The sequence below is a fragment of the Macaca fascicularis genome, chromosome 4 (genome assembly GCF_037993035.2).
Source record: "Macaca fascicularis isolate 582-1 chromosome 4, T2T-MFA8v1.1".
Lineage (NCBI taxonomy): Eukaryota > Metazoa > Chordata > Mammalia > Primates > Cercopithecidae > Macaca > Macaca fascicularis.
The window spans coordinates 12,379,190-12,621,754 of record NC_088378.1 but is presented as its reverse complement, the minus strand read 5'-3'; the positions used below and the strand labels follow the sequence as shown (position 1 = coordinate 12,621,754).

At 39.5% G+C, this 242,565-nt stretch overlaps 1 protein-coding gene, 2 non-coding genes and 1 pseudogene across 15 annotated transcripts; all 4 read right to left on the bottom strand.

The window, feature by feature from the left end:
- Window positions 1-7,700: 7,700 nt before the first annotated feature.
- AFG1L (AFG1 like ATPase) lies at window positions 7,701-225,942 on the bottom strand. 13 transcript variants are annotated; one of them, XM_065543205.2, is made up of 15 exons: window positions 225,790-225,942; window positions 196,537-196,710; window positions 191,971-192,194; window positions 170,808-170,859; window positions 162,069-162,170; window positions 161,006-161,136; window positions 151,165-151,264; window positions 118,836-118,894; window positions 78,271-78,353; window positions 49,208-49,278; window positions 48,851-48,951; window positions 15,623-15,763; window positions 11,771-11,884; window positions 8,745-8,869; window positions 7,701-7,850 (listed from the first exon to the last, which is right to left on the bottom strand). In XM_065543205.2, the coding sequence occupies exons 3-15, from the start codon at window positions 192,166-192,168 to the stop codon at window positions 7,814-7,816; spliced, it is 1,314 nt and encodes a 437-aa protein (XP_065399277.1). In that variant the 5' UTR covers window positions 192,169-192,194; window positions 196,537-196,710; window positions 225,790-225,942; the 3' UTR covers window positions 7,701-7,813. The 13 variants fall into 13 exon arrangements, 8 of the variants coding, with proteins under 8 accessions (XP_065399277.1, XP_005551588.3, XP_045247627.2 ...); XM_005551531.5 differs by lacking the exon at window positions 196,537-196,710; XM_045391692.3 differs by lacking the exons at window positions 196,537-196,710; window positions 225,790-225,942 and adding an exon at window positions 192,961-193,059.
- On the bottom strand, window positions 69,281-69,404 carry LOC123573289 (U2 spliceosomal RNA; annotated as a pseudogene).
- Window positions 127,970-128,074, bottom strand: LOC123573138 (U6 spliceosomal RNA). Its single transcript, XR_006697887.1, has one exon. It is a non-coding gene; the product is annotated as a U6 spliceosomal RNA (small nuclear RNA).
- Window positions 225,943-228,018: 2,076 nt separating the features above from the next.
- LOC123573132 (U6 spliceosomal RNA) lies at window positions 228,019-228,125 on the bottom strand. Its single transcript, XR_006697881.1, has one exon. It is a non-coding gene; the product is annotated as a U6 spliceosomal RNA (small nuclear RNA).
- Between the last annotated feature and the right edge of the window lie 14,440 nt (window positions 228,126-242,565).

The window sequence follows — 242,565 nt, the reverse complement described above, 5'->3', positions numbered from 1 at the left end:
TATGTCACAGCACTTCCACTCACTGCCAACTAACTGCTCAGAAGTAGTCACATGGCCTTGCCTAACTGCCACGGGGCCAGAAAGTGTGAGCCGCTGTGTGCTTAGAAAGAGAGAACTGGTTATGGGCAAGTTCTAGCGGTGACTGTCATGCTGCAGAAGAGGCTTCTTTTTGGATTCTGCCCTTTCCAGGAAGCACTCAGAGGTATATGTGTGTCTATGAGTATCGTCTTGTGGAGGGGATAGAAGAGGTGTCTGGAATCTGGAGGGGGAGCTGGAACAAAGTGGAGATTCATGCTGAAGATGATCACATTAAATTTGATTAGCCATATCATCTCGATTCCAGGTATTTTCTGAATTTATTATCTATATCCCCAAAATATATATATATATATATATATATATATATTTTTTTTTTTTTAGAGTTTCACTCTGTTGCCCAAGCTGGAGTGCAATGGCGCAGTCTCGGCTCACTACAACCTCTGCCTCTTGAGTTTAAGTGATTCTCCTGCCTCAGCCTCCTGAGAAGCTGGGATTATAGGGACGCACCATCATGCCTGGCTAATTTTCATGTTTTTTGTGGAGATGGGGTTTCACCATGTTGGCCAGGCTGGTCTTGAACCCCTTACCTCAAGCGATCCACCTGCCTCAGCCTCCCAAAGTGCTGGGATTACACGTGTGAGACACTGTACCTGGCCTGTATCCCCCAAATATTAATGAAGTCTTTCTCTTCGCTGAGAGTTGGAAAACTGAACAGGTGTGGCTCATGCTAGCCTGGTAGACTACGGAGAAGGTGATCTTAGGGGCAAGGGGGAGCCACATGTTCCAGATGAGGTTAGCCAGTTTTAGAGATTCAAGCTTTAATTTTGATTTAAATTGCTGACTTTTCTTTAAGGAGCAATGTAATCAACATATAAATTCTCCTATTCATATAATCACTTTTTTTCTTTTTCCTTTTTCTTTCTTTTCACTCCTGGCTTCAAGTGATCCCCCCACCTTGGCCTCCCAAAGTGTTGGGATTACAGGCATGAGCCACTGTGCCTGGACAAAATAATGACTTTTTTTTTCTTTCTTTTAAAGAAAGCTTTAAACTTCATCATGTCCCACAGAGCATCTAGCAGAGTGCCTTGTCATAAGAAGCACTTGACAGTGTTTATTCAATAAATTAAAGAGTGAATCAGTGAAATGAGAACTGTCTACTGCATTCCCAAAGGCCAGCTTGTCCTAGGACTCTCTGGAGTCTTATCCCCAGCCCCCAGGTGGATAATGAGGACTGGGAGACTCCAGAACTGATCCCATCACTGTAGAAACACTCAGGACAGGCTGAAAGTCCTGGGATCACCTTTGCTTAACCTGCTCTTGTCTTCAGATTGTTGGGTTTGCCATTCATTCCAATAACTAACCATTCTCCAAGTCCTGCCCTGCACTGATACTTATCTTGGACCCTTTCTGCAACATGTAACATGATTCCAATGTTTATCCTTTCTTTTCTGTTCCCAACATCACTGGCTCTTGTTGACTGCCAGTGGCAAAGTATTAGAGTACTGCAGCTGTGTGAGTGCCTGAGACAGTATCATTGCAAAAAGTGTACCATTGCAAGAAGATATTTCAGTGTGGAGGATTGGGTTGAGTACTATTTGAGACACACTGAGTTTAAGCAGCATTCGAGAGGAGAGATCCAGCAGGCAATTGGAAGTACAGAACAGGAGACTGGTGGATTCAGGGATGGGAAGACACACTTGAGAATAACTGGCATCAGCTGGTATTTGTTGCTATGGACATCAAGAAAAGAGTGTGAAAAAGACGTTATGTGTGAAAGGACTTTGTATAATATTGGGTGTTGTTTTTTATAATTAGCATTTTTATGTGGATCCAAGAAAGAACTTAGATGGTGAGAAAAGGAAAAGGAACCAGAAGCTTTCAGAGATGGAAGAGCTGAGACACAGGAGGAGAAGCTAGAGAAGAGAGTTGCAAGGTTGGGGCTGGGCTGGCAAAGTGCTTAGGGCTCAGAGCAGCAGGCAACAATGAGGATGAAGTGAGGCAGTGGCTAGGAGGTCTCAATGGGTAGACTGGCTACCATCTTCTTCTATATTCAAATTCCCATCTAGCTTGGCCCCACCCTTCCCATGCTTAGGACCCTCTCTCCACTCCAGTTGCCAATACCAGCTCTTACCAGTGGGCTCCAGTGGGCACATGGGAATCCTTCATCCCATTAGCAATAAACTCAGCCTTGTCCAAGTGTGGTCCAGGGACCCTTGAGGGACCTGTGACTCTTGGTGAGTCCATGAGGTGAAAGTCATTTTCCATAAAACCACTAAGACATTATTTACCTTTCTCTCTCATTCTCCCACATGCACACAGTTGATTTTTTCAGGAGCTACATGATGTGTGATATTCCAACAGATTGAATGCAAAGGCAGGTATGAGAATCTGGCTGTATTTTACTAACCCAGACATTGGCAACAATTTAAAACAATGCCACTTTTCTCACTAACTTGTTTCTTGTTTTGGAAAATGCTGTTACTTTTCATAATGCTATTTAGGTAATATTTTGTATGCTTATTGTTATTTTTAAATGAATTAAATATCTAACAATTTCTCTGTTTGATTTCTGATACTGGTGATTATACATCCCACCCACATAAAAGCTCTTTGGGGTCTGCAAGCATTTTGAAAGTGGAAAGTAGGGCCAGATGTGGTGGTTCATGCTTATAATTCCAGCACTTTGGGAGGCTGAGGCAGGAGGATCACTTGAGCCCAGGAGTTTGAGACCAGCCCTGGCAACATAGCCAGAGCCCATCTGTGTTTTTTAAAAAAATTTAAAAATTAGCTGAGCATGGTGGTGCACACCTGTAGTCCCAGCTACTTGGGAGGCTGAGGTGGGAGGATCACTTGAGCCGGGGAAGTCAAGGCTGCAGTGAGCCATGATTGTGCCACTGCACTCCACGGTCTCAAAGTAAATAAATAAATGAATAGACAGAGAGAGAGAGAGTCCTGAGATTGAAATGTTTGATAGCCACAATGGAATTCCTTATTTTCTTCAAGCTCTAACCCCTTCTCTAAGAACAATATCTCCTTTCCCAGAATTATTGTGAAGATTAAATATTTCAGTTTGCCAGCCACTGTGATTCCAATTATTTGCTATCACATATGGGGCTGTGCAAAACAACACCCCTGTGCATGCCCCGACACCCACATCTTTCCTGTTCCAGCCTCAAGACCACGATGACTTTAGAATGGGGGCTACTATTACTACTACTACCAGGAGGGCTGCAGAGCACAGGGTTGGGATCCAAAAGACATGTGCTTACTCGATATGCTTGCGAAACCACTTACCCCCCCGAGTGCCCCGGTTTCCTCATGGGTAGTAGGATAATCACATCTCCTAGCAGAATTTGCTGTGGACGACGGATATGGTAGGAGCAAACGATCCTTCCGCCTTGGCCTCCTAAAGTGCTTTGTAAACTAGGAAGTGCTGCATGGTTACCTATTTTGACGTTATTAGTGTGGGTGGAGAAGAAAGGCAGAGGAGCGCAGGTCTCCAGGGAGGAGAGGGGTGGGCTCTGGGAGGTACCTTTGTGTGTGCCAGTGTGCTGATGACCTGGGCTCCAGGAATCACAGCAACAGCCTCTACTCCCTGGAAAGTGCCGTGGTCTCTGCATCAGGTGCCCAGAGTCAGGACCCAGCTGCAGGCAGGGCTGTCTGTGCTTACCGGCTGTGTAGTCATAGGCAAGAGCTCCACGGCCTGCCTGATTGGCGGTGATCAACCCTGCTGCACCTTAGAATCTTACGAGGAACATTAACAAGTGCTGATGCTGGGGCCACACATCTGACTCACCACACCTGACCCTGGAGGTGGACCTAGGCCTAGGAATGTGTAGCATTGAGAACCACTGGACTTTTTTTTCCTGTCAGTTTATCCTACTGACCACAAGATGGTGCCCTATTTCTGGGAAATCTTTGATGTTCACCAAACAACAATTAATTTCTGTATTAATCCTGAAAACATGGATTTGAATTTAACAACCTTCTCCAGCATCTCATTAAGCCAGACCCACGTGCTCTTGATGTCTAGCCATTTAATGAGTATCTTTTCCCTTCTGTTAGAAACCAGTGGTTGGAATGTGTCTTCTGTTTTGCGTTCCTCAAAAGGCTATAACACAAAGTAGAAAGTAGGATTTATGATCATAATCATTAGTATCAATGACAACTGATGTTCGTTTAATCGTTTAATCCTTTGCCATTTGCAAAGCGCTCTTCACCAACAATCCTCATAGTAACTCTATGAAATGGGCATTATGATTCCCATTTATAAGATGACACAACTGAGGCTCAGAGCACTATCTTGGTTGAGGTCACAAAACAATAATGAGCAGAACTGAATTTTCCAATGCTGGATCTCGAGCCCTTCCCACTGCATCATTAGAGACAAGCAATCAACCACCAGGAACCCAGAAAGTACAGCCCTGAGATAGGAAAATTCTCAGCACAACATCCGGAAAGCCCCTTAGGCAAGCAGGCAAGACAGACTGATGGCTCCATGCAGCACAGATGAAAGGCTGGCGGACCGGCATGTTTGACTGGACCGAGTGACCAGCGCGGGTAACAGATGTGAGGGTCCTAGTGAGCTGCTGGACTGAGTCAGTAGACACTCGACAAGAGGGCAGATTTTAACATTTGTAATTTTCTATTCCAGAAAAATGAACTGCTATATGCCAATAGGGAACATTCATCTTAATTCTGACTGTATAAGAAGTTATAAACTCATTTCCAAAGAAAATCCTTTCCTACCAGCAAGTGACGTCTTTTGAGATTAGTAAATCTAATAAAGGTAACTTACAGACTTGCTGCAAGACAGATTCCCGTAACTGAACAGGAACCCAAATGTCAGGGACCCAGGCGCCCAATCCTTCTGCGTGTTTTTAATCTCAGATAAAGCAGCCATCAAGTGTAGGTTCCAGTTACGTGGACCAGCAATACTGTTTTCAGGACAGAGGCAATGAAATGGAAAATGTAATATGTTAGCACTTCGCTAATTTTATTGACTTCAGCGTATATTTTAGCAATTCAGGATTCTGCTTTAGCTGTGTTCCGTGTCTCAGCTTCCCTGTCTATCAAATGATTATAATGGCACCTATCTCATAAGACTGTTACATGGATCAAAAGAGTTTATAAAGCACATAGAACCATGTCCAGGACACAGAAAACATGATGTGTTTCTTAAATAAATAAATGGATATAAGCACATCCACTTATCTTACAAGTGAAATTTTAATTTTTTTCAATATTCCAACTAATTTTAAAATTATGTTATTTGCACACTTGTAAGTACAGGAAATATATATACATTAAGAAGATAAAAGCATTGCCTTATTATTAAATTTTGAAGTCCCACTGAAAAGGCATAAATTTGATTAAAATAATGCTACAGTCTTTTCGGCCTCAGAAATAGGTTAAAATTACTTAAGTCCATCCTGTTTTTCATCTCAGGATTAGTGATATCAGCAAATAAGCTCATACACTGCGTAAGGAAATATGAGAAGTGATAAGATTTTTCTTTTTCTTTTTTTTTTTTTTTTTGAGACGGAGTCTCGCTCTGCCGCCCAGGCTGGAGTGCAGTGGCCGGATCTCAGCTCACTGCAAGCTCCGCCTCCCGGGTTCACGCCATTCTCCTGCCTCAGCCTCCCGAGTAGTTGGGACTACAGGCGCCCGCCACCTCGCCCGGCTAGTTTTTTTTTTGTATTTTTAGTAGAGACGGGGTTTCACCGGGTTAGCCAGGATGGTCTCGATCCCCTGACTTCGTGATCCGCCCGTCTCGGCCTCCCAAAGTGCTGGGATTACAGGCTTGAGCCACCGCGCCCGGCTTTCTTTTTCTTCTCTAAGAAAAGCTTTCCTTTTTCTCCGCTTGACCTCTGTTAAGTCTGGGAACCAGTGATCAGTTTGGAGAGCATCCTTGGCACATGGTGTTTTCTCCTGACTCTAAAGACATCCCCCGTCTGTGTTTTGAATTGAATGGGAGCTTTCCACAGCACTACTCAGCTCAAACCTCCATCTCAAAGTATACATTTAAAGCATTTCAAAAAAAGAGCATTTGCTGAGAGACTTCTAGGGAGAAAGACTGGAATGCTGAGAATGTAATAGGGGCAGGGCTTGGAAGAAAGACAAATTGAAATGTTGCTCTCCAATCTAGGGGTTGCGTTTCATGTTGGCATTACTTTTCTTTTAGTAGAGCTACCACACTGTTTCCTAGTGATGGCTATTCTTGAAGACTTGGGTTTTTTTCTTGCGTGCTATTTTATGAAATAAACTTTGTAGATTTCCAGCCACCATGGAACTCCTTCCTCCCCTCCAGAGATCCAGCCAAAGCCTTCTAGCCCCACTTTCTGCATAAACCCCTCTCCCAGCTCAAAGAGCCTCTTCCACTGTAGCCAGTCCCACCAGGCCCCTGGAGCTGGGGAAGAAGATTGCAGACTGGGGACACAGAAGTGGACACATGCTCCAGTTACTTAGGTGGAGACTGAGCTACAGTTTTTCCCTCAGGGTTTAAGTTCTTTTGTACCAAAATGACATTATAGGGAAGCTACACTGAGAATTACATAGGCTCCTACACATTGGGACAGCACCCCAACTAACATTACATGATTGTTTCTATGGAAAAATGAAACTTTATTCCCAATATCTGCCCTCAAATGAACTTTTTAACATAACAGTTATAAAAGTTATAAAAGTATGTAGAAGAGGAGGACTCTTATACATACACTCACACTCAGGGACAGTTCTGTCTATCGGTCATACTGTCCATCTATCTATCTATCTATCCATTCACATTATTTTTTAAAAAATTAAGGTACAGAATAATTACCAAAGGAATGGGAAAAGTAAAAAGCTAACATCTAAATAATAAAGTTAAACATTTTATATTTACTGAGTTCAAATCAATGGTTCTGTTGTAAATTTATCTTCACCTTCATTCACCGAGTTAAATCAATCAATTTTTAAAACAATCTCTTTTTTTTTTTAAATAGTAAGAGACAGTGTGGTATAAAATATAGTACATGAGTTTTGTAGTTGTAAACTGTAAATCTCAGGTCAAGCTACTTAACTTTCCCAAGCCTCAGTTTTCTTATCTTTAAACAGGGATTATAATATTCACTTTCTAAGACTATTTTTTTTTAACTGAGCTAATGTAAATATGTAGCATTAAATCTGGCACAAAGTGGTTATTTCCCATCTTTCTTCCCTATTACTTAACCTCTTTGAAATTACTGTGTTTCACTTCAATAAAAATATCTTTAAACCACATTTCGTTGACAGAAGGCTTGATTTAAATAAACTCTTCTCTCGGCTTGGGTACTCATCCATCTATCTGCTTGCCTTAATTAGGTTAATGTCTAAAAGAGACTACTGTGATGGCTTATTGACTAACAAATTAAATAGGGCCATGCCATGCCACACTACACCTGCCAGGAGATGGCTGGAGTGGCCAAGATATAAAAATAAAAAATAAATAATAAATAAATAAATAATAAATCAAATAGGTTCAAAGAGCTTACTTATGTTGACCACTGTAATCATTGAACTGACTTACCTCTGCCTTACCTTCCCCTAAATGCTTAATTTTCACTAGATTTTGTGGATTTTATGTTTTTTCTTTTTTTTTCACACTCATCCACAGCCGAAGATCCACTTTGTGACAATAGTTAGTAAAGCCAGGTTTTACTCAAAGATGCAAAAAATGAGCTCAGTGAAGGACAAATCAGATTTCCTTTGAAGCAGGCTTGTCAGGCGTTCTTTCCTATTTCCTATTAGGTCCATCTCATGGCGGAGTCGGCAGCAAGGGCGGGGGCAGCATGCTGCAAGGAGAGCAAGTGTCTACGGACAGTGGGAAGGAGCCTGCTGTCCACTGGGGTCCAGCCGGCCCCATGTGAGTGGAAGTCTCCTCTGCTGACGGAGTGCCTACAACTCTGACACCCACCCCCCGCCCACACTCTCTCACTGGTCCCCATTCCTGGTTGCAGAGTTGGTAGTTCTGCCTGCAGATCTGCCTGTTGGCTGGAATTTGACACTTGCTCCTTAATTGATCTCATTATAATTCTCAATTTTTTTTTTTAGAAGACTCTATGACCACTTGAGATCAAGTCCTGCCTACTAAGCTTGATCTCAGGATTAAAAACATATTTTTTTATTATGTAGAAATCTGAAGGCCTAGGACATTTACTATAATTCATAACCAAAAAAAAAAAAAAAAAAACAAAAAAAAACACATATAAGCCCATATTCTAAAATATTATCCCTTTTAGTTTATATCAGATTGGAAAACTGTCTTTGTTTTGAATTCAAACATAAGGCATTTCTCCCGTTATAAAAGATGGATTTCTAACGTGCCACCACCATGCAGCCAAAGCTTGAAGGCGTCCAGACATCTTGCATTTACTTGTGCATTCAAGGTTCATTCAGGTGGTTTAATGTGAAGCTAAAATGTCTGGTCTTACATTCATCTTCAGGAATGATGATTTTAATTTCATGGTACAGAAATAAGGCCAAATAAGAAAAAGTAGACCTAAAAATGTTAAGTGTTTAACTTACTAATCCACTAGATCTTTGACAGCAATTTTAGATTAAAATGGTCCAGAGGACAAAGTGCATAATTAATGATGAGAAAATGATTCCTTCAAGTCCCACAATAAGGAGTTCTGCCTGCGTTAACCATTTGTCTAGAGTTTTATTTATGTGAAAGTGACAGTTACTTCTTGGTTCTGTCTCCTTCGTTCCAGTACTGTTCAGTCTGCATTTCTGTGAGTCGGGAAATCGTGCGCTGAAATGCAAAGATTTCCTCTTCTCCAGTAAACATGGAGAGTCCTTCTGCTGAATCCTGGTTATAAAACAAACAAATTAAATTAAAGCTATCACAAATGAAAATCTACAGAACCTAAGCATAGGTTTAAGAAAACTTTTTAGGCTTACCGGTTTAGATTATGCCTTTTTTTAATAACTTTTTTTTTCATATACAATCCCTTAAATGAGACTAGAGAGTCAACCAATTTAAACTGCTAGGCAGTAAACACATCAAATTATCAGAGAGAAAACTTAAAAGGGAAAACTTTCTCCAGAAGTGTACATCAGAAATAAGTAATGTTAAACAAAACAAAACAAAAAAAAACGGTAGTTCCGAGAAGCTAGAAAGAGGCTGGTGTAGGCCTCCAGACAGGGTCCCATTGCCTAATGGGGAGGCCCTAAGGACAAACCTCTGGAGAGCCTTTTCCAATCCAACCAATGACTAAAGGAGCGCAAATGCGAATGAACAGTGGGTCTGGGTTCTGGAGAATGTGCCTGAGATCTAAAAGCCAGGGCTGAAAGCCAGGGCTGTTGTTAGTCTTCAGCTGCTGGGACAATTGATCCCACCATCTAGGACCAAGTTGGGAAGCCCTGTCTCTGTGAGGCTAGTAACCCCATCTCTGTAAGGCTGGTAACCCCAGACTAGTGACACCAACACAGACTCGTGGCCACTAAGTGGGCTTGGAATTTTTCTCTTTCCTTAGAGGTTTGCTAGTATGCTTTTTCAGAGAAAAATTCTGGATTCCTAAGTCCATCTTCTCCACTGATTCATTGTGAACCTTCATGGCCCTGAGGTCACATTCCCTGATTTCTTCATATATGATTGGCTCCATCTGCTGAGCTTACTTTGTCTTGATCCTAGGGGAATTTGAGACAGGGTTTCACTCCGTCACCCAGGCTGGAGTGCAGTGGTGCCATCTTGGCTCACTGCAACCTCTGCCTTTTGGGTTCAAGTGATCTTCCTGCCTCAGCCTCCCCAGTAGCTAAGATTACAGGTATGTACCACCACACCTGGCTAATTTTTTATTTTTTATTTTTTGTAGAAATGGTGTTTCACCATGTTGCCCAGGCTGGTCTTAAACTCCTGAGCTCAAAGCAGTCTGCCCACCTCGGCCTCCCAAAGTACTAGGATTACAGGAATGACCCATTGCACCAGCCTAGGGGAAAAAAATTTTAAGAGCCAATGATGTAAACTTTACCAACCTTTTGGCACCAGACACCAGTTTCATGTAAGAGAATTTTTCCAGGCACCGGGGGCAGGGGGATGGTTTCGGGATGAAACTGTTCTACCTTAGATCTTAGGCATTAGATTCTCATAAACAGCGTGCAACCTCGATCCCTTGCACATGCAGTTCACAACAGAGTTGGCGGTCCTCTGAGAATCTAATGCTGCCGCTGATGGGACAGGAGGCGGAGCTCAGGTGGTAATGCTTGCTCCTCCACTGCTCACCTCCTGCTGTGAGACCTGGTTCCTAACAGGCCACAAACCAATACCAGTCTGTGGCCCAGTGGCTGGGGGGCCTGATGTAAAGGACTTTAGAAACTGAGCTGATGTAGCTCCTCAAGTGTATTCTTTCAAATTGTCAAAGACAGTATTTGGATGTAAATATTGCTCTTGGAGAACCAACATTTCAAATGATCCCAGTACAGAGATTTATAAGCAGCTATTTATTTCTACACTGCTATGGTCTGAATGTTTGTGTCCATCCAAAATTCATATGTTGAAATCCTAACCCATAAGGTGATAGTATTGGCGGCGGAGCCTTTGGGAGTTGATTAGGTCTTGTGGGTGGAGCCCTAATGATGAGATTAATGCCTTTATAAAAGATGCCCCAGAGAGATCCCTCACCCCTTCCACCGTGTGAGGTTTATACAGAAAAGACAGAGGCTTATGAACTAGGAAGTGGGCCTTCACCAGATGGCACCCTGATCTTGGACTTCCCAGCCTCCAGAACTGTTAGAAATAAATTTCTGTTGTCTGTAAGCTACCCAGTTCATGGTGTTTTGTTATAGCAGACTAAGACATACACATAGGTTTAAGTCATCATATTGGAAAGTTCACTTTCTAAACAGGCCTCATTCTCCCAAACTCCTGAAAATGCCTCATTTCTACTCAGGTTGATAAGGAATTGTTTCCTTGTTCCAGGCAGTCTTTCGCCTGTGGGGCTGGAAGAATTGGGCTCCCCTCAGGGGGTGAGTGTTGATAGTTGTAAACTTTTGACTAATATTTCAATTGTTGATAGGTGAGAAGAAACACATCCCGTAACGTTCTTACAGAAGGAGAAAATGCAAAGTCACTTCTGGTTGGCCTGGGGTGAATCACCAGACTCCAAGTTCCAGGAAAACTGGGCTAGCATCTGTTCGTTCCCTACAGAGTGTCCCCAGAGCCTGGCACCCACAGGTACTCCATAAATGTTTGCAGAATGGAGGTAGGGAGATTAATCAGGGATTTCTTTTCAAGCCCAGGACCTTGCTAGGCACTCCATGGTCCTGGACTAGCCAGCCCACATGCTTGGATACTGTATCATGCACTCTACAAATCCAGCAAGCATTTAGAAAGATATCCAGAAACGGCAGCATGGTATAGCAGAGCAAGCCCAGAACCAGACGCAGGTGGCTTGGCATCCAGCTCTGGCCTACCACTATTCAGCAGTGTGACCGTGGGCACCTTAGTCCACCTCTCTAGGCTTCATTTTTATCACATGCAAAATGGAGCACTGAACTATATGACCACTAAGATTCCCTCCACTGTTAAGTTTATAATTTTCTATATTTAGTGATATTGAGAATGATAAATTTGCTACACGGGCTTACAGGAGAAGCAGCAAATCAATGGTTAACTATACACTGCATTTCTTCTTCAAAATGTAGCCATGCATCAAACCAAAAACAATTAAGCTGTTTTATAATAAAAAGAGATTATGTTAATATCGCCTACCTGGCTCAGCCCCAAATCATCCATCAGTATTCTGCTTTGCTCCAACTCACTGTCATGATGTTGATGTAAAAATAAGCTTGATATAGGAGTCGACGCAGAGCAAATTACACGCACCTGAAATAGAAGAAAATGAGTAAATGTGTTACTCTTTACATTTCACAAGTTGAAGGTAAGAAAAATCTCACAAAATAAAAATCTGTTTTTCACATACAGAAGCTTGGATCTTTGCTTTTAAGACGTCCATATATTTTTTTCCTAATTGTTTATCTCTTTAAAGCAGTGTTTTAAAACTGCATAGTACTTTTCAGAATATTTCCACACAACTCCTACCACCCTGTGAAGTAGGGCACAAAGGTTTATTGGGAGACTTCAGGGCTGGACAGGACTCAGTTCAAGACGTCAGCCCAGATCTTCAGTTCTTAGTCCAATGCTTTTTCCATTACTGCTCTGGTTTGAATGTTTTTGTCCCATCCAAAATTCATGCTGAAACTTACTCCACAATGCAATAGGATTAAGAGGTGTGGCCTCTAGGATATGATTGAGTCATGAGGCTCTGCTTTCACCCATGGGATTCAGTGCCCTTATACAAGATTTGATGGAGGGAGTTCACCATTTTTTGCCTTCCATTCCTTCCACCATGCAAGAACACAACATTTGTGCCCTCTGGCGGCAACAAGGCATCATCCTGAAGCAGAGCGTAACCCTCACCAAACACCCAAACCTGCTGGCACCTTGATCTCAGACCTCCTAGAACTGGAAGAAATAAATTCCTATTATTTATAAATTACCCAGTCTATGGTATTTTGTATAGCACCACATACTGACTAAGATGATTACACTGTGATGTTGACATTTATACCTGGCTGTTTGGAGCTGGTCTGTGCACCTAAGATGCTCCCCAGAGACACTGTGAAGAGGTTAGTTACCCTTTTGCTGCACAGCAGACTGCTAAGTTCAGTGCATTGCTATTCTAATTAGGCCAGTGATATTAGCGTCCTGCTAGGACCTTCTTCAAAAAGACGAAGATTTACATTAATATCTCTTGATTATGTAAGTATTTGAGTGAGTGTTCATATGTGATCATATATTGGAGACAGCTTTTATATCTTTTATATCCACTAGTTTAAATACAAAACATATTCTTTTTGATGTTTTAAAAGCCCTGAATTTGTCTTCAGGATTCATAACTATCTTTTTAGATCATTATTTAAATAATAATACACCAGTACTTAAAAATCATGTGTTGACATTTGACACTAGATTTTCCATATCCAAATGGCCTTCTACCTCCTCTTATAAGTTATTTTAATCAAAGACACTTTTTCATTATTTACATGGGACTATCCTTCTTTCACAAATCTCCATGAATACATTATAGAATAATGTCTGTTTAATGCTCCCAATTTCTGAAATAAAATGGTTTTGACTACACTTTAATAAAGAGTGTAATCTCTAAATGTGTGGTTTAGTTAAAGGGAATGTTAGGAGGGTAGTTTGAGTATTCCATCATATTGCCAGATAAATTCTTTTTTCCTTCAATTAAGAAGTGAAAAGGTGGGGGTGAGGTAGGGTTGGGGGTAGGACTGAGGGATGGGGGCCATAAGCTTTCTCTAAGGCATTCCTAGCTGAAATATCAAAATAACAAGTCTCTCAATCCTCCACTATGAGCCATCCTAATCATGCCCCTCCGTCGTTTTCTTCTTGAAGCCTAGTCCTGTAAAAACAGCAGCCTCCAGGCCCCTGCCCTTCATTCCACCCCTGCCCTCCCCACCATTAGTGTAGAGTCGAGTCTGTGGAAGGCAAACCACTCACAGCTGATGGGCCTCCATCCCCCAGCTCTGCGTCCTCAGCCTCCTGCCTCTCCAGATTCCCTGGTCACATGTGTGTGGGCTCCACAGGGACACACAGCAGCTTTTGATAGCACTCCCTTAGGTGGCCTTCCCTCAGCTTCTGCGTCAGAGCCACACTTGCTGCCTTTCACACTCGGCCCACCCCGGAGCCGTTGCTGCAAACTCCCCAAGCTGGTTACCCCTTTCGTTCTGTGCATAGAGTTTAGCCCTCGCTCTTCTCAGCGTTTATAGGAAGCACCTGAGAAACATGAGAACATGCAGTTCCTGGCCCCATGCCTGGTACTCATTTGCTGGGGTGGGGATGGGTGAGCTCTGGAATCTGGATTTTTAAGTAGGCCAGATGGTTCTGCCACAGGTGGCCCTCAGAGGATTTCCCACCCCATAGATCAGTGCACTCTCCCCGCTAGACTTTCACAGCACCATATGCCTCCTTCTCTAAGAGGTCATCCCACAGTGGTGATTTTACATTGAGTTCCATGGACATCTGAATCACCTTTCTCCGGTATTAGGCTATCTAAGCTCTTTGAAGGCAGGCACCATCTAGTTTCACTTGCCACTGAATTTCTAGTGTTTGGCATGATGAAGTTTACAGAATGAATTAGCAAATGAAATATTAAATTATCACCTCTCCCTCCCAGCAGATTCTGTGGCTTATCTCCTTCCCACAAAGTCCCTTCAATTTAGAATCACTGCTCTAATTCTGTGCAAAGAATAGGGAGGAAAAAAGTGTATCTAATGGTAAAATAATATTTAAATTAATTCTAATTTCAAAATGTACTTTTGCTATGAATCTATATTTACAGATACATTCTATTAATAGCTCACCTTTGAGAGCATACCATATGCCAGACAACATTCTTTGTGCTTTACATGCTCATTTAATATTCACAACAACTTCAAAAGTACCATTATTATCTGCTTTTTCTAGAAAAAGCAATTGAAGCTCAGAGAGATTAAGATGGTCTCTAGGATAGACAGCCTGACCCCAGGGCCCACTCTTGAACCACTAGGCTATGCGCCTTTGATGAATGGGCGATGGCTTGGCAATTCACGCTAAAACATATGGATTAAAAACAAACAAACAACAAGATGGAATAATGCTAGCTACTGGGGTTTCTGGGTCATAGGGAGAGAGAGAGCTTCAGTATTCAGAAGGGTCCTCTAGTCATCCACTCATTTGTTTTCTTCTCCTTCTCCTTCTCCTTCTCCTCCTTCTCTTTCTCCTACTTCTTCTTCTTCTTTTTTTTTTTTTTTTTTTTTTTTTTTTTGAGAGATAGGGCCTCACTCTGTCACCCAGGCTGGAAGGCTGGAGTGCAGTGGCATGATATGACTCACTACTGTAACCTTGAACTCCTGGGCTTAAGCAATCCTCCCACCTCAGCCTCCCAAGTAGGCAGGATGACAGGCCCACACTGCCACACCCAGCTAATTTTCTTATTTTTTGTAGAGCTAGGATTTTGCTATGCTGTCCAGGCTGGTCTTGAACTCCTGGCCTCAAGCGATCCTCCCTTGGCCTCCCAAAGTGCTGGGATGATAGGCATGAGCCATCACACCTGGCTTGCTCATGCATTATTCTATCAGTGCAATCATTTATTCATGCAACAAATACTTACTGAGCATTCAGTCTATGCAAGACATTGTGTTTCAGAATGGGATAGATGAAGCATATAAGCTGCTTGGTAGAATGATGCAATCATTCACACAGCAGAGCGTCTTGTGATGGGAGTTTTACTATAGTACTACTGCTGCTTCACTGATAGTGCTTATACAGCATTCAGTTTGTGCCAAATGTTTTAAATGCTTTACATGGATTTGCCTTTTTAGTCATCGCAACAACCCTCAGAAGTAAATAATATTATCATCCCCAATTCACACATGAAGGAATGGAGGCACAAAGAGGTGAAATAAGTGATAGAAATACATTAAGTCAGGATTCCAGCCCAGGCAATGTGGCTCCACAATACAAAGTGTTTAGTTTTAAGAAAATGTACTACATCCTTACCTTGAGATCATAAAAGTTATCGATGAGAGTTATGAATCTTCGACCTTGAGTCCTGTTTGCCAGAGTAAATTGCGGAATGTTTCGTAAAAATATTGTATCAAAATTCTTTGATAGTTCCAAATAGTCACTGGCTCCAAGTGGCTATGATTAAAATGAAATAAAGAAAATTAAAAAATAAATCAATTCTGGTTGCCTTTGGATTAGTTTAGTGTGAAAACACCTTTCTTGTCACGGTGTGATCTAGGTGGTAGCTTTGGGTAACTTGACCAAATGGGGCAGTGTTTTCAGAGTAGGCTAAGGACACAGACAACGTACACTGTGTTGCCTTAATAGTGATGTAAAAAAGGGGTAAGAGAGAAGACAAGAGTGTGGTGGGGAGTTAAAGAATATCTCTAGCCACAGCCTCAGCTGGTACTCTTTAGGTCTCTGTCCATATTTTTATTTCTATGACATCACTTTAAACATGTCCTAATAAATCCTTCCCGTGACTCAACTGCAAACTGCCAGTATTGGTCAATGGAGCTATTTGATAACGGCATGCTGAAGATTATACCGCCATTTTGAAATAAAGACTGTGCGTCAGTATGAAAATTATCAGAAATTATTTTTAGTTTAATTTAAGGTACAATTATTCAAGTGCAACATTGCTAACCTCTGTAGGAAATACTGAAGGGCTTAAGTGAGCAGGAGCAGATGAGAGCCCCAGAAAAACTGGAGGCAGGGCACTGCCTCTTGATACGAGGAGAATTTGGGACTCAAGGTCCACAATATTATTCATAAAAGTGCCACCTACAAATGTAAAGCACTTGTTTCTGAACATGAATTTAACTCCTGAACATTAGGAACACGATCTGCAAACACATTATTTGGGGTTAGGGACACTCCCAGGAAATGTTACCTCTGCTCGTTTTAAGCTGCCTGTGGATGACTGTACTCTGGGAGCAGCAAACCATGAGCACATGTTGGGAGAGTGTTTCTGGCCCTGCTGGAGTCAGGAGAAGCAGAGACCGACTGGCCCAGGAGCTGCTCTAAAGTCCCTCTGGAAGCTTCTGGGTCACCCTGACCGACCTCTAGGACACAGGTGGCTGAGCCTCCTCAGTTTCTGGCAGAATCCATCATTACTCCTCCCTGCCCAGAAATGTCTATCTCATTTGGGAAGTCCTTTGCATGAAACTTCTTTCAGAAATGTTGATAAGGCGATATTCCTGGGAGAATTAGGAAACCGTGAGGAGGAGGAGAGTCATTCTCACCTTTGTCCATTCACTTAAGCCTACCACTGTCCTACCAACCAGCTGAAATCAGTTGTGCTCAGGAAAGAAGAATTTGCATAGAGGTGTGGGGAGGTACAAGTGGGAGGTACAAGTAAATCCAGAGAGTTAGGTTCTGGAGAAGTGGTTCCCTACATAGAGAGCAGTTCTAAGAAGGATGCAGCGATTATGCGACCTAGGCAATGGGCACAAAACCAGAGACAAAGAACACCAAGAATGACCCGAGTCCTTTGGAAATGTGCTGACCGTGCCCCTTCCTCCCACCTCTTCTCACCAACCAGGTAACAAATGGTGGCCAGGAGGAGGCAACCTCCGCCCTTCCCATTTTCCTTCTCTGGCTGGAGAGCCTCTACCTCCAGACCCTGTGCCTGGCCTTAGCTGAGACAAGCCGGAGGGTTCCAGTGTGCTGTGGGTTTTTCTGGGAGTGGGGTGGGGTTGGTTTAAACTTGCTTCTCTTCCAAGAGAATCCTGCTATTGAGCCCAATACAGACCAGGAGCACGTGTTAATAGAGAAGCTGGGAGTGAGGGCTCTGGAAGGCCTGGATCTGACTCCTCAGTTGCTACTTATCAACTGGGTGCCACTGGCAAGTTACATCATCTTCCTGTTCCTTAGTTTTCTCATTTGTAAAATGGGGATTTGATTCCTATCTGACAGAATTGTGAGGATTAAATAAAATAATACATGCAAAGCATTTAGCACAGTGCCTGGGGCATACATTAGTATTCAAACCATCTTAGTGACTTTTATTTTTATTATTTTGAGCTCAAATGATTGGGCTCAGTACAAATGAATTGAGTATGTCATTCTCAAGAGGAATCCAAGACCCTAAATCAGCCTTTGTGCACTTGTCTGTCTTGGGAGTCACAGCAGGCACCAGATGAGACTGTAGAATCACCAAATAGTGAAAACAATCCCCGAAAGGGAGAGAGGGGAGGGCAAAATACAGTGTCTTTTTGTAAAAAGGAAAGCTCATACATTAAGACTCTCATGCTCTGAAGGTACACTACTTTTTTTAAGATCAGTTAGGATTTAGTGTCTCATCTTGTGTAAACCAGAAAGTATATGTAAAACAATGTAAAACATCATATTAGGTATGTAGTTACGTATAATTAAGCTCACTCTTTATGCATGGATGTGATTTCTATCAGAATAACTACATGCCCAAGGAAAATCATTATCAGAAGTGCACTGAAGTGCCTAGGGCAACTGAAAATCAGAATTTTGCCCATTCAGCTATTTTACAAATTATATACCTTTGGCAGTAGGTTCTGCAATTGCCATTATATTAGCAACTATTCTTTCCCCTCATATCCCTAAAACAATTACATGCTCATTCACATAAAGAAAACAAAGCTCAATAGAGTTATCTGTCTCCTTTCAAGACAACCGTCATTGGGCGAATGTGGAATTGTTGTTTAATACATTCAGTTTAGGATGAGGAAAAAGTTCTAGAGGTAGACAGTGTTGATCACTGTACAACGATATGAATGTACTTAATGCCTCTGAACTGTACACTTAGAATTAGTTAAAATGGTCAATTTTATGTTATATACAACAAAAAAAAGTCATTCAAACAAGGAGAGGTTATTTGTTGCCAAAGAGATCTCTCTCAATTTAAGCCATGAAGAGATAGCAATATTACTTTTTTCTTTAAAAACATGAGAAAGAAGAATGAAATGTATTAATCAAAGAAGGAAGTCTCCCCCCCGCCCTCAAAAAAAAATCAGGTCCAATAAGAATAGGACTAATTTAAAATAATGACATTTTGGTTTTTAATAAATTCATGGGTAAGCATATTTCTAAAAAGAAAAGTTCAAAAAAGTAAAAAATAAAAAAGAGAATAATAAATAGGAAAGATAAACAAGAAAAACAATTCAGTTGGCTCTCCATATCTGTGGGTTCCACATCTGCAGATCCAACCAACTGCCGATCAAAATATTTAAAAAATATATATAACACAAAAACCAACACAAATATTAACAAGTAATACATTATAACAACTATTTACATAGCATTTACATTGCACTAGGTATTATAAATAATCTGGAGATAATTAAAGTATAGCGGAGGAAGCCAGGCCCAGTGGCTCATGCCTGTAATCCCAGCACTTTGGGAAGCTGAGGTGGGTAGATCACTTGAGCTCAGGAGTTGGAGACCAGTTTGGGCAACATAGTGAAACCCCATCTCTACAAAAGATACACAAAGTTAGCCAGGTGTGGTGGTATGTGCCTGTGGTTGCAGCTACTCAGGAGGCTGAGGTGGGAGGATCGCTTGAGCCTGGGAGTCTGAGTTTGCAGTGAACTGAGATCACCACCATTGCACTCGAGCCTGGTCGTCTGAGACCTTGTCTCAGAAACAAACAAAAAATACGGGAGGATGTGCATGGGTTATATGCAAATACTACTCCATTTTATATCAGGGACTTTAGGATCTGCAGATTTGGTGTCTGTGGAAGGTCCTGGAACCAATTACCCATGGATACAGAGGGGTGACTGTACTTTAAACAAAACCAGTCAAAATCCATGACACAGCCCAGGTCAATGTGCTCCCATTTATAGCATGTCTTAATTTTAGCAATTTTTCCCATGTAGGGATGATGACTAGCGTGTTGTCAGTATTTTTCTCCATAAATGTCAGACAATATCAAGTACATCTACGTATGTATATTGCCTCTGCTCCATTCCTTTCTCTTCTCCTTCTGATACTTTAAACGAACTAGGTTAAATGTCATACTCTCCTTTTATCCTTTATTTTGTATATTTCTTTATTACTTCTCCATGATTCATTTTGGATAGTTTTTCTGATCCACTGTGATTCTCCTTAGCTGTGTTTAATCTGCTCTTAAGCTCATTCCTTGAGCCCTTAATTTTGGTTACTACACTTTGTAGCTCTAGAATTTCCGCTGATTCTTTTTCAAGGTTGAGATGTCTCTTTTTGTTATCTCTAGATCTCTTCTGAAGCATAGTTCCAAGTCCATTTTTTTTTTAAAAAAAAGCTCTTTGAATATGTAAGTCTAGTTGTTTAAAATATGGGCTCATAATTCAAATATCTGGAGTTCCTAATTTTATTGTCTGTTGTTTTTGTTTGTTCTCATTCACAGTGTCTTGGCTCCTCATATGCCTGGTTATCTTTGTACATCCTGGATTTTACCATTGAAAAAAAATACATATAGAAAAAAATCTGGCCGGGCACACTGGCTCACGCCTGTAATCCCAGCACTTTGAGAGGCTGAGGCGGGTGGATCACAAGGTCAAGAGTTCAAGACCAGCCTGGCCAAGATGGTGAAACCCCATCTCTACTAAAAATATACAAATTAGCTGAGCGCGGTGGCAGGTGCCTGCAATCCCAGCTACTCAGGAGGCTGAGGCAGGAGAATCGCTTGAACCCAGGGGGTGGAGGTTGCAGGGAGCTGAGATCGTGCCATTGCACTCCAGCCTGGGTGACAAAGTGAGACTCCATCTCAAAAAAAAAAAAAAAAAAAAAAAAAATCCAAGCTCAGGGCTTGAGGTTTTCTAAGTATTCAGCTGAAAATCTGGCTGAAGTCCATGAGAGGGCTGGCTTATTTCTGCTTTATGCTAATTCCTAAGTGCAGTCCTTCAGGACTTCAGGATGAAATCTACTCAGGACTTTATCCAAAATTGGGGAGACAGGCAGTTAAATAGGTTCCCATCCATGGATGGCCCTGGTCTCTGACTTTTGTCCCACTAACACAATAAGGCTGCCAAAAGTAAGCTCAGTTCACCTCATTTTGAAAATAAGATTGCACGCCGGGCGCGGTGGCTCACGCCTGTAATCCCAGCGCTTTGGGAGGCCGAGGCGGGCGGATCACAAGGTCAGGAGATCGAGACCACGGTGAAACCCCGTCTCTACTAAAAATACAAAAAATTAGCCGGGCGCGGTTGTGGGCGCCTGTAGTCCCAGCTACTCGGGAGGCTGAGGCAGGAGAATGGCGTGAACCTGGGAGGCGGAGCTTGCAGTGAGCCAAGATCGCGCCACTGCACTCCAGCCTGGGCGACAGAGCGAGACTCCGTCTCAAAAAAAAAAAAAAAAAAAGAAAACAAGATTGCTTAGTACATACCAATATCCATGTTTTTCTCTTCTTTCTGGGCACACAGATAGACTACGGGCACCCTTCATTTTATTGTGCTTCATTTTACTGCATAAATTCTGAAGATACTTTTGTTTTGTTTACAAATTGAAGATTTGTGGCAACTCTGCATCAAGCAAGTTTGTTGGTGATATTTTTCCAACAGCATGTGCTCACTTCATGTCTCTGTGTCACATTTTGGTAACTGTCACAATATGTCACACTTTTTCATTATTATTATATCTGGTATGGTGATCTGGGATCAGTGATCTTCCATGTTACTGTTGTAATTGCTTTGGGGTGCCACGAACCACACCCTTATAAGACGGTGGACTTAATTGATGCATTTTGTGTGTTCTGACTGCTCCACCACTGGCTGTTCCCCCATCTTTCTTTCTCTCCTCAGGCTTTCCTATTCCCTGAGATACAACAATATTAAAATTAGGTCAATTAATAACACTACAGTGGCCTCTGTGCTCAAGTGAAAGGAAGAGTTGTACATCTCTCATATAAAAGCTAAAGCTAGAAATGATTATGCATAGTGGGGAAGGCATGTCAAAAGTCAAGACAGAAGCTAGGCCTCTTGAGCCAGTTAGCCAAGTTGTGAATGAAAAGGAAAATTTCTTGAAGGAAATAAAAAGTGCTACTCCAGTGAACACACAAACGATAAGAAAGTAAAAAAGCATTATTGTTGATTTGGGGAAAGTCTGAGTGGTCTAGATAGAAGATCAGACCAGCCACAATGCTTCCTTAAGCCAAAGCCTAACACAGAGCAAGGCCCTGACTCTCCTCCATTACACGAAGATTGAGAGAGGTGAGGAAGTTGCAGAAGAAAAATCGGAAACTAGCAGAGGTTGGTTCACGAGGTTTAAGGAAAGAAGCCATCTCGATAACGAAAGTTCATGGTGAAACAGCAAGTGCTGATGTAGAAGCTGCAGCAAGATCTAGTTAAGATCATTCATGAAGGTGGCTACACTAAACAACAGATTTTCAATGCAGATGAATCAGAAGAAGATGCCCTCTGTGACTTGCATAGCTAGAGGGAAGTCAATGCTTGGCTTCAAAGCTTCAAAAGGATAGACCGACTCTCTTGCTAGGGGCTAATGCAGCTGGTGACTTTAAGTTGGAGCCAATGCTCATTTACCATTTTGAAAATCCTAGAGCCCTTAAGAATGATGCTAAATCCACTCTGCCTGTGCCCTAAAAATGGAACAACAAAGCCTGGATGACAGCACATCTTTTTATAGCATGGTTTACTATGTATTTTAAGCCCCCTTTAATAGCTACTGCTCAGAAAAAATAGACTTCTTTCAAAAGATTACTGCTCATTGACAATGCACTTGGTCACCCAAGAGCTCTGGTGGAACTATACAAAGAGATGAATGTTGTTTTCATGACTGTTAACACAACATCCATTCTGCAGCTGATGGATTAAGAAGTAATTTTGACTTTCAAGTCTAATTATTTAAGAAATACATTTTGGAAGGCCATAGCTGCCACATATAGTGATTCCTTTGATGGATCTGGGCTAAGTTAATTGAAAACTTTCTGGAAAGGATTCATCATTCTACACACCATGAAGAACATTAGTGCTTCATGGGGAGGAGGTCAAAATATCAACATTAATAGGAGTTTGGAAGAAGAGGATTCCAAGCCTCATGGATGACTTGGAGAGGTTCAAGAGGAAGTAACTGCAGATGTGGTGGAAATAGCGAGAGAACTAGAATTAGAAGTGGAACCTGAAGATATGGCTGAATTGCTGCAATCTCATGATCAAACTTGAACTGATAAAGAGTTGCTTCTTATGGATGACAAAGAAAGTGGTTTCTTGAGATGGAATCTACTCCTGGTGAAGATGGTGTGAACACTGTTGAAATGATAACAAAGGATTTAGACTATTACATAAACTTAGCTGTTAAAGTGGCAGGGGTTGAGAGGAGTGACTCCAATTTCAAAAGAAGTTCTGCTGTGAGTAGATGCTATCAAACAGCATCACTTGCTACAAAGAAATCTTTTGTAAAAGGAAGAGTCCGTTGTACAGCAAAGTTCATTGTCTTATTTTAAGAAATTGTCACAGTCATCCTAACCTTCAGTAATCACCACTGTGATCAGTCAACAGTCATCAACATTGAGGCAAGAGGTTGGGCATGGTGGTTCATGCCTATCCAGCACTTTGGGAGGCCAAGGCAGGCGGATCACTTGAGGTTAGGAGTTTGAGACCAGCCTGGCCAACATGGGGAAACCCTGTGTCTACTAAATATACAAAACCAGGCCAGACACGGTGGCTCATGCCTATAATCCCAGCACTTTGGGAGGCCGAGGTGAGTGGATCACCTGAGGTAGGGAGTTCGAGACCAGCCTGATAAACAGGGAGAAACCCCATCTCTACTAAAAATACAAAAATAGCCGGGTGTGGTGGCACGTGTCTGTAATCCCAGCTACTCAGGAGGCCGAGGCAGAAGAATCACTTAAACCCAGGAGGCAGAGGTTGTGGTGAGCCAAGATTGCGCCATTGCACTCCAGCCTGGGCAACAAGAGCAAAACTCCATCTCAAAAAACAAACAAACAAAAACAAAACAAAACCGGGCATGGTGGCTGCACCTGTAATCTCAGCTACTCAGGAGGCTAAGGCAAGAGAATCGCTTGAACCTGGGAGGCAGAGGTTGCAGTGAGCCGAGATCATGCCTTTGCACTCCAGCCTGGGCGACAGAGTGAGACTCTGTCTGGGTAAAAAGAAACAAAACAAAACATTGAGGCAAGAAAAGCCTATACCAGTAAAAACATTACAGCTAACTGAAGGCTCAAATGATTGTTAGCATTTTTTAGTAATAAAGCATTTTTAAATTAAGGTATGTATTTTTTTGACATAATGCTATTGCACACTTAATAGACTACAGTATAAACATAGCTTTTATATGTACTGGAAAACCAAAAAATTCCTGCGACTCATCAGTTCCAGTGGTCTGGAACCAAGCAGCAATATCTCCAAAGTATGTCTGTATTAATGCCCAGCCTCCCTTGGATTTAAGTGTGGCTGTGTGATCAAGTTCAGACCAGGGAATGAGAGAGACAGTAATATGATCATTTCAAGGTCTAGCCCATAAAAACATTCTACACAGAATCTTCCTTCTTTTCCTCATCTGTGGCTGAAGAGAGAGGACTCTAAGGACTTAAAGGAGAGATGAAGTTTGGGTCCATGAAGGACTGCATGGAGCTACATTTCCTTGTCAGCCTGCATCGGATGGTAATATGTTCAAGAAATACATGCTTATTTATTAACCCTCTAATTTGGGGGTTATTTGTTGTAGCAGTTAGCCTATCCCACTACTAATTTCATCTAGCTTTCTTCATTGCCCTAACAAAAAAGGTGGTGCAAATTACAGAGAGTCGACCATTACTGAAAATACAAAACTTCTTAATGTTTCCTTGTATGAATGAGGATTCTTGTTCACGCAGATAGTAACTATCAAAAATTTCTCTTCAGCCGGGCGTAGTAGCTCACGTCTGTAATTCCAGCACTTTGGGAGGTCGAGGCAGGCAGATCACTGGGTCAGGAGTTTGAGACCAGCCTGGCCAACATGGTGAAACCCCGTCTATTAAAAATACAAAAAACTAGCCGGGCGTGGTGGTGTGTGCCTGTAATTTCAACTACTTGGGAGGCTGAGGCAGGAGAATCGCTTGAACCCAGGAGGCAGAGGTTGCGGTGAGCAGAGATCACGCCATCACACTCCAGCCTGGGCAACAGAGCAAAACTCTGTCTCAAAAAAAAAAAAAAAATTCTCGTCAAAGTAGGCAAAAAACATGAACAGACACCTCTTGAAACAAGAAATACAAGTGGTCAACAAAGATAGGAAAAAATGCCCAACATCATTAATCATCAGAGAAATACAAATTAAAACCACAATGAGCTACCATCTCACAAAAGTCAGAATGACTATTACTAAAAAGCCAAAAAATAGCAGATGTTGGTGAGGAATGTGGAGAAAAGGGAATGCTTATACATTGTTGGTGGGAATGCAAATTAGTTCAACCCCCATGGAAAACAGTATGAAAATTTCTCAAAGAACTAAAAATAGAACTACCATTCAACCCAGCAATCCCACTACTGGGTATCTACCCAAAGGATAGTGCAAAAAAAGACACCTGCACTCATGTTTATCAAAAAGACACCTGCATTCATGTTTATAACAGCACTATTCACAACAACAAAGGCATGGAAGCAATCTAAGTGTCCATCAATGGTGGACTGGATAAAGAAAATGTTTGTGTGTGTACACACACACATATGTACACACACACGTACCATGGAATACTACACAGCCATAAAAAGAATGAAATCATGTTCTTTGCAGCAACATGGATGCAGCTGGAGGCCATTATCCTAAGGAAATTAACAAAGAAACAGAAAATCAAATACTGCATGTTCTCACTTGTAAACGAGAGCTAAACAATGGGTACACATGGACATAAAGATGGAAAAAATAGACACTGGGGACCCCAAAAGCAGGAGCAAGAGAAGGGGGCAAGGGTTGGAAAAATTACCTATTGGTCACTATGTTCACTATTCAGATGACAAGCACCCTAGCAGCCCAAATTCCAGCATTATACAATACACTCATGTGACAAACCTGTGCATATACCCCCTGAATCTATTATTTTTTAAAAAAATTCCTCTTCCAATTTTCTTCAGATTTTTTCTGAGGGAGGGGGGAGGACTGGATCTACTCTTTTGCCCAGACTGGAGTGAGTGCAGTGGTGTGATCTCAGCTCACTGCAGCCCTGACCTCCTGGACTCAAGCGATCCTCCTACCTTAGCCTCCGAGTAGCTGGAACTACAGGTGCACTCCACCTACTAATGGAGCCCAGCTAATTTTTTTTTTTTTTTTTTTTTTTGGTAGAGATGAGGTCTTGCTATGCTGCCAAGGCTGGTCTCAAAATCCTAGGCTCAAACACCTTGGCCTCCCAAAGGACTGGGATTACAGGCATGCACAACCATGCCTGGCCTGGATTATCATTTTAAAAGTCTTAATCAGGAATTGCATTTATCCCATTTCAAGTATCAAAACTGACTTTTAAAAAGTTATGTTTATGGGCTGGGCATGGTGGTTCATACCTGTAATCCCAACACTTTGGGAGGCTGAGGTTGGTGGATTTCTTGAGCTCAGGAGTTTGAGACCAGCCCGGGTAAGATAGTAAAATCTCATCTCTACAAATAATACAAAAATTAGCCACATGTGGTGGCACGTGCCTGTAGTCCCAGCTACTTGGGAGGCTGAAGTGAGAGGATGGCTTGAACCCAGGAGGCAGAGGTTACAGTGAACCAAGATGGCACCACTGTACTCCAGCCTGGGCGACAGAGCAAGAATTTGTCTCAAGAAAAAAAAAAAAGGTTATGTTTATGCAGGGAAGTTTCTCATTACAAATTTGAAAACATTTTGATAGTTTTATTCAAATTCAATATTTCTTTTTTTTTTTTTTTTTGAAACAGAGTCTCACTCTGTCACCCGGGCTGGAGTGCAGTGGCACAATCTTGGCTCACTGCAGTCTCCGCCTCCTGGGTTCAAGCGATTCTCCTGCCTCAGCCTTCCAAGTAGCTGGGATTACAGGTGCATGCCACATGCCTGGCTAATTTTTCTATTTTTAGTAGAGACAGGGTTTCACCATGTTGGTCAGGCTGGTCTTGAACTCCTGATCTCAGGTGATCTGCCTGCCTCGGCCTCCCAAAGTGCTGGGATTACAGGCATGAACCACCATGCCCGGCTGATATATTTCAAAATATATTTGTAAGTTTATTTTTCTTCTCATCATCATATAATATACAGAAATATAATGAATGTTTTCACCAAACTACATATCGATGCTGCCAAATCATCTTATACAACCCTGTGTATCCCACAAAGGACATCACTTTTGATGTGTGACATCTTGATCAATGTGACCAATACTGATTTAAATACAAATGTTGCCTTTTGTTCCCAAGCATTCATTATTTTAAAATGTTTGGGTTATTTAAAGATGTTTACTTGGATTAACTAAAAACTTCTCTAGAACTAAATTACAATAATTTAAAATCCATTGGAGAATTGAAGAAGGCCTATGTTGGTCGGGGGTCATCTGATTATAGTAATGGCTGCAATTGTTCTTGCCTCCTTGTCCATATCCTTTGGATTGCAACTTTCTAGCTCTTGCATTGAGACATGGAGTCTATTCTTTACCATGGCTCAACTCTTTACCATGGCCAACAGAATGAAGCAAAAGTCACAGCTTTCAAGTTCTGAACTTAGGTCTCAAGAGGCTTTGCATGCTTCTGTTCACTCTTTTGCAATACCTTGGCTAGCCTGCTGGAGGAGGAGAGAACACAAGAAGATTGCCGTAATTGCCAAATTTTGCCAAAAATTGCCAAAGCCAAGAGAGCATCCTAGACTAGCATACAGCCAGCTGGCCCCACACAGATGAGAAGAGCCTAGCCCAGAGCAGCAAACTGACTGCAGATGCACACATGAACCCAACAGAGATCCAAAGAACGCCCCCATAGCCTGTAGACTAGAGGGTAATAACAGATGCTTATTGTTACTCAGTTTATGTCATTGAATTTTGGGGTGATTTATTATGCAGCAAGAGCTAATGAAAACACTATACTTGCTACAGAGATTTACTACTGAAAGCTTTTATTTTAAGTCATTAGCAAGTCCAGCCACTCTAGAAAAATATGATCCAGCTTTTATAGTTAAAAATTAGTTTTGCATAATTGGTAAGTATATTTAAACACATATATCACCATTTATTTTGTTTATTTTTATAATCAATTTTGGAATTTTTATGGTATAATATGAAACTTATTTCTAGAAATAAAACTTATGATTTACTGTATACAAGAACTAGAAGGAAAAAGTTGGAAAATTTTGTGGTATCGTTTTAGAATACAAGAAGACATGGACCCAATCAAATACAAGCAGAGAACTGCAGGGAGAGAGCAAACTGATATGAAAAAGGAATTAAGTGAGACAAAGATTGACTACAATAAAACTAAAATTGTAACAGCATTCCAACATAAAAAAATGAATATAGAATTTGAATAGACAATTCATGGAACAAAGAATATAGTAAGTAAAAGAGGCTAGTAAACAAATGAAAAAAATAGTCAAGCTCAGTAGTAATAAAGAAATTCTTATTTCAAAGAAATAAGAATGTTGTATCATTTTTCAAATAGCAATTTGGCAATGAAAAATAAATTATGCAATTTGATGCCAGCAAACATGTAATGCAGCGTCCATTGCTTCTGGAAGATCAAATTAGTTTAGTTGTTCCTGAAAACAGTTTGTTGGGTTGTAGTAAGAGCCTTAAAAAAAAGTTATAAACTTATACCAGTCATTTCACTTCTAGAAATCAATCAGGAGAAAGTGATCAGAAATTCAACCAAAGGTTATACGTAAGGTTATGTATAACTATGTCACCAAAAAGCGACTTTAATATCTAAAAACAGAAGAATGGTTCAATAAATTAAGGCACATTGATATAATAAAATAATATGTTGTCAACAAATAATGGTGTCCATGAAAAATATTTTATGATACAGAAACATGCCATGATTAAAAAAAAACTAAGTGAAAAACATAATGCAAAATTATATATTTGTTTTGCCCAAAATACATATGCAGAAAATAGCATAAGTAAATATATTTAAAATGTTAGTTGTTATTTCTAAATGGAGTGAAAGACTTAGAGGTATGTTTAATAATCTTCACTTTTTTTTTGGTTTGTCAGTATTTTCCAAAGGAGAAAGAAGCAAAATGATTATGACAAAAAAGAGCAAAACCAAAATAATGATGTAGAAAAACAACATTAAAGATCTTTATTAATTGCAAAGTATATTCTCTGTGTTTTTATTTTTCAGCTATTTCATCCCCTGCATCTTCCCTAATGTTATAATACATCATGAATATGTAAAATATGCAACACAAAGCATATACTAAAGACCTTGAGGAGCTACAACGCCATTTAAATTTGCTGTTGTCACCCTCATTTATGTCATTGTACAAGACAGGGAGTCCTATTCACCTCAGTGTCCCCAGCACCTAGCACAGACTAGGGAACAGAGTTTTGCATAATACATAATTAATGAATAAATAAAGACACTATCACTAAGTCTTCAAAATCAATTATAATTACCGAATGCTTAATAAATATGAGGCATTGTATTAAATCCTACAAGAACTTTGCAAAACACAGGGAAAAGACATTTCTCTACTTTGACCACACTAACATACAACTAAATTACGTGCACAGTATATCTATGGCAGTTGCAAATATTTATACTTTTGTTTTGCATTAGTTGATCCTCCTATGTAACTAAACCATAGCATAATACACTTTTTGAAACCATAATTAGTATTGTGAATTCATGCATTATGCCCTATGAATAATTAAAGCATACGATTACTTTGAGTAACTAAATGGCACTTCAGTTAGTAGCATCCTTGAGTATGTTATTCTAGCTCAAAATTCAAGTAGGATTATCTAAGGCTGATTTTCTTATGATAGATAATGATGACATTCTCCATCTTTCCACCTGAGCAATTAAAAAGTTTAATAGTCTTTGATGTGGCTGGTTATCTGAATAATTTTCTTAACAGGAACAATTAAAATCCACTTATTTGATGGTTTGTGCAGTCTCCACTATTGTTTCAAACTCTGTTTCTGTGGAAACCTGATGAAAACTTAAAGAACTTTAAATCTATAATGAGTTTGCAAAGTGTTTTCCTTAATTACCAAGAGTATACAGCTGGATTATATGTAGCCCAGTTTCTCTAACAAACTTAAAAATAAAGAGCTTGGGCCGGGCGCGGTGGCTCAAGCCTGTAATCCCAGCACTTTGGGAGGCCGAGACGGGCGGATCACGAGGTCAGATGATCGAGACCATCCTGGCTAACACGGTGAAACCCCGTCTCTACTAAAAAATACAAAAAACTAGCTAGACGAGGTGGCGGGCGCCTGTAGTCCTAGCTACTCGGGGAGGCTGAGGCAGGAGAATGGCGTAAACTCGGGAGGCGGAGCTTGCAGTGAGCTGAGATCAGGCCACTGCACTCCAGCCTGGGCGACAGAGCGAGACTCCGTCTCAAACAAACAAACAAAAAATAAATAAATAAAGAGCTTGCCTGCTGTCTCTTTTCTCCTATATGTGAAATGGCCCAGTTGTCTGCTTTGGTATTGACCCTGGTGCCAGAAGTGGGAATTTTCTCAATGCCACACCAATGTGGAATGCACAATCATTACCATGAGACCACCTTCTGCCCTCCAATGATCCACTTCACTTCAGTATACCTAAATGAGCTGTCAGCTTGAGTTTCTTTTTTCTCTGCTTCACTAATGCTTGCTCTGCTACCATTATTTCAGGTGAAGTAGGACGATTACGATTTCGAGCTCTATCTAGATTACACGGTCCTAAGAGTTACTCTTTATCTGTATAGACTACTTCTTATAAACCCTTTGTAGGAATACGCTGATAGCTCTTCATTAAACAAACATGCGTGGCATCCTACTTTAATTACATGGCAATGACAATACTTCATATCTTAAAGAGAAGTACCTTTTAATAGAAAAATGCTTGAATGGAATTAGGGTGAATGTATCCTTTTCAAAACAAACTGAAAATACCATATGAATTCATGTTAAGACTAGTTTTATGTGTCAGATTCCAAAATAATAAATATAATAATTAGAAAAACAAGGCTGGGCATGGTGGCTCACGCTTGTAATTCCAACACTTTGGGAGGCCGAGGTGGGCGGATCACTTGAGGTCAGGAGTTGGAGACCAGCCTGGTCAACATGGTGAAACCCCATTTCTACTAAAAATACAAAAAAAATTTTGCTGGGCATGGTGGTGCCCACCTATAATCTGAGCTACTCGTGAGGCTAACGCAGGGGAATCACTGGAACCTGGGAGGTGGAGGTTGCGGTGAGCTGAGGTGGCACCACTGCACTCTAGCCTGGGTGACAGAGCAAGACTCTGCCTAAAAAAAAAAAAAAAGAAAAGAAAGAAAAAAAGCAGAGCACTGAAATGTGTGTATTTGCAGAGTAAATAGTTTCCCAAGATTCATATGACACCTTAATATAAGAAATCTCATGAATATGAAGTCCAAACACCCAGCTAGGAAATATCTCACCATTCCAGAAAATATCACCAATTCGTAATACATTCTACTTCTCAGGGTGTTCTCTGGAGTACTGAGGGAAAGGTTTTGCCATTTGATTTACACAGTCTCAATGGCAGGAGGCTGGTTCTACCTAAATCTGCCAGATCTTTGTTAAATTCTCTAACCCCTTTTAATGGTTAATACAGTATTTTTTTTTTGCGGGGGGCGGGGGGGTGCATATTTTGCTTGTAGAAACAATGACTTAACAAAAAAATCAATGTGATTTACTTGACCAGCTTTGTGTATGTAAGAAAGAGATATTCAAATTCTAGAGATGTCTAATTCTGGGGATCCTGGAACTGACAATTTTCTCAAGACACAAGCCACATCAAGTCAGGTCTATCAAATCAGATCTACCATGTGAAAAGCACCATGTTGGACTCATTGGGGCAGGGGAGCAGGGGGAGCGGGAATCGAAACAATTGGCATAAAAACGGAAAACCAAAATGAAAATGTGAGGCTGGGTATGGTGACTCACACCTGTAATCCCAGCAGTTTGGGAGGCTGAGGCAGGCAGATTGATTGCTTAAGCTCGAGACTGGCCTGGCCAACATGACAAAACCCCATCTCTACCAAAATACAAAAATTGCCAGGCACGGTGGCACAGGCCTGTAGCTACTTGGGAGGCTGACGCACAAGAATCGCCTGAACCTGAAGGGCAGAGGTTGCAGTGAGGTGAGATCATGCCACTGCACTCCAGCCTGGGTGACAGTGAGACTGTGTCTCAAAAACAAAAGAAAAGAAAAGAAAAAGAAGATGAAGTAGGAAATTGTCCTAATTAGCATGATCATCATTATTAATAAGCATCGCTAAATGTAAGCATCAATAAAACTCCAAGACAATACATAACAACTGCAAAAGCATATCCACGACATGGTAAAAATTAGTGGAACGAGTTGTACTAACCACCTGGGATTGAATGAACCAGACTATACCTTGCTAATTGCCTGGCATCTGTTGTTTGGTAGACATTTAACATCTAGGAGAAGTCAAGTTGCTCCTTTTGGAAATGGGATAAACTGGGTTCGACCATACAACAGAATTAACAACAGCAAATGAGCTAGTGTAGCTCAGAGCCCCCACTCAGAAAGACGCCCCATATCTCTAGAGTTAAGAAGTCTTGCCTAGGTACTTTATTCAGCTTACGTTTGCAGCTTAACTGTAGTGTGAGGGGCGGTCAGAAGGCAGAGGAGCCTGTGAAGAACAAGGCTGCTGCTTCGGTTTGTGAGGCTGGAGAAGATGGGCCTTCACACACCTTGGCTCACCATGTAGTGGAAGCTCTCTTCACCACCAGATGATTCAGCCTGGCTCGACTCTCCTCCTAGTTCTCACAGTAGCTAAGGTTTCTGAATTAAAGAAACCAGAGGTTTACGCTTTGGAGTTTATTAGATGCTGTGGGAACACTTCGGACAGCTAGGTTTTGATTCTTATGGTTCCCTTGCTAAAATTTGTTTAGCTTCAGGCCAATCCTAAGCAAACCCGATTCTAGAAAAACAGGAACAGCACAAGTGAGCTGGATAGTACATTACAGTGAGCATTTAGCCTGATAAATGAACCCACACTCTCCAGATCCAGGAACACAGTAGATAATATAACATTTTTTAAAAACATGCCATTACAAATGTCTGTCTCTCTCTCTCTTTCTCTCTCTCTCTCTCTCTCTCTCTCTCTCTGTACGTGTGTGTGTGTGTGTGTAATTATTTGATTGGTTAGTTTAATATTTTTAAGAACCTTTTTGGCTTTTTGTTAAAAGGCATTTACTTTAACATGATCCTCTACTGTTAAACATGTACAATTCACCCTTTAAAGTCATAAAGAACAAAGAAAAAATTTATTGTAACTGCACTAACAGCTAGTCCTGTGAAATTATTCTGAATATTAGCAATCCAGTAGATACAAAAAAAAAAAAAAAAAAAAAAAAAAAAGCCTGGCAAAGGGAAGAAAAATAGCCCAACTGTTGCTAGAATTATTTTACAAGCTCCTTTATTAAAACAACGCTGTAACAACTCCTTCTAATTTCCCACTGGAAAAGGTATTTTCTTAGCTAGTTCAAAACAAAAAGAAATTTAAACATTATCATGAATGCCTCAGACACAGTGCTGTGATACCTGATTGTCCAGACTACAGAACGTAATAAGTGAATGTGGCCAAGGCTGAAACATGTTTTCACCGCTTTTGTATTCTCTTTCTGAATATAATGATTTTAATAAGAAAGTATATAATAATGATGAAGTAATTAGTACCAGCATTATTCTACCATAATCATTGAAATCAGTACTTAATCATTAACATAATCAAGCCATCCTGATTTTACCCTCGCTAGAGGGCAGTATTTGCTACATCTCCGTGGGAGGAAAGACTTGTACATTTGTCCGGCTTTGAGATCTACCCAGAAGAAATGGGAAAGATGAGCTGCATAGTGCAAGGTCAGGTTCTAGACTCTCTGACACCGGTCTTGCAAGTGCATGTGACATGAAAGGCGAACCAATGTTAACTTTTTCCTTTGGAAATCAGAGCTACGTGGCATGAAAAGAGATATTTAGGATCCCAAAATGAAAAAGGAGAAAAGGCTTTAGAATAGCTAAGAATTTATTTTAAATTTGAGAACTGTAACTTCTGAACACGTTAAAGTCTTGTAAATGCAGAGGTTTTGTTACTTTTGTTTTGCTTTTTGCTGTTGTTTTTGTTTGTTTTGCTTTCTTTGTGAGAATCCACTGGAAAGAAACGGAACTCTCTCAGGCTTGGATATTTGAAAAGCCGAATCAGAGCTGGAAAAGAAGTGGACATTGAAGAGTTGCTTTCTTCCTCCCACTTTTCTGCTTTCCAAATCATGGAAATACTCAGTTAAAAATGCTAATTCATATTCAAAAGATATTAAAAAGTGAATCAGGGCAAGACTGAATACCTCCCTGTGCTGCTGGAATAAAGGGCCAAGCCCTTCAAACTATGAGTAAGACCAATAGAATTATTTACTTCATCTTCTTGCCGAAAGACAACCTTGAATTATCTGCTGCCCACATTTTATTAAAAGATAAAAACATCCATGAAAGGCCGGAACAACATGCATCTATTCAATCTCTAAACATTTAGAACTATTTTTCTGGATCAAGCCAGATAAATAAAGAGAAAAGCTTAGCTGTAAAGCATGTTTTTTGCCCTTACAGCACAGTTTCATTAAACTTTACTTTGTCATTATGTTCCCAGCTTGAATATAAGAATCTGTCAGATACAAGCATATGTCGGCAGCAGGAATGGTGCTGAGGAAAAGTCTCCTGGCATCTTTCAGAAGCCCATTTATGAAAGGTCCAAGTGCCAGCAAAAAATCATCACTTCTTCTGAGTAACTGGTTTGTTTTTATCTCCTAACTTACTGAATATCTTTTCCCCTCTTTGGCTGATAGAAGGCTGAGTGTTGACTTGTTTGATTTTAAGAACTACGTAGAAGTTTATGACATGGATTTATGTATATTAACTTTCTGTCTTTCAGCTTAAGTATTCATTATTTTCCCTTTGCCCTGATTTCAAAAAAATTTAATTCTGTGTGTATATGGTTGTGTGTATCTGTACACACATATAACATACTTTTTGGAATTATAAATCCATGCTAAAATTATTCTATTTCTGTTTAAAGCTTATTTCATCTGCTTTTAGTTAAACAGGAGGCAAAGGAGAATCAGGGAAATAAAATGTCAGTAAGAACTTCAGATAATAAATAGCAGTGCCTCTTTTCATTTTGTTAGTTACCAAGTATGTACTGAGCATCTGTCAGTAGAGAGAGATATTCTTAGAGAAGGTGGGTTTTCAACTGAGGGAAATAGCCCAGTGTAGGGAAGTAGAAATCTATTTCATGAACACGAAATTGAATGGAATTTGGCATAAAGAAGTAACCTGAGAAAGAAAGCATCCTTGGCTTTAGTAAAGCAGTGAACGGGGAGAGTAAGAAGTGCATTGCAAAGGCTGCAGTTGGGATGATGTGACTATGTAACTATTTGGATTTATACAAGACATCATAGGGAGACAATGCAGAAAGTTCAGGAAAGAAATTGACGATACAAACATGTATGCAAGATGACTTTTATATTCCCATGTAAATGTGTATAGCAATTTACAACTTACAGTTTTTCACATGTGCTAAGGCTGAAAAGCAGTAAGATTAGGTTATTAATAAACTTATGACAGTGGTTTATTATATTAAGACTTTCTACAAAGTAACATCCAAACCCTAAGATGTTACTGATCTAGTAAATTACTTCTGTTTTTTGTTTGTTTGTTTGTTTGTTTGTTTTGAGACGGAGTCTCACGCTGTTGCCCAGGCTGGAGCGCAGTGGCGCGATCTCGGCTCACTGCAAGCTCCGCCTCCCGGGTTCCCGCCATTCTCCTGCCTCAGCCTCCTGAGTAGCTGGGACTACAGGCGCCCGCCACCGCGCCCGGCTAATTTTTTGTATTTTTAGTAGAGACGGGGTTTCACTGTGGTCTCGATCTCCTGACCTTGTGATCCGCCCGCCTCGGCCTCCCAAAGTGCTGGGATTACAGGCTTGAGCCACCGCGCCTGGCCTGTTTGTTTGTTTTTGAGACGAAGTCTCGCTCTGTCGCCAGGCTGGAGTGTAGTGGCATGATTTCGGCTCACTGCAACCTCTGCCTCCTGGGTTCAAGTGATTCTCCTGCTTCAGCCTCCCAAGTAGCTGGGACTAGAGGCATGTGCCACCACGCCCACCTAATTTTTGTATTTTTAGTAGAGATGGGGTTTCACCATGTTGGCCAGGATGGTCTCGATCTCTTGACCTTGTGATCCACCCAACTTGGCCTCCCAAAGTGCTGGGATTACAGGCATGAGCCACCGCGCCCAGCCTAGTACATTACTTCTGTGTTTTAAAAGTCTTCAGTAAAATGGTGAGGAATCTGCATAGTTTCTCTTGTGCCTCTGATTAAACTATACTAGTCCTCTGGCTCTGTTTCCTTCCATTGATTCTAGTGAAAACATACTTTTCAATCCCACCCACATCCTCATCTCTTCCTTTTTATATGTCAGTTCAGATGATGTCATTGACTCCTTTAGGCTCCAAACTAACACACCTTTATAAATGACCTCTAGATCTTTATCTTCAGTCCTAAATTTCCAACTGTTTGTAAGTCCCGTTCTCCTACCTCTAGCATTTTGGTTTGTCTGTTAAGGGTCCTGCCATTTCTCTGGTCATCCAAACTGAAACCGTTGGAGCCCTAGGTGGCTTGTCCTCATCCCTGACCTCCTCCATGCCCAATCCTCTAATCTCTCTTCTATTTATCTTGTTTCATGCAATCTCTCAAGAATACCTGGTTCGTGCCCCTCCTCGAGGGGGCAATTAGGAGCTGGAATCCAGTCCATACTCTGTCCAGCCATGTACCCTGATGAGAGGCATGGTAGTTTGGGACTGTATTCTGGATATTGTATATGGTATGTCGTGGAGACTTGTGATTCTTTAGTATATTGATTTTTTGTTGTTGTTGCTATGTTAGCAGGTAATTAACTTGGTTAGCCTCAAGCTCCACTCTGTCTCCTCTGTGATGCATTGCAGCGAAAATCTCCATTCAGTTGTTTTAGCATTTGCCGTGTGTGTATATTTCATAGGTCAGTCCAAGATTTGGGCAGAGTTTATAGGAAAAAGTTCAGGCTATTCCTCTGTGGTTTTCTCCTTTCCCAGATTTCTCCTTATACTTTCCAGCTGTTATGGTCACTGATTTGCTCTTCTCTGGTTCTTCGAGCTAAAAACACAGTTTTAGACTTCTGTCTAAAAACTCTAAAAACAGAGTTTTAGACTTTAAAAACTTCTACTGAGTTTTAGACATCTGTATAAGACCAACTGTGATCTGCCCTCAGGAGAAAAACTATAAAAATGAGAAATTCACCAGTATCAATCCTTTCTTCCAAGTGTTGACTGTGCTCTACTTTCTCCCTGCTTTTTATAAGCAGTGCCTTCTGGATAGTTATTTTTCAGATTTTGTCCAGAATTTGCAGAGGTGATCAATAGGAAATTTGATCAAATAGGAGCTACTCTGCCATAAATGGAAGTAGAACCCTCCTGAGTCTGTAGTTCTCTGAATATACTCTGTAATCTCCAGCTCTGGTTTTTTATTTGTTTGTTTGTTTGTTTTTCTGGAGACAGAGTCTCTCTCTGGAGTGCAATGGCGCAATCTTGGCCTCCTGGCTACAAGTGATTCTCATGCCTCAGCCTCCTGAGTAGCTGAGATTATAGATGTGTGCCATATCACACCCAGCTTTTTTTTTTTTTTTTTTTTTTTTGTATTTCAGTAGAGATGGGGTTTCACCATGTTGGCCAGGCTGGTCTCGAACTCCTGAGCTCAGGCAATCTGCCCGCTTTGGCCTCCCAAAGTGCAGGATTACAGGCGTGAGCCACTGTGCCCAGCCCCAACTCTTGTGTTTTTCACAGAAACACACAACTTCAGAGAAGGAAGAGATCATAAAGATGCCCCTCATGATCTCCTTTGCTTAGGAAAAACCAAACAGCTACCACCTCATACTCCCCCCAACCTTTGCACCCAGAATCTCCAACCCTCCAGCCTTCGAGGCCCAGTTCCACTTTGATCATCCATAGCATTCTGGTCATACTGATCCTGTAGTACTAATTATGATCTGCCTCACATTCTAGTGATCTATGTACTGATCTAATTTTCCCTTCTAAATTAAGACTCCATAAAAGTGGAGACTCTTACTCATCTTGGTACCCACTACAGTTCCTAGAAATATGCCAGCCTTCTATTAAGTACTCTGTAAAAAGTTGGTGGATGATTAGGGAGAAGTGTGAGTAAAATATTAAAAGTGTAGGACTGTGTCTGTTACCCTGCATAAGGGAACAAACAAATATCTAGCATGTTAGTTTATTTAACCAAGTTTCCTTCTGGAAAGAAGAACCTTCCCAAGAGGAGATACTATTTGCTGGTCCACTGGATATGTTGGTGAAAGTTACAACCTCTTCCAGCATATACTGCCCCATTAATCTTCCTCTAAAACCTTATTCTAGGTACCACATTCCTGCTCAAAACCTAAAATGACTCTCTCTGGATTACGGTAAGAAGGCTGTTTCTCTGCCTGGTTTTGATGGTAGAATCTGTCTGAGATCTTTTTCATCTTTATTTCCCTTTCCTCTCCAACATGCACTCTGCTCTTATTAGGCATCAGTCCGTCCCCCTGAAACACGTGATGCTTGGCTTCGGATTATGGTTGAAATACTTTTACTCCACTCATCTACATTCTGCTTGCCTTTCCAGGTCAAGGTCAATTTCCTCTTTAAATCTCCTGTCTTGTTGGAGCCTTTCCAACCCTTAGCATCCTTACTTTGAACTCCTGATACACTCATATTATGTAGTTAACTAGTGAGCACAGCTCTTTAACGTAGACTGTTACAGCTACAAGGAATGACAGATTAGTATTCATCAAAACTGATGGTATAAAAATAAAATGAAATGAAATAAAAGGAATGACAGAAACGTGCTGATCACGTCATGCATTTCACAATTAGACCCAGAATGGTTAAGTGGTTAAGTGATCTGCCTAAGGCAACTCAGCTAAATAGTATCTTTTTTTGGTGGGGGCAGTCAGAGTCTTGCTATGTTGCCCAGGCTGGAGTGCCTTGACTATCCTCAGACATGATCATAACACAGGACAGCCAAGAACTCCTGTACTCAGGTGATCATCCTGCACCAGCCTCCCAAGTAGCCTCCCAAGTGTGTGCCACAGCACCCAGTGTCAGCTAAACAGTATTTGAGTTAATGACTGGAATTGGTATCTCCTGACTCAGTTGGGCCTCTTTCTACTCTGCTTCGCTGAGTACTTGGTTCATGTTATTTCCTTCACTAAACTGTAAACTCTTTGAAAGAAACTTCTTATACACTTCTTTTATATTCCTCATGACATAGGCATACAGATATAGAAGTACTTAAGAAATAGTTGCTGACTAGCTGGGCACGGTGGCTAATGCCTGTAATCCCAACACTTTGGGAGGCTAAGGCGGGTGGATCACCTGGGGTCAGGAGTTCAAGACCAGCCTGGCCAACATGGTGAAACCCCATCTCTACTAAAAATACTAAAATTAGCTGGGTGTGGTGAGGTGCATCTGTAATCCCTGCTATTCGGGAGGCTGAGGCACAGGAATCGCTTGAATCCGGGAGGCGGAGGTTGCAGGAAGCCAAGATTGTGCCTGGGTGACAGATCAAGACTCTGTCTCAAAAAAAAAAAAAAAAAAAAGAGAAAAAAAAAAAGAAAAAGAAATAGTTGCTGACCCCTAAGTCAATGTAGTAATCTTGGAGGGTTGGATCTTACATAGCATATATTTCTTGATTAACAATAAAAGAGAAAAGAATGAAGCAATATTTAACCCTAAAATATGTGAAAAATCTTATAATTCTTAAGATATTATGGCTCCTTCGCTTCTTTCTAATTTTTTTTCTCAAAATCTTTTGCCTGACTCAATAATATCTTCACCAAGCCATTTTAAAAAACAAAACTAGCAATTCTAACAATTTCCAAACTTTTTTCCATAAAATATATTTCAAAGTGATAAAATGGAATATACCTTATTAAATATTCTAATTGGCAATGTAATAAGTAATTACTAATTTTGGGTCAACTGATCTAATCTGGGGGAAGGTACTATGGAAAATAGCAAGTCATACTCTATGATAGGAAACAAATACTTAAGGGTTACTTGATTTAAAAAAAATTTCTGTTTAAGAAAAACCAGGCCAGTTGATAGGTAAGCAGTAGAAAAACCATTAGTGTTAAAGCTTTTTAAAAAAAATCAAACAAGTACTTTTAAAGTGTTTTATATTCATATTAATTGGTTGAATTAGACTTGTTTTCTCTCAGCACTTTACCAATCTCTTCATACAGGTCTTCTGTTTAGAGAGCTATTCTTAATTATTATTTTGAGCTCTGATACATTTATTATTAAAAGCCAAATGAGATAATTTATCTTTAAATTAAAAACAAATTCTATTTTTTAAAAATTAGTGATCATGGGCATGGTGGCTCATGCCTGTAATCCCAGCACTTTGGGAGGTTGAGGCAGGGTAGATTGCTTGAGCCCAGGAGTTCGAGATCAGCCTGGGTAACATGGCAAAACCCTGTCTCTACAAAAAAATACTAAAATTAGCTGGACATGGTGGTGCACGCCTGTAGTCACAGCTACTTGGGAGGCTGAGGTGGGAAGGACTGCTTGAGCCTGGGAGGTTGAGGTTGCAGTGAGCAGTGATCACATCACTGAACTCCAGTCTGGGCAAAAGAACAAGACCCTGTCTCAAAAAAAAAAAAAAAAAAAAAGAATATATATATATATATTTAAATTCATATTTCTTAATCTTTGCACTTCTTAATTATTATCTCAGCAAATGAATGACATATTCCTCTCAAAGACTGAGACAAATGTTAAATATTAGTTTCTCATACTTTGCTAGAGTAGAAGGGACCTTAAAACAAACATGAGGACTTGTGTCTACTATTAGATCTGATCCTCAAAATAATATTACGGAGAACATATTGAAAGTATACAATTTTTGGCACACTTACTCTTCCATTGAGACCCTCTGGGAATCCTTGGGCATTTCCTCCCCATTACAGGAGAGACAATATTTTTGAACCATTTCAGCTAACAACATGACATAAATATATTCACAGAAAATGAAAGCGCATTTTCTCCCTCAGAAGAGCTTCAGGCTGCTGAGTCTGAGAAGCCCATGGCTTGCAGAGCTTAAAATCTGCAGCCCTGAGCAGCATCATCTAAGAAGCTGCTCTTGTCTCAGTTTGGGAACAGAAGCTGGGCAGGACTGTCCAGCCTCACTATGTGTCCTATTACAGAAAATTTGCCAGTAAAGAAAGGAGGAAGGTGTTCTCTTTATTCCTTTAATCCTTCTTTACTCCCTTTTCATCATGGAAATGTTCACAATTATTCTAAGAGGCTACAGTTTTCAAATTTCTAAACCAGACCCTCTTTTTCAGACATTTCTTTTCTCCTTTAAAATAGTAAGATTAAAAAAAAACAAAAAAACTTTTAACCTGATATACAGTGATTTCTTTGGAAGATATAATCAATCAACGATTAGTAAAAATGGATCCCTCAGTCCAATCTCCAGTCTTACAGAGAGTTCACTTTTTCTTTTATGTACAAAATATCAGAACAAAATAAATTCATATAAGAAGTTACTTGTGTACATCTTACTTTAAAAAATCAAATTGCAAGTCAATTATGGGATTTTATTCCAAAAACCTCCTTTATCATTCTGAGGAATCGTGAAATAGGCTAGGTCTAGGTGTGTATGGTAAAATTTTGCACCTATCTTAACATGTCTTATATTCCTTCTCACATATTTAACTGCATTCCCCAATTTGGCATTGCAAGGCAAGTGAAGGCCTGGGGTCTTGCAGGATTCAGTGTTGGTTGAATGGTTAGATAAGGTGACCCTTGAGGTGCCTTGCAACATCAAGACTATGACTCTTTAGTTTAAGGATTGACTAGGAATGTGGATGGGGAAAGATAGACAAAAGACTTATGGCTCATTTGTGACAATGGATTCATATTCCTCCCTACAAGAATCTGACCCATTCTCTATTAAGATCTTTGCAATCTCACTTCTGTCCTCCCTGTCACTATGCTGTGGCCAGGCTGGTTGGCTGCCTTATTTGGACATGGCAAGGCCAGAAGTCAGGAAATGTGGGAAATGAGCACACACAGATCAGCAATGCTACAAAAATGATTTTGCTGCTGGGAAGGTAAAAGCCCAAGGATATTCCTGGGCTGCCTCAGCTCTGGTGATTAATGCCCTTATTCCTTGATGCTAATTACCACTGTTGGCATCTCAACACCATCAGCCTTGACTCTTGGCCAAATAGTAGAGATAAAAGCTATTCATCCTTTAGTATTATATTTACTGAGAGTGAACGAAGCACAGGACACAAACCAGAAGTAGCTCCCAACCAGTGGTTTCACTTGGAATAAAGCTAAATAAAGCATAAAAAGAGCAAGAGAAGGGAAATGTCACTTAACAACTCCCTAAGGGATACTATGTGGTACACTTGTAAGTCTAAGGATATATACACTAATATGATATAATCAAGATTAATAGAAAAATGGAGGCCAATACACTTATCTGATGGACTTTCATTTCTTGAGTACTAAATACCAAAGAAGAAAGGTAATAAACAAGAAGTTGATAGTGAGCAATGCGTACACCCATGCATATGCATCAACTGATACATTTTTCTGCCTAGACTTTTTGCAAACACACCTGGCCACCTGTCATTATTTTTAAGATACAAATAACAAACTGCTCTTGCAAACAGTTACTTGTGAGTACAGTTATTGGTTAAGGAAACAATTTTCTGCAGGTGTAAAAATTACATTTCTCAATAAGGAAAATTTGGGTCTAGTCAGTCTACTCATTAAGGCTTTAGAATTCAGCTTTCCTTGTTTTCTTTCGGTAGGATTCTTTCATTTTTGGTCCATGAAAGTTTAACCCTAAAGCAAGGAGTTCTCAAACTTTTTGGCTTCAGGACTCCTTTATACTTTTAAAAATTATTGAGGAACCCAAGGAACATTTGCTTATATGGGTTATCTCTCCCAGTGTTTATTGTAATAGAAATTAAAACTGAGAAAAATTTAAAATATGTATTAATTCATTTAAAGTAACAATTATAAAGCCACTACATTAAGCCCATCAAATTAACACAAATCACATTTTTATGAAAAATACTTCTATTTTTTGAAATGAAAATAACTAAGAAGAATGGCATTGTCTTACATTTTTGTAAATCTCTTTAATATCTGGATTAATAGAAAATAGCTGGATTCTCATATCCATTTTTACATCCAATCTATCGCAACTCAGTTATTTCGGTTGAAGTATATTAAGAAAATTTAGCCTTACATGGATATGTAGTTGAAAGAGGGAAATGTATTTTAATAGCCTTATCAGATAATTGTGGATATTCTTTGATGCTACATGAAAACTCAACAAGTTACTGCCAAAGAGTACGCTGTGGAAAGGGGGAGAAAGAATAACTTTAGGGCAAAAAAAAAAAAAAAAAACCCTGACAAACATTATCTCAGACAAGTGTGATGAAGATTAGCATCAACAGTTATAAGCCATGTTGACAGTATGAATCCTTGACATGATGTGATCAAAGTAGTACTTGATCTCTGTGGTCTGTTCCCCCAAGACCATCATTCCTGTCTAATCATAAGGAAAACATCAGATAAATCCCAATTGAGAGACATTTTACAAATACCTAACTAGTACTCAAAACTGTCAAGATCATCAATAACAAAAAGTCTGTGAGAAACTGCCATAGCCAAGAGAAGCCTAAGGAGACATAGTTAAAGGTAATGTGGTATTGTGGAACAGAAAAAGAACATTAGGTAAAAACTAGGGAAATCTGAATAAAATATGGACTTTAGTTAATAATGTATCAATATTGGTTCATTAATTGTAACAGATATACCATATGAATGTAATATGTTAACAGGGGAAACTAGATTAGGAAGTATATGGAAACTCACTGTACTAGAGTCTTGATTTTCTTTAAGCCCAAAACTGTTCTAAAAATAGAATCTATTAAAAAATTTTAACTTGAAAAGAGGTCATTTTTAAACTGTTAGTTGCAATGTAGAAACTGAAACAGTATCAGTATACTTTTTGAATTCTGTTATATTAAAATCCATTAGTCTTCCCTGCACTTTAAGTGGATCTTTTGTCGTGTATTATTTTGTAAGAGCATGCATTGGTTATTGGAAAGTATTGGTTCATTGAGTTATGTAGATCTTCCAAATGTTGACACATTTAATTAAACAATTATCAAAACATTGCATGTGTTAATATCACCATCAATCTCATCTGAAAGACGTTTAAGAATTGGGAAGCTGTCAAGCGCATGATGGCAGAAACAAGTTTTCCAAAATTCTAATTTTCACTTGTTTGCTCAAATTTTATCACTGGCAACAAATATTGTCAGTTGTTTTCCTTGAAATGACAGTCTTATTTCATTCATTTTCAAGAAAATGTCTGTCAAACATTGTGAGAAAATGTCTGCCAAATCTGAATAACCATAGTTTGTCTGTCACTCATTCTTCCAAGTAAAAATGGAATTCTGTGAAAATAGTGGCTAGTTCAGCTTGCAACTCAAACAACTGTACAAGTGCTTTTCCCCAGGACAGCCTTCATATTTTATATAGAGCAGAAGTGTTTTATCACATGTACTTTCACTTCATCACAAAGAATATTCAAAAGACATGTTCTCAAAGTTGAGATTTAACAAAATAATTGTTACTGCTTCTTTAAGGATATTTTCAAATGGAACTGGGTTATTTATTTATTTATTTATTTATCTATTTTTACTGCGAGCATATGATCAGTGAAAAATACAGTATCTTTTGGTGCTACTGCCTTGATTCCTGCTAAGGTGCTAGCAGTTTCACCCATCAGTGCTTTTGGATCATTACTGTAAATACTACCAGAGTAAAAAAGGCAAGAAGTGTTACAGAGAGTTTAGATTCCCAGGACCCCTGAAAGGGTCTCAGGGACCCCTAGAGGTCTATAAACCACATTTTGAGAACCACTGCCTTCAATAACTGTATTTCTGACTCCTCCACTACCCTCGGATTAAACCAAGTAGCTGTATCAGCGTAAGGAAAGGAAACCTGAAAGCTCATGTCATGTCCACAGAGATGGATCTGCTTCATGTCCATTTGCCACAGCTCTGATGTGGAGGGAACGGCAGGGAACAAAGACCGCCCAAACATATTCTCCTCCATCCTCCCACGCTTCTCTAAAGCAGCACTTCCCAACCTTTGTCATGGCAGGAAGAGAAAGTATTTTTATTAATGGGCAAAGGGATAAGGCTGCCTAAGGCTTGGGGACCCTTGCCTGGAGCCACAAACCCTGGAGGTACAGCCTTCAGAAGAGCAGAGGGGCTCGTAGCTGGACTTCCCAGTGGGTATGCCAACACACATGAGTTGGGCAGGTCCGTACTAAGGTTTTCAACACAGAGGGAGGCTCTCAGGACTGGGGGATGTCTGTTCCCCATTCAGCTTCATGCTCCATAAAATTCTTAAAGCTTAGCTCAGATGTGAAAATTCACAAATTATCTGATTACACTTTATTTTTGTTGTTGTTATTTATTTATTTATTGAGACAGAGTCTCTGTCACCCAGGCTGGAATGCAGTGGCATGATCTTGGCTCACCACAACCTCCACCTCCTGTGTTCAAACGATTCTCATGTCTCAGCCTCCTGAGTAGCTGGGATTACAGATGCCCGCCACCATGACTGGCTAATTTCCATATTTTTAGTAGAGATGGGGTTTTGCCATATTGTCCAGGCTGGTCTTGAACTCCTGACCTCATGTGATCCACCTGCCTCGGCCTCCCAAATGATTACACTTTAAGATAGAGTCCAGAGTATATTAAAGATTGAGGAAGAACTTGTCCAGAACATCTTCAGATACAATGTAGTGATTAAAAGCACAGAATCTGACTCCCAAACTACCAAGAAGTCCGAGCTCTGGCTACACCACTCATTAGCTGTATGACCTTGGGAAGGTAACTTAACATCTTGGTGTTTAAAATTCTCTACCTATAAAATGTAGACAATAATAGTGCTTACCTATTGTAAGTATCAAATGAATTTATATATAAAAGCGCTAAGGATGACACCTGATGGGTGGCTATATTCGTTATGATTATTATGTATGTGTTGCAGGTTCTCCTAACTCAGACTGCTGAACATGACAGTACTGAATTATAAATTTACAAAGAAAGAGAATCCAGGAGATACCAAGAGGCTAGATGTTAACCTGCAGGATTCCAAATCTGAGGAACTGTGCTTGGAACAGTGAGGCAAGAGGTGTGCAAACAGCAGAATGTGCCTGGCTTTTTCATTTTACTTATGGCATATGTCAAGGGCTTCCAATCTAAACGTTCTTTTACCTTATCAAGACACAGGTAAGTTTCTGTATTATTTTTTCCTTGGAAGGGGCCATGACTCAAAAATAATCATTACGGACTGTTAACCAATCTACTTCTTGCCAAAGACTTTTTCATGATGGTATCACGTGATTGGGCAGGTCTTGGGCTTCAAGAGCCTTCTAGAAAATTAGGACAGATGATCCAAAGCTGGGACTCTCCCAGACACACCAGATGCCTGCTTCTTTACCTTAGGTTGGATGTGTTGTTATCTTTACTTAATGGTTTTTGGCAATTATTTAGCCTGGCTCATAAGATCATTATAATTCATTAAGAGTTTTAGGTTACATCTGAAGTTGAGGGCTTTCAATTGTCCTCTTCATGCAAGAAATCAATATCTGAATTGCAGTTACAAGTTTGCAAAGCAATGCAAGATCATCATAACAAGAAAATAGTCACAACTATTTTATATATTTTATATAAATATATAACTATTTTATATATTTTATATAACTAGCTACTTAAAAACTTAGCCCTTCCTCAAACATCCCTCATAGCTTAACACTAGGATCTAACCCCACTTACCACGTCAATGCCTTTTGCAGGTCATTCAGTGCTTGCGTAATGTAATAAACACCGCACAATTACAGTCTAGATAAAGGGCAAACCTGTCCATGCAAACTCACTGACAAAAGAAGATCTGGCCAACTTGGAGAAGAAAAAAAAAATCAGCAAATAATAACATCACAAAAACTTCAAAAGAAAATAATTAACAAGGCTGGTCATGGTAGCTCACATCTGTAATCCCAGCACTTTGGAAGGCTGAGGTGGGTAGATCTCTTGAGGTCAGGAATTTGAGAACAGCCTGGACAACATGGTAAGACCGCCACCTCTACAAAAACTTTTTGTAAAAACTAGCCAGGCATGGCGTTGTGTGCCTGTAGTCCCACCTACCAGGGAGACTGTGGTGGGAGGATTGCCTGAGCCCAGGAGGTCAAGGCTGTAGTGAGCCATGATCATGTCGCTGCACTTGTTCATTGTTTAATCTAAGAGTTTAGTTTGTAGTTGCTATTGTAATCCATATTTTTGTCAAATAAGACAAAACGATTTATTTTTATAAGCGCTATTTCATTTTTCAAGATAAAGTCTCAATCAGTCTTCTTACCCATCACCCCTGGATAGTAAATAAAATGGAGATTTTGGTCCCTGATAAGTGGCCTTTTCCTGTTACTAAGACTCCTAAAACAATGAGCATATTTTTAAAATGCAGATAAAACTCAGTGTCTGTTCCAAAAGAGACCATCTTTGCCTTCCTCCCCCAAGATTCAACACGCCTGTCTTTTCCCGTTCCCCACTGGGTCCTCTTCTGCAGAGAGTGGAGGAGCTTCACCTTTTGGATATACAAGATTCTTCTGAAGTTGATTTTTTCTTGCAAAATAAGTCAAACCTAAGTGGGAGCCTTAATAGAATTTTGTCAGGAGATGTTAGGTTATCAGGACCTTAAAGATTGATCCAGGAGAGATCTGAAAGGTCCATATCACCCAGAATGACTTTCACTAACAGAAATCAACATTACCACCCTATCGGAGGATCCTCATTGATCCTAAACTTTACTGGTTCTGAAGTGCTAAATAATTGCTTTTTTGAGATGGAGTCTCGCTCTGTCGCCCAGGCTGCAGTGCAGTGGCGTGATCTCGGCTCACTGCAAGCTCCGCCGCCCGGGTTCACGCCATTCTCCTGCCTCAGCCTCCCGAGTAGCTGGGACTACAGGCGCCCGCCACCACGCCCGGCTAATTTTTTGTATATTTTGTAGAGACGGGGTTTCACCGTGTTAGCCAGGATCGTCTCAATCTCCTGACCTCGTGATTACCGGCGGGAGCCACCGCGCCCGGCTGTCACTAGCTTTTAAGAAAAGCACTCATAAAATTTTCCCTTACTGAAAAGCAACTGTTCTTTAGTTACCTAAAAGTCAAGATAAATCAGAGACCAGCTAGAATGATAAATTAAGCATGTCAATCGAGAAATTAAGCTTAAAATTCTATCTAATTTGAATATGTTTTCCTCAAGATTTACAATCAATCAATACATTGAATATCCATTGAGTACTGAGAATTCCAGATTTTTTAAGACAGAATTCATATCTATAATGAATCTGCAGTCAAGATCTTTCTCAGTTATATGAATGTGTGCATATACTGGTAAACATTTTTTCTCTGTTGAACATATTATTTATTATATAATATAAATGTCACAGTTACAGAAATTCACCTTCTTTGACCCTGGCCCTGGTAGGTCCGATGTTATGGCAATAATAGATGGGCAATGAGTACAAGGGGTGGAAATTATTTTATGTGATGCTTCCTTGGATCATGCTAGCATTATTTCATCTTCCTTTTTCCCACACACTAACTCTCACCTCAAATATTTTTCCAAAATCTCTTATGTTTGACTTTTACAAAACAGCCCCAAAACGGATTTTATTTTTGCTTCTAGCAACAGTTGACAGTTCTCTCTGCATTTCTAATTTTGCATTAGAGCCCTTCTAAGTGCAAATTTTGTGCCTATATCTATAAAAAGCACATGGCAAATATAGATGAGTATTTCCCTTAATGAGACTTTTAAATCGGTTCTGACTCTGTGAATAGTATTTTAAAATCTGAAACGGGCAGAGAGGAAATCATGAAGTATTTTAACATGTGAAAAGGCCAGTGAGTCTGGACGTGCCTGGATACTTACTCTCTCACACAGCTCTTCAAATGTGCAGTCGGCAATGGTTCCACAGGCTTTATTCAGGCGCAGCTCTCTGCCTTGCACTTTTAGAATCCTTGGTCTAGTTACTATGGGAACATGAACAAAGACTCAATCTTGTCTGGATAATTACTATAAAATTCATCTCTTACAGATAGGAAATGCATAGCTTGATGAATAATAGCACATGATTCAACACATAAATTAGACAAAATGCTGATACAATGACTGCCACTTGAGCGTGGCATCAACCCATATACAGCAATGGAACTTATTAATTGGTCAGTGGAGATTGGGCATTGTGTTCTAAATGTATTCTCTTTCAAGAGAAATTAACTTACGTACAATCATTTTGTTTCTGAGCCAGCTCATCAAACAACTTATCCATGACAGCCTCCACATCAGCTTCACTTGTGCTACAGTGAAAAGAATAATAGAATATGAAATTAATAACACTTGAAGCCAACATCAAACAGCTGCCTGAGTCTGCTTAGCTTTTTGCCCATAAAAAAAAAAAAGAACAGGATGTTATGCTCTAAATACAAACATTAGATTTAGAATACACTTAAAAGCAGAGAATATTAACTCTCAGGTAGATGATTCTGCCTTATTTGCATACACTGAAAGACTTCTGTGCTTCTAGCTGTTTCCAGTAATGAGACGATACAGGCAGAGTAAATCCATTAATACCATGTGTACACAATGAGAAGAAAGCTTCTGGCTCTCTCTTGCATGCAAAACAAGAGCAAATAGACAAGGCAGTCAAGCATCCAGCAAAGTATCCTTTGAAATCTCTACTGAGAGGGTACATGTGAAATTAAATATTGAAGCTGCATTTAAAAAAAATCAAGTCAAGCCACTGACTGAGAGGATCAAACCTCCAGAATTAAATTACTACCTTCGAAATACCAACTTGATCTGCACATCAATAACTTTGTCAGACTTCTAGTATAAGGACAATTATAGACCACACAGTTTCTCTCAAAAGTCTCCTTGTTGGAAACTGAAGAAAACTCTCTCCTTCTGTGATGCCCACTGTTACAGCTATTATGAAGTTAGTCTCATCACAGAATCTTTTGTATTCTAATTAGAAATCACCATATGGTTTAGGGAACTCATATATAAATGTGATGATGCTGTGGCCTTTTTCCTCTCACCTTTTTTTTTTTTAAGAGGGGTAGTAAATTAACAGTCAATAAAATAACTGGCAGAAGAAATAAACTGTTAAAAAGAGCTTCAAGTAAAAATGTAAGTTTACTTCAACTCCACATACAAACTTTTACAGGATGACCTGCCAACATGCTTAATTTTGACACACAAATCACTCTTACGTCGTAGTGGAAGCAATTAAGCTAAATTCTGGACATCCATCTTACTAAAGCCTTATTGAAAATTAGTATGACAGGTTATCTTTTATTTAGATTAAGCTTAAACTAAACAACTTCTCCCTTGAGATAATTATCAGGTGGTATTTAACACACAAGCACCTAATTCTTCAACTGTTCTAGAGCAAATGTCTTTAAAATGCAACAAAGCACATAGCTATTATGAAAGATTGAAATTGTCACATTCCAGGTAATAACCACTCCACCTCAAAGGACGTTAAAAACATCATTCGCAATAGCCAACTTTGCAGGAGAAATGCTATTTGACTTCCATGAGGTCTGGTATCATATTCAAATAGAGTGGTATTAAAATAATGAAATGACACTATAGAAAGTAATTTTAGAAACAGAAGCAATCTTAAAGGTAAAAGAAATCACACAAACCAATGTAAATGTCAATGCCCATGCCAAGCACCTGTCTGTTTAGATATTATTCTTGAGAATTCATTTGGAACCAACACCACCTTTGGTGTATACAAGCAAAAAAAGAAAAAAAAAAAAAAAAAGCTTAAAAGTGAGCTACTTTTTGAGCCCATATAGCCAAGACAATCTTAACAAAAAGAACAAAGCTGGAGGTATCATGCTAGTGAACTTCAAACTATACTACAAGGCTATGGTAACCAAAACAGCATGGTACTGGTACCAATACAGACACATAGAACAATGGAACAGAATAGAGAATTCACAAATAAGACTACACATCTACAACCATCTGATCTTTGACAAACCTGACAAAAATAAGCAATGGGAAAAGGATTTCCTGTTTAATAAATGTTGCTGGGAAAACTGGCTAGCCATGCGCAGAAAACCAAAACTGGTTTTTCCCCTTCCTTACACCTTATATAAAAATTAACTCAAGATGGATTAAAGATTTAAATGTAAAACCCAAAACCATAAAAATCCTAGAAGAAAATCTAGGCAATATCATTCAGGACATAGGCATGGGCAAAGATTTTATGATGAAATCACCAAAAGCAATTGCAATGAAAGCAAAAATTGACACATGGGATCTAATTAAACTAAAGAGCTTCTGCACAGCAAAAGAAGCTATCATCAGAGTGAAAAAACAACCTACAGAATGGGAGAAAATTTTGTAATCTACCAATCTGACAAAGGGCTAATATCCAGAATCTACAAGGATCTTAAACAAATTTATAAGAAAAAAGAAAACAAACAATCCCATCAACAAGTGAGCAAAGGACATGAACAGACACTTCTCAAAAGAAGACATTCATGTGGCCAACGGACATATGAAAAAAAGCTCAGCACCACTGGTCATTAGAGAAATGCAAATCAAAACCACAATGAGATAACATCTCATGCCAGTTAGAATGGTGATTATTAAAAAGTCAAGAAACAACAGATGCTGGTGAGGCTGTGGAGAAATAAGAACGCTTTTACATTGTTGGTGGGAATGTAAATTAGCTCAACCATTGTGGAAGACAGTATGGTGATTCCTCAAGGATCTAGAACCAGAAATAGCATTTGACCCAGCCATCCCATTACTGGATATATACCCAAAGGAATATAAATCATTCTATTATGGGATAAAGATAAATGCACACGTATATTTATTGCAGCACTATTCACAACAGCAAAGACAGGGAATCAACCCAAATGCCCATCAATGATGGACTGGATAAACAAAATGTGGTACATATACATATGCAGTACTATGCAGCCATGAAAGGAACGAGATTACATCCTTTGCGGGGACATGGATGGAGTTGGAAGCCATTATCCTCAGCAAACTAACACATGAACAGAAAACCAAACACCACATGTTCTCACTCATAAGTGGAAGCTGAACAATGAGAACACATGGACACATGGAGGGGAACAACACGCACCAGGGCCTGTCAGGAGCAGGGGGGAGGAGGGAAGAGCATCAGGATAAATAGCTAATGCATGTGGGGCTTAATATCTAGGTGATGGGTTGATCGGTGCAGCAAACACCATGGCACACACTTACCTATGTAACAAATCTGCACATCCTACACATGCACCCCAGAACTTAAAATAAAATATATATTTTTAAAAAGTGAGCTGGTCGGGCATGATGGCTCATGCCTGTAATCGTGGCACTTTGGAAGGCTGAGGTTGGCGAATCACCTGAGGTCAGGGGTTTGAGACCAGCCTAGCTAACATGGTGAAACCCCGTCTCTACTAAAAATACAAAAAATTAGCCGGATGTGGTGGCATGCACCTGCAATCCCAGCTACTCAGGAGGCTGAGGCAGGAGAATCGCTTGAACCCCTGAGGCGGAGGTTGCATGAGCCAAGATCATGCCATTGCACTCCAGCTTGGACAACAAGAGCAAAACTCCATCTCAAAAAAAAAAAAAAAGTGAGCTGCTTTTTAAGGAACATAGCAAAAACAGAGCAACACCACCCACTCGGTATGGTCTGCTGTCATTTAGAAAGTTAATCTTTCCTTAGCACAGGCACGTTACACAACATAGGGGGAAAACTGAATTCTGAAAAACAACCAAGAAAGAAGACAGGCCTCCAAAAGCATATTTGGTGAATAAATAATTCCTTACAAACTTCCTCAGTGGTGATTTCTTTTTTACTCTGTGGTCTCGTATATACTATAATATCAAAATGTGACTCACTGAACTTCAGTCAGGTCACCTCTCCTAAGTCACCTGTAAAATTACAATACCTGATTTTCTATATAGTGAAATTACATATGAAATATCACAAAATTATTTTTATTATAACAGTGTCTTATAAGAATTCTATTATAGTTACTCAGAAGTTACAAAATGCAAAATAAAAAATTTTATTGGTATAATCCAGGCATGGTGACTCATGCCTGTAATCCGGCACTCTGGGAGGCGGAGGTGATCAGATTACTTGAGGCCAGGAGTTGGAGACCAGCCTGGCCAACATGGCAAAACTTTATCTCTACAAAAAATACAAAAATTAGCTGGCATGGCAGCGCATGCCTGTGATCCCAGCTACTCAGGAGGCTGAGGCACGAGAATCCTTGATCCTGGGAGGTGGAGGTTGCAGTGAGCCAAGGTCATGCCACTGCACTCTAGCCTGGGCTACAGAGGGAGACCGTGTCTCCAAAAAAAAAGAAAAGAAAAAGAAAAAGAAGAAGAAGGGAGGGAGGGAGGGAGGGAGGGAGATTGCGCCACTGCCCCCCAGCCTGGGCGAGAGAGCAAGATTCCATCTCAAAAAAAAAAAAAAAAAAAAGATAGCTCAGTGGACAAGAAGCATATGTAAAATCATTCTTTTTTTTTTACTAGTAATAACAACTGCGAAGTAAAATAATAAGATGCCATTCTTCTATCCAAATTGGCAGAGAGAAGGAAAAAGATAAACTATCCCAAGCAAGGAAAATGGATATTCGTTTAAAAAAATATTTTAAACTTTTTTGTTGTATATGTTAAGGTGTACTACATGATGTTTTGATATACACAGTGAAATTATCACTACAGTCAAAGAAATGGACATATCCATCATCTCACAGTTACCTTTTGTGTGTGAGGGGTCGGGGGTGGTAAGAGCACCTAAAATCTTCTTTTAGCAAATTTCCAGTGTACAATACACTATTTTCAACTACAGTCCTCATGCTGTATATTTGATCTTTAGACTTAGTCATCCTTTGTAATTGCAACTTGCTACCAAAAGAGACCTGCCTCTCCTCATCTATTCCCCTTCTCCTCACTCAACCCCCCATCCCTGGTAACGACTACTCTATTCTATTTCTACATATTTGATTTCTCTGTTTCTAATTATTTGACTTTTTTTAAGAAGATTCCATTTATAAGTGAGATCTTGTAGTATCTGTCTGTATCTAGTTATTTTACTTAATATAATGTCCTCCAGTTATATCCATGTTGTTGGAAATTGCAGGATCTCCTTTTTTAAGGTTGAATAATATTCCATTGATTTCATTGTGTATATAGACCACAATTTATCCATTCATCCATCAATGGACACTGCATCCTTAGAGACTTTTAAACATAATGCTTTCCCAGTATGCTCTGTTCTGTATAATGACTCCAGAGGAACTTGGGAATATGAAAAGAGAAGAGTAAGCAAGTTTTGGAATGAAGCAAGAAGGCAAGAAGAAAACATGGTACCATAATTATATTTCTTGTCCAAGTATCCTCTGGTGTAAATAGGAGGCAACATGTTTTCAAATTTTTAATAAGAACATGATGGATTTGGGAGGCCGAGGTGGGCAGATCACGAGGTCAGGAGTTCCAGACCAGCCTGGCCAACATAGTGAAACCCCATCTCTACTAAAAATACAAAAACTTAACTGGGCATGGTGGCAGGCACCTGTAATCCCAGCTACTCGGAAGGCTGAGGCAGGAGAATCACTTGAACCTGGGAGGGGGAGGTTGTAGTGAGCCAAGATCATGCCACTGCACTCCAGCCTGGGCAACAGTGTCCAAAAATAAAAAATAAAACTAAAAAAGAAGAACATGATGGAACATCAATTTAAATGAAACAGTCTGAATTTCATTTCTATGGCCCTATACTATCTTAGGGTGATGGGAGATCCAAGAGTATTGATCAAAACAGATTTGCATCAGAGGTTTAGTCCAAGAAATATGATCAGGTCCAGTCCTGGGGCCAGCGGTATTTAATTCAGTCTTTTACAGTGTCTCTGCCTTCATTATAGTTCTGAAGGTTGAGAATTTGGTGTTCTCATTAATTATTTCCAGAGGTTTCAAATCTCACCCTCAAGAAAGATTCACTCACATTCACCACATTACACTTAGTCACCTTTTACGAAGATGATCAATTGAGAAGAGTTGAAATGATTCTGTCAGCATGTCCTCATCATTTCTCCTTCGTTGTGGTTGACCAAGATTCTGGTCGACCAAGATTCCTGTTTAATAGTTTATTACAAAGGATATCTTAAAAGAAATAAATACGCTGGTCATGGTGGCTCACGCCTGTAATCCCAGCACTTTGGGAGGCCGAGGTGGGCGGATCACGAGGTCAGGAGATCGAGACCATCCTGGCTAACACAGTGAAACCCCGTCTCTACTAAAAACACACAAAAATTAGCCGGGCATGGTGGCGGGTGCCTGTAGTCCCAGCTGCTGGGGAGGTTGAGGCAGGAGAACGGCATGAACCCGGGAGGCGGAGCTTGCAGTGAGCAGACATCGCGCCACTGCACTCCAGCCTGGGTGACAGAGCGAGACTCCGTCTCAAAAAAAAAAAGAAAAAGAAAGAAATACACAGCCAGGTGAAGAGATACATAGAATGAGCTCTGCAAGGGTCCTTAGCACAGGAGTATCTGTCCCCTTGGAGTTGGGCTGTGTCACCCTCCTAACATGTGAATCAGTTCTTGTTCATGTTCCTGTCAATCTCCTCCTGTTAGGTTACCTCAAACAACACTCTCATGTACAGCTGGGAGGAGTATAAAAATAGTACCAGATTTCAGGCAAACAGAAAATATTTAATGAAAGTACTAAAAATGCATATGTTTTTATGAAATATGAAACTCATAGAAATTTTACCTATGGACATAATAATGGTTAACTACTACAAGGATGATCACTGTAATACTGTTCCTAGCATCACAAAAGTGAAAAAGAAATGCCCCACAATGGGGAATTTGGTTAAGTACATTTGGATACACTTATGCAATGGAACAGTAAGCAGTTCTGTAAGTGCAATATTTCCCTCTTGTCCTAGAATTACAATTAAGCCACAAAGTTGATGGTTAGAGTGCTAAGTATCCCCCAACTTTCTAAAGAGAGCTGCCAGTGAGCCTAGTGCCAACAGCCACTAGGTCTAGACTTCTGCCCTCATGGTTATATAAGCAGTGCCACTTCTATTGCCACACCCCCTCCACCATCTCCTGTTATACCCCACAACACAGTGTCTTTACAAGGAGGGGGAAATGGAACAACAGTCACTAGCCTTTGGGTATAGTATGTGTGATAAGAGCCTTTCCCTTCCTTCCCCTTGGGAAAGAAGAGGATGACTTATCCTCCCCAAAGGCAAGTGATGGGGGAAGTGTTCTCTAAGAGAATGACTTGGAAAGATTAGGGAGCCTAGAAGAAGGAACGACTGGCATTGCTTTCCTTACTTGGATGAGCAGAACCTTAATTGATGGGAAACCAGAAGGTGAGAGGCGGAGTACAGAGCCAAAATGAAGCAGACCAGTTCTCACCAAAGAACTCTCCAAAGGCTTGGCACTAGCAGATACATTTGAATATATAGGTAAGGAGTTAATTAGGCTGCAAACAGGGGTATCTGTTTGAAAATAAGATAAAGACAGTTCCTTAGATGCCCTCCTTCTACTTGGATAGCCAGATTCCTGCCCCCCTCCACTCCAGCAGAAACTGGCAAGTCTCGAATTATAATTAGGGGAAACAAGTCAGACTGACAGGACCAGGGGAAAGCAAAAAGAGAAAGCAGTTAAGTCTGCCTTTCTTGATAGTCCAGGACACATACTCCTCCTGTGCAAATAACTCACAATCTTCCTGTGCCCAGCTATGACCAGACACTCAGTAGATAGAAAAATGCAAGTTAGTTCACTGCAACCTTGGCATTATCACTGCACAAAACCCTCTTCAGCGCACAGTACAAGTACCATCTTATAAAATCCCCAGCAAGCCTCTGTCTCCTTGCAGCCACCTCCTTTCCTGCTGACCTGCCTGTTGCACCCTTACAACGTATTTTCATACTTTCACTAATACATTTGCCTTTCTTTACCCACAACTGTCTTCTTACCACTCACACCACCAGCCAGCCAGTCATTACCTATAACAGTAAGTAGCAGCTGGGGCAGATTTAACAACGAAGAAAAAGGGAGAGAGAGCATACTGAAAGCCTACATTAAAATTTTCTTTTCTTTTTTTTTTTTAAATGTCCCTTGAGTTGTATAAAATTCCACATATTAAATAGTGTAACTAACAACCTGTACCTTTTCAGCATCCAGAATCCTACCAGCAAAACTTCTATCCCAGGAATTAGAAAGATTCACCTTTGGAGGAAACTGAACCACCAAAAGAAAGACTTACAGATATTCACATTTGGAGTTCTCCAATGAAAAACATGACCAGCCACCTTATCACCCTCCAGTGAAGCCCACCCATCAATAAAACTCTGCTTATGCACTCAGAACTTCTGATCAGCTTTTTAATGCCTCATTCTTACATGTGAATGGACAACCAAGTATTTCTATAGCTAAAAGACAAAGACCAAAATAAAGACATTTTTAAAAGGACCTTGGAGGAAGCAAAGAAAAAAACAAGAGAGCAGAAAGGGAATAACACACTATACTATGCTTGGAGAGAATAAGTAAGATATTGCACCCATAAGACAAAGAAGAACGCTGTAAACCAAAAGAACAACAAAGGCATAAGGAAGAGCTCTAAATAGGACTGTGAGATCCAAAATGCAGGAAAAGGATTGAAAAAAAAAGTTGAGGTCATATCAGAAAATAGAACAAAAAGACCTAAATAAATAAATAAATAAGGAAAATAGAAGAGAAAACAAAAGAACATTAGAAGATCAATTCACAAGGTTCAGTTCAATTCACAAAGTTCAGGAGGAGTTCCGGAGAATATGAGGTGGGGTGGAGGGGTGGGGAGAAGAAAAGCATCAGAATAAAATTGACTTTCCTAGAACTGCAGGACATGACTTTCTAAAGTTGACAGGGTTCAATGAATACCTAGCACAAAGAATGGAAAAAAGCTCCATTCCAAGGCATATCCTTATGCAATTTCAGGAAACCAGGAACAAAGAGACTATTCTAAAAACTTCAAGAGGAAAAAACAGGTCAAATATAAAAGGTCAAGAAACAGATTCACATCCAACTTTGTAACAGCAATATGGAAGCTCAAAGATAATGGTATAGTGTCTAAAATATTCTAAGAGAATATTATTGTGTGTGACAACCATGATCAGACTATTAATCAAGTAAAATAAACACATTTTTTGGACATGTGAGTTTTCAAAATATGTATTTCCCATGTACCCTTCTCAGGATGATACTCAAGGGTGTGTTCTATTTAGAACAAGGGAGAAGAGTTCTGTTTCTAATAGGACCAAGTTGGCTCTGCTTCAACCAGCCCTCTCTGTTGATAACAACTATATGTAAACTCTGGAAAAATATAAAAACAGGCATCTGAAGGCATGGGACAGTGGATAGAAGTGAACAGATTCTGGTGGGGTGCTGACACTTGGGAGAAGGGACAAATATGGGGTTAGGTACCCAGTTTTACAGTTTTCAGACTGAAGACAGTGCAGTCAGTACTGCTCAGGTCAACTAAAACTCCAGTAGAAAACCTGCAGCCCTTCTGGTATGAACGACTAGAGGAAAGTTCAAAGTTGGGGAATCCCAGAAAACATATTCCCAAATTCCCAATAGATGCTAACCTTAAAAAAGTCCTGAAACCATAAGTTATTTGCATTTATTACATTTTATGTGTTTTTAAACAATAGTGCATGCCCATAATAATAGTGAATCATTTCTCTACCATAGGGTACTAAAAGGTTCAGTAGTTTTCTGTAAAATAACAGTATAGTAATAAATGCATGGCTTATCACTATTATAAATCAATGTACTGTAACAAGATTATATATTACAATAACATGTAAAAGTGATCTCTACCTGATACAGACATGCAAAGTGGAAAACATAAGGCCATTAACACAAAATAAATGCTAAGTAAAATTTACTTTAAAATGTAAGTACCCAGTGGCTCACACCCGTAATCCCAGCACTTTGGGAGGCTGAGGTGGGCAGATCACCTGAGGTCAGGAGTTTGAGACCAGCCTGGCCAATATGGTGAAACTCCATCTCTACTAAAAATACAAAAAACTAGCTGGGGGTGGTAGTGGGCACCTGTAATCCCAACTACTCGGGAGGCTGAGGCAGGAGAATCATTTGAACCTGGAAAGCAGGAAGTTGCAGTGAGCCAAGATCATGCCATTGCACTCCAGCTTGGGCAACAAGAGCGAAACTTCGCCTCAAAAAAAAAAAAAAAAAAAGTAAGTAACTCAAATATTTAATATGTAAAAGTTATTTTTTTTTTAATTAAAGACTTCTGAAACATAATGCATGAATTACCCTATCTGACAGTCCTGATCTTTGCTGGTGGACGAATATTCTAGACATAGGAAAATTATTTCATTTTGCACTGACATTGGTCAAATCTCTGCGACTGCATCTTAAATCAATTTCAAGTTGGGTATAAGTACATATTGCTTCATACAAGCTCATTTCCCTTATTCACATGTATCTGACTTCTCTCACTCAACATTATGTTTGTGAGATTCATCTATATTGATGTGTGTAGAAGCAGTTTGTTTATTTTTGTCACTGTATTGTATTGCATAAAAATATCACAATTTATTATCATTTTACCGGTGATGGGTGCATTTGTCTGCTAGGGCTGCCATAACAAAATACCACAGACTGAGTGGCTTAAGCAACATATGTATACATATATATATATATATATATATATATATATATATATTTTTTTTTTTTTTTTTTTTTTTCTTCTCACAGTTCTGGAGGCTAGATAGAGGCCAAGATCAAGGTGCTGCCAGGATCGATTTCTGGTGAGGGCTCTCTTTCTGGCTTGCAGATGGCCACCTTCACTATGTCCTCACATGGCCTTTCTTTCCTCAGTGTGCACATACTCCTGGGGTCTCTGCCTTTTCTTATGAGAACACCAGTCCTATTGGATTAAGGCCCTATCCTTACAACTTCAGTTAATCTTAGGTACTTCCTTAAAGGCCCCTATCTTCAAATATAGTTCCACTGGGGTAAGGGCCTCAACCTGTGAATTTTGGGGGACACAATTCAGTCCATAACAATGAGCATTTGTGTAGTGTACATTTTGGGGATTCTATGAATAGTGCTACTATGAACATTCTAGTACATTCCTTTTGGTAAACTCATATATACATGTCTGTTGGGCATATGGCTAGAATTGCTGCTTATGGGGTATACCTATTTTCAGTTTAGGAGATGTTGCCAGTTTTCCAATTGGTTGTAGCAATTTATATTCCCACTAGTGATACAAAAAGTTCGACTTTCTCCACTTCCTTGCCAATACTTGGCATTTTCCATCTCTTCCATTTTAGTGGATATGGTGGATAAATTATAAATGACTTCAACATAAGTTGCCTCAAGTTTATATTTTAACAAGGATGGGGCATAAAAACACAAATATAATTTAATTAACAAAAGACTTAATCCATAGTGTAGTGACTCATGCCTATAGTTCAGCTACTAGGGTGGCTGAGGCAAGAGGATCACTTGAGCCCAGGAGTTTGAGGCCAGCCTGGACAATATATGTTTTAAAGTGTTAAACATAATACTTTTAAAAAGTTAAATTAAAAATAAAAGAACTAATTAATTAAAAATAAAATAGTTAATCTAGAAACATTTTCTCAATTGTCATGATACGCATAAAATTTTAAAACCTGTGCTTCAAGATATCTTCACTTTTTAAAGTAGGAAATTTTAAGAACATAACTTTATTGTAAAACCTTTAGCAGCAGCAGCAGCAGTGACTCTATGACTCTAGGGCCCTCTTGTTAGTTCTGTAGTGAAACCATTTAAAAAGATAGCAACATCACCTTACACTAAAAATCTCTATTCAGAAATATATCCATGCTTGTGAGGCTCTAAACAAGGATCAGGATCATCTCATTTTTAAAACTCTGGTATTTGGGATATAAGACCTAAGGTCAGCAACAAGCCTATATGAAAAACAAATGTACAAAAAAAAAAAAAAAAAATGCAAGGATATAGATTACATAAAAATAAAAACTGATTAAAATTAAACTCAAACTGTAAACATAATTGAAAGATATTCCAGCCTAACCAGTAAAATTTGAGGAAGTAGAGACATCTGGTAGTCAACAGTAGTTGTATGGAAAGACCACAGCATGAAGACGGCACTAAATTTAACTTTTTTTTTTTTTTTTTTTCAGTGTAAATAAGGAGCTAAATTTAGAGTTTTCTTTTGGGGCTACAAATGTTAATGTTACAATGCTAATGTTACATAACATAGAAGAAAATATCCCGTTTGGCTTTGCATAATTCCGTTTTAACCACAAAGAAGAGTATCTTGAGTAATAGCGACCTGGGTAGCATAAAAATGATCAGGCGGAAATCAATAAATTAAGTTCAGATGCTATAAATCATCTCCCCTTTCTTCTCCTAAGGAGAGACAGACACTGAGTAAAGATAATTTAAGTGACTTCCTTTAATTCCTGTGAAACAGCTCCATTCTGAGTAATTGCCCCATCAGTGGGATGCTACTATAAAGCAGGCCTTTGTGCAGATAATGCAAAATAGAAAGTCTACCCACAGATAATCAAAAGTTGATCACAGTAAAGAAATTGAAGTCATTTCTGATGAAGAAGCAGAGTCATTCTTTTCAAGTGTTTTTGTTTTTTGTTTTTTGAGGGGAGGGGGTTGGGAGGTAGGGTTGAGGAGCAAAGCTCAACAGAAGATAGGCTCTTTTTTCTTTTGTTGTGCAATGCCCTGATAAAACCCATCCATTTCATTGCTTCTGTCACCTTTTGTTAAACTCAGAAACTGCAGCGGAGGGGCAGGTTCCTATTTTCTATTGAGTAGTACCACTGTGTCTTTAAGTCAGAAAAACCCTGGAATCGACCACTGTTCAGTTGCCAGGAAATTTGGCATCAACTCCTACAGGAATCCTGTGAGTACAGTACCCTGGATGAAAAGCCTGAGTGCTTTGGGAGTATGAGAATCATGATTTATTTTTCCATATTAAATTAGTGAACAGAGAGGAAAGTAACCAAGTCATTTCCATTTTGAGAAAAATTCTACAGCTAAAATCAGGCATTCAACATAAAACTTAGACTCAAAGAAACAGAACATGTCAAAAAAGACCTTATTATTGCTGGATCATTTGAAATTCTCAACGAAAATTCCAAAACACTTGGGGGTTTCTGGAAGAGGGTCACGCATGAATTTAAATGGAAATTAATTTCTTCAAGAACCTCCTACTTCATTAGGATTGACTCAAGGGAACAGAATGCTACCCACACTTTGCTTCTTTATCCCTTTTCAAAAATCAACAGCTTGTTAAGGTATCAACAAGTAGAATAGGGTTGGCTTTCCTTAGTCCCTCTCTCTCCATGTTCTCTATTCCAGAGAGCCAAAGTTGATTCGACGCAGAAATTTCCCCTTCCTCTTAGAGTTCCTTGCCAAACTTCCCTGGCAGTGAGCCTTCTCACTCTACTGATTGCCTGTGCATTCATGCTGTACAGCTCTTTGTCCTCAAACCAAACATAATCTGGGGCTGGAGGCAGGTCTAAAATTAAGTTGGTTTATACTTGCCTTAATATAAAACAGACTTGGTTGCATTTCAAATCCTGTAGGTTTGTTTTACATAACGAAATCAGTTGTTAGAATGGATTTTGTCTGAGTATTTATCTTCTCAATCACTCAAAGGCTTAACTGACTGTTCAGAGATCCATTTCAGTCTCTAAATTTCCCACCCTTCTCAATCACCTGGAGAGTAACTTACCTGGTTCCATTAATCTTGACCTGTACATTATGCAGAAAGTGGTATCTAGCACCTTTAGCTCTCAAATTCCAGACCTTCACCTCCTCTTCTCAGCCACAAACTCCCATATAAAATTTCTATCAAATCCATATATTGTATTTTTCCCCAAATAAATCAGTGCCATAACATCTAGAATTGCAACTTGGTAGACATAAAAATACTTCTTTTTAAAATGGAATTTCAGAAAGGCTATAATGATTGAGAATTAAAAAAAAAAAAAAGGAGGGAGAAGAAGTTGGAGAGTAAAAAGCTCTAACTCCTCTTTAGGAGAAAAAGATAGTCAGAGCCACTTGGGAAGGAGAAAGGGAATTTTTTTTTTTTTTTTTTTTTTTTGACAGAGTCTCACTCTGTCACCCAGACTGGAGTGCGGTGGCATGATCTCAGTTCACTGTAACCTCTGCCTCGCAGGTTCAGGCAATTCTCCTGCCTCAGTCTCCTGAGTAGCTGAGATTACAGGCGTGCACCACCATACCTGGCTAATTTTTGTATTTTTAGTAGAGACGGGGTTTCACCATGTTGGCCAAGCTATCTTGAACTCCTGACCTCAACTGATCCACCAGCCTCAGCCTCCCAAAGTGCTGGGATTACAGGCGTGAGTCACCACATCCAGCTGAGGCCAGGGAGTTTTAATAGCTAAAAATGAACACAGCAAATAACTAAAGACCTAGGGTTGTTGCCAGATCATCTTTTCTTATGCAGCAGATTGATCTTCAGTTATAACTGTGATCTGTTTGAAGATGAAATAACACAATGAAAATTCTAAAGAAATCTAAAAACCCTCTTCTGTATTTTTATATGTATAAGAATACATATTATCTACTAATATACACATTATATATATACACAATATTATTTACACTCTATTAGATGACTGTGGCCATACAATTGGATATTTTGTCAATGTATTTAGCTGGATATAGTGGGCCAGCTCCATTCTGGTTCTCCTGCTGGAAAACAAACACTATTCAGTAAAGGAACAGGAGATAAAAGGCATACTAAACTGACTGGTAGAACCTGATACTGAAGTCTCTACTAGATGGACTTCTTTTTTTGCTGTACCACTTCATAGGTGCTGTTTCAAATAGTGAAATTAATTTCTAATTCAGTAGTCTTGGAGTTAATGCAAGATTAATTAAGATTTAGATGGACATCTAAATTATATCAAATGTACAATTTTGTGATTTGGGGGTGGTTTGTTGGTTTTTTTGTTTGTTTGTTTGTTTGTATTTTGAGACAAGGTCTCACTCTGTAACCCAGGCTGGAATGCAGTGGCACAATCATGGCTTATAGCATCCTCGACCTCCTGGGTTCAAGCGATTCTCCCACCTCAGCCTCTCAAGCAGCTGGGACCACAGGCACACAACACCAAGCCCAGTTAGTTTTTTTAACCTTCGTAGACATGAGGTCTCTACATGTTGCCCAGGTTGGTCTCAAATTCCTGGGCTCAAGCAATCCACCCATCTCAGCCTCTCAAAGTGCTGGAATTATCGGCATGAGCCACTGCACCTAGCCTTTTGTGATTTTTTTTTTTTTTTTTTTTTTTGAGACTGAGTCTTGCTCTGTCACTCAGGCTGGAGCGCAGTGGCACAATCTCAGCTCACTGCAAGCTCCACCTGCCAGGGTCACACCATTCTCCTGCCTCAGCCTCCCGAGTAGCTGGGACTACAGGCACCTGCTACCACACCTGGCTAATTTTTCTGTACTTCTAGTAGAGACAGGGTTTCACCATGTTAGCCAGGATGGTCTCGATCTCCTGCCCTCGTGATCCGCCCACCTCGGCCTCCCAAAGTGCTGGGATTACAGGCATGAGCTGCTGCACCCGGCCAGCCTTTTGTGATTTTCAATAGACATAAAAGAATTTTTTTAAACAGTCTACTTGGGCTGGGCACAGTGGCTCATGCCTGTAATCCTAGCACTTTGGGAGGCTGAGGCAGGTGGATTGCTTGAGGGCAAGAATTTGAGACCAGCCTGGGCAACACAGTAAAAACCCATCTCTGCCAAAATAAATACAAAAATTAGCTGGGCGTGGTGGCACGTGTCTGTAGTCCCAGCTACTCAGTAGGCTGAGGTGGGAAAATGGCTTGAGTCTAGGAGAAGGAGGCTGCAGTGAGCTGAGATGGCACCACTGCACTCCAGCCTGGGCTACTACTGAGCCAGACCCTGTCTCAAAAACAAACAAACAACAGCAAGAAACAGCCTACTGGATCATGTCCTATAAAATATAAAACAAAAAGTTGTTGTTTTGTTGTTTATAATATACAGCTATAAGTGTACAACAGGGCTTTACTCACTCATAAAATATCAACAGGAGTTCTTATGACAAACATACTACTGTGCATCTACTTTTGAGAACCAACTATATTTCCCCACCATAGAGCCCTTTCCCCTCCCAGGTGTTCTTTGAGCACAAATTCATTACCATTACTGATCATCTACTTATCAAAAACACATAGCAACACACAATGCTTTGATTTGAATCTGAGACATTTCAATTTGAATACTTTGTACTTCTCATAGCAATAAATAGTTCTTCACTAAGAAAGTAACAAAAATACAGTGAAAAAAGTATTGAAAAAATTAAAATGTTATTTAAAAAAGAGTCAGATTTAGCCCCAGCTACATGAGAGGCTGAAAGGCTGAGACAGGAGGACTTTTTTTGTTGTTGTTGCTATTGTTGTTGTTGTTGTTGAGATGGAGTCTTGCTCTGTCACCCAGGCTGCAGTGCAGTGGCGTGATCTCAGCTCACTGTAAGCTCCGTCTCCCGGGTTCATGCCATTCTAACCTGCCTCATCCTCCCAAGCAGCTGGGACTACAGGCGCCCGCCACCATGCCCGGCTAATTTTTTTTTTTTTTTTTTGTATTTTTTTAGTAGAGACGGGGTTTCACTGTGTTAGCCAGAATGGTCTCGATCTCCTGACCTTGTGATCCACCCGCCTCGGCCTCCCAAAGTGCTGGGATTACAGGCGTGAGCCACTGCACCTGGCCGGGAGGACTTCTTGAGCCCAGGAGTTTGAGACTATCCTGGGCAACATAGTGAGACCTTGTCTCAAAAAATCAAAAAACAGAAAACACTTAATGTAAAAGACAGCAGTAAAGGAAGAATAGAGGAGGGGAAATGAAACAGGAAACAAAGAAAACAAAAAGTAAAAAGCAAATGTAAATTTAATTCCATCAGTAATAACATAATTTCCAAATGAATTAAACAATTCAATCAAAAAGCAGAGACTGTCACATTGGATAAAAAAAGACCCAACTATATGCTGTCTACAGGAGACAGCTTTTAGATTCAGAGATACAAATAGACTCCTGATGTTTTTCTATTCTGTTTCATTAATTTCTACTAATCTTTATTATCTATATCTCCTTTAAACTAAAGGTTCCCTATCCATCTCTCTTTTTCTTATTTATTTGTTAAAGAAGCAATTGATTTATGTCATTTAAAATTGCATCTTGATAAGCTATAAAATAAATTTTAAAAATAAGTATAATACCCTATCACACCTAACAAAGTTAACAATAATTCCTCAGTGTCAATGAAACATCCTGTAGTATTTGCATTTTTTTTATTGTGCTGTAGGTTTTTTTGTTGTTTTGTCTTTGTTTTCATTCTGATAGTTGGTGTGATTCAGGATCCACATAAGGCCCATGCGCTGTGATTGGTTGATATGTTTCTACGTCTCCTTTAAACTAAAGGTTCCCTATCCATCTCTCTCTTTTTTTTTATTTGTTGAAGAAGCAATTGATTTATGTCATTTAAAAAATCTACAGTCTACATTTTGATGGATGTATTCCTGTGATGTTATTGAACATATTCCATTGCCCCTATATTTCCTGTAAATGGATAAAATTCAGGTCTCATTTTGTAGCAATTATTATAGAATTTGTGATCATTAACTAGATCCATTAAACTATGAGTGTTTTACAAAATGGTGATATTCTAATTCTATTCTAATTCTCTCAAGATTTTTTCAATTGCTACCCAGAAAACTTTTATAAAGAGAAGCTTGCCCTCATCAACTACTTTGTTATACTATGGATCAGTTATTTTAAAACAGGCAGGAAAAAATACTTGACTCTTTCCTTTTACTACCAATTTTTCAGAATAAAGGTCTAGACATTTTCACTTCTGGCCGTGATGGAATAACAGGGCCCAGAGTTACCTATCTGCCATAAACAACTAGAAATGATCTAAAATATATGAAACAATGGTTTGCAGACACTGGATAACAAAAAGCACAGTACAGCAATCCCCAGCAAAGGGAAACAAATCAGTTTAGCCTCAATTTACTGCCTGGTGAGTTTCCAGACTTCAGGAGTAGGGACACAAACACAGCTCAGCATTTGGGAGGTTGAGAAAACGGAATTCAGCATTTGGGGAGGCTAGTGCAGCTAGAATTTGCAAGGTATAATACTGGAAAAAAAAGATATAGAGACAGAAGTCCAGTGATCTGCAGAGGGCTTCCCTGAGTCTTTAGCTGAGTACTAATCTGTGTATGCCTAAGAAGCAACTACTTGAAATGGTGAGGTGGGAAAGGACTCACTGGAATCACAAAGCATTACCCCTGCAGCTCATAAATGGCCAGGAATAGTTTATGTTCCCTCTAGTCAGAGTAGAAAGTCCTACAAAATATAGTGTATAAGGTGGAACTCTCAGAAGGGTATTGCTTCAGGAATAACTAGGCCTAGAATAAAGGCACTCTGGTTCTACTTTACACAGCCTAGCCTCAAGAGGATAAAATTGTTTCCAAGTAACTTAACTGTGTCCCAGAACACAGTCCTAAAATACTTAAAGGAATACAAAAACTCTAGTACCAAACAATATAAAATTCACAATATCTGAAATGCAATTTAAAAAACAAGCATGAAAAGCAGGAAAATCAACTCATAAAAAGGACAAAAATTGATCAATAGAAACAGACCCAGAAATGACATAGATGATAGTATTAGCAGACAAACACATTAAAACTACAATTATAAATATGCTGCATATGCTCAGTAAGGTAGAGGAAGGCATGAGTATAAGAACAAACAAAGAAGATATGAAAAAAGAAACCTCCCGGCATGGTGGTGTGTGTCTGTAGTCCCAACTACTGGGAGGCTAAAGTGGGAGAATCTCTTCAGTCCATGATCTCAAGACCAGCCTGGGCAACACAGAAAGACCTTGCCTTTTAAAAAAGAAAAGAAAAAAAAAAAGGGAAAGAAACCCAAGTTTAGCATTTAACAAGGAAAAAAGCCACCTCTAACATGGACAAATACACTGGATTATAATTAATAGCAGATTAGACACTGCAAAAGAAACTACGCAAAATTAAACACAAACACAGGAAGAGAAAAAGAATGAAAAAAGTGAACAGAGCATCAGAGAGCTGTGGAATAATATAAAGAGGTCTAATGTAAGTGTAACTGGAGCTCCAGAAATTGAAGAGGAGGGGAAGGGATGGGGAGAAATTGTAAAGAAATAAGAGAAAATTCTCCAAATCAAATGAAAACTATAAACCTACACATCCAAGAAGCACAACCAAATTCAGGCAAAAGAAACATGCTGAAAACCATACCAATGCACATCATAATAAAACTGTTTAAAAACAAGATAAAAATAAAATTGTAGAAGCAGACAGTGATAAGACTTATGTCCTTATGTAGAGAAGGACAAAGAATGACAGTAGATTTCTCATGGAAACAATGCAAGCCAGAAGAGAAGAAAGCAATATCACTAAAGTCCTATAAAACAAAAAGTGGAGGAAAGAAGAAAAAGAGAGAACGGAAGGGAGAAAAGGGGGGAGGAAGGAAGGGAGAAAAGGGGGAAGGAAGAAAGGAAAGCCAGCCAGCCTGTCAGCCTAGAATTCTCTAGCCAGCAAGAATCTTTCAAAAATAAAAGCAAAACAAAAACATTAATATGAGAAAATTCATCACCAGCAGATCACTACTATAAGAAATGTTAAACAGAGTCCTTTAGGAAAAAGAGAAATTATATCAGGTGGAAATGTCAATCTATATAACAGAATGAAGAGTACAAGAAATAGTAAATATGTAGGTAAATTATAAGACTTTTTTCTTATTTTAAAAATCTCTTTAAAGGATTATTGACTGTTTAAGCAAAAGTAATGACAATATATTACGGAGTTTATAACTTAAAAAGAAAATAGAGTACTGCATATAATAATATTATATAATAAAATATACAATTACATAATAAAATAACAGAAAAGACAATAAAAGCACAGAGCCCAGGATAGTAAAAATGGAAGTATACTGTAGGTTTTTACGTTATACATCAAGTGGTATACTCTTACTTGAAGGCAAGCTATGATAAGTTAAAGGTGCTTATGCTAAGCCCTAAAGTGACTTTTAAAAGAAAAAAATCAAGGAGGTATAGCTAATAAGAGGTAAAAGGGAATCTTAAAAAAATAACTAATATGAAGTCAGAAAAAGAGGGAAACTGGAAAAAACAACAGATGGGACAATAGAAAACAAATAGCAAACAACATGGATTAACTTTGAAAACATTACGCTAAATGAAAGAAGCCAGGCACAAAGACCACTTCTTATAGTATTAAACTGGTAAGAACAGATACTACACTTGATCTTAACCAAAAGGCTGAGAAGTAATATACATCGTATATAGAGTGGCACATTACTTAACAATGGTGATATGTTTTAAGAGTGTTATTAGGTGATTTTGTCATCATGCAATCATGCAGACATGATAGAGTATACTGACACAAACCTAGATGGCATAGCCTGCTACACGCTTGTGCTACACGCTTTTGCTACACGGTATAGCCTAATGCTCCTAGGCTATAAACCTATACAGCATTTTACTGTACTAAATATTGTAAGCAACTGTAATATAATGGCAAGTATTTGTGTATCTAAACATAGAAAAGATACAATAAAAATACAGTATTATAATCTTATGGGACCACCATCATATCTGTGATATGGTCCATCATTGGCTAAAATATTACTATGCAGTGTGTGACTATATTACATCTTATGTGATTCCATTTATATGAGATATATAAGATAGGCAAATTCCATAGAGACGGAAGGTAGATTGACAGAGGGTAGAGGGGTGAGAGGTATGACTACTAACAGTTATGAGTTTCTTTCTGGGCTGATAAAAATGTTCTGAAATTAGATAGTGGTGATGGTAGTACAACTCTAAATATACTAACAAACCACTGAGTTATAGACTTTAAAAGGGTGAATTGTATCTCAATAATTTTTTTTCTAAAAAGTACCCAAAAAAAAACCCAAACAAGTAGCAAGATAGTATATTTAAACCCAGCCATATCGACAATCGCATCAAGTGTAAATGGTTTAAATATCCCCAATTAAAAGAAAAAGATTGGCAGATTGCATAAAAAATAAATACCCAAATACATGTTGCCAACAAGAAACCCATTTTAATATAAAGACACAGATAGGCTGAAAGTAAAAAGATGAGAAAAGATATATCATGCAAACCCTAATTTTTAAAAGGCTGAAGTGGCTACATTAATATTAAGCATAGAGATTTTAGAGAAAGGAATATCACCAGGAACAATGAGGTTCATTTCATAATGATGAAGAGGTCAATTCATCAAGAGAACATATCAATCCTAAACATTTATGTACCTAATAATAGAGCTTCAAAATACATGAAGCAAAACCAGACAGAACTGTAAGAGGAAATAGAAAAATCCATAATTATACTTGGAAATTTCAGCACCTCTTTCTCAATAATTAATAGAAAAAAGTAGACAAAAAATCAGTAAGAATATAGGAGATTTGAACAACCCTATCAACCAACTTGACCCAATGGCATTTAAAGTACACACTACTAACAATAGCAGAATACATAATCAAGTGCATGAGAAACTTGTTCCAAGATGCATCATATTCTGGGCCATAAAGCAAGCCTCAATAAATTCAAAAGGATTCAAATCATACAACATAGACTCTGTAACCATAATTAGTTAAATTTGGGAATCATTAACAGAAAGATGTATAAAAAAAAATCACCAAACGTTTGGAAAATAAATAACACATTTTTAATAACCCATGGGTCAAAAAATAAATCACGAGAGAAAACACAACATAATAAAACGTGTGAGATGCATCTAAAGTAGTAAAGAGAAATTTATAGTTTTAAAATGCTTATGTAAGAGCAGAAAGGTTTAAAATCAAGGACTTAACCTTCTACCTTAAAAAATTAGAAAAAGAAGAGCAAATTAAATCCAAACTAAGCAGAATAAACGAAATAATGAAAGTTCAGAAATTAAGGATATAGAAAACAGAAAGTAGTAATAAAGAAAATCAGCACAACAAAAGCAGTTTCGCTGGGAAGATCAGTAGACTTATAACTGCAGTAAGCATGATCAGAAAAAAAAAGAGAAGGATATCTTTTTAAAAATCTTTTGATTATGAAAAATTTTACACATTAAACACATGTGAAGAGAATAGTACTATTAAAATCTCAATGTAATAATCACCCACTCAACGCATGGCATGGTCAATCTTGTTTCCTCTATACCTCCCCTCAATTCCCCTACACTGGATTATTTTGAAGCAAATCCTAGACATTGTATTATTTCATCTGTAAATATTTTCATTTACGATTACTTCTTAAGTAGAAAAACCTAAATGTTCTTCTGTGCCATGATGCTAAGAAGTAAAACATAGTCTGTAAACATCAAAAATATCCCAAATATCTTCATCCCTTCCCCAGACTGAGGAGTTAGCCAGACAACAGTCAGAACCTCAAGAAAGTAGACAGTTTATTTGATTGCCAGAGACAGAAATTCTATGTCTTGCTCTTTGAGAAACAGACTTCAGGGCCAGGCGCGGGGGCTCACTCCTGTAATCCAGCACTTTGGGAGGCTGAGGCGGGCGGACTGCTTGAGGTCAGGAGTTTGAAACCACCTGGCCAACATGGTGAGACCCCAGCTCTACTAAAAATACAAAAATTAGCTGGGCATGGTGGCATGTGCCTGTAATCCCAGCTACTCGGGAGGCTGAGGCACGAGAATCGCTCAAACCTGGGAGGCAGAGGTTCCAGTGAGTCAAGATCACGCCACGGCACTCCAGCCTGGGCAACAGAGTGAGATCCTGTCTCTATAATAACAATAAAAAAAAGAACAGACTTCAGGAAGGCCTAGTGACTGGTGTTGCTGAAGGATGGGAAACTGACCTTTGATTTACACTGACAATAAACATTCAGTTACGGCTTAGGGTTTGCACCTGGTAATTGTACCTGGCAAGCAGGCAGGCACATAGCCGGAGTCTCCACAGCAATCGAGACTTACCAGAAGGGTGTAAACCCACTCACCTAAGAATGACAAAGGTGATAAGGTGATCTAATGGGACCCTTATCTTGATCAGGTGCTCATTGTCACCTAATGGGCCCTCAAAGGCCAGAAAAACTTAAAGCTTCAATTGGGAATATGCTCTATTATCTTCTGTTTTGTGCAAGTGTCTCCATGTGGATACATTTCTGCAACCTTGACTACTAAACAAATTTTATAGTCTTAAACCGTGTAGTATTTCTCCATTGATACCATCACTATTCCATTGTGACACGATGCAGACTAGTGTGAGAAGTAGAAATGATATGAATATAATGGAGTCTAAAAGACACATGAGAGAATTTAAGGAGCTGGAGGAGGAGTAGAGCTGGCTCATATTTGGTGTAAGACCATAACATTTTTGTTGTAGAGGATGAGATAAATTATTTCAATGGGGTGTGCATACTGCCTGCTACAGGACTCTGGGCAGTCTAGCACAACATATTGAAACAAATTACAGCCTAAACGGAAGGGGGCCAGACTTAACCATTTTCAAGTTGCTTGCACTGGTAAATGTTTCAGAGGTTCTTCAATGGGAATTGAAATGGGAAATGACTGGGCTAGCTGTCTAACTGGTAAGAAAAACTGAGACTGAAACTGCAGATTCCAATGTCTAGGAGAGAACTGTAATGGTAATGATGGGTGATGAAGAGAAGGTACCAAGCTGTCCTAGTGTTATGCCCAGACAGTTTATTCCCCGAAGAAGACCACCAGAGTCCAGAGTCAAAGCTAAGCAGCAAGGATCTTTATTACAGGTTCGAACCTGGAACTCTCCCTCGCTCGTGAAACGAGACGGGCAGGAGAGCTCCCCCACTGAGCTCCGAGCAGTGTTATATAGTCTAAGAAAAGTGGGCATAGAGTTATTATACAAATCAGATATATGATTGGCTAGTGTTTGAACAAGGCGATTTGGCTAACTATGATTGGTTCCCGCCATTTCTGATATTTTGGTTCGAACTTTGAGGCGGGAGAGCAGGTTTATGGCAGCAAGAGTTTATCTTACTTAAACACGTCTTGTGACCTTGCCTCAGAACTTACAAAATATCTGGTATGTGCAAAACAAAATCTCTGGTACGTGCAGAAAACCAGGTACTCACAGAACTTACGAAATCTCTGGTATGTGCAAAGATTAGAGAGCAGAACAAGGGTGTAGCGGGTGGGGGGCGGGTACACATCTATCTTTGTGTCCTTTCACTAGACACTCCACTAAACCAGAAGGTAGCAACCTTAGAGGCAGAAGCTGGGTCTCAGCCAAAGTTTAGGTATGGGAAGATGTGACAAGCTAAGAAATATTTTTAAGTTTCATTAATCTGATTCTCACAGTTGAAAGCAGAGGAGTGTTTGTAAATAATATCACAGGCAAGAAACATGAAGTTTTTAGTTATGGGGAAGTATGTTTTAACACATATAAGCTTCAGCCTTAGTTTTCACAGACCTTTCTTCTGAAACAAAGCTATAACCTTGAAGCCGTGTGTCTTTTTGTCAGCTAATTGTTATTCTTTTTAAAACTGGTGTTCAAAGTTATATTCTCCAAAATGATTTTCTATTTGGAACAGATATTTCCCAAGTGGAAAACTAAGAGTGCTTGAGACATAAAACTTCCACTAGTAAAAGTACGTAAGAAAAAACTTTTTTTTTTTTTTGAAATCTGTTCAAAACATGGGTAAATACATTATATTAGCCAAGTACAAATATGTGAATATTTGAGCTGTGTCTAAAAAGTCATAAATTAGATTTTTCACCATTTTCAGGATGATCCAAAATCCCCATATACATGAAAATGAAATGGTCTTGAGACAATTTAAGTTTTAAACAACTGAACAATGTGCTTCAGATGTAGTTCTGTTGAAGTGGTGGATGACTTCAGTGGACAGGAGCCAACTGAAACAAAGGGAGGAAGCCTGGTTATTTAAGGTCTAATGTCAGGTAAATGCCCCCTGTTGGGAGAGACAAGCCCCTCCATGGGTCTCTCCTTCACATCTCGCTGAGTATGCCAAGAACGCGAGGCCCTAACCATTTCTCAAGGTTGTGCGTGTAGTGAGCAACCTTGAAAGATGAGACAATATCTCCCTTGAGACAAAAAGCAGACTTGCTTATGCTGGCTATAAGATGGCAGATTCCACAAGCTCAGAGTTCTTTTCCTGTAACACAATTTACTGCCTGTTGCAGGAATTATCTAGGCCCTCAGCAAAACACCCTCCCCTCCACTCCATGGGGCTAAGGAGCAAGGAGGGAACTGACACAACATGCTAATGCTCATGCTGCTCTCTGTGCCAAAGCTAATAAGATCCTGTGTCTCTGACCCAGGTCGGTCTCTGTTGTCTTCTGACAGCACTTACGAAATAATAAAAGGCAAACCTATTTTAGGTTTAGGCTCGTAAGTGGGGTAAAATAAAATCCCAGGACCAATGCCCGCCCCCACCCCTTTTGGTTCAGTTTAAAACTTCTCTTCAGGTTATGGCATCTGTGTGAAGGGCAGAGTGTTTGTATGTGAGTATGGAAAGATAGAGTGTTTGAAAAGAACCCCTGCTTCAATAGACTTAGTAGAGAAAAGAACCTATAGGACTCAGCCTTGGAATAAAAAAGAGACAGCAAGGGTGAGTCCAAGGTGATGTGAACTCCTCTCCCCAGGAAACCAGTAACGCTTCACAATAGGGACAGCAAAATGGCCTGGGGCAGCATACCATGGACCCTTCAGCAATGGTGCTTCCTGTTTAAAAAGATACGCATATATAAAACAATAACCTCTAGTATTATCAGCCCCCAAACAGAGAGCTAATCTGAAGCAGTTAAATTCTCTATAAGCATGAGATGGGGTCACCCTTGATCAGTACCAGGCGATTCAAAATAGATGACTGTCCAAGCCTCCATCCAGATGCAAATGGAAGCCCAGTGCTTGATTGATCTGTCTGGACTTCAGCATGGGGACTTTACTGAGTGCTATTCACCAAGCAACTAGAAAAGAAACAAACTGGCTGGGCGTGGTAGCTCACGCCTGTAATCCCAGCACTTCGGGAGGCTGAGGCAGGTGGATCACCTAAGGTCAGGAGTTTGAGACCAGCTGCGCAAACATGGCAAAACCCCGTCTCTACTAAAAATACAAAAATTAGCTGAGTGTAGTGGCGTGTGCCTGTAATCCCAGCTACTCAGGAGGCTGAGGCAGAAGAATCGCTTAAACCTGGGAGGCAGAGGTTGCCGTGAGCCGAGATCCCACCACTGCACTCCAGCCCTCCAGTGACAGAGCAAGACTCTGTGCCTCCCACAAAAAAAAAGGGGGGGAAAAAAAAAGAAACAAACTATGCTCATCTCTGGAGTGATCATACGTTTAGCACAGAATAAAAAATTGGACAAGCATGGGGTGTTTCAGTCTATGCAAAAGTTTGGGTATTTGCACTCAAGGTCTCTGTCAATATTACGAACTACAGAAATTGCTCCATGTCAACTTTTTGGGTAGTTTTAGAAATCTGTGGTAATTCTTGATATTATTTAGATTGTATTTTGGATATCTTTAATTGGCTTTGGGAAATTAGACTAATAAAATACTGAGTTGATGAATATTAATACTTCTGTTTTGTTAAAGATCTTATGTGGGATTCTACTTGTATGAAATTCTGAGATAGCGCTTGGTGTTCCCCTAGAAGGAAGCTAAAATTTTGTTTTTTGTGTTTTTGTTTGTTTGTTTGTTTGTTTTCAGGCAGTTGGGGCTCCAGTGAAACTGACAAGGGGGTAGTCTGGACTTGCATATTCAGGAATCAATTCCAGATGTCTGGCCAGATGGTAATAAAGAGAAACACATGCTTTAATAGGGCAATATATAGCATAGCATATTAAAGTCTGTTACAGGGTAAAGTTAGTAAGTTTTTCGGCAAGAACAAGATGAAAAGAAACCTAATTAAATCAAATGTTAATATAACCTCAGAAAATCTTCATGAGAGAAGTTCTACCCAAGTCCTCATGTGAAACAATATAATGCACATCTCTAGCATCCTGTCTTAGTAACTCATATTACTTTCCCACTTCTGAGATGATTTTAATTGCTCATTCTCCTCAGGGATACTTACATATCTGCCTTCTCCTCTGACTGAGGGATGCCCCCAGGCTTTCTATTCTTGACTATGGTCAAGCCCTTTGGATGTTAAATTCCAGAACAAATTTATCTTCCTTGAGGATTAAATGAATTTATAGATACATAGATAGATAGATAATAGACATATACCACCTATATATATCTATATAAGTGTGTGTGTGTGTGTGTATATATATATATATAATATATATATATTTTTTTGAAACAGGGTCTTGCTCTGTTGCCAGGCTGAAGTACAGTGGTGTGATCATGGCTCACTGCAGCCTCCACCTTCCAGGCTCAAGTGATCCTCCCATCTCAGCCTCCCAAGTAGCTGGGACTACAGGCAGGTGCCACCACACCCGCTATTTTTTAAATTTTTTGTAAAGACAGGGGGGTCTCCCTATGTTGCCCAGGCTGGTTTCAAACTCCTGGGCTCACGTGATCCTCCCACCTCAGCCTCCCAAAGTGCTTGGCTAGGCATGAGCCATTGTGCCTGGCCTTTGAATTTATATACTTTTCAGGAAAGCTGGTCCAGAGTTTCCTGGTAGGTCTGGTCCTTTGTAGGTCTGGTTTCCTGGACTCTGGAAACCCTGTTAGTGTTAGTTTTCCTCTAGCATATTTTTAAAGATCAAAACTGAACTTCGCTGGGTTAGAATATTATTACTTTTATCAGGAAAAGGAAGGGGTAACACAGGGTAAGTCAGAGACAAAAAATGGCTATGCTCCAAGCAAAAGTAGCCCTTTCACCTCCAGTAACTTCCAAGACCTCTTCGGCACTATGAAACAAATTTCATAATTTAGACTCAGACTACCACCTTTATTTAAGGAACTTCCCATAAGGAAAATATTTTTATTCTTCCACATGAGGATACACTTTTTGAAAAAAACAGAGAACAACAATTACCTCCTTTAAAAAAAGAATAAAGAGAATAATAATAAATTAATGCATTGGTACCATACATCTGGAATATCAAGACATAGGTAGCAAAAACTCAGGGAAAGGCTGTGAATATCAGAAAAATAAAATATCCAGTAAACACAAACATAAAAGAAACTGGGAAGAAAAAGTCCAAGTTAAAGCAGAAAAATGTGCTATATGAATTTTTTAAAATTATAAAGTACTTTAAAGACAAAGTACTTGAGGATAGATGAAGAACCTCCTATAATAATCATCAGGATCTGAATAATAAACTAAAATAGTCCCCTTGGTACACTGTAAAGTATGCAATTTTAATTATGTGATTTTTCTAGCTAATTTCTGCTTCAAAAACAGTAAAGTACTTCTGCTTACAAGGTGGCAGAGACAAGAACTTTTCTCAACCTCTCAAATGCACGTTGTCATCAAAATTTAAATTACCAGAAACATGCCTTTTAGTTAAATTACAATTAGTCCTTAGACAAATCTATTTACTGAGAATTTGCTATGTGCCCAACACTGTTGGCATATACTAAACAAGTTTGCTTTTGTAAAGCACTTTTTCCTTTTCAGGTTCTCACAAAGGACATTTTAAAACAAACTATATTTGTTTTTCAGTATTAACTGCACATGCTGAATACATCTATTATTATAAATTGCTCCTACTCAGGAGCATCTTAGCTTTTAAAAGACAAAAATATATCCAGTTGTATTTGTGTATATATATTTTATATCAGTTATATATGGAAGTCAATCAACAATGATAAATACAAACAGATTGACAAATAAAACAACAATTTTTGGGGGAATGGAAATGGCACATTTGTCAGATGATATCCACAAATAATTAATTACTTCACACATTAAAGATATTCTCATAATAGTAGAGTCTCTTATAAAAGGATACTCATTACATTCTAACCATCTGTCATCATTCCTCCCCAAAAAACTAATTAGGGTTTTATCCAATCACACATTATAAATGATGCAAATATGGATGGTAAAGACATGGGTTGAAGAAGTTAACATGAAAACATTTGCAGTTTAAAAATCGTGGGCTTCAGAACCAGCCTTTCACGTTCCAATAATTAAACTGTTTATTTTTATCATCTTTTTCTGATTAACGATTAGATACTAAACTTCAAAAATTAAAAACACTTACAGGTAGTAGAGTTTTCCTGCAGCAGGAAGTTCCCTTTTCCGGTAATCTATCCCAGAATCTAGCTGGACTGTATTACAATATTCCTATGATCCAAACAAATAAAGTGTCTTTTTAAACAAGTAGTGGCTCAGAATTACAATACTTCCCTTATACTATACATTTTTTAAATTTTTCAAATGTTTGCTCAAAAAATAGTATAATGAGATGACATGAAAACAACAGAACTCATGCAAGATTCATAAAACTAAAGTTGCAATATTAAATATATCAAGCCACTGAAATACCAGTTTAAAAAAATTAAAATTTGCATCATGTTTTCTGAAACATTGCCCAAAAAGTGCTGTCAGCAAATTCCCCAAATAACTTCATTTGGGTTTTTTTAAAAGCCCAATTTCTAATACCCTGGAGTGAGAAACTAGAGGCTACCAGAAAGAATAACTCATGGGTTTTAGGCACCACAGTGGGGGAGAGGCAGCATCAGAGAGCTGGGACTGGACATGGTGGCTCATGCCTGTAATTCCAGCACTTTGGAATCTAACTAGAGGCTAGATGGGCAGATTGTGTTTGTCCAGGAGTTTGAGACCAGCCTGGGCAACATAGCAAAACCCATCTCTACCAAAAACACAAAAATTAGCTGGGCGTGGTGACATACGGCCTGTAGTCTCAGCTACTTGGCTGGCTGAGATGCAAGGATTGCTTGAGCCTGGGAGGTGGAGGTTGCAATGAGCTATGATCATGCCGCTGCACTCCAGCCTGGGCAACAGAGCAAGACCTTGTCGAAAGACAGAGAGAGAGAGAGAAAGAAAGAGAAAGAGAGAGAGAGAGAGTTGGGCCAGAACGTTAGTGTCCACATTTTAAACCAAATGACCAAACTAGAATGATGTTGTAGGTATGCCCATCCTTCGCTTCTAAATGGCTGCCACTGCCCTTGTCTCCCTTTTAGTTTCCTCTCTAGCCATCAACATTTCAGTGCACTTTCCTGCTGTGGATGCCTGCCTCCTTTCAACCCGAGTTACCCTGTGGCATTAATGTCCTTCTCTTCTCCCAAGTGCTCCTTTCTTTCCACTCCCCCAGGGTGCATATGTGTACACCAGCACATATACCACACACATACACATACCCCCCAAATTCTTACTTTGAGGGCAAATGTACTTTTGCAACACCTATCTTCTTGGTCAGTTGGATTTTGGGGGCCATGAGAGGAATATATGTAGGGGTGTGTGTGTGTGTTTGTGTGTGTGTGTGTGTGTATCTCCACATAGATAGAGGCATATTCATTTTATTGTGTTTCCCTTTATTGTGCTTCTCGCATTTTTTACAAAGTGAAGGTTTGTGGCAACCCTGCATTGAGAAGTCTATTGGCCTCAATTTTCCAACAGCAGGTGCTCACTTTGTGTCTCTGTGTCACATTTTGGTAATTCTTGCAATAGTTCAAACTTTAAAAAATTATATCTGTCATTAATTATATGATCAGTGATCACATATTAATTATGTGATCAGTGATCTTTGATGCTATTACTGTAATTGTTTTAGGGCACCACAAACTGCATCCTTAGAAGAGGGTGAACTTAATTTATACATGCTGTTTGCATTCTGACTGCTACACCAACTGGCTGTTTCTCTCTCTCTCTCTCTCTTTCCTTAGGTGTCCCTATTCTCTGGGACACAAGAATATTGAAATTACGTCGATTAATAGCCCTACAATGAATTCTAAGTGTTCGGGTGAAAGGAAGAGTCACACATCTCTCACTCTCAATCAAAAGCTAGAAATGATTAAGCTTAATGAGGAAGGTATGACAAAAGCCACAGGCCTCTTGCACCAAAACAGACAAAAACCTAGGCCTCTTGCACCAAACAGTTAGCCGAGTTGTGATTGCAAAGGAAAAGTTCTTGAAGGAAATGAAAAGTGCTACTCCAGTGAACACATGAACCATAAGAAAGCGAAACAGCCTTATTATTGATATGGATAAAAGTTTGAGTGATCTGGATAGAAGATCAAAACAGCCACAACGTTCCCTTAAGCCAAAGCCTAATCCAGAGAAATGTCCTAACTCCATTCAATTCTATGAAGGTTGAGAGAGGTGAGGAAGCTGCAGAAGAAAAGCCGGAAGCTAGCAGAGGTTGGTTCATGAGGTTTCAATAAATAAGCCATCTCTATAACATAAAAGTGCAAGGTAAAGCAGCAAGTGCTGATGCAGAAGGTGCAGCAAGGTATCCGGAAGGCTTAGTTAAGATCATTGATGAAGGTGACTACACTAAACAACAGATTTTCACTGGAGATGAAACAGCCTTCTACTGGAAGAAGATGCCAACGAGGACTTTCATAGCTAGAAAGGAGAAGTCAATGCATGGCTTCAAAGCTTCAAAGGACATGCAACTGGTGACTTGATGTTGAAGCCAATGTTCATTTACCAATCTGAAAATCCTAGGGCCCTTAAGAATTATGCTACATCTACTCTGCCTGTGCTTTATAAATGAAACAACAAAGCCCTTGGATGGCAGCACCTCTGTTTACAAAATTTTTTTTTTTTTGTTTGTTTTTGAGACGGAGTCTCGCTCTGTCACCCAGGCTGGAGTGCGGTGGCCGGATCTCAGCTCACTGCAAGCTCCGCCTCCCGGGTTCACGCCATTCTCCTGCCTCAGCCTCCCGAGTAGCTGGGACTACAGGCACCCGCCACCTCGCCCGGCTAGTTTTTTGTATTTTTTAGTAGAGACGGGGTTTCACCGTGTTAGCCAGGATGGTCTCGATCTCCTGACCTCGTGATCCGCCCGTCTCGGCCTCCCAAAGTGCTGGGATTACAGGCGTGAGCCACCGCGCCCGGCCTGTTTACAAAATATTTTAAGCCTACTGTTCAGAGCCACTGCTTAGAAGAATGATTATTTTCAAAAGATTACTGCTCATGACAATCCACTTGGTCATCAAAGAGCTCTGATGGAAGAGCATGAGATAAATGTTGTTTCCCTGCCTACTAACATAACACCCATTCTGCAGCCCATGAATCAAGAAGTAATTTCAACTTACAAGTCTTATTATTTAAGAAATACATTTTGTAAGGCTATATCTGCCATAAATATCTTTTGTGAAAGGAAGAGTCAATCTATATAGCAACCTTCAACATTATCTTAAGAAACTGCCACAGCCACTCCAACCTTTGGCAGCCACCCTCCTGATTAGGCAGCAGCCGTCAACATCAAGGCAAGACCAGCAAAAAGATGACCACTCACTGAAGTTTCAGATGATTATTGGCATTTTTAGCAATAAAGTATTTATATTAAGGTATGTATTTTTTTAGACATAATACTATTGCACACTTAATAGACTATAGTATAGTATAAATATAACTTTTATATGCACTGGGAAGCCAAAAGCTTCTTACAACTCATTTTATTGCAATACTGTTGTATTGCAGTAGCCCAGAACCAAACCTTTGATATCTCTAAGGTATGCCTGTGCAGATATAGATGGATGGATGGATAGATAGATAGATAGATAGATAGATAGATAGATAGATAGGGAGATATTCACTTCAGTAGAAGAATGGTGACCAAGGGATTTCAGGACAAGTCAAGAAACAATTATAGGCTGACATTTTGTTTGCATTCAAAATGAAAATTGTCTTAATAACAATTCATGGGAAAAATATATTTTAACAGTATCACTACTTTTACTAATGAAAAAATTCATTTTTTTTTTTTAAGACAGAGTCTTATTCTGTTGCCCAGGCTGGAGTACAGTGGCGTGATCTCAGCTCACTGAAACCTTCTCCTCTTAGGTTCAAACAATTTTCGTGCCTCAGCCTCCCAAGTAGCTGGGACTACAGGCATGTGTTACCATGCCCGGGTAAGTTTTGTATTTTTAGTGGAGATGGAGTTTCTCCCTGTTGGCCAAGCTGGTCTCGAACTCCTGGCCTCAAGTGATCTGCTCGCCTCAACCTCCCAAAGTGCTGGGATTACAGGCATGAGCTACCATGTCCAGTCAAAAACTGCATTTTTCAAACCTTTGGAACCAAGGTAATTGTGGTGGGTTTTAAGACTTGTACATTGTAAAATAATCTCTCCATCTCAACATGTTCTTCTTACAATGTGATGCTGATATTCCAGTTATCAAGAAATTAAGTCTATGTCCCACCCCCAGCTGTTCTAGCTGTAGCTACTATCTTACTGAAGGAGCCAGTATTGCCAGCTGAGCCTTCACCAAATCCCTGACCCACAGAAACCAGGAGAGAATAAAGTAATGTTTTTTAAGACTCTTTTATAGTCATTTTACAATAATTTGTTATGCAGCGAGAGACAATCAGAACAGCAATATCTGGGCACACTTGAGAAGTAGCAATGTTCTTACTCCCTGAAAGTGCATCCTGGGTTGTACGGTTACACAAGGGCTGAGAGCTGTTTATCATCTGCATCCAGGGCATAGATTGCATTTCCCCTCCTCTTATGCTGAAGCTGCTAAGGGGCTCAGGAGAGTCAAACAGGTGACCAATAATCCCCTGGAAATGAGGGGTTTCCTGAAGACTAAGGGGGGTTTCTGGATATAGAACTTTCAGTGCTAACACTAGGACAACCCTAGACAATCTGGGATGGTTGGTTAACCTGAGTGAAGACCCAGAAGATTGGGTTGTGGCTAGTGTAGGTACAGCATTTTGATTATGTATCAGCAATTCTGAATTTGATTAACATGAAATAACACCCAAGAAGCTGGTCCTCTAGGGAGGCCTACAAACCTAGGCTTTTGAACTAACATTTGAAGAACAGCCCTGAAAAACTAGCCAAAGTCATGGCTCTCTGCAATGCTGGCATGAGCAACCTGTTGGCATCTCCATACAGATATCCCTAGCTCATCATTCCAATTGTCCAAATCCAACTCCCCAGGCCTCTCCTTCAGGACCTGGGCCCTATAACCAATCCCACCAGAGGAGAATACAGCATTGCCCAAATACATGCATTCCACTCTCTCCTTGCCTCAAGATGTCCTGTTTTATATATATACTATATTACTTCTTGAGAAGAAGAGAGATATATGACTATCCTAGGTGACACTTGAGGCAGCTTCTTATTGGTTGGAATGCTTGCTTTGGAACTCTGATGTCATTTTCTTGATGTCATAAATGTGAACATTTTCTTGATGTCATAAATATGAAAAAATAGATACTTTCTTTCCCTTGTTCCTGCTATAATTGTGAGAGCTCAGTCACCCAGTTAAAAAAAAAAAAAGAAGAAGGAAAAATGTCCTTATGTAGGGAACATGTCTTACTCAATCTCCCTGAGAAAAACCTGCCCTACTATGGTAAGCAGTGGTCAATTTTTCATAAGGTACCTTTACTACAGACATAAAATACAGTGTCACAATACAATCATACAAATATATTTGCCAGGTTCTCTATTTCTTTTAAACTACAGTTTATCTTATATGACTCAGTATTCCTAATTTAGTCAAAAAGTTTTCTTATTTTTGCTATTAAAAAATAAGGCTGATGAAAGTTATACAGCTTCAATTTCTCTTTCTGGGTAACTAACTTCTCGATCATATGAGTGATTAAGACCTACCAAATGATTGCATTTGTACATTCACTAATCACCACTGAGGAATACCTAATCAGCAGCAAAAGAACTATTACCAAAGTCCTTAGATGTTAGCATTTAATTGTCTGAAAAATACTAACACTCAGTTTTTTTTTATATATATATATATATATTTTTTTTTAAATAAACCTCAAATTTTCAGATTTCATTCACTTACACTAGATTCTCCAAAGCTCTATGCAGAAGGGTGGAGGAGGGGGAAGTTAAGCTGCAAGTTGACAGTGAATCTAGTCAAAAGAGCATGATCTCTAAGTAATTTCCTAAATTTCCAGTGATATTTACAAGGCCTGTGACCTCTTATCACCATCCAATTCTAATACATAACACTAATCAGCCAGCAAACAAAATTTATTTTAAAATAGTTTGCATATTTATATATATACAAAGGACAAATACAATTACACAATCTAAAAAAAATGCAATTAGAAAACTTGGGGAGGAAAAGGAGGGAGGTTAACACACCCTTATGAGCATACTCATGTGTCAAAGGCCTTTGAGTTTGGAAAGAAAATTGTCTGACTAAAAGAACTGTATTAAAGTAGTTTATATTGTCCCCAAAATCTATTGTGTATATTTTTAGCAATCCTGAATAATACCATTAGAAAAACAGCCATCTCACAAAATAACTTTATATAGCTTCTACTCCATCCCAGTTGGAACAAAGAATAAAGACATTGTGGAGAAAATCTTTTAAAACTATAACATACTAACCTCTTAAGCAAAGATTGAAATAATAAACACAGATTTGCCCACCTTAGCATTTTTAATCATAAAAGCAATTTCACTTATCATAGAAATTTGGAACATGAGGAAAAAATTCCAACTGCATAAATCAAACTTCTATCCCTTACCTAAGTGACTATATTAAATGGGCATTTAAAGAATCAAAAGTATTAGTGTTTTTCTTGATAACAGTCAACTAATTTATTTTATAAATTTTTAATGAGTAAACAATAAAAAGAAAAAATGATTGAGACTTTTTCTTTTTCTTTCTTTCTTTTTTTTTTTTTTTTTGAGATGGAGTCTCGCTCTGTTGTGCAGGCTGGAGTGCAGTGGCATGATCTCAGCTCACTGCAACCTCCACCTCCTGGGTTCAAGCAATTCTCCCTGCCTTAGCCTCCCAAGTAGCTGGGATTATAGGTGTCCACCACCATGCCCGGCTAATTTTTGTATTTTTTAGTAGAGACAGGGTTTCACCATGTTGGCCAGGCTGGTCTTGAATGCCTGCCTCGGCCTCCCAAATTGCTAGGATTACAGGCGTGAGCCACCACACCCAGTCGAGACTTTTTCTTATTCCAGGAAATAAAATTTTAAATAACTAAGATATATCATTTTACTTGATTATTTAAGAAACGTATCCTTTTTAGGTCGGGTGCAGTGGCTCACGCCCATAATCCCAGCACTTTGGGAGGCTGAGGCAGGCAGATCACCTGAGGTCAGGAGTTTGAGACCAGCCTGCCCAACATGGTGAAACCCCATCTCTACTAAAAATACAAAAATTAGTTGGGTGTGGTGGCATACACCTGTAATCCCAGCTACTCAGGAGGCTGAGGAAGGAGAATTGCTAGAACCTGGGAGGTGAGGTTGCAATGAACTGAGACTGCACCACTGCACTCCAGCCTGGGCAACAGAATGAGACTTCACCTCAAAAAATAAAAAATAAAATAAAAATGTATCTTTTTTGAACTGAAAAAGTGATCCATGCTTATTATAAAACATTCAAATGATATTAAAAGCATAACAGTATAAATGAATATCCCCTTCTCAGAAAAAAGTTTGTTTATAGCTTGTACGATTCAAGTTTTTCCTATACATATAGAGATTACAGAGGTAGACGTCTATCAGATTATATACATAGTTCTATGCTTAATTCTTTTGATATCTTAAAAGTTCTATGAGAGAAAATAAACACTTAAATACAGAAAAGCTTAATTGTATACTGCACTAACTTTTTTTTGCTAAGAATACAATTAAGGGTGGGAGACTAAGTGGAGGGTGTCTTTTTTTTTATTTTGAGGCAGCTGTACATTCTAAGACAGCTGTTTGAGTCATATTTAAAGTAATCATGTACTACTACTTCTAAGCTTAAACAATGGTAGATAAGAAAATTCAATATATAAGCTGCTCCATATTTTAAGGTTTTCATAATTTAAGTATAACTTAATACAGGAATTATAAGTGTCCGGCTCACTCATGAAACAGAATATCACCAGCATCTCTGAAGCCCCCCTAATATCACCTTCTACTCCCCAGAGGTAACTACTATTCTGATTCTAGCACCACAGAATTTTGCCTGTTTCTGGAGCTTTCCATAAGTGAAATCATAAAGTATGTATTCTTTTATGATGGGGTTCTTTTATGTCTGTGAGATTCTTCCATCTACATGGAAGATCAGGATGATACTAAAGGTGTTTCATATATTTCATAAAATATGCCACACTGTTTTATATCACAAAAATGTGCACTTATGGTTTAACAAGTTCCCTCCAAATTTAATACTTATTTTGGATCAACCTAACAAACATAATTGAATACTACGGGCTGGGCACTTCCCTCGTTACTAGAGATATAATGATGAATTAGATACAGCTTTTGCTCTGACAGTCTGGTAGTAATCAGCTATTTGTTCAAGTTATCATTTTCTTCTCTCAATCATAGACATAATTTTTCAAGTTGATAAATTGAGAAGTCCTCTGCCAATTGTCATGCTGTGTGATTTTAGCCTGTTATGTAACCTCTCCAGATGTCAGTTTTCTCCTCTATAAAATAAAGGAATTGATTATGATCCCTTTAAGCTCTAAAATTAACATTATTGCTGAAGTTCTCTCACTTCAGGGCTCTTCAGGGCTGAGTTCTTCCTTGGGCTTACCTCATTTTAGAGCAGACCGCAAGGCCTGAGTCTACCTCAAGCTGTATCAGCCTCCTTTGCTTTCTTGATCATCTCATATCCCAAAGTAAATCAAAAACATCTTTTTCCATATCGCCCCACTCCTCCTTCCCTAGCTACCCTACTTGTCTCACACTTCAAATACCCATACCCAATTAACTTATTAGGTAAGGTCTGTATCCCTTCTTTTTATCAAGCAGTTTCAGAATTTCTTTCTCCTTCCAAAAAGTAGGAAGGGGGATATTTAAGCATCATAAAGTGCTTATCATGTGCTTCAGATGTGCTAGGCAACTGACTTGGCTTTATCTCTTATCTTCCTCATAATATCCATCCCCAGGGCAAGGAAGTACTTTTTTAAATCCCCATTTTACAGTTGAGGAAACACAGGATCAGAAAGGTAACTTTTAAAAAAAAGTACTATTATGGGCTTAACTGCATCTCCCCAAAATTCATGTTGAACCTCTAACCCTCAGTACCTCAGAATGTGACTGTATTTGGAGACAGAGCCTTTAATTCAGTTAAAATGAAGTCTGACTGGTATCCTCATGAGAAGAGGAAATGTGGACATGTGGATACAGTTATGTGTGTACCCCACAGAAAGGCCGTGTGAAAACACAGCAAGAAGATGGTCACCTGCAAGTCATGGAGAGAGGCCTCAGGAGAGACCAAACCTGCCAACACCTTTGTCCTTCTAGCCACCAGAACCCTGAGAAAGTGAATTTCCGTGGTTTAAGTCATCCAGTCTGTTGAATTTTGTTTTAGCAGTTCTAATAAACCAATACGATCACCAATATGCTACCTTGCTCCAGTAATAAGCATAGAGAAAGGCATTTCGTAAAAGTAAAAAAAGAAAGAATAATTGCAAGATTCAAAAAAAGCAAGCAAGCAAGCCAGGACAGAAGCTGAAAGCACACCTCCATACACTTCCTTGTGAGGTGAGTCACAATCTGACTCTTTCTGCAGCCACAGCCAGAAGAAAGCATCACAGTACATTCACAATTCACAGTGCATCCAGAAAGAGGCCACACAGTTTGTAGGTGGCTGAGCTGTGATTTGACCAGGGCAATCTCTGCCTCCATTAAATCCATAGTCCTCCCACTATGTCACACTGATTTATTCAACAGTAGCCACAGGATCATTTTTCTTTAGTCTTACACAACTTATGTAATTCATATTTGCTCCTCTACCTCTCCCTCCCATTTCAAATTAATTACCTCTGCACAGTGTAAATATGCTAATTACTCTTCTGGGGGGCCATATGATTCTATATGATTTCCTTTAGGTATTTAGTCCAAAACCATGTATGAGATAAATGTACCATATTAAAGTCTATACTATAATGGGTTATATTACAGTAAATTTCCATCACATAGGACATTTTCTATGTTTATCTAAAATGTCTGCTCCACTCATAGTCCACTGTTCCTATGGCTTTCATTTGATCATCTAAACCAAGGACGTCAGTCTTTGAAAGGAAACTCCAAGAGAGCAGGACTGCCTCTTAATCCTGCACAGCACCATATACTCACAGACCCTTCAAAGCAGAAGGGAGTCTAACAAGGATGATGATTTCCTCTCTCTCTCTCAGAGGTGCAAAAATGAAAAGTATAAAGTAATCTCTGACAATCACTCTCTTCCACAAAATACACATGATAATTCCTCTCACATTTTAATAGGTCCCATAATAAGACCTGGCATAAAGTTGCTAAGGGAATTTGAGGTGTAAATAAATGAGTCCATCATTATCATCAGCATCATCTGCTATGGTCTAAATATTTCTGTCCCCCCAGAATTCATATGTTGAAACCTAATCTCCAGTGAGATATTAGGAGATAGGGCCTTTGGGAGGTGATTAAGTCCTGAGGACAGATCCCTCATGAATGGGATTACTGCCTCTATAAAAACAAAAAGGCTGAGTGAGCTTGTTTTTCCCTTCCTTCCATGATGTGAGGACACAGCTAGAAGGTAGCATCTTGGAATCAGAAAGGGAGTCCTCATCCAATGCCAGATCTGCTGGTGCCCTCATGTTAGACTTCTCAGCCTGGACTGAGATGCCATGGTAACAGCAAACACTGGTATAAGGGCTTACCATGTGTCAGGGACTATTCTAAGATCCTTTTAATTCTTTCAACCACTCTATGAGGTAGAAATTATTATTATTATATTTTACAAATGGATAAAGAAACTAAAGCACAGAGAGGCTAAGTAACTTGTCCATTGTCAAACAATTGTCCAAAAGTGACAAAACTAGGATTCAAACACAGGCATTTTGGCTCTGGTGTTTCATCGTAGCCCATGATATGCTCAGGCAACTATGGTTCTTGCTTGGACGCACAAGGCAATGGAAAATTCACATGGGCTTGTTGGGAGGTTTTCACAGTACTCTGTCAGCTTGTCTCGCAAAATCCTACATCTGTTGCCCTCTGCTCCTGTGCTCACTGAGTGAGGCCCAAGCTTGCTTGCTTTCCTGAGAAGTAGCTGTGTTGCTATAAACACATTGGTTTATTTGTTTAAAACCTAATCTCAGCTGGATGCAGTGGCTCACGCCTGTAATCCCAGCACTTTGGGAGGCCAAGGCAGGCAGATCACAAGGTCAAGAGATCGAGATCATCCTGGCCAATACAGTGAAACCCCGTCTCTACTAAAAATACAAAATTAGCTGACCATTGTGGTGCGTGCCTGTAGTCCCAGCTACTCAGTAGGCTGAGGCAGGAGAATCACTTGAACCCAGGAGGTGGAGGTTGCAGTGAACCGAGATTGTGACACTGCACTCCAGCCTGGCAACAAACACAGCAAGACTCTAAAACAAAACAAAACAAAACAAAACAAAAAACCTAATCTCATACACAAATGAAATGGGGCAGCTTTCTACAGACTTTGTGTAGCTGTTATATATTACATTGCAACATAACAAAATGGGTCATTTTTCTATACTGAATGAGATTGCAGAGACAGATTTGGGTTTCAAGCCTGTAAGTTCTATGTGACCAGGATTATGTCTGTTTTGTCATCACTGTCTCTACAGCAGTTCGTATCTAGCACACAGTACATAGTAAATGCTCAGTAAATATTTATCAACTGAACAAAACATTAGCAGACACATATGTGTAAAGCTCTAGTGCAAGTTAGTATGTTAGGAACTACAGGAAGAAGCCAGCCGGTGCAGTCCCTTTCTCAAGGAGCTTTTATGACAAAATGAAGCATTCTTCCAGCTATGCTCTGCCAGTTCTAAGGTACTGAGAAAACGGCAGGATTTTGAAAAGACTGCACCCTGGAGTTCACAGCCCATCTCTACCTACTCATCATCAGGTCTCACTACCCACATCCTGAGCGCTACACACTCGAGTCTGTATCAGGAAACATCTTCTCTCCTGGCCTCAAGTGATTCTTCCACCTCAGCCTCCTGAGTAGCTGGGACAACAGGCATGTGTCATCATGCCCAGCTAATTTTTGTAATTTTTGTTGAGACAGAGTGTGGCTTTGCTGCCCAGGTTGGTCTCAAACTCCTGGCCTCAAGTGATCCTTCCATCTCAGCCTCCCAAAGTAATGGATTATAGGCATGAGCCACTGTGCCCAGCCCTCTTGTAAGTCCTAAACACTCAGGTGCTACCTTGACATTTTTGAGCCTCACAGAGCCATTCCCTGCTCTTGTCAGATACACCCAGTGGTTCCCATGCCTAGAGGTACAGTCTCCCTACCTGGCCGGTATCCTTATCGGCCAGACCAGCTGTATCCCACCTTCATCTTACTACAAAGCCTGCCTCCCATAGCCCCTTCTGGTTTATAATCGTTATGTGTATAGTGTCCCTGTCCCTCAGGGTGTGAGTTCATGTGACTAATACACTGCTGCCAATCTCGTCTGTCCAATGCTGGGCATCTTGTGCTTCGCCATCTTAATCACTATTTGGTTGGGGATCCCTCCTTTACTGACAGGGTAAATAGGAGTTGATCAGAACATCTGTCTAGCAAGGAAGACAGATGGTTAAGAATCAGAACAGGGTGTTCTGGAACACTGAACAGTAACAACTAACCCCAAAAAAGTGGCAAGTAGCCTCATTTAGCAGGTGAGGGAGAAGATGTAGGAAAGAATGTTTCAAACTCAAGAAATAACACCTATACATATATAGATGCAAATGACAGCTTAGCGAATTGGGGATCTAAAATCAGTTCAGCATACCAAGAATGCAGAGTTCAAGCATTAGGATGCTTTCAGTTGCATGTATTCTAAGAGTGGCACAAAATGGGTCTACAGAAGCTGGCAAGAGCTCAGGTCATAAAGGGCTTTAAAAGATAAATATCCTAACTCCATAAAATGGAAGTAATGTAAAGATTTAGGAAGGGATATGCAAATTAAAACCACAATGAGGTACCACATTACCCCAGCCAGAATGGCCATTACTAAAAAGTCGAAAAACAATAAATGTCAGTATAAATGTGGTAAAAAGGAAACTTTTACACACTGCTGGTGGGAATGTAAATTAGTACAACATCTATGGAAAATAACATAGAGATTTCAGAGAACTAAAAGTAGATCTACCGTTCTATCCAGCAATCCCACTACTGGGTATCTAGCCAAAGGAAAAGAAACCATTACATCAAAAAGACACCTCCATGCGTATGTTTATCGCAGCACAATTCACAATTGCAAACATGTAGAACTAACCTAAGTGCCCACTGACCAATGAGTGGATAAAGAAAATGTGGTATATATACACCATGGAATGCTACTCAGTCATTAAAAAGAATTAAATAATGTCTTTTGCAGCAACTTGGATGGAGGTAAAGGCCATTATTCTAAGTAAAGTAATGCAGGAATAGAAAACCAAATACCACATGTTCCCACTTACAAGTGGGAGCTAAGCTATCAGTATGCAAAGCATAGAGAGTAATAAAATGGACATTAGAGACTCAGAAGATGGAGTAGTTACAGAGGGTGAGTATAAAAAACTACATAGTGGATACAATGTATGCTACTCAGATGATGGGTACGCTAAAATCTCAAACTTCACCACTATACAATTCATTCATGTAACCAAAAACCACTTGTATGCCAAAAGCTATTGAAATATAAATACATAACTTTTTACAAATTTAATTTTATAATTTAATTTTTAATGTTAGCTAATACACAAGTAAAGAGCAATATGACAAAACCTAGCAAAGTTTTAAATGCAAGAGCCTTTGACCTAGAAATTCCATTTTGAGGCCGGGGGTGGTGGCTCACGCCTGTAATCCCAGCACTTTGGGAGGCCAAGGTGGGCGGATCACTTTACGTCAAGAGTTCAAGATCAGCCTTGACAACATGGTAAAACCCTGTCTCTAGTAAAAATACAAAAATTAGCCAGGAGTGGTGGCATTCGCCTGTAGTCCCAGCTACTCAGGAGGCTGAGGCAAGGGAATCACTTGAATCCAGGAGGCAGAGTTTGCAGTGAGCCAAGATTATGCCACTGCACTCCAACCTGGGTGACAGAGCAAGACTCCATCTCAAAAAACAAAACAAAAAAAATTCCATTTTGAGAAATCTAACCTACAGAAATATTGGCTCTTATGCACTAAAAATGCATTTGCAAACATATTTTTAAGGCATTATTTGAAAAGTAGAGTAAACTAAACTAGAATAAACCTAAGTATACAAAAATAGCAGATTAGTTTTAAAATAATAATGCAGGCATTTAAAACTGAGAGTGGGAGGTCAGAGAATCATATAAGGCCAGGGGTTTGAGACCAGCCTGGGCAACACAGCAACACACCATCTCTACAGAAAATAAAAAAGTTAGCCAAGTGTGTAGTCCTAGCTACTCAGAAGGCTGAGGCAGAAGGATCACTTGAGCCCGGGAGATCAAGTCTGTAGTGAGCTATGATCACACCACTGTACTCTAGCCTGGGCAATAGGGCAAGACACCATCTCCAAAAAGATAAATAAATAAAAATTTAAAATTTAAAAATTTAAAATGAGATTGAGATATATCTAATATCAGAAGATCTTTAGGATATCTCTGAGGGATAAAAGTATAACTCAGACTAAGGTATATATATATATTACCCTCATTAACTTACCCTCATTATATTTGGACATATAGAGAGATATGTATGCATATGAATGTAAAGAAAAATGCTTGAAAAGATACAAACTACATTTTTAATAGTGGCTACTCCTGGGGAGGGAAGTAGGAATGAGGTGGAGTAGAAGGTGGAGGAGGGATGGGAAGAGGGAAGAGTGGTGAATGGGGAGTTTTAATATTTAGTATATATATTTATATGATGTTGGCATTTGTTAGCCTATCGTGCATTCCTTTATCTCTTATGAAAATTTACAAAAGGAGGCCGGGCGTGATGGCTCACGCCTGTAATCCCAGTACTTTGGGAGGCCGAGGAGGGCGGATCACGAGGTCAGGAGATCAAGATCATCCTGGCTAACATGGTGAAACCCTGTCTCTACTAAAAATACAAAAAATTAGCCGGGCGTGGTGGTGGGCGCCTGTAGTCGCAGCTACTTGGGAGGCTGAGGCAGGAGAATGACGTGAACCTGGGAGGCGGAGCTTGCAGTGAGCCAAGATCGCGCCACTGCACTCCAGCCTGGGTGACAGAGCTAGACTCCGTCTCAAAAAAAAAAAAAATTTTACAAAAGGAAAGATTTTTATGTCTTATGGAAATCACAACCATTATACATTTCCAACTCTGTCATAACAAACAGAATTTTAATTAATATTCCATTCTTCTCCCACTGTTTACCTTATCCAAGAAAATCAGAGTCCTCATTCCTAGAGGGGGAAAAAAAGAAAAATAGAAGAGTGGCATACCACAGGCTGCAAAGAAGTTGAAATGGGCACCTTCTGAGAATCTTTTTTATAACTATGCTACCAAACACACAACTGCAGCTCCTGTAAGCTTTGATTTTCTCCCACAGAAAGGAACTATGCAACACAGCTTCAAGCTAATAAGAAGTTCCCACTATACATGCAGGTTTGCAAAATTAGTTTTTCAACATCCAGTAAATTTACCCACAAGATTTTTTCTTCTTCTGTACAAATAATCATAGGTAAGCAATAACTTTTCTAACTAAAAAAAAAAGTGCCCTATAATTACACAAAGCCCATAAGGCATATGATTCGTTTACACTGTAATTACCACACTGGAATAATGAATAAAAACAATATCTCAATAAAATATTTAGCTCAAAAAATGACCCCTACCCATTTACAGAGGCTTCATTATTTAGAGTTTTAGTATCCAGGATAGCATTTACAAATATCCTAAACTTTGGTTCTGTTCTTTCTTCATTGTATTTGTTCAACTTTTTGTTATTTCACTGCTTATTAGTACCTTTATCTGAAGATGAAAAGAAACAAATTTAGTCACTCTTAACAACAGTCAATTCTTATCCCTGATAAAAGATCTGAAGAGTAAATTTTAAGCTATATTCTAAAACAATATTTGGATATCACTATATTTAACTTACCATTGTGTATGACTAAAGCTAGATTAATAAGATAGATTATACTTTTACATGAAAGAAAGATAAAGAGTTCCTTATCAATAAGAGCAGTTGGGAATATAATTAATTCCACCTAAAGACAACAAGGTATGCAATATGTAAATATAGTGAATATACATGTATATGTGTATGTATGTCTTCATACACACACATACACATATACACACACACATATTGTGCAACATGGTTTGGTGGAAAGAGCTCTCAATAAAAACTAGGAAATCTGGATTGTAGACCTGGCTTTGCCGCTATCTGGGCAATCTTAGGTAAGATGATCTCAGGCATGAGCTTCAGTCGCCTCCACTGTATAATAAGTTGGTGGGATAAGTGTTTCCAAAGTGCCTTCAAATTCTGTGAGTATACACATACACATACACACACTCACATACACACACTTCTATTTATAGGTAAGGCTGGTACTCACCTTCATACACCAGTATGGGGCAACTGATCACAACCCAGCGTGTGCTATGTTTGGTCTGTCAATGCTATACCAGTTTTTAAAAAGTGTGAACAACCATCCTTATTTACAAGCATTCTTCAAATTATAAAATGTCTACCATGTGTAACCCTCTGTTTGTATTCTGCCTTCTACACACAGCGACATTCCAGGAGTTAAACAGGCTCTCTTAACCTCTGGTTACAACCTAGAGTGCTATCCCTTTCCTACTGCCCCCCACTCAAAAAGAGTTTCTACATATGCCTTGCTCTGCATTTCTCAGCTCTCACTATGCATAACTTGTTTAGTTCTATGTCAGGTAACTTCTCCTGTATACACTGAAACCATTTTTAGCTTTCTTCCTCTGCTCTTTCTGTCTCCCTTCTAAGCTTTGTCCAGTTTTCTTAGGAAATCTCCATTTCATTCCAGCATCATAAGCATGACTATTAAACCAAGAGTGATGGCAGTGAAACATTTATATAAAGAAAATAAAAGGCAAAACAAAGCTCCAGTTTCATCAACCTCTGAAATTTGTAAACACATACAGGAGTCCATTCAGAATTCACAAACATTTCTATCTCATCCATTCCTCCTCCACAATTACCAGCATCACAGAGAAAACGTATTTAAAAGTTGTGCTTTTAATTTAATTTAATATATTGCAATTTACATAATTGCTAGCATTATAACCTCCCACTACACAGCTAACCACTTCCAACTCATTCTCTATTACATATATCTCCAACATTATCATATTTTTCTATGCTATTTAGTAATCATTTTTTGTCTACTTCCCCTACTAGAACATCCTAATTTCCCTGATGGCAGGATTCAACTCAGTAATACATTTATCACTGTATCCCCAGTGACTAAGCCCTTCGTAAATGCATGTTGAAATCTATTGCTTTCTTCTACTTCATTTTACAAGGGTAAAATAATATGAGCTATTTGGGTCAATTAGACTTTTGAAGACTAGGTAGCCTAAGACTTTATTATCACATTTAGAACACTATTTGAGGGAGAAATCTATCATAGTTTAAAAGAAATAATTATAAGTAAACTTCTGAAACTTAATCTTTCTGAAAATCCATAGCTTCATGAGAGCCTTAGCAACCTTCTAGTCCAATCCCATCATTTACAGAAGAAATAAGCTCACACAGGTTTAAAAGGCTTGCCGGTGACTGAGCAAAGTCAGTGACAGAGCCAGGTCCACAAAGATTGCCTTCTCATCTCATTGATTTTTCTGTTACATCATGGAAACCAGAAAAAAAGAAAAGCATGATGTGATTGTGTAGTTTGTATATATACATATACTAACACACACATATATGCATGCATATTACATATATATATTCTACATTCTTCTACTTTCAGTTAATAATTGTAAAGATTTAAGTTATCTTAGACAGTATGTCAGAGTTTATTCGGTTAATCAACTATGTATTTATAATATATGAATCCTATCAATCATAATTAGCTAAGGAATACATGATAAGGATTTCCACATATCTTTAGAGACAAATTACAAAGTTCACATTTAATAAAAAGCAAGCTATCTGTAGTTAGTGTTCAAATTGTATATCCTAATAGAGTATATTCTGATTACACATTAAAAAGTCATTTTATGCATTCTAACTTAAATGTTAGTACTAATTTTATTCTTATTACTAGTATATGCTCATGTATATATTTAGAGGTGACACTGTCCCAATAACCTATAGATACTATTTAACACAACTTAAAAATGGGAGGTGTAGATACAGTCAATAGTAAATAAATATACGATGTATTTTGTACCAAGCACCCCTAATATACTATAATTTTGATAGAGAAAAACTAAATTCACTATGGCAGAAGAAGATTTCTTAGATATCTTGAAGCCCTAAAAACTTAGCCAAACTATTGTTCAATGTGCACACAGTTTGTGTCTTCATGCTCAGATGTTGTTGAAACAGCAGACTTAAAAGAAATAATGTCAATGAATCCTACCAAGCACTATACATGACCTCTGGGGTAATTAGCAATCATTCAAAAGCAACAAGACTAAAATGTTCTATTCTTTATTACTGTCAGCTCTTATCTTGATCAGCATTTTAATAAAGATGGTTCGTTTCTAAGACAGTTTCATGAATCAGTCATAATTACATTCTGACATGCAGTGAATAGTAAAGCAAAACTAAATATCACTTCATCAACCTTTCTAACCTTTATGCAAGTATTAACTGTAAATAATTTTTACACAGTCCTACAACAGAAAATCTGCATATTTCTTAGCTTTGTGCATACTTTACCCCAAATGAATTTCCTGTGACCTATACCTGAAAAACACAATCAGCCATAATTATCCAGTTTTGTGAGCTGTTCAGGTGTTGCCTTTCAGAGTTCAAATCAACTTCAAGTATAAAAGGCTACTTTATTCTACAAATGGCACAATATGCAAAATGGGTTAAGTAGCCAAAAGCATCTCAGAGCATTGTGGCTTGAAAGAAGTCTATCCAGAATCAAAACGTCATAGTAAAACTACTCTAAAGCAGAGCAATGCTTATAAAAATAGCTTCACAGATTACACATTAAGGAATGGATCACAGATGACTACTGCAGAAAGTCCTATAATTAAAATATGTTAAAAGAATAATATTAATTAGAAGGAAATCTGAGCACTGAAGTATTTGAAGGGTAGATTTTTTTAAACGTAGTTTCAAAGTAGCTAATAAAGAGATTGAACATTTATCAGAATTATAAAACTTACTTAGAGATGCTATTCTGATATTGAGGATAATATACACATTATTTCAGCACCTCCTTCCCCCAACAAAATACCTGATTTACTTTAGAGTTCTGAAATAGCCCATTTCTTTTTTTTTTTTTTTTTTTTTTTGCTGAGGACTAATTTTTAAAAATATTTTGGATAGACAAAGTGAACATAATTCAACTGCCAGAAAAAGTTGATAACTGCATTTTAGGTGATTGTTTCAGTGCTTCAGAAAATTTCAAAATAAATGCAACACTTTCTCAAACTCCTGAGCTCAAGTAATCCATCCGCCTCAGAATAAATGCAATGCTTTCTCAAGAATAATTTCTTGACTTCCCCAGTAGTAGATATCAGACAAATCGACTATTCTGGATACAGGTTCTCAAACCTATGTTTCAACTATGCCTCTTGAATAAACAAAGTTTGCAGTAAATCTACTAATATTTTTAACCAAACTGAGTTCCACTTAAAAACTTAAATTCTGTGAAACAGTAACCTACTTATCATTTTACTTTGTGTAATTTCAATTTGAAAACAAGTCCTTTCCAAAAACAATCTAAAATTATTCCCGATATGTTTTCTTATATTTTCTATTATAAAACAACTTTACTAGAATGTTACTGATTTAAAGGCAAAAGGGAATATAGCAAGCATCTTTTTCATGTGGGATTAAAAAATGTATACATCTTTTATGTGATAATTTTTGTTTAACTTTTCTATTTAGCTTTCTTAAGCATGATTCCCATCTCTTATTGGAGGTGCAAGCAAAGAAGAAAAAAGAAGTGTTGATTTAAGAAAACAGATTTCCCAGAAAGAAAAAAAACTGTGATTAAGATTTAAACAAAAGCTAAAGATGGCTTCCTCTGAGCCCTGATGAGGTCCGCTACCTCATTACGAACAACTGAAAACTTGTGATGCATTTTGTTTCAAGAGAATCCAAAAGTCCTTGGTCTAAAGCAGACAGGGGGAGTGCAGGGTCCATTCACTCTGTCTGTATCACAACCATTATGTAAAAAGTATAAAACACTGCCTTTATGCTGCCAAGCCACAATGACTCCTCCTACATCAAAGGATTTTCACCACTAGGGGTTTTTCTTCAAAATTTATTCAAGCTAAGGGCAGAGAGACAACGATTCATACACGCTAATTACGCCTAATTATCTATTCCCTTTTCTGACCAGCTTCGGCCAGTGTTATTTGGTATCTGGATTTCTCACAACCTCCTTTTGCCCTGTCCATCCAGCCCAACAGTGAAGGCTTTGAAGAAAACAGTTGTGGCTTTTTAGAGTTTCCTCAATATAGAGTTCAAGCAAATTAAATAATGATTCCGTTAGTTTTGACACATTTATGCGTTCAATATGAGGACCTCTTGGTTAATTTGGCAAATTCCTCACATCTCTTCATGGTTGGAATCATAGTAACACCCTCTCTTACAGGAGCTTCTCCTCATGCTTTCTTTTCATGATCTAAATGAAATGTTTATTGGATTAAAGTTCTTCTCTGCAGACCTCCATGGTGGCCTATGACAAAGAGCTTAAAAGTTCTATTAATTGGCTTGAGTTTTCAGGGAGGGGAAAGGGAGAATTTTATTTCACATTACATCACTAGCCAAGAAAATTGCCACGTGTAATTAAACTAATTTATCTCATCATTCAAAGAACTAGCTAATCCATATTTAAGACACACTTCCTTTAAGCCGTTTTTGTCATCAAATAATTGATATCTTGTGATTTAACCAAAAATAACTATTTATTATTCTAAGAGAAGAGAACTCAAGTCCTAAACAGTATATATTTTACATGTAAGCAATAGCTTGTTGTATTCCAGATAACCACAAATATATAATTTACATATTTCATGGAAAATCTTTATTTTTATTTTATATGAGATAATTAGAGAAAATATTTTAAAAGGCATACACCTAAAATTACTTTTCCATAGATAGGCCCTGACTAATACAAGGTCGACATTCTGTTATGAAGATGGAAAAGGATATTTTAAATCCACATCACAACCATTTACATCTTAGATATTTATTAATTGCAAGGACATAGCACAAAAACACCATAATAAATAAAACTTCAGTGCCTGTTACTATAGCCAATTTTCTTAAATAAATTTTCTCAAACATATATGGAATAGGTTAATTTAAGAAAATATCTTGGGTAGATTTCCTAGACTTAGACTAAAATTTGATAATTTTAAAAATACTTTACAAGTCAAATGGTCATTTTATATTATAAAATGTTGAATACTAGAATTCAAATTTCACACTTAAAACAGTTTGTGGGAGAAAGCAACAACACTTTTCAATTCAGGAGTTGTCTGCTACTTTTGTTCTGTCTTTTGTTTCTTTTAATCTTAAGTATTAAAAAGCCAACTCATAAGTAAAGACATTATCACACTAACAAAGGGTTAATCCCTGCAAGGCTGACTCAGGTGACAACGCAGTGGAGGTCATAGAGGCTGACACTGACCTCAAAGGCTGATTCTGATTATTTAGCACTCTGAAAGCTCTGGTATTGAAAGTTATAATGAACAAACTGACACATCAATTTCACCAATGAAATGAAAACTGTGGCAGGAAAAATAGCAAATATACATTTATTTAGCAAGTCTATAAATCCTAATGCAGGTGGCTGGACAAAGGCTGAACACTGAAGCATTTTATTGAAGGGTTATAATCAAACAAGTTTTCTCAAGTTTGTAACTGGAAATCACACCATGGGAATATTCTAGCTTACTATCAGGAAAAATTTTCTTCTCATTGGAAAAATTTTCTCAGGAAATAAAAACATAAAAACTAATATACCACTTAATTTTTTTAAGTTTTATATAAAGGATACACAACAGTCAAGAAACACTAATAACCAAGTAGAAGATATGATGTCATTACCTGAACATTAAACAAATATTACAAAAGTAGTAATAATAAGAACAAAATTGTTACTACTTTAGGTTATAAAGTATCACTTCTTTATGTTACATATTTAAACCCAACAAATAAATCAGATAGTGATGCTTTCCAAATGGACAACTCTTTATTAGGAAAAGGAAAATTCATATTTATAAGAGTTAATGCTGGAATTATTTTTCTCTAATCTAATCATCTGGAATTCATTAAAGAGAAAATTATATTGTAGAATGCCTTGTTGGTTATTTTTCACCAGTTTAATTATCATTCAGTAATCTAATCATCAAACATTTAATTTTAAGAAGAAATTTGAAAGTTAAGAAAGAAGATAGCATGCTAAGCTGTCATTGTGAATGAGAATCAAAGTGCTAAATTACTGATATTAAAATCTATCATTGTGTGCAAAAACACTCCATACGATCTTGTCCAGGAACATTTCCCATGGGGAGATTATTTTAGATTATTTCACACTGTTAAACTGATTAAGAAAATCATAAAAAGAAAGCTAATGAAATTCACATTGAGAATTTTTTTAACCTTAAAACTTATGAATAGCATTTATCTCTTTTAGGGTTCATTATGGAATGAAACAAACTAAATGGTTTATGAAAGTGTAAGTGATGGAGTAAACAGACAGATTTTTACCCAAATAGAAAACATTCATGTAAAATATCATGAATTGCTGGACCTTGATCAGATGAGAATAGCAATGCTTGCCAGGCAATCTAATCTTCAAGAAGGCTGGTAATAGTAAATTGAAATTAACCTAATAAACTATTCTTCCAATCAAAATATCAACTGGTTCTCTTTTCCTTTTAACCACACTAATTTTAAATAATGTTTACAATGCAGTGAGATTATACTCCATAAATATTATTCAATGAATGTACATTTAAGATATATTATTCCTTTTAAATGTATGAAATTGAAGATATTTCTAAGAAAGTTGATCCTAACAAAGCTGACATTTCTCAAGTTACTAAATTATTTGAAATTGATACTGAACCACTATCTTTGCTTTTGGTTCACTCACCAAGCTTCCTCCCTTTGATCAGCCACTTATCCAGCAAGCTCTTGGAATGCCCCTTTCTCCAAGATCTACCAATAAATCTATGCTGACGCAGGATTTTCATCAATAAAACAAGTCATACTTCATAGAAAAAAAAAAATGTGCTGTTGACATATGTCGTTTTAAGCAATTGTTTGCCCTTTGTATATTACATAGATCAGGGCCAGCAAACTTCCTGTAAAGGGTCAGATAGTATATATGTTAGGCTTTCAAAGCCGTAAGTCTCCACTGCAGCTACTCAACTCTGCAACTGTACTTCAAAAAGAGCCATAGGTAATACATAAATAAATGAGCATAAAATTTTTCAATAAAACTTGATTTATAAAAACAGGCAGCAGGTCAGATTTGGCCACTGGCTATAGTTTGTCCACCCTGATATAAACTATCACAGGCTACTTTAAAATACTTTCAGTGTAGAGGGTAAGATGAATCCATTTAACTTTATAAAATGATGCTATATAGATACCAACAAATGCTTTAACAATTATGTTTGCCTTTGGGAGGCCGAGGCGGGTGGATCACGAGGTAAGGAGATCAAGACCATCCTGGCTAACACAGTGAAACCCCATCTCTCCTAAAAATACAAAAAAATTAGCCGGGTGTGGTGGTGGGTGCCTGTAGTCCCAGCTACTCTGGAGGCTGAGGCAGAAGAATGGCGTGAACCCGGGAGGCGGAGCTTGCAGTGAACCAAGATTGTGCCACTGTACTGCAGCCTGGGCAACAGAGCAAGACTCCATCTCAAAAATAATAATAATAATAATAATAAATTATATTTGTTCTTATACTTTAGGAGAATTACCTGTTTTATTAATATTGATAAAATCAAGATACTATGTTGTATGATCAGAAAGAAATTTCAAGTTAAAGTACAGACTCATTGAAGGAGGGACAATTATTATAATTACAACCAACAGAATAAGAATTACCTAAATTTTTCTACTTAAATACAATACAAAACATATCTTGCTTTTATTTGGAGAAAAATCTGAGTTTTAAATAAATCTGCAAGCCTCAAGTAAACAGACTAGTGACAGTTATTTTATGAAAATTACTTTTCTCAATGAACTGATTACTGAAAATAAAATTTTAATTACAGTTCTCATGCTTCTATGTCTTTTCCCTGCATGGTAAACATCCTTTCTCACTTTTCCTGATAACGTACTTGTCTTTTAAGTCTCAGTTGAAGCATCATCGGCTCTTTGGAAATACTCCTGACATGTGCTACCTCCTCCACTCAAACTGCCAGTGAGGGTCAGGGCTCCTTTTCTTTTTTTCCCTGTTTGTGTGTGTGTGTGTGTGTGTGTGTGTGTGTGTGTGTGTGTGTTTTTAACACAATGTCTTGCTCTGTCACCCATGCTAGAATCCAGTGCTGCAATCGTGGCTCACTGCAGCCTGGAACTCCAGGGCTCAAGCAATCCTCCTACCTCAGCTTCCCGAGTAGCTGGGACCACAGGCATACACCACCATGCCTAACTAATTCTTTTATTTTTTTGTAGAGATGAGGTCTTGCAATGTTGCCCAGGCTGATCTCAGACTCCTCAAGCAATTCTCCAACCTCAGTCTTCCAAAGCACTGTGATTACAGGCCTGAGCCACCACACCCAGCCCAGGCCCCTTTATTTTTATTATTTTTTAAAATTATTATTGTACTTTAAGTTCTAGGGTACATGTGCACAATGTTCAGGTTTGTTACATATGTATACATGTGCCAAGTTGGTGTGCTGCACCGTTAACTCGTCATTTACATTAGGTATATCTCTGAATGCTATCCCTCCCCTACCACCCACCCCACGACAGGCCCTGGTGTGTGATGTTCCCCACTCTGTGTCCAAGTGTTCTCATTGTTCAATTCCCACCTATGAGTGACAACATGTGATGTTTGGTTTTCTGTCCTTGTGATAGTTTGCTCAGAATAATGGTTTCCAGCTTCATCCATGTCCCTACAAAGGACATGAACTTACCCTTTTTATGGCTGCATAGTATTCCATGGTGTATATGTGCCACATTTTCTTAATCCAGTCTATCGCTGATGGACATTTGGGTTGGTTCCAAGTCTTTGCTATTGTGAACAGTGCCGCAATAAACCTACATGTACATGTGTCTTTATAGCAGCATGATTTATAATCCTTTGGGTATATGCCCAGTAATGAGATGGCTGGGACAAATGGTATTTCTAGTTCTAGATCCTTGAGGAAGCGCCACACTGTCTTCCACAATGGTTGAACTAGTTTACAGTCCCACCAACAGTGTAAAAGCATTCCTCTTTCTCCACATCCTCTCCAGCACCTGTTGTTTCCTGACTTTTTAATGATCACCATTCTAACTGATGTGGGAGGGTATCTCATTGTGGTTTTGATTTGCATTTCTCTCATGGCTAGTGGGATGATGAGCATTTTTTCATGTGTCTGTTAGCTGCATAAATGTCTTCTTTTGAGAAGTGTCTGTTCATATCCTTCGCCCACTTTTTGATGGGGTTGTTTGTTTTTTTCTTGTAAATTTGTTTACATTCTTTGAAGCTTCTGGATATTAGCCCTTTGTCAAATGGGTAGATTGTAAAAATCTTCTCCCATTCTGTAGGTTGCCTGTTCACTCTGATGGTAGTTTCTTTTGCTGTGCAGAAGCTCTTTAGTTTAATTAGATCCCATCTGCCAATTTTGGCTTTTGTTGCATTGCTTTTGGCATTTTAGTCATGAAGTCCTTGCCCATGCCTATGTCCAGAATGATATTGCCTAGGTTTGCTTCTAGGGTTTTTATGGTTTTAGATCTAACATTTAAGTCTTTAATGCATCTTAAATTAATTTTTGTATAAGATGTAAGGAAGGGATCCAGTTTCAGCTTTCTACATACAGCTAGCCAATTTTCCCAGCACCATTTATTAAACAGGGAATCCTTCCCTCATTTCTTGTTTTTGTCAGGTTTGTCAAAGATCAGATGGTTGTAGATGTGTGGTATTATTTCTGGGGACTCTATTCTGTTACACTGGTCTATATCTCTGTTTTGGTAACAGTACCATGCTGTTTTGGTTACTGTAGCCTTGTAGTATAGTTTGAAGTCAGATAGCATGATGCCTCCAGCTTTGTTCTTTTGGCTTAGGATTGTCTTGGCAATGCGGGCTCTTTTTTGGTTCCATATGAACTTAAAGTAGTTTTTTCCAATTCTGTGAAGAAAGTCATTGGTAGCTTGATGGGGATGGCATTGAATCTATAAATTACCTTGGGCAGTATGGCCCATTTTCACAATATTGATTCTTCCTATTCATGAGCATGGAATCTTCTTCCATTTGTTTGTGTCCTCTTTTATTTCGTTGAACAGTGGTTTGTAGTTCTCCTTGAAGAGGTCCTTCACATCCCTTGTAAGTTGGATTCCTAGGTATTTTATTCTCTTTGAAGCAATTGTGAATGGGAGTTCACTCATGATTTGGCTCTCTGTTTGTCTGTTACTGGTGTAGAGGAATGCTTGTGATTTTTGCACATTGATTTTGTATCCTGAGACTTTGCTGAAGTTGCTTATCAGCTTAAGGAGATTTTGGGCTGAGACGATGGGGTTTTCTAAATATACAATCATGTCATCTGCAAACAGGGACAATTTGATTTCCTCTTTTCCTAATTGAATACCCTTTAGTTCTTTCTCCTGCCTGATTGCCCTGGCCAGAACTTCCAACACTATGTTGAATAGGAGTGGTGAGAGAGGGCATCCCTGTTTTGTGTCAGTTTTCAAAGGGAATGCTTCCAGTTTTTGCCTATTCAGTATGATATTGGCTGTGGGTTTATCATAAGTAGCTCTTATTATTTTGAGAGATGTCCCATCAATACTAGTTTATTGAGAGTTTTTAGCACAAAGGGCTATTGCATTTTGTTGAAGGCCTTTTCTGCATCTATTGAGATAATCATGTGGTTTTTGTCTTTGGTTCTCTTTATGTGATGGATTACGTTCATTGATTTGCATATGTTGAACCAGCCTTGCATCCCAGGGATGAAGCCAACTTGATCATAGTGGATAAGCTTTTTGATGTGCTACCGGATTCAGTTTGCCAGTATTTTACTGAGGATTTTTGCATTGATGTTCATCAGGGATATTGGTCTAAAATTCTCTTTTTTTGTTGCGTCTCTGCCAGGCTTTGGTATCAGGATGATGTTGGCCTCATAAAATGAATTGGGGAGGATTCCCTCTTTTTCTAATAGTTTCAGAAGGAATGGTACCAGCTCCTCTTTGTACCTCTGGTAGAATTCAGCTGTGAATCCATCTGGTCCTGGACTTTTTTTGGTTAGTAGGCTATTAATTATTGCCTCAATTTCAGAACCTGTTATTGGTCTATTCAGGGATTCAACTTCTTCCTGGTTTAGTTTTGGGAGGGTGTATGTGTCCAGGAATTTATCCATTTTTTCTAGATTTTCTAGCTTATTTGCATAGAGGTGTGCATAAGATTTGCATATAGTATTCTCTGATAGTAGTTTGTATTTCTGTGGGATCGGTGGTGATATCCCCTTTATCATTTTTTATTGTGTCTATTTGATTCTTCTCTCTTTTCTTCTTTATTAGTCTTGCTAGCAGTCTATCAATTTTGTTGATGTTTTCAAAAAAACAGCTTCTGGATTCATTTATTTTTTTGAAGGATTTTTTGTGCCTCTATCTCCTTCAGTTCTGCTCTGATCTTAGTTATTTCTTGCCTTCTGCTAGCTTTTGAATGTGTTTGTTCTTTTCATTGTGATGTTAGGGTGTCAATTTTAGATCTTTCCTGCTTTCTCTTGTGGGCATTTAGTGCTACAAATTTCCTTCTACACACTTCTTTAAATGTGTCCCAGAGATTCTGGTATGTTGTATCTTTGTTCTCATTGGTTTCAAAGAACATCTTTATTTCTGCCTTCATTTCATTATGTACCCAGTAGTCATTCAGGAGCAGATTGTTCAGTTCCCATGTAGTTGTGCGGTTTTGAGTGAGTTTCTTAATCCCGAGTTCTAGTTTGATTGCACTGTGGTCTGAGAGACTGTTTGTTATAATTTCTGTTCTTTTATATTTGTTGAGGAATGCTTTACTTCCAACTATGTGGTCATTTTTGGAATAAGTGCAATGTGGTGCTGAGAAGAATGTACATTCTGTTGATTTGGGGTGGAGAGTTCTGTAGATGTCTATTAGGTCCACTTGGTGCAGAACTGAGTTCAAATCTTGGATATCCTTGTTAACTTTCTGTCTCGTTGATCTGTCTAATGTTGACAGTGGGGTAGTAAAGTCTCCCACTATTATTGTGTGGGAGTCTAAGTCTCTTTGTAAGTCTCTAAGGACTTGCTTTATGAATCTGGGTGCTCCTATATTGGGTGCATATATATTTAGGATAGCTAGCTCTTCTTGTTGAATTGATCCCTTTACCATTATGTAATGGACTTCTTTGTCTCTTTTGATCTTTGTTGGTTTAAAGTCTGTTTTATCAGAGACTAGGATTGCAACCCCTGCCTTTTTTTGCTTTCCATTTGCTCGGTAGATCTTCCTCCCTCCCTTTATTTTGAGCCTATGTGTGTCTCTGCACATGAGATGGGTCTCCTGAATACAGCACACTGATGGGTCTTGACTCTTTATCCAATTTGCCAGTCTGTGTCTTTTAATTGAAGCATTTAGCCCGTTTACATTTAAAGTTAATATTGTTATGTGTGAATTTGATCCTGTCGTTATGATGTTAGCTGGTTATTTTGCTCGTTAGCTGATACAGTTTCTTCCTAGCATCAACGGTCTTTACATTTTGGCATGTTTTTGCAGTGGCTGGTACCGGTTGTTCCTTTCCATGTTTAGTGCTTCCTTAAATCTCTCAGCATTTGTTTGTCTGTAAAAATTTTATTTCTCCTTCACTTATGAAACTTAGTTTGGCTGGATATGAAATTCTGGGTTGAAAATTATTTTCTTTAAGTATGTTGAATATTGACCCCCACTCTCTTCCGGCTTATAGAGTTTCTGCTGAGAGATCCACTGTTAGTCTGATGGGCTTCCCTTTGTGGGTAACCCGACCTTTATCTCTGGCTGCCCTTAACATTTTTTCCTTCATTTCAACTTTGGTGAATCTGACAATTACATGTCTTGGAGTTGCTCTTCTTGAGGAGTATCTTTGTGGCATTCTCTGTATTTCCTGAATTTGAATGTTGGCCTGCCTCGCTATGTTGGGGAAGTTCTCATGGATAATATCCTGAAGAGTGTTTTCCAACTTGGTTCCATTCTCCCCGTCACTTTCAGGTACATCAATCAGACGTAGATTTGGTCTTTTCACATAGTCCCATATTTCTTGGAGGTTTTGTTTGTTTCTTTTTACTCTTTTTCCTCTAAACTTCTCTTCTCGCTTCATTTCATCATTTGATCTTCAATCACTGATACCCTTTCTTCCAGTTGATGGAATCGGTTACTGAAGCTTGTGCATTTGTCACGTAGATCTTGTGCCACAGTTTTCAGCTCTATCAGGTCATTTAAGGACTTCTCTACATTGGTTATTCTAGTTAGCCATTCGTCTAATCTTTTTTCAAGGTTTTTAGCTTCTTTGCAATGGCTTCGACCTTCCTCCTTTAGCTCGGAGAAGTTTGATCATCTGAAACCTTCTTCTCTCAACTCATCAAAGTCATTCTCCATCCAGCTTTGTTCTGTTGCTGGCAAGGAGCTGCGTTTCTTTGGAGGGGGAGAGGCGCTCTGATTTTTAGAATTTTCAGCTTTTCTGCTCTGTGTTTTCCCCATCTTTGTGGTTTTACCTACGTTTGGTCTTTGATGATGGTGATGTACAAATGGGGTTTTGGTGTGGATGTCCTTTCTGTTTGTGAGTTTTCCTTCTAACAGTCAGGACCCTCAGCTGCAGGTCTGTTGGAGTTTTTGCTGGAGGTCCACTCCAGACCCTGTTTGCCTGGGTATCAGCAGTGTAGGCTGCAGAAGAGTGAATATTGCTGAACAGCAAATGATGCTGCCTGATCCTTCCTCTGGAAGCATTGTCTCAGAGGGGTACCCGGCCGTGTGAGGTGTCAGTCTGCCCCTACTGGGGAGTGCCTCCCAGTTAGCCTACTCGGGGGTAAGGGACCCACTTGAGGAGGCAGACTGTCCATTCTCAGATCTCAAACTCCATGCTGGGAGAACCACTACTCTCGTCAAAGCTGTCAGACAGGGACATTTAAATCTGCAGAGATTTCTGCTGCCTTTTGTTTGGCTATGCCCTGTCCCCAGAGGTGGAGTCTACAGAGGCAGGCAGGCCTCCTTGAGCTGCCGTGGGCTCCCCCCAGTTCGAGCTTTCCAGCCACCTTGTTTACCTACTCAAGCCTCAGCAATTGTGGACGCCCCTCCCCCAGCCTTGCTGTTGCCTTGCAGCTAGATCTCAGACTGCTGTGCTAGCAATGAGCGAGGTCCCAAGGGTGTGGAACCCTCCAAGTCAGGTGCAGGATATAATCTCCTGGTGTGCCATTTGCTAAGACCCTTGTATTAGGGTGGGAGTGACCTGATTTTCCAGGTGTTGTGTGTTACAGTTTCCCTTGGCTAGGGAAGGGAATTCCCTTACCCCTTGTGCTTCCCAGGTGAGGTGATGCCTTGCCCTGCTTCAGCTCTCGCTCAGTGGGCCGCACCCACTGTCCTGCCCCCACTGTCTGACATGCCCCAGTGAGATGCGCAGTATTAGGGTGGGAGTGTCCCGATTTTCCAGGTACCATGTGTCATGACTTCCCTTTGCTAGGAAAGGGAATTCCCTGACTCCTTGCACTTCCCGGGTAAGGCAATGCCCTGCCCTGGTCCGTGGGCTGTACCCACTGTCTGACAAGCCCCAGTGAAATGAACCTAGTACCTCAGTTGGAAATGCAGAAATCACCTGTCTTCTGCGTCACTCACGCTGGGAGCTGCAGACTGGAGCTGTTCCTATTTGGCCATCTTGGAACCTCCTAGGGCCCCTTTATTTTTTAGCATCCTGTAGTTAACTCAATTACAGAAGTTCTCCATAATATGATAAAAAATTTTATTGTCTGACTTATAGATCAGAAGAAGACAATGTTTAGTCAGATTCAATGACCACCAATATTTTCTTATCACAGTATCTCCATTTATACGTTATTAATTTTGACTGATGGTATAAAATCTTAAATTTGTTTATTCAGGAAACTTCATTAAGGACTATAAATCCTAAATTATCATATATCCAAAATACATATCTGTGGGTGTAGATGTGCATGACAGCCTAGCTGACCAGATGTCACATTTTTAAATATGAGGAAATACAATGTCTGCTACCAAACAGAGGCAAGGAGTTATATGTATGGAATTTGCTGGATTAACAGAAGCACATTTTGGTGCTCCTATGATCAGGATTAACAATATGCACTCAGCTGGAAAACTTTGTTCTATGAGCTTTGTTTTGGGGAACATAAACTAAGACATGCAAGCAAAGCTATAAACTCAATGAATATACTTTTGTTTTACCTAATAGCTTTATTTATGTGTCCTTCATATGTGCTTCTGATATCCTATCCTGCCGACTGCCTTCTTCTCAGAATCCAGTGTCTACATAGTGTGTATTAGCTTTCAATTTATATTAAAACTTACTTATTTGATGGGCATCATTCTCATGCTCTTCCCCTACAAATGACCTAATGTTATCTCATTTCTCCTTTTCTACCCTATTGACCCCTTCTATTGCCCTTCAATGAGGAACTTGTTGAACTGAGATCTTTTGCCTTACTTGGCCTCTTTGCTTATAGATGTCAAGAAACGGATTGGTTGTATATCACTTGAGAACACTAATGTTATTAATTTTTGTATTTATTGTGTCTCATACCATGTTAGATGTGTAATACATGTGAAATGAACTAACATATTGTTGAGGTAAGTTATTCTTATTGAAGTTTCAATATTCTTGTTGAAGCCTCTTACTGTAAAAAAGGAAATTTTTGAAAAACCTTCTGAATAAATTTATTACAGCACCTAAAAAAATTGAATTTGGTAAAAACTCTTCTCTTCTCTTCTAGTATCTACTTGTAGTTTACAAGTCTCAGACCAGCTTGACTTATTTTCCCATTGATTTTTTTCTTCTATATGATTGTAAGATTCTTTTTAAAATCCTTCAGGTTCAGGTTCAGTTATGCATCAAAAAAACGTATGATTTGATTCTTTTTTTTTTTTGAGACAGAGTCTTGCTCTGTTGCCCAGACTGGAGTGCAGTGGCGTGATCTTGGCTCACTGCAACCTCCGCCTCCTAGGTTCAAGCTATTCTCCTGCCTCAGCCTCCCAAGTAGCTGGGATTACAGGTGCCCACTTCACGGCCGGCTAATGTTTTTGTATTTTTAGTAGAGATGGGGTTTCACCACGTTGGCCAGGCTGGTTTCAAACTGCTGCCCTCAAGTGATCCGCCCATCTCAGCCTCCCAAAGTGCTAAGATTACAGGTGTGAGCCACTGCACCCAGTCAAAAATGTACGACTATTAATGGGGGAATCATACAATGGGAAATATACAATGAATACTTTGAATCTAGACTTTCAACCTAACTTTCTTTCATGAAAGTTTTCTTCTGATTTGTCTTTGAGTTCTCTTTTTTAAAAATATGAGTTATGTGAATGTATGATCTCTGCTGTCTGCTTTCCACATCTAGCATTTTTTTTTCTGCAGTAGTTTTCATCTCTGACTATTCGAGCTTCATTTTATATGATCTTTCATAAGTTTGGTCTCTTTATCATTGATTTTATTTTCAGCAGTGTTGATTCTACCATTTGCTTTTTCTAAGATGCTTTTCCTTTACTTAATGGTCTGCTCTCAGTTTATTTGACAGCTGCTCTGCCAGCTCACTTATCATCCAATCTTATAATTATTTCATGTCTAATCTCTTATGTCATCAGTACCATTACTACTTTAATTTCTCTTAGAATATAGAAAATTTTACCTGAAAAATTATCCCATTTCCTGAGGTAGTTCTTCCTCCAAAATATATCTATCATGTGCTTTTACTTGTTAGGTCATCTCTGCCTCTCCCTCTGCTCCTGCTCCTTCCTCCCTGTGCCTGCCATCCCATTTATTTTTATAATAATGGTCTCTACAGATAAGACCCATGTTCAATCCATTTTGCCTTTTGCTGGTTTCTCAACTTTGACTATGAGTTCTCCTAGTCAGGTCTGCTGATTTCCAAAGAGGAGCGAGCAAAACTCACCTGTTTGAAAATGGTTTTCATTATAAAAATAATACAAGATCATTCCAGAAACTTTAGAAAAGTCTAAAAGAGAAAATTTAAATGACTCATAATCTTAATATCCAGAAATAGATTCTATTAACATTTTGGGATATTTCTTTCCAGTATTTTTTCATGCATGTGTATTATTTCCACAGTTGAGACAGGCATAGGTGTACCCTTGCATCATACTTTTCCACTCACATTATCTATAAGCATTATTCTACATTATCGAAAGCTTTTGAAAAACATTCCATATAACTGTTATATCCCCTCATGTGACTGCATTATCTTTTACTTAACTGTTCCTCTAAATGTGTGAGAGAAAGCTGAAACAAAATTCCTGTGCCCACAACTGTCTTTTTATTGTTATCCTATTTATTTTTTTGTTTCTATGATAAAACATGGCTCTAAGTTCCTAAATTACAAAAAAAAAAGAAAGAAAGAAAGAAAGAAAGAAAGAAAGAAAGAAAGAAAGAAAGAAAGAAAGAAAGAAAGAAGACAAACCTTGACCTTCTTTTCCTTTATAACTAAAAACTAAGAAAGAGACTTATGCTTTCAGCCAAGGCAGAGTAATTGGAACTGGATTTTGCCCTTCTGCAATAAATCACTAAAACACTGGACAAAACGTGTGAAACAGCTGATACCAGACATTATGTAATAGGTAGCAAAAGACAGCAATCCCTGAGATATGAGGGGAAAAAATCAGGCAAGCAAGCTGGCCATATTCCCTGGCTTTCTATCTAGAGGCAATTTCTAGACTGCAATAGAACAATCTAAATTAGTTTAAGAGACAGTTCTCAGAGTTTTGGGATGCTGAAACAGTTGGAATTTGCACAGTAGAGTTCATCACAGGAAAATGCTATGCAGAAGAAAAGCTCCAGATATCTGCACAGGGAATGTAATCTTTGGCTGAATAACAAATTGCATATGCAGAGTTGGGCAAAGAATAATACACATAATCTGGGAGATATAAGCATTCTGAATAGTCAAAGCTGAAACACCTCAATGAACACCACGGGGATTCAGTAAAGAGCTTAGAAAGGTCCTAAAACCTAACACCTAGAAGGGCTAAAACAGACCTGGAATAATGGCTAATCTACATTCACCCTATCAAAACTTAAAAATAAGCCTCACGCCACTGCACTCCAGCCTGGGCAACAGAGTGAGACTCCGGCATGGGGGGAAAAAAAAGAAGCCTCAAAAAGATCAACCTGATCTGCAAGAAACTTAACCACTTGCCAAAATAAAATTTGACACCCTTAAAGGAAGTAACAGAGACTCAATGTAATAATCACTACGTGCAGCATCCAATCATAACTTACTTGACTTGCAAAGAAGCAGGAAAATAGGACTCACAACCAGCGGAAAAAAAAATCAAACCATAGAAACAAAACCAGAAATGATGGAATTGGCAGACAAGGACTTTAAATAAGCTGACTTCTGCTTCTGGGAAGATGGAGATGTACTTTTCCCTATCCCTCCTCATACATACAATTTAAAACCTCTGGAAATTATATATAAAGCAAACATCAGGAGACCCCTGATGTTCAACATGGTGAAACCCCATCTCTACCTGAAAAGTAGAAAGAAGGAAGAATAGCTAGAACTATTCAAGACCTGAAGAACAACAGGATGGTGAGGTTCCCTCCTGTGGGAATTTTTTTTTTTTTTTTTTTTTTTTTTTAAGAGACAGGGTATTGCTTTGTTGCCCAGGCTGGAGTACAGTGACACAATCATGGCTCGCTGCAGCCTCCACCTCCTGGCCTCGTGTGAGCCTCCTGCCTCAGCGTCCCAAGTTGCTTGGAGGACAGGTACACATCACACTGCCTGGCTAATTTTTTTTAAAAAAATTTTGTAAAGATGGGTACTCACTACGTTGCTTAGGCTGGTCTCAAACTCTTGGCCTCAAGCAATTCTCCCATGTTGGCCTGCCAAAGCACTGGAATTACAAGTGTGAGCCACCAGGTTTATCTTTGACTCATATATCCCAGACTTAGAGTTGAAGAAGCCAGCAACCCAGAAATGCTGATGGAAACATACAAATGAGGCCCCCATAAAAGTCTGTTCTCTTTAGCCAAAGAAGCAGGAAAAGGGCAACTTAATAAAAGATAAAACTTTTAGACAATAACTGTTCTACTAAAGCAAATACCACGGGGAAAAACTGTGGCTCCACCTCCCCAACCATGCCAGCAAAGGCTAAGGGGAGCCTAGAATTCCACCCTCACAAGGCTGTCACGAGGAATCCTAACACCACTGCCAGGGTGATGTCACAGAATGCCAGGTAGGAACTGGAACTTTCATCCCAGCCAACCAGTATGAGCATGCTCCTCCCACAATGATATCAGTGGAGATCACCGGGAGTCAGAACCCTCTTTCCAGCAGTAACAGGTAACAAGGAGCACACCCCAAACCACAGCTCAGGTGTCAATGGAGGCTGAATAGGGAACCTGGATTTCTAGCTATATCTGGAGGAAGCAGTGCCTCCCCTTCTCTTGAAGAATAATGTCTAAAAAGAGCTAACTAAAACAGAAAGTTCAAATAAGATCCACAAAGAGAAACAGAGTAACAATCTATTTTATAGAATGAGATGTTGCCCAATCTGAAAAAAGAGAAGATAAGGCCAGTCGCAGTGGCTCACACCTGTAATCTTAGCATTTTGGGAGGCTGAGGTGGGCGGATCACCTGAGGTCAGGAGTTCAAGACCAGCCTGGCCAACATGGTGAAACCCCATCTCTACCAAAAATACAAAAAGTAGGTGGGCATGGTGGGTACACATGCCTGTAATCCCAGCTACTCGGGAGGCTGAGGAATGAGAATCACTTGAACCTAGGAGGCAGATGTTGCAGCGAGCCAAGATCATGCCACTACACTCCAGCCTGAGTGACAGAGCAAGACTCTATTTCAATCAATCAATCAGTCAATCAATAAAATAAGCATATGAAAAGATACTCAATATCATTAATCATTTGGGAAAAGCAAATCAAAACCACAATGAGATACCACTTCACACCCACTGGGATGGCTATTACCAAAAAAAAAAAAAGGAAAAAGAAAATGTTGGGGAAAATGCAGAGAAATTGGAATGCTTGTGTATTGCTGATGGGAACGTAATATGGTACAGCCGCTATGGAAAACAGTATGGCAGTTCCTCAAGAAGTTAAACATATAATTACCACAAGATCTAGCAATTTCAGTTCTGAGTATGTACACAAAAGAATTGAAAGCAGGGACTCAAACAGATATTTGTACACAAATGTTCGAAGCAGCAATATTCATAATAGCTGAAAGGTAGAAACAACCCAAATATCCATTGACAGGTGAATGGATAAACAAAATGTAGCATATCCTTACAATGGAATATTATTATGCCATAAAAAGGATAAGAATTCTGACACATGTTACAACATGCATAAACCTTGGAGACACTGTGCTAAGTGAAATAAGCCAGAAATAAAAAGACAAATATTGGGTAATTCCACTTACATGAAGTATCTAGAAAAGACAAATTCACAGAGGCAGAAAGCAGAACGGTGGTAAGTAGCGTTGGGAAAGGGGGACAACTGGTGGTTATTATTTAGTGAGTATAGAGTTTCAGTTTGATAAGATGAAAAATTCTGGAGATGAATCATGGTGGTGCTTGTAAAACAATGTGAATGTACTTAATGCCACTGAACTGCACACTTAAAAATCATTAAAATAGGCCAGGTGTGGTGACTTTTGCCTTTAATCCCAACACTTTGGGAGGTGGAGGCAGGCAAATCACTTGAGCCCAGGAGTTCGAGACCAGCCTGGGAAACATAGTGAATCCCTGTCTCTACAAAAAATAAAAAAATTAGCTGGGCATGGTGGAATACGCCTGCAGTCCCAGCTACTCAGGAGGCTGGGGCAGGAGGATCACCTGAGGCTGGGGAGGTCGAGGCTGTAGTAAGCTATGATAGTGCCACGGCACTCCAGCCTGGGCAACAGAGTGAGACCCTGTCTCAAAATGTAAATAACTAAATCATTAAAATGGTAATTTTTGTTATGTATATTTTGCCACAATAAAAAGTTTGGTTAAAACATTAAGATTCAAAGTCTAATGACAAATTATGAAAATGTCAGTTTCCATTGGAAATCACTTATACAAAAAATCAGGAAGATCTCAAACTGAATGTAAAGAAATGGCAACATCAAGATGAAAAAGATGTTAGAATTATCTGATAAAGATTTTAAAGCACTCATGATAACAATGTTTCAAGAGATGGTTATAAATATACTTGAAAAGAAGGGGCAATGCTACTAAGTAATATTTAAAAGTTCCATTCACAAGCAGTATTTAACTATTGTAAATCTGGCCAGGTGTGGTGGCTAACACCTGTACTCCCAGCACTTTGGGAGGCCAAGGCAGGCAGATCCCTTGAGGTCAGGAGTTTGAGACCAGCCTGGCAAACATGCTGAAACCCCATCTCTACTAAAAATACAAAAATTAGTCTGGTGTGGTGGCATGCACTTGTAGTCCCAGCTTTTCAGGAGGCTAAGGCAGGAAAATCACTTGAACCTGGGAGGCAGATGTTGCAGTGAGCCAATATTGTACCACTGCACTCTAGCCTGGGTGACAGAGCAAGATTCTGTCTCAAAATAAATAAGCAAATAAATAAATAAAATAATTATTATAAATCTATATGCAACTTATAACATAGCCTCCAAATATGTAAGGCAAATGACAGAATTACAAGAAAAATAGACAAATTCACAATTATAGTGAGATGTTTCCCATAAGTCTCTCAGTAATTGATAGGAAAAAAATATGAGAATAAAGATTTGAACAGCATAATTAACAAACCTACACAATAACACACAACAACTGAAGAGTACTCACTACTTTGAAGAAATACTTTAAAGAAAATATTTACAAAAATTGTCCACATGTTGGGCCATAAAGCAGGCTTTACTAAGAGCGTAGTTTAGTTTTTGTTATCTTTCAATATCCCAAGCAACAAACCACAAGCTTTTGTGGTGAATTATGAACTTGTAACTATTTGGTTTATAGAGAAGAACATTTTTTAAAATGAATTTTACAATGTACTTTTTCCTCAACACATTTCTATCTTGTTTATAATAATTTCTTTTCATGAAACTAAGATTCTCAATTTGTTTTAAGATTGACTTCTGCTACACCTTTCTCTCAGCTGGGCCAGAAAGAAGAAGTAACACTAGCAACTGTGAAGAGGCAAAATGTCACTTAATATTAAACTACCCTTCCTTACAAAAGAAACTTTATATGCCCAAACAGAAAAGCTTCAGAGAAACCAGCTCTAGTTTTCATTTCATTGATGTTTTGTTATATATGAAAAGTCTCTTGAATAAATTAGACATTTTAGACCTTTTCTCATCTAATCTGATATTTAGTTTCCTGGGAAGTTCAGTCCATGTTCAACTTTAAATTGTATATTATATATCTCAGTTCATGTTCAATTTCAAATTGTATACTATTCATTTTGCCTATTAATACTGCTATTATATATTGAAGTATGACAAATTACTGGCCAAATAAAACAACAACAAAATATTTGGAGGAAAAAAAAGTACAGCTACAAAGTTGTTCCCTCTGAACCTCTTAACTTGTTTCTTTCTGAGACTTCTCTTTTTGTATTTTGTGAATTTTATGCTATATGAAGACACTATTTTTAGCACCTGTTTTTCCTAGCTTCCTGTTTATATTTTGGTATCTGTGTATACCATATTACTTTGGATTCCTAGCATGGAGAAAACATTGCAAGTTTATGTTCTCCCTAAATGCAAAGCAAGAATATAAAGGGAAAAAATTACTAACAGCATAAATCTTCCAAAAGTACTTTTCCTACATCTATAAATATCTCCGAGAAATTAAAATCCTTAGGAACCTAAAATTGGTCAAGGAAACAGATGTCTGAGTTCTCCTAAGTATAGCATAGGGAATAAAGTTTGGCACCAACAATAATTCCAACCAAAGTACACGTCAAAAAGATTGTCTGATTATGCCTTTAGAATGTCTGAAGATAAAATATTTTAACCCTTCTTGGGTAAGAATTTTTAAGCTTTCAATTTTTAAAAAATACTTTATCCTTTCTTCAGATACGTTGATGTGCATGGGGAAAAAGTATTTATCTAAAATTATGGGAATTATATTTTGGCAAATTTTGCTTTTTTGTATATATGTTACGTCATCAACTAATTATAAATAATGTGCCAGAAAAACAGCTTAGTTCATAATTCTATTATCCATTATGCCTAACGCCACACATTGTACATAGTAGGTTCTCAACAAATATTGGCAGAATGTGAAATCATTAAATAATCATGTAAAATATTACTTAAAATTAATAGTAAAAAAGGAGGCTATTTTATTCTTAATCATATTTTAATGAAGACTATTTTAAACTCTATGCAGTGCTGATACACACAAATATTTAAACTATTTATGTGCCTCAACTTGACATAATTTCATAACTTGATGGCAATCACATTTAAATATATTAGAATATTTTTGTAATAATGCTATTCTAGAATAGCAACTTTAATAGCTGGGAAAACATGTTAATAATGGCCATTAACCTGAAGGAAACAGGGAACATTAAACATTTTTTTCAGAAATAAATGTATAAGTTTAAACATTCCACTATAATATTTATGAGCAAACCTCAAATTAAAATTTATAAAATGCAAACTATTCAATGTTTCAGTTAGAGAATAATTTAGACTATATTTTGTAATTTTTTCAGTGAACGCATGGATGAATACTATATCAAAAGATTCCTTTCTCCTTTAGTGTCTTTGACTATTACTATCTAGAGAAGAGGTTTTGCCATGTTGTCCTGGCTAGTCTCTTTTGTTTTTTTTTTTGAGACGGAGTCTTGCCCTGTCACCGAGGCTGAAGCACAGTGGTGTGATCTTGACTCACTGCAACCTCCGCCTCTAGGGTTTAAATGATTCTCCTGCCTCAGCCTCCCCAGTAGCTGGGATTACAGGTGCATGCCACCACACCCAGCTAATTTTTGTATCTTTAGTAGAGATGGGGTTTCACCATGTTGGTCCGGCTGGTCTTGAACTCCTGATCTTGTGATCCGCCCACCTTGGCCTCCCAAAGTGCTGGGATTACAGGCGTGAGCCACTGTGCCCGGCCCCTGACTATTACTATCTAAATGCCAAAATAAATTCTCCTTGAATGCCAAGACCAAGGCAATCCTACTAAAGCCTTTGATTATCAATAAGTATGATCTTAGTAAACACAAATAAAAGATTTGTTTTTACCTTCAAGACTGCTATGAATGGTACAAAGTTAGCTCTTTGGAGTCCATTTTTATAGAGATCTGAAAGAAAAAGATGATATTAGTTTTTTACTTAGCCTAAATCATGATGTTAGTTTATTGTTTAGCCTGGCAAATAAAGCTTTCTACTGATTAAAAAAAAAAAAAAAGGAGCAAAAAGAAAAATAGACCAAAATTGATTTCTCTTCAGGTCCTACACACATTTTATTTTAATTTTAATAAAAGAAAAAAGTTAACAGCTACAGAAAGAAGATCAAAAGGTATTCAATCAAATTAGCTTTAAACTGTTATAAGAGGCAATAAAAGAATTTGGAAGGTATCGCTTCCAAAATTCGAAGCCAATAACCCAACATAAGAAGATTAGATACGTAAAAGCATTTAAAACTTGAATATATAGCATTCCACTAGGAAAAAAAAATCTCTCCTTTTCTCAATGTATAATAAAAATTCTTAGTAAATAACTTGGATGGGCTCAGTGGCTCATACCTGTAATCCTAGCACTTTGGGAGGCCACTTGAGGTCAGGAGTTTGAGATTAGCCTGGCCAACATGGTGAAACCCCAACTCTACTAAAAATACAAAAATACAAAAATTACCCAGGCATGCTAATGGGCACCTGTAAGCCCAACTACTCAGGGGGTGAGGCAGGAGAATCGCTTGAACCAGGGAGGTGGAAGTTACAGTTAGCCAAGATCACACCACTGCACTTCAGCCTGGATGACAGAGCGAGACTATCTCAAAAAAAAAAAAAAAAGAAAAAAAGAATTAAACACTGTGTAATAAGATTAGCCTTTTTAGAAAATACATCAATAGACAGACCTGCTCATGTATTTGCATTATATATATAATGCAAACACATATATTTGATATCAAGGTTTTAAAAAGTCACTTTAAATGAAATTGCCTAAAAATTAAAACTCCATTCTTTGAAGGACAAAAACCATATAATAATTTCAATTGATGCCAAAAAATTATCTGATAAAGTTCAATATCCCTTCATAATAAAAACCCTCAAAAAACTAGGTATAGAAATAGCAGACCTCAACATAATAAAAACTATATATGACAGACCCACAACTAGTATCATACAAAATGGGGGAAAACAGAAAGCCTTTCCTCTTAGATCTGGAGCATGACAAACTATGCCCACTTTCACCATTGTTATTCAACATAGTACTAGATGTCTGAGCTAAAGCAATCAGATGAGAAAGAAATAAAGGGCTTCCAAATTGGAAAGGAAAAGGAAACAGTCAAATTATCCTTGTTTGCAGGTGATACGAGCTTATATTTGGAAAAACCTAAAGATTCCACAAGAGGGCTGGGTATAGTGGCTCACACATGTAATCCTAGCACTTTGGGAGGCTGAGCCACGTGGATCCCTTGAGTCCAGGAATTCAGGACCAGCCTCAGCAACATGGCAAAATCCCATCTCTACAAAAAATACAAAAATTAGCCAGGCATGGTGGCATGTGCCTGTAGCTCCAGCTACTCAGGAAGTTGAGGCAGAAGGATCACTTGAGCCTGGGAGGCAGAGGCTGCAGTGGGCCAAGATCTTGCCACTGCACTCCAGCCTGGGCAACAGAGAGAGACCTTATCTCAAAAAAAAAAAAAAAAAAAAGAGAAAGATACTTCCACACCCCACCCCAGCCTCCCCAGTAGCTGGGACTATAGGCAAATGACACCATGCCCAATTTAAAAAAAAAAAAAAGGAAAACTATTAGAACTGATAAACGAATTCAGCAAAGTTGCAGGACACAAAATCAACATAACAAAAATCAGTAGCATTTCTATATGCCAGCAGTAAACAACATAAAAAACAAATTTAAAAAGTAATCCCATTTACAACAGCCACAAATAAAATCAAATACCTAGGAATGAACCAAAGAAGTGAAAGATGGCCGGGCATAGTGGCGCATGCCTGTAATCCCAGCACTTTGGGAAGCCAAGGCAGGAGGATGATGAGGTCAAGAAATCGAGACCATCCTGGCCAACATGGTGAAACCCCGTCTCTACAAAAAATACAAAAATTAGTGGGGTGTGGTGGCATGCACCTGTAGTACCAGCTACTCGGGAGGCTGAGGCAGGGAAATCATTTGAACCCGGGAGGCAGAGGTTGCAGTGAGTTGAGATCGTGCCACTGCACTCCAGCCTGGCAACAGAGCAAGACTCCATCTCAGAAAAAAAAAAAAACGGAAAGACCTTTACACCAGAAACTACAAAACATTGGTGAAAGAAACTAAAGAGGGCACAAACACAAAAATGAAAAGCTATTCCATATTCATGGAATGGAAGAATCAATATTGTTAAAATGCTCATACTATCCAAAGCAATCTACAGATTCAATGCAATCCCCACAAAAATCACAATGCCATTCTTCACAGAAATAGAAAAAGCAATCCTAAAACTTACATGGAGTCAGAAAAGATCCAAAATAGCCAAAGCTCTCCTGAGTAAAAATAACAAGACTAGAGAAATCACAATACCTGACTTCACACAAAGCTACAGACAAAAACAGCATGGTACTGGCACAAAAACACATAGACCAATGGAACAAAACAGAGAACCCAGAAACAAATCCACATACCTACAGTGAACACATTTTTGACAAAGGTGCCAAGAACATACATTGGGGAAAAGACCATCTCTTCATTAAATGGTGCTGGAAAAACTGGATATCCATATGCAAAAGAATAAGACTAGACCCCTATCTCACCTTATAGAAAAATAAAATAAAAATAAAGACTTAAATCTAAGACCTCAAATTATGAAAGTACTGTAAGAAAACATTGGGGAAACTCTCCAGGACATTGGTCTGAGCAAAAATTTCTCGAGTCATACTTCACAAGCACAGACAACCAAAGCAAAAATGAACAAATGGGATCACATCAAGTTAACAAGCTTCTGTGCAGCAAAGGAAACAGCTGGCAAAGTGAAGAGACAACCCACAGAATGGGAGAAAATATTTGCAAACTACTCATCTAACAAGGGATTAATAATCAGAATATATAAGAAGCTCAAACAACTCCACAGGGAAAAAGTCTAATAAATCCGATTAAAAGATGGGAAAAGATTTGAATAAACATTTCTTAAAAGAAGACAATGGCAAACAGGCATATGAAAAAGTGCTCCACATCATTGATCATCAGAGAAATGCAAATCAAAACTACAATGAAGTATCATCTCACCCCAGTTAAAATGGCTTTTATCCAGAGAGGGAATAACAAATACTGCTGAGGATGCAGAGAAAAGGGAACCCTCAATACTCTATTGGTGGGAATGTAAATTAGCACAACCACTATGGAGATCAGTTTGGAGGTTCCTCAAAACACTAAACAAAGAGCTACTACATGATCCAGCAATCTCACTGCCGGGTATATATCCAAAAGAAAGAAAATCAGTACATCGAAGATACATCAGCACTCTCATGTTTGTTGCAGCACTGTTCGCAATAACCAAGATTTTGAAGCAACCTAAGTGTCCATCAACAGATGAATGGATAAAGAAAATGTGTTATTTATACACAATGGAGTACTATTCTGCCATTAAAAAAAATGGAACTTGAAACAACGTGGATGGAACTGGAGGTCACTGGGTTAAGTGAAATGAGCCAGGCACAGAAAGACAAGCATCACATACTCTCACTTATTTGTAGGATCTGAAAGTCAAAATAATTAAACTCACAGAGAATAGAAGAATGGTTACCAGAGGCTGGGAAGGGTAGTGGGGGATGGGGGAAGGTGGGGATGGTACGAAAAAAAAAAAAATAGAAAGAATAAAAAAGGCAGGGCATCATGGCTCATGCCTGTAATCCCAGCATTTTGAGGCCGAGGTCGGCGGATCACTTGAGGTCAAGAGTTTGAGACCAGCCTGGCCAACATGGTGAAATCCCGTCTCTACTAAAAATACAAAAATCAGCCAGGGCCAGGCATGGTGGCTCACGCCTGTAATCCCAGCACTTTGGGAGGCCAAGGCAGGTGGATCACCTGAGGTCAGGAGTTCGAGACCAGCCTAGCCAACATAGTGAAACCCTGTCTCTACTAAAAATACAAAAATCAGCCAGGTGTGGTGGCACACACCTGTTATCCCAGCTACTTGGGAGACAGAGGCAGAAGAATTGCTTGAACTCAGAAGGCGGAGATTGCAAAAAAAATTAGCCAGGCATGGTGGTGTGCACCTGTAATCCCAGCTACTCGGGAGGCTGAGGCAGGAGAATTGCTTAAACCTGGGAGGCGGAGGTTGCAGTGAGCTGAGACCATGCCACTGCCCTCCAGCCTGGGCAACAGAGCAAGACTTCATCTCAAAAAACAAACAAACAAAAACAAAAACAAAAAAGAATGAATGAAAAAGGCCTAGTATTTGATAGCACAACAGAATTATTATAGTTTAATAATAAAATAATTGTACATTTAAAGTAACTAATAGAGTATAATGGATTGCTTGTAATACAAAGGATACATGCTTGAGAGGATGGTATATCCAATTTTCCATGATGTGACTATTACCAAATAATCTCATACCTGTACCAAAATATCTCACATACCTCATAAAGGCATACACCTACTATGGGCTGGGTGCAGTGGCTCAAGCCTATAATCCCAGCACTTTGGGAGGCTGAGGCAGGTGGATCACTTGAGGTCAGAAGTTCAAGACCAGCCTGGCCAACATGGTGAAACCCCATCTCAACTAAAAATACAAAAATTAGCCGGGTGTGGTGGCGAGTACCCATAATCCCAGTTACTTGGGAGGCTGAGGCAGGAGAACAGCTTGAACCCAGGAAATGGAGGTTGCAGTGAGCCAAGATTACACCACTGCACTCCAGCCTGGGCAAAAGAGTGAGACTCTGCCTCAAGAAAAAAACAAAACAAAACAAAACAAAACAAAACAAAAAGATATACACCCACTATGTACCCACAGAAATTTTTAAACTATTTCTTAAAAACTCTTAATAAGCTGTAAATATGCAATTATATCATAAACGGGTAGTATTTATTGCCATAGGAAGATGTTTTTAATATACATAACTGTCACAGTGTATGTATATTTACACACACATACATGTAAACATATGTATTGTCAAGAACAAATGAAAAAGGACAAGTTTTAAGCTCTGCATATTTTTCTTTAAAAAATGGAGAGTTCTTAGAAAATTTTCTCAAGAGGGTAAAATTTTATTTCATATAAACATTCCTTTTAAAAGTCATTCCACAGGCTGGGCATGGTGGCTCATGCCTGTAATCTCAGCACTTTGAGAGGCCAAGTCGGGAGGATCATTCGAGCCCAGGAGTTCAAGATCAGCCTGGGAAACATAGGGAAACCACATCTCTACAAAAAACAAACAAACAAAAGCAGACACCTAGCCCAGTGTGGTGGCACACACCTGTGGTACCAGCTACTTGGAAGGGTGAGGTAGGAGGACTGCTTGAACCCTGTATGTCAAGGTTGCAGTGAGCTGGACAGCGCCACTGCACCCCAGCCTGGGTGACGGAGCGAGACTCCTCTCTCTCTTTCTCTCTCTCTCTCTCTTTCTCTCCCTCCCTCCCTCCCCCTCTACCTCCCTCCCTCCCCCTCTACCTCCCTCCCTCCCTCAAGGTCATTCTATAAAGTTACGAGATTTTTTAAATTTTAGGAAAATAGATACAGTAGTATACCCAGCACACTGGCTCACATTTGTAAATTCCAGCACTTTAGGAGGCCAAGGTGGGTGGATTGAGCCCAGGAGTTTGAGACCAGCCTGGGCAACATGGTGAAACTCTGTCTGTACAAAAAAATAGAAAAATGAGCCTGGAGTGGTGGCACATGCCTGTAGTTTCAGCTACTCGGGACAATGAAGTGGGAGGCTCACCTGAACCCGGGGAGGTTAAGACTATAGTGAGTCACAATAGTGCCACTGCACTCCAGCCTGGGTGCAGAGTGAGACACTGTCTCAAAAAAAAAAAAAGGAATAGTAAAAAATTTTTAAATAATAAAAAACACAAATTAGATTATGTGTCTCAATTTTTTAAAAAAGTATGGCATTATGGGATCTTTTCCATATTTCCTTGTTTAGAGAAAACTTGGTAACTATGATAGACTTCAAATGCCACATATACTTATGGAAATAAAATATGGTCATTAGGAAACATTTATTCTCTTTAGAAAAGATTCATCATAACATCATTATAGTAAGGAAAGTATTTGCATAAGCTCTTTGGGTAATTAAAGACTACAGGTTTCAATTTGGTTATATTTAAAATTTTTATTTAGGAATGTCATAAAAGGTAAAATAATGCTGGCCAGGCTATTTAGATTTCAAGATTCAAAATCAGATTTTTTTCTTCCGTATAATAAATACCTCTAATGAGTAAAAGGATGAAAATGTAGGAAATGGGTTTAATGTTAAATATTTTCAGTCTTTCCTAATTGCCAAGTTGCTGAGGAAGGTGGATAAAAACATTGGTGTATGTTAAGAGTTGATAGCCATGATTGTGGGAAGTGGTAAAAATGGAAAAATCAGATAATTTTTAAAAACATACTCGATGTTTATAGCAGCTTTATTCATAAATAAGCTAAAAACTTCAGCTTTATTTGGGATAGCCAAACACTGGAAGAAATCTAAATATCCATCATCGGGAGAATGGATAAACAAATTGTGCCATATCTGTACAATGAAATACTACTCAGCAATAAAAAGGGTAGTCTATTCATACACATAGCAAAATAGATGAATCTCAAAATAAGTATGCAGAGTAAAGGAAGCCAGACCAAAAAAATGAGTACATACTATGTGATTCCATTTATATAAAACTCTAGAAAACGCAAACGAATCTACAGCAACAGAAAGCTAATCAGTAGCTGCTTGTGAGAGGGACAGCAGGTTTGGTAGTGACAGATGAAAAAAATGGCAAGGCCGGGCATGGTGGCTCATGCCTGTAATTCCAATCACTTTGGGAGGCCGAGGCGGGCGGATCACCTGAGGTCAGGAGTTCAAGACCAGCCTGACCAACATGGTGAAACCCTCTCTCTAATAAAAAGACAAAATTAGCCGGGTGTGGTAGCACATGCCTGTAATCCCAGCTACTTGGGAGGCTGAGGCAGGAGAATCACTTGAACTCAGGAGGCAAAGGTTGCACTGAGCCAAGATTGCACCATTGCACTCCAGTCTGGGCAACAGAGTGAAGAGAAAAGAAGAGAAAAGAAGAGAAGAGAAGAGAAGAGAAGAGAAGAGAAGAGAAGAGAAGAGAAGAGAAGAGTGAGGAGAGAGAGGAGAGAGAGGAGAGGGGAGAGAGAAGAGAAAAAGGAAGGGAAGGGAAGGGGAAGGGAAGAAGAGAGAGAGGAAAAAAAGGGCAAGAGGAAACTTTTGGGGGTGATAGAAATGTTCACTCTATTAGTTGTGGCAATGGTCTCATGAAGGTATACATATGTCAGTATTTTTAAAACTATATCCTTTAACTATGTGCAGCCTATAATACATCAACTATATTTCAATAAGCCCTTTAAAATTTTGGGAAATAAGCCATACATATCATCAGTGATTATTAAAGAGCACAATGTTATAGAATTAAAACTAACATATTACACGAATGAAAGTTCATCTACGTGAAGGTAACGCTTTGGTCCTTTTTGTAGAATAACATCTTTTTTATGGATGTATAAGGCTCTGAGATGTAGTTTAACAAGTATGCACCTTTTAATATGTTAATCAAAATGAGAAATGTAAAGGCCCACTTGTAATATTCTTCATTAAAAGATTTCCACTCATCAACAAAGTTAAAATAGAATACCAATGCCTTTAAGTCTTAGAGACTTAATTTTTTAAAGGACGAACTTTTAAAAAAATCAGCCTGTACAAGGATATATAATCCAAAACTTTATGCTCTGAGAAGTGTATTCTAAACAGAATTCTAAACAGAAATCATTTGGCTTAAAAACCTTTAGGTTTTTATAGAACACAAGTGAAAAGGGACCATACTCATTAAATTAAAAGGTTTTTGTAATTCAAATATCATGCTAATTATCAATGCAATAGATCCATCTCTTGAAATGTTATTTAGCCACCAAAATGTTTAATATTAGCTGTTTAATATTATTTTTCTTACACATAAAGATTTCATAATACATTTATATCAACATTTGTCATTACTAAATACTATTTTAAAATTCAGGAGTTCTTGACTATGATTTCTTCATCATCTCTCTAAACAGAGTGAAATGAGCACTTGGTCATGTAAAACAGAATACTAGAATTACAGAACATTCATTTTGTAAAAAATGGTGTAAGTACCTCTAAATTCTCAACAGTGAATAGCTATAATACCTACAGATGAAACACAAGCAAAGAGGATTTTTAAAGTAATTACAAGTACCTAAATAAATATTTTGGAAATGTACATGGATATGAAGATCTTTTCCTTAAAAATCCAAGTGTCAAATCAAGAAGCTGAATAATGCTTACTTATACATACACATATCGATTTAAAGTAAGAAAAACTTTTAAAGCATGTCATTAAAGGAGGTTTCCTATAAATTATCACACAATAATTTTATGGTTTCATGGAACCAATTTGATTTATCCTTCTAGGAGATTCTTATTGTATTACAGACTAAAAGAAAAGAGAACCTATAGACTATTTAAGCAGCTGTTGCTGAAATAGCTTCTTTTAAAAGAACTAAAGTTCAAACAACATTTTACTAAATCTGTAGGTAGTACAGCTCATTAAATGTTCCCATGTGATACTATATTATAGATTGATACTCAGTTCAATACACATCGATGAATTCTACTATGTCTTCACTGAAACGAGTGCTGAAGACAACAGATAAAAAGAGGAACCAAGATTTACAGAACACCTACTAGAAGCCACACAATTTGCTAGGCACTGTACACAAATCATAATAAGTAAGACCCAAGTCTAAACACAAAATTCACTTATGTTCCATATATCACTTATATACATCACCTAAAAGTAATTTTATATAACATTTTGAATAATTTTGTGCATGAAACAAAGACTGTGTACATTTAACGATCAGAAAGCGAAGGCATCACTATCTCTGCCACCCGTGAGGACAATCTGTGGTTGTTAAGCATCACCATCATTCCTGTCTTTATATGCTACCAATAAGCAATCATTTTCTTTTTAAAAAAATTTTACATCTTTTAAATAAAACTTACCCTTGTGCAGAGGCCATGCTAATCTTCTCTGTATCATTTCAATTTTAATATATGTGCTTCCAAAGCAAGCACAGCAATCATTTTCTTATACTTGTTCACATATAAGTACTCAACAGGAAAAAACATGACATCATTAATATAATGAAAAAATAATGTGTTCATGGTAAGTAAGCAGCATGGTAGCATCATCAGAACACCTATACTGGTTGCAAACAACATTAACAATGGCAGGCTTTCAGTCTCTACCTACAATGTTGAGCCTTGTCCTGTACACTGTATTTTTATTATTATTATTTTTTAGGTGAGAAAAGACATCAGAAGCAGTTGAGGGACCAAGAAGTGCATCCTCTAGAAATGCATTCTGTTGGATGGCTTTTTAAAATGTTTCATCCAAAAAATTCCAGAAGATAACATCAAAAAAAAACCCTTGTAGACATTGGCTTAGACAAAGACTTCATGACCAAGAAACCAAAAGCAAATGCAATAAAAACAAAGATAAATAGGTGGAACTTAACTAAAGAGCTTCTGCACAGCAAAAGGAACAGTCAGCAGAATAAACAGACAACCCACAGAGTGGGAGAAAATCTTCACAATTTATACATCTGACAAAGGACTGATATCCAGAATCTACAAGGAACTCAAACAAGTTGGCAAGAAAAAAATAAATAATCCCATCAAAAAATGGGCTAAGTACATGAATAGACAATTCTCAAAAGGAGATACACAAATGGCCAACAAACATATGAAAAAATGCTCAACGTCACTAATGATCAGGGAAATGCAAATCAAAACCACAATGCAATACCACCTTACTCCCGCAAGAATGGTCATAATCAAAAAATCAAAGAATAATAGATGTTGGTGTGGATACAGTGAAAAAGGAACATTTCTACACAGTTGGTGGGAATGTAAACTAGTACAACCACTATGGAAAACAGTGTGAAGATTCCTTAAAGAATTAACAGTAGAAATTCCACTTGATCCAGCAATCCCACTCTTGGGTATCCAACCAGAGGAAAAGAGATCGTTATACAAAAAAGATACCTGCACACGCATGTTTATAGCAGCACAATTCACAATTGCAAAAATACGGAACCAGCCCAACCCAAACGCCCATCAATCAACAAATGGATTAAAAAAATTGTGGTGTGTGTATACGACGGAATACTACTCAGCCATAAAAAGGAACAAATGACTTTTGCAGCAACCTGGATGGAACTAAAGATTATTATTCCAAGTGAAGTAACTCAGGAATGGAAAACCAAACATTGTATGTTCTCACTCATAAGTAGGAGTTAAGCTATGAGGATGCAAAGGCATAAGAATGATACAGTGAACTTTGGGGACCTGGGGGAAAGGGTGGGAGGGGGGTGAGGGAAAAAAGACTGCAAATTGGGTTCAGTGTATACTGCTTGGGTGATGGGTGCACCAAAATCTTACAAATCACCATTACAGAACTTACTCACGTAGCCAAATACCACCTGTTCCACAAAAACCTATGGAAATAAAAAACTTTTTAAAGAAGTTTCTCCAGAGTCATCTGACTAATTAACAATAATTTTTGTCTTCGAAGGCTCTCTTTGATTTTATAAAGTGATATGATTTCTTGCTTTGTTAGGAATACACACTGCTCTAGTCCTTCAATAGGCCCATCACAGCGTTTTGACTGCAACCTGTCACATGAGGTCAGGTATGGAATTTTCCACTTGTGGTGTTATGTCAGCCCTTAAAATGTTTCAGATTTTGGAGCATTTCAGATTTCAGATTTTCAGATTAGGGATGCTCAACTTGTAATGCGTTTGTTGACACACAAACTAAAACATCAAAAAGAAAAGTCAGGGTGATCTATTGTTGATGTTAACTGACTGCATGCATCCCTGGTGAATATTTTCAATGGAAACTGCTTTAGAGATGGCAGAAAGATGAAATTCTTTCCATCAGTCCTACAAATACATAGTCCTATAAATTCAATTTTGTATTCAAATAATAATTGTCAACCCTCCACTTTAGATATCCTACTTTTTTTTTTTTTTTTTTTTTTTTTGAGACAGGGTGTCACTCTGTCACCCAGGCTGGAGTGCAATGGCTCACTGCAGCCTCGACTTCCTGAGCTCAGATGATTCTCCCACCTCAGCCTCCCTACTAGCTGGTATTACAGGTACACGCCACCACACTGGGCTAGTTGTTTGTAGAGACAGGGTTTTGCCATGTTGCCCAGGCTGGTCTTGAACTCCTGGGCTGAAGTGATCCACCCACCTTGGCCCCTCAAAGTGCTGGAATTACAGGCATGAGGCACTGTTCCTGGCCCCTGGTTTTAAATAGTACAATGGCCTATAACAGGTAATGGGAATCTAAGGAAATGATAGGCTCCAGAAGATCTTTTTTTTTTTTTTTTTTTTTTAGAACCATGAAAGTGCTAAAGTGTGTGTGTGTTGAGAGATGTTGCCATGTTGCCCAGGCTAGTCTCAAACTCCTGATCTTAAGCAATCCTCCCGCCTTGGCCTCCCAAGGTGTTGAGATTATAGGCATAAGCCACTGCACCTGACCCTAATTTTCTCTTTATAAAATGCTCCATAAAATTTGAATACAAAAACACTACCATCCATATACTTACATATTTACTTTCAGTAAGGTCAAACACCAATGATGTAGTTTTTCGCACCAGAGATTCTTTATATAATAGAATTCAATGGACTTAAATATCATGACTACAGTCTTCAACAAGAGAACAAAACTTAGACGTTTCTGGGAATCCTTTGTGTGTGAACAAGACCCAAAACCCATGTACAAACTAATGGCAGTGACCAGAATCCTCCTGTCAACTTTTAAAACTATCTATTTCATTATGAAGTGTGAATGACTGAGGCTTAGCCAACAATAGCTTCCACTTTGCCTCTAGATTGTCTTTGGAGTCTAAAGGCCTTACTACCAGATGGGGTGTTAGTGTGAGTGGATGGAATTATTTAACTAATTTCTTTAAAGAGTTCATTTAAGTTCATTGTGGTCTTTTGCTTTTCTTAAACTAAAATTTAAAAAAAAATTTTTAGCTGCTAGACAATGTGAGATATTGTGGTTTTTGAACTACAGAAAAATTGTGGCCAGGGGTGGTGGCTCACGCCTGTAATCCCAGCACTTTGGGAGGCCGAGGCGGGCAGATCACGAGGTCAGGAGATCAAGACCATCCTGTCTAACATGGTGAAACCCTGTCTCTACTAAAAATACAAAAATTTAGCCGGGTGTGGTGGCGGGCGCCTGTAGTCCCAGCTCCTTGGGAGGCTGAGGCAGGAGAATGGCGTGAACCCGGGAGGTGGAGGTTGCAGTGAGCCGAGATCGAGCCACTGCACTCCAGCCTGAGCGAACAGAGTGAGACTCCATCTCAAAAAAAAAAAAAAGAAAAAGAAAAATTGTATGAATGAATTGGCACAGTCTGTAGCATCTTTCTCTGACTTCTCCTTTGTGATAATAGCACACATTTGTCAACTATAAAATTAGATAGGGCTTGCTGTCAAAAATTTTTTAATCTATGACTTGTCCCTTGATACAAGAAAGAAAAAAAATTAAAAATCATTTAATCAATTCCTTAATGTTGAAAATATTTCTTCTTTTTGATACCAGAAATGATTATAGCTGAAGCTAATGGTTGTTGAAATGATCTTAGAATCAAAATTGTCTTCCACAAGCCACCATACAACACTTGATTTATCTACAACCTAATCCATAGAAGACAAACTTTAGCACTGTGGCCCAGGAATAAGGGACACAGGCCTAGTGCTGCCAGAAACCAACGAGGGAAAGGCTGAGCCCTGCACAAGCATCTGCTGGTGGGGCCCACAGCCCAGGTGTATGTGCAGGGCATGCAGAGGGGACAAGTGCCTGTTTTCTCCACTCACCATGGCCTACCCACTGGCAGTCACACAGGCCTGCCTCAGCATCTGAGGCAGACCATGGTGTGGCCACTGCCTGCACCACCTTGGGAAGCCACCCTGGGAAGCTGACCTCCCCGTCTGCCTCAGAATCCATCTTTGCTGTGAAAGAGAGGCCCAGCTTTTTCTGAAGTTTATTTAATATGGCACTAATACATCCATGTTAGCCTTTGTATCATGACTGTTTGGATGCCATATCTTTTTGCATACAACTGCTTTCAATCTATCTGTGTATTTTTAAAGTATATCTCTTGGTATTTTTAAAATTTGTTCTGATAATCTCTAACCTTTAATTGGAATGTTTAGTTCATTAACATTTAATATTTAGGTCCATGATTTTATTATTTGTTTTCTTTTTGTCCCTTCTTTTACTTTTTGCCTACCTTTTTTTAGATTATTTGAATACATTTTAAAATTCCTTTTTAATTTAATCTATCAGCCTTTATTTTAGTTGCTGTTCTGTGATTACAATATACATCCTTAGCTTTTCATGCTCTACTTAGAATATAATATCACTTCAAAAAAATGTAGAAATACTGCATTCGTATAGAACCATCTAAACATCCCCCTTTCTGCTACTGGTGTCACGTGTATCATACCTACATACACCATAAACTCTGTAAGACAACACTATAATTTTATGTAAAACAATCAACTATATTTTAAAGAAACTAAGAGAAAAAATTAGTGCTTATATTTACCCCAATATTCACCATTTTCATTTCTGATGTATTTCACTTCTTCATCATTGAAGTACCCATCCATCATTTTCCTTCTACCTGAAGAACAAGTTTTGGAATCTCTTGTAGTACAGGTTTGTTGGTGATAAATTCTCTTAGGTACTTTTCTTTTCTTTTCTTTTTCTTTTTTTTTTTTTTTTTTTTTTTTTTTGAGATAGAGTTTCACTCTTTTTGCCCAGGCTGGAGTGCAATGGCACAATCTTGGCTCACTGCAACCTCCGCCTCCCAGGTTCAAGCGATTCTCCTGCCTCAGCCCCTCAAATAGCTGGGATTACAGGTATGCACCAAGATGTCCATCTAATTTTGTATTTTTGGTAGAGACAGGGTTTCTTTTTTTTTTTTTTTTTTTTTTTTTTTTGAGACGGAGTCTCACTCTGTCACCCAGGCTGGAGTACAGTGGCCGGATCTCAGCTCACTGCAAGCTCTGTCTCCCAGGTTTATGCCATTCTCCTGCCTCAGCCTCCCGAGTAGCTGGGACTACAGGCGCCCGCCACCTTGCCTGGCTAGTTTTTTTGTATTTTGTAGTAGAGACGGGGTTTCACCGTGTTAGCCAGGATGGTCTCGATCTCCTGACCTCGTGATCCGCCCGTCTCGGCCTCCCAAAGTGCTGGGATTACAGGCTTGAGCCACCGCGCCCGGCCAGAGACAGGGTTTCACCATGTTGGCCAGTTTGGTCTCGAACTCCTGACCTCAGGTGATCCACCTGCCTCGGCCTCCCAAAGTGCTGAGATTACAGGCATGAGCCTCTGTGCCCAGGAGAGGCATTTTTCTTTTTAATTTTAGAATGTCTTTATTTTGCCTTCATTCTTTTATTTATTTACTTAGTTATTTGAGAGACAGAGTCTCATTCTATTGCCCAGGCTAGAGTGCTGTGGCACAATTACAGCTCACTGCAGCCTCAAACTTGTGGGCTCAAGTGATCCCCCAACCTCAGCCTCCTGAGAAGCTCCCACTACAGGCATGTGCCACCACACCAGCTAATTTTTTTAAAATGTCTTGTAGAGATGGGGTTTCACGATGTTGCTCTAGATGGGCTAGGCAGGTCTTAAACTCCTAGCCCCAAGCAATCCCCCTGCCTCAGCCTCCCAAAGCACTGGGATTACAGGTGTGAGCTACTGTCTTCATTCTCACAGGAAGTTCTAGAATAAGATTACTAAATTGATGGTTTCTTCCTCTCAACAATTTAAAGATGTTCCACTGTCTCTGACCTCCAAAGTTTCTAACGGAAGTCACCAGTTCCCAGTCATCGTTCCTCCATGCCGAGACCAGCTTGGCTGTGGAGACCCTAACCCAGCGGCGCTAGAGAAATTAAACACACACACACAGAAATATAGTGTGTGGAGTGGGAAATCAGGGGTCTCACACCCTTCAGAGCTGAGAGCCTCGAACAGAGATTTACCCACATATTTACTGACAGCAAGACAGTGATAAGCATTGTTTCTATAGATTATAGATTAACTAAAAGTATTCCTTATGGGAAATAAAGGGATGGGCTGAAATAAAGAGATGGGTCTGGCTAGTTACTTGAAGCAGGAACATGTCCTTAAGGCACAGATCGCTCATGCTATCGTTTGTGGTTTAAGAACGCCTTAAGCGGTTTTCCGCCCTGGGTGGGCCAGGTGTTCCTTGCCCTCAGTCCAGTACACCCACGACCTTCAGTGTGGGCGTCATGGCCACCACGAACGTGCCACAGTGCTGCAGAGATTTTGTTTATGGCCAGTTTTGGGCCACTTTACGGCCAGATTTTGGGGGCCTGTTCCCAACACCTCCATATTTAATGTGTCATGTTTTCTCTGGTTGCTTTCTAGATTTGCTCTTTACCTTAGGTTTTTAGCAGTTTTACTACAGGGTACCTAATTTATTCTGCTTTAAGTTCACTAAGTTTCTGGAATCTATAAATTTATGTGTTCCAGATTTGGAAATTTTTCAGTCATTGTTTTTTCAAAAGTGTTTCTGCCTCATTCTCTCCCTCTTTGTCTTCTGGGATTCTAACTGGAAATACGTTATAAGCTTGTACAGTTCCTCACATTCCTAAGGCTCTGTTTATTTTCTTCTAATCATTTTCTTTCTATTCTTTACATTGGATAATTTTAAGTTATTTGAACCTTTCCTCTGTTATCTCCATTCTGCTATTAAGCCCATCAAGTGAATTTTTATATATTATATGTTATAGTTCTAGAATGTACATTTTTTATGATTTCAGTTGTCTGCTGAGATTTCTTATCTTTTCACTCATTCTGAACATATTTTCTTTACCTCACCCTTTCCTAGTAATTGCTTCCCCAGCTGCTTTAAAGTAGTTGTCTCCTAATCCAGTTCACATTGGGGTTAGTCTCTGTTAACTGCTTTTTGTCTTCAGAATGGGACACATTTTCCTCATTTTCAATTTTGGATTGTATCCTGGACCTTGTAAATGTTATACTGTGAATTTCATTTTCTTCACTGAAGACTGTTGACATTTTTGCTTTAGTAGGAAATTACCTTGCTTGGATTCAAACTACAAATTCTTCTCTTGGGCAGCAACTCAAATCTCAGTTCTAGACCTACCCCTAGTTGGGAAGCTGTTAGTCTGCCCTGCACATGCATGGTTCAGAAGTCAGTCAGAGATTTGGGCAGGGGTTACACACAGAACCTCGGGCTATACCATTCTAGTTCTCTCTGGGATCCATTTCTCATTTCCAGCAGCAGTTTCTTACTGCAAACTCTATCATCTGGTTTTTCAGGCCAGAAAGACTAGATTTTCTATGAGAATAGCAGGTATCAATGCAGCACTGATTTCACCCTGCCCTGAGGCTGGTATTAAAAAACAGGAAACTCTCCTGGACATTCTTCCAAGTGTTGTCTTTCCTCAAGAATCTGCCAGCCTCTTTTTTTTTTTTTTTTTTTTTACTCTCCAGGACCTTCACATAGTTGTGTAGAGTATTTTACTCAGAATTTATCATTGTTACCTGCAGAAAGATCATTTGGCTATGGCCTTACATACACTGAAGAGGTTTTAGTTTTTAATAGGGAACTTAACCCATTTATATTCCCTGTCAGTGAAATACCTGATCTTGTTTCACACTTTTTGTTCATACTTTTTTGCTGTTTTCTAGCTTTTGCTCTAAGAAATATTTTTTCTTTGATCTTTCATCTTTTCTACTTTTGTAGAAAAGATTTTCAAGTAATCTGAAAAGCAGAAGGCATATTTTAAATTCTAAAATACTTGACTGTATCTGTCCCCAATTACCAGTGTTACAACTGATGACACTGCCCTTCAAGACTGTAAACTCTCCCTGCAAAGGGAACAAAATTATCATTTATAACCAAAGGACTTATTTCCTTTCTTCATCATTCTATTATTCTACTTCTGTATTCTGGCGGAGCTTCTTATGTTAGTTTTCCTACATCACTGATTTTATTTTCTTCAGTTTTAAGTCTACAGCTTAGTACTTCTACTGCAAATTTTAATTTATTTAATTTTAATTAATTTAATCTCTTTTATCTCATTTTGCTTTCTTTTATCACAGCTGATCTCAGTAAATCAGTTTTCAGCTCAATCTGTTGTCTTTTCTCAACTTGGATCATCTGTATTGAAGAGTCTATGTTTTCCTGATTTTTGAATAATATAAAACAAAAAATTCCTAAAACATACTTCTCTTTGCTCTAGTAGATCATCTGTAAAAGGATGTTATTCTTTCACCTTTTTTATTTTATTTTATTTATGTATTTATTTATTTACTGAGACAGACTCTCACTCTGTTGCCCAGGCTGGAGTGTAGTGGCCTGATCTCGGTTCACCACAACCTCCGCCTCCTGGGTTCAAACAATTCTCATGCTTCAGTTTCCTGAGTAGCTGGAATTACAGGTGTCCACCACAGTTTTTTTTTGTATTTTTAGTAGAGACAGGGTTTTATCATGTGGGCCAAGCTGGTCTCCAACTCCTGGCCTCAAGTGATCTGCCCGCCTTGCCTCCCAAAGTGATGGGATTACAGGCATAAACCACGGCACTCAGCTTCTTTCACCTTTTAAGAATTAGATTTATTGCTGCAGTATCTTTTGTCATTCTCATATTAGGGTATTTTCTTAAGCAAGTGTATATAATCTTGAACAAGGTCTAATTTTGGTGCAACTCTGCAATCAAGATACGTGGCTTTTACCTAGTTTCCTTCACTTTCCATCTAGTTGCTGTCATAATCTGTCTGTACTTCAGTTCAATTTTAAAAAGTAATCAGTGTCATCCTGGATGTGTTCATAACTGTGGCAGAAATGCCTCCATAGTTTCCCTGCTAAGCATAATTCAGACTTTTTAACTAAGATACATATATTTGGTATTCATATTAAGAAACTATTCATCTACTTATATTTTACGAAGTTATTCTATGAAGAAAGGATGTTGAATTTTGCCAGATGCTTTGTCAGCCTTTAAGGTGATGACCATTGTATTTTTCCCCCTAGAAGCATTAAAATAATAAATTAAAATTAATATGTGTGTGTATGTGCATACCTATAACTGTTAGCCAACTTTCTAGTGATATTCAGTCTTTTATTTAGTATGAATATGCTGGTCTGAGTAGGAATCACATAATGTGTTGCCTGATAATCTAAGAAAAATAGTATTATTTTTGACATTTGAATGCTATCTAATGCATTTTCATTATAATAAACAGTGAATAGCTGGGCGCGGTGGCTCACACCTGTAATCCCAGCACTTTGGGAAGCCGAGGCGGGTGGATCACCTGAGGTCGGGAGTTCAAGACCAGCCTGACCAACATGGGGAAACCCTGTCTCTACTAAAAATATAAAATTAGTCAGGCATGGTGGCGCATGCCTGTAATCCCAGGTACTCAGGAGGCTGAGGCAGGAGAATTGCTTAAACCCCGGAGGCAGAGGTTGCAGTGAGCCGAGATTGTGCCATTGCACTCCAGCGTAGACAACAAGAACAAAGCTCCATCACAAAAAAAAAAGAATAAAACCCAGAAACTCCAAAGTTCACTGCTCTGATGGTTCTAGGGTCAGTCAGTCTGGGACATTTTTAGCACCTTGTGTCAATCTGCCAAAGAAGCAGAGTCATTTCAATTTATGTAGTCTATTACCCCATAAAAATGTATTTCTATTTTTGATTGAGTAAATGTCTCAAGTTGAACTACTAATTTAATTTCAAATTTTTAACTAATTGAACCTACAAATCTATTATTAATTTGTTGTCAGAGTCTTCATCCACTTAAAACAGTCTTATTATATTTCCCTATTGGAATGTCATGAAATTAACAACACTTTACTGCAGTACCTAAAATGTGAGAGACACGTATGTGAAATTTTAAATCATGGATTTTTGTTTCTAGCTATTCTGATGACTGGACACGATATATATATGGGTGTGTGTGTGTGTGTGTGTGTGTGTGTATATATATATGTGTGTGTGTGTGTGTGTATATATATATATATACATATATATTTTTTTTTTTTCCCCAGAGACAAGGTCTTCCTATGTTATCCAGGCTACAGTCAGTGGCTATTCACAGGCATGATTGTAGCTCATGTAGCCTTGAACTCCTGGACTCAAGCGATTCTCCTGCCTCAGCCTCACAAGTAGCTAGGATGACAGACATGTGCAAACGCACCCAGCCCCGACACTAGAATCTTTGAAAAGTAAAAATCATAATCCAAGTCTCTTCCGATTAAAAAAAAAAAAAAAGAAAGAAAAGTAAAAATGTATTTACTTGTATGTAGACATTAAAATATTTACCTAAATGACAAAATTGCTAAATGAATAATTTACTTGAAGCTTTATAAAAATAAGAAATTAAACACAAACTCTCTCTGCGTATATATATATATATATATATATATATATATATATATATTTTTTTTTTTTTTTTTTTTTTTTTTTTTTTTTGAGACGGAGTCTCGCTGTGTCTCCCAGGCTGGAGTGCAGTGGCGTGATCTCGGCTCACTGCAAGCTCCGCCTCCCGGGTTCACGCCATTCTCCCACCTCAGCCTCCCAAGTAGCTGAGACTACAGGCGCCCGCCACCACGCCCGGCTAGTTTTTTGTATTTTTAGTAGAGACGGGGTTTCACCATGTTAGCCAGGATAGTCTCGATCTCCTGACCTCGTGATCCACCCGCCTCGGCCTCCCAAAGTGCTGGGATTACAGGCTTGAGCCACCGCGCCCGGCCTCTGCGTATATTTTATCTGAAACTTTTCAAATAATGTCCTATTCCTATGGATCTGATCCAAGATCCTCTTTATTTCAGGTTCAAGAGCCTTAACCAGATTGTCCCATGAAATATAAAATGAGTGTTTTCGGTTGGTTTTTTTCCAAGATGGTGGATTAGCGGCTTTCAGCATGCCTCGGACCCTTGGAAATGGCAAGATAGTACATAAAGATCAACTCTGTGAGTTTTAATTCAAGGAGGAAAATGGAAATCTACTGGAATCATAAAGGACAACCCAGAACCCAGGGAGGAGAATGCCAGAAAACAGCCCCCATGATAGCATCCAGCTGACAAAGGTGAGTGAATCCCCAGTACGTGAGAAAGGATGAAGCCTCCCTCTGTGACTCACCTTGCCACTGGGAATCCAAGCAACCCAGGCCAAGGGAGAGCATTTTGCTTCTCCCAAGCCCTGTAGTTAACTTGAGGAGAGGATCGGAGACACTGTGAAGGAAAGACACTGGGAAAAGCTGCAGGCATTTTCCCAGATCTGAGACTGAGAGCAGGACACCATTTTTAATCTGGGCCATTCTTGGGTGACCTGCAGCATGGCTGTACGGGCATTTTAGTCTCAGGCCAGGGATTGGAACACCTGCTCCAGAGTTGGATAGGCAGCCTCCATATCCAGAACTGTGGAAAGTGCTTCAGCAGTAGGTGCTGGAATTGTGCTCTCCCCTGTCACAAGTCTGGCACGGAAGAGAGCTGCTACAGCTGCAGTTTCTCCTGGGTGGTGAGACTTGAAGCCAGGGCCAGCACAGAAACCTGCAACTGATCTGCGTGTGCCATCACTGGGTGCCCCACCCTGCCTCCCTGAGATCATGGTACAGCGGGACCCTCTCTCTTCCAACCCCAGGCAGAAATCTAGGCATTTGGAATATGTACTTGCCTGAACCAGTAGCCTGAGCCACCCCACCGTTCCTGGACATAGACTGTGATGCTGTGAGGCTCTCTCTGCTCCACACCTAGGCAGATCTCCAGGATTTGGAATACCTGTTTGCCGGGTTCAGCAGCCTAAGCTGCCCCAGCCTTCCTGTACAGAGATCCTGGTGCAGGGGGACCCTCTCTGTTACATGCCCAGGAAGATCTCCAGGCATTCAGAGCACTGCATGCTTGGTCCAGCAGCCTAAGTTGCCCCAGCCCTCCTGTGTAGAGCTCTTGGTGCATGGGGGCCCTCTCTGCTCCATGCCCAGGCATATCTCCAGGCATTTGGAGCATTACTCACTTGGATTGGCAGCTTGACCTGCCCCACTCTTCCTTTGCAGAGAGTCTGGTGCAGAGAGTCCCCCTCTGCCTCACAACCAGACAGATATCCAGGCATTCAGAGCACCCTCTCATCTGGTTCAGCAGCCTAAGCTGCCCCATGCTTCCTGGGCATAGATCATAGTGCAGCAAGACCCTCTCTGGTCCATGTCCAGGCAGCTCGCCAGGCAACTGGAGCAACCACTCTCCTGGATTAGGAGCTTAGGCCATCCTCTCATCCTCATGCAGAGAACTTGGAGCTGAGCAGGTTTCCCAGCTCCACACCTAGGAAAACCTTTGGGTACCTCATGGTCACCCACTGGATTCTCCCTTGGCACTAGTGCTTGTGTCTACCATCAGGGGACCTGCAGGCAGATTCGCCAGGTCTGCCTCTGCCCTTCATGTCTCCCAATGCCACCCTCCCAACCCCTGTCACGACCAGGGCTGAACAAGGAGTGCAGACCACTGTGTGTTCTACAAATCAGCTAATCGCCTGGAGCAACAGAGAGCTTCTGCCAGTAAACAAGGATCAAGTATATACCCAAACACACTGGTTGTAGCTGGCTCTCACCTGTAAGTGCCATCTACAGGCTTGTAAGACAAACTTCACAGCCCAATATAAAACATGCTGAAAATATGTAACAAACCTGCACGTTGCGCACATGTACCCTAGAACTTAAAGCATAATAAAAAAGATTTAAAAAAAAAATGCTGAAAGAAGTACATAAGGTAGCTGGTCGCAGTGGCTCATGCCTGTAATTCCAGCAACCTTGGGGGCTTGGGAGGCTAAGGTGGACAGATCACTTGAGGTCAGGAGTTCGAGACCAGTCTGGCAAACAAGGTGAAACCCTGTCTCTACTAAAAATACAAAACTTAGCCAGGCATGGTAGTGGGTGCCTGCAATCCCAGCTACTCAGGAGGCTGAGGCAAGAGAATTGCTTGGACCTGGGAGGAGGAGGTGGTAGTGAGCCAAGATTGGGCCACTGCACTCCGCAATCCAGCCTGGGTGACTAAGTGAGACTCTATCTCCAAAAAAAAAAGAAGAAGAAGGAGGAGAAGGAGAAGAGCAGCAGCAGCAGCATAGGGCTGTTCAAGCAAAGCCAAAAGATCTTACCAAGCATTCTCTACAGTCACATCCCCTAGGCAAGCAGGGAAAAGGGAAAGGAAAGAAAAATTAATAATAATAATAACAATAACAACAACATTATAGGGAAAGAAAGAAAAAGAAAAAAAATCCTACCTGCATGAAAATAATTACAAAAATCAGAAGTGCCAATGTCTCTAGATGAGAAGGAACCAGCACAAGAATTCTGGCACCATGAAAAAGCTGAAGGTAGTGACACCACCAAAAAATTTCTCTAGATCTCCAGCAATGGTCCCTAACCAAAATAGAAACTCAGAAATAACAGATAAGGAACTCAAAGCATAGGCCAGGTGTGGTGTGAACCTGTAGTCCCAGCACTTCAGGAGGCCAAGGCGGCCAGATCACCTGAGGTCAGGAGTTCGAGATCAGCCTGGCCAATATGGTGAAAGCCCATCTCTACTAAAAATACAAAAATTAGCTGGGTGTGGTGGCATGTGCCTGTAATCCCAGCTACTGGGAAGCTGAGGCAGGAGAATCACTTGAACCTGGGAGATGGAGGTTGTAGTAAGCCGAGATTATATGACTGCATTCCAGCCTGGGCATCAGAGTGAGACTCTGTATCAAAAAAAAAAAAAAAAAAAAAACTTCAAAGCACGCTTGCAAGGAAGCTCACAGAGATCCAAGACAAAGTTAAAAATCGAGAAAAGAAACTTCTAAAGCAATCCAGGAAATGAAGAGATAAACATCTTAAAAAGAAATCAATCAGAGCCTCTAGAATTAAAAAACTCGCTTAAGGAATTTCAAAATAAAATTGAAAGCTTTATAAATGGACTGGACCAAGCAGAAGAAAGAATTTCAGGACTTCAAGACTGGTCTTTTGAATGAACCCAATCTGACCAAAAAAAAAAAAGAATTTTTAAAAATAAGTAAAATAAGCAAATTATTTCAGAAATGTGGGATTATGTAGAGCAACCAAACCTTCAAATTATTAACATTCCTGAGAGAGAAGGAGAAAAAGCAAACCACTTGGAAAATACACTTGAGGCAATAATTCAAGAAAACTTCCCTAGTCCTTAGAACATGGATAAATAAATTTGTGAAAAATGTCAAAAAAAAAAAAAAAAAAGGAAACTTTCCTTATCTTGCCAGGGAGGTAGACATCCAGATACAAGAAATCCAGAGAACACCTGCAAGATACTATATTCAAAATGAACATCACCAAGACATATATAGTCACCATACTGTCCAAGGTCAATGCTAAAGAAAAAATCTTAAAGGCGGCTAGAGAAAAAGGGCAGATCATGTACAAAAGGAACCCCATCAGGCTAACAGCGGACTTGCCAGCCGGAACCTTGCAAACCAGGAGAGACTGGCAGCCGATTATCAGCATTCTTAAAGTAAAGAAACTCCAACCAAGAATTTCATATCCTGCCAAACTAAGTTTCATAGCAAAGAAGAAATAAAATCGTTTCCAGACAAGCAAGTGCCAAAGGAATGTGTTACTACTAGAGTAGCCTTACAACAGATCCTTAAGGGAGTCCTAAATATGGAAACAAAAGAATGATACCCGCTACCACAAAAACACACTTAAGTACATAGTCCACAGACCCTATAAAGAAAAAAAACAATAGAAACTACAAAGCAAACAGCTAACAATTTCACAATAGGATCATAACTTCACATATCAATATTAACCTTGAATGTAAATGGTCTAAATGCCCCACTTACAAGGCAAAGAGTGGCAAGTTGGATAAAGAAACAAGACCCATCCATCTGTTGTCTTCAAAAGACCCATCTCACATGTAATAACACCCATAGGCTCCAAGTAAAGGGGTGGAGAAAGATCTACCATGCAAAAAGAAAACAAAAAAAAAAGGCAGAAAAAAAATCTTATTATCAGATTAAATAGACTTTAAACCAACAATGTTTTACAAAGAAGGGTATTACATAATGATAAAGGGTTATATTCAATAAAACTTAACTATCCTAAATATATATGTATCCAACATTGGAGCATCTAGATTCATAAAACAAGTACTTATACACTTACAAAAAGACTTAGATAACCACACAATAATAGTAAGGGACTTCAATGCCCCACTGACAGGATTAGATCATGAAGGCAGAAAATTAACAAAGAAATTCTGGACTTAACAGTTGACCAACTGGACTAATAGATATGTACAGAACACTCTATATATCAACCACAGAATATACAGTCTTCTCATCTGCACACAGAACATACTCCAAGATTAACCACATGCTCAATCATAACATAAGTCTTGATAAATTTTTTAAAAATCAAAATCATATCAACCGTACTCTTAGACCACAGTAGAATAAAAATAGAAATCAATACCAAGAAGATCTCTCAAAACCACACAATTACATGGAAATTAAACAACTTGCTCCTGAATGACTTTGGGGTAAACAATAAAATCAAGGCTGAAATCAAAAGATTCTTTGAAATAAATAAAAACAAAGACACAATATCCCAAAATCTCTGGGATATAGCAAAAGCAGTGTTAAGAAAAAAGGTTACAGCACTAAATGCCTACCTCAAAAAGAAAGATTTCAAATCAACAATCTAACATCACACCTAGAAGAACTAGACAAAACAAGAACAAACTAACCCCAAGCTAGCAGAAGAAAAGAAATAAAATCAGAGCACAACTGAACAAAATTGAGACTCAAAAATCCACACAAAGAATCAGCGAAACCAAAAGTTGGTTCTTTGAAAGGATAAACAAGATCTATAGACTGCCAGCTAGATTAAAAAAGAAAAAGAGAGAGAAAATCCAAATAAGCACAATCAGAAATGACAAAGGTGACATTCCAACCAATCCCATAGAAAAACAAAAGATCCTCAGAGACTAATACGAACACCTCTACACACACAAACTAGAAAATCTAGAGGAAATGGATTAATTCCTGGAAACATACAGTCTCCCAAGATTGAATCAGAAAGAATTGAAACACCAAACAGACCAATATCGAGTTCCAAAATTGAATCAATAATTTAAAAACTACTAATCCAAAAAAGCCCTAGACCAGAGATGGATTCACAGCCAAATTCTACCAGACATACAAAGAAGAGCCGGTACCAATTCTACTGAAACTATTTCAAAAAACTGAGGAGAGACTCCTCCTTAACTCATTCTACAAAGCCAGTATCACCCTAGTACCAAAACCTGGCAAAGACACAATGAAAAGGCTGATATCCGATGGACATAGATCCAAAATCCTCAAAAAAATACTAGAAAACTGAATTCAACAATACACCAAAAAGTTAATTCACCATAGTCAAATAAGCCTCGGTCCTGGGATGCGAGGTTGGTTCAACACACACAAATCAATAAATGTGATTCACCACATAAACAGAATTAAAAACAAAAACCATAGAATAATCTCAATAGATGCAGAAAAAGCTTTCAATAAAATCCAACATCCTTTCATGATAAAAACCCTCAAGAAACTAGACATTGCAGGAACACACCTAAAAAATAATAAGAGCCATCTACGACAAACCCATAGCCAACATCATACTAAATGGGCAAAAACTGGAAGCATTCCCTTTGAGAAATGGAGTAAGAAAGGATGCCCACTCTCACCACTCCTATTCATATACTGGAAGTGCTAGCCAGAGCAATCAGGCAAGAGGAAGAAATAAAAGCAATCTAAATTGGAAAAGGAGAAATCAAACTAGCTTTCTTCACAGACAGTATGATTCTATACCTTGAAAACTCTAAAGATTCCATCAAAAGTCTCCTGGAACTGATAAACAACTTCAGGAAAGTTTCAGGGTACCAAAATCAATATATAAAAATCAGTAGCATTTCTATACACCAATAACATTCAAACTGAGAGCCAAATTAAGAATGCAATCCCATTTGTAATAGCCATACACACAAAAAATGCCTACGAATACATATAACCAAGGAGGTGAAGAAAATAAAGAAAATAACCAAATGTTAATTTTATAGTTATGTCATCACATATTTGAAATAAATGAAAAAAGTGAATTTATATAAAGTGAAATATATATATATACATACATACACTAGAAATGTTATTTAAAATAAACTAAACAGGCTGGGCATGATGGCTCATGCTTATAATCCCAGCCTTTTGGGAGGCCTAGGAGGGAGAATTGCTTGAGCCCAGGAGTCTGAGACTAGCCTAGGCAACATAACGAGACCCTAACTCTACAAAAAAAAAATTAAAAACTAGTTGAGCACAGTGGTACATGCCTGTAGTCCTGGCAACTCAGGAGGCTGAGGCAGGAGGATGGTTTGAGCCCAGGCATTCAAGGTTACAGTGAGCTATAATCACACCCCTGCACTTCAGCCTGGGTCAGAGCAAGACCCTGTCTCTAAAAATAAAGTAATTAATTGATTAATTAAATTTAATAAACATTTTGAGACTGCCAGAAAGGAAAATCCCTAGAGACCAAAAAACAAAGAGAAAGCTAAAAACTAAAGTAGTAATCATGCCAGGCACATGGACTCAAGCCTATAATCCCAACATTTTGGGAGGCTAAGGCAGGAGAATAGTTTGAGCACAGAAGTCTGAGACCAGCCTGGGCAACAGAGGGAGATCCACAAAAAATTTAAAACTTTGCTGAGCCTGGTAGTCCAAGCTACTCACAAGGCTGAGGCAGAAGGATCACTTGGGCTCAGGAGGTCGAGGATGCAGTGAGCAGTACCACTCGCCACCGTGCCCAACTAATTTTAAATTTTTTGTACAGATAGGCTCTCATTATGTTGCTCAGGCTAGTCTCAAACTCCTGCGCTCAAGCAATTTTCCTGCCTAGGCCTCCCAAAAGGCTGGGATTATAAGCATGAGCCATCACGTCCAGCCTGTTTAGTTTATTTTAAACAACATTTCTAGTGTCTTGTAGCGGTATTGCACCACGGCACTCCAGTCTGGGTGACAGAGCAAGACTGTCACAAAACAAAACAAAAATAAAACAATACAAAACAAAAAATAAAGTAGTAATCACAAGCGGACACTGATTTGGGGTTTTAACAGCTGCATGGTGTACAGAGGGTGAGGCCTTGGACCCAAACAAGGCATGAACTGGAAGTTAGAGCTAGAAAAAACAGTGAAGTGCAGGACAGCAGTCTTTGGTCCCTTATTCCCTCCACCCGCCTCAAGTATAACTTCCCCTTCTCTTCTACAAGACCTTCCGAGACACTCCACTCCAGAGTTATTTACTCTCTTAGGTTCCTAAACTTGGTGTTGCTTTACATGACCACCAATTATTTTCTATTAAAATTAATAATGAGTAAATATTCCTCACAATTTTATATTAAAATTAAAGTTAATTTGTCTATAAATTCACAATAAATTAAGTTATTATAAACAATAAATTATTAACTGATTAGGCTATGATTGTAGCCCCCATCACCAACAACCATCCATTCTTGCCCAGGAAATTGAAGCATTATAAGTAGAAATGGAGGGAATGAGATGAATGAAGCAGAAGGAATTAAACAGAGGGGCTAAAGGATTAATAGAGAAAAAAAAATATGTGTGTTCTTCTCCATCAGGCATTATTTTCTAGACTCCTAACCGCTAGTTTTTTGTCTCTGTTGAATGGCAGACACACCACTTACCCAGCTGTACAACTCAGAAAGTTAGAAAGTGTCCTTTCCTTTTTCCCCAGTATCTAACCTATATCCAAGTGCTGTCTACTTCACCTCCTAAATCTCTCTCAAATCTATCCTTCTCTCCATATCCATTGCCATCACCTTGTACCTGGGTTTCTTAACTTAGGCACTACTGACATTTTTGGCTACATAATTCTTTGTTGCAGGGGTTACATTATAGGATACTTTGGCTATATTCCTGGCCTTTACCTACTAGATGCCAGTAGCAGCCCTCTCCCACCAGGTGAGAGAGCCAAAAATGTCTCGGGTGTTACCAAATATTCCCTGGTGAGCAAAAGAGGCCCCTCGTTGAGAATCACTGCCTTATACCCTTATACCAAAGTATATTCATTTCTTGTCTAGTGTGCTACAACAGCTTCCTAATATGTCTCCCTGCATGCAACATATTACTATACCCCATCTAGTAACCTATTCTCCAAACTACAGCCAGAAGGGTATTTCCAACTCAGATCACGTCAGTCCCTGCTTAAGATAAGCTTCAATGGCTTAGCGTTTCTCTTAGAATAAAATCCAAAATCCTTATTATTGCTACAAGGTGTAGCTCTTACCTCTACAGATTCAACTTGTACTTTACTGCATCCTTCTCCCCCTCACTCTCCACTCTAGCCCCACTGGCTACCTCAAATGGGTCATTCTATCTCCAGCCACTCGGCTTTGCCTCAACCCTCTGCCAGCTCTTGTAGCAGTCTAAGAAGTTGCTTCTATTTTAAAAGATGGATGGATGGATAGATAGATAGATAGATAGATAGATTGATTGATTGATCTGGGGCTGGGCGCGGTAGCTCACACTGTAATCCCAGCACTTTGGGAGGCCAAGGCAGGTGTATTACCTGAGGTCAGGAGTTCAAGACCAGCCTGGCCAACATGGTGAAACACTGTCTCTACTAAAAATACAAAAAATTAGCTGGACGAGGTGGCAGGTGCCTGTAATCCCAGCTACTTGGGAGACTGAAGCAGGAGAACCGCATGAACCCAGGAAGCAGAGGTTGCAGTGAACCGAGATCGCACCACTGCACCCCAGTCTGGGCAACAGAGCGAGGCTCTGTCTCAAAAAAAAAAAAAAAAAAAAAGGTGAATGCATTTTGATGGCTGGAAAAGAGGACACTCTTCTTTTTTTTCTTCTCCCCCTCCCTACCTTTTTCTAATGTAGTACTTTGAGTTGCTGTTTTAATAAAAGGACATTCTTTCTCTGGGACAGGATAGACAGAGATCAGTGATGACCATAAGGCAAAAAGATCGAAAACAATGCGTAAAAAGAGTCACAAAACCTAAGTTCTAGTCTTTGTTCTGTCATTCACTATCCATGTGATTTGTTTTTAATTTACATATAATATGTAACTTTTTTTGGCCTACAGTTCTATGTTTTTAGCACATGTAACCACCACTATAATTAGGATGCAGCAGTTGCATCCTGAAGCTGCCCTTTTGTAGTCAAACACCTCCTCCCCCCGAACCTTGGCAATCCCTGCTCCATTCTTCGTCTTATAGTTCTACCTTTTCCTGATATGCTTAGTCTCTCTGAGTCTTTTTCTCCATGAATAAAATTATATACACACACATGCACACACACACATATACATCATCTTCATTACATTAAAATATTAAGTTATTTATGATGATTGTCTGCTGTGGCTAAAAAACCTGGTCTATGACAAGCATCCCATTCCTTCCACAGTTTATATTTAGAAAAGGCTTTCTCTAAGTTTGTCCAGTTTTTGCAATTCCGCATCTTGAACTTTCAGTCTTCTCCAGAAGGGTGGCTCCAGCTCAGATTTCTGCAGGTTACCCCGATACACCAGTAGCTTTGTTCACTCCTACAAAGCTAGGAGCTGCAAAATATTCCTTTACCCCTCCTGGTGGCTGTCCTTTCTCAGTTAGTTAACCACACTGCCATAGTCTAAGCAGCCTAATTATCCTTTCAGCAGTCTTTGCTACAGGGCTTCCAAAATTGTTCTAGCTCTTTGCTATTTATGAGCATAGCTTGTCACTGAATGTCTAAAGGTAATACTGATGCCACTGTCAAATCAACATGTCAGCTGTCGTAGAGACAAGCTTCACTTCCACCTAGATAGAAGATCTAATATTAAAAAGCTCACTCCCTTGGCTCATAGGGTTGCTAACACTAGTTAATCACAAGAATGCTGTATATAACATTATATGGATTTTAATAAGTACATCTGCAAAATCACTCATAATTCTTTTGTAGTACAATGGATGAGGTATAACTATAATTGTTTGGATAACTGGATCCAAAAAGTGGTGATTAGTTAATTGATGTCTTCCTAAGACAAGGCCTCCAGTGGTATGCAACAAGTAACTTAATTTAGTCCTATCTGATTTACACATTTTAATTAAGGAATGGCTAAAGATATATAAATATGATTATCAAATGTATAAATGTCATAGTAGGGATAGCCAAAAAAAATTATGTTAGAATCATACTTCAAAAATACTTCAAACATACTCCATTTGCAAAACAAAAATAAATAAAAACAAAAAACAAAAATAAAAAATACTTCAATAAAAATCAATAAAATGGCACAACATAGACTAATAAGTTGAAATGTGATATGAAGAAAAAGAAATTCACTACACAAACAGAATGAGAGAGACCTAGTTTCACAGCAGGCTACATAGTAAGATCTTGGTCTGTTAGCAATTTTAAATTCAATATATGCCATCAATGTGGCACTTACTTTAAAAAAAAAGTTCCCACTATGACATTACTCTTTTCAGACTCACTAATGAATTCCATGTTACTAATTGCAATGGTTAATTCTCAACCTCATTTCAGCTTGTAGCAGCATTTAACAGAAGTATTCATCAATCCTTTTGTTACTACTTTTCTTTTCCTCGCTTGACACTCTCCTGGTTCTCCTCCTACCTCACCAGCTGCTCTTTCCTGCCTCCTTTAAGACTGATGACTTCCAAATGTACATCTCCAGCCCAGACTTTTCCAATGAAGTCCAAATTCTCATATGCATCCCCCTTGTCACCACAGAAACCCCTACCTCCACCTCCCTACCCAAATCTGCTTTTTCTGTAGTCTTCCCCATCTCAGTAAACAGCAACTTCATCCTTCCAATTGCTCAGGCCAAAACCTTTGAGTTACTCTTGATCCCTCTCTCTTTTGTCATACCCTAGATCCATTCCATCAGTAAATCCTGCTGACTCTGCCTATACAGTATATCAGAACCTACCCTCTTCTCATCACTTTACTCCTGCATTACCTCCCCTTGGGATTGTTGCCATAGTCTCCTAAATGGTCTCCTTACTTCTAACTCTGAAACCCCATACCCACACTCTATTCTCAATCCTGCAGCCAGAGAGATCTTTTTAAAACATGCAACCATCCAGTGTTCATTCTAAGACTATTTACTGAGAACCATCTATGTGTAAGACACTGTTATAGGTGCTGAGAACACATTTGAGAACAGAAGAGATACAAATCACTGCCCTCATGAAGCTTTTGTATCCTGGAAGGGAACAGATAATAAACTATAAATAAATAAATCAGTAAATTATATGGTAGATCCATAGTGCTATGGGTAAAAAAGAGAGCAGGGTAAAGGGAAGTAGTACCAAGAAGAAAGGGATGTGTTGCAGGTTCAGGGAGACAAGTCTAGGCTTCACTGGCAATGTAACTTCTGAGCAAAGACAAAGGAGGTGAGGGCTTAGCCATGCAGGTATCTGGAGAAACAGCACTCCAGGCAGAAAGATGTTCCCATTAAATCTCTCAGGAAATATTTGTGGTTTCTTAGACCTTTAACTGAGCACATGATGGGCTGAAAGATGCAAGATTTTAAACTTGTTTTTAATCTAAATATTACTTGTATTTTAATTTGTAAGTACTTTCTTAATAAGCCACAAGTGCTTTTTTAGAAATGATAATTTAAGTGAAGTATTAGAAACTATTCATGCAAGGAAGTTTTCGTTCTTTTTCTAAAATTTAATTATGAGTTTTGTCTTTCATTTAGTTGAGTTTCTTTCATGGCCCATAAAAAGCAGTCCAAAAGGCCTGCATTTTTTTTATAAGCACATATGACATATCTAATATTTAGGGGAAAAAAACACAAAAAAACAGCAAGTGCACCAAACCTGGGAATCAACTGGATTTAGCTTGCTAAGAATATATAACTTTTCAAATACAAATACCAACTGATTTTTCAGATTAAGCCAGTTATAAAACTAGTAATAAGCAAAGTCATCAGATTTACTAACACAATAAATTTAGTACAAAATTATGGATTTTTAAAAGCTTGTTAGTTTCCACCTAATTGGATGAGACTAGCACAATGTTTGTTTTTACCTTCCGGTGGCCTGTTGGATGTTGCCACAACGACGACCCCGTTTTTGAACAGATTTTCAAAAAGCTGTTTCAGAATCATGGCATCAGCAATGTCAGTGACCTATTGACAACAACATATTTGTTTTATTTTAATTTCACTTCTGCTCTAACAAATTTGCTAATGGATCATCTTTTTTTTAAGATGGAAGTAAATTCCAAGAGAAAAATTCTAATTATCATCATGAAGAAAAGAGTAGATAATTAAAATCATGAAACACTGTATAGCAGCCTTTTAAACTTGACTCTTCTTTTTGCAAGCCTATCATTTCTACACAAATTACCAAATGGTTCTATGATAACTTCTTTTATAGAACTACAGGTGGAAAGCATAGATAATTGTCCTAAACATTTAGGAAGTCTAATTAATTAGAACTAACATGACCAACACCCTCCTCCACTTTCCACCCGTTTCCCAACCCCCCCCAAAAAAGAGAGATGAAAAAAATAATAATAATAAAATACACAGGCTGTTTGAGATTTCTAATACCTTTCTGGCAAAGGTCCCTGGAAAGGTGACTTTAAATGGTCATGGGACTTTAGAAATAAGGACAAGTAGCCAGTGAGACATAATCAGCTGCTGTTGAAAATAGAATGATATGACATAGATACTATTGTGCAATTGTTGCACAAAACAATTCAACAGATGGCCCATCACAAAAATAAGCAATTTCATTGTTCTTTTTAAGTGCCTTCTATTACTGTCCATGAATAATCAAAAGGCACTGCAGTCACTTCCAGCACAGCCAGCCTCTGCTAACCTTCACAAACACAAATATTCCTTCTACCAAAAAAAAACCACAAAAAACAAAACAACCTTTCAAGAATGGCTAATATAGTCCCTTAAAAAAATAACTTGTGACAATCCTAGAAATGCATAATACAGATAAAACTATTCCATACAAGTTAGGTTACAGAGAAATATAATTATTGGTCTTTTCTAAAATTGTTTTTTAAATTCACAATTATGAAGTAAGCTTAATGATATAACTTTTTCTAAAGGCTTTTAAAATTCACAAAGAAAGACAACAATTAAGGAGAGAAAGAAGTTGACTCCAAAAATAAATTTGTAACGAAGATTGACATCAATCATTGTAAGTACATAATAACATGGGCTTTAGATACTCCCAGTGTAAAAATGTCTTGATCTTTCTTTGATAGCACATTTCAAATAATCTCAGTACAACTTGCTTTACATATATCCACAAGATATAGTACATTGTTATTTTTAAACCCCATTAGAGGACATAAAAATTGGTGAATTCTTTCAATTAAATCAAAATCCTAAAAGTTACAAACTGAATGGTTATAATGCAATTAACAATAACCTGGGTTGCACAAGTCTAAATCACTTTTCTTTTTACAGCTAATATCTTACTCAAAGTTTTAATTATTTCTTTCCCACCTGAAAACAAAACCATGAAATAGGGATGTATTTTTTTATTTTTTATTTTTTATTTATTTATTTTTGCTGTCTCAAGTTATAACTAAAAAACTGCTAAAGATTCCTTACATTAAAAAGACTTCGGGAACTTCAAAATGGTGATTAAATGAAAAGGAAAGTGGTGCTGATATTATTTAATTTAGAGTTTAGGATCACTGTCAAATTTGGCTTCCGCAAAAACACTGACAGAGAAAGTCCTTTTCAAATGCTTGAACACCAGTGGCATTTCTGATGAGAGGACAGAACGAGCTTGCACATTTTAATAGTAACTGCACTTTTAAATTACATTGCCAATACACTGACTTTTTAAAAGAACAAGATCAATGAAAGGTTGCCCGATTTTAGAGAATAAAAATGGTCATTTGACTATATCATTAATGTCTTTGAAAAAAATGTAGAATAGCTTTTGTGCCCTAAGGTTTAGAAAACTGAAGGGACATTTAGCTTATGACACAATACAAAGGTTTAAACTGAAAGTTGAAGAAAGCCAACAGTAAAGGCTTGTGGTTGAGTTATAATTTGCTGTTTTTATATTTCAGAATGTTTTTGCCCTATCAGAGCAAATTAGCTTGGAGAAGCTATGACTAATTAATAAAGCAGGAGTCACTTGGTGTAGCTGGGTGCCAGTGTATACTCTTTTGATCTTGTCCCCGCACTTGTTCAGCCTTGCCGGGGAACAGTAATTTTACAGTATAAGTGAACAGAAGACAATTGGCCACACATTCTTGGAGAGCTGGCTTTTTCAGTACCCAGCATTTCATTACCACCACGAACAAAAGAGAAGGCTACAGATTACCAATAAGGGTAGTCTGCTAATACAGAGAGTGGAGACATTTCATTAGCATTAAAGAGAAAAGATTTTTTTATAACCTAGAGTTGCTTTCCATTATGACTCACTTAAGTAGAAAAGGAAAAAAAAAAATCTAATGGTGAATTTACATGTGTGAGTGCTTGAGTCTCAGTCATCCACTGATTGGTACGGTGCCATATAATGAGTGACAAACATAAGCATGCATTATCAGTAATTAGGATTAGCACAAAAATAAGCACCTAGTTTTTATTAGCAGTTTTTAATAGCTTTCTTCCTGCTTCATAAAAATAGTTAAAACTATTTTTTAAATGATATTGATAGCTTATAGAGGAGAATTTTGCATGATCTTCTGCTCATCAGAATTCTTTTTTTTTTTTTTTTCTGGACCGGTATTAGTAAAACATCTATTCAATGTCCCTCTCAGAAGAGATATGAAGAAATAACATTTTTAAAAATCAGTTTTCCTCACTAATCTGATGTCTTCAGAACATAAACAGTTTAACATGTAACATAAATATTCCAAGAGGACATAATGAAGATCCTAAGGAAAACTCTAAAGATAAGCTATTATTTATTTCACTAACCAAAACACATTAAAAAAAAACAACCTATCCAAACACATTTCTCAACCAAGATAAGAATCGAGTATCTAACACCTCAGGCAAAACTGAAATGCACCCACTTGAGCGTAGAGGGTGGGAGGAGGGGGAAGAGCAGAAAAAAGAACTATTGGCTACTAGGTTTAAACCTGGGTGATGAAATAATCAGTACAGCAAACTCTTGTGACACATGTTTACCTCTATAACAAACCGGCACACATACCCCTGAACCTAAAATAAAAGTTTAAAAAAGCTGAAATGTTACACTTAGTAAGGAAGACCAAGCTAATGAAGAACATTCTGCAAGTGTAATCTGAATGCTTACCAAAACATAATCTTTAAAATTCCTTAAATTCAAGAGCACAAAAAAGGAGTATATCCGTGTTTTTAAGCAGCAATAATTACCATTCATTTCCCTAGTAAAATAAATATTATATTAATTAACACCACCTAAAGGCCAATAATAACTAGCTAAAAATCAAGGCTACTAATACGATTCCATTTTAAAAGTGAAGTGGTGATTGTAGATAGATATACTGTCGCTAAGAATAAAGTGCCTCAAAAATTCTTTCCTAATAAATTAGCAAGTATTGTACTAGGCTTAATAGGCCTAAGGATAATTTTTAGGCTCCACCACTAAAACATCTACCAAAACCCCACCCAGCTCTAGAACTGTATATTTAAACACATAATACAAGACTCTTCATATACCAAGGAAAATGTATAGCATAGCTGTTACTGGTAAACAAGAGCATTAGTGCTGGACTTAAACTGCTAGTTACCAGCTGTGTGACCTTGGTCAAGTTACTGAACCTCTCTGACCCTCAATTTCCTCATCAATGCAACAAAAGCAGTAATAATACCTACCTTGCAATATTGTTATGAGACATAAAGTAAACTCTCAAGAAATGAGAGACTATTAACTTTGACTATTACATATGTATGATATATATTCTAGTATTAATATAATTCTGTATTATTAATGTATAGCTACATAGAATTTTAGCTGTAGCTAAAATTATATTTAGCATTATACAGTTATTAAGAACACAGGCACATAGAAAAACACTCAATAAACAGTAACTAATATTATAGAGCATATATAATAGATGGAATATAAGCATTCTAGTAAATACATGGGCAATACCTCAAATAGTTCATAAAAGATGGATTTAACTAGTATGTAAACAAACATGAAAAAAATCAGCCATATTATTCTGTAAATGCTGATTTTGGGTTCTGTTAATGCTGATTTTGCTTGAGAAATGCTATTATATGGAAGGGGAGTGGGACTTAATATGAACTCATTCATTCATTCATTTATTCACTACTTATTCATTCATTCTCAGACACTGTTCTTTTTTTTTTTTTTTTTTTTTTTTAGACGGAGTCTTGCTCTGTCACCCAAGCTGGAGCGCAGTGGCCGGATCTCAGCTCACTGCAAGCTCCGCCTCCCGGGTTCACGCCATTCTCCTGCCTCAGCCTCCCTAGTAGCTGGGACTACAGGTGCCTGCCACCTCGCCCAGCTAGTTTTTTGTATTTTTTTAGTAGAGACGGGGTTTCACCATGTTAGCCAGGATGGTCTTGATCTCCTGACCTTGTGATCCGCCCATCTCGGCCTCCCAAAGTGCTGGGATTACAGGCTTGAGCCACCGCGCCCGGCCCAGACACTGTTCTAGAAACCTGAGATGCATCAATTAATAAAGATTCATGCATTCAAGTTTATATTCTTGGAATACAGATAAATAATAAACATAATAAATAAGTAAATTACATATAATATGTTAAAAGGTGATATATGATATGGGAAAAAAGGTGGGTAAGGGGCATCAGAAGCGTGGAGGTCAATGGTAAGCTGCAATTTCAAATAGGGTATTAAAATGGGCCTTGTTAAGGATGTAACTGAGCAAAGACAAGATGAAATGAGGGAGTTGCTCTTAGGAATATGTAAGGGTGTGAGGGAAACCCCACAGCACCAGTTGCTGCCTAGGCATTAAAAGTAGAACCCAATGGCTTAAGCCTGTGGCCAGAGATAAGAGCCTAGAGGCATAGCTCTTGCTTACAAGATGGGGCTCCTCACTTTTCCTGTTGCTTCCTTTACTTTAAACGAACCATTCAGGCTTTTGCTCACAAGCATAGTTAGCCACATCCTATTCCTACATATATATAAAATACACATATACACGCATGCTGCTAGTTGCCATACTCTCTTTCTGCCTGACTCTTCATTACTGCCTCCTGTGACCAGGGACGAAGGACTGGCCTTCTGACTCATTGCTCCCTCCCTGCCCAGCATCTGTAATAATCAGTCTTTGAACTTATTTTCTATTGTAGTGGTGTATTGACTTGCACCTTCCCTCTGAAGAACCAGGGTCTGCCCCAGGCCAGGATTTTCCTGGGATGCCAGGAAGAACACAACATCAGGCTCCCAGTGCCAAAGCAATGGTCAGACGGCATAAACTGGACATAAGTCAGACAAGAGCCACAAAGGCATATGCCAGTATAAACAAGCTTCCTGTGTGAGGGACTCCTTGGTCATGGGTCAGACAACCAGGCATCAGGCCGTTCTCCAGGTGAAAGAAGTTTCCTGTGAAAGGCAAGCTGTAAACACCTATATCCAGCTCCCTGAATTTCCTGTTAGGGCAAGGTTGCCAGCCGCTCTGGTGCTGGAACCCCAATTTAGCTGGGGGCTCTCAGAACAGAGGGGCCACTCTGTGCAGAAAGAATGCCCAGTGCAAAGGCTCTGCTTGTTCATTATAAATTGTGTGGTTGGTGGGGATCAGAGTGCTGGCGCAGCAACATTTTGGAGTATATTTCACCCTCTTGAGTTTTCGGGAAGGGGGATAAGTAGAGATTTGGACTTGTGATCATCGAATTTTGGTGTATTGGAGAAACTTCTTTAAGACCTGAAGAAGACAGTTCAGGATAGTGAAACCAGCAGAGATCACTTCTTCCCTTAGGGGGCACACTCTTGCCCTTATGTTTTCATTTTCTCTGGCTCTTCTAACACTGGGTATATGCAGATATCGGTCTTTTCTTGAATGCAGTAGTAATCTCCAAGATTCAAGTTGGAATTGCAAAGGAAATAAAAGAGCAAGATTATTAACATTTTGCATTCTAGGATATTCAGGTCAAACTTGCTCAGGGGAATAGGGTCTCCCATACTGTCAACTCTTAACATACAAGAATGCTATATTATGCAATAATTGGGAATGGGGGAAAAAAAAAAAAAAACATGCTACACTAAAATTTGGGATCAAATGAAAGCAATCAATTTGGTATTGTCTTGTTTTGTCATCTCTGTGCATGTTTTCTTCAGAGCCCTGCGGGAAATAAGTAGTTGGCATAATACCCAACTACTAACTGCGGTTCCTTAACCTATGAAGAAAATAGGATTGAATCTATGAAGAAGGTAGGGAGCAATGAGTGAGGCTGAACCTGTAGGAGACAAGGTTAGAGAGGAAGTAGAAGGGTTTGAGCAAGGAAAATGACACTACCTTATATAACAGAGTATTTCCCCATTGGAGTACAAGCCCTTTTAATTTGGGTTTTCTGTTTCCTGTGGCCAAAAGCATTCCTAGCAGATACCTCATCTTTCTCTTCCTGGGCTTTAGCTCATCAGTTAATTCTGTTTCCACTGGAGGTAACAGATTTCATATTAAGGAAAGTGACATTTCCTCACAGTACTTCTTACCAATGTTTATGTTATCTTTTACAGATCACAGGGAAATACATCTTCACAGCAGATAGGAGCAAAATACGACTTGAATAGTTCTATTCTCATCAAGACTATTTGTAAGAAATAGGCACCGGAGATCGAGCTGAAGAAAAAAGATTTACTTGAAACTCCAGGATAGCGACAATACTGATGGCACCTTATGGGGTTTGGCTTGGAATTGGAGGTTGCTATGGAGAGCTCAGCAGCTGTCTAGGGAGTGCTCTAGTGCTCTTTCCCTTAAAGTGATTCAATTACTTTCTATATTTCTTTGTTTCTGTTTCATTAGTAAGAAGAGCTTCCCTCTGTGCCATTTAATTCAAATTCATTAGAGAGGGGCTAAGACTGGCCCATTTGCCAAGCCACACCATACAAGTCCAAGGTTGCTGAGAAGATTGTGGATTAACTACTTATAGATCAGCTGTCCAGGCATGGTCCATTTAGCTGTGGGACAGATAGGGCCCTGTCCTGTGATATGGAATAAAGGCCTTCAAGGCAACTGAGATGCATGAGTCAATGAATGAATAAATATCAAAGCAATTTGGACAGGGCAGGCAATAACAGGGATCTCTATAACATCTGCTTTCTCTCCATCAGCAAGTGGCATTTTATAAGAGCCTGTTTCCCCTGGATCTCTCTTATACTCAATATGTAATCTGAAAAATCCTTTCTGTGGCCTGCATTTCTTTGCAAGACTCAGTTCATTTGGAACGATAGTGTCCTGACAGTTGTTTTTGTTTCCTTCTTTCTAACATATCAACCTTTTGAAATCTGAACCCAATGGAGTATGTCAGCACAACCAGGCAGGTTTCTGGTAGGCCTTCACTATTAAGGTGGCATTATGACTCCTGTAAGCCCTAGGAACTTTTACTTTCATGAGCCCCATCCTCAAATAAAAAAACATTACGACTATGTTGGTATAAGGACAAATATAATACAGAATAGACAGATACAGGCTGGAGTCATTATTGATATATTCATTTAGGTCCTCAAATTTTAAAAGAAATTAAAATGTTTTCTTGATCCCTAAAAGTATCATGAGCCCCAGACACTGTGTCTGCTGCACCAACTGGGCAAGTTGCCCTGCTTGCTGTGTATCTTCTTTAGGATCACATGCTTTGCACAGTCAGATTTTCATAGCATCCTAACCTTCTTAGTCTTGCCTTCCAATAACGCTTATGCCATAAAAACATGCCAATCAGGCCAGGTGTGGTGGCTCACACCTGTAATCCCAGCACTCTGGGAGGCCGAGGCAGGTGGATCACCTGAGGTCAGGAGTTCGGGACCAGCCTGGACAACATGGTGAAACCAGTCTCTACTAAAAATACAAAAAAATTATCCGGGCATGGTGGTGCACACCTGCCATCCCAGCTACTCAGGAGGCTGAGGCAGGAGAATCACTTGACCCAGGAGGCAGAGGTTACAGTGAGCCGAGATCACGCCATTGCACTTCAGTCTAGGCAACAAGAGCAAAACTCCATCTCAAAAAAATAAATAAATAAAAGTAAAAAAGCCAATCGTTTCTCTGAAAGTTTTGAAATCTACATTTTTAAAGTTAAAGGTAATGATTTTTACATGATACCTAGGAAATTCTAATGCCTTTAGATTTCTCATTTCCATGTGGAGATATCAACTATTTTGCAGAATTAAATAAGATAAGGACGTAAAAACACATTGTAAACTACGGATCATTTTACAAAGGCTAGATATTAATACACCTCTTTAAAAATTTAACTTCAATACCTTAATCAAAATTGTAACTATGCCAGTTCAGTTTTATTTAGAGATATTTTGGTTAAAAGGCGAGTAATGGAAAAATCAAGAGAAATGGCCACTATTGATTCATCAGTGACTTTTATTCTTGAAAGCAGCGTAACTGTTAAGTCAGTGCTTTTTCAAACAGCTCAGTGAGGCTCTTTTCCTGCAAAACATTGATGTGATTAGTATGCCTCTTCAGAACGACAGGAGAGCATCTGTTCTTTTCCATAAAGCCTTTCCTTGGAAGACCTTTGCAGTTCTAAATACAAAGGTGAGTCCAGTCTGTCTTAATATGACTGAAGGAAGAAAGCGGCAAAGATCCCTCTTCCCTAGATGGATTAGTGTAACAGCATTGCTGGTGAAAATTCTTTCCCTTCCATCATAAATCTAGACTATTGGTAGCTATGTGTACCGGTTGCTAAAGGAGACCAATCATGCATGCTTTGGGATAAAAGCATCTTGGCCATATCATCTCCCCACTAATCCAGATTATAAAACACAGAAGAACAGGAAATAACTCACTACCAATTTAAATGCATAATTTCAGACAATCCTAAAACTAAGAGGAACTTTGAAAGTTCAACTAAGGCAATTCCCTCCCTTTATCACAGATACGTATGTTGTGAGGCTTCAACGAGATGAATCACTTGTTCTTTATATAACATTTTTTAAAAATACTAAAACATCTTTAAAGACATTGTTTTATGATAATTAGATTATCTTTGTGGTGTAGGGGAGATGTACAATCATCGACCAAAATTTAGAGGTGGGCAGACTTTTTCTATAAAAGACTGAATAGTAAATATTTTAGGCTTTGCAAGCCATATAGGGTCTCTGTTGTACTTTCTTCTTTTTCTTCTTCTTCTTCTTCTTTCAACTACCTTTAAAATTACAAAAACTTGGCTGGGTGTCATGGCTCATGACTGTAATTTCAGCACTTTGGGAGGCTGAAGCTGGAGGATCACTTGAGGCCAGGATTTGAAACCAGCCTGGGAAACATAGTAAGACCTAATCTCTACAAAATTGTTTTTAAAAATTTGCTAGGTATGGTGTATGAGCCAATAGTTCCAGCTACTCAGGAAGCTGAGGCAGGAGGCTGAACCCAGGAGTTTGAGGTTATGATGAGCTATGATTATGCCACTGCACTCCAGCCTGGGCCTGGGTAACAGAGCAGGACCCTGTCTCTTAAAATATGTGTGTGTGCGTGTGTGTGTGTGCGTGTGTGTGTGTGTGTGTATGTATGCATGTATACACTCTTCTTTTCTCACTGACCATAAAAAAACAGGCAGGTCAGATTTGCCCTGTGCGGCTGTGCAGGTTGTGATTTGCTAGCTCCTGAACTAGATAGTAAAACTGAAGCAATAAGAGATAATGTGTCAAATCACCTTATAAAACAATGATAAAATCAAGAGCAAAATTTAAATCTTCATACCTCATTCAGTATACCATTCTATATCTATGAAAAATCTCTACTTTACCTGAAATTCATCGAAACATAGGAGACATGCTTCTTCACTGATTTCTTCAGCTATAGGAGCTATTGGGTCATATGATTTAGCCATGAATCCTGGTTTCCTTTTTGGCAAACTCTGTTTAAGGCGATGTATTCCTTAAATGAATGAAATTAAACACAGATGAAATACATTAGTGTATTTTAGACAATTATAACATTTTTAAAATCTCTAAATGAAACTTTAGTATGGACATAAAATTAAGTTTAAATTTCATGTAAAATCAAATTTGATCATTGAAATTGTTTGCATTTTCTGTACTTCAAAATAAGTTGTTCAAATATTATTGTGTTCTTATAGTTGTAAGGAAACTTCAAGGTCATTCCATTTCTACTCTTCAATCATTTCAGAAATTACAAGGTAATAGACAAGTGACTAGATGCATCAACACATCCACCTTAGTCGTGTATTTCAGGGATGAGAGCAGAGGATATGATCCTGCCCAAGTAGTGTATATTATGTCTAGCATATGCAATCAGAATGTGTCCTTATCTCTAGCCTAATACACTAAGGCCAGTCCACTTCATTCATTATGTGTGTACTAAATGCTGCAAGTATTAGAGGAAAAAATCACATGATTCCTGCTCTGGGGAGGTTACAGTGCAACTGGTAAACAAATCGTGCAAAACTGGAATAACATAAGATCACTAGGAAAGCAATAAAGCTTCTATGCGTACTCAAACTGAATGCCTACATGCTAAGGTAACACAGAGTAAAGGACCTAATCAAGAATCACTTATTTAAACAGGTGCATTTTTAACATTTTTTATTGGCCCTTAGTAGAAACAGAAAACGCCTGAGCTTCATATAGTAATCTCTGTTCTCTGATTTGAAAGTATTAAATTAGTCTTAAGGACCAATTCTGGACACATTACTGACTGTTTCAACATAGCACAAAACAAATGGAACCAAATAAAATCTTACTGAAAGCAAAAATCTAATTTTTAAAAAGAGTATATGTTCATTCAATCAAGAAAACCATTCTGTAGTGTTTCCCCACTGAAAAAACTTCTTTCAGATCATTGCTTACTTTTGTGCACATCTAGCATGAAACCATGAAAATGAACCCGTTTTTTCCTCTTCATTTCCACATAAGCATAAAACATGTCCATCACCATTGTTTTTCCTGTACCTTAAAAACAAAAACAAAAAAAAATAAGAATACTATTAAATAGTATGTACTGATTGCTGTAAAGATTGTTCATTAGCTTTGAGATAATGAAACCATACTCTTCCACTGGGAAGCTGAAGACTATGTCACTTCTTTAGAACGGGGAGCTTACTTTGTATGTTAAACTAGCTAAAAATAAAATGCTGATATTACTCTTTTCTGTTAAAATCCTGTTTATAGGAAACACAACAATTACTTAACATTACAGGGGCTATTTCCTCCTGAAAACTATGTTCATAAACTGGCAAGATTTACAGTCTTCTCTTCCAAAAGACACTAGCATAAATAAAATAATTAATTAAAAATTTATTGGGTCATTACTATGCATGAGGAACTGTTTTAGGCACTACAGGAAAATTCAAAAATGAAAAATAAGAGAAGAGGCTGGGCACGGTGGCTCATGCCTATAATCCCAGCACTTTGGGAGGCCAAGATGGGAGGATTGTCTGAGCCCAAGGATTCAAGACCAGCCTGGGAAGACCAGCCTGGGAAACATAGCAAGACCCCCAACTCAAAAAAAAAAAAAAAAAAAGAAGAAAGAAAAGAGAAGAAAGATGAAATATAAAGATTAGTATCTAACATAAATATTGAACATGAATCATATATGTAGATTAGAGCTAGAGAATTGCCAATTTTAACACTTCCATTTTTTAAAAGCTGAGAATATAGATCTCTCAAAATAAAACCTACTTGAGGAAATTCTGATACAGTCAATCCTTATAATTATCTAATTTTCAACACTAAAACTTTTAATGACTACAATCGAATCAGTAGAGTAGAATACTCTTATCTGAGAATTCAGTTACTCAAGGCCCACAATCAATCATAGTCTAAAGATATTAAATGGAAAACTCCAAAAACAAACAATCCTCAAGAATTAAATTATGCAGCTCTCCTGAGTAGCATGAAGAGACCTCATGCCATCCCATTCCATTCCACCCAGGACATAAATCATCCCTTTGTCTGGCATATCCACACTGTATTCACTACCCTCCCGTTGGTCACTTAGTGGCCTTCTCTGTTAAAAACATAGTATATATAAGTTGGGCGCGGTGGCTCACGCCTGTAATCCCAGCACTTTGGGAGGCCAAGATGGGCAGATCACATAAGGTCAGGAGTTCGAGACCAGCCTGGCCAACATGGCAAAACCCTGTCTCTACTAACAGTACGAAAATTAGCCGGGCATGGTGGTGGGCACCTGTAATCCCAGCTACTCAGGAGGCTGAGGCAGGAGAATAGCTTGAACCTGGGACGCGGAGGTTGCAGTGAGATGGCGCCACTGCACTCCAGCCTGGGCGACAAGAGAGAGACTCCGTCTTAAAAAAAAAACAAAAACAAAAACATAGGGTTCAGGACTATGTGAGGTTACAGGCATCCACTGTAACTATCCTCTATGAATAAGGGGAAACTACTGTAATTGAATATCCAACAGCCTGAGAATTTAATGCAGGTAGCATAAAATGTCTTATCCCCTCTCAGGAAGCCTAGGGCATTCGGGTCAGTGGCCCAAGCTCAGTTTGTACCTGGCATTCCTCAGTAAGCCAGACCAGCACGTGCTGGTCCAGTCTCACATCCTCCCTACTTCCTCGTCTCCCACCACCACAAGATTACTTCTTGTCTAGTAATTCCTTTGCAATTAATAGAATCCAAAGGCACTTCAGAAAGTAAGAAGATCTAAATCTTATCTTTTGGGTTTCCTCCATGCCACAAGATGACACTGGGCCCATGCCATTTGAATGTCAGAGTGCTTTTGTATATGAAAAAACAATCCACCAAACATTTTTTTATGAAGAAGTCATTTTGATGGCAAGTCATTCATTGCAAAAATATTCAGTACGGTATCTCTTGATATAGTGATTAGCAGTAGATTTTAAGTAATTATATTTACCCGGAAAAGTTAACAAAGTTTCAAATTCTGCTGCATGCAGTGTAGTATACTTATAGATTCAGAATAAAGTCATGAATTATCTAACCAAAAATACATTAATTAATCATTAGGGTAAAGCAAATCAAAACTACAAGATATCACTTTACTTACATTAGAACGACTATTAAAAAAAAAGAAACAGAAAATAACAAGTGTTAGCAAGGATGTATAAAAATTGGAACCTGTGCATTGCTAGTGAGCATAACAATGGTACTGTCACTGTGGAAAACACTATGACAGTTCTTCAAAAAATTAAACACAGGCCAAGTGCAGTGGTTCACGCCTATAATTTCAGCACTTTGGGAGGCCTAGGAGGGAGAATTGCTTGAGACTAGGAGTTCAAGAAGACCAGCCTGGGCAACATAGCAAGATCTCATCTCTACTAAAAATTTAAAATATTAGCCAGGTTTGGTGGTGCATGCCTGTAGTCCCAGCTACTCGGGAGGCTGAAATGGGAGGATTGCTTGAGCCCAGGAGTTCAAGGTTGCAGTGAGCTATGATCGTGCTACTGCACTCCAGCCTGGGCAACAGAGAGAGACTTTGTGTCCAAAAAAATAAATAACTAAACATAGTGTGACCATAGGATCCAGCAATTCCACTTCTGAGTATATGCACAAAACAACTGAAAGCAGGGATTCAAACAAATACTTACACCTCAATATTTACAGCAGAATTATTCACAATAGTCAAAAGATAGAACAACCCAAACATCCATTAATGGATGAATGGACAAACAAAAAGTGGTATATACATAAAATGATACAGTTGGCCCTCTGTATCTAGTTTCCACATCCCCGGATTCAACCAACAGTGGATCAAAATTATTTTTAAAATAAAAAATAAGGAACAGGTGGATTGGCTTACGCCTATAATCCCAGCAATTTGGGAGTCCAAGGCAGGCAGATTACTTGAGTCCAGGAGATTGAGACCAGCCTGGGTGACATGGCAAAATCCCATCTCTACAAAAAAATATAAAAATTAGCTGGGCATTGTGGTGCATGCCTGTAGTCCCAGCTATTCAAAAAGCTGAGGCAGGATGATCACTTCAGCCCGGAAGGTGGAAGATGCAGTGTGCTGAGATCATGCCACTACACTTCAGGACCTGGGTGACAGAGCGAGATTCTGCCTCAAAATAGTAATAATCATCCTATCCTCATAATATAAACAAAAAACAATACAGTATAACAACTATTATAGCATTTATGTACCACTTACATTGTTATAAGTAATCTAGAGGATTTAAAGTATACAGGACAACACACAAAGTTTATATGCAAAGGCTACACCATTTTACATAAGGGACTTGAGCATTCTCAAATTTTGGTATCCAAGGGGATCCTGAAACCAATCCCCCATGAATACCAAGTATATTATTCAGCCTTAAAAAGGAATCCAACTCATATGCAATGTGCAATAATATGGATGAATCTTGAAGATATTTTGCTAAGTAAAATAATCCAGACCCAAAAGGAAAAATATTGTATGATTCCATTTATATAAGGTATTGAAGAATAATCAAATTCATAAAGACAGAAAGTAGAATGGTGGTTGCCAGGCCAGGGTAGTCAGAGGGTGGGATGTGGAAAATGTGGGAGAGAGGTAGAATAGGAAGTTGTTGTTTAATGGACACAGAGTTTCAGTTTGGGAAGATAAAAATGTTCTGAAGATGGATGGTGGTAATAGTTGTACAACAATACGAACAGACTTAATGCTACTGAATCACACACTGAAAATGTTTAAAAGGGTAAATTTTATGTAATGTGTTTTACCATAATAAAAACAATTGAATACATTTTTTAAAACCTATAGTTAATATGCTTAACGGTAAAAGACTGAACACTTCTCCCCTACAATTTGACAAAGGCAAGGATGTCTACACTCATGTTCTGAAAATGGATGGTGGTAATAGTTGTACAACAATGTGAACAGACTTAATGATACTGAATTATATGCTGGAAATGTTTAAAAGGGGAAATTTTATGTTATGTGTTTTACCATAATAAAAATGATTGAATACATTTTTTAAAACATACAGTTAATATGCTTATTTGTAAAAGACTGAACACTTCTCCCCTCCAATTTGACACAGAAAATGATGTCTACACTCACTATTTCTATTCAACATTGTACTGGGAGTCCTAGCTGGTGCAAGGAGGCAGCAAAAAGAAATAAAATGCATAAAACTTTAAAGAAGTAAAATTGTGTTTATTGGCAGATAACCTAATTGTATATACACAAAAAAAAAATCCTAAAGAATCTACCAAATCACCACTAGAGTTAATAATTAAATTTAGCAAGATCATAGGATACAAGGTCATCAAAAAATCAACTGTATTTCTATAAACAGTAACGCATATAATGACATTTTGGTCAACAATCAATGGACAACATATCCAATGGTGGTCCCAAAAGATTATGAAGAAGCTGAAAAATTTCTATCACTTAGTGATGTCATAGCTATCCTAACATGGAAGCACAATTAATTTTTTTTAAATAAATTTCATGTAGCTCAAGTACACAGCACTGATAACATCTTGTATAAAGTAGCATACAGAAATGTCCTCGGCCTTCATATTCATTCACCACTCACTCACTGACTCATTCATAGTCAAACAAGCATCCCATATTTTATCTATTATACTGTATTATTACTGCACCTTCTCTGTTTAGATATGTGTAAATAAACAAATACCATAGTGTTACAACTGCCTACAGTATTCAATACAGTAACACGCTGTACAGGTTTGTAGCACAGGAGCAACAGGTTCTATAATACAGCTGAGGTGTGTAGTAGGCACATGTATCCCTGCATCCAAGCCAGGGAGAACTATGCTTCCTAACTCCTAACCTTAAAACCAGCCTACCTTTCAACTGGTGAAATTAGAATCTGTGTCAATGTGAAACATGTGAGGTGAAACCAGGAGGCAGCAGAAAAGGGGCTGATAAGCAAAATGTACTTTTATTCTCTTCTAGTGTACCAGAGAATTCATTAACCCTGCCATCACCACCGCAGTCAGCTGGTCAAGAGCTGAGGCTCTGTTGTGAGAAAGTCAGCTGTTGGGTATGAATGAAGCCACAAAATACTACTACCACAGCTTTTGGCTTCTATATGAGATGTGATAAACATTTTACAACAAAAATAATTCATTTCAAGATTGAACCATGATAATAATCCCTCCAACTCATACATCAACCCTACTGCAGTTCCCAGGATTTAGGTTCCACCTGGGTCAATCCTCTCAACACATCTGTGAAGAAAAAGGTGAAGTGAGCAGGACAAAGCCCAAATAGAGTGCAAGAATGGAGAGTGGGAAGGGAGTGCTACCAGGTAGGTATTCTCTATCCCATGAAGTCTCCTTAAAAATTATTTATTTAAATTTTTCTTAAAAAAAAAAAAAACATAAGAGAGGAGGTCTCACTATGTTGCCCAGGCTGGTCTCGAAATCCTAAGCTCAAGCATGTTTATTTATTTTTATTTTATTTTTATTTTATTTTATTTATTCATGTATTTATTTATTTATTTTGAGACAGTCTTGCTCTGTTGCCCAGGCTGGAGTGCAGTGGTGCGATCTCAGCTCACTGTAACCTCTACCTCCCGGGTTCAAGCAATTCTTCTGCCTCAGTCTCCTGAGTAGCTGTGACTACAGGCACCCACCACCATGCCAGGCTAATTTTTGTATTTTTAGTAGAGACAGGGTTTCGCCATTTTGGCCAGGCTGGTCTGAAACTCCTGACCTCAATGATCCGCCCTGCTCAGCCTCCCAAAGTTGCTGGGATTATAGGCGTAGGCCACTGCCCCTAGCCCAATTTATTTATTTATCTATTTTTAAGATAGGGCCTCACTCTGTAGCCCAGGCTGGAGTGTAGTGGTGCAATCTCAACTCACTGCAACCTTGATCTCCCAGGCTCAAGTGATCCTCCCACCACATCCTACTGAGTACCTGGAACTACAGGCACACACCACCATGCTCAGCTAATTTTTTAATTTTTTTGTAGAGACGGGGTCTCACCTTGTTGTCCAGGCTAGTCTCAAACTTCTGGTCTTAAGAAATTATCCTACCTCAGCCTCCCAAAGTGCTGATATTACAGGCATGAGCCACCATGCCCAGCCTTCTTAAAAGTTAGTACCTGTTTCCCAAGTCCAAAAAAGGAAAAGAATAAAGAATAAGAGCTTACGGTGGCATTTTGAGGCTATTCTCCCAGAGAGCCCCCCAGATGAAAACTTCATCTTTTATTACCTATTTTATTTCATTTTTGAGATGGGGGTCTCACTCTGTTGCCCAGACTGGAGTGCAGTGGCATAGTCATGGCTCACTGCAGCCTTGACCTCCCAGGCTCAAGTGATCCTTCCACCTCAGCCTCTGGAGTAGTTGGGACTATAGGCACATGCCACCATGCCAGGCTAATTTTTGTATTTTTTGTGGAGACAGAGTTTTGCCATGTTGCCCAGGCTGGTCTTGAACTCCTGGGCTCAAGCAATCCACCCACCTCGGCCTCCCAAAGTGCTGGGATTACAGGTATGAGCCATCATGCCTGGCAGATTACCTATTTTATAAGTGGTCTGAACTAAACTTACTATAGCCACCAAAATGTTCATCTCACTTCCCATTTCAGAATTCCTTTCTCTTCTCCTCTCTATATTATAAGGATGTTTCCAAACAAAGGTTGCCACACACCCAAACTATATGAACATCCCGTACTATCACATCTTTTCTCTTGCTTTCAAACACTCAGATGAATAACTTGTAATGTGCTTCCCTTCAGTTAGTTACCATATGGCTGTATTTTCTAAATTAAAATCCAACAACGTTCATAGGGTTTTAAAAAAAAGCCCTTTTACAGAAGTGGAAGCAGTTGTGCTTTATCAACCATCTCCATTTATGGTCAGCTGGTTAAGGTAACAGGAGGAACAAAGTTGTTGATTTTAGCAATGACTTAATATGAAAGTGAAGGTACTGGAAGTAAATGTTCTCAGGAGGCAGAGAATGAGCCCTGACAACAGGATGAGAATCTTTAATGGTGCCCAAAGGTGCAGGAACATAAAATTGATCAAGTGTCTATTATAAATTGCTTTCTAAATAAGAAGTAAGTATACATTGGTCTCAAAAGTACCAATTAGCCAATGAACTAAGAAAAAGAATAGTTTGAGCTTCTTTTCTGTAATTTCAAGAACTTAAGGAATTTTAAGGGGCAATCTCTAATGTTCACTTTTGTGAACTAAATTATTCTTTTATTAGATTAGCTAAATCTGGAAATATAAAACGGATATTCAATGCAAGGCATCAGTAAACAAATTAGAAAAAGAAAGAACAGTTTAGAAAGGAACAGTTTTATCTTTAAGGCATTAAAACTACTTATTCGGCCAGGCGCCATGGCTCACGCCTGTAATCCCAGCACTTTGGAAGGCTGAGGAGGGCGGATCACAAGGTCAGGAGATCGAGACCATCCTGGCTAACACGGTGAAACTCCATCTCTACTAAAAACACAAAAAATTAGCCGGACGTGGTGGCAGGCACCTGTAGTCCCAGCTACTTGGGAGGCTGAGGCAGGAGAATGGCGTGAACCCGGGAGGCAGAGCTTGCAGTGAGCCGAGATCATGCTACCGCACCAGCCTGGGTGACAGAGCAAGACTCCGTCTCAAAAACAAACAAACAAAAAAACTACTTATTCAATGCTCTTTTTTTTCTTTTCCTAAAAATGTTACTAATATTCCCTGCCATTACTCCCTCATAATGCAAATGTGTCGTGGCTATAGGGGAGCCTAGAGTGTGAATATTAGTCTAGTACAAAACTGACCTCGTTACATGTGAATGTGAGTTTTGAGTATGCCAGTAGAAGAAATAATTGATTGACAGTAAACTGAGGGATTAGAAAAAGTAAAATTTAAAAATTTAAAAAGACACGAAAGAAATAATTGAAAGCAAGGAGGCAATAAAGCCAAGTAGAAACCCCTTCATGATATCAATGACTGAGGGTGGCCAAGGAGAGGTTTAAGACTAAGAGAAAAGGATTTGTTTGAAGAAAATAGAAACCACAAAACAGAATATTTCAGTAAGAATGAGGTCAGGGAAGACTTCATAAGCAAGACACTACATGATTAGGAAAACCTGGAAAGAAGTGACGACTCAGAAGGTTTCCATCAAAATGTGAGTCTTTCTGCCCAATGTCTACAACTGGGAGACCAAGGAAATGTTACCACTTATGCATTAAGAGTATCTACTATCAACTACATTAAAGATAATAAAGACTAAATTATTCATCTTAGTGCTTAGGTTATGACTAGAAATATTACTGGAAATTAAAAGTAAAAAAGAACAGCTTATTTTTTTAAAAAGTATTAAGCTGAGTTAATGAGTCATGGAATCCTGATTTGTCTAATAACCTATCTGTAGATGATTTCCTTCCCTGAGATTAATTACATTATACATTAAATAATGTTTGCACCCTAACATGGTGACTAATTCTGCCCTAGACTATAGCCGTATCCTAAGAGAAGTAAAGTAAAAGCTGAGATACTGCCCTCTCTCCCCTTTCTTCTCTCCCTGCCTTACCCTGCCTCATCCTATTCCCTTGCTGGTAATAGATTGAGGAATAGAAATAGAAATTATCCCTGAGCAAAAGCTGAGAAACTTTCTGTTTTGCCCACCCAAAACTTATTTTAACACACTTACCAACATCTCCATAAACATACAGGCCCCTGGGAGGTTTGCTCCTTGAAAAAAGCTGCAAATTAAGAACAAATTATAAATCTCTACCATGCAAATAATTAAATATAATCATATACATAGTCTTCCTAACTGTCCTATATACACAACCAAGAGGGACTATTATATACAATAAGAAAAAACTTGATGTAAAAATGTATAAAACTGAAATATTATGCAGCCTTAAAAAGGGAAAAACCTCTAACATATACATGAATGAACATTGAGGACATTATGCTAGGTGACATAAACCAGTCACAAAAAGACAAATACTATCACTCCACTTACATGAGGTACTTAGAAGAGCGAAAAATTAAAGAGACAGAAAGTAGAAGTCAGGCACTGTGGCTCACACCTATAATCTGAGCACTCTGGGAGGCTGAGGTGGGAGGATCACTTGAGCCCAAGAGTTCAAGACCAGCCTGGACAATATAGGGAGACCTCATCTCTGCAAGTAGTTAAAAAGAATTAGCCAGATGTGGTGGCATGTACTTGTGGCCCCAGTTACTCAGGGGACTGAAGTTAGAGGACTGCTTGAACCCAGGAGGTCAAGGCTACAGTGAGCTGTGTTCACACCACTGTACTGCAGCCTGGACAACACAGCAAGACCCCGTCTCAATTAGAAAAAAGTAGAACAAGAGGTTGCCAGGGGCTGGACGGAGGAAGGAATGGGGAATTATTGTTTAATGGGTTCAGAGTTTCAGTTTTACAAGATGAAAGGAGTTCTGGAGATAAATGGCAGTGATAGTTGCATGACATTACGAATGTATTTAATACCACTGAACTGTACTCTTAAAACATGAAAAATGGTAAATCTTATGTGTGTATTTACCACAAAAGAAAATTGGAAAAAAATGCTGTGAAGTCCCTCTTAGGATTCAATACAGGAGGCAATAACCATAGTAGCCCGCCGCGAGGGGTTCACAGTCACACAACTTGAATGTACATCCCCTCTACCATTTACCATCCATGGAGTCTTTCCCTTCTTTCCCAGATGGGCTCCCCAAACAATGGCAGCTAGACTCATTCTCAGCAATTAATGAGTACAGTAGAAGAATTTTTCTGGAGAAACTGAATGATCTCCAGACAAAAAGGCCCAAAGGCACTTATGTTGGTTAAGCTTCTCCCAAAGAAAGACCTAGATCCCTACCAGATTACCTTCTGGTAAAGCACACCAGTCACCAAACCTCTCAAGCTGGAGCTTCAATCAGCTTGTTAATACCAATGGTCAATAGATATTTGGAAGAAACTTCCAAGATAAAAGTCAGAGACCAGAACAAATATACAGAGGGGAAGAAACTCAGAGGAAACAGAGGACTATCCAGACATTAAAAAAAAAAAAAAAAAAGAAAAAGAAACCTCAAAAAAAAATAAAAGTGGGCCGGGCACAGTGGCTCACACCTGTAATCCCAGTACTTTGGGAGGCCAAGGTGGGCACATTGTTTGAGCTCAGGAGTTTGAGACCAGGCTAGGCAACATAGCAAAACCCCATCTCTACAAAAAAATACAGAAATCAGCCGGGCATGGTGGCGTACTCCTATAGTCCCAGCTACCTGGGAGGCTGAGGTGGAAGGACTGCTTGAGCCCAGGAGGTGGAGACTGCAGTGAATCAAGATTACACCACGGCACTCCAGCCTGAGCAACAGAATGAGACACTGTCTCACTCAATCACAATCAATCAATAAAAATAAAAGTGAAGTCAATATAATAATATACTGAGGAAAAATAAGAGAAGCTACTAAAACCATATAAAGCATAGTGGGAGAAAGAAATTGTCTCTTCAGTAAATGATGTTTGGGAGGCTGAGGCATTAGGATTGCTTGAGCCCAGGAGTTTGAGATTAGCCTGGGCAACAAAGCAAGACACCATCTTTACAAAAAAGAAATTGTTTCCATTGCAGAAAAATGATTTCCTACTAATCCATCCAATCTATTCATCAAGTGTGAAAATGGAAAATTGTCCTTTCATACATTCAGGGTATGAAAAAAACTTCCCACTCAGCAAGAAGAAAACATAGGCTCTGGGAAATGTAGAGGGCCCCTGGGAGGGAAAAAAGCTTGTCAGAGGGAGGCCTGCTTCTAGGACCACAGTGGCACTGCAGGTCAGGAAAGCAGTCAGGTCCAGAGCAAAACTGGAAACTGAAGGGCTCTGGAGATGAAGCAAAATGGAACTTCTCTTACCTAATGCTATTATCAAACCAAATAACCATCTTGAATTTTGTTACACTTAGAAGAGTAACCTTCAGACTCTGCAGCAGTTCCTAAACACCTGTGCAAACAACGAGGTATGATAGGGTGGAGTGAGTTCAGAAAGGGAGGGTAAAACAGAAAAAAGTGAAGATTATGCCACTTAGCATCAACCAGAGTGGTCAATAATTTGGCAGAGAACATTCTCAAAACCTAGCTTTCAGGGTTTCATCCATAATGCTTTTGGTTTTGTCTTATTTTATTTATTTTAGAGACAGGGTCTCACTCTGTCACTCAGGCCTCGAACTCCTGGACTCAAGCAATCCTCTTGCCTCAGCCTCCTAAGTAGCTGGGGCAGGCGGACACCACTACATCCAGCTAATTTTTATTTAAAAAAAACTCTCCTGTAGGCTGGGTGCAATAGCTCATGCCTGTAATCCTAGCACTTTGGGAGGCCAAGGCAGGCAGATCACTTGAGGTCAGGAGTTCAAGACCAATCTGGCCAACATGGTCAAACGGTCTCTTCTGAAAATACAAAAATTAGTTGGGCGTTGTGGTGCATGCCTGTAATCTCAGCTACTTGGGAGGCTGAGGTGGGAGAATCGCTTGAACCGGGAGGCAGAGGTTGCAGTGAGCGGAGATCACACCACTGCACCCAGCCTGGGCAACAGAACAAGACTCCATCTCAAAACACAAGCAAACAAACAAACTACCCTGTAGAGATGGGGTCTCACTATGTTGCTCAGTCTGGTCTTAAACTGCTGCCTAGGCCTCCCCAAGTGCTGGGATTGCAAACATGAGCCACCATACATACCTGGCCTGCTTTTGTTTTATAATTTATGGGTTCATTCCAACCTGCCTCAGAAACCTCTCTTGTTTTCTAGTTCCTTTTTGCTTTCTTTCTCTATTAAATGTAGCTTGTGCCTTCTAGACCTCACTCACAGTCTAGGCCAGACAAAAAGATCTTCTTTGCTTTGACTCTGCCATCCGGATGGCTTCCTAGTATCTCTCTGCATGTTAACTCCCCATCTATTCTTAAATCTCCACTCAAAACAGTTTTCTACTCCTGCCAAAACTTCTTAATTTTTCTTGGTTTTTTGTTTCTTATATGAACCATTATCATGCACTGGTTATTCTATTTTCAAGTGCCAGAAAAAGCATTATGCTCTTAATTTTAGAACAGCTTCAAATTGGAAAACTTGCATAAAACCTAATAATCTCTAAGTATATTCTACATATGTGAAATTTTTTGAAAGCAGCATTTTGTATAGGCAACTGAGAGTGTCATAGCAATTCATAATTCTTCACAATACATTTTGTGGGAATAGTTTTAAGGCCTATTCTGATACTGCTACATGATATAATCAAGATAGGGTGAATAAATGAAGTTCAGGGAAAAGAAATGAAGAAAGATGGTGGGGGGGGGCAGGGGAAGATTGCATGGAGAGAGCTGAATGCTGCTATAAAAAAAAAAAAAAAAGTTGGCCAGGTGTGGTGGCTCACACCTGTAATCCTAGCACTTTGGGAGGCCCAGGTGGACGGATCACTTGAGGTCAGTAGTTCAAAACCAGTGGCCAACATGGTGAAACCCCGTCTCTACTAAAAATACAAAAATTAGCCAGGCATGGTAGCAGGCTACTCAGGAGGCTGAGGCAGGATAATTGCTTGAACCTGGGAGGCAGAGGTTGCAGTGAGCCGAGATCACAACATTGCACTCCAGCCTGGGCGACACAGCAAGACTCCACCTCAAAAAAATAAAAAATAAAAAGAGAGAAAATTTGCGCTCATGGTCCTCTCTTCTATTTTTCCCTCTCAACTCAATATATTTTAGAAAGAGCACTTTAGCAAATACCACATTCTATATTACATATATAATCTGTTATGTTGTATTATATCTTATAGTAATATTTAGAAGATGACAAAGAGATACTGCTGTGCCAAAGAAAAGATCCTCAAACATCTAAGATCACAAATAGCTGGTATCACATGAATACTGTATAAGATGGAGATTTTAATATAAGCAAATTGATCAACAAAATGGATACCCTCCTAACAAGAATCATTAGACATAGATATAGTCTATCTAAACAATATTATATACTCCACTTATTTTTACTTGGGGAAACAAGCTAATTTCCTCCTCATAAAAATTTCAGTTTTCTAATAATTATTGAAATTATTTTAAGGCACTTAAAAATCTATGTCTTAAGGGAAAAATCAGAGAATCAAATGGAGAAAAGTAAGACTAATCAGAAGGCTATAAAATGGGTCCTAAAGAAGTTTTTGAATTCTTTATTAATAGTAGTGATTTCGGGGAGAGGAAGGTTTACACAGTTTTCTTCAAAATGACTGTCCCTTAGGAACCCACATCATTTGCATGCTCCTAGTTTAGATTTCTCACAACTTAACGCTATTTTTCTGTTCTATTAAATTTCCTTCCTTAAATTTAATTCCCTAAAACTTGTCCTTATGTCTCAGAAATCACAGTGAACTCCACACTTACACTATTTCTTGGTGCTGGTTATTCTCCATGTGCTCCCCTCCCCTGATGCCTTCTCCCTCCTGTCTGTGCCCCAAGAGACTGACCTTTCTGGCTGGCTCCTGGCTGGTTGAGCCCATGGGACGCATTCCTTGCAGGAAATAGGAGAGAGGGCATAGAAAGGGATGGGTCGTTCTCTCCCATCCCTCTCTGCTTCAGAGATGTGTCTCAGTACAGCCACATCCCTCCAGACCAACAAGCAGCCCATCCCTCAGGCCACAGCTCCAGCTCTCACCAGTCTCCTCCTTTGCCCTTCCATCCCTTGTTTGCTACCTTAAGCCTGCCCATGCCTCTCTATGTAGTCTCTAAATTTGGTCTTTATTGAAACATCTACTGTGAATTGTTTTCTGCCAGGACTCTGATACATTCCGGACTCCCAAAATGCACACACGTAACATTAGACTCAGACTTTAAAATCTGAAATGATTAAGTTTCTCTAGTGACCAGTTATAAGATTTGTCACAAGTTACCTGTATCTTAGGGAGTTTGTAAAGTAGGATGATGACACCTTCTCTAACGGGCTTTTGATGAGGATCCAGTGACATCACCTTTTAGATTGCGCAGATAGATCGTAAGCTTAAGGATGACGTTGGAAGATGGTGATAACCTACCACCTACCTCCACCAAGCATAAGAGATATGGCAGAAGAGTATTAGAGTTGAACCCAAAAGATCTAGGTACAAATCCTGGCTGGCTATTGATTAGCTAGGTGACCCTGGGTAAGCCCTCTCAACTCTCCAACCTGCTGTCTCATCCGTTGGGTGCAGGGCCCAGCATAGAGAATTTCCCCGTCACTGCTCACTTCTGCATGTGTAATCACGTCAAAAACTGCAAGCATAAGTGAGCTGAGATCCGGCCACTGCACTCCAGCCTGGGCGACACAGCGAGACTCCATCTCAAAAAAAAAAAAAAAAAAAAAACTGCAAGCATAATGTGCTTACCAATACCTGTTTATACTCAGACCTGTAATTCGTGGAAAAAGAAACACCACACCCTTTGTTTGACACATCCCTCTCAAAGATCTGAACAATACAATTAGTAAGTTCAAGCAATTTATATCCATATAAACTCTAAACCCAACAAACCAAGAATACATTCAAGAACAAGCAGCATGATTTCAAATATAGTCCATATGCTAAGCCAGAAAGAAAACTTCAATAAATTCCAACGAATCGAATGTACTCTAACCATAATTTAATAAAATTATATATAAATGATAAAAAAAAGCCGGGCGCGGGGGCTCACACCTGTAATCCCAGCACTTTGGGAGGCCAAGGCGGGCGGATCACAAGGTCAGGAGATCGAGACCACGGTGAAACCCACGGTGAAACCCCGTCTCTACTAAAAATACAAAAAATTAGCCGGGCGTGGTGGCGGGCGCCTGTAGTCCCAGCTACTCGGGAGGCTGAGGCAGGAGAATGGCGTGAACCCGGGAAGCGGAGCTTGCAGTGAGCCGAGATCGCGCCACTGCACTCCAGCCTGGGCGACAGAGCGAGACTCCGTCTCAAAAAAATAAAAAAATAAAAAAATTTTAAAAATAAATAAATAAATGATAAAAAGATAGCTAAAAATAGAAAAATCTCATACTAAAATATATACCCTTCCATGAACTTCACCCAGATTGCTGAGGATTGCTGAAAAAAGTCTGACAGTCGTGCAGAGTGGACCCTCTCTCTGGGCCCTCCATACTGTCAGCAATTCTGTTTCCCTGGTGAGTTCACTGTGTCTCTGCAAAGAATCTCTGGAACCTTCTTACTTCCCATTAAGTAAAACTACATTTCACTCATCACTTTCAGAAGATGTCTCCTACTTCTTCATAAAGAGAGAACAGAAGGCATTGGGTTGAAAGTCCTTCAACTTCCTATGTGAAACTGCAATCCCACCCACATCTGCACCCATCCATTCCTCCCTCCTGTGACATTCCTCCTGTTACAAAGGAAAACGATTCTTCTTCCTGTCTTTCTTCCAACCTTCTATCAGTATTTAATTTCATACCTCATCTACCTTCTCAGGAACCAGGGCCCATCAAATCAAATTCCTCTTCTCTTGTAATCCTTCTTATCAACAGCTTATAAAGCTGTTGATTCATAAAATGTTTTCCAATTAATTTACTTTTACAATCTTAAAGTGTAATATTTCACAAGACATAGGCCCAGAGACCATAAGGGAAAAAAATAGATACATTTTTAGTAAATAAAAATACAAAAATTAGCTGGCTGTGGTGGCGCACACCCATAATCCCAGCTACTTGGGAGAGGCTGAGGCAGGAGAATCGCTTGAACTTGGGAGGTGGAGGTTGCAGTAAGCTGAGATCACACCACTGCACTCCAGACTCGACAACAGAGTGAGACTCCATCTCAAAAAACAAAAAACAAACAAAAAAGACCACTGAAATTAAAACTTTCTATTAGAAAAAATCCTAAGGAAGGAAAAACAGCAAATAAACTGCAAAAAAAAAAAAAAAAAAAAAAAAATTGCATCAGTTAGGAGTCCTATTCAGCCATAAAAAAGAATGAGATCCTGTTATTTGCAACAACATGAATGAAACTGGAGGTCATTACATTAAGTGAAATAAGCCAGGCACAAAAAGACAAACACCACATATTCTCACTTATTTGTGGGATCTAAAAATCAAAGCAATTGAACTCATGAACATAGAGAGTAGAAAGATGGTTACCAGAGACTGGGAAGGGTAGTGAGAGGCTGGGGTGGCGGCGGAGGTGGGGATGGTTAATGGGTACAAAAAAAAAGAAAGAATAAGTTCTACTATTTGATAGCACAACAGAATGACTATAGTCAATAACTTAATTGTAGATTTTAAAATAACTAAAAGAGTATATAATTTGATTATAACACAAAAGATAAATGTTTGAGGGGCCAGATATCCCATTCTCCATGATGTGATTATTTCACATTGCATGCCTGTATCAAAACATCCCATGTACCCCATAAATAGATACACCTACTATGTACCCACAAAAATTAAAAACTAAAAAATAATTTAAAAGAATTTCAGTAGTTCACACCTGTAATCCAGCACTTTGGGAGGCCAAGGCGGGAGGTGAGGAGTTCGAAACCAGCCTGGCCAACATGGTGAAACCCCATTTCTACTAAAAATACAAAACTTAGCCAGGCGTGGTGGCACACACCTGTAATCCCAGCTACACGGGAGACTGAGGTGGGAGAATCACTTGAACCCAGTAGGCAAAGGTTGCAGTATGCAGAGATCATGCCACTGCATTCCAGGCTGGGCAACAGAGCAAGACTGTCTCAAAAAAAAAAAAAAAAAAATTAAAGAATTTATTTTCTGCCTGGGTACAGTGGCTCACACCTGTAATTCCAGCACTTTGGAAGACCAACATGGGCAGATCACTTGAAGCCAAGAGTTTGAGACCACCCTGGCCAACATAGTAGTGAAACCCCATCTCTACTAAAAATACAACAATTAGTCGGGTGTGGTGGCACATGCCTGTAGTCCCAGCTACTCAGGAGGCTGAGGCACAAGAACCATTTGAACCTGGAAGGTTAGATAACATTACTAAATGAGTGTTAAATTTCTGGAATGCGATGATGATAATATAGTTATGCAGGAAAAGGTCCTTGTGAGGCGTTATATGTGATATATTTAGGGGTCAAGTGTTATGATACAACTTACTTGTAGATGGTTCCAGAAAATAAGATATTTAGAGGGAAGGTTAAACAAATGTGGCAAAATGTTAACCATTAGTGGATCTAAGTATATTGCTGAAATTTTTCAAAATGAAAAGTTGGAAAAAAACAGAAAAAAATTTGGTAAGGTGACTAATTACTGTATTACTTTTACTTTTGAACTAAACCTAAAATTATTCAAAAATATCTGCATATTTGCATTGTAGATATTTGCTTTCAAAACTGTTATCAAAACTATTCCTTTAATGCAAACTAAAAGAATGTATGTCATCCATCATTCCAAATATTTTGATTTAATGATTTTAGCATTATCCTTTGTTCCCTATGATATCAAAATTCTAGCATTAAAAAATGATCCAAGGTGATTCTCATCAAAGTTATACATTGAAATAGCACGTCCTCTGCCTTTCTGGGTCACTATCCACCTGCTACTCTGGCATCATTTCCACTAGGACAATTAGATAATAAGGGTGGTGCTGTTAAAATAAAAAGTGTTGTTTTCAATTTGTTTAAAATGCAGGAATACTACTTTTCCTGTTTCTCTCCGTTCCCCCCACCATTGCATTATTATCTCCCAAAATGATAGAATCAGAAACAATGATTCCAGCTGGAATGCTGAGCATAATTACATCTTTTAAAAACTGGCATTATAGCATTCTCAACATGGACCACTTTTTGATAAAAGTAGATCATTTCAGGTTTCTAAGAAGATCTTTAAAAACTAAAAAACGGAACTATATATTAGCACCCATAAATTCTCTTTAAATGAAAATGGTTTTTGAAATGTCTTTAGCTGATTTGCAAAAGAATCTCAGCAACCTAAAGTATAATACATCAACTTGCTCAGTTTACTAGCATAATTAAGCCTATTTAAGTATCTCAATAAGATGGGGGTGTGCTTAAAACTCTAAAACTACTAGTGTAAGAAATGGCTCAATTTCTGATTATAACACAATTTAAAGATGCAAATGACTTTTTGATGTCTCATGCATTCAAGTCACAAACATTTATAAGTTCCTACATGCACCACTGGGAGACAAATGACAGCGGGCTAGTTTTCTGGCAAATCCTTCCATGTTCACTTTGCTCCTACCTGATACTCTGCTTTTGGCCTAGCTTAGGTGAAGCTCTGCTAGGTCTGGTCTACTCCAGTCCACTACTAATTCAGTCCACTACTGAGATACGAGCATTATTCTCAAGCCAATCTGGGCTTCAGCAAAAGAAAGATGTGGAAAACATCCCTTGTTGTAAATGCTGTTGTTGTTCTGAATCTGAGAAAATAAACTGTCCTTCCAGGCATCTTCAGGGTTAGCTAAGAACTGATGTTAAGGAGGGAATGAGAACAGGACACATTCACAGAGACATATGTGGATACAGGCACTCAATGGAGACACCTACCCTCTCACACAGACACACAGATAGGCTCTGTGACTCTTTAGTGATGGCTTTGTTATTCATTCATGTTTCATTCGTTCCACAAACATGAACTGAGTATTGAGCACCTACTTTGTGCTAGGCAGTGGGCTGGGATTCTTCAGGCCCAGAAGACCAAGAAAAGAAAAACCGGCCAGGGGCAGTAATCCCAGCACTTTTGGAGGCCAAGGTAGGAAGATCACTTCAGGTCAGGAGTTCAAGACCAGCCTGGCTCATCTCTACTAAAAATTAGCCAGGCATGGTGGCAAATGCCTGTAATCCAGCTGCTTCAGAGGCTGAGGCATGAAAATCACTTTAACTTGGGAGGCGGAGGTTGCCACGAGCTGAGATTGTGCCACTGCACTCCAGCCTGGGTGACAGAGTAAGACTCCATCTCAAAAAAAAAAAAAAAGAAAAGAAAGAAAGAAATACAATATCTACCAGAGAAGCATGTGGTCACCAGCAGGCAATGTGAGATGAGCCATAACAAAAGGATGGGGATGGGCAGCTTTAGCAGACCCAGAGACAAAATAAGGTCTCAGCCTCATCCAAGGATCTTCAAGCAGGTCATCATAGCTGGGGCTTATATTGCCAGCAGAGAACAATGGCAGAGGAGGTTGGCAAAAGGCAGGGACTAGGCTCTCAAGAACCTTGAAGAACATGCTGAGTTTGTATTTTATCTGGAGGGGGCTGAAAGCCTTAAGCAGGAGAAGAGTGTGATCAGATTTATATATATTCAGTTTATGAAATTTCAGACAGAGGAAAACATTGCATTGCAAAAACCCTCTTATAAACATATTTCATATGCCTTTCTGAGAACTGTGCTAATAATTCCCCTTCCACAGTCTATTTGGATTTTTAAATTTTTAAATTTTTATTTTTTAGAGATGAAGTCTTGCCATGATGCCCAGGCTCATCTCAAACTCCTGGGCTCAAGTAATCCACCCGCCTCAACCTCCCAAAGTGCTGGGATTACAGGCATGACCCACCACACCCAGCCCCTCAGTCTATTTGTAAGAAGGAAAGACTGAACTAGTAGACTCTAAAATTATATTTTCAAGAAAAGTTGTTATTTTTTCAAAATGAAAAAAAAAAAAAAATCAACTAACCCTGCCAGGCACAGTGGCTCACACCTGTAATCCCAGCATTTTGGGAGGCTGAGGTGGGCAATTACTTGAGGCCAAGAGTTTGAGACCAACCTGGCCAACATGGTGAAACACAGTATCTACTAAAAATACAAAAATTAGCCGGGCGTGGTGGCCTGTAGTCCTACCTACACGGGAGGCTGAGCCATGAGAATTGCTTGAACGCAGGAGGCGGAGGTTGCAGCAAGCCGAGATTGCACCACTGAACTCCCGCCTGTGTGACAGATCAAGACTCTGTCTCAAAAAAAAAAAAAAAAATCTAACGTGTTGAAATATCTCACAATCACATGTAAAATATTTTCACAATGGAATATTACAAAGAGGCAAAATTGAAGACTCTATGGAACAGCACGTTACCCACCCTCCAGCTTTATCAAATCTTTCTATGTTGACATTTATTTCAAAACTTATATAATTAATAAAGCATTAATTATAGTTGAAGCCTTCCTTGTCCCCTTCCTCCTCAGTATTAACTACCTGAATGTATAGTTTATCATCCCCATGCTAAGCAACATTCCACTTCATAAATACATTCTGATTTGTTTACCCAGTCTTGTGGCATCTTCTAGTTATTTCTGAAAAAAAAAAATACTCTCCTTTGTCTATTTTTCTACTGGGTTGTTTGTTTTTCTGTTACATGGTAGAAGTTGTTTATATATTATTATTATTATTTGCAGAGATGAGGTCTTGCTATGTTGCTCAGGCTGGTTTCAAACTCCCGGCCTGAAGCGATCCTCCCAACCGTCAGCCTCTCATACTGTTGAGATTACAGGCGTGAGCCATTGCACCGGGTTAGGGTTCTTTACATATTCTAGAGAGTGATTCATAATCAATTTTTTTTTGAGATGGAGTCTCGCTGTGTCACCCAGGCTGGAGTGCAGTGGCAGATATCACCTCACTGCAACCTCCGCCTCCCGAGTTCAAGCGATTCTCATGCCTCAGCCTTCCGAGTAACTGGAATTACAGGCACCCACCACCACGCCTGGCTAATTTTTGTAATTTTAGTTGAGATAGGCTTTCACCATGTTGGCCAGGTTGGTCTCAAACTCCTGACCTCAGGTGATCCACCCACCTCGGCCTCCCAAAGTGCTGGGATTACAGGAGTGAGCCACCATGCCCAGCCAGTAGTCAATTATTTTTTATGAAAAATCTTTTCTCCCAGTCTGTTGTCTACCTTTTCACTTTTTCTATGGTACCTTTTGTTAACTAGAAGTTTTAAATTTTAACATAGTCAAATGTATTGGTGTTTACCTTTATAAGCTGGACTTTTTAATTTTTTTTCAATTTACAGGACAACATGAATATATATATTGGATTTTCATATCTTGTATAAGAAATTCTTCTGGCTGGGCAGGATGGCTCAGTCTGTAACACCAGCACTTTGGAAGGCTGAGGCAGGTGAATTGCTTGAGGCCAGGAGTTTAGATCAGCCTGGGCAACATGGTGAGACCACATCTCTACAAAATACAAAAAATTAGCCAGGCGTGGTGGTATGCACATGTAGTCCCAGCTTCTGGGGAGGCTAAGCTAAGAGGATTGGTTGAGCCCGGGAGGTCAAGGCTGCAGTGAGCCATGACTACACCCCTCCACTCCAGCCTGGGCAACAGAGCAAAACTCTATCTCGAAAAAAAGAAAAGAAATTATTCCTTTTCCCAAGTTCATAAAGTTATTCCTCTATATTTTCTTCAAGAAGTTCTGAAGTTTCACTTTAAATTTAGGGCATTTATTTCTAGAGGTAAGTACCTAATTTTATTTTAATCTTCACATAGATAACCAATGATCCCATGCTAATTTAGTGAATAGACGATCATTTTCCTACTGATTCACAATGTCAACTCAATCATATATCAAGTTTCCATGTATATTTTGAACTTTCTATTTTGTTCTATTTGTTTGTCTATTTAATGGAACAGTGAATAGTTCCTGTTGAATAGAGGCAGGGATACAATACAGTAATGGAATATTAAACTGGAAAGTTAGACTAGGTAATCATCTATCAGCCCTCCTATCTAGTCAGGTAGCAGTCATCTAGAGCAAGGGCCAGCAAATTACGGCCATGGGCTAAATCCAGCATGACACTTGTTTTTGTAAATAAAGATTTATTAGAATATAGTTATTTATATATTGCCTGTGGCTGCTCTGAGTGCAGTGATAGAATTGAGTTCTTTTCCATCTGCCTCATGCATTGTTCTTGGAAGGGTGAGGAGGGGGTATCCAAATAAAAGGCGGTAGGATATAAAAGGGAGTTGGAAATAAGTTCTCATTAGGGAAAAACTGAAAATTATCTGGTAGAGGGCAGGAGAAAAAGGAAAGGAGTTCTGTGGCTCCCAATTCTCAGGTCTCTTGGGCTACAATGTCTCCTCCTAAGAGATGAAAAAACCTGGCTGCCTATAGACCCCTGATTAATGGAAACACAGATTTTCAGAGTAGCTCCATACTCTATTTAATTCTCTCCCTCCCTGACTCTGGAAATGCTTGATTTGGCTGTGTAAAAGTAATTCTAATTATAGTGATTTACATGAACTACTTACCATTTATGCCTAATTACCTCACAGCACAATAACAATTATGCATACATTAAATGTGTCAGATTAACCTGGTTGTAAATTTTACTCAATAACAAAAGTAAAGTGTTTACAAATGCTCATTCTTCATAGTTTGTTGCTCATATGGCATGGTCATCTGCTCATAACATCTTCAAATGTTCATTGATTAGAGAAAACATTATTACATAGGTAGGTGAAAGCAGCCTGGTAGTTTGTCACCAATTTTTTCACCTTGGTTAATAAATCTGGTATCTTATGAAGAAGGTATACTTTATTTTAGTATTATAGCATACGCTTACAGAAAGTTTCTTAGGAGTACAGAGGGAAAAAAAATAACTGCACCATAATGAAATCTATTTGTGTTTTGTTTTGTTTTGTTTTTTGAGACAGTCTCTCTCTGTCGCCCAGTCTGGAGTGCAGTGGCACGATCTCAGCTTACTTCAGCCTCAACCTCCTGGGCTCAAGTGATCCTCCCACCTCAGTCTCCCAATTAGGTGGACCACAGGCATGCACCACCATGCCTAGCTGATTTTTTTTTTTTTTTTTTTGTAGAGATGGGGCCTCCCTGTGTTGGCCAGGCTGGCTCAAACTCCTGGCCTCAAGCAATCCTCCCATGTCAGCCTCTCAAAATGCTGGAATTACAGGCAAGAGCCACCATACCCAGCCTATAATGAAGTTTAAACAACTGTATTAAAAACAAAATTCAAAGTTCATAAAATCATAAATCCTACTTAGCACATGTCTTAGTTCATTTTCTGTCACTTATAACAGAAACTGAGTTTCAGATAATCTGAAATTTATTTATTTTTAAACAGGTAGTAATTAGTTGAATTTAATGATAAAATGAAGATATTGAGAAATAGTATTTGTTATTTAAAGTTCAAGAAAATGGGCAGTCAGTACTGCTTAGCTTTCCTCCAAAATGGCTGAATGTGTAGCACAGCAGCACAAATGCTGTAGCTAACAAACAACTTAAGTTCTTGAGTGATCTGTCTTCTCCTTAGCTGTTTGGATGGCCTATCAGAGAGAGAAGACTGTGCTGTGGTGAAACTTGTCCCTTACAGTTTCCACTATTCTTTCAACAATGCCAAGGTTTCATACCCAAGGCAAAGGTTTACAGTCCAAAGTCAGAGTTTTACTCAGAAACTGAGTAATTTATAAAGAAAAGGAATTTATGGGCCAGGCACAGTGGCCCACACTTGTAATCCCAACACTTTGGGAGGCCCAGGCAGGCAGATAACATGGCACAGGAGTTCGAGACCAGCCTGGCCAAAGTGGTGAAACCCAGTCTCTACTAAAAATACAAAAATTAGCTGGGCGTGGTGGCACACCCAGCTACTCAGAAAACTGAGGCAGGAGAATGGCTTGAACCCGGGAAGGTTGCAGTGAGCTGAGATCGCACCACTGCACTCCAGCCTGGCAACAGAGTGAGACTCAGTCTCGAAAAAAAAAAAGAAAAAAAAAAAAAGAAAGGAATTTATTTCTTACAGTGATAGAGGCTGAGAAGTCCATGTCTGAGGGACCCCATCTAGTGAGGGCCTTCTTGCTGGTAAAGACTCTCTGCAGAGCCCCAGACGACACAGGGGCATCACATGGTGAGGGGGCTGAGTGTGCTAGCTCAAGACTCTCTTCCCCTTATAAAGCCACCAGTCCCACTCCCATGATAATCCATTAATCCATTAACCCATTACTCTACAAATGGACTAATCCATTCATGACAGCAGAGCCCTCATGACTCAGTCACCTCTGAAAGGATTCACCTTTCAATACTGCCACACTGGGGATTAAATGTCAACATGAGTTCTGAAAGAGACAAATATTCAAACCATAGCACCAGAATAAAGAACTCTCCAAATAAAGTTTTTCCATCACTGGAAAACCTAATAGCCCACAGTTTCCTTTTCTGATAATTGGCATATCAGTGTTTGTTTTTAGAAAAAAATAGGTCTGTGTCATCTTTATTCTCTTCAAAAACTAAAGTTCTATATACTTTTCTTCAAATTATGCTAGATGTTTGGATCTCTTTCAGTATTTTAAAGATTTAGTGGGGCCAGGCGCAGTGGCTCACACCTCTAATCCCAGCACTTTGGGAGGCCAAGGCGGGTGGATCACTTGAGGTCAGGAGTTTGAGACCAGTCTGGCCAACATGGTGAAACCCCGTCTCTACTAAAAATGCAAAAATCAGCCAGGCGTGGTGGTGGGCACCTGTAATCTCAGCTACTCGGGGGGCTGAGACAGGAGAATCACTTGAACCCAGGAGGCAGAGGTTGCAGTGAGCCAAGATCGCACCATTGAACTCCAGCCTGGGTGACATAGCGAGACTCAGTCTCAAAAAATAAATAAAAAATAAAATTGTTTATTTAAAAATTTTTTAATTGTTAAATAAAATATTTATTTAAAATAAAGATTTAGTGGGTTTAGGAAACTATAAGGGCCAAGAGCAATGGCTCATGCCTGTAATCCCAGCATTTTGTGAGGCCAAGATGGGAGGACTGCTTGAACTCAGAAGATCAACACCAACACCAGCCTGGGCAACATGGCAAGACCCTGTCTCAGAAAGAAGGGAGGGAGGGAGGGAGGGAGGCAGGCTATAAGACAAATACTATTAGAAAAATATGTTTCTCTACCTACTAAACATTTATTCACATGTACTAGGATTTAACAAATAGGACCTTTCATTAGACACATTTGAAACTCTACCTGCCATATCAAATCTTCCATTTACATTAGATTTTAACTACCCAATAAAACCAGGGTTATTCACTAGCTGGCCCATCATAGCCAACTCAGATATCAAAGGTGGATGTATGGGAAAATACACCTAAGAAGAGCCAATGATTTTTTTAAAAACCACCATTGTTGAATCGGCAACCAAATAAGTTAATAATTACAGTATACTTGTGATTGGATGGGAGTTCACCAACCACTGTAAGATGAGCTCTAGGGATGCTACAGAGTAGGGAGGAGAGATAAAAGGAATATATTTCCAGGAGGCTGGGGCAGACAGATTGCTTCAGCTCAGGTGTTCAAGACCAGCCTGGACAACATGGCAAAACCCCATCTCTATTTAAAAAAAAATACAAAAAAATACAAAAAAATTAGCTGGGTGTAGTGGCACACACCTGTGGTCCCAGTTACTGGGGAGGCTGAGGTGTGAGGCTTGCTGGAGCCCGGGAGGTTGAGGCTGCAGTGAGCCATGATTGCGCCACTGCATTCCAGCTAGGCAACGGAGTGAGACTCTGTCTCAAAAACAAAACAAAACAAAAAGAAATATATTTCCAAAAGGAAGAGGACTAGAAAGGGAGCAAGATACAAAATTCAGGAAAGCAATTCAAACCTCAGATAACCAAAATATCCAGTTGAGTACAACATGTTGTTTCCTGGCTAGGCCACATAACTAAAATGTTAGTTTACCTGGATGCCCACCTGTATCACAAACTATATAATTACATAGTTTTATATGTTATAGTTCATATACTCTATGCAAATATATCCCTATATATCACATATAACTAGATATGCAGTATATAAGCAGTCTATATTTTTCAAACTTTTTGGTTCTTTACTCACCTATAAACTTTGAGAAATATGGGAAAAAGAGGTTGGTCATCAAAACAAATAATTCATCATTATTACCTACAACCATCGTGCTAGACTGATCACTCATGGTGCCCACCACACTCACAGTCCACTTCTGAGAGCAACTGCCATGCTCACAGGAGCAGCCCTACATGGGAACACAGGTAAGTCAATCTTTACACTGGTTAACAGCCTCTAAGAAACCCAGTGTGAAAGCTCTACCCGAACAGGGATGAAGTCATTGGTTGACCTATGAGATCCTTACTCAGGAATTTAAACTACAGACACATAGAGAGAATTAAGAAGTTGGTAGAAGTTGAAGCAGACATGAGAGAAAAAGAACAAAAAAGTAAGTGGGTGCTGTGGCCTCAATGTTTGCACTGCCCCAAAATTCATATGCTGAAGTTCTCACCCCCAAAGTGAGGCTCTTAGGAGGTAGGCCCTTTGGAAGGTGATGAGGTCATGAGAGCAGAACCCTCCTCAGTTGGATTAGTGCCCTTACAAAAGAGGCCTGACGGAGCTCATTTGTCCCTTCAGCCATGTGAGGACACAGTGAAAAGACAGCTGTCCATGAATAGTTAAGCAGGCCCTCACCAGACATTGAATTTGCCAGCACTTTGATCTTGGCCTTCCCAGCACCCAGAACTACGAGAAATCTTTTTCTGTTGTTTATAAGCTACCCAGTTTATAGTATTTTGTTATAGCAGCCCAAGTGAACCAAGACAATGAATGATACGAATGGCAGAGTACCGTAAGGCCTAGCTGTGTCATGGAGGTGCCTTTCATTGCTACGTTCTTATATAATCTCATTCTAAATCTCCATGTGTTTCTGCAATCTAAAATGAATCTCTATTTCTTTCAACTAATAGTGTTAACACAATGGGAAGGCATTTTCTTTACGTAAAAATAAACTAATTACATTCTCAGGAGCTTTATTAAAAAGTAAAATTACTTTCACTCATTTTTGTTTGCTTGTTTTTTATTTGTATTGTAGAGACAGGGTCTCCCTATATTGTCCAGGCTGATCTCAAACTTCTGGCCTCAAGCTATCCTTCCACCTTGGCCTTCCAAAGTGCTAGGATTATAGGTTCAGCCACCACACCTGGCCCTTATTCTTTTTTTTTTTTTTTTTTTTTTTTTTTTTTTGAGATGGAGTCTCTCTCTGTCACCTAGGCTGGAGTGATCTTGGCTCACTGCACCTCCGCCTCCTGGATTCCAGCGATTCTCCTGCCTCAGCCTCCTGAGCAGCTGGGATTACAGGCACCTGCCACCACGCCTGGCTAATTTTTGTATTTTTAGTAGAGACGGGGTTTCATCATGTTGGCCAGGCTGGTCTCAAACTCCTGACTTCAGGTAATATGCCCACCTCGGCCTCCCAAAGTGCTGGGATTACAGGCATGAGCCACTGCATTTGGCCCCTCATTCATTTTTAAGTAAAGTACTACTAATGGTTGTTCTATGGTGCTTTTCTTCTAAAGACTTTACAGTAAAAGCATATTTGGCAGGGGGTGGGGACAGTCAATTAAAGGAAAACTAGTTTCTTAGGTTGGACCATATTTTAACTCTTATTACCATTAACGTTCTCCAGAATTTAAAGATGAGACTATCGGCTTCTATATTAGATAAGGAACAGGAGTTTTCCTGTTGTCATGGAATTTTAACAAAAGCTCAAAGCTGAGGACCAGGGAAAATAAGCTCCCATTCACTCTAAAGAAAGACACAAGATGAATGCGGTGACTCACACCAATTATCCCAGTGCTTCTGAGGCTGAGGCAGGATTGCTTAAGACCAGAAGTTCAAGACCAACCTGACAACATAGTGAGATCCTGTCTCTACAAAAAATTAAAAAACTAGTGGAGTATGGTGGTGCCATGCCTGTAGCTCTAGCCTACTCAGGGGGCTGAGGCAGGAGAACCATTTGGGCCCAGGACTTCAAGGCTACTAGTGAGCTATGATCGTGCTACTGCACTCCACTTGGGTGACAGAATGAGGCAGTATCTCCAAAAATAAATAGGCCAGGCAGAGTGGTTCATATCTGTAATTCCAGCACTTTGGGAGGCCGAAGCAGGGGGATCACTTGAGATCAGGAGTTTAAGACCAGCCCAGCCAGTATGGCAAAACCCCGTCTCTGCTAAAAATACAAAAATTAGTCAAGCATGGTGGCAGGCGCCTATAATCCCAGCTACTTGGGAGGCAGGAGAATCATTTGAACCTGGGAGGTGGAGGCTACAGTGAGCCAAGATCACACCACTGCACTTCAGCCTGGGCGACAGAGTAACACTCTGTCTCAAATAAATAAATAGGTCAGGCGCGGTGGCTTATGCCTGTAATTCCGCACTTTGGGAGGCCAAGATGGGCGGATCACCTGAAGTCAGGAGTTCGAGACCAGCCCGACGAACATGGTGAAACCCCATCTCTACTAAAAATACAAAAATTAGCTGGGCGTGGTGGTGCGTGCCTGTAATTCCAGCTACTCAGGAGGCTGAAACGGGAGGATTGTTTGAACCTGGGAGGTGGAGGTTGCAGTGACCCAAGATCACACCACTGCACTCTAGCCTGGGCAACAGAGCAAGAATCCATCTATAAATAAATAAATAAATAAATAGACACACTAGTCACATCCATGCAGGAATTAGGTTTAAAACAACAACAACAACAACAACAACAAAAGGCAAAACAGCCCTAAAACCAAAGTGAAACTGAAGAGAGCGATCAAGGTATAAAGTTGTTAGCTGGTTAGGGTGCCGTGGTGTTCCCTTCACATATCTCTTAACAAATACAAGGGGTTCCCAAGAGAAGCATCCAAAGAGATAAGGATTGAATATAAATTGAGATGGACATCGCTCTCCCCAGCTGGATGCTTGCCTAGGTAAGAAAATGTGCAAGCAGCTGCCAGAGCAGGGTGTGGAAGAGTTCTTGGGAGAACTTGATATACATCCCCAGGAGGAAGGGGTATGCATGACAAAGACAGAAATTAGTGCCTACTTCTTGCTTGCAAAAGTCTGAGGACAGGAGGCTGACTGAGGCTGCCCATGCAGCAAGGAGTAGAGAAAGAAGATGTTATGCTTCCTGTGGCCTGCACAGACACCATATAAGATGACCCAACAAGAAATGTTCCAGGTCAGGCACGGTGGCTCAAACCTATAATCCCAGCACTTTGGGAGGCCGAGACAGGTGGATCACTTGAGGTCAGGAGTTCAAGACCAGCCTGGCCAACATGGTGAAATCCCATCTCTACTAAAAATATAAAAATTAGCCAAGTGTGGCGGTGCATGCCTATAACCCAGTTACTTGGGAGGCTGAGGCGGGAGGATCACCTGAATCCAGGAGGCAAAGGTTGCCATGAGCCAAGATATAACACCACTGTACTCCTGCCTGGGTGACAGAGTGAGACTCTGTCTCAAAAAAAATAAATAAATAAAATGTCCTGAAGGGACCCCACCCAAGAAGCCTAAGGGCAAGGGCAAGGCGGTGTCAGAAGAATGCGGGGTTGTGAGTTGCTTCCCCAGAGTCATAAGAGGTTAGTCAAAGATTGGAGAAGTGTGGAGGTCCCCATGGGAGTCTTGAAGAACCCACCAATAAGACCCTCAACAAAGAGCTGGCATGGCAGCATCTACCATACATAACTGGTCGCTTATGACTGCTGTTTCACTCTAATCTTTCATTCTTCTCATTCTGACCCTAGAGATGTCAGGCAAACAGAGAAAGAAGGAGGAAGAAAAGGGAAAGAACACATCACTCCTCCTTTTCCACGCTGATCCCTGGATGAGACCTGAGCTGGAGAAAAGGGAAAGCTTTGATTTCCATAGAAGTTTTTATCTAGACTGGACTGCATTTTTAAAATACTTAAATATGAAGCTATTCAAATCCCTGAAGGCAAAAGAAAGCTATGGAACATCAAAAGGCTAGGAATGGGGATCCAACAGAATTTGTGTAAAGGAACTGGCAGAAATTTTTCAAGCTGTTTCATGATTGTGCCCTACTGCATTGCATCCATTTTAGAAAATGCTTACACTTTTAACTGTTTAATCTTTCATAGCACACAAGCCTCACCTTTGAAAAAAGGCCTTCTGCCTCTATATTATATCCTTTAAGGTCCTCGTGTAATTTCTGCAAACACTGTATGACTCTTCTTTGATGTTCGTCATCCTTTAGCTCATGAGCTTTGATCAGAAAATCATAGTGGTCCAGAGGTCCATGGCAAACAGCCAAAGCTTTCAAGTAAGTCTCTGAAGTGGCAGTTGGGGCCATGCTCTCAGATGTCTGAACTGTATAGGCTATAAACAAAAACATATAAAATTTTAGACTTTCTTAAATACATTTCACAGTGCTCTACATGTTTTGTAAGGGTCAAATTCAAACTTTTAACTAGTTACATCTATTTAAGCAGTTTTTGTAAATGTCATTTTGATAAAAATAATATAAAATACATTTTCAGCCAGGCATGGGGGCTCACGCCTGTAATCCCAGCACTTTGGGAGACCAGGGCAGGTGGATCACTTGAGGTCAGGAGTTCAAGACCAACCTGACCAAATGTTGAAACCCAATCTCTACTAAAAATACAAAAATTAGCCAGGTGTGGTGGGGCATGCTTGTAATCCCAGCTACTTGGGGTGCTGAGGCACGAGAATTGCCTGAACCTGGGAAGCAGTGGTTGAAGTGAGCAGAGATTGTGCCACTGTACTCCAACCTGGGTGACAGAGTGACACTCGGTCTCAAAAAAAAAAAAAAAAAATTAAACAATGAATATATTTCTAATTGTTTTATTTTAACAAAAGGGAATAAACCCCAAACCCATAAACTATAATTGAAACCTCTCTTCCAGAAGGCCTATTCCTACTACAGCTTCTGCTTTGCTTCCAGTCCACTAAAAGAGCCACTGGTGCTCCTCATCTCCTTCCCAAAGCAAGAGAGTTGCCTTTCTTTGACTTAGCCCTAATTCTGGTTCTTAAGCACCAAGGCAGAGACATCAAGATTAGTCCCAAGGGTTTTCCACTGCTCCTTAATTCTCTACCCAAAGACAACACAACATTCAGATATTACCACATGATTTCAGCCCTTTGCTTCTAAGATGTTTTTCTGTTTTCCATAACCTTTAGGGAGTTGGACATGGAGTTGAGACACAGCAAGAGTGTCTGCTTCAAAGCAGGGTGGTGTTCTGATCCTATTTTTAGCCTCTCCTGGGAGAGAAATGATTGTGGCGAGGTCCAACCATAATTCCATTCCTTATCTGGGGCAGGTTTAATGAGCAGCTAACTCCTTCTCTACTGTTTAGAAGCAACAATAAACAGCAGCAACCTGGCACATTTTTCAGAACAAGATTTCCCAAAGGTACTCTGCCAGCATTTTATTCATTTCATTGAACATTGTGTTTCCTTTATCACAGTAACATAAAAATTACTTTAGTGAAAAGAATTAACAATCACAATGTTAGGTCCATGTTTTCCCCAAAAGAGGGGGAAAAGTCCTTAAATATACTATGAATGTTGGAGATAGGGACGGCTGTCTTCCATTATTTGTTCCCCCTTTCTAAATAGAAGTTTTAGCTGGATGCATGGCTGCCCAAATACATATTACATCTCCTATCCTCTCTTGCAGTCAGGTATGGCCATGTGAGCAGGTTCTAACAATGGGATATGAGCAGAAACGTGTATAGTTCTGATATACCCCATTAAAGGAAAAGGGCATATCCTCCTGGCTCCCTTTTCCTCTCCTCTCTCTAACTGGAGTGAAAGTGTAATGACTGCAGCTGGAAGAGGCAATGAGATGCACACAGAATGTTGAATAAAGCAGAGCAACAAGATGCACAAAGCCTGGTTCTCCAACAATGCTGAGCTGCCAAACCAGCTCTGGATTGCCTACCTGGATTTTTATGTAAAAGAATAATCAACTTCTGGCCAGGCACAGTGGCTCACACATGTAATCCCAGCACTTTGGGAGGTTTAGACGGGCAGATCACTTGAGCTCAGGAGTTCGAGACCAGCCTGGGCAACATAGTGGGACCTCATCTCTACTAAAAATAAGAAATTTTAAAAAAAAATTTTTTTTTTAATTAGCCAGGCTTAAAATTAGCATGTGCCTGTAGTCCCAGCTACTTGGGGAGGCTGAGGTGGGAGGACAGCTTAAGCCCAGGAGTTTGAGGCTGCAGTGAGCTATGACCTACACCACTGCACTCCAGCCCGGGCAACAGAGTGAGACTCTCTCTCCAAAAGAAATAAAAAGTGAGTAATAAACTTCTATCTTGCTTTTAAAGTAGTGTATAGCCAGGTGTGGTGGCTCAAGCCTGTAATCCCAGCACTTTGGGAGGCCGAGATGGGCGGATCACGAGGTCAGGAGATCAAGACCATCCTGGCGAACACGGTGAAACCCTGTCTCTACTAAAAAATACAAAAAAAAACTAGCCGGGCGAGGTGGCGGGCGCCTGTAGTCCCAGCTACACGGGAGGCTGAGGCAGGAGAATGGCATGAACCCGGGAGGCAGAGCTTGCAGTGAGCCGAGATCCGGCCACTGCACTCCAGCCCGGGCGACAGAGCGAGACTCTGTCTCAAAAAAAATAAAAATAAAAATAAATAAATAGTGTGTAATTGGGGTCTCTGTTACAGAAGCCTAAGTTGTACCCTAACTGATATAGGTGCTTAAGGCCCGTAAAAGAGAATCTAAGGGCATCCTGGAACACTGGGCCTTACAGCACCAGGATAAGGTTTGGGTTCAATGTTGAAGCTGGAGATGCAGGTTGAAAGTCCCTAAATGTTCCCGGCAATTGGAGATATTTGCCAGTGTGACATAATAAGAAATATATTTGATCTTTGTCCCTGTTCCTTGGCACGGAGTTCCTAAAACCCTTGGAATTTCCTGAGTAATAGGAGTGTTTTCTGTTTTTCATTGCATCACACCTGAGTTTATGTTAAGGAGGTGACTCTAGGGTGAGGCTGGTAGCCGGAAGGACCAAGTAGGTAGAAGGTTGGAACTTGCAGCCCCACGCACTGACCCCAGGAAGGTGGGGCTAGAGATTGGCTCTGTAAACACTCAAGGAGACTTGGAGAGCTTCTGGTTGGCGAACACATCTAGGTGCGTTCAACCTCTAGGTATCCCCCTAGGCATTTCTTCTATTGGGCTCCCTGAGTTGTATCCTTTATCACAAACCAGTAAGCATAAGCAAAATTTTTCCCTGAGTTCTGTGAGCTATTCTAGCAAATTATCAAATCTAAAGGGGAGGAAGGTTATGGGAATTCCTGAATTTTTAGTTGCCAGGTAGATATGTTGGTAGCCTGTGCACCCCATTTGCAGCTGGCATGTGAAATGGGGGCATTCTGTGGGACTGAGCCCTTTTACTTGTGGGATCTGATGCTCACTTCAAATAAAGAGTGTCAGAATCAAATTGAACTGTTGAATACCCAGTTAGTGTTACAGGATTTGAGAATCTCACAAGAGAAAAACGCTCTTCTCTACCCCCTCTTTTAGATTTCTGGAGTCAACCAAGGGAGAAACTTCAGAGTGATTACTGATATATTCCTCTCCCTCCCACAATCCTGTTCTCCACTCCTCAACCAGGTTCTCAGCCAATCAATCATCGATGCTACTCAATTTTGTATGTGAAATACTCTCTAATTTATTCCCTTCTCTCCTTCCTCATCCTACCACCCCAGCTTGAGCCCTTGAAAGGAAGCAGGGTCTCTCTTAGGGCCTGCCATGCCCCCTCAATGTGGAAAAGAAAAATCTGGAATTCCTTCAAGGGAAATTCCAGACACCTAGCTAGCCCTGAGAAGTAAATGAGTCACTTGATAAGAAGATAACGGGAACTCAAAATAATGGCCAAGGAAGTTAGAGATGTTCTCCATAGAAACTAAAGATAACATCTTAATATATGTCACTGAGTTGTTTTTCAGAAACTCCGGCCCCTACCAAACAGATCCACTGGCACACAGACCTCAGATAAGGAGGAACTGAGGACTGAATTCTGACCACTGTTCTTTGTTCTAAATTTCTTCCTGAGAGGCCTGAAGGAGGTTATGCTCATGAGCCAGAGCTAACATTCTTTTCTGTTGACCCCAAATTTTTAGACAAAGCTTTGTTTCCTTAACCCATTGCAAATCAGAAAATCTTTTAATCCAGCTTTGACCTGCGGGCCACTCCCTTCAAGATATCCCAGTATTTTAGGTCAAATCAATGCATAGCCTCCACGTACTGATGTATGACTCTGATCGCCACCGCTGTGCCAAATTTACCACTACCACGATCTGTAAAATATCTTCCACCAACTCTAGGGCTGATCTTACTAAAATCCAAATGTGATTTTATCAATCTTTGGCTTGAAATTCATTTCATTGTTTAAAGGAGCGGCCTTTAAACTTTATTTTAATAGCCATACCTTTCTTACATACAAAATGTTCCATAGAATCCTGTTTATTAAAGAGAAAAGTGGGAAGGTGGGCACAAAGTCCCACCCTCTTCATATCCCCCTCATTCACATACCCACACCACCCTATTTCCCAACAGCCTCACTTTAGAGGATGATATTTAGTACAAATAATGTGCAGAAAAGGGTTAACACAACAGGCCTGAGACTACTATCCACAGAGCATATTTACTTATGTCTCAAAATAAATAAATAAATAATACCTAATTTTTAAAAGTTGAGGCTGGGTGGAGTGGTGCATATCTGTAGTCCCAGCTACTTGGGAGGCTGAGGCAGGAGGATCCCTTTAACCAAAAGTTGGAGGCTGCAGAGCACCATGATCATGCCTGTGAATGGCCACTGCACTTCAGCCTTGGCAGCATAGCAAGACCTCATTTCTAAAAAAAATAAAAATAAGATAAATAAAAATTGTTTTGGCCAGGTACAGTGGCTCACGCCTATAATCCCAGCATTTTGGAAGGCTGAGGTGAAAAGATCACCCGAGCTCAGGAGCTCGAGACCAGCCTGGAAAACATAGTGAAACCTCTGTCTTTACAAAAAAAAAAAAAATTAATTAGCCAGGCATGATGGTATATGCCTGTAGTCCTATAGGGATTACTACTACTAGGAATTACTGCTACTCGGAGGGTTGAGGTGGGAGGATAACTTGAGCCTGGGAGGTTGAGGCTGCAGTGAGTGGCGATCATGCCACTGCACTCCTGCCTGGGTGACAGAGCAAGACCCTGTCTAAATAAATAAATTAATTAATTAACTAAAAATTGTTTAAAAGTTATTCATAGGAAATATCAGTATTGTGGGCAAAACATACTGATTCTCTTGGCATCTGCCTTTGGAGAGGCTTAAAGTATTTCTTTTATTTTCACTAGCCTAACATCTTGATTTAATAGTGTAGACTTCATTCCCAGTTTTCAGAAAAGAAAACCAAGGTACAGTGAAGATGAGGCATAAATTCAGCTAGTCAGCAGAGATAAAAAGAGAATCAGTCAGGCAAGATACTCAAGGCTGACAGATTGGCCAGCTTAGCCCTGGATAGCAGCTGTATAAATTGAAATACAAAAGACTTCTCAAAAGCTGCACTAAATTAAATCTGTTACTACATCAGTGTACACAAATTATGTGATGCTGCTGCCATATTATTTTGATTTGTATTAATTTGTCTTATTGTACTCCAAATGGACAGTGGGAAAATGCCATTCGGAAGTTCCACACACTAATCTACAAACATAAATGAAAGATTTTAGGAACCCAAAAAGTCTGCGCTATTCTTTCGAATACTTCAATTTTGTACCTTATTTCACTATATTCTCCTAAACTAAGTTTCAGGAAGATCCTACTATATTCCACAGCCCACTTGCCGCAAGATTTAATCAGTATCTTGTGTCCTACATCTGAATAACCTATTAAAACTTCCTTGATACTGTAAAAATTATTCCTATTTAGTTTTACTTTCCCCAGGGAAAAAATGAGTTTCCTCAAGCTTTGTGTATAGTTGTAATTACTTTCATTTTCTCCAATTTTTTTAAGTAACCGTAACCTCAAGATTGTATTATCTGCATAATACAACAAAAGATGATACTTAGAAACTAGACCAACCTTGGCTCTTTCTCTTATCTCTTCCCAGTTCAAAATGCTTTCGTCTCTTATGGCCAGCATTCTCTTAGATCTGCAGTTGGGCTCAACGCATTCAAGTCTCAGCACAGTCTTCTTTGTGTTTTAGCCTTTTTCTGGAAAATCAGCTTAATCTGCCTATGATAATGATAGCCACTCTGCTTCCTGTCATAATGCCACTTTCCTTGGGCACACAGAGAATCCTTGCCCTTCTTATCCTGATCTTGTCGTGAGGTTGGTGCTTGCCACATGCCACACGTGTTACAGAAAGTCTAGAGGGTTTTAGAGACATTCACCATGTTTATGGGAATGCTATCTGCAAGAAAAGAAGTGATTTCTTTCCATTTCTCCATTTTCACCTTAAAATATAAGTTTGGAACAAATAAAATTCTCCTGAAGCTGTGGAGTCCCAAGTTTATGCTAATATGCTCCCCTTGACTAATCTTACTTCATTAAACAAATAATATATAATAAACTGAAACTGTCTTTACAAAATTATGACAGTAAGAGAAATCTGACATAGTCGACTCCACCTTGCTTCTGACCTCCAAGCTCTGCTTGATCATTCCTGGGCACAGGCCAAGCTAACTTTAGGAGGAATTTAGTTTATAGTTTAACTTTAAAATAATGACCACAATATTATTGCTCCCTCCCTTAAGCTAACCCCACCCTTTCTCAAAAACCAAAAGCCACTTTTGTAAGACTAATGAAAGCCCACAAGAATAAAATTATGGGAGGGGCCTGAACTCTGCTAAAATGTAGGCCAAGTTTCTACACTCCCTTACTGCTCAGGGGTCATGTGGCCAGAGGTCACAAGATTTGTGACTTCTCCAACTGCTTCTACAAATAACATCACTATTATAGAACCTAAGATTGGTTTTGCTGAAATGTCTTTCAGACTGACCCCACCTGGACTCATGACTCAACTGGTCCTGTTGTCCCACGCAGAGTTGGACTCAGCGCATGAGGATCAATTTCCACACCCCTATTAATTCATCCCCAACCAATCAACAGTGCCATTCCCTAGCCCCCTGCCCATGAAACTGTCATAAAAACCCTCAGCTCCAAGCCTGCAGAGAGACTGATTTGAGGAATAACTCCAGTTCTCCTGTGTGGGACTGCCTTGCATCAGTTAAACTCTTTTCTCTACTGGAATGCCACGGTCTCAGGGGATTGATTTTTGTCTGTACAGTAAACAGAAAGAACCCGTCAGGTAATTACAAATTCATAATCATGCTCTTCTTAATGGCACAATCCAAAAAGAAGAGGCAATCCAAATTGTCACTGATACCCTTACAAGAATTGTTATATAATAAATATAGGGCTTTCCTTCTTAACAAGGTCTGAGTTAGCATCCACGACAGACTTAAGGGGAGGTAGGTGTCTGGAAGCCTCTTGAAATTAAAAGAAAATTGTATATTGTATATTTCAAAATTAGTAATGGATTTTAAACGGTCTCATCACAAACATGATAAGGAGCTGAGGTGATGAATGTTATTAACTGGATTTAATCTTTCTAGAACATATACATCTGTTAAAACATCACAATGTACCCCATAAATATATACAATTATTTGTCAATTAAATTATGAGTTCTATAAAAGAAAGAAAATTATGTGTGAGTATGCTTAATCTGAGGCAAGTCCTCTAAATATACAACTTTCCGATTTTTAAACAAGATAAGAACCAATGTTTTATAAATTTTTTTTGGCAACAGGGTCTCTCATTCTGTAGCCCATGCTGGAATGCAGTGGCATGATCACGGCTCACTGCAGCCTCAACCTTCCAGGCTCAAGCTATCCTTCCACTCCATCCTCGTGAGTAGCTGGGACTACAGGCACACACCACCATGCCTGGCTCATGTTTCATTTTTTATAGAGAGGGGTTCTCCCTATGTTGCCCAGGCTGGTCTTGAACTCCTGGACTCAAATGATCCTTCCGCCTTGGCCTCCCAAAGATCTGGAATTATAGGCATGAGCTACCACATCCAGCCCAAGAACCACTGTTTAAAAAAGAACTGTTGGGCCGGGCGCGGTGGCTCAAGCCTGTAATCCCAGCACTTTGGGAGGCCGAGACGGGCGGATCACGAGGTCAGGAGATCGAGACCATCCTGGCTAACACGGTGAAACCCTGTCTCTACTAAAAAAAATACAAAAAACTAGCCGGGCGAGGTGGCGAGTGCCTGTAGTCCCAGCTACTCAGGAGGCTGAGACAGGAGAATGGCCCGAACCCGGGAGGCGGAGCTTGCAGTGAGCTGAGATCTGGCCACTGCACTCCAGCCTGGGCGACAGAGCAAGACTCCGTCTCAAAAAAAATAAAATAAAATAAAAAAATAAAAATAAAAACGAACTGTTGGCCGGGCACAGTGGCTCACGCCTGTAATCCCAGCACTTTGGGAGGCAGAGGCAGGTGGATCACGAGGTCAGGAAATCGAGACCATCCTGGCTAACATGGTGAAACCCCATCTCTATTAAAAATACAAAAAATTACCCCGGCGCGGTGGCGGGCGCCTGTAGTCCCAGCTACTCGGGAGGCTGAGGCAGGAGAATGGCGTGAACCAAGAAGACGGAGCTTGCAGTGAGCTGAGATCGTGCCACTGCACTCTAGCCTGGGTGACAGAGTGAAACTGTCTCGAAATAAATAAATAAATAAATAAATAAATAAATAAATAAAAGAACTGTTGGGTTGGGCACAGTGGCTCATGCCTGTAATCCCAGCACTTTGGGAGGCTGATCACTTGAGACCAGGAGTTTGAGGTTACAGTGAGCTATGATTATAATACTGCACCGAGCCTGGGCAACAGAGGAAGCCCCTATTTCTAAAAAAAGCGACAAAAAAGAAAGAAAAGAAAAGAGAACAAGGAAGGAAGGCAGGCATACAGAATCTGAGGCCCTACCCCAGCCCTCTGAATCAAAATTTGCATTTTCAACAAAATACTTAGGTGTTTTATATGCACATTAAAGGTTGAGAAGCACTGTGCCAGGGAATGACCAGAGACTCCTACAGATTTTCAGGAAAAAGCCTTTCTGTGAAAAACACATTCAGTTGACACCTGAATGCCAAAAGGAGTCACCCATGAGAAATATCAAGGAGAACATCCCAGCCTAAGTTTATAGATGAGGAAAAGTGGAAATGGAAATGAGCTTCATATTTTCGAGGGAAGAGAAAGGAAGTTTATATGGTTGATGTAAATAAGCAAGGTAGACTATGTGCTACAAGAAGAGGTTGGAAAGGACAATAAGAGGCCCAGCACAGTGGCTCACACCTGTAATTCCAATACCTTGGGAGGCTAAGACCGGCGGATCACTTGAGGCAAGGAGTTCGAGGCGGGCAGATCACTTGAGGAGGGTGGATCACTTGAGGCCAGCCTGGCCAACACGGTGAAACCCCATCTCTACTAAAAATACAAAAAGTAGCTGGGCATGCTGGTGCATGCCTGTAATCCCATCTACTCAAGTGGCTGCGGCACGAGAATCACTTGAACCCAGGAGGCAAAGTTTGCATGAGCCAAGATCACCCTCACTGCACTCCAGCCTGGGCAACAGAGCAAGACTCTGTCTCAAAAAAATAAGTACAAGCACTAAATGATGTAGGGCCTTAAAAGCCATGGTAAGTAATGCAAGTTTTTTAAGTAGGATTGAGAACAAGGAGAAAGTTTTTCTATTTTGTTGTTTTTTTTCTTTATTTCCTTTTTTTTTAATTAAACTTAACCCCTCTAAGCAGAAGAGGCTGAGCGCAATGGCTCACGCCTGTAATCCCAACACTTTGGGAGGCGGAGGCGGGCAGATGGCCTGAGCTAGGAATTCAACAGCAGCCTGGGCAACACGGTGAAATCCCGTTTCTACTAAAATACAAAAAAAAATGAGCCGGGCGTGGTGGCGTGTGCCTGTAGTCCCAGCTACTCGGGAGGCTGAGGCAGGAGAATTGATTGAACCTGGGAGGGGGAGCTTGCAGTGAGCCGAAATCGTGCCACTGCACTCCAGCCTGGGCTACAGAGACTCCGTCTCTAAAAAAAAAAAAAGAAGCAGAAGAAGGTTTAGATCAGGGTACAAGATATTATTGAAGATAATAAAGATTGATAAAAGATTGCTTTAGAAAATAAGATTAGGAATGCAAAGTGGAAGCAGAATGTGTGAATTATATAGTATGTGAATTATTTTCTTTTGTTTTTTCTTCTTTTGAGATGGAGTTCCACCCTTGTTGCCCAGACGAGAGTACAATGGAGCGATCTCAGCTCACTGCAGCCTCCACCTTCTGGGTTCAAGCAATTTTCCTGCCTCAGCCTCCTAAGTAGCTGGGATTACAGGCACCTGCCACCATGCCTGGCTAATTTTTCATATTTTTAGTAGAGATGGGGTTTCACCATGTTGGCCAGGCTGGTCTCAAACTCCTGACCTCAGGTCATCCACCCGCCTTGGCCTCCCAAAGTGCTGGGATTACAGGCATGAGCCACTGCACCCAGCTGTGAATTTTTTTCAATAAAACTACTATGTATTTTTTTACGTGACAGTAGAAATTAGGAAACTATTCAAATAGTTAAGAGTTATCTATGGTCTGGACACAGTGGATCATGCCTGTAATCATAGCAATTTGGGAGGCTGAAGCAGGCAGATCACTTGAGTCCAGGAGTTCAGGACCAGCCTGGGCAACATGGTGAAACCCCGTCTCTACAAAAAATACGAAACTTAGCCAGGTGTGGTGGTGCACACCTGTCGTCCCAGCTACACAGGAGACTGAGATGGGAGAATCACTTGAGCCCAGGAAGGTTAAGGCTGCAGTGAGCCGTGATTATGTCACTACACTCCAGCCTGGGGAACAGAGTGAGACCCTGTCTTAAAGAAAATAAATAAATAAAAGAAAGAGAGACAGAGAGCAATGTCTATGATTTGGACCAGAGAGTTAGCATTGTAGGTTGATAGACCGAGATCATGTAACTAATAACAGTAGCAATTGCTAACCTTTACTGAGTATTTGCTAAGTACCAGGTTACTTTTCTAAGGAATTTCTGTACATTAACTGATTTGATCTTCACAACTACCCTTTGAGGTAGGTACTAATATATCCCTACTTTAAAGATGAAGAAACTGAGGCACAGAGAGGCAAAGTAACTTGTCCATGTTCCCAAAGCCAGGAAGTGGCATTTGTGCCCCACAGTACAGCAGGAAAGCAGGATGTTATAGTAGTGGAAGGAACGTGGGCTCTGGGATAATAACCTCCAGGTTCCTCACCTGACTCCACCGTTTCAGCTCTAAATCATGATAATGTTGTTCTCCATGGTGGACTGAGCATGTGATCACCACCCTGGCCAATGATGCCTAATGGGGAAGTTACCTTCTGGCAAAGTCTTCCCCGATGCTCTTCAAAAGGAGACCAGGACAGGGACTCGCTCCTTCCTGCCTTTGTACTTCTACCTATGAAATCAGGATACCTGGACTGCTGCATCTTAAGAACATGAGAGGAAGGCTGGGTGCAGTGGCTCATACCTGTAATCCCAGTACTTTAGGAAGCCGAGGTGGGAGGATCACTTGAGCACAGGAGTTCAAGGCCACAGTGAACTATGATCTATGATCGACCACTGCACTGTAGCCTGGGCAACAGAGCGAGACTTTATCTCACAACCAAAAAAAGAACATAAGGGGAAACATTGTTGACACAGGCAAGATAATCATAATCTTGACATGTCGTAAAGCTTAATTGTATTGACACTGTTTCCACATAGCTAGGGTGATAATAGCAAAGGGAATACAGGGCCTATGTGTTCTTTGGTGCTTTAGGTTGGACTGGATAAAATATCTTTATTGTATTGATATTCTTTTTTATCATTATTCCTTTATTTTAGAGACAAGGTCTCACTCTGTTGTCCAGGCTAGAGTGCAGTGGCTGAAGCACAGCACTGCAGCCTCAAATTCCTGGGCTCAACTCCTGGGCTCAAGTGATTCTCTCAACTCAGTCTCCCCAGTAGCTGGAACTGCAGGTACGCACTACATGCCTGGGTAATTTTTTATTTTTTTTTACTTTTTTGTAGACACAGGGTCTTACTATATTGCCCAAGCTGGTCTTGAACTTCTAGCCTCAAGTGATCCTCCTGCCTCAGGCTCCCAAAGTGCTGGGATCACAGACATGAGCCACTTGCCTGGCCTCTATGTTTGATACTCTTTAGAAACATAGGGAAAATGAAGGACCAGAATCTTTCAACAGAAAGTAAACATTTTCTTTTTAAAATTATATTTTAGGCTGGGCACGGTGGCTCACACCTGTAATACCAACACTTTGGGAGGCCGGGGCAGGCGGATCGTCTGAGATCAGGAGCTCAAGATCAGCCTGGCCAACATGGTGAAACCCTGTCTCTACTAAAAATACAAAAACTAGTTGGGCATGGTGGCGCATGCCTGTAGTCCCAGCTACTTGGGGGACTGAGGCAGGAGAATCACTTGAACCCCGGAGGTGAAGATTGCAGTGAGCCGAGATTATACCACTGCACTCCAGCCTGGGTAACAGAGCAAGACTTGGTCTCAAGAAAACAAAACAAAACTATATATATATAATATATAGTTATATATAAACTATATATTATATATAAACTACATATTATATATAAACTATATATATAAACAAAACTATATACATTATATATTATTATATATACATATAATGAAGCTTTGCTTCATTCTTAAGGTTATTTTAATACTTGGGGTCAATATTTTTTGAGAATTCATCTCCAACTGCATACTCAAAATCAATAAAGATGTGGTATAATGTGCAGAAAACTTACAACTTATTAGTAAACTGGCGTTGAGCTAGAAACATTCCATAAAAAATTTCCAACTCAAAAACACCCATGATTAAAGGAAAGAATTGAAAACATGCAAAATGACATATGTCTATACAAATGTAAGGTGTATCCAAAGTAAACTATCCTTTTGGCTAGGTGTGGTAGCTCATGATTGTAGGAGGCCAAGGAGGGAGTATCACTTGAGTACAGGAGTTCAAGACCAGCCTAGGCAACATGACAAGACCCTGTCTCTACAAAAAACTTAAAAATTAGCTGGGCGGGGTGGCATACACCTATAGTCCCAGCTACTCGCGGGGGACTGAAGTGCGAGGATCACTTCAGCTTGGGAGGTCAAGGCCACAGTGAGCCATGATCACATCATTGAGCTCAGCCTGGATGACAGAGTGAAATTCTGTCTTAAAGTAAAATAAATACAAAATTTTAAAAAGAAAAAATAAAATTCATGAGGGACAACATTCTGGAAGGTAAAGAAAAAGAAAACTAACATTAATAAGTACCTACTTGGGCGGATCTCTTGAGCTCAGGAGTTCAAGACCAGCCTGGGCAACACGGCGAAAACCCATCTCTACAAAAAATACAAAAATTAATTGAGCATGGTGGCATGCACCTGTAGTCCCAGCGACTAGGGAGGCTGGGGTGGAAGGATCACCTGAGCTCTGGAGGTTGAGGCTGCAGTGAACTGAGATGGTGTCACTGTACTCCAGTCCGGGCAACAGAGGCCCTGTCTCAAAAAAAAAAAAAAAAAAAGAAGAAGTGCTTACTGTATAGCCAGTGCACAAATAGCACTTTCTGTATATTATCTTACTTCTCCAGAAAAACCTAAGTTAGGCATTATTATTCCTTATACATGAAGAAACCAAAATACCTTAAAAAGTTAAGTGAATGTCCAAGCCAGGATCTGAAGCTAAGTGACCCAAAACACCAGGATCTCCCTCTCACTCAAACAACCATAGTACTATAAACTAATGAAAGCTGTGCTCCCATTTGTCACAGGCAGGTAACAGAAAATCAAAACACAAACCTCTTTCAGGCTGTCATATCTGAAGTACTCAAGCCTCCTAGAGCAACCAACAACCCACTCCTCCTGGGTCTCCATCCTCCTCAACCTTGCTAGAGCTTGGCCCTGCCTACACACTAAGGTCAACTGCCTCTACTAATAAGTGGCACTCTTCTAAAGCCTATCAGCAGCAGGAGCTTTTTCTATGAAAAGCCCAAAGCCAAAGTGTTGGAGGGAAGAAATTCCTTTTCCTTCTTTTATTTTTTTGAGAAGGAGTTTCACTCTTTCATCCAGGCTGGAGTATGGTGCCATAATCTCCACTCACTGTAACCTCCGCCTTCTGGTTTCAAGCAATTCTCCTGCCTCAGCCACCCGAGTAGCCGGCATTACAGGTGCTCGCCACCACGCCAGGCTAATTTTTGTATTTTTAGTAGAGACAGGGTTTCACCATGTTGGCCAGGCTGGTCTCAAACTCCTGACCTCGTGATCCGCCTACCTCAGCCTCCCAAAGTGCTGGGATTACAGATGTGAGCCACAGCGCTGGCCAGGAAATTCCTTTTCATACACATCTAAAAGCCCTTATATTTTACATAACAGGCTCTTAAGAATTTTGATAATAACTAGGTTTATGTACACTTTGTTGAACTCCAAGTATAAAATATTAATATATTTAGCACTAAATGAAGACGTAAATGACCTAGTCTTCAAATCTGAAGATGACACCAAATTAGGAAGCAAATCATGCTGGGTCGCGATCACAATTCAAGAAGATGTTGATGTGCTACAAAAGTTGGATGAAACTACCAACATAAAATTTAACTAAGGTGCATTTAGGCTTAAAAACTTAATTATCCTAGTTGGGCTCAGTGGCTCACATCTGTAATCCCTGCACTTTGGGAAGCCGAAGCAGGCGGATCACCTGAGGTCAGGAGTTTGAGACCAGCCTGGCCAACACGATGAAACCCCATCTCTACTAAAAATACAAACATTATCCAGGCGTGGCGGCACATGCCTGTAATCGCAGCTACTCAGGAGGCTGAAGCAGGAGAATCACTTGAACCCAGGAGGCACAGCTTGCAGTGAGCAGAGATCGTACCACTTTACTCAAGCCCGGGCAACAGAGCAAGACGCTGTCTTAAAAAAAAAAAAAAAAAAAAAAAAATTAAATAAATAAATAAATAAATAAATACCTTAATTATCCTGGAAAGAATCAGTTTTAAAAAGTATAAAATAGAGAGTTTAGTGAAGTAATAAATGGTTCAAAAATAATGATAAAGTGTCTATCATGTACAAAGCTCTGTGCTAGAAACTGCAAATACAATCAGTGGTGAGCTGGATGGATGCTGTTAGCTGCACTGGAAGCAGTGAAGCTGGGTGTGGTGGAGTGCATCTGTAATCCCAGCTACTCAGGAGGCTGAGGTGGGAGGATCGCTTGAGCCCAGGAGTTTAAGACCAGCCTGGGCAACATACCAACAAATCCATCTCGGCCGGGCGCGGTGGCTCAAGCCTGTAATCCCAGCACTTTGGGAGGCCGAGATGGGCGGATCACAAGGTCAGGAGATCGAGACCATCCTGGCTAACACGGTGAAACCCCGTCTCTACTAAAAATACAAAAAAAAAAACTAGCCGGGCGAGGTGGCGGGCGCCTGTAGTCCCAGCTACTCGGGAGGCTGAGGCAGGAGAATGGCGTAAACCCGGGAAGCGGAGCTTGCAGTGAGCTGAGATCCAGCCACTGCACTCCAGCCTGGGCGACAGAGCGAGACTCCGTCTCAAAAAAAAAACAAACAACAACAACAAAAAAAAACAAATCCATCTCAAATTAAAAAATAAATTAATTAATAAAATAAAAAATGAAAACAAAACAAAAAATAGGTAGACACAAATAAGTGGATAAACAGCTCTAATAAAGTGTGTGGTATGTCATAAGGGGAAGGGGCAGATGCTATAAGATCACAGGGCCAAAGCTAGTAATCTAGGTTAGGGAGTTTAGGAAGGGTACTCAGAGGAAATGATGTTTCAATTGCGATCAGAAGGGCAGACAGAAGTGTGCCATGGGAAGGGAGGGAAGGAAGGAGGGAGATGTACTAGCCTGAAAGAAGGCCCAGAAACACAACAGTGTGGAACACTAAAGAAAACAGAACAAGTTCAGTTTGGCTGGGATGTAAAGTGAAAGGCAGAGAGAGGTAAGAGATGAATTACTGGAGGAATACAAGGGAGCCAGATGAGGCAGGGTCTTGCAATGATAAGCAGTTTGAATTTAACCCTAAAGGCCACAGGAGCCACTTAAAAGTTTTAAAGAATGCAGTGGCTTATGCCTTCTCTTAAGCCAAAAAGAAGGATACTGGAAACAGAGAAACACATTTTACTATCTTTATCTTTCAGCATATCATAGATAGCCAGTTGGAAAATACAATAGAAAAGAAAAGGATCCCACTCACAATAAGAATTCTAGGATAAAAATAATATTAACTTCCAGGCACAATGACACACTTGCCTGTACTTTCAGCTACTCAGAGGTTTAAGTGGGAGGATTACTTCAGAGCCGAGGAGTTTGAGACCAGCCTGGGGCCAACATGACGAAACCCCATCTCCACTAAAAATACAAAAATCAGCCAGATGCGGTGGCACACACCTATACTCCCAGCTACTCTGGAGGCTGAGGCACGAGAATCACTCGAGCCCGGGAGGCGGAGGTTGCAGTGAGCTGAGATCACCCCACTGTACTCCAGCCTGGGCGACACAGCAAGACTCTGTCTCAAAATAAAAAAAAAAAGAAAGTGAAAATACAACCCATGAGATGGGAGAAAATATTTGCAGATCACATCTCTGATAAGGAATCTATATCCAGAATATATAAGGAAATTTTACAATTCAACAATAAAAAGACAAATGCCATTTTTAAATGGAAAAAGGATTTAAGCAGACATTTCTCCAAAGATATATAAATGGTCAATAAACACATGAAATGATATTCAATATCATTAGTCATCTGGGAAATATAAATCAAAGTTAAATGAGATACCATTTCACATCCACTAGGATCACAATGATAAGAAAGACAGACAATAACTAGTGTTAGAGAAGATGCAGAGAAATTAGAAACCTCATACGCTGCTGACGGAAATGTAAATGGTGCAGGCTTGTTTGCTGTCTAGTATAATAATGTCTCCCCCCAGGTCAAAAGCTGGGAAGGCTTGTTTGCAACCCTTATGAAAGATGAGGTTTCCTAAGCTTGGGGTTCCTCAACCGTGACACAAACCTGCTGAGTATACATCACCCACCTGGACTGATCTCTGAATAGCCCCATGGGACTTGAGGAACAAGGGGAACGGAGGCACACATAAAGCTCACATTGCCTGGTAGTCCATGATAAAGTGCTTTATCTCTGATCCAGGAGTTCCATGTCTTTTGCCAACACCCATGAAACAGTAACGGGCTAAAGTGTTATCTTGCAAGCTGGGGAAAATCTCAGACTCCCGAGAGTTGTTGACATCAAGAATTGTAATTGGCCGGGCGCGGTGGCTCACGCCTGTAATCCCAGCACTTTGGGAGGCCGAGGCGGGCGGATCACAAGGTCAGGAGATCGAGACCACGGTGAAACCCCGTCTCTACTAAAAATACAAAAAATTAGCCGGGCGCGGTTGTGGGCGCCTGTAGTCCCAGCTACTCGGGAGGCTGAGGCAGGAGAATGGCGGGAACCCGGGAGGCGGAGCTTGCAGTGAGCCGAGATCGCGCCACTGCACTCCAGCCTGGGCGACAGAGCGAGACTCCGTCTCAAAAAAAAAAAAAAAAAAAAAAAAAAAAAGAATTGTAATTGGCATGTAATCAACATATAATAAAAAATTTAAAATTATTAATAAGATATTTTGTGTTCTTTTTTTCTATTAGGTCTTAAAGATTTAGTATTTGACATCTGCAACACATCTCAATTTGGAAGCTAAATTTTCACTGGAAATATTTAATTTGTATTTAGACTTCATAAAATCTACAGTTGAGAAAAAGTAGATTCACTTTCCCAAGATGTTCCAAGAATATTTAAAAGTTTTCCAATAGCTGATTTTTCCAATAGCTGAGCAGTTTTCCAATAGCAGGATCAAGTATCCTTTTTAAATTTTATATTTAACTAAAATTAAATGAAATTAAAAATTTAGTTCCCCAGTCATATTACACATTTCAAGTGCTCAGTGTCTACACGTGGCTAATGGCGATGGTATCAAAGCTCAGGTCCAGTCAATCTTGAAAAAGAACAAAGTTGGAGGACTTATACAATCAGATATTAAAACTTATTATAAAGCTACAAAGTTAGGACTGTGTGATGCTGGTATAAGAATAGACCAATGGAATAAAACAGAAGCCCACACATACATGGTCACTTGATTTATGTTAAAAGCAGCACTGTGGTAGCCCAGAAAAAAAAGATGCTCTATATAAAAAATGTTGCTGGGTCAACTGGATATCCATGCAAAGAAAAATAAATCTTGACCCTAACCTAACATCATACACAAAAATGAATTCCAGAGGTATCATAGATCTAAACATGAAAGGTAAAACAATAAAGCTTCTAAAAGAACATATAAAAATACCTTCGTGACCTTGAGGTAAGCAAAGATTTCTTAAATAGGACACACACAAAAAGATCGCTAAATTGGACTACACTAAAATTTAGAACTTCTTGGCTGGGTGCAGTGACTCACGACTATAATCCCAGCACTTTGGGAGGCCAAGGCGGGCAGATCACCTGAGGTTAGGAGTTCGAGACCAGCATGGCCAACATGGTGAAACCTCATCTCTACTAAAAACACAAAAAATTAGCTGGGCGTGGTGGCGCACCCCTGTAGTCCCAGCTACTCAGGAGGCTGAGGCAGAAGAATCACTTGAACTGGGGAGGCAGAGTTTGCAGTGAGCCGAGATTGTGCCACTGTACTCCAGCCTGGGTGACAGAGTGAGACTCTGTCTCAAAAAAAATAAATAAATAAATAATAAAATAAAATTTAGAACTTCTTCAGCTAGGCACAACCCTGTAGTCCCAGCTACTTGCTAAGGTGGGAGGATCGCTTGAGCCCAGGAGTTTGAGGCTGCAGTGAGCTATGACTGCATCACTGCACTCCGGCCTGGGCGACGGAGCAAAACCCCATCTCTAAAAAAATTAAAATTAAATAAGTAAAATAAAATTTAGAGCTTCTGTTCATGAAAAGACTTCATTAGCAATGAAAATGCTAAATTGGACACAGTGGCTCGTGCCGGTAATCCCAACATTTTGAGAGGCCAAGGTGGGAGGATAGCTTGAGGCCAGGAGTCTAAGAACAACCTGGGCAACATAGAGAGATGCTGTCTCTATAAAAAATTTTAACAATTAGCTGGGTGTGGTGGCACATGCCTGGCATCCCAGTTACTTGGGAGGCTGAGATGAGAGGACTGCTTGAGCCCAGGAGGTCCAGGCTGCAGTGAACCATGATTGTACCACTGCACTCCAGCCTGGATGACACAGAGAGATGTAATCTCAAAAAAAATTTTTTTTAATGAAAAAGCTGGCCTTACACCACTTACAAGATAAGAGATAAATGAAAAAATAAAATTAAAAAGCAAGCTACAGACTGGGAGAAAATACTTGCAATCTATGTATCTGACAAAGGACTTACATCAAGATTATATAAAGAACTACAACTCATTAAGAAACAGACAATGTGCATGTCACAAAAGAGCCTATCCAAATGTCCAGTAAATATATAAAAAAGTATTTAACTTTAAAATGTATCAGAGAAAAGCAAAACAAAATCACAATGAGATATCAGTACACACTTATTAGAGTGACTAAAATTAAAAAGAATACCAGCTGTTGGTGAGGATGCATGGTAACTGAAATTTCACACACTGCTAATGGAAAGATACACTGATATAACCATTTCAGAAAACTGGCCTTGTCTACTAAAGCTGAACATATGTATAAAACATGATCCAGCAATTCGATTATTTGGTATCTGCCCAATAGAAAGCATACATATATGCACCAAAGATATGTACAAACACATTCATAGCAGTACTATAGGCCTGGGCAATATGGTGAGACCCCATCTCTACAAAAAATACAAAAATTAGCCAGGCGTTGTGGTGCTCGCCTGTAGTCTCAGTTACTCAGGAGACTGAGGTGGGAGGATCACTTGAACCTGGGAGGTTTAGGTGGCAGTGAGCTGTGATCGCACCACTGTACTCCAGCCTGGGCGACTGGGCAAAACCCTGTTTCCAAAAAAAAAAAGAAAAAAGAGGAAAGAAAAAAGAAAAATTAAAGTTAACAGCAGTTGTCTTTTCTGTATTTTCTACTGTAAACATGATGTAGTATTTTTACAATTAAAAGTAATTTACTTTTAGGCCATGTGCAGTGGCTCACGCCTGTAATCCTAGTACTTTGGGAGGCCAAGTTGGGCAGATCATGACGTCAGGAGTTCTAGACCAGCCTGGCCAACATTGTGAAACCCCGTCTCTACTCAAAATGCAAAAGTTAGCCAGGCATAGTAGCATGTGCCTGTAATCCCAGCTACTCAGGAGACTGAGGCAGGAGAATCTCTTGAACCCAGGAAACAGAGGTTGCAGTGAGCTGAGATCACACTATTGCACTCCAGCCTGGGTGACAGAGCAAGACTCCATCTCAAAAAAAAAAGAAAGAAAAAAAAAAGTTTTTTAAATAGAAAAAATATTAAATCAAATACAAACAGGAGAGACCTGTTTTAATAACTCTAAGAGTTGCAAGTAAGATATGAATGTGACCTGACCACCAAAAGTTAATGCAACAGGACACAGAAAATGTAACCTACAACAGGGATCTAGGCTGACCGTATTTGAAGGAATATATTGTGATATGGGGGTCACATTTTCAGAGTGTCATTCAGAAAGTAGATAGTAATCTCAAGAAGGGGAAGAGTTCAAGGATCTAGAAATTATGTTGTGAGACTTGACGGAGAGCACAAAAGACTGCTGACATTAACAAGACACTTAGCATACAGCATCCCAGCATCCTGCATGTAGCATATGGATGGCAGCAAGAAGTGCTTGGGAAATGAATGAATGAATGAATGGGAGAAATACAATAAGCCTTTAATGTTTTAAAGGTGATTAAATGGAATTGGGACAAGGTAGCACCCAATAATTTGATAAACAATGAGTAAATGAGTAAATAAATGAATGAAATATTATCAGTCTTGATATGTTAAAAGAACGGTCACACATGGAATCAGTATTAGTGTTATATATACTGTACCTGAGGAAAAATTCAAGATGAATGGGGAGAAGTTACATAAGTGCTCAAATTCCATCCTACTTAAGAGTTTTCTCAAAATTAAGGCTATCCAAAAATCAATAGGATGCCTCAAAAAGAAGCAGTTAAGGCAGAAGCTACATGTCTAACACTGTTTGACTATATGGCCCAGAGGCCCTCTGTAGCGCTAATACTCTATGCTTCTTCATGAAATGCCATCTTGAGGATGGGCACAGTGGCTCACATTTGTAATCCTAGCCTTTTGGGAGGATGAGGTGGGTAGATAATCTGAGGTCAGGAGTTCAAGGCTAGCCTGGCCAATATGGCAAAAACCCATCTCTACTAAAAATACAAAAATTAGCCAGGTGTGGCGACAGGCGCCTGTAGTCCCAGCTACTCAAGAGGCTGAGGCAGGAGAATCACTTGAACCTGGGAGGCAGAGGATACAGTAAGCCAAGATCGCACCACTGTACTCCAGCCTGGGCAACAGAGCACAACTCTCAAAAAAAAAAAAAAAAAAAAAAAAAAGCCATCTTTAGATCTTGCTGTGCAACAAATAATTCACAATCACCAATCACTCCAGTTCCTTTTGAAACCAGTATCCATTTCTTACTAAATGAAGATAGTTTACCTGCATAGTATAAATCAAATTTCAACAGCTTTCTTTGAAACATAATGGCAAAAGAAGTACTTCGTAGCCTGATGTGGTAGCTCACAACTGTAATCCCAGCAATTGGGGAAGCTGAGGCGGGCACACTACTTGAGCCCAGAAGTTTGAGACCAGCCTGGGCAATATGCTGAAGCCCTGCCTCTACCCCTGCCCAAAAAATTATAGATTTAGAGGTTCAAGAAAAAAAATACAAAAATTAGCCGGGCATAGTGGTGCTGGCTTGTGCCTGTGGTCCCAGCTACTTGAGAGGCTGTCAGGAGGCTCACATGAGCCCAAAAGGTTGAGGCTGCAGTGAGCCGTGATCATGCCACTGCACTCCAGTCTGGGTAACAGAGCAAGATTCTGTCTCAAAAAAGAGGTAATTCATAATTTCTAAGAACCTCTAGGTGTTCAGAGTATCCAGAGGAAAGGTAGCGAAGTCCAGGAGAACAAAAACCATCCCTGGTTATCTACAGCGGCCCTTTGCACAATCTCAGAAAAATCAAAACTGCATTTTCTGGAATTCAAAGCACTGAATTCAGACTAGGCCCTTGGCCATTGTTAATATAATGAGCCTCTCCAGAATTAAAATGGCTCTAGAAATTCTGTGTAAAGTTGAGTTCATTCCATTTCTACTCACTGACTAGAATCCACCACCTCTGGCATGTCACGGTTAATATTTCAATTACATACATTTATGTAACATTTCTGATTATTTCAAAAGACTTTCTCACATAATAACCTATTTGAGTCTCATAAATGACCTGCAAGGAAGGTAGGAAAATGAATCTCATTCTACAGATGAGAAATAGAAATACCAAATCAAATGATTGATCCAGTACTGCAGAATGAAACAAAAATCGCAATCTAGTCTTTTCCAGACCAGGTTTTATTAGTCATCTGGTATCCCATATGTTCACCATTCCTAAAACAGAACTGATCAAAATGCTTCAAAGTAACAGTTATGGAATAAAGGAGCTTCACTTCTTCACAAAGAGAAAGAAGACGGTTGCCAAAAAGAACACATGCTTAGTTAAATGAAATCAAAACTATATAAGGAATTCAGATTTCCAGTTTAAAATGTTTATCCAACTGCTCTGAGAAAAATGCACAATCAGGAAAAGCACTTTAATATTTCTAAAGGACTGGATTAAAATTTCAGCTGTAAACTTCATTACTGTAATTAGATTTTTAATGCATATTTATTAAACATCCATTTAAATACTGTGTTCACAATTATTCATGAGTTATTTGTACATTTGTGTTGATTTTAACAAACTGTAAACAGTGGCCACTGACCAGAAATGTTCTCCTGCAATGACAGAAGACCATACTAAGGTCATTGGCAGCCCATTTTATGCTCTATTATGTTCTAATTATACCCAAAAGATAAATATTCAGTTGCTTTTTTGAAAACTGCAGTGGTCATCAATGACCCAAAAAGTCAGACTTACCATTGACATTAAAGACCTATGTTTCATTCTGTGATGAATAAACAAAGTACAGGACAGAAGAAAATCAAATCTTAATTAAACTCTTTCTTTAGAAAAATAACATAAGCCATCATCAAGGAATGCATTGCAAGATGATTTACTTTATTTATAAAAGGCTGAGTTAGGGACTTTAAAAGGGTGCTTTTGATTTAAATAGAAAAATTATGAAAATTAAAACTAAATGCTTTCTGGTTATCATTCTTTTCCTTCAGAAGCTAGTTAATTTTAAATGTGCCAATGTGTATAACTTTACAACAGGAAAAAAATAGTACTTTAAATTTCATGATAACAAATCAGTAAAATAATGACTAAAAATCTGAATAAAGCTATTCTGAAGTAATTATAGGCATGGCCCAGCATACTGAGTAACTCCTTAATATTCACCCTGTTCACATACTATTTAATAAAGACATCTAAAGGATCTAATTTTTTTCAAAAGATTTTTAAACCCATTCATTTGTTATGTTAGTTTAAATTTTATACACACACACATATAAATGAGAATTTCAAAATGGAATCCATAGGAGTTGCATTTAAATTATATTATGAAGAAATGGAGGAACGAATTACATGTTCAGGCTTAAAAACTTGTTGAAAACTGCCACCTAGTCAAGAGTATGGATAGATAACATGTTGATAGAGTAGCTTCTGGGATGGGAACAATGAAGAGAAGAAATAAGCAGGATAAGCAGGATGGTTAAAGGAGATTATGAAAGAGATTCTGGAGATTAAAGTATCAGGTATCTCCAGGCAAGGAGTAGAAATGGTCCTCAATAGAGAACCTTGGGCAACGGAAGCAAAAGACAGCAGGAAGAGGTAGCATCCATAACGCTTTTAGGAGAGAAGATAGAGCTAGGTGGGGTAGAGCACACCTTAAGTCTACTACTGGAGACTGGGGTTGTAGGATCACTTGAGCTCAAATTAGAGACCAGGCTGGGCATGGTGGCTTATGCCTGTAATCCTAACACTTTGGGAGGCCAAGGCAGGAGAAAAGCTTGAGCCCAGGAGTCCAGACCAGTGCAAGCAACATAGTGAGACTGTGTCTCTAATTTTAAAAAGAAAAAAAAAAAAAGGCCAGGCGTGGTGGCTCACACCTGTAATCCCAACACTTTGTAAGGCTGAGACAGACAGATCACTTGAGATCAGGAGCTCGAGACCAGCCTGGCCAACATGGCAAAACCCATCTCTACTAACAGCACAAAAATTAGCCGGGTGTGGCAGCTCACACCTGTAATCCCAGCTACTCAGGAGGCTGAAGCACAAGAATCACGTGAACCTGGGAGACGGAAGTTGTAGTGGGTGACAGAGCGAAACTCCAATTTCCAGAGTCAAGGAAACTTATCTTTTGAGCTATTGACAGCTTTTAAGAATTAAGTAAAGTATACTCCTGTAAACAAAATTTAGAGCATAATTTTTTCTCTCTACCTGATTTCTCCAGAACTGGAAAACAGTGAGTATCTTAACTTATGGCAATAGTTATTTGCTTAAGTGCAATAATAATCTGTTTTCATTCGTAACAGGGCACAACTGGAGAAACTGGTTATTTTACCAAGGTTTTGACTGAAGTGGTGTGCTTTCCTTTAAGGAATCAAACTTGACTTACAGAGCCAATAAAAGCTCCTTTAGAAACTGGCCTCATATCTTGTCTACACAGTCCCTACACAGGGTTAGTACAGGCCCAGGAGCCCCAAGTTATCTTGGAACCTCAAGAGAAGAGGTATTTACTCAACTCATAGGTATTTGAGGGTACAAACCCATGGCTGGGCTCGGCTTTTATAAAAAAAGTCTTACCTGAGATTCCTTCTATGGAACAGAGTTCCATCAAAGCCAATTTTAAAAGCCTATATGAAAAATAATTATTTTTCCTGTACTTCATACAAATATCAGGCCAAGTATAATAAAGCAAATCGGTCTTACCATGATTTGTCTTTAGTAAAAATGGGAGACTAGAGAGAAAAATGATGTTTCAAGAACTATGGTATACCTGTTATTAAATTCTAGTCTAGGGCTGGGAGTGATGGCTCACGCCTGTAATCCCAGCACTTTGGGAGGCCAAGGTGGGCAGATCACCTGCAAGAGTTTGAGACCAGCCTGGCCAACATGGTGAAACCCTGTCTCTACCAAAAATACAAAAATTAGCAGGGCATGGTGGTGGCACCTGAAATCCCAGCTACTCAGGAGGCTGAGGCAGGAGAGTCACTTGAACCTGGGAGAGGGAGGTTGCAGTGAGCTGAGATCATGCCAATTGCACTCCAGCCTGGGCAACAGAACAAGCACATCAGCTTGGTTCCAATAGTTGCCCAGTTCATGGAAAACCTTCTAAGTTCCTTTACTTGGAATTATTTTATTTATTTTACCTGACTATTATGGAATATATTGCTACTGTACTCTTTGTGAAGGAATGCAGGATAAGCTTACTCAATGTTCTCTTAAATTGAACAGTTATTAATCTTCCAGATATCACCTTTTGTCAGAACTCAAAAGTTATGAGTGGCCCTCGCCATATCGACGCTTTCTGACTGAGCTCCTCTCTACCCTGAATACAAGAGACCCTAATAGTTAGGCAGGAATAGCATTGCCCCTATTCAGCCTCAAGAAGTTGCAGAAGATGGATCTTTGTTTCTCTTCAACCCTTAGGATTAAGGGTTTCCTTGTAAAAGGGGGTGGGGGAAATGTCAGAGGCGTTTGAACACGAGCAACTCCATTTTGAAGAAGGGCTGGGTAAAATAAGTCTGAAACTTGGTGGGCTGCATTCCCAGGAGGCTAAGGCATTATTAGTCACAGGATGAGACAGGAGGTTGGCACAAGATACAGGTCATAAAGACCTTGCTGATAAAACAACTTGCAGTAAAGAAGCCAGGCAAAACCAAGATGGTGATGAGAGTGACCTCTGGTTGGCGTCACTACTACACTCCCGCCAGCACCACGACAGTTTACAAATGCTTGGCAATGTCAGGAAGTTACCCTATATGGTCTAAAAAAAGGACCATGAATAATCCACCCCTGGTTTAGCATATAATCAAGAAATAACCATAACAATGGACAATCAGCAGCCCTTGGGGCTGCTCTGTCTATGGGGTAGCCATTCTTTCATTCTTTTACTTTCTTAATAAATTTGCTTTCACTTAAAATAAATAAATAAATAAATAAACTCCACAAAATTCAAGACCAGCCCAGGCAACAGAGTGAGGCTTGGTCTTAAAAAAAAAAACAAAGAAAGAAAACAAGTGTTGAATATACTCAGCCAGAAGCGGAATGACATTTTTTTTTTTTTTTTTGAGACTGAGTTTCAATCTTGTCGCCCAGGCTGGAGTGCAATGGAGGTGATCTCGGCTTACTGCAACCTCCACTTCCAAGGTTCAAGCAATTCTCCTGCCTTAGCCTCCCAAGTTACTGTAATTATGGGCATGTGCCACCACACCTGGCTAATTTTGTATTTTTAGTAGAGACAGGGTTTCACCATGTTGGCCAGGCTGGTCTTGAACTCCTGGCCTCAGGTGATCCACCCACCTCGGCCTCCTAAAGTGCTGGAATTACAGGCGTGAGCCACGGCGCCCAGCTCTAAATGACTTTTTTGTCAGAGAACTTCAGAGCATATCACTGCACCAGGTCCTAGGCTGAACTACCAATTTCTGGACCCTGACATCTATTATTTTTGTGGTACTTCTTGTGAAAAGACAAATCTGAAAGTAGTCATATCCTATTTAAATATTCGTCATTTACTTAAAGAGAATAAAGCTCTTGAAGTATAAAGCAGTGCTAATCTACAGTAAATCAATAATCCATTCTAGGCCTCTGAATTTTCTTTTTATCAGTTCTACTTTTGGGCACATCCTACTACACCTCCTCCTCCCTCCACCCCAGAACTACATCCAGAGTACTAGCTATGCCTAAGTAGTAAGCTATGCTATACTTTAAAAAAATAATGATCTATAAAATCCTCCATTATCATAAAGATAATCAGTCTCAGGAATAGACATGACCTTCTTTTCTAATACAATAAATATTAACAAAAATCCAAGAAACATGAAATAAGTTTCACATAAAGATATTCATCTAATTGGATAATAAAAAGTTAAGTTCAGGCCAGGCGTGGTGGCTCACACCTATAATCCCAGCACTTTGGGAGACCAAGGTGGGCGGATCACGAGGTCAGGAGATCGAGACCATCCTGGCTAACACGATGAAACCCCATCTCTACTAAAAATACAAAAAATTGGCCGGGCGCAGTGGCTCACGCCTGTAATCCTAGCACTTTGGGAGGCCGAGGCGGGTGGATCACCTGAGGTCGGGAGTTCGGGACCAGCCTGACCAACATGGAGAAACCCCGTCTCTACTAAAAATACAAAATTAGCTGGGCGTGGTGGCGCATGCCTATAATCCCAGCTACTAGGGAGGCTGAGGCAGGAGAATTGCTTGAGCCTGGGAGGCGGAGGTTGTGGTGAGCCAATATCGTGCCATTGCACTCCAGCCTGGGCAACAAGAGTGAAACTCTGCCTCCAAAAAAAAAAAAAAAAAAAAAAAAAAAAAAAAAAAAAATTAGCTGGGCGTGATGGTGTGCACCTGTAGTCCCAGCTACTCAGGAGGCTGAGGCAGAAGAATCGCTTGAACCCGGGAGGCGGAGGTTGCAGTGAGCCGAGATCACTCCACTGCACTCCAGCCTGGACAACAGTGAGATTGTATCTCAAAAAAACAAACAAACAAACAAACAAAAGCAAGTTCAGATGCTATAACCAGTGAGTGTTAAGGGAAACAGAAAATAAGTCCAAAGACTATTTTCTTAACTAGTAATATGTACTACTAATAAATTGTACCTTGGCAAGTAACATGTAAAAGAGAAACAAAATATGTATAAATGTATAAATAAATAAATAAATAATAAACTATACCAATTCATATGGCTGAGGAGGGTTAGTTCTACTCACATTAATACCTAATCGGGGGGTGGGCCTGGTGGCTCAAACCTGTAATCCCAGCACTTTGGGGGGCCAAGTTGGGCAGATCACCTGAGGTCAGGAGTTCAAGACCAGCTTGGCCAACGTGGCGAAACCCCATCTCTACTAAAAATACAAAAAAATTAGCTGGGCAGTGGTGGTGCATGCCTGTAGTCTCAGCTACTTAGGAGGCTGAGACAGGAGAATCGCTTGAACCCAGGAGCCAGAGGTTGCAGTGAGCCGAGATCACACCATCGTACTCCAGCCTGGGTGACAAGAGCGAAACTCCAACTTAAAAGAAAAGAAAAAAAAAAACAACCCCTAACAGAGAATAAACTCCTGTGTACATATACTGAAGAGATGATGGAGTTAAATATGAATCATCATTTAATACAAGCACCTAAAAATATAATATTGTGATATTGTCAGCATAATAAAAAGAAATCACAAGATGTGATCCTCATATCACCTTGCTTCTATGAAACACATTTAATTTCTAAGGTTAGCTTAAAGAAAAGGGATTTCAGATATGCTAATTTTTAGGTTTTAGAAAACCTGTGAACATTTCCCTCCCTGGCTTCTCTCCTAGTCTCCTAAGACCACTCTATAAGGCCCCCTTCTTCTGCTCACAGAATGGCAAGTTTCCTCAAGCACTAGCCCTTAGCTTTTGCTTTTGCTTTTATTTTCTCTTCTTTTTTTAGAGACAGGGTCTCATTATGTTGCCCAGGCTTGTCTCAAACTCCTGGCCTCAAGCAATCCTCCTGCTTTGGCCTCATGAGTAGCTGGGATTTCAGGCACAAGCCACAGGCTCATTTCATCCTACACATAGATTCCCGGGCTCATTCTTCTATTTTCATGGCTCCCAATACCTCATATTTTCTTTCTTAATCTCAGATCCCCAAGTGTCCTACAACTAACTAGACTTATTTACCTGGAACTATAAAAAAATGCCTCGAATTTAACAAGCCCCAAACTGAATCTCCCTCTAAAATCCTTTGGCCCTACCATTTTGTTTCATTTTTGTTTTGTTTCTTTTGATTAAATTGCCCAAACCCAGAAACCTAAATTGCTTTTTTATTTACTTTTTACTTATTATGTCACCTGCAATAGGAAACCTAAATTTACCTTCACTCCTTCCTTTCCTTGTCTCCTCTAAGTATGTCCAAGTTTTATGTTATTTTATTTTATTTTATTTTATTTATTTTATTTTATATTTTGAGACAGAGTCTTGCTCTGTCCCCTAGGCTGGAGCACAGTGGTGTGATATTGGCTCACTGCAACCTCCGCCTCCTGGATTCAAGTGATTCTCCTGCCTCAGCCTCCCAAGTAGCTGGGATTACAGGCATGCACCACCATGCCCAGCTAATTTTTGTATTTTTAGTAGAGACGAGGTTTCACCATGTTGGCCAGACTGGTCTCGAACTCCTGACCTCAGGTGATCCACCAGCCTCAGCCTCCCAAAGTGCTGGGATTACAGGCATAAGCCACTGTGCCTGGCCAAGTATGTTAATTCTATCAAAGAAGTGTCTCTGAATTCCCTCCCTCTGCTGCCCTGCTCTCCTTCACCACAGCAGTAATTCAGCCCCTAAACCACTCCCTAATACTCTATCTACTTCAACTTCCTCCTAAATAATCCCCCAGCTTCCAGTATTCTCCCATCCAGGCATTTCTGATCTGTTTTTCAGGTGGCCACAAGAACAATCACGCTAAAACAGATCTGATCACTTCTATTCCTGAGAAACTTCCACTAGTGTCCCACTGAGCTTAGACATCTTAACATACTGTAAGAAACTCTTCTCAACCAGATCAGCACACCTTTACAGCTTCATCTCTAGCTGCTCTCTCAGTGACCATAAACCAATAAGGGCCATGTACAGCTCACATCCATACTTTTGCTAGAAATAAAAAATCTGGCCAGGCGCAGTGGCTCACACCTGTAATCCCAACACTTTGGGAGGCCAAGATGGGCGGACCACCTGAGGTCAGTAGTTTGAGACCAGCCTGACCAACATGTTGAAACCCCCTCTCTACTAAAAATATGAAAATTAGTCAGGTGTGGTGGCGGACGCCTGTAATTCCAGCTACTCAGGAGGCTGAGGCAGGAGAATCACTGGAACCTGGGAGGCAGAGGTTGCAGTGAGCCGAGATCACGCCATTGCACTACAGCCTGGGTGACCGAGCAAGACTCTGTCTCAAAAAAAAAAAATCTTCCCCTCTCCAATCAGAGCTGCTTCCTCCTCTGTAGTCTTATAACACTTTAAACAGGCTTAGATCATGGTACAATGTGTTATTAATGTTCATTGTTACATTAAAAAACTATTATAAATAGCAGTTAAGTTTGTGACTCTGAAGCAAAAACACCTGGGTTTAAAATCCAAGTTGGGGGCAACCCGCTCGGGTCCCCTTCCACACTGTGGAAGCTTTATTCTTTTGCTCTTCGCAATAAATCTTGCTGCTGCTCACTTAAAAAAAAAAAAAAAGAAAAAAAAAAATCCAACTTGGGTGACCATCCCTGTTTATTCATCTATAAAATACAGACAACAATTTTTATAGGGTTTTATGAAGATTAAATTATGAAACAGAAACTGCTAGCAAAATGCCTAGAACACAGAAGGGGCTCATCAAATGCTGGCTACCATAATATCATCTGCCTTTCAAGGCTATGGGCTATTCAAGGGCTGGAACTCAAGGGCTGGAACTCAGTTTCATTCACTTTTCCTTCTTTTTTTTTTTTTTTTTTTTTTTTTTTTTGAGACAGGGTCTCATTTTGTCACCCAGCCTGGAGTGCAGTGACACCATCTCTCTCAGCTCACTGCAGCCTCGACTTCCTGGGCTCAAGTGATCCTCCCACCTCAGCCTCCCAAATAGCTGGGACTACAGGCGTGCACCACCACACCCAGCTAAGTTTTGTATGTTTTTAGAGAGGGGGTTTTACCATGTTGCCCAGGCTGGTCTCAAACTCCTTAGCTCAAGTGATCCTCCCCCCTCAGAATCCCAAAGTGCCCAGATTACAGGCGAGAGCCACCATGCCCAGCCACATTACACTGTACTAAATAGTAGACTTCAAAAGATGAAAAATGAAGATAAAATAGAAATGTAAACAATAAATTACCCCCCAAAAAAATCAGGAAAGGGCCGGGCGCAGTGGCTCACGCCTATAATCCCAGCACTTTGGGAGGCCGAGGCGGTGGATCACGAAGTCAGGAGATCAAGACCATCCTGGCTAACACAGTGAAACCCCGTCTCTACTAAAAATACAAAAAATTAGCCGGGCATGGTTGCGGGCCCCTGTGATCCCAGCTACTCGGGAGGCTGAGGCAGGAGAATGGCGTGAACGCATGAGGCAGAGCTTGCAGTGAGCCAAGATCGTACCACTGCACTCCAGCCTGGGCGACAGAGCGAGACTCCATCTCAAAAAAAATAATAAAATAAATAAAAAATAAAATCAGGAAAGGGATAGAAAATAGATTTGTAAATCAGACTCCGAATACTGAACAAAATTTCAACTAAAATTTTCCCTTTATTTAAAGATGGGGGCAGGGCGCTGTGGCTCACGCCTATAATCCCAGCACTTTGGGGGACTGAGGCTGGTGGATCACCTGAGGTCAGGAGTTTGAAACCAGCCTGGCCAACATGATGAAACCCCGTCTCTACTAAAAATACAAAAATTTGCCAGTGGTGGTGGACATCTGTGATCTGAGGCGTCCACCCAGGCTGAGGCAGGGAGAATTGCTTGAATCCAGGAGGTGGAGGTTGCAGTGAGCCGAGATCATGCCACTGCACTCCAGTCTAGGAGACAGAGCAAGGCTTCATCTAAAAAAAAAATATATATATATATATACAAAATAAAAATAAAGAGGGGAAGGGAGCATCCTTAGATACAATTAAATGGACCTCTAACCTAACTGCATTTTCATCTAATCGTCACACCCAGAACTGGCTAAATTTTGTATATTCCAGAAAATATGAGTACAGATTAATAGCACAGCCTTTACTTGAATTCAGAAGTTCTGACACTTACTAGCCATATATCTTCAGCAACCTTGGATTCGTGATCTCCAAATAAGGATAATGAGGAATAATAAGATAACGTATGCAGAAAGTACTTAGCATATTGTATGACACAGAATAAGCATTCCGTGAATTTTATATGTTATAATGATGGTCCTTAAATCTTAATGTTCATAAATCATGGTATATACATAGAATGGAATACTATTTTTAAAACTTAAAACACAAGGCAGTTCTATTAATATGAAATTGATATGGTATTGATATGGAATGATCTCCAAGCTACTAAATTTAAAAAGAAATTAACAATTAACAGAATTAACTGCTGTATACACAAAATAATGTGTACACCATGTTACTACTTCTATTTTTTTAAAACGGTTAGCTCTATATGTATATGCTTGTACATACGCAGAATGTATCTGGAAGAATACATAAGAAACTAGTATCAGAGATTGCCTCTGAGGAGAAAAACTAAGCAGCTAAGGGATAGGGATAGAAGAAAGCCTTACATTTTGCCATATTCCTTCTTGCACCTGTTGAAATTTATACTATTTGCTTTTATTGACTACCAAAAACGAAAAATAAAATTCATATTATAATCCACAGCTTACACTACCAGAATATTCCATTATACATTTATTTATTTATTTATTTATAATGACTACTCCAGCAGATCAGGGCTACCCCCTAGGCAGTGTGTGGAGCCTATTCCATTATACTAAGTGCATTATGCTAATCTTTCGATAAAAACGTAAGGTGATGTAATCAAAGTTCTAGTATTAATTTCAACTGCATTGATGATAAGGGTCAAAGATTGTCATATTTTTAGCTAAATTAATCAATAAGAATCTATTTATTAAGGTATATACTTTATTAAGGTCATCAATCTATTAAGGTATATTACAGGGGTTGCTTGAATTTGAGAAAAAGGAAAACAAGTATGTGGATCAGGGAGACAATGAGAATAATTTCATTCATTCATTCAAAAATCATATTTGCATATCAGGTACCACTCATTGCGCTAAGTGCTTAGGAAACAATGACACAATGTCCTTGCCTTTGAAAAACGTGCAGTTTTGTGCGAGTATAGGAATAGAGCAGTAAAACTGGCACTCTTGACTTGGTTACTCAGAATATACATTCATTCATTCACGAACATATAACTGAATGAAGGAAGCCAGGGAGAAGGAAAGCCCGGTGACAAAATAATTCCACTGAAGCCTCTAGTGACTTTAAAAGAACACCAAGAATCGATCCCTAAATCTGAGAATGCGTGTGGACCTTCTTTCCCAGAATCACGAGAGACAGCAGGGCCTGCAGAGGTCCCAGGCGCGGCTCTTCCTCCAGTGCCCGTAAGTCACCAGCCCCGAGAGCTTGGAAAACGCAGAGGGTAGGGGTCCCCAGGCCCCAACCCCACACCTGCATCACTGCAAGTCAGGCACTCCCACTGGGCTCAGCTCTCTAAATGTCCCGGAGGGAAGACACTCTGAGTCGACCTCTGACCCTCAAAATGAAAGTCACTCAGAGTTATTTCCCTCAGTGCTCAGGGCTCATTCACAGACAGTATAAAAGGTCAAGAGAAATGGAAACACCTCTCGAGGAGCCCTTAGCTTCGTGAAAGCAGGAGACACCTGGGGTAGATCGGACAGGGAGGGTGACCCCAGAGCCTTCTCCAGTCATATGCAGTCGGCTCGGACTACTCATGGCACAGTCACTGACCTTTCCAAAGGGGCTTCCCAGGGGCGGTGGCCAGAGGAGCGAGAGCGGCGGCCCGGGCCCCGCACCCAACACATCTCCCTCTCAGCGGGCTCTGTGTTAAGGGGCGCAAGGTAACCAAGAGCGACCAGGAGGCCGCCATCTTGAACTCCGTACGAGGAGAGGAAGAGGAAAACTTTATTGAAACCCAAGAGAGACGGTGGCAAAGTCAAATCTCGCCGTGCACGCTGAAGGCTCCACCCGACAGAACCAAGGGATCAGTTAGGGAACGTGACCTCCAGTAGCCAGATGGGCGGGCTGCACTCCCGTGCCCTCCCGTCCTTCCGGACGCTGCCAGCCGGGACTACGACTCCCAGCATGCAGTGGGGCGGGGCGGAACGGAACGAAACGGAACGGGCAGCTCCAGCCCGGGCAGCCGCAGGGAGGGTGATTCTCCGCTCGGCGCTGGCAGCCTAGGAACCCGAAGTTTTCAAGGAATTGGGAAGTGATTATGACGGGTGGGCAGGTAACCACTCTTGAGCCTTTTAAGTTAGCTCACATGACCGAGATTCCGAAACCTGAATAAAATGGAGGTGACCCAGTGGGCCCTCGGGTTTTAACGCAATAGTGATGTCACTTCGTCACACCTCCCTAAATGGTAGGCCCATTTTTTATTTTACCTCCAGCGTCCAGCTCATCTTTGACGAGTACCTGAAATGTGTGCGTACCGTTTTCCCTTTTCGTATTTGAGTAATCTAAATGGTACGCACTCAAATGTTTTGAAAGAATGTGTAAGTGGCATGGGAAAGCCAAGGGCCTAAGAAGGACTGTTGGTGGACTGAGAAGTCATGGGACAGTGTATCCGAAGGGTAACTTCTCATTGATCAGCCCTAATTTGATTAAACAATACATGCTTTGAGATACTATAATAAGCGAATTAGGAGTACAAATTGCTCTCCAGAAGAGGCTGGCAATCCAGTAAGCGAGATGAATTCCAGAAAAGATAATACAGGCCAGGCTAGGTGGCTCATGCCTGGGAAGCCAAGGCAGGAGAACTGCTTGAGCCTGGGAGTTTGACACTAGTCTGGGCAACATAGCGAGATCCTGTCTCTGCAAAAAATACAAAAATTAACTGGGCATGGTGCCTGCGCCCTGTCGTCCTAGTTACCAGGGAGGCCGAGGTGGGGTTGCGTCCCGGAGGTGGAGGCTGCAGTGAGCTGGGATTGTGCCACTGCACTCCTGCCTGGGAGACAGAGTGAGTCCCTTCTCAAAAAAAAAAAAAGAAAGAAAGAAAGCCGGGCGCCGTGGCTCACGCCTGTAATCCCAGCACTTTGGGAGGCCGAGGCGGGCGGATCACAAGGTCAGGAAATCGAGACCACGGTGAAACCCCGTCTCTACTAAAAATACAAAAAATTAGCCGGGCGTGGTGGCGGCGCCTGTAGCCCCAGCTACTCCGGAGGCTGAGGCAGGAGAATGGCGGGAAGCCGGGAGGCGGAGCCTGCAGTGAGCCGAGATCGCGCCACCGCACTCCAACCTGGGTGACAGAGCCAGACTCCGTCTCAAAAAAAAAAAGAAAAGAAAAGGCCGGGCGCAGTGGCTCACGCCTGTAATCCTAGCATTTTAGGAGGCTGAGGCAGGCGTATCAACTGAGGTCAGGAGTTCAAGACCAGCCTGGCCAACATGGTGAAACTCCGTCCCTACTAAAATACAAAAATTAGCCGGCATGATGGCGGTGCCTGTAATCCCAGCTACTTGGGAGGCTGAGGCAAGGAGAATCGCTTGAATCCGGGAGAGGGTGGCTGCAATGAGTCGAGATCGCGCCACTGCACTCCAGCCTGGGCGGCTGAGCGAGACTCTGTCTCAAAAAAAGAAAGAAAAAGAAAAGAGAAGAGGAGGGTAGGGAAAGGGGGAGGGGAGTGGGAGGGAGCAAAATAAAAAGGTTTTTAAAATAAATTTTTAAAAAAGATAATTCAGTGTTGTGGAATCAATGAGAGAGCAATTTGGCTAGTAAATCAAAAAGGACTTCTAAAAGCTCAACTTTTTTTTTTTTTTTTTTTTTAAAGAGAAGTGGCCTCACTATGTTGCCCAGGCCCAAGTGCTGTGGCTATTCACAGACTCCATCATTGTCCATAGCAGCCTTGAACACCTGAACTTACATGATCCTCCTGCTTCAGCCTCCCCAGTAGCTGGGACTACAGGTGCCAACTACCATCCCAAGCTTTAAACGCTTTTTTTTTTTTTTTTTTAATTTTTAAAAACATGGAATACTTCACGAATTTGTGTGTCATCCTTGCACAGAGTTCGTGCTCATCTTCTCTGTATGGTTCCAATTTTAGTATATGTGCTGCCAAAGCAAGCACTACAAGCTTAACTTTTAAGAGATAAAGACCTTCCAAGAACAGGGAATAGAGTGAAATAAGGCAGGCAAGAAAGTCTGGAGTATAGGAAGGAGAAAGTTCAGTTGTGTGAAAACAAATGAAAAGACTACACTAAGAAGAATTCCAGGAAGTCAGGCAGTTAATCCACACTAGAAGAGGAATTCCAAAGAAACAAGAAAGAGAAACTGTAGCATGGCCTAATAATTTAGAGACGTTTCTACCAACTTGGTCAAATCATTTATAGAAAAAATTATTTTGATTGTATCTGTCAAAATAAGCCAATTTACACTGACTATTTATCTTCTATCTGTAATTCCACGACCTGGCATGACAAACTGTTCTTCCATACTGTGGTGATTTTTTTTTTATTTTGTTGCTAATTTTTGGTGTGACACTTTATGAAAGACCTTTTGAAAAATCTGATTGTTTCTCCCTTGACTTGAATATGCATTTATCACACTCAAAAGACTTTCAGAGAGTATTTAGATTTCATTATGTTTGCCCGAAAAATCACTTGCCTTGGCCAATGAAATTATCCTTTATTAGAAATTCCAACAGCTTAATTATTATGGAGGTAATATAAGCACTCATGGATAATTTAATGCCAAAGAAGACCTACAGGAAATTTTCACATGGTTGTGCAAGTAGACAGAAACATAGGAAATCAACTTTATTTTATACAAATGTAAGCTAATTTAGAGGGAAATAACTTAGATTAACTTAATAACTTAGATTGTAATTGATGTATTCGATTATATTATAATTGATGTAGTCAAGAGAATGACCAGAAGACTAAGTAGCCATTGTAAACCATTTTATTAAAACATTAATCCTGCTGTTCCTGCAATTCCTAAAACAAATTAAACAAAATAGCCTGAAAAAATTTTTGAACATTGTCAGGAAAACTATTTGAAATAAGTCATAAAATTATGAGGTCTTTTCTTGTCCTTATTTAAAAAATCTTCCTAGAGAAAATGGCAAGTAGCTCTGGCATCTAATATTAAGGATAAAACCAAATTAAAAGAGTCAGAGAAGGACAAATACAATGAAAGAAATGAGAAAATAAGAAAGAAAGTGGTCAATAGAAAACACACTGAGTCAGGAGATATATTTGAGCTCTGATTTTGTCACTAATTCAAGTTCTCTTTGTTTTTCTTTTCTTTTTTTTTGTTTTTTTTTTTTTGAGGCAGGGTCTTGCTCTGCCACCCAGGCTGGAGTGCAGTGGTAGGATCTCGGCTCACTGCAGCCTTCACCTCTCTGCTTTAAAAGGGCAATCCTCTCACCTCAGTGTCCCGAGTAGCTAGGACCACAGGCATGTGCCACCATGCCCGGATAAAATTTTCACATTTTTTTTAAAGACAGTGTCTCCCTATATTTCCCAGGCCCCTCAAATGTTCCTTCCGCCTCAGCCTCCCAGTATGCTGAGGATACAGGCTTGAGCCACCACGCCCAGCCTGTTTTTCTTATCCATAAAATTAGGCTGGTTTCTGTATTAGCTATCTCACAGGCTTTGTGAGAATTAAATGAGATAATATATACAGTATACACCAACTGTTAATCAGAAATGATTGTAAATAGATATTGAGAAGAATAATGTCAAAACCTAAAATAAGGAACAGGCCCAGCACCATGGCTCATGCCTATAATTCCAGCACTTTGAGAGGCCGAGGTGGGAGCATCACTTGAGGCCAGCCAGCCTGAGAAACATAGCGAGACTGCATCTCTATTGACTGATTGATTGAGACAGGGTTTCACTGCAGCTTCTTGTCTTCCAGGCTCAGGTGATCCTCCCACCCCAGCCTCCCTGGTAGCTGGGACTATAGGTACACACCACCATGCCCGGCTAATTGTTTTGGTATTATTAGAGAGAATTTTGCCATATTGCCAAGGCTGATAAACTCCTGGGCTCAAGTGATCCGCCTGCCTTGGCCTCCCGAGGTCCTGGGATTACAGGTGTGAGCCACCTTGCCTGGCCAAAAATTTTTTTTAATAAAATAAAATAAGGGCATGCCTAGGACAACATAGATTCATGATATCCAAGAATCATAGAAATAAGGAATGCACTCTAACCTTGAAAATGGTGCAAACAAAATTTTTTTTGAGGGAGGGTCTCACTCTTGCCCAGGCTGGAGTGCAGTAGCGTGATCTCAGCTCACTGCAACCTCTGCCTCCTGGGCTCAAAAAATCCTCCCACCTCTGCCTGCTGAGTAGCTGAAACTTCACGCATGCCTCACAAAGTCCTGGGATTACAGGTGTGAGCCACTGTGCCCAGAAGAAATTTTTAAGTAGAAGAAAGTGCTACAGAACATCAAGTAGCAAATTTATAAAACTCATTAAAGGAAAAGAAAAATATTTTTCAAGTAGGATGTAAATAAATGAGATGGTAATCCTAAATAAATGTGGGTGATTGGGATTTTCCATTTCCAGGTTCGTGAGGTTGCCATTTTAGAGGATGCCACTGGGCCATTGACAGAGACAGACTGCAGATGGAATAGGCCATTGGCATGAAGCAGCCAAAGTACCATTTCCTCATACTATTGTTGTTCCTCTTCTTATAGCCACCTCCTTAGGGAGGAAAGGACCTAGTAATTGATTCCCACTTCCACCACTTCGTCCATAGCCTTCTTCATCTCAGTAGATGGCAACACTGGCCTTCCAGTAGGTCAAGCCATTTATCACAGGAATCATCCTCTGCTTTCCCCATTCACTCTCACCTTACAGCCAATCCTTCAGTGAATTTTGTCGGCCTTGTCTTCAAAATTATCCAGAATTCCATCATGTTTCACTGCCAGTACTGCTACCACCAGCCCCGATCCAAGTCACTATCATCTCCCTCCTGGATTATTGCAGTTGCCTTGTCACTGGTCTCCTTGCTTTCACTCTCAACCCGTACAGTTTGTTCTCCACACAGTGGAATTGTCTTTGCAAAAATTAAAACTGTGAGAAAATTATGACAGTGAAAGAGATCTGACTGACTTGATCTTGCTTCTAACCTCCAAGCTGTCCTTGTTCATTTCTGGGTGAAGGCTGAACTAACTTTGGGAGGAATTTAGTTTATAGTTTAACTTTGAAAGATGATAGCCCTTTCCCAAAACAAACCCTCTTCTTGCCTGGGGACCAGACTACCTTTGTAGGACTAACAGATTAGCCACAAGATTAGAAATTATGGTTTAGGAGTCATGCAGTTAGAGGCCACATGATTCTAAACCTCCCCAATTGCTCCTAGGGATAACATCACTATTGTAAAACCTAAGATTGATGCTGGAGATATTTTTCAGACCCTGATGGATTAGCTGGTGCCACCTAGATCGATAAACTGGCTCATCTGGTCTTGTGGTCCCCACCCAGGAACTGACTGAGCACAGGAGGACAGCTTTGACTCCCTTTGATTTCATTTCCAGCCCGATCAATCAGCACTCCTGACTCCCTGGCCCTCTATCCACCAGATTATCCTTAACCCTTGTCTCTGAATTTTCAGGGAGACTGATTTGAGTAATAATAAATCAATCAGCACTCCTGACTCCCTGGCCTCCTATCCACCAAATTATCCTTAACCCTAGTCTCTGAATTTTCAGGGAGACTGATTTGAGTAATAATAAAACTCTGGTCTCCTGTTCAACTGTCTCTGTATGAATTAAACTCTTTCTCTAATGGCAATTCCCCTGTCTTGATAAATAGACTCTACCTGGGCAATGGGCAAAATGAAACCATTGGGCAGTTACAAGAGCCATATATATTTTCTAAAATTCTAAGTTGCATCATTACTTTCCTGTGTTTAACACCTACTAGTGCCTTACCCTGCCACTCGGTTATCAAAACAGCCTATAAGGTCTCATGACGAGGGTCCCAGCTACCTCTTTGATCTCATCTCAGACCATTCTCTGGCCCCAACTCTGTCCATCCACATTGGCTTTCTTGCTGTTCCTGGAAATCACCAAGCCTGCTTCCCATTCCTAAAGCTTCTGCATGTCCTGTTCCTTCTGCCTGGGATGCTCTGCTCCAAAATATCTACTTGGCTCACTTCCCCTTGTCTTTACTTCCTTATGATGCCTTCTCAGTTAAGGCCTTTTCCTAACTACCGTCTATATGAAATTACAGTCTTGCCCAGCACTCCTTTTCTTTCTTCCCAGATTTATTTTCTCCACAATAGTTACTACCATCTAGCATAATATGTACTTTACTAATTTATTAGCTTATTATCTGCTCTTACTACTCATCCTAGAATCTAAGCTCCCTGTGGCAGGGATTTATGTCTGTTTTGTTCACTACCATTTCCCCAGGGCCTATAGTAGTACCTAGGTTATAAGGAACTCAAATATTTGTTAAATGACTAAATGAGTAGTCTTAATACAAAATTTATTTTCTGTCTGCAAAAAAAGAGACTACCCTCTTCATGGTATAAGCGATGCTTCTAAGATTTTGAGCCCATTTTAATTTCTTAAGTAAATTTTATTGTATGTTTGAGATTTACAACATGATGTTATAGGATACATAGAGATTGTAAAATAGTTACTATGGTGAAGCAAATTAGCATATCTGTCATCTCACAGTTACTTTTCTGTGACAAGAGCTGCTAAAATCTATTTATTTAGCAAAAAATCTCAAATACCGTGTAATTTTATTTACTATAGACGGCCTACAGATCTGCTACTTTGTATCCTTTGAATTACATCACCTCATTTCCTCCAGTGAACCTCCAACCTTACCCCGGTAACACCATTTTATTCTCTATCTCTGTATGTTTGAACTTTTTAAAATTTTAAGCTGAGTGCAGTGGCTTCTGCCTATAATCCCAGCACTTCGGAAGGGTGAGGCAGGAGGATACCTTGAGCCCAGGAGTTCGAGGCTGCAGTTAGCTACGATCATACCACTGCACTCTAGCCTGGATGACAGAGCAAGATCCCACCTCAAAACTAAAATAAAACAATTAAGGCCAGGGGGTGGCTCATACCTGTGATCCCAACACTTTGGGAGGTCGAGGTGGCTGGATCACTTAAGCCCAGGAGTTTAAGACCAACCAAGGCAACATAAGGAGACCCCCACCTCCACAAAAAATACAAAAATACAAAAATTAGCGGGAAAAAAAAAAAAAAAACGAAAATAGATTCCAAACATAAGTGAGACCATTCAATATTTTTATTTCTACGTCTGGCTTATTTCACTTAGCATAACGTCCTCCAGGTCCATCCTACAAATGGCAGGATTTCCTTCTTTTTTAATGCTAAATAATATTCCAGGCCGGGCGCAGTGGCTCACGCCTGTAATCCCAGCAGTTTGGAAGGCCGAAGTGGGTGGATCACCTGAGGTCAGAAGTTCAAGACCACCTGGCTAACACAGTGAAACCCCGTCTCTACCAAAAATACAAAATTAGCGAGGCATGGTGGCACATGCCTGTAATCACAGCTACTTGGGAGGCTGAGGCTCGAGAATCGCTTGAACCCAGGAGGCAGAGGTTGCAGTGAGCTGAGATCGCACCATTGCACTCCAGCCTGGGCAACAAGAGTGAAACTTTGTCTCAAAAAAGTAAAATAATACTCCAGCGCAGGCGCACACACACACATGCTACATTTTCTTTATTCATTCATCTGTCTATGGACACAGGTTGTCTCCATATCTCGGCTATTGTGACTAATGCTGCAAAGAACATGGGTGTACAGATATCTTTACAAGGAGGTGGTTTCCCCAGAAGGGAGAGTCACGGTTTATATGATAGTTCTGTGGTTTTGAGGGGGTTTTTTTTTTCTTCTTTTTTTTTTTTTTTTTTTTTGAGACAGAGTCTCACTTTGTCGCCCAGGCTGGAGTGCAGTAGCACAATCTTGCCTCACTGCAGCCTTGACTTCCGGGGCTCAAGCAATTCTCCCTCCCACATAAGCCTCCCAAGTGGCTGGAACTACAGGTGCGCAACACATGCCTGGCTAATTTTTGTATTTTTTGTAGAGACAGAGTTTGCCATGTTGTCTAGGCTGCTCTCAAACTCCTGGGCTCAAGCAGTCTTCCCACCTCGGCCTCCCAAAGTGCTGGGATTACAGGCATGAGCCACTGTAGTCCGGGTAGTTCTGTTTCTAATATCTTTAGGAACATCCATACTGTGGCTCCATTTTAAAGATTAATTTTTAAAAACACCATTAAATTCAATATTACAGAAGTAATAGAAACACAACCCAAGAGCCCTTTTTTCCATTTGCTTCTTTATTTATTTGCCATTACACATGGTTCTTCATAAGTATAATTTCTTCTAATTTAACAAAGAAACACTTTAGAGCTAAGAAAAACAATGTGGTCCATTTGAAGATACATAAGAAATTATTTCAGGGGGTACAGTGGCTCACGCCAGTAATCTCAGCACTTTGAGAGGCAGCACCGATGGGAGGCTTGCTTGAGGCCAGGAGTTCAAGACCAGCCTGGGCACCATAACAAGACCCCCATCATTACACTAAATAAATAAATAAATAAATAAATAAATAAATAAATAAATAAATTCACATGGAAACCATTACATAATAATTCCTAGTTTCTACAGTCAAGTAGAGTCAAATATCTAGCTTCTAAATTCAAAACATTTGTATTTTAAATATCCTTAACAAGATATAACTTAAGTTACTTAATTTCTTTTCTTTTCCATTTTTTTAGAGACAAGATCTCACTCTGTCAACCTAGGGTAAAGTGCAGTGGTGCCATCATAGCTCAGTGCAGCCTCAAACTCCTGGGCTCAAGCAATCCTCCTGCCTCTGCCTCCCAAGTAGCTGGGACTATAGGCACTAGGTTACTTAATTTAAACCAACTAGATAAACAAATATACCTAAGTACCTTATTAACTATGAGAAATGTAACTTCTAACCAAGATGTACATACTTCAGTAATATAGATTTATAAATGTATACAAAGTATAGATTTTGCTACAAACAGTTCGTTTCTTATTCTTTTGCTAACCTTTCAACAAAAGTTACCTTTTTTCCCCTTTACTGAAACATTGTTTAACTCGTAACTAGAGACTGGCCAGAATATTTGAAGTCAAGTCCAGTGCTCAAATCTTTATTTAGTTTCTTTTTTTTTTTTATTTAGTTTCTTTTTTCTCAGCTCACCGCACCCTCCACCTCCTGGGTTCAAGCAATTATCCCGCCTCAGCTTCCCAAGTAGCTGAGACTACAGGTGCATGCCACCATGCCTGGCTAATTTTTGTATTTTTAGTAGCGACGAGGTTTCACTATGTTGGCCAGGCTGGTCTCAAACTCCTAACCTCGTGATCCGCCTGCCTCAGCCTTCCAAAGTGCTGGGATTACAGGCGTGAGCTGCCGTGCGCAGCCAGTTTCTTTTTAATTTTCTTTTCTTGTTTTTCTTTCTTTCTTTTTTTTTTTTTTTTTTTTTGAGATGGAGTCTTGCTCTGTTGCCCAGACTGGAGGGCAGTGGCGCAATCTCGGCTTACTGCAGTCTCCACCTCCTGGGTGCAAGGCGTGAGCCACTGCACCCAGCCACCATCTTCCCTTTAAAAATAGCAACAAACACCAACCAATACTAACGTTCCCCAACTGGACACACAAACTTGTAATCTGGGAATCATCACCTGGTTTCTCTTCTTCATCCCTCCTATCCAGTCCTTCACCAAATATGATTAAATCCATCTGTTACCATTGGGTCTCCCTCTTGTCTTTCAGAGGCTGATGCAGTCATCTCCCAGCTCTGGCTCTGGCTCTTTCCCCTACACACCACACTGCTGTCAAATGCATCTTTCCAAATATGTCACCTCTCTGACTATGATCCTTCACAGTTCCTAAATTTGCAATGCCTCCCTACTGTCTACAGAATGAAGTACAATTTCTTTATCATGGACCTTTAGAAAATCAATATCTGGCTCCTGCCTACCTTACCATCCTCTCAGATCACTCAAATAATTTATACTCAGTAAGCGACATATCATGGGTGATTTACCAAGCATCTTATTTGTTTACATGCACCTTTGTATATATTACTCTAGAAAAACTGGTAACTCCCCCTTTATTTCCTACACATGTTCTGATGGTTTTTACTAATACTTGAAAAATCAGTGCAGTAGCTCACACCTATAATCCCAGTGCTTTGGAAGGCTGAGGTGGGAGAATCACTTGAGGTCAGGTTCAAGATATTTTTTAAATTAGAAAAAAAAAAAGTTTTGGCTGGGCACAACGGCTCACGCCTATAATCCCAGCACTTGAAGCCGAGATGGATAGATCACCTGAGGTCAGGAGCTCAAGACCAGCCTGGCCAACATGGTGAAACCCCATCTCTATAAAAATACAAAAAAAAATTAGCCGGCCATGATGGCGGGTGCCTGTAATCCCTGCTACTAGGGAGGCTGAGGTAGGAGAATTGCTTGAACCAGGAGGCAGAGGTTGCAGTGAGCCAAGATCACGCCATTGCACTCTAGCCCGGGTGATAGAGTGAGACTCCACCTCAAAAAAAAAAAAAGAAAGAAAATTTTAATGAAAATAATTACCCAAACTATCAATTGACTTCTAATATTTTCAAGGCAATTTTAAGAATATTCCAGGTTTAGGCCAAGTGCAGTGGCTCATGCCTGCAATCCCAGCACTTTGGGAGGCCGAAGCGGGTGGATCATTTGAGGTCAGGAGTTCAAGACCAGTCTGACCAACATAGTGAAACCCCATCTCTACTAAAAATACAAAAAACTTAGCTGGGAGTGGTGGCACGTGCGTGTAATCCCAGCTACTCAGGAGGCTGAGGCAGGAGAATTGCTTGAACCCGGGAGGTGGAGGTTGCAGTCAGCTGAGATTGTGCCATTGCACTCCAGCCTGGGTGACAGAGCAAGACTCTGTCTCAAAAAAAAAAAAAAAAAAGAAAAAAGTTCCAGGTTAATACTGCAATATATATTTAGTATCCATCATTACACATACATTATATACTTGATACTACTGTTGATATTCAGACTTAATGAATACATTTACTTTAAGATCCTCAAGGGGGCTGGGCACGTTGTGGCTCATGCCTGTAACCCTACCACTTTGGGAGGCTGAGCTGGAGGATTGCTGAGGTCAGGAATTCAAGATCAGCCTAGGCAACATAGCAAGACCCCGTCTCTACAAAAAATGCTTTTAAAAACTAGCCAAGTATGATGATGTCCACCTGTAGTCCCAGCTACTCAGGAGGCTGAGGCGGGAGGATTGCTTGAGCCTGGGAGGTCAAGGCTGTAGTGAGCTGTTTTCGAGCCACTCCATTCCAGGTTGAGCAACAGGGCAAGACCCTGTCTCAATTCAAACAAACAAACAAACAAAAAAACTCCATGATTCTGAGAGATACAGTAAGTGATTTGTCCAATATAACACAGCTATTATACCTTCTTGAAGTTAACTGAATGGTAATGGAAATAACCCTTAAACCAGATCAACAGATAGACAAAAAGTAGACCATGCCACATAATACTTTGATTGCTATTCATTGATAGTCATAACCAATCTAGTTTTGTTGATTGGTTAGTTGGATTTAATGAGATGCAACCAGGCAAACAAATTGAGTGTTTTTCAGTTCTATAGACCACTTATTCAGAGAAACTGAAGTTGGCCTAAAATGCAGCCAATCTTCAAAATTCAAAGATGCCATGATAAAACTATATGAATTCATTTGTTTATAAGTATAGTACTTGCTCCAGGTGACTACACTCAAAATTAGCCATGATTTGGCCTAGACTTCAAAGATATCAGCTGGTTTTTGTTTTGTTTTTCAAATGGACATCTTGAGATTACTTGGATAAGATTTAAATCAAGGTAAGTTTTATTTACCCAACTTTACTGATAATGAAGAAATTCTCAAGTAAGACTCTCTAGGTGATAACACCTGAATAATTTTTAGTCTGGACATATCTAATTCAAGGAGTATTCCTTCCAAAGCTGAGTGTCTTCTGCCAAAACCAGAACTGGAGACAACTGAGGGACCAGATGAGGAAAGTGTCCTGAAACCTCTAATGTCTATACACACCAATTGTAAGGGCCCAATTTTCCCAGCATGCCTCTCACTTAGCCCAAGCAATTCTCATCAATTTCAAAGGGAGAGATGTGCATCACAGATACGAGTTTGCAGTATCCAGGGCTTACTCAGCAGGAACAGATACTATAAATTACATTACCAGACTTCATTTTTTCAAGCCAAATCAACCCAGCTGGATTTTCAACCTTTAGTTCTTAGAAATAATCAGCTGTCCCTTAAAATATCAGATCTGCTTGGCTTTATTTCACACATCAATCCTGCTGATTACCTAGGATAAGTCATAGTTTAGGTTGATATTCAAGACATGTAATGTAGCTGTATACTTTACTACTATGTAGCTTTATAGTACCAAATCACCAAAATTTTTTCTGGAGGTAATTTTATGCATAGCAAAGAGAGAAGCAGGAGATACAATTTCACATGTTTGCTGTTTAACAATATTTTAAAATATATAATTCTGTTTTACAAGTATGGTTTTTCAGCTTTAATTTGGTACTTTACTACCAGGTAAATTATCTTTTAATGTAATTACTTTTATATAATAATTATGGTCTTTAAAGTCTGCGAAGTGATTAAAGGGTATTTTCTAGGAAACAGATTTCTGTATTTAAATTATGCAGTTTTTCTGCTTATGGTTTTGGTGTTATACCTAATTTATTATTTTCATTATTATTATTACTATTATTAAATTCTTATTAAAAAGCATGTGTAGAGATAGACCTTTACAAATATCTAAGACTTTAGGTCTAAAATGTTTTTAATCATAGATTTTTAAAGTTGACACAAGTATATCCCCACTATCTTTTTTTTAGCACTTACTAGTTTTGACTCACTCTAGCATGTTATACACATCAGCACCTGTGCCCATTTAGCAAAGAATTTCAGTACAAATCACTCTGAATTGAACAGACATCTCTAAGAAGCATTACAATTGTTGCAATATTTTTAGAAACTGAAACAAGGAAATAAACAACTTCAGTAAAAGTGATTTAAATAACAAATAACGTGTCTTTATAAACAGCTTATCTCCTTGAGAACAAAGAATAAACAAGGAGACAAGGGTTTTTTTTTTCTTCCACTATTAAAGCAGATCACAATATGAATGGGTGAAATGTCATGAATAATTGGAGAAAATCACAGAGTAATCTTCGACAAAAACATCTGATTTATTTAAATTGTCACTGTTTGTCTTATTAGAACCTTTATTTAACCTTGTTATCCACAATGCAGTATTCAAGCTGGTTTATCAAAAATATACTTTGGAACTAACTATATTTTGAAAATTTTGACTTTCTCAAATGCAAGCTATAGTAATATAAACCTCTCATGGTAACTGTTTTACTTCAGACCTAGTTAATTGACATTGCATTGAACTGAAATGCCTATGAAAACCAACGTTTTGAATCTAAGACAACAGTAAGTCAAACAGTTCAAACATTCTATCAATAGATTTAAGCTCAGGTTTCCGGTCAAGAGAATAATCAATTCCATTATTAGATTCACCTAGATATAACATTCATTCGCTATCCTCAGCTAACAAACCCAGCCAAACACCACCAAACGCCACTCCTTATTGTGGGATTCAAGGTCTCATTTCAACCATGTTCTTTCTTTCTTGATAAACTCATTTCCTTATTGACTTCTACACAGATTACAGGTATTTCAGAGCTTACCAAGTCTCTGGCGCTGTTCCAACTGTCTTACAAATATTAACTCTTTCAATCCTCGTAACACCCTGTGAATTAGGGACTATTATTGTCCCCATTTTATCCATGAAGAAATGGAAACCCAGACATGTAAAATAACTTGCCTAAGGTTACACAGCTACTAAGCACATCTCTACCAACCCTTGGTTAAATAGAATTGATTTGCTTATAGTACTGTCTTCAAACCAGACAGATTTATATAAAATATAAAATTCTAGGCTGGGTGTGGTGGCTCACATCTGTAATCTCAGCACTTTGGGAGGCAGAGGCAGGGGATCACCTGAGGTCAGGAGTTCAAGACCAGCCTGGCCAACACAATGAAACCCCATCTCTACTAAAAATAAAAAAAATAAAAATAAATTAGCCAGGTGAGGTGGCGGGTGCCTGTAACCCCAGCTACTTGGGAGACTGAGGCAGGAGAATCGCTTGAACCCGGGAGGAAGAGGTTGCAGTGAGTCGAGATTGCGCCACTGCACTCTAGCCTGGGCAACAAGAGCAAAACTCCCTCTCCAAAAAAAAAAAAAAAAATTCTAGCCAAGAAATAATTTATAATATAAAAGCAAAGTATACCAGGATAGTGATATGCACATCATGCTATTATTCACAATGGACTGAAGAGATTAGAGAAAGCAAAGCAGTATATGGAGAGCTCTATAGTCTAACATTAAATAAATTAAGTTATGGCAGGGAGGTGGGGTGACGGGTAGATGAGAAAGACAAAAACATGTCTCAGAGGTATAAGCCCAAGTAATTAGATAAGTAATGATAATATTTGCAGCAGAAAGTTTGTAAATATTGGGAAATGCTTAGGGGTAAATGGCATTAGACTGACTTCAGACAAGTTGAGCTTTATTTAGTGAGTAGGATAACAAACAGAAACAGCCTGTGAGTGCCTGTGTGAGTGTTTGGTGTGACAGGTGGCAAAAGTTGTAATGATATTCTCATACTTCGTTGAGGTAATTAAAGGTTTGGGAATATTGGACAGTTTGGTACACCAAGTCTTGTCTGGCAGGCCTGGTCAGTGTCTCTACCAGACCCAACCCATGGCTTCCTGACAAATATACCTCCTGTGAGGATGTGTAAATGAAAAGTTAGAAGAACTTCCTTTGCAAATACAATTGGGAATCAAACCTGTTGTTCCTGGGAGTACATATCCCTGCGGCTAAGGGCTTTCATTAGAACCCTGAAAACAATCCACAGAGATTTGCCAGGCCCTCCACTCCCAGTGGAAGTCATGGTGCTTTTTATATCCTGACATCTTCCTCTGACCTGGCATCTCACAGACTTCTGGTCTGAGCAATCTTCAGTTGTACCTTCTTTGGGTCAAATCAGAGAAACAGGGTAAGTATTTCTCAAGTCCATTAATTTCTCCACATTCCTACTGCTACTGTCTTTGTTCTGTCACAGTTAGCTTTTTGAGCTAAAAATAAGTTACACTCATTCCATGGTTTACTTTGGTTTACTTAGATAGTGTCTAGAACCATAAACATGGACTATGATGCCCTTCATGACCTTGTCTCTCTGGCCTGAGTCCTGATCTTCTTTCCCTTTCATTCCAATAGTCCTTAACTACACTAGTTCCCTAAGTGTCCCGTGCTCTCTCTTTCCTCTGGACCTCTTCAGCTGTTTATCTCTACCTCTGGAATATACTTCAGACACTTAAGCACACCCAAAACATATGCAATTTGCCTGTCAAACACCAACTTCATGTCTCAGTTTCCTTGTTGCTTCCTTCTGGAATCCTTCCTCCATTACTCTTCCCCCCAAGACTGGGCTATGTGGCTATTATGACACTCTCCTGACATGGCTTTGTTCATTTTCATGCCCCTATGACCAGACTGAAAGATCGTGGCCGGGCATGGTGACTCCTGCCTGTAATCACAGCACTTTGGGAGGGTGAGGCAGCAGGATCACTTGAGGCCAGAAGTTGGAGACCAGCCTGGGAAACATAGCAAGACCCTGTCTCTACAAAAAATAAAATTAAAAAATTATCCAGGCATGGTGGTACTCACCTGCAGTCTTAGTAACTCAGGAGGCTGAGATGGGAGGACAGCTTGTGCCCAGGAGGTGGAGGCTTCAGTGAGCCATGATGGTGCCACTGCACTCCAGCCTGGGCAGCAGACCGAGACTCTTTCTCTAAAAAAGCATAAAAGACAAAAGATCGTGGAAGGAAAAACTGTATCTTGTTTACCACTTTGTCTCCTCTCCATATGCCTCACACCCACCCTAGCACCTAGCACAGTCCCTGGTTTCTTGTAGGTGCTCAGTACATATTTGTCACATGAATAGCCAGAGGGTCTGAGAATCCTAAGAAATCCATATCTGTTCAGCCAAAGAGATCACATGATGCTAATGGTTCTGGAATGGCACCCTCCACAACATCCCATCAATTAATCAAATACATCTGGCATTCTTGAGATTCTCTACATCCCTGCTACTCAGTGTGGTCTGGGGACCAGCAGCATTGGCATTACCTGGAACTCGTTAGAAATGCAAAATCTCAGGCCTCATCCTAGAACTCCTGAATCAGAATTTGCATTTTTACAAGGTCCAGGTGACCTGTATGCATATTAGTGTTTGAAAAAATATTGCTCTGGATGGCGAGGTGGCTTACTCCTGTAATCCCAGCACTCTGGGAGGCCAAGGTGGGAGGATCACTTGAGCCCAGGAGTTTGAGACCAGCCTGGGCAAAAAAAGTGAGATTTGGTCTCTACAGAATTTTTTTTTTTTTTTTTTTTTTT

Coding starts and splice junctions, on each gene's coding strand:
- AFG1L (XM_005551531.5), bottom strand. CDS start 225,928: ATGGCGGCCTCCTGGTCGCTCTTGGTTACCTTGCGCCCCTTAACACAG. Junction 170,860..191,970: donor CAGAAGGCCTTTTTTCAAAG/GTGAGGCTTGTG, acceptor CTTAATTTGCAG/CTTTTTTCAAGGAGCAAACC. Junction 161,137..162,068: donor CATGCTAGATGTGCACAAAA/GTAAGCAATGAT, acceptor CATTCATTTAAG/GAATACATCGCCTTAAACAG.